Genomic DNA, 288,358 nt, shown 5'->3' with positions numbered 1-288,358 from the left:
CCCTGCGAGATAGCTTCCCCACTACTTTTTCCCTGGACGCGCTGGGCACCCTCAGACTAAAGGACGGGGAGGATGTACATGAATATCTGGGAAGGGCCTGGGACCTTTGGGAGACTGGGACAGGGGAAAGGCCCGATAGCTCCCCCTTGGCAATAGCACATTTTCGAAGGGGGGTAACGGAAGGACTCCCCACCCCAGTACAGAGCAAATTGAATGACCTTGTGGGGGTACACTCAATGCGGAGGACCAGTGGAAAAAACAGATACACCACTATCTATCCAGGTACCGAGCATCAGAAAAGGCGGAAGCCGAGAGACAGGCTTCCAAACTGCCTATGCAACTTATAGAGCAACTCGAAGTTCTTTTACTGTTGGAGACGAAGGGCGCAGCGCAGGGGCTTATGCCTTCGGCTCCACAGATGTGTAGTTCCCCTTCGCCCTACGCCCAGGGACTATTGCCCTCACCGTCCCTTAACAGGGCGGGCAGTTCTCAGTACCACATGCCTGCCCGCAGTAGACTGACCCGACCACCCGCTGGGATACGGAAGGGGGGAAGGAGAGATCCATTACCCGGGCGTTGTTGGAAGTGTCGCAAATTTGGACATAATTCTTACAGATGCGATATGGAGACAGATGACTCATGCTGGATTTGTAAGGGGACAGGACATACAGCACGCCACTGCGGCAGGGAAAGGGTGCAACAAGCGGGGTCCACACTCCCAGCTGGCTCACCCTCTTATAGACACCCTGAGTATAGACGTGTCAAACCCCGACAATGGGGGGAAAGAACCAAGGGATTATGGAAAAGGGCCCCTGGATGTGGGATAGACAGGAATGGGTGGATGGGTCTCGGCTAAGAATGGAGAAACGCAAGGGTTACTTGACGGACCCATGACAGAGAGGGAGAGCATGGTGAGCTGCGCAGCAAGCGGGAGCTGTTTTACTGGGGGTCGAGTGTGTAACTTTTGTTCCTCGCACCTCACGGTCCGTGACCGTTTCAAATGGGATTTCTCTACAATCTTACATTGATTTGTTTTAAGGTTGGTAACTTCTGTCCTCCCACAAGTAAAAAACTGCTTCATTATCAGCTTTTTAATTAATCTTTTGATCTTTTAATAACAACAACACACACAGGTGATTATGCATCATGCTTCTAATTACATTCTTTTCACCAGGTTGTAATCTTTACTTTTTACTAAACAGCAAACAACGATATCTTTCGGTATGGCCGACTTTGTTCGGCATCATAGAAACCGGAATTAGGCTACGATTTCACACAGATTGTCAGTTTCTTACTCGAGTGAGTGTGAGGGGATCTGAGACAGTGATGGAGGCAGTGTGAGGTGGTCTGTGTGACGGTGATGGAGTGAGTGTGAGTGGGTCAGAATGACGTTTATGGATTGAGTGTGAGGGGTTCAGGGTAACGGTGATGGCATGAGTGTGAGACGATCAGGGTGACGGTGATGTCATGAGTGTGTGGGGATCAGAGTGACATGATGGAGCGAGTATGAGGGGATCAGTGTGACAGTGATGTATTGTGTGTGAGGGGTTCAGGGTAACGGTGATGGCATGCGTGTGAGACGATCAGGGTGACGGTTATGGAGTGAGTGTGAGGGGATCAGCGTGACGGTGATGGAGTGAGCGTGAGGGAGTCAGAGTTCGTCAGGGTGACGATGACAGATTGATTGATTGTGAGGGGTTCAGGGTGACGGTGATGGCGTGTGTGTAAGTGCGTCAGGGTGATGTTGATGGATTGATTGTGAGGTGGTCAGTGTGACGGTAACGGAGTGAGTGTGAGGTGGTTAGAGTGATGGAGTGAGTGTGAGAGGGTCAGGGTGACGGTGATGTCATGAGTATGTGGGGAACAGTGTGACAGTGATGCAGTGAGTGTGAGGGAACAGTGTGACAGTGATGCAGTGAGTGTGAGGGAACAGTGTGACAGTGATGCAGTGAGTGTGAGGGAACAGTGTGACAGTGATGCAGTGAGTGTGATATGGTCAGAATGAGAGTGATGGAATGAGTGTGAGGGTCAGTGTGAGAGTCATGGAGCAATTTTGAGGAACTCAGGGTGACAGTGATGGAGCGGGTGTGAGGGGATCAGTGTGACGGTGATGGAGTGAGTATGTCGGGATCAATGTGACAGTGATGGATTGAGTGTGAGAGGGTCAGGGTGACGGTGATGGAGTGAGGGAGAGAGGAGGGGGTCAGGGTGACGGTGATGGAGTGAGCGTGAGAGGACGGGGTCAGGGTGACGGTGATGGAGTGAGCGTGAGAGGACGGGGTCAGGGTGACGGTGATGGAGTGAGCGTGAGAGGACGGGGTCAGGGTGACGGTGATGGAGTGAGCGTGAGAGGACGGGGTCAGGGTGACGGTGATGGAGTGAGCGTGAGAGGACGGGGTCAGGGTGACGGTGATGGAGTGAGCGTGAGAGGACGGGGTCAGGGTGACGGTGATGGAGTGAGCGTGAGAGGACGGGATGACGGTGACGGTGATGGAGTGGTTTGAGGTGGTCAGTGTGTAAGTGATGGAGCCAGTGTGAGGTGATCACTGTGACGTTAAGTGATTGAGTGAGGGATTCAGTGTGCCAGGGATGGCGTGAGAGTGAGATGGACAGGAAGACGGTGATGGAGTGAGTGTGAGGGGATCAGTGTGACGGTGCAGGAGTGAGTTAGAGGATATCAGTGTGACGGTGATGGAGTGAGTGTGAGTGGTTCAGGGTGACGTTGATGGATTGATTGTCAGGGGTGCAGGGTGACGGTGATGGCATGAGTTTGAGAGGGTCAGGGCAACGTTTATGGAGTGAGTGTGAGGGGATCAGTGCGACAGTGATGGAGGAGTGTGAGGGGATCAGTGTGACGGTAATTGACCACCTCACACTCACTCCATTACCTTCACACTGACCACCTCGCACTCACTCAGTGTGAAGGTAATGGAGTGAGTGTGAGGGGGTTTGTGTGACAGTGACTGAGTGAGTGTGAGACGGTCAGGGTGGCAAAGTGGTCAGGGTGACTGTGATGGATTGAGTGTGAGGGAGTCAGTGTAACGGCGATGGAGTGAGTGTGAGACGGTCAGTGTGACTGTGATGGAGTGAGTGTGAGGGGTTCAGTGTGCCGGTGATGCAGTGATTGTGAGTGGTCAGTGTGACTGTGATTGCGTGAGTGTGAGGGGTTCAGGGTGACGATGATGGAGTGAGTGTGAGGGTGTCAGGGGACAGTGATGGAGTGAGAATGAGGGGATCACTGTGACGATGTTGGAGTGTGTGAGGGGTTCAGGGTGACGGAGATGGAGTGAGTGCGAGATGGTCCGGGTGACGTTGATGGATTGATTGTCAGGGGTTCAGGGTGACGTTGATGGCATGAGTTTGAGAGGGTCAGGGCATCGTTTATAGAGTGAGTGTGACAGTGATGGAGGAGTGTGAGGGGATAAGTGTGAAGGTAATGGAGTGAGTGTAGGTTGGTCAGTGTGATGGTGATGGAGTGAGTGTGAGGGGATCAGTGTGACGGTGATAGAGTGAGTGTGTGCCGGTCAGGGTGGCAGAAATGGAGTGAGTGTGAGGTGGTTAGTGTGATGGTGACGGAGTGATTGTGATGGAGTGAGTGTGAGGGTCAGGGTGACGGTGATGCAGTGAGTGTGAGGGGTCAGGGTGACGGAGATGGAGTGAGTGTGAGATGGTCAGGGTGACTATGATTATGTGCGTGTGAGGGGTTCAGGGTGGCGACGATGGAGTGAGTGTGTGGGGGTCAGGGGGACAGTGATGGAGGAGTGTGAGGGGATAAGTATGAAGGTAATGGAGTGAGTGTGAGTTGGTCAGTGTGATGGTGATGGAGTGAGTGTGAGGTTGTCAGTGTGACGGTAATTGAGTGAGTGTGAGGTTGTCAGTGTGACGGTAATGGAGTGAGTGTGAGATGGTTAGTGTGATGCTGATGGAGTGAGTGTGTGGCGGTCAGTGTGACGGTAATGGAGTGAGTGTGAGGTGGTTAGTGATGGTGACGGAGTGATTGTGATGGGTGACGACGATGGAGTGAGTGTGTGGGGGTCAGAGGGACGCTGATGAAGTGAGAATGAGGGGATCAGTGTGACGATGATGGAGTGAGTGTGATGGCGTCAGGATGACTGTGATGGAGTGAGTGTGAGATGGTCAGGTTGGCAAAGTGGTCAGGGTGACTGTGATGGAGTGTGAGAGGGTTAGTGTAATTGTGATGGAGTGACTGTGAGGTGATAGTGTGACGGTGATGGAGTGAGTGTGTGAGGGTCAGGGTGACGGTGATGGAGTGAGGGTGGGGGATCAGTGTGACGGTGATGGAGTGACTCGGATGTGGTCAGAGTGATGGTGATGGAGTGAGTGTGATGTGGTCAGGGTGACAGTGATGGAGTGAGTGTGAAGGAGTCAGTGTGACGGTGATAGAGATGGTTAGAATGGGTCTGGGTGACAGTGATGGCGTGAGTGAGAGGGTTATGATGGTGATGTAGTGAGTGAGGGGGTTAGTGTGATGGTGATGGAGTGAGTATGAGACAGTAAGTGTGACGGTGATAGAGTGAGTGTGAGAGGGTGAGAATGACTCAAATGGAGTGGGTTGAGGTGGTCAGTGTGATGGTGATGGCGTGAGTGTGCGATGGTCCGAGTGAGTGATGGAATGAGTGTGAGAGTGTCAGTGTGAGAGTCATGGAGCGATTTTGAGAGGTTCAGGGTGACAGTGATGGAGCGGGTGTGAGGAGATCAGTGAAACGGTGATGGAGTCAGTGTGAGGTGGTCTGGGTGACGATGATGGAGTGAGTGTGATATGGTCAGAGTGACGGTAATGGAGTGAGTATGAGACAGTAAGTGTGACGGTGATGTCATGAGTGTGAGAGGGTCAGGGTGACGGTGATGTCATGAGTGTGAGGGGATCAGTGTGATGGTGATGGATTGAGAGTGAGGGGATCAGTGTGATGGTGATGGATTGAGAGTGAGGGGATCACTGTGACGGTGATGCAGTGAGTGTGACAGGTCAGGGTGTCTGTGATGGAGTGAGTGTGAGACGGTCTGGGTGACTATGATTGTGTGAGTGTGAGGGGGTCAGGGTGACTGTGATGGAGTGTGAGAGGGTTAGTGTAATTTTGATGGAGTGAGTATGAGGTGATAGTGTGACGGTGATGGAGTGAGTGTGTGAGGAACAGGGTGACGGTGATGGAGTGAGGGTGGGGGATCAGTGTGACGGTGATGGAGTGACTCGGATGTGGTCAGAGTGGTGATGGAGTGAATGTGAAGGAGTCAGTGTGGCGGTGATAGAGATGGTTATAATTGGTCTGGGTGACAGTGATGGAGTGAGTGTGAGAGCGTTATGATGACGGTGATGGAGTGAGTGTGAGCGGATCAGAATGACTCAAATGGAGTGGTTTGAGGTGGTCAGTGTGATGGTGATGGCGTGAGTGTGCGATTGTCCGAGTGAGAGTGATGGAATGAGTGTGAGAGTGTCAGTGTGAGAGTCATGGAGCGATTTTGAGAGGTTTAGGGTGACAGTGATGGAGCGGGTGTGAGGAAATCAGGGTAACGGTGATGGAGTCAGTGTGAGGTGGTCTGGGTGACGATGATGGAGTGAGTGTGATATGGTCAGAGTGACGGTAATAGAGAGTGTGAGGTGGTTAGCGTGATGGTGATGGAGTGAGTATGAAGCAGTAAGTGTGCCGGTGATAGAGTGAGTGTGAGAGGGTCAGGGTGACGGTGAATTCATGAGTGTGAGGGGATCAGTGTAACAGTGATGGAGTGAGTGTGAGGGGTTCAGAATGACTCTGATGGAGTCCTTTGAGTTGGTCAGTGTGATGGTAATGGAGTGAGAGATATGGTCAGGATGAGAGTGATGGAGTGAGTGTGAGGGGATCAGTGTGAGAGTCATGGAGCAATTTTAAGACGTTCAGGGCGACAGTGATGGAGCGGGTATGAGGGGATCAGTTTGACCGTGATGGAGCCAGTGTGAGGTGGTCTGTGTGTAGTTGATGGATTGAGTGCGAGGGGTTCAGGGTGACGGTGATGGAGTGAGAATGAGAGGGTTTGGACGATGGTTATTGAGTGAGTGGGAGGGGGTCAGTGTGATGGTGATGGAGTGAGTGATATGGCCAGGATGAGAGTGATGGTGTGAGTGTGAGGGGATCAGTCTGACGCTGATGGAGACAGTGTGAGGTGATCTCTGTGACGTTGATGGATTGAGTTTGAGGGGTTCAGGGTTACGGTGATGGCGTGAGAGAGAGAGGGTCAGGAAGACGGTTATGGAGTGAGTGTGAGAGGGTCAGGGCGACGGTGATGTGAGTGTGATGGGATCAGGGTGACGGTGATGGAGTGAGTGTGAGGGGATCAGTGTGACGGTGATGGAGTGAGTGTGAGGGGGTCAGGGTGACTGTGATGGAGTGAGTGTGAGGGGGTCAGGGTGACTGTGATGGAGTGAGTGTGAGGGGGTCAGGGTGACTGTGATGGAGTGAGTGTGAGGGGGTCAGGGTGACTGTGAGGGGGTCAGGGTGACTGTGATGGAGTGAGTGTGAGGGGGTCAGGGTGACTGTGATGGAGTGAGTGTGAGGGGGTCAGGGTGACTGTGATGGAGTGAGTGTGAGGGGGTCAGGGTGACTGTGATGGAGCGAGTGTGAGGGGGTCAGGGTGACTGTGATGGAGCGAGTGTGAGGGGGTCAGGGTGACTGTGATGGAGCGAGTGTGAGGGGGTCAGGGTGACTGTGATGGAGCGGGTGTGAGGGGGTCAGGGTGACTGTGATGGAGCGGGTGTGAGGAGATCAGTGTAACGGTGATGGGGTCAGTGTGAGGTGGTCTGGGTATCCGTAATGGAGTCAGTGAGAGAATATCAGTTTGACGGTAATGGAGTGAGTGTGAGGTGGATAGCATGATGGTGATGGAGTGAGTATGATGCAGTAAGTGTGACGGTGATAGTGTGAGTGTGAGAGGGTCAGTGTGACGGTAATGGAGTGAGTGTGACGTGGTCAGTGTGACGGTAATGGAGTGAATGTGAGGCGGTTAGTGTGACAGTGAGAGAGTGAATGTGAGAGGGTCATGGTGACTGTGATGGAGTGAGTGTGAGGTGGTCAGTGTGACGGTAATGGAGTGAGTGTGTGGTGGTCCGTGTTATGGTAATGGAGTGAGTGTGAGGTGGTTAGTGTGATGGTGATGGAGTGAGTGTGAGACGATCAGTGTGACGGTGATAGTGTGAGATTGAGCCAGTCAGGGTGATGGCTTTGGAGTAAGTGTGAGGTGGTGAGTGTGATGGTGACGGAGTGAGTTTGATGGAATCTGGGTGACAGTGATGGAGTGAGTGTGAGATGGTCAAGGTGACGGTGATAGTGTGAGTGGGATATGGTCAGGGTGATGATGATGGAGTGAGAGTGAGGCGGTCAGGGTGACGGTGATGGAGTGAGTGTGAGGGTTTCAGGGTGACGGTAATGGAGTGAGCGTGATGGGGTCAGTGTGACGGTGATGGATTGAGTGTGAGAGGGTCAGGGTGATGATGATGGCGTGAGTGTGAGGTGGTCAGGGTGTCATGTGATGGAGTGTAAGGGGGTTAGTGTAATGGTGATAGAGGGAGTGTGAGAGTCAGTGTGATGGTGATGGAGTGAGTATGGGGAATCAGTGTGATGGTGATGGAGTGTCTCGGAGGTGGTCAGTGTGATGGTGATGGAGTGAGTGTGATGTGGTCAGGGTGACAGTGATGCAGTGTGTGAATTGGTCAGTGTGATGGTGATAGTGTGAGTGGGTCAGGGTGACGGTGATGGAGTGAGTGTGACGGGATCAGTGTGATTATGGCGGAGTGAGTGTGATATGGTCAGGGTGAGAGTGATGGAATGAGTGTGAGAGGGTCAATGTGAGAGTCATGGAGCGATTTTGAGAAGTTCAAGGTGACAGTGATGGAACGGGCGTGTGGGGATCAGTGTGACGATGATGGAGTGAGTGTGAGGGGGTCAGTGTGACGGTGATGGAGTGGGTGTGAGGGGGTCAGGGTGACCTTGATGCAGTGTGAGGAGGTTAGTGTAATGGTGATTGAGTGAGTGTGAGGGGATAGTGTGACGGTAATGGAGTGATTGTGTGAGGGTCAGGGTGCCGGTGATGGCGTGAGTGTGAGGGATTCAGGGTGATTTTGAGGAGTGAGTGAGAGGTGGTCAGGGTGAGAGTCATGGAGCGATTTTTGAGAAGTTCAGGATGACAGTGATGGAGCGGGTGTGTGGGTATCAGTGTGATGGTGATGGAGTGAGTGTGAGTGGGTCAGGGTGACGTTGATGGATTGAGTGTGACAGCATCAGGGCGACGGTTATGGAGTGAGTGTGAGGGGATCACTGTGACAGTGATGGGCTGAGCGTGTGGAGATGAGTGTGATGGTAATGGAGTGAGAGTGAGGGGATCAGTGTGACGGTAATGGAGTGACTGTGAGGTGTTCAGTGTGCTGGTAATGGAGTGAGTGTGAGGTGGTTAGTGTGATTTGGATGGAGTGAGTGTGATAGGATCAGTGGGATGATGATGTTGAATGCGCGGGGATCAGTGTGATGGTGATGGAGTGAGTGTGAATTGGTGAGGCTGAGATTCATGGAGTGAGTGTGAGGGGCTCAGTGAGATGGTAATAGTGTGAGTGTGAGAGCGTCAGGGTGACGGTGATAGAGTGCGAGGTAGGGTGTCAGGGTGACGGAGATGTAGTGAGTGTGACAGGGTCTGGATGACGGTGATGGAGTGAGTGAGAGGGTTATAGTAAGAGTGATGGAGTGAGTGTGAGAGGGTCAGTGCGACAGTGATGGACTGAATGTGTGGGGTTCAGGGTGACTGTGATAGCGTGAGTGTGAGGGGTTCAGGGTGACTTTGAGGAGTGAGTATGAGGTGCTCAGGGTGAGAGACAGATCGATTTTGAGTATTTCAGGGTGGCAGTGATGGAACGGGTGTGAGGGTATCAGTGTGATGGTGATGAAGTCAGTGTGAGGTGGTCTGGGTGAGATTCATGGAGTGAGTGTGAAGGAGATCAGTGTGACAGTGGAGTGAGTGTGAGAGGGTCAGGGTGAGTGTCATGGAGTGACTGTGAGTAGGATCAGTGTGACGGTGATGGAGTGAGGGTGACTGTGATTGAGTGAATGTGAGTGGTCAGGGTGACTGTGATGGAGTGAGTGTGAGGGGATCAGTGTGATTATGATGGAGTGAGTGTGATATGGTCAGGATGAGAGTGATGGAATGAGTGTGAGAGGGTCAATGTGAGAGTCATGGAGCGATTTTGAGAAGTTCAGGGTGACCGTGATGGAGCGGGTGTGAGGGGGTCAGGGTGACTGTGATGGAGTGCGTGTGAGGGGCTCAGGGTGACCTTGATGCAGTGTGAGGAGGTTAGTGTAATGGTGATTGAGTGAGTGTGAGGGGATAGTGTGACGGTAATGGAGTGAATGTGTGACGGTCAGGGTGCCGGTGATGGCGTGAGTGTGAGGGGTTCAGTGTGACGATGATGGAGTGAGTGTGAGGGGGTCAGATCGACGGTGATGGCGTGAGTATGAGGGGTTCAGGGTGATTTTGAGGAGTGAGTGCGAGGTAGTCAGGGTGAGAGTCATGGAGCGATTATGAGTATTTCCGGGTGACAGTGATGGAACGGGTGTGAGGGGATCAGTGTGATGGTGATGGAGTCAGTGTGAGGTGGTCTGGGTGAGAGTCATGTAGTAAGTGTGAGGGAGATCAGAGTGACAGTGATGGAGTGAGTATGAGAGGGTCATGGTGGGTGTCTTGGAGTGAGTGTGAGGAGGATCAGTATGACGGTGATTGAGTGAGTGAGAGACGGTCAGGGTGACAGTGATTGAGTGAGTGTGAGTGGACAGGGTGACTGTGATGGAGTGAGTGTCAGGGGGTCAGAGTGACCGTGATGGAGTGTGAAGGGTTAGGTTAATTGTGAGTGAGTGTGAGGGGATAGTGTGACGGTAATGGAGTGATTGTGTCAGGTTCAGGGTGCCGGTGATGGCGTGAGTGTGAGGGGTTCAGGGTGATTTTGAGGAGTGAGTAAGAGGTGGTCAGGGTGAGAGTGATGGAATGAGTGTGTGGGTCAGGGTGACGGTGAGGCAGTGGGACGTTGGGTGTCAGAGTAACGGTGATGGAGTGAGTATGAGGTGGTCAGTGTGACGGTGATGGATTGAGTGTGAGGGTCAGGGTGATGATGATGGCGTGAGTGTGAGGTGGTCAGGGTGTCATGTGATGGAGTGTAAGGGGGTTAGTGTAATTTTGATGGAGTTAGTGTAAAGGGATAGTGTGATGGTAATGGAGTGAGTGTGTGAGCATCAGGGTGACAGTGATGGAGTGAGTGTGAGAGGGTCAGGGTGATGGTGATGGAGTGAGTGGGAGGGTGTCTGGGTGACGGTGGAAGAGAGTGAGGGGATCAGGTGAATGGTGATGGAGTGTGAGGGGGTTAGTGTAATGGTGATGGAGGGAGTGTGAGAGTCAGTGTGATGGTGATGGAGTGAGTATGGGGGATCAGTGTGATGGTGATGGAGTGTCTCGGAGGTGGTCAGTGTGATGGTGATGGAGTGAGTGTGATGTGGTCAGGGTGACAGTGATGCAGTGTGTGAATTGGTCAGTGTGATGGTGATTGAGTGTGAGTGGGTCAGGGTGATGGTGATGGAGTGAGTGTGAGGGGATCAGTGTGATTATGGCGGAGTGAGTGTGATATGGTCAGGATGAGAGTGATGGAATGAGTGTGAGAGGGTCAATGTGAGAGTCATGGAGCGATTTTGAGAAGTTCAAGGTGACAGTGATGGAGCGGGCGTGTGGGGATCAGTGTGACGGTGATGGAGTGAGTGTGAGATGGTCAGGGTGACTGTGATTGAGTGAGTGGTCGGGGTGACGGTGATGGAGTGCGTGTGAGGGGGTCAGGGTGATTTTGAGGAGTGAGTGTGAAGTGGTCAGGGTGAGAGTCATGGAGCGATTTTGAGTATTTCAGGGTGACAGTGATGGAACGGGTGTGAGGGGATCAGTGTGATGGGGATGGAGTCAGTGTGAGGTGGTCTGGGTGAGAGTCATGGAGTAAGTGTGAGGGGAATCAGATTTACAGTGATGGAGTGAGTATGAGAGGGTCATGGTGGGTGTCTTGGAGTGAGTGTGAGGAGGATCAGTATGACGGTGATTGAGTGAGTGTGAGACGGTCAGGGTGACAGTGATTGAGTGAGTGTGAGTGGACAGGGTGACTGTGATGGAGTGAGTGTCAGGGGGTCAGAGTGACCGTGATGGAGTGTGAAGGGTTAGGTTAATTGTGATTGAGTGAGTGTGAGGGGATAGTGTGATGGTAATGGAGTGATTGTGTGAGGGTCAGGGTGACGGTGATGGCGTGAGTGTGAGGGGTTCAGGGTGAGAGACATAGATCGATTTTGAGTATTTCAGGGTGGCAGTGATGGAACGGGTGTGAGGGTATCAGTGTGATGGTGATGAAGTCAGTGTGAGGTGGTCTGGGTGAGATTCATGGAGTGAGTGTGAAGGGGATCAGTGTGACAGTGATGGAGTGAGTGTGAGAGGGTCAGGGTGACTGTGATGGAGTGCGTGTGAGGGGGTCAGGGTGACCTTGATGCAGTGTGAGGAGGTTAGTGTAATGGTGATTGAGTGAGTGTGAGGGGATAGTGTGACGGTAATGGAGTGAGTGTGTGACGGTCAGGGTGCCGGTGATGGCGTGAGTGTGAGGGGTTCAGTGTGACGATGATGGCGTGAGTGTGAGGGGTTCAGTGTGACGATGATGGAGTGAGTGTGAGGGGGTCAGGTCGACGGTGATGACCTGTGTGTGAGGGGTTCAGGGTGACAGTGATAGCGTGAGTGTGAGGGGTTCAGGGTGATTTTGAGGAGTGAGTGCGAGGTGGTCAGGGTGAGAGTCATGGAGCGATTTTGAGCATTTCAGGGTGACAGTGATGGAACGGGTATGAGGGGTTCTGTGTGATGGTGATGGAGTCAGTGAGAGGTGGTCTGTGTGACAGTGATCGAATGAGTGTGAGGGGATCAGTGCGACGGTGATGGAGTGAGTGTGAAAGGGTCAGGGTGACGGTGATGGAGTGAGTGTGAGGGGATCAGTGTGATTATGATGGAGTGAGTGTGATATGGTCAAGATGAGAGTGATGGAATAAGTGTGAGAGGAACAATGTGTGAGTCATGGAGCGATTTTGAGAAGTTCAGGGTGACAGTGATGGAGCAGGTGTGTGGGGATCAGTGTGATGATGATGGAGTGAGTGTGAGTGGTTCAGGGTGACGTTGAATGATTGAGTGTGAGAGGGTCAGGGTAACGGTGATGGCGTGAGTGTGAGAGGGTCAGGGTGACTTTTATGGATGAGTGTGAGGGGATCAGTGTGATGGTGATGGGGTGAGTGTGAGGTGGTCTGGGTGAGATTCATGGAGTGAGTGTGAAGGAGATCAGTGTGACGGTGATGGAGTGAGTGTGAGATGGTCAGGGTGACTGTGATTGAGTGAGTGTGAAGGGGTCAGGGTGACCTTGATGCAGTGTGAGGAGATTAGTGTAATGGTGATTGAGTGAGTGTGAGGGGATAGTGTGACGGTAATGGAGTGAGTGTGTGACGGTCAGGGTGCCGGTGATGGCGTGAGTGTGAGGGGTTCAGTGTGACGATGATGGAGTGAGTGTGAGGGGGTCAGGTCGACGGTGATGGCGTGAGTGTGAGGAGGATCAGTATGACGGTGATGGAGTGAGTGTGAGTGGGTCAGGGTGTCGTTGATGGATTGAGTGTGAGTGGGTCAGGGTAACAGTGATGGCGTGAGTGTGAGAGGGTCAGGGTGACTTTTTGTGGATGAGTGTGAGGGGATCAGTGTGACGGTGATGGAGTGAGTGAGAGTGGGTCAGGGAGTCGTTGATGGGTTCATTGTGAGGGGTTCAGGGTGACGGTGATGGCGCGAGTGTGAGAGCATCAGGGCGACGGTTATGGAGTGAGTGTGAGGGGATCAGTGTGACAGTGATGGGCTGAGCGTGTGGAGATGAGTGTGATGGTAATGTAGTGACTGTGAGTTGGTCAGTGTGCCGGTAATGGAGTGAGTGTGACGTGGTTAGTGTGATTTGGATGGAGTGAGTGTGATAGGGTCAGTGTGATGATGTTGTGAGTGCGCGGGGATCAGTGTGATGGTGATGGAGTGAGTGTGAAATGGTGAGGCTGAGATTCATGGAGTGAGTGTGAGGGGCTCAGTGAGATGGTAATAGTGTGAGTGTGAGAGCGTCAGGGTGACGGTGATAGAGTGCGAGGTAGGGTGTCAGGGTGACGGAGATGTAGTGAGTGTGACAGGGTCTGGATGACGGTGATGGAGTGAGTGCGAGAGGGTTATAGTAAGAGTGATGGAGTGAGTGTGAGAGGGTCAGTGCGACAGTGATGGACTGAACGTGTGGAGTTCAGGGTGACGGTGATGGCGTGAGTGTGAGGGGTTCAGGGTGAGAGACATAGATCGATTTTGAGTATTTCAGGGTGGCAGTGATGGAACGGGTGTGAGGGTATCAGTGTGATGGTGATGAAGTCAGTGTGAGGTGGTCTGGGTGAGATTCATGGAGTGAGTGTGAAGGGGTGACAGTGATGGAGTGAGTGTGAGAGGGTCAGGGTGAGTGTCATGGAGTGAGTGTGAGAAGGATCAGTGTGACGGTTAGGAGTGAGTGTGAGATGGTCAGGGTGACTGTGATTGAGTGAGTGTGAAGGGGTGAGGGTGACCTTTGATGCAGTGTAAGGGGATTAGCGTAATGGTGATTGAGTGAGTGTGAGGGGATAGTGTGACGGTAATGGAGTGAGTGTGTGATGGTCTGGTGCCGGTGATGGCGTGAGTGTGAGGGGTTCAGTGTGACGATGATGGAGGGAGTGTGAGGGGGTCAGGTCGATGGTGATGACCTGAGTGTGAGGGGTTCAGGGTGACAGTGATGGCGTGAGTGTGAGGGGTTCAGGGTGATTTTGAGGAGTGAGTGCGAGGTGGTCAGGGTGAGAGTCATGGAGCGATTTTGAGCATTTCAGGGTGACAGTGATGGAACGGGTGTGAGGGGTTCAGTGTGATGGTGATGGAGTCAGTGAGAGGTGGTCTGTGTGACAGTGATCGAATGAGTGTGAGGGGATCAGTGCGACGGTGATGGAGTGTGTGAAAGGGTCAGGGTGACGGTGATGGAGTGAGAGGTAATGTGTCAGGGTGACGGAGATGTAGTGAGTGTGATGGGGTCTGGGTGACAGTGATGGAGTGAGTGTGAGAGGGTCATGGTGACAGTGATGGGGTAAATGTGAGAGGGTCAGGGTGACGGTGATATCGTGAGTGTGAGGGGATCAGTGTGACGGAGATGGAGTGAATGTGAGGGGACCAGTGTGATGGTGATAGAGTGAATGTGAGCTGGTCCGCTTGACGGTTTTGGAGTGAGTGTGAGGGGTTCAGGGTGACAGTGATAGTGTGAGTGTGAGGGGTTCAGGGTGATTTTGATGGAGTGAGTTTGGGAGGTTCAGGGTGACGGTGCTTGACTGAGTGTGAGGGGTTCAGGGTGACGGTGATGGCATAAGTTCGAGGGGTACAGGTTGACGGTGATTGAGTGTGTGTGAGGGGTTCAGGGTGATGGTGATGGAGTGAGTGTGATATGGTCAGGGTGACAGTGATGATGTGAATGTGAGGGGGTCAGTGTGACGGTAATGGAGTGAGCGCGAGTGGGTCAGTGTGACATTGATGGAGGATTGTGAGGGGTTCAGGGTAACGGTGATGGCATGAGTGTGAGTGTCAGGGCTACGTTTATGGAGTGAGTGTGAGGGACCAGTGTGATGGTGATGTTGATGGTGTGAGGGGATCAGTGTGACGGTAATGGAGTGAGTGTGAGGTGGTCAGTGTGACGGTAATGGAGTGAGTGTGAGGTGGTCAGTGTGACGGTAATGGAGTGAGTGTGAGGTGGTCCGTGTGACGGTAATGGAGTGTGAGGTGGTTAGTGTGATGGTGATGTTCTGAGTGTGAGACGATCAGTGTGACGGTGATAGTGTGAGATTGAGCCAGTCAGGGTGACGGCTTTGGAGTAAGTGTGAGGTGGTTAGTGTGATGGTGATGGAGTGAGTGGGAGGGTGACGGTGAAAGAGTGAGTGTGAGGGGGTTAGTGTAATGGTGATGGAGGGAGTGTGAGGGTCAGTGTGACGGTGATGGAGTGAGTGTGGGGGATCAGTGTGATGGTGATGGAGTGTCTCGGAGGTGGACAGTGTGACGGTAATGGAGTGAGTGTGAGTGGGTCAGGGTGACGGTGATGGAGTGAGTGTGAGGGGATCAGTGTGATTATGATGGAGTGAGTGTGATATGGTCAGGATGAGAGTGATGGAATGAGTGTGAGAGGGTCAATGTGAGAGTCATGGAGCGATTTTGAGAAGTTCAGGGTGACCGTGATGGAGCGGGTGTGTGGGGATCAGTGTGACAATGATGGAGTGAGTGTGAGATGGTCAGGGTGACTGTGATTGAGTGAGTGTGACGGGGTCAGTGTATTGGTGATGGAGTGAGTGTGAGACGATCAGGGTGACTGTGATTGAATGAGTGTGAGGGTCAGGATGCCGGTGATGGCGTGAGTGTGAGGGGTTCAGGGTGATTTTGAGGAGTGAGTGAGAGGTGGTCAGAGTGAGAGTCATGGAGCGATTTTGAGTAATTCAGGGTGACGGTGATGGAGTGACTGGGAGGTGGTCAGTGTGATGGTGATGGAGTGATTGTGATGTGGTCAGGGTGACAGTGATGGAGTGAGTGTGAAGTATTCAGTGTGACGGTGATGGAGTGAGTGTGAGGGGGTCAGGGTGATGGTGATGGAGTGAGTGGGAGGGTGACGGTGAAAGAGTTAGTGTGAGGGAGTCAGGGTAATGGTGATGGAGTGTGAGGGTCAGTGTGACGGTGATGGAGTGAGTGTGGGGGATCAGTGTGATGGTGATGGAGTGTCTCGGAGGTGGACAGTGTGATGGTGATGGAGTGAGTGTGATGGGGTCAGGGTGACAGTGATGCAGTGTGTGAATTGGTCAGTGTGATGGTGATTGAGTGAGTGTGAGTGGGTCAGGGTGACGGTGATGGAGTGAGTGTGACGGGATCAGTGTGATTATGATGGAGTGAGTGTGATATGGTCAGGATGAGAGTGATGGAATGAGTGTGAGAGGGTCAATGTGAGAGTCATGGAGCGATTTTGAGAAGTTCAAGGTGACAGTGATGGAGCGGGTGTGTGGGGATCAGTGTGACAATGATGGAGTGAGTGTGAGTGGGTCAGGGTGACGGTGAGGCAGTGGGAAGTTGGGTGTCAGAGTAACGGTGATGGAGTGAGTATGAGGTGGTCAGTGTGACGGTGATGGATTGAGTGAGAGAGGGTCAGGGTGATGATGATGGCGTGAGTGAGGGGGTCAGGGTGTCTGTGATGGAGTGTAAGGGGGTTAGTGTAATTTTGATGGAGTTAGTGTAAAGGGATAGTGTGATGGTGATGGAGTGAGTGTGAGGGGTTCAGTGTGACGGTGCTTGACTGAGCATGAGGGGTTCATGGTGATTTTGATGGAGTTAGTCTGGGGGTTCAGGGTGACGGTGCTTGACTGAGTGTGAGAGGGTCAGGGAGACTGTGATGGAGTGCGTATGAGGGAATCAGGGTGACGTTAACCGAGTGAATGTGAGGGGGTAATTTTGACTGTCATTGCGTGAATGTGAGTGGGTCAACGGGATGGTGATGGAGTGAGTGTTAGGGGGTAATGATGACGGTGTTGGAGTGAGTGTGTGGGGGTCAGGGCGACGGTGATGGAGTGAGTGTGAGGGGGTCAGGGTGATGGTGACGGAGTAAGTGTGAGATCAGGGCGATGGTGATGGAGTGAGTATGCGGGGGTCAGGGTGACGGTGACGGAGTGAGTCTGAGGTGGTCAGGGCAATGGTGATGGAGTGAGTGTGAAGGGGTCAGGTTGAAGTTGATGAGTGAATGTGTGGGGGTCAGGGTGATGGTGATGGAGTAAGTGTGAGGGGGTCAGGGTGATGGTGATGGAATGAGTGCGAGTGGGTTAGGGTGACGGGGATGGAGTGAGTGTGAGGGGGTCGGTTTGACGGTCATGGAGTGAGTGTGAAGAAGTAATGTGACGATGCTGAAGTGAGTGTGCAGGAGTCAGGGTGATGGTGATGGAGTGAATGTGAGGGGGTCTGGGTGACGGTGATGGAGTAAGTGTGAGAGGGTCAGGCTGACGATGATGGAGTGAGTGTGAGGACGTCAGGGTGACTGTGATGATCTGAGTGTGAGGGGATACGTGTAAACGTAATGGAGTGACTGTCAGTAGGTCAGGGTGAAGGTGATGGAGTGAGTGTAAGGGAATCTGGTGACAGTGACCGAGTGAGTGTGAGGGGGTAATTGTGACTGACCCACTCACATTCACGCAATGACAGTCACAATTACCCCCTCACACTCACTCGGTTAACGTCACCCTGTTTACCTCAGACTCACCCATCACAGTCTCCCTGACCCCCTCACACTCAATTTGTCACCGTCACCAGATTCCCTTACAGTCACTCCATTACGTTTACACGTATCCCCTCACACTCAGATCATCACTGTCACCCTGACCCCCTCACACCCACTCCATCACCGGCACCCTGACCCTCTCACACTTACTCCATCACAGTCACCCTGACGTCCTCAAACTCACTCCATGACCGTCCCCTGCCCCCTTTACAGTCACTCCTTCACCATCACCCAGACCCGCTAACACTCACTCCATCATCGTCACACTCACCCCCTCACACTCACTCCATCACCATCACACTGACCCACTCACACTCACTCCATCACCATCACCATCACCCTGACCACCTCACACTCACTCCATCACCGTCATCATTACCCCCTCACACTCACTCCATCACCGTCTCATTGACCCACTCACACTCACTCCATCACTGTCTCATTGACCCACTCACATTCACGCAATGACGATGAGACAGTGATGGAGTGAGTGTGAGGGGGTAATGATGACGGTGATGGAGTGAGTGTGAGTGGGTCAGTGTGATGGTGATGGAGTGAGTGTGAGGGGGTCTGGGTGATGGTGAAGGAGTGACTGTAAAGGGGGCAGGGGGACGGTCATGGAGTGAGTGTGAGGGGTTCTGGGTGACGGTGATGGAGTGAGTGTGAGGGGGTGAGTGTGACGATGATGGAGTGAGTGTTAGCGGGTCTGGGTGATGGTGAAGGAGTGACTGTAAAGGGGGCAGGGGGACGGTCATGGAGTGAGTGTGAGGGGTTCTGGGTGACGGTGATGGAGTGAGTGTGAGGAAGTTGGTTTGATGTTGATGGAGTGAGTGTGAGTACATCAGGGTGACGATGCTGGAGTGAGTGTGCGGCGGTCAGGGTGATGGTGATGGAGTGAGTGTGACGGGGTCAGGCTGACGATGGGTTGAGTGTGAGGGTGTCAGACTGATTGTGATGGAGAGAGTGTGTGGGGGTCAGGGTGTGAGTGATGGAGTGTGTGAGGGAGTCAATGTGACAGTGATGTAGTGCATTTGAGGGGGTCAGTGTGAGGGTGATGGAGTGAGTTGAATGGCGTCAGAATGAAGGGGAATGAGTGAGTGTGAGGGAGTCAGGCTGACTGTGATGGAGTGAGTGTGAGGGAGTCAGGCTGACTGTGATGGAGTGAGTGTGAGGGGGTCAGGATGACGGTGATGTATTGAGTGAGGTGGTCTGGGTGACGGTGATGGAATGAGTGTGAGTGGGTCAGGCTGATGGCGATGGAGTGATTGTGAGGGGGTCAGGTTGAGGGTGATGGAGTGAGTGTGTGTAGGTCAGTGTGACGGTGATGGAGTGAGTGTGAGGGGGTCAATGTGACAGTGATGTAGTGCATCTGAGGGGGCCAGTATGAGGGTGATGGAGTGAGTGTGAGGGGACCAATCTGATCCTGATGGAGTGAGTGTGAGGGGGTCAGAATGACGTTAATGGAGTGCGTGTGAGGTGTTCAGTGTGACGTAGATGGAGTGAGTGTACGAGGGTCTGACTGACGGTGATGGAATGAGTGTGAGGGGTTCAGTTTGACGGTGATGGAGTGGGCTTGAGGGGGTCAGGGTGACGGTGATGAGATGAGTGTGAGGAGGTCAGGGTGACGGTGATGGAATCAGTATGAGGGGGTCATTTTGACTGTGATGGAGTCAGTGTGAGGAGTTCAGATTGACGGTGATGGAGTGAGTGTGAGGTGATCAGGCTGACGATGATGGAATGAGTGTGAGAACGTCAGGTGACGGTGATGGAGTGAGTGTGCGGGTATCAGTGTGATGGTGATGGAGTGAGTGTCAGGGGTCAGGGTGACGCGGAAAGAGTGAGTGTGAGAGAGTTGGGGTAACGGTGGTGGAGTGAGTGGGAGGGAGTTAGGTTGACGGTGGTGGAGTGAGTGTGAGGGAGTCAGTGTGACGGAGATGGAGTGAGTGTGATGGGGTCAGGGTGAAGGTGAAGGAGTTAGTGTGAGGGTGTCAGGATGACGGTGACAGAGTGAGTGTGAGGTGGTCAGGGCGATGGTGATGGACTGAGTGTGAGGGGGTCGGGGTGACAGTGATGAGGGAGTGTGATTGGGTCAGGGTGAAGGTTATGGAATGAGTATGAGGGGATCAGGGTGACGGTGATGGAGTGAGTGTGTGGTCGTCAGGGTGGTGGTGATGGAGTGAGTGTGTGGGGGTCAGGGTGATGCAGAAGAAGTGAGTGCGAGTGGGTCAGTGTGATGGTGATGGAATGAGTGTGAGAGGGTCAGGGCGATGGTGATGGATTCAAATATTATCACACCATCATTCTTACTCACTGCACTTTCATTCACCGTGAGGTTCACTCCCGCACACACCCTCCCACTGTTTTCCTCATATAACTGAACACTCACCCACAGGCACACTCAATTCTGAACATGCTGTCTCTCCATCACACTCACCCCCCCACTCACGTCTTGACCCTCACAATCACTGTCTCAGCACACTACACATCGTCACACTCACTCCATCACTGACTCCCTCAGCAACATGCTTACTGCTCAGCACATTCTACCACAGTCCTGCTCACTCCCTCACTCAATACCCCATGAATATGTACACTCACCCGTTTACTCCACCACCAACACACAAATTTCCCAGCTCCCTCTCCCACAGTCATGTATACGGCTCCGCTCTCCAGAACCACACCCCCCCCCCACCCATCATGTATACTCCCCCACTAACTTCACCATAATCATGCACGCTCCCTGGCTGACTCGCCGACATTGAGGCATGCTCCAGTGCTGACACTCCCCAGTACACTCATTCTCTCATTCACATCCACATGATCAATAAAAATATCCCTCATACTGTCTCACCATCAGACTCACTCACCCATGATCAGTCACACATCCCTGTACACTCCGCTGCATCACACTCAGTCTCTGGCTCACGGTCCTAACATCACTCTGGCTCCCACACATACTTCTGCACCATCAGGTTCACTGCCCTGCACACTTTCACACCGTTTTGCACAGCACCCATTTTTTCACACCCACTACAGTTACTCTCAATCGCCCCCACAGTCCCCCAAAGACACGCTGATTCCCGCTCACACTACCTCTCCATCATGCTCACTATTCTCCCACTCCCCCACCGTCACACTTACTCTCCCTGGAAACTCTCCCCAGAGACACTCACAACTTCACCCATACCCACCATCACACATATTCCACTCCAGTCACCCCATTGTCAAGCTCATGCTGCTATGCTTGTCGACACCATCACGCTCACCCTCCATGCAAACAACCAGCTATCAGGCTTAAACCCCTGCACACGTACACACTGCTCACTCCACCAGTATCACTCTCACTACCTGCACACTCCACCATCATCACACTCAGTCTCCCCAGAAACTAACCCACTGACACACTCAGTACCCGCACACGACTCCACCGTCACACTCACTTCCTCACCCAGTGCCTCACTGTCGTTCACACTCTCCAGCACAAGGCACCACCATCACATTCACTCCACTGGACACACCTCAACCACAAGCCCAATCCCTCCCACACTTCTATACCATCAAATGCATTCCCGTGTCCACTCTCCCATCGTAATTCTCACACCCCTAAATCTAGTCCAACGTCACGCACACTCCTCCACACACTCCTCTCCCGTTACGCTCACATTTTGGCACACTACATCATCGTCACGCTCAATGCCCCAAGCAATCTTTCACCGTCTAGCTCACTCACCCGCGCACACTGCTACCATCCTGCTGTCAGAACTGTATTGTATTGTTCATTTGTGTGTACACTCCCAGACCATCACAGTCACTTCCGCGCACAGTCACCCACCTTCAGCTCACTCCCCTGCACATTGACATTGAGCGAATGTCTCATAGACCCACTGTCGTACGAATGAACCTGCACAGTCGCCCACTGGCACACCCACACCCCTACCCACTCTCACACCAATACTCCCTGTACACTACATTATTAACACTCTCACTCAGTCGCAGATTCCCCTCCGTCCCGTCACTCCAGTGCACACTCCCTCTCCATTATGCGAACTGCCCCGCACACTCCCCACTGTCACACTTAGATTAGATTAGATTAGACTTAGATTAAACAGGCCCTTCGGCCCAACAAGTCCACACCGACCCGCCGAAGCGCAACCCACCCATACCCCTCCATTTACCCCTTACCTTACACTACGGGCAATTTAGCTTGGCCAATTCACCTGACCCGCACATCTTTGGACTGTGGGAGGAAACCGGAGCACCGGGAGGAAACCCACGCAGACACGGGGAGAACGTGCAAACTCCACACAGTCAGTCGCCTGAGTCGGGAATTGAACCCAGGTCTACAGGTGCTGTGAGGCAGCAGTGCTAACCACTGGGCCACCGTGCCACCCAGTTCCACCCTTAATTCCTTTACATTCAGAAATACTTGCCTGGTCTATCCTCCACCATCAATCTCACTGCTCTGCATAATCTCACACCGTCACGCACACTCCCTCGTTCACTACCCCTTCATGAAGCGCACATCGTCGCTAACTTTGCCACCATTCTGCTCACTACTCTCCACACTCACTCAAATTCAGCACACTTCTGCACTTTCTCCCACAACGTCTCATTCAATCCCCCGTCAAATCCCCACCATCATACAAGTGAAGGAGAAAGTGAGGACTGCAGATGCTGAAGATCAGTGTTGAAAAATGTGGTGCTGAAAAAACACAGCAGGCCAGGTAGCATCCGAGGAGCAGGAGAATTGACGTTTTGGGCATAAGCCCTTCTTCAGGAATTCTCACCGAGATCCTTGTACAGGGAGGAGGAGAGCTTCTTCAAGGTTGGCATCCTTGCAAGAGGATTCGCAGTAGGTTAAGATCAACTCGGAGAAAGTGAGGACTGCAGATTCTGGAGACCAGAAATGAAAAATGTGGTGCTGGAAAAACAAAGCAGGCCCGGCAGCATCCGAGGAGCAGGAGAATCGACGCCCGAAACGTCGATTCCCCTGCTCCTCAGATGTTGCCTGGCCTGCTGTATCATACAAGTGCACCCAATCAATCCTCCATCACCATGCTCACTCCTCTGCACTCTCCAACAGTGTTACATTCACACCCCGTTCATTTACGTAAGATCACCCATACTCCACACTCACTTACCCACCATCTTGCTAACTCCTCCACACAATCCGTCACCATGATACTCATCCCCAGCACTCTCTGCCACTGACTTACTCACTCCCCAACCATCATGCTGACTCTCCCACACACTACCGCACTGTCAGTCTGTCTCCCTAGACACGCCTACACCCTCAAGCCTACTTCCCCACAAACTCTATCACATCATGCTAACACCCTTGCAAACTCCCCTCCAGTCTTACCTACTCGGCCTTACACTCCCCTAACGTCACTCTTACTTCCATACCCACTATTCCACCGTTACACGCACCATCCTGCTCACTGCCCCTCCGTCCATCTCACTACCTCCCACATTCACTGACCTGAGCACGAGCCAGCAAACCCCTCCTCAGTGAATCCACTATAAACAGCCTTTGACCCCATCCCTACACAATCCCTTGTTGTCCCAACCCTACTGCTTCACCCTTGCCACAGCCGTTTGTGCCATCCATACACTTATCCCCTTGTAACGTTCAGTGTTCTCACACCCACTATGTCCCCTTTGAACGGCATTTGGCCCAACCCCCATACTTTTACCCAAGCAACGAACTGATTCTTCACAACATTCCTTCTGTTACGCTATCAATGATCCATAGCACTACCAAACTCTATCTCTGTTTCCTTGCAATGGAAGCTGTAAGAAGATTCGAAGAAGGGAGGTTTGGAAAGAGAGATATTGGGAGATAGAGAGTGCAAGACCGAGAGAGAATATGGATAGAAACCGACAAAGCGAGTGAGTTGAATTCTGCCGAAGGCCAGGTCGAACTGAGTGACCCAGAGGTGAAAACAACGATAGAGTGACTTAAATCCTCACGTGAGATCGGCCCCGTTACCCTTACGTTCTCTGAGGTCCAGGACTTGGGGGCTGAGTCAATCTCTCTCCAACTCAGCTTTTTGAATACAAACAGGAATAAAAATATAGTTCACTCTGCTGCTTGGAGCATTTTATTAAACACGTTTATTGTAAACAAATTGAAGTGATCCATACAGATAGTGGAATGTTGCTTTGCTTACTGAACCTTGAGTTGTGAGCTGTTGAAATGTGTCCCTATAAATCCCTGCGGGATAAGATTTGACAAAACAGCATGATCCACAATCGTTTACAACAATAACAGGCTGTTTCATTGCTGAAACAATTAACTGAATAGAGAAAGCCCTTAATGTATTGATTATAGTGTGAATGTAATAGATTTTTGAATTTGGGCAAACGGATATTTTAACACATTTTTCAGCTGCTCTCTGAACTTTTTCTGGGTTACAGCATAAATCACGGTGTTTGTGCAGCAACTGAGGAGCTGCAGTATGAAACCCAATTCCTTCACACAGGTATGTAGAAACATAGCCTTAAACCCAATATGATCCATCCGGTACCATATAGAATACACCATTAACGTTGACCATAACAGGATAAAATTGGCCGAGATCACAAATAGTAAAACGACAGATTTTTGTCGATTTCTCATCTCTGTGTCACACTGAGCATTCGCATTATTGTGAGCCCGGAGTCTTCTGCGGGCTCTGCTGATCACTAAAATGTGTCTGACGGTGAGAACATTGAGCAGCAGAATCAGGAAAAATGGGAGGGCCGGGGTTACAATGTGGTGGAGGAACTCGATTGCTATCCAGACTCGGGAGTAACGGACATCCTTTATTACATCACAAAACCAGGGGGCGTTCTCCAGCCAATACTTAGCTGTGAACATAAAATACCAGAAAACGTTCTTTAAACAGCTCAGCCCAGTCACTGTTCCGAGGACTATAGCCGCCGTTTTCTCACTGCAATATTTAGTTTTCAGCTTCTGGCAACAAATGGCTATGAATCGATCAAAGGTAAAACTGACGGTGAACCATACAGAACAGTCAATGGCTGCATAAAGCAGGACAGCGTGGATATTACACACGGGGATGTAATACATGAAGTAAAACTGTTCATAATAAACAACAGGAATGTGTCTTAATACCAAGTCGAGAATAATGACCAGTAGATCTGCCACTGCCATGGCAACGAGGTAACGGCTGACACACCGAGACAATCCACAATCTTTAGAAAGCAGGACGTAGATCGTCACTATGTTAACTGTGAGGACGGAAAAAATATATTTATCAGCCTTGACACAAATTATGTGTTTGTTTGAGGACCCATTGACGTTTTCGAATGTGTCAATGCCTTTACATAATTGGAGCTGAAATGACAAATTGGCAGGCCTGAACAAAGACAAAATTGTGTCATAAAACGCAAGACACCTTCCTTCACCAAGCACATGGAGACACATCCATATCAACAGATGTTAATATTGACATTCCCACACACTCTATCACTCGAGAGTTTAAATACAGAGGGCGAAAACTTTGCTATCCTGAAGGTTTCTCACCCAATTCCTAAAGGACAACCACAGATTGGAAATTACTGTCTCTTAGTACAAATTGTAATCGATCCTCTATCGTGTAGAAATGTAAATGCAGGGAAAATGTATTAAACCCTTTGAATTCCCGAACTATCCCTGTTTCTACTTGCAAAAAATATCTCCCCTCAGGGTCTTATCTTTTGTTTGAATCACTGACGTCCGGTCGTTCATAAATACTGTCATTGAAAGAATATTCCTGGGAATGTCGGTTATAAGATGTATTGGAAAATGTTCATGATAGAATTTCCAGAGAATATCTGTTATATAATGCTCCAGCAAAATCATTTATAGATTCTTTCAGTAAATGTCAGTTGTAGAATGTTCTGGAGGATATCGGTAATATAATGTGCTGGTGTGTGTCAGTTGTAGAGTGCTCCGGGGAATATCGGGTATGGAATGTTCCTGACAATGTCAGTGATAGAATCTTCCAAAGAATGTCTGTTACAGAATGTTCATGGGAATTTCAGTTGTAGAATTCTGAGGCATGTTAGGTCCAGAAGGTAATTGTGTCATTAAGATTCACATAACAAAGGCCCTTCTGCAGATTAAGTTTAGTGAGACTCACTCAGCCTCACGGTGGGAATCTCCCCCAAAACCCAGCTGGCACTTTGCTACAACAGCAATTCGGGGAAGACAATATCTCGATCCATGGATGAAAAATCCACTTTTACAATCATGCAGATTGCATTCCTTATTCCAAGATCTTCCCCCCTTCCTTTTAATTTTTGTATTACACGCCAACATATGAAATATTCTAGATGTTCAGTTTCCAAAATCAGTCATCCTGCAGTCAGATCAATCAAATGCCATTAAATCAAATGAATTTCCCCTCACGATATATTTGAATTCCTTGATATATTTTAAGGATACAACAGATATTTTGATAGAGCACCTTTAGGTCAGCTTTTTTAGCCAAAATTCCATGTGTCATTCTTGCCTTTATTCCTCCTAATGACTAGTCAGGAAATAGGCTGAAACTCTCATGCTCACAGAATCAGAACTGATGGGATTTTTTTCATGAAACCCCATCACCTTTCCTGGGTAGAGCCTGTCCGACTGATAGGACAGACGCACCACTGGTTACACGTGGTATGCATTCAGGATCTAAGTTACCTTGGAATTGCCGAACATTGTTCGCAGACCTCGCGAAATCTCATGGTAGCTTTTCTTGGAAATCTCCTGATGATGGACATCCACTGTCATCCACACCAGCCATCGTTGATCAATAAGTCCATGTCGATGTTGAAACTAAATCAGATGAAGCACTGAGGGTGGCAATAACATAGAGCGTACTCTGCATCTAGGAATTCAATGTTGATCACCAAGAGTGTCTCCAAAAGCACAGCACTGACTGAGCAGAGCGAGACAGAAACAGACAACAGTCAGACTGTGGGAAGTCATGGATGAACCAACAAGACTGAAACCTTCTCACCAAACTACTTGCCACAGATGGATCTGCCCATGTATTATCTGTAGGAGCAGGCAACATAAAGTCCTGCGCTGTGAATTTCTCAGCCTCACACTGAAGATACTGCCCACTCTGTTATTTGGCACCACGTCCTGCGAAGTTGGACATACTTCCAAAGGACCGAGCAAATGGAAACTGAGCATCCATGAGGCACTGGGTGCTATGAGCAGCTGCGAAGTCAATGTCCTTGTCTCCATCATAAAGTCAGAAGTGGGCTGTTCATTGATGATACCAAAAGGTTCAGCAACACTCACACCTGCACTGAAGCAGACCATTCAGCCCATTAAACGTTTTGAACAGCAACAGAATGAGGCCATTTAACCATTCGAGACTGTTACTCAGCAATTGGAGCCGAGCTCTTAATCCGTCATGTCTGTCACATAGGAAATGTAAAGAAATGTTTAGAGTTTCAAAGCTGATACATAGGTGGACTGGTTACAGAATCGGAAGACTGGATAAAATGGACAAATTAGCGTCTATGAGTTTAAAAGACATTAACAACTACAGTGACACAGTGATCAGTTCTGGGTCCACAACTATTTGCAAACTTTCCCGATGGTTTTGATAAATGGAAGAAATGCATTTTAATTAAATGCATCAGTGATGCTAATATAGTCAGGAAATGAAGCTGTCAACAGGACATGAAGAGTCTGTAATTCGATAAGCAATACGGATTTGGTAGATGGCATATAACGTAGTTCATTGTGAACCTTTGAATATTTCAGGAAAAAATGAAAGGCTGAATATTATATCAACGGAAAAAATTACGGGATTTCATAATACAGAGTCGACTGGAACGTTCACTCTGAACAGTTGAGACAACAGAAGTGTTGTTTCATCTGCCTCATGATCACTTGCGTGATGTTCCCACTGGCATAATTGATCTCAGTGAACACGGAATATTTTATGTGGTTGGTTGGTAGTGGGGAAATGTGAGGGGCAGTGTGTACTGGACCATTTATCAAGGCCTTTATCCGAAATGCCATTCTTCTTTTCGTTGGTGGGACCGTAAGATGATGGGACATGGGTATTCACCAACATGAAGTACTGTGCATGGTCACACTGTAACATCACTGGAGTGAGACGGAAATTCCATTCCCACAAGAAAGAAAACATAAAATAAATACATTTCCGTATTAGATGAAAGGCGTTGTTATACCACATACTCAATTCACCACACAAAACCACTTGAAAAACTGTAAACCCAAGCGAGATATCATTTTAGCATGGAGCACTGTGTAGACCATGCTCAGCTCTGTCTAGTCAAACAAACTGCCCAGAGGCAAACATTCTATAGAGCACACTGTTGCAATCATCTATAAACCCGGACAAGATATCTGTTCAGACCACAGTACTAGAATATTTTTTCCATGCCTTTCTGAGTGTAGCACTCTCCAAAGGATTGAGGTGAATTTGGCTACGCTTTTTCGAACTGTTAATGTGTTTTGATGTACTATTCAACATTATACTGAGAATGAATTGTAAATAGTTAGCCGGATTAATGCACATCCCCTACAAATGTCTGAACATTATGAGCAAAGTAGCATGGCCAATTCACCGACACTGCACATCTTTGGATTTTGGAAGAAACTGGATCACCTGGACGAAACCCACGCAGACGTGGGGAGCATGCGCATACACCAAACGTACAATCGCCCGTGGGTCGAATCTAAACCGGTTGCTCGGCGCTTGTGAGATAGCAGTGCCTAGAAATAAGGTTCCTTGCTGCCTGAACCTTGGACCTAACATGGCGCAATAAACGAGGATATTAGAAACTTTTCACTGGACTCATCAGATTGCAAAGGCAACTAAACTAATTGAATTCAAATGTGAGACAGTCACTGTGTTTACTGCCTTTTGCAAGCAGCGCTTCTGCTTGGCGTGGAGCGGTCATCAGAGGCTGGTATAACATCACATTAAACAGAAGTGATTGAGACAGCAGGAGAGGAAAAGAGAGTGAAAAGGGACATTTAATCCCTGTTACAATGAATTCTCTCCCAAAACGACAGGATCTCCAATTCTCAGAGATACAGATGCAAACTAATACAATAAATCACGCACACAAAGACACAGACACACACTGAAACAAACGCATACACACGTAACAATAATTTAGACACAGGCAAATATTTGCACCCTCAAGCCAACAATCCTATTAAATGTGACAATGGATCATCTGATGTAGGTATCTACGTTATTTCCTCTAGGGAAATACGAAAGGGCAGGTGACTGAGCTTTGAGAGGGAGAGAACTATAAGACCAGTGACCCTAAATCTATTAGTTTGTGAATACTTCTGGAAATGAATACGTCTGGTCGACAACTAAATGTAATAAATTGAGAAAAGGATAATTTTGACAGTATTAAGCAGGAACTTTCAAAAGATGATTGGGGTAAGCTGTTTCCCGGTAAATGGGTTGCTGATGAGTAACAGTGTTTCGAAAGTGAGACAACGAGCGTTCAGGGACAACATGTTCCTTTTAATGTGAAGGGCAATGCTCGCAGAAGTAGTGTATAGTACATGACGGGGCATATTGCCGTTCTGGTCAAGAAAACAATGGAGGTGATATACGTCAGGAGTCGGCAGGTGGGATCAGGTGAATCACTCGAAGAGCAGACGGTGTGTAGGAGTATGCTCAAAAGGGAAATCAGGAAAGCAAAAAAGGGTGTGATGCTGCTGCTCTTTTAACAAGGGAAAATAATCAATGTTTTTTTTCAGAAGGTCGTAAAGGACACACACTCCGATAAATCAGTGTTATTTTGATTGCAGGCAGAAGATACGGTTTCTTTCAGGTTGAAGGCATTCGAGCTTTTTCAAAAAAAAACTTTCAAATTGAAATGGGAGGTGCCAGTTCTCCCAACTCAGCCTACTCTGGTTTAGTTTCGTTAATGGTGATTTGGAGTATTAGAACATAATAAAACATGAGAACTAGGAGCAGGCGTATGCTGTCAAGACCTTTGCGCCTACTCTTTTATTAAACAGTATCATGGCTGACTTATTCGTGGACCCAGGTCCACGTACTTGCACTCTCGCTGTACCCTTAATTATTTCATGTTTCACAAAAACGTCTACATTAGCTTTAAAATCGTTGACTGAAGTAGCGTCAACTAGGCATCAGGAGCACCCAGGTAGCTGCATGATAGCATGCTACAACTTTATTTCCCATTCCAGTAATATACCTTTGTTTCTCCTACAAAATGAATGGCCTTTGATTTTTTAAAATTGTACTCCATCTGTCAGACCTCTGCCCACTAACTCATTGCAACTATGTCCCTCTGCAAATTCTCATAGTCCTCTGCATACTTGGCTAGGCCGTCCATCATGGAGAAAGTGAGGACTGCAGATGCTGGAGGCCAGAGCTGAAAATGTGTTGCTGGAAAAACGCAGCAGGCCGAGAAGCATCTAAGGAGCAGGAGAATCAACGTTTCGGGCATGATCCCTTCTTCAGGAATGAGGTAAGTGTGCAAAGCAGGCTAAGATAAAAGATAGGGTGGAGGGACTTGGGGGAGGGGCGTTGGAAATGAATGCGATAAGTGGGAGGAGGTCAAGGTGAGGGTTATAGGCCGGAGTGGGGCTGGGGGTGGAGAGTCAGGAAGAAGATTGCAGGTTAGGAAGGCAGTGCTGAGTTCGAGCGATTTGACTGAGACAAGGTCGGGACGGGAAATGAGGAAACTGGAGAAATCTAAGTTCATCCCTTGTGTTTGGAGGGTTCCTAGGCGGATGATGAGGCGCTCTTCCTCCAACCGTCGTGTTGCTATGGTCTGGCGATGGAGGAGTCCAAGGACCTGTATGTCCTTGGTGGAGTGCGAGGGGGAGTTAAAGACACCCGGACCAACCAACCCATCCACCGTGTGGCTCTGGGTTCTCACTGCTCACAATGACACGATGGCCCTCAGTCCACTGTCATACAGCCTGTTCCCACTCTATGGTGAAATCCTGTACAAGAACTTGCTGTGAATAAAAAGATGGAAGCTCGGGAACTCGGGAAAATAAATACATGGCGTGATGTTTTGAAATGAGGCTACATGATTGATGAGGAAATGTGGAGGTCTTTAATATGTTAACCGGAGATAAATATCCCGGGGTAGTACAACTTTGCCTCAGGTCATTGTGGGAAGCTAGGGAAACATTTTGTGAGATATTTGCATCATTCCTGGGAGGTCTGGGGAAGAGTCACTGGAAACAAAACGTTAACTATCACGTCTCTGCTCAGATGTTACCAGACCTGCTGAAATTTACCAGCAACATTTTTTTTTGTTGCTTCTGCTTTACAATGTTTGCTGTTCTTTCGGTTTTTTTATTTGTATCATTGACAGCCACGGTTGACGTGCTGGAAGACTGGATGACAGTTAATGTTGTGACATTATTTTTAAACATGCAGCAACGAAAAGCGAGGGAACTAGAGAACAGTGAGTCTGGTGTCAGTGGTGGGCAACTGTTTGGAGGAAATTCTGAGAATCAGGACTTACTTGCATTTGGAAAGGCAAGAACTGATTGCGGATAGTCAGCATAACTAGGTGTTTGAGGGAAACGTCTCATAAATTGACTTCACTTTTCCAAGTGGTGACAAAGCAAATAGATGAAGGTGAAGCAGACCACGTTGTCGACGTGGACATCAGTGAGGCCCAATTTGGCTCTGCATGGTAAAGACTTTAAAGGGAATCAGCGATAGCTCGCTAATTAGATCCACAATTCGCTTGACATTAGGAGACAGAGGTCGCTGGCAGTTGTTCGTTGCTTCAACCAAAGGCCTGTGAGCAGCTGCGTGCCACAAGGATCGTTGATTGGTCCACTGCTGTTCGTTATTTTAAGACGAATTTGGCTGACAATATAGGAAGTAGGCATACTACGTTTTTAGACTACCCAAAATTGGCGATACAATGGACAGTGACAAGTGTTATCTAAGCGGACAATGATACCTTAATCAATTGGGCCAGTGTGCCAGGCAATGGCAGATGGTGTATCATACAGTTAAATGCCATTTGCTGCATTATTGTTTGAAAAACCAAGGCAAGATTTGCGCAGTTAACAATCGGGCTCTGGCGAGTGTTGTGAAACAGACAGAACAGGGGTGCAGTTGCAGGGTTCCTTATAATGGAGTCGCAAATTGACAAGGAAGTTCTCAAATTATTCGGCACGCTAGTCATCGGTCCGAACACTGAGAATAGGAGTTGGGATGTCAGTTATGACTGTACAATGGAAAGTGCAATTCTTGTCGCCTTGCTATCCAAATAATGTTATAAACGGGAAAGGCTACAAAATATTTAAATTGATGTGATGTAGAATGGAGATTTGAGACACTATGATAGGATGGGTACTATCGGACCTTTTCCAGTTTGCATTGGAGAATGAGGCATAACCTTCTGGAGGTTTATAACTTCATGCCAGACATAGATAGCAAGAAGAGCAATGGTCTTTACCCCAGGGTAGAGATCTCCAAAAGCGGAAGGCAGAGGATTACGTCGACAGGAAGAAATTTAAACGAGATCTAAATGGCAGCTGTTTCTCACAGAGGGTGGTGTATACATATAATGATGTAAGAGACGAAGTGGTTGAGGCGAGTACATTTACAACATTTTAAAGACAGATGGGTAAATAAATGGGAAAGTATCAGAGGGTTAAGTGCTAAATGAAGCTAAATAGGACTAGTTATGCTTAGGAGAACTGGTCAGCATGGACGATTTGTGTGAAGCGTCTGTTTATATATTTGCACTACTTTAAGAGGCTATTACTTTGCAGCTCAACGTTCATCAACAATTCTTCATTACACTCAAGTAATTTCCAAGTCAAAAATCGTTTGTAAATGCCTTCAGTGATCTAGCTTTCCGAACTTGCTTTAATATAGAATTGCTAATATTGATGTGGCCGTGCAGACTATAGGATCTGCAGAAGCAGTATTGTATTCAACCACAATCTATAACCTTATGTATCTGGCAATCCCTCAGTCTACCATTGCCATCAATCTGATTATGGTTCAGTGACGAGTGTGGGTGAACATGCTAGGGTGAGAAACATGTGAACCTAAAACTGATCAGCCAAAGCTGCCGGACTTGACTCCTTGCATTCCAAACAGCATAAATAGAATGAGATAGCGAGGGAGAAATTATCCCAACAATAACAGATCAGATCGAAGCTTTGCCATCCTGCAACATTCAATCACAAATGGCGGTAGAGAATTAAACAGCTGACTGGAAGGTTGTACGAATATCCCCTTCCCAAGAAAAGGAACAGCTGTGCATGTCTGTACATAAGACAATGATGTCAGATTTGCGTCAACTTCAGGCAGACATGTTGATGTATGATCTACCTCAACGTTGTCATGATGACCACAGATTCGTGGATCACACAGGTGCGAGTCGTTAATCAATACGATCCGCTGTACGTAATATGAAAAATCTGCTGAACACATTAGCTAGGATAAACGCCCTCATACCATTCCTGCCAAGGGAAGGAAGACTTGTGCTGCATCATAAATGGTGCCGCTGTGGAAGCTGTTTCATTTCAGCTCCAACTCTGAGTCTACCCAGCAATTTGGAAAATGACTTAACTATGTCCAGTCCCCAAGTTAAGGATAATTACAATCTGCCCAACGGCCATCCCCATCAGTCCCATCATGGTAATCAAAGAGGTGGAATTTCGTTTTGACAGAGCTGTCAAGAAACACAGAAATAACTTTCTCAGCGTGTTTTCTGATAGGTCCCCGTGTGGAGATGGAGCAGTTGTGAAAATGTCGCTCGATTACTAATCCCAAAAAAGCTAATGCTCTGGCAGTTGGCGGAAGTTAAAAAACAATTAATAAACTATTGAGATGTAAAATCTGCTGTCAGTAATACAGACCTTGAAGCGAATATCTTTTACAAACACAGATTTACTTCACCAATATACGTGCAGGAAGTGAAATTTCCATGATTTTCTGGTCTGGCCTAGAAGTTTCTCCAGACTCACAGACATGTGATAAACTCTTTAATGCCATCTGAAAAGACCAAATAAGGCAGTCAATTGTGTCAACCTTCTCCGAGTTCTTCAGACATAACACTAGTCAGCAGCCTCCATATTAGAAAAGGGAACGGGAAACATAGTCAGTCCTGCAGATGCTGCCTTGCTACCATCTTAGACCTTGTGAAAACACTTATAGAGCTTTCTCACTGACTGCAAAGAAACTTCCAGACAGTAGTAGGCTTTTAATAACATTGCTGGAAATGTGTTGCTGGAAAAACGCAGCAGGTCAGGCAGCATCCAAGGAGCAGGAGATTCGACGTTTCGGGCATAAGCCCTTCTTCAGGAATCAGGAAGAGCTTATGCCCGAAACGTCAAATCTCCTGTTCCTTGGATGCTGCCTGACCTGCTGCGCTTTTCCAGCAACACATTTTCAGCTCTGATCTCCAGCATCTGCAGACCTCACTTTCTCCTTTTAATAACATTGGGCCGCCCCTATTCGAGTTATTGGCCGAATATCTCTTCAGTGGTATTTTCCAACACAACATGCACACTTCATCACGTGATTATAAAAATAAAATCTATGTTACTAACTGCAGTAGACCCCTGGGTCTATCAGTTTTGCTCGACCTTTCAGCATAATGATGGGTCATTCTGTTTTTCCGCATCATAGAACATAGAACATAGAAAAATACAGCGCAGTACAGGCTCTTTGGCCGTCGATGTTGCGCCAATCCAAGCCCACGAGTCCACCACTGCTACCGTCAGGGCATTCCATGAACTCACGACTCGCTGAGTAAAGAATCTACCCCTAAAATCTGTCCTATACCTACCACCCCTTAATTTAAAGCTATACCCCCTCGTAATAGCTGACTCCATACGTGGAAAAAGGTTTTCATTGTCAACCCTATCTAAACCCCTAATCATCTTGTACACCTCTATCAAGTCACCCCTAAACCTTCTTTTCTCCAATGAAAACAGCCCGAAGTGCCTCAAGCCTTTCCTCATACAATCTTCCTACCATAACAGGCAACAACCTGGTAAATCTCCTCTTCACCCGTTCCAATGCCTCCACCTCCTTCCTATAGTATGGCGACCAAAACTGCACACAATACTCCAGATACGGCCGCACCAGAGTCTTATACAACTGCAACATGACCTCAGGACTCCGGAACTCAATTCCTCTAACAATAAAAGCCAGTACACCATATGCCTTCTTCACAGCACTATTTACCTGGGTGGCAACTTTCAGAGATCTGTGTACATGGACACCAAGATCCCTCTGCTTATCCACACTACCAAGTATCCGACCATTAGCCAAGTATTCCATCTTATTGTTACTCTTACCAAAGTGAATCACTTCACACTTACCTACATTGAACTCCATTCACACTTACTTACATTGAACTCCATTCTAGTGCTTTCTCCCCGTACCTTCAGTGTCGAGAAATCTTAATTATATTGAGTGCCTTGCTTTCCACATCCTTACGTGGTCGAAAATTTGCCGGGTTCAGCAGTCTCTGAATGTCAACATTTATTCTCATTTCAATGCCTAATTGCTTGTCTGCATCTAATGCTGTGACCATTTCGAGTCCATGTTCAGTCAGATGGTATTCTTATACAAATCAGATGGCAGGAATTTTTGAACAATATTCAAAGGGCTTACCTATGTAAGTGACCACACGATCAGCTGAGAATGACAGACACAGGCATTCAGTGGACAGGAACAGGCCAAGTGTTAAAGACGTGAGTCAAATATGCTGCAACCTGGAGAACGTGAAGCACCACGTTGGACACACTGAAAAGTGAACGTGAGCATGAGGTGAACTTTTTTACTTTGTCCCTGAGCTTTGTAACGATGGAACCTGAACGACCAAGGAGAGAAACACGTAAAGGTAGGTTAAGATACAGATGGACAAATATTTGCGTTATAATTGGACTATTACTTAATGGAAACCAAGATTTAGAATCATGGGGTATGGCAGAGGAAGGTGAATTGCTCGGGTGAGAGTTTGCTGGATTCAATCACAAGAATGAGAACAGAAATTAAATGTGCTTAATGATCAGCGAAATGGATAATTATATAACACATTCAATTCACTTCAAAAGAATAGCCTAGATACCAAAAAAAATGGAAGGATATCTGTTCAATTGTTAGCAATGTACAGAACTGGTTAGACTACAAAATACAGCTCGTCAAAGTATGCAGAGAGCAAAACTCTGCATGGCGTAGCAGTGCATTGATTTCTTTTTAATGCAGAATAGACTGCGAGGTGAGCTGTGTTGATGACAACACTGATTTTGTAAAATCACAGAGATGTACCGCACTTAAACAGACCCTTCAGTCCCACTCGTCCCTGCCGAACAGATGCCTGAACCTAACTCAGTCATATTTGCCAGCAATTGGCCCATATCTCACTCAGCTCTTCCTAATCATACATCCACCCAGATGTCTTTTAAATGCTGTAATTTTAATATCTTCCGCTACCTTCTCTGGCAGCTCATTCGATACACTGAGCACAATCTGCGTGAAAACGTTGCCATGTGGGTCACTTTTATATATTTACCCTCCCAAACCAAAACTGTGCCCTCTAGTTCTGGAATACCCCAAAACAGGGAACAACCTTTTCAATTTATTCTATCCATGCCCTTCATGATTAATACGCCTCTGTAAGGTCACTGCTCAGCCTCCGATGCTCCAGCTAAAATAGCCATACCGTATTCAGCTTTTTCCTGAAGCTCAAATACTCCAACCCTGGCAAATTACTTTTTAAGTCTATACTGAATCATTTCAAGTGTCAGAACATCTGTCTGATAGGAAGGAGAGCGGAATTACACACAATGTTCCAAAAGTGGCCTAACCAATGATCTGGACCGCAGCAACATGACCTCCCAACTCCGATAGTCAACAGTCTTACAAATAAAATAAAGCATATAAAATTCCTTCCACGCGACACTATATTTCTGCGACTCAACTTTCAGAAACTATGAACATGCACTTCAACATCTCTTTTATCATCAAGAATCGCCATGTGACATTACATTTAAGTGTATCAACCCTGGTCTGAATTTTTTCTTTCAAATGAAGCACATTGCATTCAACTAAATTAAACTCCATGTTCCAGTCCTCACACCATTGGCCCATCTGATCAATATCCCATTGAAATTTGACGGAACCTTCTTCACTGCCCACTACACCTCCAATATTGTTGTCATCTGCAAACGTACTAACTATACCTCCTTTGTTCACATGCAAATCATTTATATAAATTACAAAAGAAAGCAGAGAGAGTATCGAACTTTGTGGGACACTACTGTTTACAGATCTCTAGTCTGAAAAACAGTCCTTGACCAGCACACTCCGTCTTCTACCTTCGATCCAGTTTTGTAGCCAAATGGCTACAGCTCCCTGCTCTGGATGTAGGTTTGCTCACTGAGCTGGAAGGGTCGTTTTCAGACGTTTCATCACCATATTATGTAACATCTTCAGCGAACTTCAGTATGAAGCACTGGTGCTATAGCTCGCTTTCTAGTCATGTGTCTGGGAATCGTTGGCTGGCAATGTCATTTGCTGTGGTGTCATCATTTCCTAAGGTGGGGTCACTTCCTGTTCTTTCTCTCAGGAGATGCTAACTTGAATCCAAGTGAACTTGATTGTTGATAGAGTTCCAGCTGGAATGTCATGCTTCTCGGAATTCTCGTGCGTAGCTCTGTTTGGTTTGCCCTCGGATGGATGTGTTGTCACAGTCGAAGTATTGTCCTTCCTCATCTGCACCTAAGTATAATAGTGAGAATGGGCCATGCCTTTTTGTGACTAGCCGATGTTCATGCATATTGGTGGCTCGTTTTCTTCGTATTTGTCTAATGTAGTGTTTGCTACAGTTTGTGAAACATAAAAAATATAAGTTTTGCTTGATAACTCTATCGGGTCTTTCATGTTCATTAACTGCTGTGTTATGGTTTTTTTTGGGTTTTAGGGCTTTTATGATGCATAGCGTCAGACTAGTCTCAGAGTAATTTCCGAGTTATCCGAGTATTGGGGAATGCTCGGATTTCTGGATGAGTTTGGTCTGACTGTTTGGCTCGTTGTTGAGAAACCAGCGGTCTGTGATCATTGGGGACTTTTTTTTAAAATGCACTGTATAGGCGATTTACCTCTGCGCTTCATAGCCCTTCTGTACTGCAGTGTGTGATGGCCCGTTGAAATAATGCTGTAATGTAGCTTCGTTTGTGAATGTTGGGATGATTGCTTCAATAGTTTAATATTTGTTTGTATGTGTTGCTTTCCTAAAGACGCTGGTTTGAAGTTCCATATTGGCTGTTCGCTCTACTGCGACATCTAGGAATGTCAGTTTCTTTTTGTTTTCCTCCTCTTTCGTGACTTTTATGCTGGTAAGCGTATTATTCTTGGCTTTGAAGGTTTCCTCTAACTTGCTACATTAAGTGATGACAAAGGATTCATCCACGAAGCGGAGCCAAAGTTTGGGTTGGTTTGACGGCAGAACTATCTGGTCGAGTCTCTGCATTACTTCCTCTGTTTGAATTCCTAACATTGTAGATCCCATGGTTGTTCCGTTAGTTTGTCTGTTTCTTTTTGTTGAAGGTGAAGTGGGTGTTAAGGGATAGGTCCTCGAGCTTGAAGATGGTGGAGTTTGGTGCATGTGTCTTTAGTTCTTCTATTAGTGTAGTCAGTGTTACAATGTCCAGGTTGATGTTGATGGATGTGAACAGGGCTGTTCCGTCAAATGGCTTTGTCAAAGGGAAATCCATGCCGTCCAACAGAGGGCCATCCACGAACAGCTGTACTTCCTGCACGAATGCCTAAGGAAACAGGTGCTACCTCAATGTCTTACCTAGTTACTTAGTATCCATCTTAGTAGGAGACTTAGTTAGCAGACCTCCTTGATCAGCCTACGTGACAAAAGATTGGCCGAGTAAAATTTCCACAGAATGCTTCAGAAAATGATTAATAAGATCCACAACAGGCTGTATAAATACAATCAGGAAGTCTTGCACAAACTTATCTTCACTCACTAATGTAACGTTCCATGAATGGAGAGACAAAGTAGAACACGCTCTCGAAATTAGACAACGACAAACACGAGAAAAGAAACGGAAAACTTGATCTGCAGAACAAAATAGACAAACTTACACAAAATAACAACACAGACAACACAGAAGAATGGATTTTAAAAGCACTTATCTTACCAAACATGAGTAGACACTGAAAAAGCCATCTTAGTACGAGGATTAGGATGCGGACAAGAACGATTTCTTAACAGCATGATAGCACCAAATTGCCAGTTGGCCAAAGAGCTACACCGACATCTAAAACACTTAGTAGAAGGCTCTAGCCATTCCATTCACTCCATTCAAAACTTTTTGGAGACTATCAAAGATTACAAGATCAAAGAAGAGGATGAAATTTGTCTACTTTGAATTAACCGTCATTTTCACATCCACCAATGTGAACCTGGACATGGAAACACTAACGGCACCCAAATGAACAGAGTCGACCCGTTTTCTCAGCAAAGCCATTTTTTCTTTTCCATACACAGAAACACCGCAATTCCTTGTGCTGAAATTTTCTTTGATTTCCTTCACATTAAATAATGGCTTGACTTGCGGCTCTCCATGACAAAATATATGACCTCATGCTTCAGTTTTACAATATACTTCATGTGTGAATTATTTGCCCACTCGCGGAGCTTATCTACATCCACATTGAGATGCATGACGTCCTTACTGCAACAGGCCTTCCCACATATATTTGCGTCATCAGCAAACTTGGATATTTATCGCACTAAGTCCCCACCGTCATGACATGTAAATAACTGATGCCATCGCAATGATACTTGTGATAATCCACGAGATACATCATTTTATACTGATAAGTACCTATTACTCCGGGTTCTCAGACTTCCTTGTGTAAACGAACATCGTTCCATGCTTACACAATACCCGTAATACTGGGAGTGCCTGTCTTTTGCAGGGACCTTCATATTGTGGTACTTGTAGATACTCCCTTGAAACACCAATGAACTGCCTGCAAGGATTTCGAGTAAAATGTTGCATGATTCCACAGGGCAAACATCATCTCCCTTTCTTAAAACCATGTTGGTTCTGCTTAATGCTTGTCGAAATGTCCTGGAATTCCTCAATAAAAAAAACAATATAACATAATTCCCTGCTATCTGTCTCGCTCTCTTCTAGAAGGCAGGTGCGACATTGGAGATTCTTCAATTTCGTTGGGATACTCATGTAATCTGGCCAATTATGGAATATTTCACGCAATGTCGTCAGTTACTCTGTAAACACTTGTTTTAATACTGTGAAGCAGTTGCTGCTAACTTACCTACACTTCGTTTCACCGTTTTACCAAAATCCTAGTTCCTTTGTGAGGGACCAATTGAGCACTTGCCTCCTATTACCATCTTGTTTACATCATTGAAATACATAGAATTTGCTCCTGTGAACAACAATGTTAAGTACTAGTTTAAAATCCCCACTTTTTCCATTTAATGAATTGCCTAGTCACATACTCCAGGTGTCCCTTATTTAGACTTCTGTTTTTCTCGTGTCCAAGAGTCACATACTAATCTTGAACTACAATAAATATTGCAAATCTGTCCGACACAAGTTCTCACCAATTTGTGATGGAGGAGAATCCTGGACAGACTTTTGGAACTATGGGTAGTTCATCTTCTTATCAAATCCTTCTTTTCAAACTGAAACAATCACAGCTGAGCGTTATGAAATGTTTGCTTCAGTGTCTACCACTCTACACACACTGACATTCACCTGGATATATTTTCTCATCCCACATAAGATAGAAAGCTCTAATTTCGATGTCTGGTTATTTTCAATCATTTGCATGTGGATGAACATTAATCATCTGAGAGTGACAACATTCTTCTAGTTTCTGTCTGTCTATAATTTCCATTTGAAAATTCAATTTTTTTAGGAGGATGCCTCCCTCATGACTTCCTTTTCTGTCAACGACAAATCCAGTGGACAGGTCCTTCAGTTATTCCGAGCCTAAGCCCTCACTCCTTCCCCTCCTGCTCAGAACAGTGATACAGATTCCCTTGTCCTCACATCCGATTGCACTGGAATTAACAATCACAGAATCATTCTCTGCGAATTCAATATCCACCAGCAGGACAGCAGCATCAAACACATCTTCCCCTTCCATCCACTGTCGGTTATTCACAGGGACCATTCCCTCTGTAACACCCTCCATCAGGGAGAAAGAAAGGACTGCAAATGTTGGAGATTAGAGTCACGAATGCGGCTCTGGAAAGACACAGCAGGTCAGGCAGCATCCGGGAAACAGGAAATCGACATTTAGGGCAAAAGCACCTCATCTGGAATGAGGCTGAGTGCCTCGGGGTGGAAAGGTGAAATGCCGATTTTCCTGCTCCTCGGATGCAGCCTGAACTGCTGTGCCTGTACAGCACCACACTTTTGATACATTCCACCACACCAACACTTCCCAACTCCCCCATGGCACTTTTCATGGAATTGCAGAAAATGCAACGCTTTCGTATTCACCGTTTCCCATTGTACTATCCAAGAATGCAATCGCAACTTGAAGATGAAGCATTAGTTGCTTTCTACTCTTTCGATCCAGTCCACTGTAACTGCTGCTCACAATGCAGTCTCCGTTACTGCTGAAGCCAAAACGTAAGACTACTTTAGGATAATTCCAGCTGTCTGTAAGAATAAGCTTGGCCATCTCATTGCTTCACACTTCAACAACCTACTTTTCTCTCATGCCAACATTTCGGTGCTGAGCTGCTGCTGATTTCCAATGAAGCACAACACAAGCTCCAGTAAGACCTCAATTTACATTTTGGTACTTTCGAGCCTGTCGGATTTAATATTCCATTCCATAACTCCACAACTTGATTCCCACTACGACTGTGCTCCATTTTTCATACATTCACCCTCTTTGTCTCCCTTAGAAATTACGTGGTTGAGTCTTGTTTATCTTTCACTCAAAAGACAGAATGCCTTTCGCCCATCCAACACACCTTAATTTACATCAACCTAATATCTGTATCTCCTTCACCATAATTAAAAGCCCACTGCGTTGCTGCATTGCCCCTCCATGTGCTGTGTTTCCCATCATCCAATCCCCACCTATGTGAAGACATTACAAATCCGAATTTTCAATCTTTTGTCAGTTCTGAAAAAGTGTCACAAAAGATATGAAACATTAAACGGGTTTCACTGTCAGCACAGATGGTGCCAGACGTGTTGAGTTTCTCAAATTTTAAATTAAACAAATAATATTGGATATTGGAAATGAAAATAAAAATAGCTGGATAAAATAGAAGTGAAAACGAATGGTCTGTGGATCTGAAAGACTAAGTCTGCATTGACTCCACCGATGAAGCCAGACTTTCTTCTGTTCTCCAACATTTGCTGCTGTTGAAGAAGTTTCAAAGCGTGCGTCAGAGCTCCTGAAACACCCTGTACGACATGGAGTGTCATACAATGTGAAGTGAGTGATAACGCAAGGTGCACAAATTCATTGATTCTGAAGCGACATAGGGCTGGTATCACTGACATCACAGAGCTCTTAATCACAAACAAGGAGAGAGACAGAGATAAATACATTCACATTAAACACAGAAGGGCCTCCTGGAAGTTAAACAATTCAGATGATATTTAAAAGGTTTTGAGAAATAAATCACATTGGAGGCGTGACACAATGACAACACACTAACGGAATGAGAATATTAAAATAACCACATCAGAAATCAGAGTACATCACTGAGGTCAGGGTTAATGGGTGAAGGCCTCTTGGTCTAAACTGTGGGACAGACAGTACAATTGTATTACAGGTATTGCAGCTCAGAACTGGACATTCATGTGGTGCTGTAGAAGCCACCACCACCACCAGCAGAATTGTGTTCAAACACAAACTGTAACATTTTTTTCCTGGGATAATTCCTCAGTCTACAATTAACATCAAACCGATCATCACATTCAAAGTAACAAAACTAACATCTGATAGAGAAGGGAATGACCCCATAAAAATCTTATCAGATCGAAGCTGTGCAGTCTTGCCACATCCAGTCATAAATGAAGATGGTCAATGACTTTTTTTTTAAAAAATGCTCAGGCGTTTGCGATATCGCTGGTTATGATATAATTTATTGCCCATCTCTAACTGCCAAGAGGGCAGTTCAGAGTCAAACACATTGTTGCATCTCGACAGTCACTTGTCGGCCAGAAAAGTTGCGAAAGTTAGTTTCCATTCCTAATAGACTTTAATGAAGCAGGTGAATTTTTCAAATATTGAGCATTTGTTACATTATTTACTCAAGATTCCAAATGTTTGTTGAATTCGAATTCCGCCAGCTGCTCTGTCAAGATTTGAACCCAGGTATCCAGGTCCACACGTTAGTGCCTTAATTCACAGCCCACCGGCTGTAGCACTCCCCGATTGCTTATCCACACAAAGAACTGAAAAGTCCAGCATATCAGTTTCAAAGACAATGATGCGGTATTGAAGCCATTCACAGCCGGAAGTGTTGTATGGATGATGTCAGCAAAATCACAGTTGGCAGTTTTCGATTTGATTTACTAAACATGGCATCAGGCAACAATGGTACAGGAGATATGACAAAGGCAATGGGCCCTGAAAACATTCCTGCAATAGAACTGAAGACTTGTGCAGTAAAACAAGCCATGCGCCTGGGAATACTGTCTACTTCTTGTTCCAACTCTGACACCTACCTGGCATTGTGAAAAAACTCAACCATGTCCAGTACCCTCAGAGAAGAATAATTGCAATCTGACCAGTTGCCATATCCTCAATCACATCACCATCGTAAAATTGGTGGGAGTTCTTTTGATATAGCAAGCAAGCAGCACAGAAAGTATCAGTTCAGCGTGGTTTCCGGTAGTCCTCCATATGGAGATGGTGCCTTTGTGGAAATGTCACTGGACTACACCAGGCTAATACTCTGGCGGGTGACAAAAAGAATTAATAAAACATCGATACCTGAGATCTGCTATTGGAAATAGTAACTTTGAAGCCAATGTAAGCACTAAAGCGCTTCCTCAGTGTGATGTCAGGATGTAGTTCTGCTTTGTTTTCCTGGTCTTGTCTGAAAGTGACTCCAGACACACAGACATGTGATAAACATTTCAATGGTCTCTGATAAAGCTGAGCAAGGCAGTCAATTTTATCAAACTGCTCTGAGGTCTTAAATGATTAAACCTGTTAGAACACACAGCACCAGCATCTGTATCAAAAAAGGGAATGTGAAACACCGTCCTGTTGATTCTGCAGACCGTTCCTTCTGAACATCTGAGAGATTGTGACAACATTTGCAGAGCTTTCCACAGACTGCACAGAAACAGAGGGCACGGAGTATGGCATCGAACACATTGAACAAACCCCATTCTAGTTCATGGCCGAATTTGTCTCCAATACACTTTTCTCAAACACTGTACATATCCTTTAACGTGATCTTCTCACATAAGCCAGTTACCAAATATTGAAATTGACCGTAGGAAGCATTTAAAGTAGGAATGCAGGTATCCTTTCAGTGCATGATATTCATCTAGACCATTCATTATAACAAAAGCTGACACATTATTTCCACAATATACACCTGTTACCACGCAATCCATTTTTTGGTCTAGAATCCTTATTTGTATTAAGTCACTTGTCTTCCACAGCCGAATGTGGAAAAGAATTTCACAAGGCTTTCAGCCTCTGAATACTGACCTTTATTCTCAACACAAAGCAGAGTGGTTTGCCTATACCTAATACTGTGGCTCATATTTTTAGATGCCCCAGTCAGGGGAATAACCATCCCTGCTTCCAATCTGTCTCACCCTGTCAGCATGTTAAATGTTCCACTGAGATCTCCTCTCACATTATTCGAAACCCCATGCAATACAGGTCCATTCTACTCAAAACCTCTGAAACAGCAATCCTGTCATGTCAGAGGTCAGTCTGGTCATCTGTTTCTGTCCTTCCTCAATGTCAGGTTTGCCCTTTAATAGGTAGGGTGATCAAAACTGCACACAATGTTGCACAATGCTCAAGATGAGGTCTCACCACGGTCGTGTACAGCTGCAGTAAGACACCCTTACACCTGGACTCAAATCCCCCTTACAATGAACGCCAACACCCAATTAACCTTCCGACTTGCATTCTGTTCCTGCAATTTTGCCTTCAGTGACTGCTGTACAAGGAGTTCCAGATCATTTTCAGTTTTATGGCTAACCAATTGGTGTGTCTATGTACCCTGGTCAGGCAATAGCTTTTAAAAAGTCAGTCTGCCGTTCTGTTTACCACCAGAGTGTCCAAGGTCACAGCTATCACATTGCACTTCATCTTCCATGTGTTTACCAGTTCACTCTTCTTCTCTCATCACCTTGAAGCATCTTTAAGTTCTCACCAACTCACAATCCAAAATCGTATAGTGCCATCAACAGATTTGGGAATATTGCATTTGATTCCCTCAACCAAATGTTTGTGAAGCTTCAGGAATAGCTAGGGCCCAGGCACAAAACCCTGTGATATGACTCTAGCCGTCACCTCTAAAACACATTGTCTTATTCGTTCTCACTGTTTCCTGCCAGCTGCACAATTCTACAACCAGGTCCAAGTATCACCCATACTCCCCAACAGATATTTATTGTATAATACGCTTCAGCCTTTTCAAAAATCATTCTGAAAATCAAAATGCGTTGCATCCTTTACTTCTCTTAAAGTACCTACCAGTCAGTCTCTCCAATATTATTCCCATTTCGTAAAACTGCTTTGACTTGTCTATGCCTATTAGTTTCATTTTATCATCTCCCTCTCACCTGAATTGGGTCCTTTAGTATTGTAGATTTTTTTTTAAATTTTGATTTGCTTTGCTTCTTTCTTTATGCACTGTTTAGTCACCCATCAAGTCCTGTCTTGAGATTCTCAATGATTACCATGGGGAACCTGATCAAATGCCTTGCTGAAATGAATGAGCATCATGGTAGGCTCATTCATTTTCAGGATATATGGAATGCAAGGAGATTTGGCTATCTGGATTCAGAATTGGTTGTCTGAAAGAAGGCGGAGAGTGGCTGTAGATGGAAAATAATCTCAGTGAAGAGTGGGGTCCCGCAAGCCTCTGTTCTTCGGCCTCTGCTCTTTGTAGTTTTTATAAAGGATTTGGATGAGGGTGTTGAGGGTGTGGGTTAGTAAACTTGCAGATGACACAAAGGTTGGAGGCGCAATTGATAGTGTTGAGCGCTGTTACAGGCTAAAACGCGACATAGACAGGATGCAGAGCTGGGCTGAGAAATGGCAGTTATAGTTAAACCTGGATAAATACGAAGTGATGCGTATTGGAAGGTCGAACTCCAGTGTTGAATATAGGATTAAAGACAGGATGATTAGCAGTGTGGAGGTACAGGGGGATCTAGGTGTGCAAGTATATAGATCTCTCAAAGTTGGCACCCAAGTAGATAGGGTCGTTAAGAAAGCATGTGCTATTTTGGCTTTTAATAACAGGGGGTTCGAGCAGAAGAGCCACGAAGTGTTGCTACAGCTCTACTAGTCCCTGGTGAGACCAGACTTGGAATATTGTGTCCGGTTTTGTTCACCTTACTATAGTAAAGACACAGAAGCTTTGGAGAGGGTACAAAGAAGGTTTACTAGGATACTGCCTGGACTGGATGGCTTGCCTTATAAAGAAAGGTTGAATAAGTTCGGACTTTTCTCTCTGGAGAGAAGGAGGAAGGGAGGAGACCTGATCGAAGTGTACAAGATAATAAAAGGAATAGATAGAGTCAATAGCCAGATACTTTTCCGCAGGGCAAGATTGACTTGTACCAGAAGTCATAGTTTTAAGATATTAGGAGAACGTTATAGAGGAGACATCAGAGCTGGGTTCTTTACGCAGAGAGTTGAGAATGCATGGAATGCATTGCCAGCGGTGATGGTGGAAGCGGAATTATTAGGAACATTTAAGCGACTGCTGGACATGCGCATGCATAGCAGTGAGTCGACGGGTGCGTAGGTAAAGTTATTACATTTTTCATTAGTGTTACACCTCTATACAACATCGTGGGCCAAAGGTCCTGTTCTTATCTGTAGTTTTCTATATTCTACGTTCTCCATGTTCTATGATTGACCTTCCATAACCATACAATCACGGAAGCATAAACTATGTACCATCAGAGAAAAAAAAACAGTCACGAAGCCCATAGCTGTGAAATGTGTCATACTTCATGTGCACGTTCAAGTGTTTTTTTTATCAATTCTGAGGTTACGGTGACAATGGTCCTCTCAGGACCTACATTCCAGCTCGCAACACCCTGTGTCTGAAAAAAAAACTTCAAAACCTCTCTAAATCTGAAAACGCTTCACTTTAAATGTGCGCTTCCTTGTTCTTTATCTTTCGACAAAGAAAACGCATCTCCTGTATATTCACTCTGTTTATGTCCCTTGTAATCTGATCCGTTTGAATCACGTCCCCCTCGGGCTGCTCTGCTCCAAAGCCAACAATCCGAACTTCCCCAGCCTCTCATAATAACTGATATGCTCCATCTCAGTGAACATGACAGTTCATCCCCTCTGCACCCCCTCCAGAGCAATTTCATCCTTCCTGTAGTGTGGCGCCCAGAGTGGCACACTATGTTCCATCTTTGGGGAAATCAAATTCTGTTTAGGTCTTAGAATTTGTGCTTTGATGAACAAAGGTTATCCGCACAGTCCTGTGTGGCTTCTCAGCTGAATTATTATCCTGTCCAGTCACATTCAGTTATCTGTGGTGAAGCAATTTCTGAGTTTTCAGTGGTGACGCCATTCTTTGATTATTCCACTGTCTGTTTCCTACTTTCAAAGTACATCCACTTCTTATTCACATCCCATCTGCCATTGACCTGCCCATCTGACCCATCCATCCATATCTTCCAGTAAAGTAAGACAGACCTCTTCACTGCCAACTACGTGGGCAATTTTTATGTTAAACTCAAACTTACTTATCTCACTCACCCCATCCCCATCCAGACGCAAGTCTGCATCATTGATGATTACTACAAATATTAAGTGATACAACACTTATCCCTGTCTCCTGTTACCAGCACAATTTTGGATGTAACTTGCCTTGATATTCTGAGATTATAGTTCCGTTATCAGTTTTGCGTGTGAGGCTTTGTCAAATGTCTTTCTGAGAACACATATAAAGGAACACGTCCAAAAAGTATTTAGTAACATTTATGAGGCAAGACTTTTATCTGATAACGTCACATTCCGGATCCTACCTTGCCGATACAAATGAAGAACAATTTTCTCTTTTTCTGTTTGCGCCTTCAGTTTCCCTAACACTGATCTGATATTCACTGCTCTATACTTCCCTGGTCTGTCTCCACCACCCTTCAACTAAGGGGTGGTATACAATCCTCTAGCACATCCCCCATGACCACTTAAACGATTAAAGATGGAACATAGACCATTGAACAGTACAGCACAGTACAGGCCTTTCAGCCCTGGATGTTGTGCCGACCTTACTTTCTTCTTTCCTCCTCTAAACACCTGAAAATTACGCCTCCTTGTGATTGCTATTTACACCACGGGAAAAAGTCTTTGGCTATTCAGTCCATCCATGCCTCTCATTATCTTGTGTAACTCTATCAAATCACTTCTCATCCTTCTTCAATTCCTTGAGTAAAGCCCTAGCTCACTGAACATATCTTTTGGAGACATGTCTTCCAGTCCAGGGAAGCATCCTGGTTAGTGTCATGGCCTTTCCTTTCGTGTGTCCCATAGCAGCGTGGGGTAAAACTCATCCAGTCCTGGGGTTTTGTCTAATTTTATTCGAGGCAAAGCCAATCATCCCTGTGTGCATTTTATGTAAATCTATTCAAGAGCTTCGCAGTCGATCTGCTCGAATTCTGTATATGCATAATCTGTTTCCATAATAAAACAGTTGTGAAGATTTCATATAACATCTATCTATGTTCTCCAGCTTCACACACAGTTTGCCTCCTTGTTTTATAATGGACACTAATTGTTCATTTATTTTTCCACTTGCTGCAATTGTGAAATGTCCTGGGATTCGGACGACCTTTGCCTGCTTGCACTTCATCATGTTCCAGTGTTTGTCGGTACACTCTGTGTGAATTTTCAATGTTGCACTGTGATCACCTCTCCTTCGTTGAATCTCGAGTGAACACAGGCCAAGAATCATTATCAGACAATCTTCGAATGTGAAGCATTAATATGGAGAATCCCCATTCAGTATATGTGATCAGTATATACTTGCTTATATCAGAAATCTTGCTTTTAATTTCTCGGTGAATGTGAGGACTGCAACTGCTTGAGAGTCTGAGTCGAAGCGTGTGGCGCTGGAAAAGCACAGCTGGCCAGGTAGCAACCGAGGAAGAAGCGAGTAGAAGTTTTGGGCAGAGGCTCTTCATTAGGAATATGGGATGAAAGCGGAATGAGACTGACAGGCCCCTTTTCCCTGCTGCCGCGTCCATCTTCTATCCCACTTGTCTGCTCCTTCATCCCCCCCGACCTGTCACTGTCACTTCCCACCTGTAGATACCCAACACATACCTAGATACCTTGCCCCAGCTTAAACACCACCCCCTATTTTGCTCAGCCTCTTGACCCACATGCCTGTTGAAGTTCATATAGTCGTCTCTCCTGCTGCTGAGTTGCTGCATGACCTCCCGTGCTTTTCCAGTGCCACACCATTTTACTAGCACTTTGAAGTGTCCAATATTACAATTTTAAATAATTGGTTCCAACACATTCCCTCGTGTAGATGACAAGATAACTCGTCTGTAGTTCTCAATACAACATTTTCTTCCCTTTTTAAACCATTGGAATGCGATTATATCCTTCCAGTTTTAAAATGGAAAAATGCATGATCTCCCAGGAAATCAATATGTCGATTTCTGCTTGTTCTGATATTCCGGTATCAGGTGTATCTGGTCCGTCAGACTTATCAATGCTCAATAAAGCTATGTTTCCAATTATTATCTCGTTACTGATATAAATGATTGAGCTTTAGTGACACAGATCCTTGGGCCATACGTTATTCCTGGAAGATTTTCTGTATCTTCTTCCATGAACACAGACACAATTAACTGCTTCGTTTCTCTATCACTTTTCTGTTCATTATAATAAATTATCCTTCCCGCACATTCACTGTTCCACATTTAATATTGCTTTTATTTTCCTTTCAAGTATTGATAGAAGATTTTCGTCAGTTTTTATGCTTCTTGTTATTCTGCATCACTGTTTTCTTTTCGTTGATTTCCTTATCAGTTTCTTGATCCTTCCTTGTTGTGTCCCAAGTTTCGCTGAATCAGCAATTTCTGGATTTTTTCTGAGCCACTTCCTTTGATCTAAAAAAAAATGTTAAGCTTTTATTGTTACCTATCATCCCTCAACTTTCTCTTTTGCTATTTGCACCCTGAAGGGATATACGTACAGTTTATGTTCTGGAGTGTTTCTGCAAGCAACAGTCATTGGCTGTTTTGTTGAAACCGTTTTTATGTTAATTTCCACTTCATTGAAACCATCACGTCCTTCATTCCTTCTTGGCTTACGTGACTCAGGCACTTGCAATTGAAAAACAAATCTGGTTTGTGTTCAGACGTCATGCCAAATTCACTATTCCCAATAGCTCCTTTAAAGCAAGGTTTTCAATTAGTTCTTTTGATAACTCAACACCAACTCCAAATCAGTCCAATCTGAAACATGGTGCTCAACATGCTGTTAAAGGCAACCATTTCATACATGCTCATGATATCCATTTCCCCTCGCATTAGCATTCCCTTGGTTTAATACAGGTTTGATGCAAATTGAATTGCTTCGTCATTTCGTCATTAATATACCACAAACTGGTATATTAATTTCCTAAGTTTATAAAATGCCCATCATTCACATTGCAGTTTTTCTCTTTACAATGTAACTCCCCTCAATGTTTGCTTCTTCTTACTGCTTCTAATCTCCACCTTACCAGATTCAGTGCAGTCTGAGTGATGTAGGCTCTGGGAGATTAACAGTAGATTCAGGCAAGGTGTTTGCCAAGGCTGAAATCAGTATTGATATCAGGTTGCAACATCTTATCACTTCTTCTCAACTGTCACTGTGACACTTTTACCAGATCTCCTGTTATTCTGGTATAGTCGGGAAGGACAATTATCTTTCAACAACGCTGTGTATTCCCCCAGACAGCTGCGATTGTTCTAACCTTCGGGTGGGAACGTTTCAGCAGGCTGGCAAAGTGTTGTTGCTGCTGCACAGGATCGTAGTAAAGTCACAATTGGTGCAGTTTGTAAAGATTTAACCGCCTCACTTGAGGAAAGGACTTTGGAATTAACTCAGAGATTATCCCATCAGCGTATTTCTGCAACAAAGATGTTCATCATAGAATTGTTCCAGTTTGGAAGCAGGACATTTGACCCACCTACATCACACTCATGCTCCACAGATGATTCCATGTACACCCACACCCTACTCAATCTCTGTCACGCTGCATTTTCCATGGTTAATGCACCCAGCCTGCACGTCCCCAGTTATTACAGATAGCAGCTTTGCCACTCCCCTTAATCTAGTTTTCTTGGGACTGTGGGAGGAAACTAGAATGCCTGACTGAAACCACGCAGACAAGTCGAGTATGTGCAAACTCCACTCAGACAGTGGCCCCTGACCGGAATTGACCTCAGGCCTCTGACATTGCGAGGCAGTACAGCAAGCCACGGAGCTACCCTGCGTGGATGAAGGAACTCTCCTGCACAATGAAGCAACAGCAAAACTTAGTTTCGGCCCAGAATAGGAAAGGGAAACTTTCCGATATGAAGTGAATGTGATAACTACTATACCAAAGAAACACAGTGTGGCTGCTGACAACAGAGGCTTCTGTTCTGTCACGCATCATAGATCGATTTGCACGAAACAGGTTATATTTTGTTGCGTTCAACTTGAACAGAACTCACCCGCACCAAGATGCAACGTAACATCTCATCAGTACAAGTGTTAGCAATTGGATTCAAACCCATACCTACTTTGACACAAAAGCCTAAATCCAGCACCTTACCCAACTCAGCCACGCTACCACTTTGAACCGAATCCATGAGCAAGATTTGCAACCAGCTCTTGAGAATATTTCTGCATCTCTGGCTGCACAGGGAAGTGATAAAACCAGTGAGCCATCATTTTAACTTAACACGAAATTCTCTGGTAGTAAACCCAGGTAACCGGAATGGGAGCACGGTTTCCTTTAAACACAGCAATCATGTTCAGTCAATATCTGTCTCCTTCTACATCACCAAGTGGTATCAACATACTGATGGAACAGCAAGATGGCGTTTGAGAGAAGTTTAAGCAAGAACTGGTTCATGTGAGGTGTCGGCACCGCTAAGGTTTAAACCCGAGATATTTATGTTTAACAAGATGGCACTTTAACCAATTAAGCCACAGCGTCATGTTAACGGATGAGAGAGGGATGGGCAAGTTGGTGCAATACCTATTAAAATTTACAAAAATAACAAGATCTTGTTTTAAAGCTCACCAGTGGAAGGCAGATTGAGGAGTCCATTTCAGATATCGAACCTGGAACATAGGAACAGCAAGAGAAACGTCTTCAACCCTGTTGTAGCAGATAAGGAGGATGCTATTCAATTCCTTTATCTTCATATGCAGGTTCATATAGAAACCAATTAGCCCATCCACACTACAACATCGGACCCATAATAGACCATGCAGCACTTGTCTCCTGTTACACAACAACAGAATGTGACCATTCAGCCTTCTCAATGATGAAATACAAGAACTGGAAGAAGCCACAAAGTGACTGGAAATTGTCAGCTTAGAGAAAGGCTATTTCGCCCATTGAGTGTGTTGCACAAGAACAGCAGAAAGCCGTGAAGCCGTTTGAGATTTTTTTTACATACACATAATGAGGCAATTCAATCGCATTTCAGTTGAATGGGAATAGGAGCAAAACAGTAACTTTCTCAAACTCAATTCAGCGATATAAGAGGAGACCATTCAGGATCTCGAGCGTGTTTTGGACGTATTTGTGAAGATACTTCAGCCCATTGAAATGATGCACCATAGCAAGAAGATTCTGTAAGTCCCCAAACCGCTCCACAGCAACACGATGAGAACATTCAAATCTTGAGTGGCTTGGTCAGGGACAGGAGCAGGACATTCAGAACATCGAGACTATAAAGTCGGAACACCCGAAGGACATTCAGCCAATCAAGTGTGTAATACAGGACAAGAATGAATCCAATTCAGCTAGTCATGCCAGTACACAGCAATCGGAGCAGATCTTTGAACATTTTGTTCTATTACACAACAAATGAATTGGGAACGTAGAGTTTATAGAAATAGAAGAACTTAGAATAACCAGGTCAACGAGGGAATATAAAGTAGTGCGCAAATTACTGCAATTGAAGTTGTTGTTGAAATCTGTTATTAAGAGATAAATAATAGGGGATTGTCACAGTCCAAGTAAAATACATCACAGTCAATATGATTTTAAGAAGGATAAATCGAGTTCGAATTGTTTGCCGGAGTGTATGTATAAATGTGTCAAACAAAGTGAATAAAGGGAATCCAATCGATATATTATAACTGGACATCCAGATAGCATTGCCATAAGGTGCCCCACAAACGATGACCATGCAATACAATGCCCACCGACTTAGAAAAATGTATTTGCTTGGAGAGATGATTGGATAACTAATGAAATCCATGCTATGGAGGTAACAGTGTTGGATTGGCTTGGACGAGGTCAAAAAAATCACACGACTCTAGGCTTTAGTCCAAAAGGATTTTTTATGAAAACACTAGCGTTTGGAGCACTGCAGCTTCGTCAGGTGTTAGTAAAAAAAGAAGACAAGAGGCAGAGAATGTATGAGGAAACGATCCAAGGGTCATGCAACTTATGCACATGGATTCAATTCATCTAAAATGGCACTTACATCTTTAATCGTTGAGAATAGAGGTGTATATTTTGATAAATCAATATGTAAACCTCAGAATTTATGTCAAATCGCTACCTGGAGATAACTTAAAGTATTATCGATGTAAAAGAGGGGAGCCTTTTGGTCTGTCAATGTATTTTAGGCGTGAGGATTGGTTTTGAGTCTGTCTGTGTCTTCAACTTGTGTCAGATTCGTTTTAATGCCAAAGTTGGATTGTATAAAATGTCACATTATCTGATATCTATATATTTTGTGGTTTTGAACAAAATAGAATCTATCTGCAAATACAAATCTGCAAATGCATATTCTCGCCAAATATTTGAATATATGTGCGTGTGTGCGTGTTCGAGAGAGTGGAAGTGTGAGTGTGTGGAAGGGCGAAAGTGAGAGTGTGTCTATTTAAGACACAGACAGATATAACAGATCCCTCTCCCCTCATGCTCTCACGCCATTCTTTCAGAGCTTCGCCTCTCTGCACCTCTGCTTCACTTGTTCATGTTGCAGACCCAGATGGTCTAGGTACAGTTCCCATGCTCCGTGCAGAATTGAGTTACGAAATCTTCATTTCCCCGTGATTGTCTGAGGCACAACCTCAAGCAAACCATCCCCAGCAATCCATTCACATTTCAATAACAAGAGCCTGTCAGAAGTCCCACAAGTACAATTAGATGCCTGGTCTTTTTCAATAATACGGTCTTCCCCGTGTTACTGGCCCGCACGATCAGCTGAGAGGGACTAACAAAGAGGTTCAAAGGACTGGCTCAGAACAAGTTTCAAAGACATGGCTCAGATACAATGACCAGGCAAAGATACAGAGGGACTGGGAGACCCAAGAAAAGATAGAAACAGGCAATTCACTAAATTAGAAAATGTGGAAATATAGCGGTCAGAAAATGCAGAAATGTTACGCTTTGGGAGAGTTAATTCAAAAGAATGAGAACATTGTAAAAAGGCATTGCCAGGTGAACTGATATTGCACGATACATCACATTCTGACACTGCCACACAGAGCCAGCCCAGGAAGTAGAAACTGAGACAAGGTAACAGACAAGCAAAGAGAGGAGAGCAGATACTGCTAGTGCATTGGTTAGTCAACAAAGCTATGTGTCCAACATTGGGAGTATTGCAAACATTGGTCAGTACATTGCTGTGATACATGGACAACATATCTGCTAAACAAGGGAAAATTTGCAGCCCATACTGCGAATGACAGTAATTGGGTATCCCGCAAATTTATGTCTGTATCCATATGTACCAGCTCACATAAAGGTATTTTTGTGTGCATGCATCTATATCTGAGGCGGTGGTAGATGTGAAAGTCATTGTCAGGCGAAGTACACCCATGGATGAAAGAATTTTTAATATGAGTAATTGGCAGGTGTTTGGGTAATGGACATGGGAGATAATGACAGACAGACATAATCTCCTGTTTGTGGATATTAAAATAATGGCATTACGAGTCCCAATAGTAATACAAATCATTGCGCACAGGAATAATGGATGGAAAAAAATTCGGTGTGATTTCAGATACGAGCCATGCAGTGTCAACCCAGATTTGCTTCTGCAGGTTTAATGCTGGAATTGTCAGCAGCAGATTGTTGACATCAGTAAGACTGCATTTAAATAGGTCAAAGGTTCCAGATGGGCAGAGCCAGCGAAATGTATTCTGGAGTTGTTTGAATGACAATTAAAATGGTCAGTTATGGTGGCAGGAATCAATTCATGGCCAAAGCGATCACCACAGCTGCACTTTGTCTCTTTCAGGCTCAGATAATAGCTCGAAATTGGATGGAGTGAGAGGTAGGAAATGAGGTTTGTAACCAAAACAGGAGAGAGTAACCTCCACACTCTCAATATTCAAAAAGCAAGGGCAGTGATACAATGAATCGTGGTTCACAGTTGAAACTGAATAGGTCAACATAACGGCACACAAAGGACTCTGCCAGAAGGAACGAGGGAGATAGTGCATCAAAAAGTTGACTAATGTAGATATTACTGGCTTGTGGAGTGAATAACTGGATTCAGACTCTCAACTGGTACAGTAGCAGCAGCAAGGAGAGTCCAGTAAATGAAAATAACAGCATTGTCTTCACAACTGGTGAATGTAATTAAAAACTGAAAAGTAAGACTTACCAGGGACACCAACGATAGCCAGGATGGGATAATAAATATATTGAATAATGTAAAGCACATATCCAATCCGCCCAGACCAAGGCAAGTAATCGTAATATGTAGATAGAGCCCAAATATTCCAAGATAAATCCCTGTCCACTGTTGGAACGTTTCGGTATAATGTACTCAGATTCTGATCCATTGTTGGAACAATCCAGTGTAATGCTGTCAGATTCTGATCTGTCCTTCCCCACTCTCAGGAACTGCTTATTCTTGCTAGTGCTTTAGTGGCTCTCACACTTTTTTAAGTATAACATATTGAATGAAGCGCACTTTTCATTAAAAGATGTAAACTCTCCCCTGGGATAATTTGAACCCATGATGGCTTTCATTAATCACAGTCACCGTACAAACAGTTTCAGTTAACACCTTCCTTTCGTCTCTTTTCACGTCCAAATGAAAGGGAACATTTACTCCAGCTGGATGGGTGGAACCTATGAGAGCTTTTGAAGGATGGACCATAAATCTTTCAATGTTTTTTAACCCTTCTTTCTTGAATGTGAAAACGGTGCCATGCCACTGCAGAGTTGTTCATATTCCACCATGTTTAAACGAGACCGGCTGCAGAAGGTGACTGATGGGGAAATTAATAGAGATCATAAATCAGGGCAACTATCGTTATGGTGTATTGACATTATGCAATGCTGCACCTATTGGGAAGTGCCCTGTTTTCAAATCTCGTCGTACCATTTAGATACCATTTAGAGCATTGATTGTGCTTCTCTGGAACAAGGGGTAACAATCTGTCACCATCTTTCTGTAAGTAAGTGACAGGAGGAGACCATTTAGCCTTTTGTGCCTCTTACAGGAAGTCTTGAGCTTGTTAGGCAGTAACTGTTAGTTCCAAATGCGATATGGAGAAGAATTGTCCTGACATAAATTTAAAAATTCTAAATTTGTTAAGACCAATAATGCACGTTTCAGTGAAGCACTTTGAAAAACTACTTAGGTGACATTATTCGCTGAGCAGTGGGATACCTTCAGAAACACGATTACAAAGTCTAGCAGCAATATATTCCTGTTCATGAGGAGGGAAATGTTGGAAGTTGTGAGGTATTTTGGATGGCTAGAAGTAGAGGCTCTGGTCAAGAACATAAGAAAGCATATGATAGGTTTGGAGTGCAATGATCAAGTGACTCCATTGAGAAGTACAATCAAAGCAGGTTCATACGCAAGAAGGAAATCAGGTGGGCAAAATGGGGACAAGGGAAAGATTCAGTAAATGGGCTCAGGCAGAATTCAAAGGGATTCTACAAATGCAGTAAGGCCAAGAGAGTAACTGGGGATAGAACAACAAAACCACATATCTGTGGAACCACAGATGATGGGTTAGATACTATATGAATCCTTCATATCAATATTTGTTTTGAAGAAGCTTATGGAATCTAGAGAAATTGTAGAAATAAGTATTCATATCTTAGGAAGTGTCTGTACAGGAGAAGAAGAATAATTAAAGTATTAAAATGCACAAAGGCGGATATAGCCCGTGGACCTAATCAGTTGTAACTCTAATCTCCTTAGAAGCTAACGAAGTGATTGTTTGAGCATCTTAATGAGATATCTGCATCATGGATAGCTACAGATGCGGTGCCAGAAGATTGGAGGTTGGCTAATATCGTACCATTATTTCGGAAAGGTGATAAGGAAACGTCAGGGAATAACACACCAGTGAGCCTGACGTCAGTGTGGGCAAGCTCTTGGAGTATATTCTGAGGGACTGCAATTACTTGTATTTGGAAAACAAAGGACTGAGTAGAGGTAGTCAACAGGGTTTTGTGCGTGTGAAATCGTGTGTCACTAAGTTCATTGGTTTTTTTTTGAAGAAATTATGAAGAAAATTAATGAAGGTACAGCAAATGATGTTGGCAACATTGGGCTCAGTAAGATGTTCGTCAAGTTTCGATATGATAGTCAGTTAGGAAAGTTAGATTATATGGAATCCGTGGAGAACTGGATGTTATTAGCTTGAAGGTAAGAAACGAAGGTGATAGTGGAGTGTTGATGACAATGAAGGTCAACACACCATTTATCATCCTCATTGCTTTCTTTTCCTGCAAGTTTGCTTTCACTGACTGGTGATAAGGATATCCAGATCTTTTTCAATGTTACAACTACCCGCCTTGTGGGTCTATGTACATTGCTCAGCATGCCAAAGTCATTCCCATATTGATATCTAGCTTAAGAGCATACTTTCCTGCATTGACCTCAGAGGTCTGCGCTGAAGAAAACAATAAATGGAGGATAAATGGATTCACAGCTCAACATTTTTCAAACAACCTTTTTTTTTACAAATTTAGGCTACTGTTCCCTATCTGTCACCAAAGTGCACAAAATACAAATTGCCCTTTTTCTGCCATGTATGTTCCAATTTACTCTACTTGTCTCAATCAGCTTGGAGAGCTTCTTTTTTATATTAATCTACTCCTCATCTACTCATAACCTGACATTGTTTAGTGACATCAGCAAGCTTGGAAAAATTACATTTGAATCCGTCAACAAATTGTTAGGTATGTACCTAGATAGCTGGGACCCAAGAACCAAACTATGCAATACTACAGAAGCCTTCTGATCCAAAAAGATATTGCTTTCTGTCAGCACTCCCATTCTTAAAAGAAGCTAATATATTATCCTCAATTCCATAAGATTTGATTTTGGCCACTAAGCTTCGGTTTATTGATTTTTTTTCTGATAACCCAATGCGTTGAATGTATTGTTTCTACAAAATTTATCTACCAGCGAATTTCTCATACATGATTCCAAAATTCCATAAATTTATCTTGGCTTTCAGTCACAATAATTACTCTAAAACCATTTCTTTCCTAATTACATTCATTGTTTTCTCACCAGACTTAGAATTTCAAGCATTACTGCATTCCTTTTTTGTGGTGTTTCTGCCCAGGGAGTCCCAGGCAGGCGACCTGGATTTGTTTACGAAGGATCATGCGGAATTAATCTTACTGCTTTGGTTTGAGACAGTAACTTGCAACTTGATGTAAAATACATGGATTTTACAAGAGATCACAGAAATAAACTAGGCCCAGGTGAATGAATCAAACAACCAAGAGAAGTGCAAGGCAAGCATTTGGGGGCATCAACAATACAGAGGAATACACAGTAAATGAGAGGATTGACAGTGTGTGCTGATTCCAGAAGGTAAAAGAACACTTCAATAATATCTTTCAGTGAGAGAATGGCTTCATTTCCTCTATCAGCTTGCGGACTGTGTGCAATTCTGGTCACCCTGTCACAAGGAATGGTGGAATTGAACTGGAGAGAGAACAGTGGAAATGCGTTACTCTGAAAGTATAAAGTGCAGTTATGAGGAATGTTTGATTCAGAGGATGCTGAGAGCAGATCTGATCATCAGTACTGATCAACGTGGTGACCTCAGCAGTGTTCTGCATAGCTGCAGCATGACATCTCAACTCTGACTCTCAACGTTTTGATTGTGATATCTAGGAAGGAGAAAGTGAGCATTGCAGATGCTGGAGATCAGAGTCAAGATTAGAGTGATGCTAGAAAAAGCACATCAGGTCAAGCAGCATCCGAGGAGCAAGAAAATCGAGTTTCGGACAAAAGCACTCTATCGGGGATGGGGAGTCTCTTTTTGTTCTCTCCCTCTTTGGTGAATATTATGCAAGTAAGTATGTTGTTTATGAGATTGCAGGTTTCTTCGAATTCGTTCCATTTCATGACGAAAAAACGTGTCATCCAAACACTGGATGCAAAGATTGGTTTAGAACATGTGAAGGGCTTTTTTGTGAAAATCTCCTGATAACTGATTCTGCTAAGAATCCTGGTATTGGTAATCCCGTGCCTGTCCCGTATTTAAGGGTGTGCGCCCTTCTTTCCTCCTGCTTCGTGTTGGTGCGGCTGTCTGTCTGATGGCCTGCTGGGTTTGTTCCATAAGTCCATTCTCTTTTGGATTGGTTTCCAGTGCTAATCAAAGTTGTTTCTGTTCACAAATCTGTAGTTGCCGTTTATCCCTCTGACTAAAAACTGCATCGGTTGCACAGGCAGGATACTAGCCGCCAGGATGCACGAGGATCAAATAACCACCAAAAGACATGAACAACTATCGCTACTAACGAGCTCAACAAATGACACGTACTGGATTTCCTGGTTATGGATGAGAGTCCCAGCTTTTGTGAAGTCTGTTTAGTTGGACATTTCTACGTAACTACTGGAGACAGCAAAACAGAAAGAATCGGAAAATAGAGTGATGCAGTGAGTTTTACACTTGGAGAATGGTACTGAGGCCCATAGAGACATGAAAACTCCTAGTTTCCGCCGTGACCTGTGGTAACTCATCTCTCTGGAGCGGAGAATTCTCTTCACTCAGGATCTGGACTACCTGTAAAAGATGAAGGCAGAGTCAAGTAGACACATATGATACCACATGAAGAGATACCGAATAATAGCAACAGAGTTCAGGAAGGTATCAGTATCAAACAATAGCCACGAAGAAGGTGGTGGAATTATATCAGTGCTCAGGGTTGAGTGAACTATTAGTGGTCAGACGATAGCCTAGTATAATTCACAAGACAGTTCAGCAAGGGATATCTATCTTATAGATTAATATCTTTCAGGGAAGGAAATCTGTTATCAGCAGTTGTCTGGCATAGATATCATCCAGACCAAGAGCAATGTATTTGAGTCACAACTGATCTCTGAAATGGTCTAGCAAGCCACTCGGTTAAAGGCCAGCTAGGGGAAGAAACACTGCACAGCGATAAAAAGCTACGTTACACGCGTCAAATGAACATAATCATGATGGGACTAATCTTCTGGCCAATCCCGTCGGTATGTTCATGAAAATGTATTGAAACAGTCAGCGAAGACGCAGGGACAGTGTTCAGGTGAAAGGAGCTTTCAAAATTCAAAGACGACGAATTAAGTATCGGAACAGCATTGGAGATATGACTGAAGATAGGGAGAAAGGAACAGGAAGGGACAGAGTTAAACTAAAACTGTACATCACCTGACAGGTTAGTTAAGGAAAATAGTGAGAACATGAAAATTATAATGTCTTTTTTCGGAAAGGGCAAATTATCTGAAATAAGGTAGATGGTAGAAAAGTGGACAAATTGTAGAACATTAATATTCAACAGTACACAACCGTCCGGAGACGCAGGCAAAATGGCAAAGCAGAGCCAAAGACATTACAAAGTAAACAATTGGATTCAGATTATTCCGTTGAATCCGCCTGAATTTTAGGTGCAACTTGTCAAAAGTACAAGTAGGAAAATGAGTTTTCGGCTTCTGAGCAACATTTAATTACTCATCACCACATTAAATGTGAATTATTAGAATTTGTAACAAATGCATTGTAATAGTTTTGGGAGACGTCAATCTTTCTACAGTCTGCGACAGTCACACGAGCAAAAGTGATTTTAAACGGGAGTTTGGAGAATGTTTTTGGCAATATTTCTTTGAATAACAAATCGTGCAAAACGTTATGAACATAGCTCTCTCAGATCGATGAGGAGATGAAGGTGAGGGCAAGAAAGATATCACACTGAGCGATTCTCAGGGAAATTGTAATATATTAGAATTCAAAGAGATTTTTTTTAAAAAATGAACAGTACACACAGCTGATAATGATAAATAAAGCCGATTACATGAGTTTGAGTGGAATGTGTTGCTCGAAGTGAACAATGGAAAACATTCGAAGTAACTGTAAAATATTCAACAAAAAGACAACAATTCAGCAAGGCATTCCCAACTGTGCCTCACATAGGATGGAAAGGATTAGATTTAATCAAGAACGCTTCGAAGACAGGAAAATCCGAACAGTTTTGAAGAAACCAACATTTCAGAAATAAGGAAGTATTTGTTGAAGGAATCGCAAGGAGTCTCCTAGGAATAGGAGAGTAATGAGAAGGGAAATCATTGTCAGATTTTAATGAGAAGATTAAAATCTTCTCATTAAAAAAAAGATTTTAATGAGAGGGTTCAGGGCGATGGAGGTGTTAAGAGTGTTATAGACAGAGGAAAGGTCCTGAAGAATATTACAGGAGCAGTAAGTATTTCTGCAGCTGGAGGAGTTTGCAGAGGTAGCAACGGAAGTATGCCTTTTCATTGATCGATTTATAGTCTGAGAATATCACTGATTGGGCCTGCATACATTGCCCACTGCTAATTGCATAGAGGTCGTTCAAAGTGAGGCATATGCTGTGGGTCTGGGGTTACATGTGACGCACAACAGGTAAGAATGTCAGATGTCCTTCCCTAAAGGACATAAATGAACCAGCTGAGTTTTTGTTTTCCCAGACAATTAACAATTATGTTATGGTCCTCTCACTAATGTCTTGTACAGCCACAACATGACATCCCAACTCCTATTCTCAATGCTTGACCAATAAAGGCAAGCATCCAAAATACCTGCTTCACCCGCCTGTCTAACCGTCACTCAATCTTCAAAGAGCTGTGTCGTTGCATCCCTTGGTCCCTCTGTTTGACAACACTACCCAGAGCACGAACATTAAGTAGACAGGTCCCGCCCTAGTTTGTCTTCGCAAAGTGCGACATCGTTGAATTCTCCGCTTGCTATATTTCAACAATAGATCAGAAGTACTGTTGATCCCGCTGTACTCGTGGATAACCCGCTTTATTGTCCAATTTACCACCATTTTCATTTGCAAATTAGGGCTCCTGTACTCTCATACAAATCGTTTACATAATGATATATAAAGAAATATAAGTGGGAAAAGTATTGAACCTCATGGTGCACCATTGGTCATTGTTGTTAACACGTAGTGTCTTTGACCGTCGACCACATTTTTAGTCCAGTTGGTGACCACTCCCTGGTCCTGTGTGATGTAAACATATTAACCAGTATGGGGCGGCGGGGGTGGGTGGGGGATGGGGGATGGGGGGATGGTAGTAAACAAAGAAATAACTAAAATCTGTAAAAATAGTGTCATGGGGAATTTTTACCTATCTGTAAACTGGACGAACCAGCTCGGTCAGAGTCGACTTGAGGAGGGGTTCATTCAGTTTTTCCGTGATAGTTGGCTTGTACTTTATGGAATGGTACCAACGAGGGAGCAAGCTATCTTAGATCTGGTCCTGCGTAATGAGGCATGAATAATTAATGGCCTGTTGGTTAGAAATCTTCTTGGAACGAGTGATCACAGTTTTTTTCAATTTAGAGCTAAAATGGAGCGTGTGAAAATAAAATCCAATACCACGGCCCTTTTCTTAAACATGGGAGACACAATAGAATGAGTGAGGACCTGGCTCAAATAGACTGGAAGCAAAGATTTTAATGTGGATATATTGATGAGCATCGGAGGACATTCAAAATATTTTTTCCTCAAAGTGCTCAGCAAAAACATATTCCAACGAAAAGGAAGGACTGTAAGAAAATGGGATATTCTGCAATGTGTATCTATGGTAGTAAGGGAGACTCACAAATTGAATGAAAATACATACAAGGTTTCCAAAACATAGGGAACGAGAAGATTGGGAACACTTTAAAGGTCAACAGAAAGCCACAAGAAGTTATAAAGAATAATAAGGTAAAATGTGAAGAAAAAGACAGTTCGCAAAATTTTCTGTAATTATATACAACACAAAAGAGAGGCAAAATTAAATGTTAGTTATTTAGATGATGAGAAGGAACATTTAGTTATGGAGCACAATAAAATAGCTGAGGCATTTAGTTATGGAACATGATAAAATGGCTGAGGCATTGAACAGGTATTTTTTATACTGGTCTTCACAGTGGAAGACCCTAATAACATGATAGTAATCGATCAAGAGACGAATGTAGGTAAGAAGAGTGTTGCTCGGAAAGCTGGAGCTTCCAAACAAAACTGTTGAAATATAACCTGGTTTTGTGTGAATTTTAACTTTGTCCAACTCAGTCCAACACCAGGATCTTCAAAGTTTGATAGGAGGAGCAGAAGAAAGGATTATCACTTGAATGGCAAAAAAGTTGCAGCACGCTGCTGTGCAGAGGGATCTGGGTGGACTTGTGCATGAGTCACAGAAGGTTCATCTGAAGATGAAACAACTAATTAGGAAGGCAAATTAAATTTTGTCCTTTATTGGTCTGAAGGGATTGCGTTTAAAAGCAGAGATTTTTATGTTTGACGAGAGGTATGGGTGGAGCGAAGGACTTCTGGGAAGGTGAGTCTAACTGTTTAAAAACCTTACTTCATGCGTCGGGGCCTCCATTTGCTGAGAGTTGCAAGGAAGGAGCGAAGGACTTTTGCGAAGTTATATATGTGTGTGGTCACGTTACCCGAAATACGACTCGGGGAGTGTATCCCACCCAATCCCTAACCAGAAAAGAGGTTCTGCGCGCCAGATTGGTCAGGTAACGAGTTTATTTTTTATTCCTTATTTTTCAATAGTCTCTTTGGGAATTTAGAATGGTGTGAAAGGAGGTTAGGGCAGTTGAATGCTCCCCCTGCAGAATGTGGGATATAATGGTCACCACTTGTGTCCCTGCTGAGTACATCTGCCGGAAGTGCACCTAACTGCAGCTCCTCGAAAACCGCGTTAGGGAACTGGAGCTAGAGCTGGATGAACTTCGGATCATTCTGGAAACAGCGGGGTTATTGAGAGGAGTTACAGGGAGATAGTCTGTCCTCAGGTACAAGAAAAAGGCAGACGGGTTACATTCAGGGGACGGAAAGGGAACTGGCAGGCAGTGCAGGGAACCTCTGTGGCCATTCCCCTCAACAATAAATATAGAGTTTTGGATATTGTTGGTGGCACGAATTACCAGGGGAAAGCAGTAGGGCACAGGGCTTGCCATAGAATCTGTCCCTGCTGCTTAGAAGGGAAGGGGGAAGAGGAGCAGAGCATTAGTCACTGGGGATTCCATAGTTATGAGGACAGACAGGAAGTTCTGTGGGGACGACAGAGACTCACGGTTGGTGTGTTGTCTCCCAGGTGTCATGGTTCGTGATGTCTCTGATCGTGTTTTTGAGATCCTTAAAGGGGAGGGGGAGTAGCCCCAAGTCGTGGTCCACATAGGCACCAACGATATAGGTAGGAAGAGAGCTGGGGATTGAAGGCAGAAATTCAGGGAGCTAGGATGGACGCTTAGAGCTAGGACGAACAGAGTTGTTGTTTCTGGTTTGTTGCCCGTGCCAAGTGCGAGTGAGCCGAGGAATATGGAGAGAGAGGAGTTGAACTCGTGGCTACAGGGATGGTGCAGCAAGGAGAGTTTTGGATTATTGGATAATTGGGGCTCTTTCTGGGGTAGGTGGGGCCTCTACAAACAGGATGGTCTTCATCTGAAAAAGAGGGGTACTAATATACTGGGGGGGGGAAGGTAAATTCGCTGAGGGTATTGGGGTGGGTTTAAACTAATCCAGCAGGGTTATGGGAACCAAAATTGTAGTTCAATTTAGGAGACATGGATAGAGCATGAACCGGAATGGTTGTTGCAGGTTCCAGGATTTAGATGTTTCAGTAAGAACAGACTAGATGAAAGAAGAGGGGGGAGGTGTAGCATTATTGGTCAAGGACAGTATTATAGTTCCCGAAAGGATGTTTGGGGGCTGGTCAACTGAAGTTGTATTGGCTGAGATTAGAAACAGAAAAGGATATGTCACCTTTTTGGAGTTTTCTATAGGCCTCCGAATAATTCCAGAGATTTAGAGAAAAGGATAGCAAAGATAATCCTAGATAGGAGTTAGACAGACAAGGTAGTGGGCATTGGGGACTTCAACTTTCCAAATATTGACTGGGACCACTATGGTATGTGTACTATAGATGGGTCAGTTTTTGTCCAGTGTGTGCGGGAGGGCTTCCTGACACAGTATGTAGACATGCCAACAAGGGGCGAATCCACATTAGATTTGGTACTGGATATTGAGCCCAGCCAGGTGTTAAACTTGAAAGTAGGTGATCACTTTGGTTAGAGCAATCCCAATTCTGCTATGTTTACTTTAGTGATAGAAAGGGATAGGTGTATACCTCTGGGTAAGAATTACAGCTGGGGAAAGGCAATTACGATGCGATTAGGCAAGATTTAGGTAGCTTAGGATGGGGAATGAGACTGCACATTAGGAATGTGGAGATTATTCAAGGAAAAGCTCCTGTGTGTCCCAGGTAAGTATGTACCTGTCAGACAGGGAGGAATCTGTAGAGCGCGGGAGCTGCGGTTTATGAAGGAAGTGAAATCACTGGTCAAGAGGAAGAAGAAGGCTTATGTGAGGATGAGCCGTGAAGGCTCAATTAGGGCGCTTGAGGGTTACACGTTAGCCAGGAAAGACCTAAAGAGAGAAATCAGAAGAGCCAGTAGGAGACATGAGAAGTTGTTGGCGGATAGGATCAGGGTAAACTCTAAGGCTTTCTATAGTTATTGAAGGAAAAAAGAGAGTAACATTAGTGCTAACCAAGGATAGTATTGGGAAGTTGTGTGTGGAGTCAGAGGAGATAGGGGAAGCACTAAATGAATATTTTTCGACAGCATTCACTCTAGAAAAGGACAATGTTGTTGGAGAGAATACTTAGATACAGGCTACTAGCATAGGTGGGATTGAGGTTTACAAGGGAGAGGTATTAGAAATCCTGCAGAATGCGAAAATAGATAAGTCCCCTGGGCAGGTTGGGATTTATTCCAGGATCCTCTGCGAAGCCAGGGAGGAGATTGCCAAGCCTTGGCATTGATCTTTAAACTTTCATTGTCTACAGGAATAGGACCAGAAGACTAGTAGATCGTAAATGTGGTTGCCCTAATCAAAAAGGGGATTAGAGAGGAGACTGGTAATTATAGATCAGTGAGCCTTTCTTCTGTAGTTGGTAAAGTGTTGGAAAAGGTTATAAAAGATAGCATTTATAATCATCTAGAAAATAATGATTAGATTAGGGATAGTCAGCATGGTTTTGAGAATGGTAGGTCGTGCCCCACAAAACTTATTGAGTTCTTTGAGAAGGTGTCCAACAGGTAGATGAGAGTAAACCAGTTGATATGGTGTATATGGATTTCAGCAAGGCGTTCGATAAGTTTCCCCACAGTAGGGTATTGTATATAATGCGGAGGAATGGGATTGTGGGAGATATAGCAGTTTGGATCAGTAATTCGCTTGCTGAAAAAATCGGATGGGTTGATGGGAAATGCTCACCCAGGAGTCCACTTAAAAGTGGTGTGCTGCAAGGGTCGGTGTGGGTCCACTGTTGTTCATCCTTTTTTAAACGACCTGGATGAGTGCGTAGAAGGTTGGGTTACTTAATTTGCAGATGACACTAAGGTCGGTGGAGTTGTGGGTACCAACGAAGGATGCTATAGGATTTCAAGAGGTATAGATAAACTGCAGAGCTGGGCTGAGAGGTGGCAAATGGAGTTTCATGCGGACAAGTGTAAGGTGATTCACTTTGGTCGAAGATACCGGAATGCAAAGTACTGTACTGGGCTAATGGTAATATTCTTGGCAGTGTAGATGAGCAGAGATGTTTCGGTGTCCAAGTACAGAGATCTTTGAAAGTAGTTACCCAGGTTGACAGGGTTGTTAAGAAGGCTTACAGTGGTTTAGCTTTTATTATTAAAGGGACCGAGTTCTGGAACCATGAGGTTATGCTGCAGCTGTACAAAATTCTGGTGCGGAAGCACTTGGAGTACTGTGTGCAGTTCTGGTCACCGCATTATCAGAAGGATGTGGTACCTTTGGAAAAGATGAAGAGGGGATTTACTAGGATGTTGACTGTTATGAAGAAAGGCTGAGGGACATGAGGCTGCTTTAGTAGGGAGAAGAAGATTGAGAGGTGAATTAATAGAGACATATAAGATAATCAGAGGGTTAGAGAGGTTGGACAAGGAGAGCCCTTTTCAAAATATGGTGAAGGAGAGCACAAGGGGGCATAACTTTAAATTGAGGGATGATAGATATAGGACAGATATCAAAGGTAATTCCTTTACTCAGAGAATAGTTTGGTTGTGAAATGCATTGCCGGCAACGGTAGTAAATTCGCTAACTTTAAGTACATTTAAGTGGTCATTGAACAAGCATATGGACGCACGTGGAATAATGCAGGTTACATCGGTTTCAGATTGATATGACAGATCGGTGCAACATCGAGGGCCGATGGGCCTGTACTGCGCTGAAATGTTCTATGTTCTGTGTTGCAACTGTGCAAGGTCTGCCGAAGCCTGGATTACAGTGTGTAGTTTTGGTCTCTTTACTTGAGAAAGGATGTATTGACAGTGAGGGCGTGCACAGGACGTTCACAAGTTTCATTTTGGAGTTGAGAGGCTTGGCTTATGTGGAGATACAAAGAATATTTTGGTACTTTATTTATGGAATTCAAATAAATCGAGGAGATTTCAGAAACAAATGAAATTATGAAGGGAACAGATAAGATAAACGAAGAGAGGATATTTCGACTGGCATGTGAAGCTAGGAGAAGAGGGCATAGCCACAAGATTAGGGGAAGCAGAATTCGGACTGAATTGAGAAGGAACCTTTACACCAAAAGGGCATTTAATCTGTGGAATTCCAACGCAGTGAAGCAGTTGACACTACTTCAGTAAACGTTTTTGTAACTAAAAGTAAAAATTAATGACAGCATAAGGTGTGTGCGCTGGTAGATTGTTCTGAGTCCAGGAAAAGATAAGCCATGACCTTGAACGGTAGAGCAGACTTGAAGTGCCAGACGCCCTACCCCTGCTTGTTGTTGTTATGTTCTTTTCTTCTGCCATGCAGAAACTTGTCAAAGGCCTTGCTGAAGTCCATGTAAACAATATCTACTGCTTTGCCTTGATATACTACTTGTCTACCTCCTGAAAAAAGCATTCAGGTTTGTCAGAAACTACTTTTCACGCACAAAGTAATGCTGGTTATTGCTCATTAATCCTTGCCTTTCCAAATGCACGATTATCTTTTCTCTCAAAATCTACTCCAACAACTGATGCACTACATCTCATTGTTCTTTAGTGCCTGTCGATGGTACAATAATCTCTGCGAGAGGCCCCACAATTTTTTTTTCCTGAGCATCTCACAAGCTGCTGGGATACACCTGCTCATGTCCAGAGGTTTAATAAAACTTTTTGCATTTCAAGACATCCAGCAATCCTGTTCTAAAATGTGAACACTTTCCAAGATATCACAATTTATTCTCCCAACTTCCTGAGCTTCCTGTCATTCTCAACAGGAAGTCCGATCGCAACATATTTGTATCGGATCTCTGCCATCAACAGTGGCGCACATCGACAACCTCATTGAAATTTATGGGCCCTTGTCGCTGATTTAGCCCTTATTGAAACTGTTCAAAAGGCTTCTGAAACTTCAAACGTCCCCAGACCTTCAGTCCCCTCCCCCACCTCTACTGATTCTGTCATTAATTTTAACGCCAAAATTTAAAATGTATCAGGTTTAAAATATTTCCCTTTTTTAAAATCATGCGTATCCCACTGTTTCTAAGTGTGCAGTTAATATTTATTGTCATATCCTTTCTAATACACTCTAGCTGTTCCCAACTTACTGTCAGGCTAGCACCGTTTGGTTTCACACAGACTGCACAAAACGTTTTGAGAATTCAAATGTAAGAGCTAGCTTACAGGTCAGCAGGTAATAGAGAAGGCGAACAAGATGCTGTCAGTTATTATGAAGGGAAATGGAGTGCAAACAGAGGGAGGATTTGCTAAAATTATACAAGTAACGAATCAGATGCAGCCTAGAATAATATGAACAGCACAAGTGTCCTCGGGAAAGAGATTCTGGCTTTTCAGGGAGGCCAGAGAATGATTAGTTGATCTTGGGGCTAGACGGATATTCTAATCATTGGCGGTTGAGTTTGTTGAGCTTGAACACACTGGAATTTAGACGAATGAAAGAGAATTTCAATATACATTCCAGATGCTGAGTGCCTTTGCCATAGTAGGGACTGGGAGGTTAGAAAATAGAAATGTACAAATCAGCAAAAGACTTTCGGAAATCCATGCGTGTTCGTATTTCTGTCTGAACGCCATGTAAACACTTTGCTAACTGTTCCACTTCTGTACGATCCTGGAAGCTTCCACCCTCCCTGCATAAAAAGCTTGTCTCGTTCATCTCATTTAAAATTTGTCATTTTCACCTGCGACTGAGGCGCCCTAGTATTTTACATTACCACGTTGGCAAAGAGATTCCAACCATCCAGACCATTCACACCTCTCCCAATGCCATATACCTGGACCAGGTCACCTCTGAGAATCGATCACACTAGAGAAATAATCCAACTGAGTCCAACTTCTCCTTATTCTTAACACATTTTCACATAGGGAAAACCTCTATTTCTACCTGGCACAGCCTCATCCAGGTAGCATTCTGATAAAACTCTTTTGAACCTTCTTCAAAGACTCCACATCCTTCCTATCGTGTGGTGATGAGAATACATATGCTATTCTAAACTGAGCCATTGAAGCTTTATTCAGTTACAACATGACATGCAAAAGGCTGCAATTAATGCTGCGATCGAGGGAGGCAAGCATGCCATACACGTTCTTTACTATCACATCCTGTTGTATTGTTATTTCACGAAGCTATGGACTTGCAACCAAGATCCATCTGGGTAACGCAGTAATAGTGCGTTTAATTCTACCATTCGACTTCCAAAATGCATCAAGTCATACTTGTCACGATGACATGCATTTTTCCATTCCTCAAAACAGGGTTTCAGCTTATCGACATACTGCTGCGTTCTCTTACATTCTTCTTCATTATCCACAATTCCCCAACCTATCCCAATAACTAACTGCATTTCCATTACTAATCAGAGCGCTTAAACACTGATATAAATTACAAACAGAGATTGCAGCACTGATTCTTGTGAAACATCACTGGCCACAGACCTCGAATCACAAATAAACCCTACACATGCCTCTGTCTCCTATGACAAAGAAAATATTGTGTCCAACTTGCCAACCACCATGGATTCCATAGATTGAAACCTGCCATTTTCAAATGTTTTAGTAATGTCAATGGAGACAATCTCCATAGCCTTAAGTTAAATAATAATTTTTGCCACTTCGTTTTATTTTACCTTGTGTGAGAATCTGATCAGAGACTATGAAATCTCAACAAGAGTTCACTCACTCGAAAAGGAGATGAGGAGGAATTTAGTCTCTCAGGAGATAGTGAATCTCTGGATTGCCTTACTGCAGAGAGATGTCGAGAATGGGACATTAAACATTTACGACAGCGGTTATGAGATTTTGATTAGTCAGGGAAAGAAGGATTACCGCGCAAGCCTAGTTGTAAATGCCGGGAGTGTTTCAGTGATAGCGTGTGTTTGACGGATGGTTGAGATTATCGAGTTACAGACGTTTTCAGGGGCTCGAGGTTGTTACAGGATTAAAGAAAGTTAACAGCTATCAACGAATGTCAGAGAATATCGTGAGGAAGGGTTATATAGATTGCAGCAAGTTAGAGAGTTGGAGTGCCTGGATTAGATTCCAGAGTCTAATAGTTATTCGGCTGTGGATTGTTACAGTGAATGATAGTTATTCGGCTGTGGGTTAGTACAGTGACCAAATTAAGCAGGATGTGGAAAAATCCAGTAGAAACGAACATGTGGTAGATTCAAAAGCAGTAGTGGTGTCTGGAGAATATTACACGAATAAGAATGATGGTATGGACTGGATAATGTTACAGGTATACGGAGGTTGGTATGGACAGTAGAATATTGCAGGGGTATGGAGTTTGGGATGGACTGAAGAATGTTACAGCTTGTGGAAGTATGGTTTGCTCCTCTGTTGGGATGCATAGTCTATATGGATTTCAGTAAGGACTTTGATAAGTTTCCACATGTCAGGCTGTTCTGAAAGAATAGGTTACATGGAATCCAAGGGGAGCTGGCAAATTGGATACACAAATGGCTTGAAGGTAGGAAGCAGAGGGGAATAGTGCAAGAATGCTTGTTGGACTTGGGGCTTGTGACGAGTGGTGTCCTACAGAGAACGGTGCTGAGGCCATTACTGTTGTTATCAAGGATTTGAATGAGAATGTTCAGTCGTGATGAGGACGAATGTAGATGATATTGCAATGGCGGTATCGTGGAAAGTGAGAAAGGTTATTAGAAATTGTGGCAGGACCTTGATCAGGTGGGTAAGTAGGTTGAGAAACGGCAAATGGGGTTTAATATAGGTACTTGTGAGGGCTTGCATTTTGAAAAATCAAGTAAAGTTAGAATTTCCCTGGTGAATAACAGAGCCTTAAACATGCACTAGAACCGATGGATGTTCGAGTTCAGGTGTTCGGTTCTCTGAAAGTTATGTCATAGGTAGACAGAACCGTGAAGGAGGCTTCTGGCACCCTGGCCTTCAACAGTCAGGACATTGAATACAGACATTGGAAAGTTATGTTGCAGTTTTACAGGATGTTGGTGAGGCCATACTCGGATTATTGCATTCGGCTTTGGTAACCTTCCTATGACAATGATATTATTAACCGGGGAAATAGTGCAGAAGAAATTTAAAATGTTGTACACAGAACTCAATGGACTCAGGTGTAGGGAGAGGTGGACAGGCTCGAACATTTCTTTTTCGAGCGGAGGAGACTGAGGGGTATCTTTTGGAAGTGTATGAGTCATGAGAGGCATGAAGAGGGCGAACACACTCAGTCTTTTTTCCCCAGGGTAATCGAGAACCCCCAGTGACTCGAATCTCCCTACCATACATCAAATTCATCTCAGAGATGACAAGGCATCATGGCAGCCCGAAAACCTACCATGACATTGAAACAGCACTTGATTAATTTAAAGGTTTACGTATGTCAACCAGTAGAATGAACGTCATGTACAAAATGCCTTTCAAGGACTGCAAGAAATATTACATTGGTCAAACGGGCATTAAACGAGCCACCTGGATATATGAGCGTAAACTTGCCACCAAAAGACATTAGATTAGACTTACAGTGTGGAAACAGGCCCTTCGGCCCAACAAGTCCACACCGACCCGCCGAAGCGCAATCCACCCATACCCCTACATTTACCCCTTGCCTAACACTACGGGCAATTTAGCATGGCCAATTCACCGCACATCTTTGGACTGTGGGAGGAAACCGGAGCACCCGGAGGAAACCCACGCAGCTACGGGGAGAATGTGCAAACTCCACACGGTCAGTCGCCTGAGGCGGGAATTGAACCCGGGTTCAGTAACTGTGAGACAGCAGTGCTAACCACTGTGCGACCGTGATCAGCTATCATCGATACCATGCATACAAACGGTGAGGGACACCTGTTCGACTAGGACAATACATCTATCTTGTGACAGGCTAAACAAATGCATTCATGGTGATCCCTCATCACCACGCATTCCAACCGGAACTCCATCAATAAACGCATGGTGCAAGAGCCCAACACAACCATAGAAAAATAAGGCTGAGACATTAACAATATCGGTCAGACAGAAGTTTTGACGGGGAGATCTATTTTAATCTCCTCTAAATGGCATGCTTCAATTAATTCGATTTATTTTGTGTGGTTTCTCCAAGCAGGCTCGAGGGATTGGATAATGCAAAGTCTGTGGGCCTTGATAACATTACATTCAACCTGTTCCTTTTGGGATACATCACTGGCATCGACCTGACAAGGTGGAAACGATCGATTGTGCCCTGTACATACACAGACAAAACATCGTTCAATCACTGCCCCTTGGTCTAACACCTATCATTATTGTAGTGATGAAAAAATCATCTACAGTGGTATCAAGCAGCATTTCCTGGGCACCAAGCTGGTCAGTGTAGCTCAGTTTTGGATCTGCTGGGTCACTCACCCCCTGGCCTCATTGAAAAATTGGTATAAACATGGACAACAAGAAAACACACAATTGAATTCTAAGGCACCATATTCTAAAGAGATGATATGGTTGCTCTTTTGTTAGACAGAGACCATTGGGGGTAGTTTAACTGGACAGTGATTATGCCTGACAGAAAGGAGTGCTTGAGTGGAACAGTACTTTGCAGGACAGTACAGTCAATCAGTGCAGAAATTGAACCCACAGTTCAAAGTTTGTGCGAACATTTGTAGCCCGGGTGCTTGTTGTAGTGGTTCTATTCGCTGAGCTGGAAGTTTTTGTTGCAAACGTTTCATCCCCTGGCTAGGAGACATCATCAGTGCTCTGGAGCCTCCTGCGAAGCGCTTCTTTGATGTCTCTTCCGGTATTTATAGTGGTCTGTCCTTGCCGCTTCCGAGTGTCAGTTTCAGCTGTCCGCTGTAGTGGTTGGTATATTGGGTCCAGGTCAATGTGTTTGTTGATGGAGTTTGTGGATGAATGCCATGCCTCTAGGAATTCCCTGGCTGTTCTCTGTCTGGCTTGCCCTATGATAGTAGTGTTTTCCCAATCGAATTCATGTTGCTTGTTGTCTGAGTGTGTGGCTACTAGGGATAGCTGGTCGTGTCGTTTCGTGGCTAGTTGGTGTTCATGTATGCGGATTGTTAGCTGTCTTCCTGTTTGTCCTATATAGTGTTTTGTGCAGTCCTTGCATGGTATTTTATAAACTACATTAGTTTTGCTCATGTTGGGTATTGGCTCCTTTGTTCTAGTAAGTTGTTGTCTGAGCGTGGCTGTTGGTTTGTGTGCCGTTATGAGTCCTAAGGGTCGCAGTAGTCTGGCTGTCAGTTCTGAAATGCTCCTGATGTATGGTAGTGTGGCTAGTCCTTTTGGTTGTGGCATGTCCTCGTTCCGTGGTCTATCTCTTAGCCACCTGTTGATAAAGTCGCGCGGGTATCCGTTTTTGGCGAATACCTTGTATAGGTGTTCCTCTTCCTCTTTTCGCAATTCTGGTGTACTGCAGTGTGTTGTAGCTCTTTTGAATAGTGTCCTGATGCAGCTTCGTTTGTGTGTGTTGGGGTGGTTACTTTCATAGTTTAGGACTTGGTCTGTGTGTGTTGTTTTCCTGTGTACCCTTGTGGTGAATTCTCCGTTCGGTGTTCTCTGTACTATCACGTCTAGGAATGGGAGTTGGCTATCCTTTTCTACTTCTCTCGTGAATCGGATTCCTGTGAGTGTGGCGTTGATGATAAACACGGAAATAAAGAAAAAAAATAAAACACCGGATCATCAACGCCACACTCACAGGAATCCGATTCACGAGAGAAGTAGAAAAGGATAGCCAACTCCCATTCCTAGACTTGATAGTACAGAGAACACCGAACGGAGAATTCACCACAAGGGTACACAGGAAAACAACACACACAGACCAAGTCCTAAACTATGAAAGTAACCACCCCAACACACACAAACGAAGCTGCATCAGGACACCATTCAAAAGAGCTACAACACACTGCAGTACACCAGAACTGTGAAAAGAGGAAGAGGAACACCTATACAAGGTATTCGCCAAAAGCGGATACCCGCGCAACTTTATCAACAGATGCCTAAGAGATAGACCACGGAACGAGGACATGCCACAACCAAAAGGACTAGCCACACTACCATACATCAGGAGCGTTTCAGAACTGACAGCCAGACTACTGCGACCCTTAGGACTCATAACGGCACACAAACCAACAGCCACGCTCAGACAACTTACTAGAACAAAGGAGCCAATACCCAACATGAGCAAAACTAATGTAGTTTATAAAATACCATGCAAGGACTACACAAAACACTATATAGGACAAACAGGAAGACAGCTAACAATCCGCATACATGAACACCAACTAGCCACGAAACGACACGACCAGCTATCCCTAGTAGCCACACACTCAGACAACAAGCAACATGAATTCGATTGGGAAAACACTACTATCATAGGGCAAGCCAGACAGAGAACAGCCAGGGAATTCCTAGAGGCATGGCATTCATCCACAAACTCCATCCAGAAACACATTGACGTGGACCCAATATACCAACCACTACAGCGGACAGCTGAAACTGACACCCGGAAGCGGCAAGGACAGACCACTATAAATACCGGAAGAGACATCAAAGAAGCGCTTCGCAGGAGGCTCCAGAGCACTGATGATGTCTCCTAGCCAGGGGATGAAACGTTTGCAACAAAAACTTCCAGCTCGGCGAACAGAACCACTTGAACCCACAGTGTTATGTACATTACAAACTAGTCAAACAAGTGATTGAGCTAACAAAGTCCTCACTTGGTTCCTTACGGAATAAATTTTAATATAAATCTGTTCAGATGTGTTGTTACAGACTTCTGGTGCAGGTGGAAATCGAAGCAAGTTTCCTAACTCTGAGGGAGTGTTATTATCAGTGAGTTCTAAGAGTGGTGTCTGTTCTCGAGCCAACAATCTTCAGCTGCATCATAAATGACTATCTCTGCACAGTAAAATCACAAGTGGGGTGTTTGCCAATATTTAACATCGTACATAATTATTCAGATAAGCAAAATATGCAGACGGGTGCTTACCAGCGACAAGTCACATTTTCCTTACGCACATGCAAGACAGCTATCACCTCTAACAACACAGAATTGTCCCATCACCCTTGAACATTCAATGCTACCACCACAACTGAATTCCGCAGGACCAATATACTGGTGATTACTGTTAACCTGAACTGGACTAGCTACATATATTCATTACCCGTTCCTGTGAGGGCTTATGCTAAAACGTTGGACTGGCCTGCTGTGCTTTTCCAGTACCACACGTGTCAAACGAAATAAATTAATTGACAGTAAGAATTTGTCAGAGGCTATGAATCCAGCAAAACCACATTACCTCAAGATTTCTGAAAGACTGTAACCTTCTTTCCGACACACGTTGAATGTGCGTGTGATAAAATACACCCCATGTACCAATATGAGTGCAGATTCACCCCTCATCCACCCTCAGTAGCAACAATGCCTGCCGTCAACACAGTACTCTTCAGAAATTTACCGAATCCTCTTACAAAGCCCCCTGAAACACGACCATCAAGAAGCATAAAGGCAGCAGATATATGGGAACACAAGAACGCTCACTTTCCAAGCAACCCACTATTCTGATTGGGAAATACATTGCTGTTCGTTCAGTGTCACTGTTTCAATTTCTCTCCCAAAGAGTATTGTAAACTTACCTACAGCCCATGGATTGTCGCGATATTTTGTGGCAGCTCACGACCACCTTCTCAATGCAAACATGGGAAGTGCAATACATATTGGCTCAAGCACATCCAATGAATAATTTGGAATGAAAAATATTGACCAATCATGCCCAAAGTTGGGCACTGAGGTTTTGGTTTCGTGAGCACACGCTGGTTGGGTCCAGTCATTTCCTTGCTTGCTGTGAACAGCTCAATGGATTTGTTGGTTGAAACAATCTGTCTTTCAAAAGCCTGGCCTTCATACCTAACATCATGTATACACTAACATTAACACATCGCATTACTGCGTTATGAAAAGGACAGAAGCAATTGAAAATGTACTCATGTCTGGCTGTAGAACGTAACCACAGTGATATCGTTGCCATGAAAATGATGGTGTGCGAATATTAGCACACAGCGTTAGTACAAGGGAAAGTAATTGCGTCCTTACACTGAATAATAATATTTTCTTGATTGTAGTAATGAGACTCATCATTTTAAAGCCCTTTACTGTAATTTGTGCATCTAATGGTTGTCATAAACGTGTACTGAAAAAATGGGTGTGTGGTTTGCTTATCAGACAATTGAAAAGTCAATATTACCGAATGATGTCGAAACGTCAATAAAGAGACTTTGCTGTTAATGGAAAATACCCACATAGAAATTTCTATCTCGAGTCACATACATGGAAGGTTGTCTGGGATCATGCGTGTCATCAATTCTGTTTCCATACTGACATTGTGGAAATGACATACACTGAACATGTTTCATGAGGGATTCAATGTAAGACACCATGTGTGTCAAGAGTTAATCACATTTACAGCACCTTCATTGAAGTTCAGGTCTAAGGTAGAGATTTACAGAGTTTTGGTGGCATGTGAGAAGAGATAAACTTGCAAAACATGCATGTGGACAGGTGATTTTTACAAATGTTGAATTGTGTTTTGACCAGCACCAAGCACTGTGCTAGTCCATTGGCCATGCATTTCCCTGTTGATCAGGTATGCCTCTCCTTGGCCTGTTGTGAGGGATTGTGCGAAAACATTCCAGCTCCAGTTTAAAAGGTCTCTGGATACATTTTAGAGCTGGCCAGTGTTTTAGAAGTAGTGGTGAAGCCCACTAACACTGTGCCTGAATTCAGTGTTTTTTCAAAGATATTTTCAACAGCTATTCTGATTGCCAGATGGTGTGTTCACTGATCAGAACAAGAATCAGCTGTTTTCTACAGTCACGGAATTGTGTAATAGTTAGATGCATACCCTGGTAATGTACTTATGGGCGGCAGGGTGGCACAGCGGTTAGCACTGCTGTCTCACAGCGCCTGAAACCCGGGTTCAATTCCTGACTCAGGCGACAGACTGTGTGGAGTTTGCACATTCTCCCCGTGTCTGCGTGGGTTTCCTCCCACAGTCCAAAGATGTGCGGGTCAGGTGAATTGGCCATGCTAAATTGCCCGTAGTGTTAGGTATGGGGTAAATGTATGGGTGGGTTGCACTTCGGTGGGTTGGTGTGGACTTGTTGGGCCGGAGGGCCTGTTTCCACACTGTAAGTAATCTAATTATTGCTCACTTCAATTGTTTCCAACTGAAAAATAACGATGTTCGGTTTATTTTAAAACAAATAAGAAATAAAGTGATGTTACATCTTGAAAAATTTACAAGTGACCTGCCATATACTTTGCATAGAATAATCAAGCAGCAGGCAAACATTGTCCGTAAAGCAGGATTCTGTGAACAGGACCATGGTCCAGTCAACATCAGCATTTTCTCTGGTAGGTACTGTCGCCCTGACAGGACAAATCGGGCAGAGGCCGGATGGGGGGGACATGGGGCTGGTGGTTGGCAGCTCCTTTGTATATAGTCAACATAGCGCTCAACATTTATGCTACATCCTGTGGCTTCTAGGTTGCTCAGCAGTATGTTATGAGGGAATTAATGAAAGGGAAACATATAATTGGCAACATCGTCACCAATCCCCCTGCTTCAGAGACATATCTCTGAATTTAATATACTAAGAGTGGGCACTGCACAGAACTTTTTGGGAGGAAGGCTCATTTTCAGATTTTGTAACCCTTCACTATGTTACGTAGCAAACTGAGAGCGGAATGTGTTAGACTTTAAACAGGTACAATAAAGAAACGATGAGATATCCATCAGGTGTAATGGGTCATCGCGCAGCAGCAGAATCATGCACTGTGCAACTCATACAGTCTGCAACCTCACGGCCCGGCATATCTCCAAATCTGCAGTAACTATCAAGGCAAGGATTCAGCCTGGTTCAGTGAAGGGTGCAGAAAGACATGCTGGGAGCAGCACCAGCCAGACTTAGACATGTGGGACAACCTGAAGAAGTGGCATTCAACTACAAAGAAACTGCGATTTGCATGTTAAGCAGCAGAAGCAGCAAGTGATGGATAGAGCTCAGTGATCTCACAATGCATGGTTCAGATCTGTCTCTGTGGTCCTGCCACATATTGTCGTAAGTGATAGCGGACAATGAAAGAGACCAGTGGAGGAAGAGACTGCACTCCAACAATGAAATCCCTAGCTATGGGGGAGGGGGGTGGGGGAGGGTGTGCCAGGGTGGAAATTAAAGCTGTTGCGTTGATGAAATCACCTGTCAGAAGGGCTGGGGAGATGATCCATTTTGGCCCTTGCTAGTTGGTGGAGGGCTTGTGCCTTGTGGATATTCAGGGTGAGTCCCATACTCTTATGTACGTCTGTAATGCTGGCAATTGTTTGTAGTATGTTTCTGAAACAGCACGTATACTGATACGATCCACGTATTGCAGCTCGATGACACTGGATGAGGGTGCTTTTGGTTTTGTTTTGAAGGCGGTGGGAGGTTTAATAATTTCCTGCTGGTTCTCTAGGTTAGCACTGCTCCCCCGGGAGTTTGTCAGCGATGAATTGAACCATTGCAGCGAGATACATCGGGAACAATGTTGGAACAATGACACAGCCCTGCATGACGCCGGTCAAAACAGGTCGGTGATGTAGCCATTTGTTATTAAAATGCCTTCCCTGTCATCATCGAGCAGGCGAAGGATGGGGACAAATTTCATGGTGTAGCCAAAGCGAAGAAGGATGCTCAATCATGTTTGCTGAGTGATGGTGTCAAAGGCCTTTGTAAGTTCGAAGGAAACCACGTATAGGGCGAGGTTCAGTTCTCTGCATTTCCCCTGCAGTTGTCACATGGTTAAAATCATATCTGTTCTGCTCCTCCATGGCCGGAAGTCACTCTACGATTCCAGTACGAGTTCTTCAGCCATAGAGAGAAGATGTTTGAGAAGGACCTTGATAATGACTTCTCCAAACGGTCGACAACAGGGAAATTCCCCTGTAGTTCCCACAAGCAGACTGGTGTTGGACTACGGTGTGCAAAGTTACAAATCACACAACACCAGGTTATAGTCCAACAGGTTTAATTGAAAGCATTCGTTTTCGGAGCGCATCTCCTGCATCAGGTGGTTGTGGAGTATAAATTGTTAAAACACAGAATTTATAGCAAAAGTTTACAGTATGATGTGTCTAAAATTATACATTGACAAATGCCTTCATTGTTTGTGAAGTCTCTCATCTGTCAGAATAACCATGTTAGTTTTACTTCTTTCATATGTAAATCACAAAACAATTTTTAAAGTTTACGTTCTCAGGTTTATTTAAACAATTGGTGTCAGCCCCCATATTGTGTTGAATGCGTTCGCCCCCTAGTGCTGTTGGCTTTGCTATGACATTTAGACTGATTCTAATTTTAGAAATGAGTGTACTGTGGTGTGTGTTGGTAGCTCATCCTCAAAAAACAGGACCCTCCCTTTACACTGGATCTTCCACCAGTCCCTACCGTATTCCATATGTCTGCATCTGCCCAAAGGTCCAAGAATTATTCTGTTCTTACAGCTCCTCCCAATATTTAACCTACTATATCCCTACCGTTCCGTTAATATCTGGTCAAACACCATTGATGCATTTTATCTCCAGAAACCGTTTTGGGTCACACAGCATGCTCTGAATTTCAACTCCCCACTGGTGTAATTTGTGTGTGAGGTGGGGAGGGAATTATCTACATGTATTGATGCATTCAGGGAATGTGGGTTTCACAGCCCAGATCAGCTTTCAATAACCACTACTAATTGCAAGAGGGAAGCTCAGATTCAACCATATTGCTGCGTGTTTGGAATCACATCTCGACCAAAACAAGTAAGAATTCGGATGTCATTCTGATGAGGATGACAGAATTTTGCCAGATGAGCTTTTCTGATCATCAACAATGCGTTTGAGGTCATCAGCAGATTGCAGTAAATGGTCTCAGCCATGTCCAGTACTGCAATGACATGATGTCCCAACTCCTACTGTCTATGCTCTGACTAATGAAGGAAAATGCACCAATTTCCTTCTTCCCCATCCTGTCTACGTATGACTCCAATTTCAAGAAACTGCGTGCATGCACCTAATGTCTCTCTGTTTGAAAGCAGGACCTCTAGCTCCACCATTAACTATTTATATTCTGCCCTGATTCGCCATACTAAAATGCAGCACCTCGCTTTTGTCTGAGTTAAACTCCATCTGCTGCTGCTCAGACCCCTGAATCAGTCGATCAACGTCCCAAAGTAATCTTAGTCAACCTTATTGAAATATCCACTACACCACCAATGTTCGTGTGATCCAGAAACTACTAAGCATGCTGTCTATATTCTGCTCCTGATCATGTATGGTAATGAAGGAAAACAGTATATAAACTATCGACTATTGTCACACAGTACTGTTCACAGGCCTCCAGTCAGAACAACAATCATCTACCACCAACCACATTCTCCTACCATCAAGATAACTTTGCATCCAATTGTCTCACCGTCCTTGGATTCCACCCTATTAACCAATCCACCACGCAGAACTTTGTCAAAGGAGCTTTTAGAGGCTTTGGAGACAATATCGACGCTCTTCCTCGCTTCCAATTCCTCAAAAAACTGAATTAGTTTTGTGAGATTTAGTTTTCCATGCACAAAACCATGCTGGTTGTTCATAATCAGCACTTGCTTTTCTAAATGCATGAAGATCTTAAAATCAATTCCAATAAAATGCCCACCACTTACATCAGTCTCACCAATCTGTCGTTTTCTGGAATTTCCTTGCAGCCCATAACTGATGGAACAGTATTTGCCAACCTCCGGTCTTCAAGCATCTCTCTGTGCCGGTCAATGAAACAGGTATCTCCGCAAGGGGCACTGAAAGCTCTTCCCTCGCTTCTCACCGAATCCTGGGATATTCCTGATATGGTCCTGATGATTTGTCGATCTTTCTATCATAAACATTTCACCACACCCTTTTCAGTCTAGTACATCCTTTTCAAAACATCATTATTTATTTCCGCAAGCTCCTGAGCTTCTATGTCTTTCTTCACAGTACATACCGAAACAAACCATTTTGCTAGAATCTCTCCCATCTGCTGTGGTTCCGCACAGTATGCCGCATTTACCTTTAAGAGGCCAAATTCTCTTCCTATCTAATCTTCAGTCCTGAGGGAATCTTGTCAAACGAATTCTGAAAATTCAAATAACCTATATCAATTTTCTCCATCCTTCCCTATTATGCCATTAATAGTCGTTCTAACACATAAAATCCAACGATTTTATCAAAAGGAAATCTCACTTTACGAACACATGCGTCCCACATTGTTTCCAAGGATCCAGTTATTGTTTGTCACATTCTTTACAATACATTTTGAATGCAATCCAACACTTTCCTGACGTATGGTGCTGCTAACACGATTTGCTTTTAGACTGACTGCACAAAGGGTTTTGGGAATCATTGTGTATCAATCTGAAAAAAAGGTAGGTTAGAGGGACAGCGGGTAGTAGAGAATGCAATTCAAATGCTGTTATTTATTAAAAGGGGAATGGAGTCTAATAGGGAGACTTGCTAAAAAAAAATGTAAGATGCAAGTCAGAACACACAAGAATATTATGAACAATATATGTGCCCTAAGGAAATATACTGTTGCAGTGGAGGCAGGCCAGCGAAGGTTCACTCGGTTGATGTTGGGAATGGAGGGATTTTCGAATGAAAATAGATTGTTTAGAAGAAGTTTCACCTCATTGGATTGGAGAAAATTGAGAGAAGAAAATTATGACACATCCCAGATGCTGAGGTAGATGCTGGGAAATTAGAAAATAGAGCAGTGCAGCACAGCATTAGGCCCTTTAGCCCACCATCGCTGCACCACCGTTATTGATTTTGTCGTTATTGTTATCATAATTATTATTGCTATTATTGCTAGACATTGCCACACCCCCCACTTTCTGTCTCAAAGGGGCCACACACACTTTCCACTTCTTTACACGGTATTAACCTAACATTATATTCATGCTCAGGGAACCATATCAATCCATTCTCGTCCTGTTTATATATCTTTCTAAATGCAATCTCAAAACTTTGCTAATCTTTCCAGTTCTACCACCTCCAAAGGGCCCTTCCAAACCTCTTTTGAAAAAAAAATCTTGTTTTGCAAATCTCATTTAAAATTACTCTCTCTGATCTTCAATTTATGCATGCTTCTAAATGATCTTTCCAAATTGGAAATGGGATTACGACTATCTACAAAGGCATACCGCTGCTAATATTAGAAACCTGTGCCAGGTCACCCTTCAGCATCGCACCTTTCAACAGAACAACCCAAGTGTGTCCAATCTCTCATTATAATTGACACATTGTAACCCAGGCAACATTATGATAAATCTCTTTTGCAAATTCTGGAACATTTCAAATGGCCTTTTATTTCAAGGAACGAAATTACCTCTCCAGCCTTGTCATCACTGCCCTCCAGTGCATCTCATCCAATTCGCACACCTCCGTCTTGGAGCCCTATCCAATTTGGCAACGTCCTTCCTGTTGTATGGTGACGAGAATTGTGGACAGTACTCCAATTGCGGCTGAACTGAATTGTTATACAACTTCAACATGACTTGCAACCTCTGACTTATATATTCAATGCTGTGATCAATGAAGTCAAGCGTGCCGTATCTTCTTTGCCACCTTATCCACTTGAATTATTATTTCCAGACAGCGGTGGGTTTGCACCCATTGTCTCTCCATATAACAATTATCGGACGTGCTCGGCACTTGCAGTGTATTTTTCTTTTGCATTTGACATCCCAGAAGACATCAGCTCACACTCATTTGAATCATTTCACATTATCGATTCTCTTTTCATTATTATAGGTGATCGACATACAGCTGCATCTTTTGATTCCCTTCCTCATTAACTATAAATCCACCATAATTGGTGTCACCAGCAAAATTATGAATCAAACTATTTACATTTTCTTCTCAATCACTGATATAAATTACAAACATGTGTTGCAGCAATGATCATTGCAAAGCACCATTGGACACAGACCTCCAATCAGAAATACATCCCTTCGCATTCCACTGTCCTCTTTGTCGAAGGCAACTTTGTCTCCACTTGCCAACCATCAAAGATTCCATCGATTGTGTTTTCATATTCTGGCGTGAGCATTCTGGTGTTGAAAAACCACAACAGGTCAGCCAGCATCCGAGGAACAGGAGAGCCAATCTTTCGGGCATAAGGCCGAATGTGGAGGAGAATGATGGATGGGAGATAAATGGGAGGGCTAGGGAGAGGATGCGAGAAGGTTGTTGAGAAGGCAATAGGTAGATATCGGGGGGGGGGGTTAATTCATACTTCGAATGTGAGTTAGGGGGATAGGAGCAAAGGAAGATGAACAAGTCGGCCTGGTCATGACCGCATTCTAGACCTGATTTGGAAGTTTGGATCTGGGATGAGGTGGAAGGAGAATGCAATAGGAAACTGGTAAAATCATTGTTGATGCCGCGTGACAGAGGTTCCCAAGGCGGAAGATGAGGCGTTCTTGCCCCAGGCATTGTGTATCTTGGATGTAGCATAGTGGTAGTCCTGGACTTGCGTATGCTTGGCGGAATTGGAAGAGCATTTGAAGTGGTCAGCCACAGGGCGGTGGAGTTCTGTGGTGCATGTGTCCCAGAGATGTTCCTGAAACGCTACAGAAGTTAGCATCCTGTGTAAAGGAGACCACATGGAGAGCAACTGACAAAATAGGTAAAGTGGGTGGATGTTTCAGAAAATCTCTGCCGGATGTGAAGAAATCGTTCAGCACCTTGTATGGGCGTGAGTGGGGAGGTGTGGGCGCAGGTTTTACACTTCTTGTTTCAGCAAGGGAAGTGGCCGGGAGGGGAAGATGTTTTGGTGGGGCGGCGTGGACCTAACAAGGGAGTTACGGAGGGAAAGGTCTCTGCAAAATGCTGAGTGTGCAGGGAACCATATCTCTGGAGTTGATGCCTGAGTGGAGTTGGTGGAAATACTGGAGGATGGTGCACTGTATCCATAGATACTGGAATAGAACGATTACAACTGGTCACTTCAGCTAAGGCTGTCAGTCCATCTGCCTTTCTGCAATCACATGGCGTGTTTCAGTGATCGTGGGATTTAAACAAAATAAAGAAATTACTGAGTTCGGAAGGAGTTCTGCTGAGGAGGGATGTTGCAGGTTTTAGGATGATTGCAGGAGCTGGCCAATGTTCGTGGGATAAATTGTTTTAGCACTGGGGAAAGTTACAGATATAACGGGCAATGGATGATATCCTGGTAAATGTGTGAATGGAGGTTTACAGAGAAGCAGAGACTAAATTGATCAGCGTTTGGGGAGAGATCCTTAGCGGAAGCAAGTTTATGGCACATTTAATACCCATTGTCGTGTCTGGAGAATGTTCAGGGATAGGCAGGGTAATATACACCGCAGAATATTACAGGGAGAGGGAGAATGGTTTGGACTAGAGATAGTGACAGAGATATGGAGGTTGATACCGACTGGAGAATATTGCAGGGACAGGGATGATGGAATGGAATGAAGAATGTTACAGGGAGAGGGTTGATCGTATATACTGGAGAATGATACGGGATATATACCATGTGGTGGACTGGAGTAACTTCCAGGCACAGGAAGACGGCACGGCCTGGGGAATGTTAGTGGGGAATGGTGTGGACTGGAGAATGTTAATGGGGGTTGATATGGACTTGAGAATGTTAAAGAGATAGGTAGGGTGATATGGGCTGGAGAATATTACAGTGGTAGGGAGAATGGTAAGAACTGGAGAATCTTTCCAGGACAGGGAGAATGCCATGAATATTACAGAATACAGATATAGGGACATGGTATGCACTGAAAAATGTTATAGGGATGGGGGGGGGGATGATATGGTCTGAACTATTTCACAGGGTTAACAGGGTCGTATGGACTGGAGAATGGTAAATCGATAGAGAGGATAGAATGGACGAGGGAAAATTGCAAGATCTACAGAGGATGGTATGGACTGCGGAATGTTGCAGGAATATGGAGGGCGTTATGGACTGGAGAATGTTCAAGAGACAAATGATTTTGATGCACTGGAACATATTTCAGCGAGATTGAGTTTTATGTTTGCAGGAAGATGCTGCAGGGAAAGGGGCGCTTGTTTTGACTGAAGAGACTTACAGTCATAGTGAAGGTTATGAGATGTTAGAGTCACTTATGATATTAGGATGGGCTACAGTAAGAGGGGTATATACAGAGAAAGGAGGATGTAATGAACTCAAATTTGACACACCGGCTGGAAGGTATATTTCATCTGATGTTGTTTATACAGGTAGAGTGTTTGTTGAGGCGTAAGAGAGTTGAACCGATTGGGAGTTTTAGAGGGACGGAGGACTTTACATGGATAGGGACGGATTTAGAGACTGAAGATGGTGAAGCCATAAGGAGGGTTGCAATGTTGTCTGATGGTTTCAGCAAGTTGGACGGTATTAAGATGGAGGAGGATACTTAAATAGCGATGATGCGGAGTCTGGGAGCAATGACTATAATAAGGAGATTGTAGTGACTTGGGGCATCTACACTGATCGGGTACACAGATATCGGGAGGATGGTATGGATTGGAGAATGCTGCAGGGATGGGGGGGTGATATGGTTTTAACCATGTCACGGGGTTAACCGTGTTTTATGGACTGGAGAATAGTATGGCGATAAGGAGCATGGAATGGACGAGGGAATATTGCAGAGTCTAGGACGTATGGTATCGACTGCATCATGTTGCAGGGATATGGAAGACGTAATGGACTGCAAAATGTTCAAGAAAGGAATAATTTTATTCACTGGAAGTTATTGCAATGATGCTGAGATTTGTATATGCTGGAAGATGTTGCAGAGAATGGGAGGCTTCTTGTGACTAAAAGGGGTTACAGTCATAGTGAAGGTGATGTGAAATGGGTCACTTATGATATGAGGATGGGCTGCAGTGAGACGATTTGTTTGCAGATAAAAGGAGGATATAAGGGCCTCAAATACGACACACAGATTGGGAGGTATGTTTCGTCTGATGGGATTTACACAGGTTGAGTGCTTGTTGATGTTGGAGGAGGTGAAAATGTTTGGGAAATTTATAGGGACGGAGGAGTTACATGGAGAGGGATGGATTTAGAGACTGAAGAATGTTCAGAGGTAAGGAGGGTTGCAATGATGACTGATAGTTTCAGCAAGTTGGAATTTGCGGGTGTGGAGGAGAATACGTAGATTCCGATGACTGTGGCATCCGGGAGGGATGACCTAGACAATTAGGTTGCAGTAACGTGGGAAATCTACACCGATAGATAGAGTATTAGTGGCAGGCAGATTTAACAGAGATAGGGGTGATTTTACAGTCTGCAGGATATTGCAAAAATGATGAGCCTTGTGTTAATTAAATGGTGTACAAAGACAGGTGAGTTGTAGAGACTGGAGCAGGTCACCATGATGAGTCTGGATGACGTTATAGAATTGGTGATGTTTCAAATCACTAAAGCCAGTCAGTGAGTATGAGAAAGTTGTAAGTCGATGGAGCTTCCATAGATTCAGAGGGTTTTGGGGACTTGAAAAAATGCAAGAAGGGTTGGCATGACAGAGGGTTGTTATAGAGATAGCGAGAACTGTGGACGTCTGCAGACATGGCAAGAGTTGTGGTGTCCAGAGAGTATTCCACAGATTGTTTGAATTTTGGAGCTGCAGGACCTTATGGAGATAAAGAATTGCCAGAGATCGGGAGAAATGATGGCAAAGGATGATACAGAGATGGTGATGGCTGTAGGAGAAATTAGAAATTGGGAACGTTGTAGAAGCAGGACGAATACAGAGAGATGACGCGGATTGTCGGAGTGTGTGAGGTTTAGGGAAGTAAGGAGGTGTGTTTCATTTCCAGCAGTCTATGGTTTGGAGTACTGTCCAGACTTGCACAGGTTTCAGAATTAAGGCGAAATAGTGTAACAGGAAGTGTTTTCAGAAGCATTGAGGGATATTCACGTGGACATTTGGTTCGTGTGCCCGCTGAAGGTCATCAAGATGAGCGTTGACCTTATTAAAAGGGCCGGATTTCCAGGGCAATTGATAAGGTGGGTGCTGAAAGGATGCAACCTTCCTCTTATCAGTGAAACAATCAAGGCGACTCAGTTTGACAAAGAGACTTTCCTATCAGATGGAGAAGGGGTGAGTTTTTTGTCAGTGATCCAAAACTATTCCAAGCATTTTTTCTCCTAGGAATTTGACAGGAATGCAAAGAACAAGGTCATTGTGGCCTGCAGGAAGTAACAGACGAAGACCAGGCTATAAGAACTGGAGGTGGTTGGAGAGAGGGGAGACGTTCAGCAACAGAAATGGATTACAGTGACGATGTCCTGTTGGGGCTGGAGAACGGAACAGTCTCACTCAATGAGAGGCAGACAAGCACAACGTTAGACACAACAGGAGGATCCGAAGATCTCTATCTGTCACTTACTCAGTGGGCTGCTCTCACCCACCTGTGCCAAGCCCCACATGCATATAACGTGGGATTTTAAGCTCTTGCTTCTCAGTGCCTAGCGCACTAACCTCTGACACAGTTGGTCAGATACCATCAGATAGGTATTTACACTGTTACGGCCTGCCAACACACACACCATTTGTTTTATTTATTTTACAAAACAAATAAAATATGCACTCAGCTTCCTTTGTTATACAATCCCCTGGGTGACAGTCGAAAGAAAACTGTGGAGTCCACAAAACCCTCACTGCACAGGTCAGGGTTCATGAGAAAGACTTCATTCTCCCCATTTGGAAAGTAATTCCTGCATCTCAAAAAATTGCCTCTGTAAAATAATGAAAAGAATTGAATATTTAAATCGAAGTCTTTGATGCAGTGAGTTCGGGACAGTCATTCAAATCTGGAAGTCACATAAGCAGCACCAGGTCAGTGGAAGGTGCAGAGAGAATGAGTAAATTGATTTACATCTGAACTTGCATCTCCCAGCCTGGGAATCTAAAGCTGTGTTCACCCATTCTAGTAAAGATCTCCAGAATCAGGTCAACAAATCGTAGCCTTCTGCATTCAAATTAACAAACTGTTTAAAATATCAATGCTTAAGATAATAGCATCCTTCAAATTCCACAACGCATTGTAGGTTCGATCCCGCGACTGTTAGGAATTCCTGCTACCTCTGAACTCCAGTAGGATCCACGTCCCGTTCTACATTTGTACCATCCTCCAGGATCTGCAGCTTTTCTTATCTCCGTAATATGTCCCGGACTCTACAACTCATCGTCTCTCTGCAATGTTCCCCAGAAGAGCACTGGCAGTAGAAGATTTTACAGAGATATGGAGGGATATCAGGATGGGATGGTTTTGCAGACTTTTGGAGGGTATAAGTGGAAAAAGGAGGCATCAGCAATTGTGAGTTTTCATGATGATAAAGGAGGTTCCTGTGATAGGTTAGTTTGTACGGGAGGTAGAAATTTACACAAATAGAGGTGACTGACCTGAAGAAGATTCTGGAGATTAATAGAGGCTGGTGAAGCTTGCATTGAGAGTGTGGGTGATAGTGACGGGATGACGTTACATAGACAATGAGTCTTGCTTGAACCATTTCAAGAGTATCACAGATATTGGAGGGGTTTAAAAATCGGGAATGTTGCATGGGCCTGAGAGGATTATCGGTTCTGCACATATTTATATTTTCATTGAGACTGGAAGAGGTTGCATCAATTGGGCACTTTGTAGGAGCTATGCAGGTTTATGGAGATAGAGAGGTTTGGATGGATTGGCTCAATTTACATAATGAGGGAGATTTTTGAACAATAGCCGGTTATCGATAATGAGGGTTGTGTGGCTTGAGAGCACAAAGTGAGGTTTTTTGGTTCTGGCAGTGATTATATCAACAGCGGGTGCTCCAGAAACTGTGACATTTTTCATGGATAAGGTGAGGTGAAGAGTCTGAAGAAGATTACACAGATAATGAAACATCGGGGGTTGATGCACATGCACAGACATGGCAAGTTGCCTTGGTCAGAGGTTCTTCCAGTGATAGGAACTGGAATCGGGAGTTTAGATGGAGAGGGAAGGGTGTCTTTGTTGGAGAAGTTGACACTGACATAGACGGGAGTTCATGATGAGAGAATCTGACAAGGTAACGAGGATTCTATAGATTAGAGGAGATTTCAAACTGGGAATTACAGGAACTGGAGGAGATTAGAACCATAGGGAGTTATTTAGAGTTGGGAAGATGTTCCAAGGACAGTCAGTGTCGGGATTTTGGAGTGTTACAGTGATATAGTGATACTAAGAGGAACTGACAGTCAAAAAGGAAGTTTACAAAATTTGTGTCAAATTACACAGACATGCAAAATATTCGTAGAGTTGCAGGCAGTACTTGTGACTGTGTGTGCTATTCAGTAAGCAAAGTAACAAGTTTTCTTCATTTCTCTATTCAGTTCGTAAGGATTATACCTAGTTACTCAGTACCTCAGATGACATTGTGTGTTGTTGATAATGCTGCACTGTACCTGACACTGTAACTGAAGATTCCGTACTTAGTTAACTTTGAAAGTTACAGTCACATGACGAATTCAAATGAAGAAGTGATGTTCATAAGGACCTTTGTAATGACTGCAGACGTACACAAACAAGGCGTGTATAACAGATTCTTTACAGATTTAAGGAGAACAGTGGGAAACAGGCAAGGTTCAAAAGGTAAGGGTGGTTGACGGGGAAAGATGAGATGATACAGAGCGCTGCCAAGATTGGACGAGTTCACAACGTTCAAAAGGATTACAGGAACAGGGGGAGGATTGTTTCAGGATATGTTATAGAGGAGGTTATTTCGACACTGTGTATTCGAGATATTGGAGATGATTACAGCAATTGTGAGGGCAGTGGAGGACCTAGTCAGTTACAGAGAAAAGAACATTTGTGAATACTGGATGAAGTTATAAATATTGAGGTATGCAGTGTCAGAAACGGCTCTTCAGACTGACTAAGATTATAGGGAGAGAGAATTGTGTGTACTAGAAGAGATGTCATTAATAAATAGGATGTTACCCATTCACTCGTGGTTCTGGTGACTGCAGGAGGTGACAGAGTTAGGAAGGCTAATAGTAATGGTAGGAAATCACAGAGACAGAGAGGATTTCAAAGATTGGACGAGGTTAGACATCAAGGGAAGGGTCAACTATTTTCATCATGTCAGATCAAGTGAGGATTGACATGAAAGGCTCTCGGAACTGAATGGGTTTGTGCAGCTAAGGAGGTTTACAAGTATGGTCGAATTTAAAGGGAGTGAAAGGCTATCGGACAGGATCAGGGAGTGCTGCAGCGAAAGGAGAAGGTCATAGGAATATCATGTACTGTACTGACTGGAGGATGGTGCACAGTTCGTGAAATTGGTAATGGCTGGAGGATGTTACAGAGATAACTTAGCTGTAGGTACTGGACAAGATGACAGAGATAAGGATTTGGTCAATAGACAATAGATGCAGGAGTAGGCCATTCTGTCCTTCAATCCAGCACCACCATTCATTATAATCATGGCCGGTCATCCTCAATCAGTGTCCTGTTCCTGCTTTATCTCCATAACACTTGATTCCATTATCCTTGAGAGCTCTATCCAGCTCTTTCTTGAAAGTATCCAGAGACTTGGCCTCCACAGCCTTCTTGGGCATAACATTCCACACACCCAACAGTCTCTGCATGAAGGAGTTTCTCCTCAACTCTGCTCTATGTGGCTTACCTCTTATTTTTAAACTGTGTCCTCTGGTTCGGGACTCACCCATTACCGGAAACATGCTTCCTGCCTCCAGAGTGTCCAATCCTTTAATGATCTCATATGTCTCAATCAGCTCCCCTCTCAGCCTTCTAAACTCAAGGGTATACAAGCCCAGTCACTCCAATCTTTCATCGTAAGATAGTCCCGCCATTCCGGGAATTGACCTCGTGAAACTATGCTACACCCCCTCAATAGCCAGAATGTCTTTCCTCAGATTTGGAGACCAAAATTGCACACAATATTCCAGATGCGGTCTCAACAGGGTCCTGTACAGCTGCAGAAGAATTTCTTTGTTTCTAAACTCAATTTCCTTTGTCATGAGGGCCAGCATGCTATTAGCTTCCTTCACTGCCTGCTCTACCTGCATGCTTGCCTTCACTGACTGGTGTTCAAGAACACCTAATCTGTTTGTATTTCCCCTTTATATAGCTTGACTCCATTTAGGTAGTAATCTGCCTTCCTGTTCTTACCACCAAAGTGGATAACCACACATTTATCCACATTAAACTGCATCTGTCCACTCACCTCGCCTATCCATCTCACCCTGTAATCTCCTAACACCCTCCTCAAATTTCACCCTTTCACCCAGTTTTGTATCATCAGCAAATTTGCTAATATTACTTTTAATACCATCACCTATATCATTGATGTACATTGTAAAAAGCTGCAGTCCCAGCACTGATCGCTGTGGTACCCCACTGGTCACCGCTTGCCATTCCGAAAGGGAGCCATTTATCAGTACTCTTTGTTTCCTGTCAGTCTACCAATTTTCAATCCTTGTCAGTATTTTGCTCCAAATACCATGCGCCCCAATTTTGCTCACTAACCTCCTATGTGGGACTTTATCAAAGGCTTTCTGAAAGTCCAGGTAGACTACATCCACTGGATCTTCCTTGTCCATCATCAGAGTTACACCCTCAAAAAATTCCAGAAGATTAGTCAAGCATGATTTCCCCTTCATAAATCCATGCTGACTCTGATCTATCCTGTTACTGCTATCTAGATGTGTCGTAATTTCATCCTTTATAATAGTCTCCAACATCTTTCTGGAGTTAGACTAATTGGTCTATAATTCCCTGCTTGCTCTCTCCCTCCTTTCTTAAAACGTGGGACATCATTAGCCTTCCTCCAATCTGCAGGAACTGATCCTGAATCAATAGATCACCAGTGCATCCATGATTTCTAGAGCCACCTCCTTCAATGCCCTGGAATGTAGACCACCAGGTCCTGGGGACTTTTCAGGCTTAAGACCTAACAGTCTCTCCAACATCATTTCCTTGCAAATATAAATTCCCTTCAGATCAGGTCCTTCAGCCACTCTTACCTCTCGAAGATTGCTTGTGTCTTCCCCAGTGCACATAGATCTGAAGTTCCAATTCAACTCTTCTGCCATTTCTTTGTTCCCCGTAATATATTTGGGCGGCACGGTGGTACAGTGGTTAGCACTGCTGCCTCACAGCGCCAGGGACCTGGGTTCAATTCCTGCCTCAGGCGACTGACTGTGTGGAGTTTGCACGTTCTCCCCGTGTCTGCGTGGGTTTCCTCCGGGTGCTCCGGTTTCCTCCCACAGTCCAAAGACGTGCGGGTCAGGTGAATTGGCCATGCTAAATTGCCCGTAGTGTTAGGTAAGGGGTATATGTAGGGGTATGGGTGGGTTGCGCTTCGGCGGGTCAGTGTGGACTTGTTGGGCCGAAGGGCCTGTTTCCACACTGTAAGTAATCTAATCAAAAGAGTAATCTAATCAAAATATTCACCAGTTTCTGTCTTCAAGGACCTAATTTTAGTCTTAACCATTTTTTCCCCTTTCCCATACCTAAAAAAGCTTTTACTATCCTCCTTTATATTTTTGCCCAGTTTACCTTCGCAGCTCATTTTTTTTCTCTGCATATTTCCTTCTTAGTTATCCTCTTTTGTTCTTTAAAAGCTTCCCAGTCCTTCGTTTTTCCACCCATCTTTGTTTGTTTGTTGGGTATAATGGGCATCATTTTGTAAGTTTAGAAGTCATTACAGAAAGAGGTAAAGATTGTGCAGAAGTAAATTGTCTAAATTTAGGAAGGCCACTTGTCAATAGGTTAACACAATTACTGGATATTCTTACCATCTTTCGACCACATCTGACAAACATAGACTGGGAAGAACTATTTGCAGGTGAGTCGAAAATCGAAAAGTAGAATGATCTTAACGTAATATAATCGGAATTCAGGGACACTGTTCTTCAAAACGGAAGGAAAAAGTCATTAATTCCAGCGAATACTGATCAGTATTGGTGAGTTTGATAAAGATACTGCAATGCAATAAAAACAGGTGATGTCATTCGCAAGGATAGGGAATGCAAGGGCGTTCTTTAAAATGAGGCGCAGACAATGGTCACAAACGATCATTGGCAGATTCTGTTCAGGAAAAGCCAAAAGGTGTTTTATGAGCATACTGAGAGTAATACGATCACGAGGGGAAAATTGTGGCCTGTCAGAAACCAAAGGGACAATCTGTGTATGGAGCCAAAGGAAGGAGGTGATGTATTTAAATAATACTTCTCATCTGTATTCACACAGGGGAAAGATATTGTAGCCGGGGATTTCATCTGGAATGCTGAAAATCAAAGTCAACAGGGGTAAGCAACGAGGTTCAGGCCTCTGGCACGGAGCCTGGCCCCGTTGCTCAGAAGGGAAGGGTGGAGAAAGTTAGAGCAATAGTTCTTGGGGACTCAATAGTGAGGAGTTCAGATAGGCGGTTTTGTGGGGGCGACAGAGACACACGATTGGTATGTTGCCTCCCAGGTGCAAGGGTATGTGATGTCTCTGATCGTGTTTTCCGGGTCCTTAAGGGGGAGGGGGAGCAGCCCCAGATCGTGGTCCACGTTGGCACCAACGGCATAGGTAGGAAGAGGGGTGAGGTGGTCAGGCAGGATTTCAGGGAGCTAGGTTGGAAGCTCAGAGCTAGAACAAACAGAGTTGTTGTCTCTGGTTTGTTACCCGTGCCACGTGATAGAGAGTCGAGGAATAGGGAGAGAGAGCAGTTAAATGCGTAGCTACAGGCATGGTGCAGGAGGGAGGTATTCCGGTTTCTGGACAACTGGGGTTCTTTCTGGAGAAGGTGGGACCTCTATAAACAGGATGGTCTACACCTGAACCTGAGGGGCACCCGTATCCTTGGGGGGAGGTTTGCTAGTGCTCTTTGGGAGGGTTTAAACTAACTCTGCAGGGGCATGGGAACCTGGACTGTAGCTTCAGGGTACAGGACCTTGAGTGTCGGGAGGTTAGGAACAAGGCATCGATTTCGAAGGAGGGTGCCTGTAAACAGAAAAGTGGCTTGAAGTGTGTATACTTCAATGCCAGAAGTATAAGAAATAAGGTAGGTGAACTTGCAGCGTGGGTTTGTACCTGGGACTTCGATGTTGTGGCCATTACAGAGACGTGGGTAGAACAGGGGCAGGAATGGCTGTTGCAGGTTCCAGGGTTTAAATGTTTTAGTAGGGTCAGACATGGGGGTAAAAGAGGGGGAGGTGTGGCATTGCTTGTCAAGGATAGCATTACAGCGGTGGAAAGGACGATGGAGGAAGATTTGCCATATGAGGTAGTTTGGGCTGAGGTTAGAAATAGGAAAGGTGAGGTCACCCTGTTAGGTGTTTTCTACAGGCCTCCCAATAGTCCGAGAGAAGTAGAAGATAGTATTGTGAGGATGATTCAGGAGAAGAGTGAAAGTAGCAGGGTGGTTGTTATGGGGGACTTTAACTTCCCAGATATTGACTGGGAAAGCTATAGCTCGAGGTCGTTAGATGGGTTGGTGTTTGTCCAATGTGTGCAGGAGGGTTTCCTGACACAATATGTAGACAGGCCAACAAGAGGCGAGGCTATACTGGATTTGGTTCTAGGTAATGAACCAGGCCAGGTGTTAGACTTGGAGGTAGGTGAGCACTTCGGGGACAGTGACCACACCTCGGTGACTTTTACTTTAGTGATGGAGAGGGATAAGTGTGCTTTGCAGGGCAAGAGCTATAGCTGGGGGCAGGGAAATTATGATGCGGTGAGGCATGTCTCAGGATGCGTGGATTGGTAAAACAGGCTTCAGGAGAAGAACACTAATGATATGTGGAGACTGTTCAAGGAACACCTATTGAGTGTCCTTGATAAGTATGTACCAGTCAGGCAGGGAGTAAAGGGTCTTGTGAGGGAGCCGTGGTTTAATAGGGAATTGGAATCACTTGTGAAAGGGAAGAGGGCGGCCTATGTAAGGATGAGGCGTGAAGGTTCAGTAAGGGCAATTGAGAGTTATAAGGTAGCCAGGAAGGATCTGAAGAGAGAGCTAGGAGCAGCGAGAAGGGGACATGAAAAGTCCTTAGTTGGTAGGATTAGGGAAAACCCAAAGGCTTTCTATAGGTATGTCAGGAATAAAAGGATGACTAGGGTAGGTATCGGTCCAGTCAAGGATAGTAGTGGGAAGTTGTGCGTGGAGGCGGAGGAGATTGGTGAGACACTAAATCAATACTTTTAGTCAGTATTCACTCAGGAACGGGGTTCTGTTGCTGGTGTGAATATTGAGTCAAAAGTGATTAGAATGGATGGCCTTGAAGTATGTAGGGAGGAGGTTTTGGGAATACTGGAAAGGATGAAAATAGATAAGTCTCCTGGGCCTGATGGCATTTACCCTAGGATCCTCTGGGAAGCTAGGGAGGAGATAGCAGAGCCATTGGCCTTGATTTTTATGTCGTCATTGTCAACGGGAATAGTACCAGAAGACTGGAGGATAGCGAATGTGGTCCCCTTGTTCAAGAAGGGGAGTAGGGACAGCCCGAGTGACTATAGGCCAGTGAGTCTCACTTCTGTTGTGGGCAAAGTCTTAGAGAGAATTGTAAGGGATAAGATGTATGAACATCTGGATAGGAATAATGTGATCAAAGATAGTCAGCATGGTTTTGTGAAGGGCAGGTCGTGCCTCACAAACCTTATTGAGTTCTTTGAGAAGGTGACTAAGGAGGTGGATGAGGGTAAAGCAGTAGATGTGGTGTATATGGATTTTAGCAAGGCGTTCGATAAGGTACCCCATGGTAGACTAATGCAAAAACTATGGAGGTATGGCATTGAGGGTGCATTAGAGGTTTGGATTAGGAATTGGCTGGCTGGAAGGAGACAGAGCGTAGTAGTTGATGGACTAGGTTCATCTTGGAGTGCAGTTACCCTGGTGTACCACAGGGATCTGTTTTGGGACCGTTGCTGTTTGTCATCTTTATAAATGATCTAGAGGAGGGGCTTGAAAGCTGGGTGAGCAAGTTTGCGGATGACACAAAGGTCGGTGGAGTTGTGGACAGTGAAGAAGGATGTGGCAGGTTACAGCGGGATATAGATACGTTGCAGAGCTGGGCTGAAAGGTGGCAGATGGAATTCAATGTAGCTAAGTGTGAAGTCATTCACTTTGGTAGGAGTAACAAGAAGATGGATTACTGGGCTAATGGTAGGCTACTTGGTAGTGTGAATGAGCAGAGGGATCTTGGTGTCCATGTACACAGATCTCTGAAAGTTGCCAACCAGGTAAATAGTGCTGTGAGGAAGGCATATGGTGTACTGGGCTTTATTGGTAGAGGAATTGAGTTCCGGAGTCCTGAGGTCATGTTGCAGTTGTATAAGACTCTGGTGCGGCCTCATCTGGAGTATTGTGTGCAGTTTTGGTCGCCATACTATAGGAAGGATGTGGAGGCATTGGAACGAGTGCAGAGCAGGTTTACCAGGATGTTGCCTGGCATGGTAGGAAGATCGTATGAGGAAAGGCTGAGGCACTTGGGCCTGTTTTCATTGGAGAAAAGAAGGTTTAGGGGAGATTTGATAGAGGTGTATAAAATGATTAGGGGTTTAGATAGGGTAGACACTGAGAACCTTTTACCGCTAATGGAGTCAGCTGTTACAAGGGGACACAGCTTTAAATTAAGGGGTGGTAGGCATAGGACAGATGTTAGGGGTAGATTCTTTACGCAGCTGGTTGTGAGTTCATGGAATGCCCTGCCAGTAGCAGTGGTGAACTCTCCCTCTTTATGGTCATTTAAACAGGCATTGGATAGGCATATGGAAGTTATTGGGCTAGTGTAGGTTAGGTATGATTTGGTCGGCGCAACATCGAGGGCCGAAGGGCCTGTACTGCGCTGTATTTTTCTATGTTCTATGTTCTATAACATGATAAGTTCAATAAGGTGGTGGTATTAAACGTTTTCGCGGGCATAAGGGTGACAAAATCCCAGTGCCCAAGGGAATGTGTATCAAGCTGCTAGGAGAGGGAAGGGAGGAGCCCTGGCGGATATATTTAATATTTTGCTGGCCACAAGTGAAGCGCTAAATGACTGGAGGATCGCTAATGGATTTAATTTTTTCAAGAAAGCACCAGGGATAGGCCAGGTAAATACAAAGCAGATAATCTGACAGCAGCAGGAGGAATATTATGAAAAAATATTCTGAAAGTGACCAAGACTCAACAATCGAAAAGGCAGGAATCGAGTAGAGATAGTCAGCACAGAAATGGTATAGGGTATCGCATGAATTCAATCGATATTTTTTGAAATGATGCCTACAAATATTGATGATGGCAGTGCTGATGATGTGGTTTACATGGATATCAGGAAGGCCTTTGACAACGTCACACAATGAATGTTCTCCAAAAGGTAAGAGCCCATGAGATCCAAGTGGGAAATTTGGATCCAAAATTGTTGGACCGTTCGTTTTGTGATTAGAAGCCTTTGCCTCGGTGTACGACGGTGATATGCGCCGTTACCATTGTTGTTTAATGTGTACATTAATGATTTGAATGGCAAAGCAGAAGATAACAACTGTAGGTTTGCAGCTGACATGAAAAGTGAGGTTGTTATCCACAGCGAGGCAGATAGTTTCAGGATACACTCTGATATTGATCCGATGATAAAATGTGCAGAGTAATGGCAGATAGAGTATACTCCTTATCAATGTGATTTAATATCTTGTTTGAGGCATGATAAACAGAGGACATGCCTAATGATCGGTAGGTTCTTGTGGATTACTGAGGCCAACAGGGACTTCAATGAACAAGTCCTTAGAAGCCCAGAAGTTGTTAGCACCGGTAGAGAGCGTGGGGAAGACACCTGACCTTGAAGCGGGAGGGGAACTCATCTCCTGGTGGGGAAAATTGCGGGAACTACTCGAGAGGATTTAAAATAATCTGGCAGGGGTATTGGAAACTAAACAGTTGTCAGGTCAGTAAGAAGTTTGAGACTGGTGCAGAAGTTGAAGAGAGTAATTTCTATAAACAATGCCACCAAGTACAAAACAAACAACCAGGGAAAACTGATGAATAAAACATCATTCAGTTAAATGCAAGAGGCCTGACAACTAAGGCAGATGAACTCAGGATATGGATGGGAATATGGGACGAGGATTTCACAGGTATTACAGAAACACAGCTGAGGGAGAGACAGAACTGAAAGTGCATTGCTCCAAGGTACAGATGCTACAGGAATGATGGAATGGAAGGAAAGAAAGAAGTAGTGATGCTTTTGATTGGGGAAACCTTTGTTATGACACGGATTAACCCTCAGCCCGCTGCAAATTTGAACGTCCAACCCAGAAACGATTTAACTCGTGTGGTAATCTAGGAAAATTCGAGAGACAAGGAACTATTCCCCAAAATAATTACTTAAAGTAAGAATTAACATTTTTTTTTCAAAAATATCTAACAGCATCATTGAGTAATAAGTATTTACTGTTACTTTCTCTCACACACTTTTCTCCCTTTCTCTGTCCACACGGGCAAAATAAACCCAATTAAGATTTACCAAAAATTCAGATTTCAAAACCAGCTGGTTGTCCAATCTTTTCTTCATACTTTCTTTTGTCTTCTGTTTTACACGTCATTTGGACAGAAAGAGGTACCTTCAAGAATGCAGTTTTACGGACAGTCTGGCCATGCTCGGGGCTTTGCAGTTCTTCCCCCAATTGTTCATTGTTTTTGATTTTACACCGCAAACTATCGGATTGTTGCTTTGGTGTTAATATTATCAAAATGCTAAATTCAAACTTAATTGGAGTTTGGTATTTTGTGGCATAATTTAAACGGATTATATAAATTTGAATTTGTTTTGTCTCGTAGCAACCTTAGCTCTGCCAGCTACATGACGAAATGTTACATTGCAAATTTTCTCGTCCTCGGTGTGTTTGCTCAGTCCTTGAACATCCTCAAAGGTGCAGCACACCTTACAGCTTCATAACACTCTCCCGAAAAAAAACAAAATGAGCAATCATAATGAAAAGGTGGCTTCACTTTTTTTCTACTTTTCAAACATGTTGCCATGAAGTGCTGATTACTTCAATCTATATTCATCTTAACCTCTTCCTAAAATTTCCTCTGGTGGATGTTGAGTTTCTTCGAAAAGTAAGCAAATCATGAAGGGCTCCGGCCCGAAACGTCGAATTTCCTGTTCCTTGGATGCTGCCTGACCTGCTGTGCTTTAATCAGCAACACATTTTCAGCTAAGCAAATGACATGTCAATAACATCCTCATTCTCCTATAGCAGGACAGCTTCTGCCGCTATGTCACTAGCATCGATGGCGACTATAAAATATTTTGTGAAGTTTTCCGTAGTTTCATTTTCAAACAGTTGAATGTCTCCTGGCATTGCTCTGTCCAACAAAACTTTGTGTTCTTCTTCAGCAAATCGGTTAATGGTGCCACTACACTGCTGAATTTTGGAACAAACTTCCGGTAGAGTCTGCTGAATCCTCAGAATGAAAGCACTTCTTTCTTCGAAGTTGAGCATGGAAGTTCCTCGGCGACTTTTGTCTTTGCGTTCCATGGTGTCAACCTACAAAAACAGGTGTTTTGGCCTAAGAACGCCATCTCTGCTTTCGCCCATTCTTCTTTGTTTAAGTTTATACCGGTTTTGCTTCTCATCAAGTTAAAAATCACACAACACCAGGTTATAGTACAACAGGTTTAATTGGAAGTACACTAGCTTTCGGAACAACAGTCCTTCATCAGTTGGTAGTGGAGGGCTTAATCCTAACATACAGAGTTTATAGCAGAAATTTGCAGTGTGATGTAACTGAAATTATAATTATATGTGATTATATATTGAAAAATGGATTGTCTGTTAAGCCTTTCATCTGTTAGAATACAGTGATAGTTTCACTCCTTTCATGTGTAAATCACAAAACATTTGTGTTAAAAAGTTGCATTCTCGGTTTAGCTGTTAACAATGATGATAGCTAGTCAATGTGTTGAAGGTGTTGGCCCCCTGTGTTAACCGTCTATGCCATGATGTTTAGATTGATTCTAATCTAAAAAAAAGTGAGATAACGGAGTTTTCCATAAATTCATGCAGTTTTTAAGCTCAGAGTTCTACATGAATGCATGCAGGTTTTGAGCAAAGTACAATGTAACCCTGCAAGTACAAATTCACCCCACAAAATATATGTGTGCATGTGGGTCTTTGTGAGTGTGCGTGTGTGTGTCAGTCTGGGTTAGGGGTTGTGAATGTGAGAAAGTGTATGTGTGTGTGTACTGAGTGCAGAGTGTTTTAAATCTGAGAGGGGGTGCATGTGTGAGTTAGGGTGTGTATGTGTCTGTAAGGTGTGTGTGGGTGTTTGTGTGCACATCTGCGTGTTTGTGTGTCCGTGTGCATGTGTGTTTAGGAGTGCCTGTGTGTGTGAGAGAGAGTGTATGTGTAGGAGTATCTGTGTGTGTGTGTATATTGCAAATGGTGGTCACCTGTTATGTGACATGACCCCAAGGTCCCGGTTGAGGCCCTCCCTATGGTTACTGAACTTAGCTATCAGCATCTGCTTGGCCACCTTTCTCTGCTGCCTGTCCCCAATTCCACCTTGGAGGGTGGTCACTCGAAGGTCCGAGGCTGAATTTCCTGGACTACTGAAGTGTTCCACAACTGGGAGGGAAACCTCCTGTCTTTTGATTGTTGTGCAGTGCCCATTCATCCGTTGTCGTAGCCTTTGCTCTGTTTCCCCAATGTATCGTGCCTCCGGGCACCCTTGCCTGCAATGTATAAGGTAGACAACATTGGCTGAGTCACATGAGTACCTGCCATGTAAAAGGTATGGGGTGAATTTGTACTTGCAGTGTTACATTGTACTTTGCTCCAAAACTACATGCATTCACGTAGAACTCTGAGCTCAAAAACTGCATGAATTTATGTAAAGCTCCAGTATCTCACTTTTTAGATGAGAATCAATCTAAGCATCATGGCATAGACAGAGAACCAGTGGGTCAACACCTTCAACATATTGGCCAGCTATCACTATTGTTAACAGCTAACCCGATAATGCAACTTTTTTTAAAAAAAAGTTTTGTGATCTACACACGAAAGGAGTGAAAATATCACTGTATTCTAACAGATGAAAGGCGAAACAGACAATCAATTTTTCAATATATAATATCAGTTACATCACACTGTAAATTTTTGCGATAAATTCTGTGAGTTAGGATTGAGCCCTCCACTACCAGCTGATGAAGAGCGTTGCTCCGAAAACTAGTGGGTTTCAAATTAAACCTGTTGTACTATAGCCTGTCGTTGTGTGATTTTTAACTTTGTACACCCCATTCCAACAGCGGTGTCTCCAAATCTCTGCTTCTCATAGTTGTTGAAAGAGCTCTGCCAACAGTACCATGCGATCTTTCCAGGACTGCTGAAATATCACCACATCGTCCAAATAGACTGCACAGCTGTTAAGATAGGCACAATCTGCTCATCAATCTTTGGAATATGGCGGGTGTGTTCTTCATTCCAAAGTGCATCAACTTAAACTGATATATCCCTTTTAGGTTTACAAATGCAGAACTTTCTTTTACCGTCTCTGATAAAGGTAATTGCGAGTAACCAAGCAGAAAGTCTAACTTACTGATGTAACTGGCTTATCTGAATTTCTCGGTATAGACCCCAGTCTCGGAATTGGACATTAGTCTGATTTTGTAACGGCGTTGACTTTCTGATAAACGACACAGAATCGTTGAGTCCATCACGTTTTGGAAATAAGAACATCTGCGAACTTCACTCATTATAGCATGGTTCAATGATGTCCTGTGGGAGCGAATGATGTCCTCGTCGAGCATTACCTCCACCTCCATTTGTACTTGTCTGGCTTCGAAACGATGAAGTTGGTAGGGGTCTTGTTTTCTCTCGCACTCTTACTCCTTGCTGCCTCCTTCCAGATGTCACTTGTTCACTCGCCGACTGCCGCTCTCCCGCCCTCACACGCTCACTTAACTGCTCCTCTCTCACGTTTCACCACTCTCCACCTCCCGCATTCCTGGTCTCACTCACTCACTCGCCTGCTGCTTCCCTCCTTGTGTCACTTCCTCACTCGAGAGCTGCCTCCCTCCTGGTGTCACTCTTTTGCTTGTTGTCTCCCAACAATTTCTCTCCCTACTTCCGAGTTGCACTTGCTCTCTCATTCTCTCCAAGTTTCACTTGCTTGCTCCCTCCCTCCGTCACAGTCTCAGTTGCTACCTCCCTATCCCTGTCTCATTCGTTCCTCTTGCTCTTCCCCACCATTTCACTTTCTACACCTCTCCTGGACTTCCTTTCTCACTCGCTCTCGATTGCTTGCTCACTCTCTCGGTCTCATTCGTTTTTCTCATTCTCTCCCAAACAGCTTGTCATTCCCTCCTACACACAATCACTCCCAGCCTCCCTCCTGGTCTCATTCACTCCGTCCCTTCTTTCTGGTCTTGTTCATTCCACTCATGCACTCCCACCCATGCTTGCTTGCTTGCTCAGTCTCTCTGACCCAGGCTAGCTTGCTCACACCCTCCCATTGTCATTCATTTCCTTGGTCTATCTGTCTCAGCTCGTTTGCTTTCTCGGTCCTCAGTCTCCTTCCTGGGCTTAATTGTACGCTCGTTATTGCCATCCACAGGTTACTCGAACACTCCCTCTCAGTCTCGTTCGCTTGTTTGTTCTTTACCACCTAGGTTAGTTCACTCCCTCTCTCCCATTCTAACTCATTGGCTCCCGCTCACACACCCCAGCTTGTTTGCTCCCTCACTCCTGTTCTAACTCGTTCGCTCAGTCTCTCACTCACATGCTCGTTCGTTCACCCGTGGTCTCCCACCCAGACTTATTCCCTACCTTCCGGTCTCACTCGTTCGCTTGCTCTCTTCCACACAGACTGCATCACTCCCTCTTTACAGGTCTAAAATGTTCCCTGGCCTTCTCCCTCCACCACCACCTCCCCCCCCCCCACCCCCCCTGACTTGCTCGATCCGTCCGATTCTCACTCGTTCGTTCTCTCTACCATCCAGTCCGGCTCACTCCCTCCATCTTGGTCTCAGGCATTTGCTCGCTCTCCCCGACTCCTGCCTGCAAGCTCCCTCCCTCCTGTTTTCACTCGTTTGCTCACACTCTCTCACCCAGGCTCGCTCACTCCTTCATGGCCTCACTCATTCGTGCTCTCCTTCCCACACAGGCCTGCTCACTCCCTCGCTGCTGGTTTCCATTACTTGCTCATGCTCACACCCCCCCCAACCCAGGCTCTCTCACACTCTCCCTCCTAGGCTTACTCACTTACACCCTTCCAATCTCACTCGGTTCCTCACTCACGTCCAACAGGCTCGTCCCCTTCCTTCGTGGCTCACTCGTTCACTTGTTTACATCCACACAGACTCACTCGTTCATTCCTTCTCGGTTTCCTTTGTTCACTAACGCTCTCCCATTCAGGCATGCTACCTCCTTCCTGTACCACTCGTTCGCTCGCTCTTCCCAACCCAGCCTTCCTCGACACTCCTCCTCTCCCACTTGTTTGCTCGCTCTGTCCCATCCAGGCTTACTCACGCTCTCCCTCACGATCTCAGTCATTTGGGCGCTCTGTCCCACCCTCGGCTCTCTTTCTCCACCTGCCCCCAACCTCTCTCTCTCTCTCTCTATCTCTCTCTTTCTGTCTCACCTACACTGTCTCACTCACAAACTCTCTCGAATTCCACTCTCTCCCTCTGACCCCCATTTGCTGCTCCCCTCTCTCCTCACCACTTATTCCTTGTTCAAAGTTTGTGACTAGACTTGTAGCTTGGTGATCGTTGTTATGGTTCTGTTTGCTGAGCTGGGATTGTGATGCAGACGTTTCGTCCCCTGTCTAGGTGACATCCTAAGTGCTTGGGAACCTCCTGTGAAGGGCTTCTGTGATATTTCCTCCGGCATTTATATTGGTTTGTATCTGCCGCTTCTGGTTGTCAGTTCCAGCTGTCCGCTGCAGTGCCCAGTATATTGGGTCCAGGTCGATATATTTGTTGATAGAATCTGTGGATGAGTGCCATGCCTCTGGGAACTCCCTGGATGTTCTCTGTTTGGCTTGTCCTATAATAGTAGTGTTGTCCCAGTCGAACTCATGTTGCTTGTCATCTGTGTGTGTCGCTACTAAGGATAGCTGGTTATGTAGTTTCGTGGCTAGTTGGTATTCATTGATACGGATCGTTTGCTGTCTTCTTGTTTGTCCTTTGTAGTATTTTGTGCAGTCCTTGCATGGGATTTTGTACACTACGTTGGTTTTGCTCATGCTCACTTATTCCTTGTCTCTCCTCCTCCCCGTTCCTCTTTCCGTCTCCTCCCTAACTCTCTCCTCCTCCACTCTGTCTCCCCCTGTCCCTCAGCCTCTCTCTCTCTCTCTCCATACCTCACTTTCATCCGGTCTCAGCCGTCTCTCTTTCATCCCCTTCTGACCTCACTTTCCTCTCTCTCCCTCCTCCTTTTCCCTGTCTCGCTCTCTCACCCTCCCTCTCGCTCTTCCAACGCTTCCGTTTCCTTTCCCTTCTCACTCTCTTTTCCACATCCCTCTCTCTGCCACCCTTTCCCTCTATCACCTACCCTCCCTCTCTCTCCCGCCTCTTCCGACTCTTCCCTCTTTCCCTTTCACTCTCCGTCTCCCTGTCTCCCATCCATTTCCACTCTTTCTCTCCCAGCCCTTCCCTCTCTCTCTCTCTCTATCCCTTGCCACTCTTTCTCTTCCCACTTCCCACACTATGTCTTCAAACACTTTCCACTCTGTCTCTCAAATTCCCACGAATTCTCCTGCACAATTTTCCCCTCTGTCTCCCCACTTTCTCTCTCTTGCCCTTGACATTTTCTGAAACCCTATTCCTGCTCCTCCCTTTGTCACTGTCTGATGCTCTCCACGCCTCACTGTCTTTTCCCTCTCTCTCTGACTCTCCATCTTTTTTCCTTGTCTGACAGTCTCTGTCTCTCTCTCTCTCACTCCTTGTCTCCCTCTCTCCATCAGACTCTCTCTCACCCACTCTGTCTGTCTCTCTCCCTCTTTCCGTCTGAATTTCTCAAACCCTTTCCCTTTTTCTCCCTCTATCGCTGACTCCTTTATCTCTGTTTATTTTCCCTTCCTCCTGCATCCTCGCTTTCACTGAATCTCGCTCCGTTTCTATACCCGACACAACGGATCTCGCTGGATCCAAGACCTGAAGATGGGTGAAGAAGCTGGATGAGGTGCGGTGAGAGAAAGAGACAGAACGATATGTGGTGGTGTGTCGGATGAGGGAACATGTGCAAGGTAAAGAGAGGAGGGAGAGAGAAAGACACAGCAGGGCAGTAAGAAAGAAAATGAGACGTGTGTGCAAGAGAGAGAAACGGGTTGAAGAGAGCAAATGAATTTGAGACTGTGTAACAACGGAAGAGTGTGCAGAGAGAGAGCGAAACAAAATGCGAAACGAGGAAGAAGTGAGGAGCCAAATGGAGACACAGGGAAATTGGAACTCGTGAGAGTGAGAGGGAAAGAGATGGATACTGTTGAGTGTAGATGATGGAGTGTGGTAGAGAGATGAATTCTGCTGAAGGCCAGGTTGGAGTCGGGGACACAGATGACAAATCATGGATGGAGTGCTTTAAACTGAACTCCTGAACTCTGGCCTTGGTCCCATACCTTCCCTGGGAACCAGGTTTTAGGGCTTAATCTGCCTCTCTTCAGCTCAGCTTCTTCACCACAAACACAAAAAAAAATCGATCACTCTGCTGCTCCACTCTTTCAATGCACAATTTTATTGGTCTCAAATTAAATTGATCAGTACAGTCAGTGGAATGGTACCTTTTCTCACTGACCCTTAAGTTGAGTGAAATATTAAAACGTGTCCCTGTCATCCGCACCCCCACACCACCACCATGTGTGAAAAGGTTGGTCAAACCAGCGGTACCCTCAGTCTGTTATTAGAGCCACAGGCTGTTTCGTCGCTGAAACACTGAACTGAAATGAAAAAAAATACTGGATGGATTGATTAATTTGTGAATTTGTTTGATTGATGATTTTGGGTAAAGCAATGTTTTAGTACATTCTTCAGCTGCTGCCTGAACTTCGTCTGGGTCGCGGCATAAATCGCGGTGTTCGTGCAGCAACTGAGGAGCTGCAGCATGAAGCCCAATTCCTGCACAAACTAATGGAGCTCCACAGACCGATACCCAAGAAGAAACACGCGGTACCATAAAGAAAATACCATTAACGTTGACCATAACAAGATGAAATTGGGCGAGATCACAAACATTAAAATGATGGATTTGTTTCGATTTCTCATTTCTGTACCACACTGCACCGCCCCAATATTGTGAGCCTGGAGACTCCTGCTAGCTCTGCTTGTCACTAAAATGTGTCTGATGGTGGGAATATTGAGCAGCAGAATCAGGAGAAATGGGACAGCCGGGGTAACAATGTGATGGAGGAACACCATTGTGACCCAGATACGAGATAATGTAACAGTGGCTGTAAGCAAACAAAACCAAGGGGCGTTATTCAGCCAATACAGAGCTGGGAGCATAAAATTCCAGAAAATGTTCTTTAAACAGCTCAGCACAGTCACTGCTCCCAGAACCACAGCCGCCGTTTTCTCACTGCAATATTTACTTTTCAGCTTCTAGCAACAAATGGCCACAAACCGATCAAAGGTGAAATTGACGGCGAACCAAACAGAACAGTCCATGGATACGGAAAGCAAGACGACGTGGATATTACAAATGGGAATATCCCTCAGGAAATAAAAGTATTCCCGAGAAACAATGGGAATATGTCTCAGTTTCAGATCAAGGACAATAACCAATCCATCCGCCGCTTCCATGGTCCCCAGGTAACGTCTCACCCATGGAGATAATCCACAATCTTTATAAAGCAGGACGTAGATCGTCAGGACGTTAACTGTGAGGAAGGAAAAGAAACACATTATCCAGCAGCCTAGAGGCAAAGTGACCAGTTTGAATGAGGACCCAGTTAGATTTTCAAGTGTGTCACTGTACTGAGAGATTTATTAAAATAATTGGAGCTGACATTACAAATGTGAAGCTCTGAATTATTGACAAAATATGTCATAAAACACAAGAAACCATCTCTCCCAAACTTCGTAGACACACATCAACACGAACCTGAATATTCCCACACACTCGATCACTCGACAGCAGGAACCAGTCACTTCTTTCCGGTTCCTCATACAGAGCGGAAAAATGTTGCAATGCTGAAGGATTGTCTCCCAGGTCTTTGAAGACAAATGAATGGTGGAAATTTCTTTCTTTTAATCTAAATTGTGGTCGATCCTCTAACGTGAAGAAATGTAAGTGTAGGAAAAACATGTTAACCCCTTTAACTGCCTAAGTGAGTTAGGAACAATGTCTACTTCTGCTTGGAACGGAATCAATTCCCTCGTGATGTTGTTGTTCAACTCACCAATATCTGCCTTTTCTCAAATAACGTCAGTTATAGAATGTTCCGGGGAATCTCGGGTATACAATGTTGCGGGGCATGTTGAGTTTTGCATGTTCTAGCGAATGTCGGGTCCAAAATGTTGGGTACAGCATGTTCTGTGGAATGTCGGTTACCGAATGTTGGGTACAGAACGTTCCAGGGAATGGTGGTTGTTGTTTGTTGGTTACAGAAAGTTACTGGGAAAGCCAGTTCTAGAAAGGTCTGGAATGCAGAATGGGTGCAGAATGTTGGTACAGAATGTTCCAGGGAATGTCAGTTGCAGAATGTTGCTTGCAGAATGTTCTGCAGAATGTCAGTTATACGACTTCCGGTACAGAATATCCCGGTCCTCGAAAAGCGCAGCATGTCAGGCAACTTCCAAGGAACAGGAGAATCGACGTTTCTGGCATAAGCCCTTCATCGGGGATGAAGCTTGTGGGCCGTGGCTGAGAGATAAATGGGAGGGGTTGGGGTTGTGGGGCACCTAGCTGGGAATGTGAATTGTGGATGAAGGTAAGAAAGAAAATAATTGGTCAGAGGGAGCAATGATGGACAGAAATATATGGCGGCGCCAAGTTGGAGGCGTGGGACTACAATAATGTAGGGGAAGAGAAAACAAGGAAGCTGTTGAAGTACACATATATCCAGTGAGGATTCAGTGACCCAAGGCGGAATATCGCGGGTTCCTCTGACACGGGTGGTAACTGCTTGTCGGTAGAGGAGGCACGGTACTTGCATGTTCTTGACTCTGCGGGAGGGGGATTTGAAGTGTTCAGCCATGGGGCCATCTCGTGCTCACAGGAAATTGTCGAACTTTACCAACACGTCCCACTCAGACCTCAAATTTACCTGGATCATCTGACAACTTCTCTCCCTTTCCTGGATTCTCCATCGTTATCTCTGTCGATCTACAGGCATATACTATAAGCCCACCGACTCCCACAGTTAAGGAGACTACATTTCCTCCCACGTGAACTCTTATTAAAACGCCATCTCTTATTCCCAATTACCCTGCTTTCGCCGGATCTGTTCCCAGGTGATCAATTTCACCTCAGAAAGTCATAGACCGTCTCCTATATCCACGAACGCAATTTCCCTTCCACATGATTGATCATGCCCTCCAGCACATCTCCTCAACTTCTTTGAACCACATGCATCCCAATGCAGCAAGGACAGATCCTCCTTGTCCTCGCCCTCCACCCACCAAACTTCACATACAAAGCTCCACCCTTTGCCACTTCCGCCACCCCCAAGCGGACCCCACCACACAAGATACAGTTCCCTCCCAAACCCTACCAATGATCCGAAATGACTGTTCCCTCTGCGACGCCTTCATCAGGTCCACTCTACCACCTGTCCACGCACAATTCCTGGAAGTTTACCCTGCCCGTGCAGGAAGTGCAAAACCTGCGCCCACTCCACTCCTCTCATTTTGTCGATGGCCCCAAGGGATCCTTACACATCCGTCAGAACTTCACCTGTACTTCTACCAACATCACCTACTGTATCCGTTGCACCCGGTTTAGTCTCCACTTCATCGCAGAGAAGGGAGATGCCTTCTTGGAGATCGTTTCAGTGAATATTCTGTCAATCACATGCAGGTCCTGGGAGTCCTGCACTGCCAAGCCATTATCCCCCGACGCCTGGAGGGTGTATGCACCACATTCCCCCTTGGGACCCCTGCAACCACACAGGACAAATCTGCTTTCCAACAGTGCCTCCATTCCCCCATTATCCCAGTCCCAAGTCACCAACTCGGCATCGTCCTTTTGATGTCCATCACTGACCTCCCTGACCTTTCACCTTCTCTCTCATCTTCATCCACCTATTGCTTTTCCAGTTAACTTCTTCCCAAGCCCGCCCTCTCCCATTTAACTCTCAGCCCCCACCCCGGCCTACAATTCGCATACCTGATGAAGGGATTATGCCCAAAACTTTGATTCTTCTGCTCCTCGAATACTATCTGTCTTGCTGTGATTTTGCACTGCCACTCTCTCAACTCTGATCTCCAGCATTTGCAGTCCTCATTTTCTCCTCCAGAATGTTCCGTGGAATGTCAGTTATGGAATGTCAGTTGCAAAAATTTTGCAGGATATCTTTCCTAGCTACACTGGCACAATTTGCCATCGTTTTCTTCGCTACATTGATGACTGTATCGGCGCCACCTCATGCTCCGAAGTTGATCTGTCCATCAACTTCAATAACACCTTTCAACCTGACCACAAATTTGCCTTGATCATCTCGGACAACTCCATCCCCTTCCTGGACCTCTCCATCTCCATCTGCAGTAATCTATTAAACATGGACATCTACTACAAACCCACTGATTCCCGCATCTACCTTGTCTACCTCCAATGCATCGGTTCCCCGTATTGATTAGATTACTTACAGTGTGGAAACAGGCCCTTCGGCCCAACAAGTCCACACCGACCCGCCGAAGCGCAACCCACCCATACCCCTACCCCTACATATACCCCTTACCTAACACTATGGGCAATTTAGCATGGCCAATTCACCTGACCCGCACATCTTTGGACTGTGGGAGGAAACCGGAGCACCCGGAGGAAACCCACGCAGACACGGGGAGAACGTGCAAACTCCACACAGTCAGTCGCCTGAGGTGGGAATTGAACCCAGGTCCCTGGCGCTGTGAGGCAGCAGTGCTAACCACTGTGCCACCGTGCCGTCCTAAGTTGCCAATTCCACAACAGAATATCACAGACGGTCTTTCTTCTATGGCATTTAACTCACACCCGTGGTCGACAATGCCCTCCAGAACATCTCCTCAACTTGACGCACCTCCCTCTTTGAACTCCACCTCTCCCAAATGAAACAACAATATTACCCCCTCGTCCTCACTTTCCAGGCCAACAACTTCTGTATGCATCACACAATTCTCTGCCACTTCCAAAACCGAGAAACAGATCCCACCACCAAAGATATGTTTCTCTCTCCACTATGTTCAACGTTCGAGACAGGTGATTCCTCTGCGACTCCCTCGTCAGATTCATGCTCCCATCCAGCCTATAGCCCACTCACAGCACTTTCCCCTGCCACCGCAAAGTTGTTAAGGGTGCCCAGAGCTCCACCCTCAGCACCTGAAAGGCAATAAACACCCTTCCACATCCAACATAAATTTAACAATATGTCCCCAACGCTGCTACACAGGAATATGGGGGGTGTGGGGTGGGGGGGGGTGGGTGGGGGTGGGGGATACTGGTTACTGAGCTGGAAGATAGGATACGTCCGGGATAAGGAAGTCTTTATCAGTTTAACATATATTAACGACTGAAGTGCCACAAAGACCAGTATGGGCCTGAACTAATTGCAACTAACATCAACGTTTTCGATAAATGGATCAAATGCATTCTAATTCAGATAGACAGGAACTGAAGTTATCAGGAGGAGGTAGAGAATGTCTAATTGGACAGCAATGCAGAACAACGTGGCAGCTGGAATATAATATGGGTGACCGTGAACATGTGAATTTTCAAGGAAGAATGATAAGCTGTACATTACATAAATGTGGAGATATTACAGGATTTAGTGAAACAGTGTGTACCGGAGATTTGTCTCTGATCTATTCAGACATCTCCCTGATGATCTGCTCCGTGATGTTCCAGGTTACCCCGTTGATCTTAACAGACACGGGAAATTTTCATGTGGTTCGTTGGCTGTGGGGACTTGAGAGGCAGAAAATGATTTCAACTGTGCACCAAGCGGTCTGTCTTTATTCAAGACGCTATCCTTGCTTTTCTCATGGAGACTTGAAGACGATGGGAACGGCTGACTGCGTTTGAAGGAAGAAACCGTGGCTGCTTGCGGGTCAATTACTTTTGAACAACATGGTGTGCTGTGCGTGGTCACACTATAGCATGAATGGAGCGAGAGATGGAGAGTTCAATCACAAGAATAAGAACTGACAGTATTGTCAGATCAGCTGAAATGTTTTTTTTTCATATAACATCCATAATCCACTACTGAGAACCATTAACCCAGTAAAGGTACTGTTCTGCACAGGTCACTGTGTGGATGACGCTCTGCGTGAAAAAGTTGCCCCTTAGGTCTCTTTTATACCTTTCCCCTCTCACCCTAAAACTAAGCCCTCGAGTTCTGAACTCCCCGAACCCAGGGAAAAGACTTTGCCGATTTTTCCTATCCATGCCACTCATACTTTTGTAAATCTCTACAATGTCACCCCTCAGCCTCCGATGCTCCAGGGAAAACAACCCCAGCCTGTTCAGCCTCTCCCTGGAGTTCAGATCCTGTAACCCTGGCAACATCCTTGTAAATCCTTTCTGAAACCTTTCAACTTTCACATATTTCCGATTGGAAGGAGACCAATTTGCACGCAATATTGCAACAGCGGCCTAACCAATGTCCTGTACAACTGCAACATGACCTCCCAACTCCTGTACTCAATACTTTGACCAATAAAGGAAAGCATACCAAACGCCTTCTTTTCTATCCTATCTACCTGCGACTCCAATTTCAAGGAGTTATGAATCTGCACTCCAAGGTCTATTTGTTCAGTAACACTCCATAGGACCTTAGCATTAAGTGTATAAGTCCTGCTATGATTTGCTTTCCCAAAATGCAGCACCTCGCATTTATCTGAATTAAACTCCATCTGCCACTTCTCAGCCCATTGGCCCATCTGATCAAAATCCTTTTGTAATCTGAGGCAACCCTCTTCGCTGTCCACTACACATCCAATTTTGGTGTCATCTGAAATCTTACTAACTGTACCTCTTATGTTCGCATCCAAATCATTTATGTAAATGACAAAAAGTAGAGGGACCAGCACTGATCCTTGTGGCATTCCGGTGGTCACATGCCTCCAGTCTGAAAAACAACCCTCTACCACCACCCCCGTCTTCTACATTTGAGCCAGTTCTGTATCCAAATAGCTAGTTCTCCCTTTATTCCATGAGATCTAGGCTGACAATGTGTTGCTGAGAAAGCGCAGCAGGTCAGGCAGCATCCAAAGAGCAGGAGAATCGATGTTTCGGGCACGAACCCTTCTTCAGGAATTCCTGAAGAAGGGCTCATGCCCGAACCATTGATTCGCCTGCTCTTTGGATGCTGCCTGACCTGTTGCGCTCTTCCAGCAACACATTTTCAGCTTCCATGAGATCTAACCTTGCTAATCAATCTCCCATGGGGAACGTTGCTGAACGCCTTATTGAAGTCAATATAGATCACATCTACTGCTCTTTCCTCATCAATCTTCTTTGTTCCTACATCAAAAAATTCAATCAAGTTTGTGAGACATGATTTCCCACGCACAAATCCATGTTGACTATCCCGAATCAGTCCTTGCCTTTCCAAATACATGTGCATCCTGTCACTCAAGATTCCCTCCAACAACTGATCTGTAGTTCCCTGGCTTATCCTTACCAGCCTTCTTAAACAGTGGCAACACGTTTGCCAACCTCCGGTGTTCTGGCACTTCACCTGTGACTATTGAAGATACAAATATCTCAGCAAGAGGCCCAGCAGTCACTTCAATAGCTTCCCACAGAGTTGTCGGGTACACCTGATCAGGTCCTGGGGATTTATCCACCTATAACCGTTTCAAGACATCTAGCACTTCCTCCTCTCTAATCTTCACATTTTTCAAGATGTCACCATCTATTTCCCTGCAGTCTATATCTTCCATATCCTTTTTCCACAGTAAATACTGATGCAGAATATGCATTTAGTATCTCCCCCATTTTCTGTGGCTCCACACAAAAGCCGCCTTGCTGATCTTTGAGGGGCCTTATTCTCTCCCTAGTTATCCTTTTGTCCTTAATATATTTGTAAAAATCCTTTGGATTCTCCTTATTTCTATTTGCCAAACTATCTCATAATGGCTGTGAGTCTCCAAAGATTTTCTTGAAGAAGGAAGCGGCCGTGACATGCCCGAAAGACGACAGCAGAGTCTGAAAATTCCACGCAAAGTTCGACTGCTCCGCCTGCTCTTTGTCGCGCTCTCTTTTTTTATCCTCGTTTCTGTAGGACTGTTAATTCCCACACATTTAACTTTTTAACGTGCTGTTTGAGACGGGGTTTGGCGCATTCTGGAGACTGGGCCATCTGTGTCCTGAGCCTTGGTGTTGTCCGGAGACTGGGTCCAGTGTGGTTTCAAGGCAAAAGTGAGAGCTGCAGATGCTGTAAAGCAGAGATTACATCATAGTGGTGATGGAAAAGCGCAGCAGGTCAGGCAGCATCCGAGGATCAAGAAAACCGACGTTTCGAGCAAGTTTCCTGATAAAGGGCTTTTGCCGATTTTCCAGCTCCTCAGATGCTGCCTCACCTGCTGTGCATTCCCAACACCAGTCTGGTCTAATCACCGATCTGGTCTCAAATTGGGCCTGGAGCAGTCTGCAAACTAGGTCCCGTGAAATCTGGACACTGAAACGGTGCGTTGTTGATACTTGATCCAGGGACTTCTGGGGTCTCAGCCCAGTGTGGTCTGGTGCCAGTGTGCAGGGCCGTCTGGAGACGAGGGCTGATGAGGCCTGGAGACCGGGCCTGATGTGGGCTTGAGTCTGGGTCTAGTGCAGTCTGTAAATTCTGCCCGCTGTGATCACCGGCATTCAGCGAGTAGGTTCTGGAGACTGAGCCCAGGGTTGACTGAAGACTGAGCCAGGTGAAGTCTGGAGACCCGTTTGGTTTTACTCTAGTGTCTTGGCATGATGCGGTTTGGGGAATCGGCGTGGTGCAGTCTGGAGACCCAGACTGGTGCGGCATGGTTACTGGGGCTGGTGTATTTTGGAGAGTAGGACTGGCATGGACTGGGGTCTCAGTCCAGTGCAGCCTGGAGACTGTGCCCGGGGTGCTCTGAAGTCTTGCTGCTGGCACAGATTTTCGATAAAAGGTCTGGTAATCGAGTCCATTCTGTTTTTCCTTTTTGTCCTTCTGCTGGACTTTGATCATATTACTCTTTCAATTTTGTACCAAATTCTTAAAACCTGTCCCTAGATTTCTTGTCTCTAAGATGGCACTATAAGCGAAGATAATGCAAACTTTACACTGCATTCATTAGAGAGGACGTGACAATGAAGCAAATTCAATTCAAATGTGAGATTCTCGTTGTCTTTGATGCCGATTGGCAATTAAGATGCTCCTTGTGCTGTGACCTGGGGCGGCCAGCAGACAGTGGTATCACATCACTTGAAATACAAGAGAAGAGACAGATCTAAACAGAGAGTGAGGAGAGACATTTTGATACATATTTCAATGGATTCACTCCGAAAACAACAGAGTGATGATGATGTCAGGGTGATGATGATGGAGTGAGTGTGAGAGGGTCAGTGTTACTGTGATGGAGTGAGTATGAGGAGGTCAGTGTGACGGTGATGGAGTGAGTGTGAGGGGGTCAGTGTGACGGTGATGGAGTGAGTGTGAGGGGGTCAGGGTGACAGTGATGCAGTAAAATTGAGGGGGTCAGCATGACAGTGATGGTCTGAGTGTGAGAGAGGGTAATGGTGATGGGAATGGAGTGATTGCGAGGATGTCAGGGTGACGGAGATGGAGTGAGTGTGAGAGGGTCCGGGTGACCGTGATGGAGTGCGTGTGAGAGGTTCAGAGTGACGGGGATAGAAGTGAATGTGAGGGGATCAGGGCGACGGTGATGGAGTGAGTGTGAGGCAGTCAGTGTGATGGAGATGAAGTGTGTGTGAGGGTGTTGAGGTGACGGCGATTGAGTGAGTGTGAGAGGGTCAGTGTGACCGTGATGGAGTGAGTGTGAGGGTGTCAGGGTGACGGTGATGGAGTGGGTGTGAGGGGGTCAGTGTGATGGAGATGGAGTGAGTTTGAGGGCTCCAGGGTTACAGTGATGGGGTGAGTTTGAGCGTTCCAGGGTGACAGTGATGGAGTGAGTGTGAGGGGGTCAGTCTGATGGTGATGGATTGAGTGTAATGGGGTCAGCGTGATGATGACAGAGTGAGTGTGAGGGGGTCAGGTTGAAAGTGATGGAGTGAGTGTGTGGGGTCAGGTGAACTGTGATAGAGTGAGTGTAAGGGGGTTCAGGGTGACTGTGATGGTGTGAGTGTGAGGGTGTCAGAGTGATGGTGATGGAGTGACGGTGAGGAGGTGAGTGTGTCATTGATGAAGTGAGTGTGAAGGGGTCAGGGTGACAGTGATGGAGTGAGTGAGTGTAAGGAGCCAGTCGTATTTAATAAAAAAAACTTATTTAACTTCATATTCAATTTAATAAGAAAGTCTACTGATTGGCCTTGAAAGATCCCCCTCCCACTTGGTGTAGGATTGCCTTTTTATTTCCACGAACAAACCACAGGAACAGGAGAAGACCATTCAACTCCTTGACACTCTCCATCATTCAACAGTATGATTTTCTGCCGAGCTGCATATGCCTGCACTTAGGCCTTATCTCTCCTTTAAAGCGGAGAATTCTCTCAAATTTCAATCTTATAATTTATGAAGCATCTACTGCAGTTTGTGCAGGTCAGTTCCATAACGTCTACACACGCTTTACTCCTGTTCACGTGTATGTTCTTGTGTGCGTCTGGGTGTGTGTGTGTGGGCGCCCATGTGTGTCTGTGTTAGCGTGAGTGAATGTGTATATGAGAGTATGGCTGTGTGTGTACCATGGGTGTGTGTCCTTATTCATGTGAGTGCATGTGTGAGTGAGAGTATGTGTAATTGCGAAACTGCGTGTAGATAAGAGTCACATTGTGTACATGATTGAGTTGTGCGTGAGTGTGTGAGAGTGTATTGCGCATGTACCTGTGAGTGAGTGTGTGTATGTAAGTGTGCGCGTGAGAGAGTGTGAGTTTTAGAGGGACGATGTGAGTGAGAGTATATGTGACAGAGTTTGGTTGGTACTGTCTAAGCAATCTTGATGAGTCTCTGAACTACATACGACTGTGACTGAGGACTGGTGTCGGACGAAGAGGCATTTAAATGTTGTCAAACAAGACGGCTACTGAGCCAGGAATGCTGTCAAACTTGGTGAGTATTATTGAGGAAGCACTACACCTGGCAAGATTTGCTGATTATGCACGGCAGATACTGGATAATCATCAGTGAGTCAGTACGTGAGTCACTGTATTCATGCAACTATTCTAATTCAGTTTCTGATCAATGCTAACTTATATCCTTATTTTGGAGATTCATTGGTGATAATGAATGTCACGGTAAGATTGTTACATCTCTCTTTAAGTTAATTCTCAGGATGCAATTGGTGAGGTGATTCAGAGATTGTCAATCTGTGATGGTCGATTAGCATTTTATTGGAAATGCTCATTTGCTGTCATTTGTGTGGCACGAATGTGACTTCTTAAATTTCAATTCAAGCCTAAATATTGTCCAAGCACCATTTGGGAATAGCATGATTTAGTATGTGCGAACAATGGATTATTGATTAAATCTTGTTGAAACCTCACCAGAATATATTGTTCATATCCGCTAAATATGTAAACACATGAGGCGACATCAAGCAACGTGTAATCTGAACACACGAAGTTGAATACCTGTCTCTTTGTAATGTTAGTAGGTACGGAGGCACCGTGGCTCAGTACTTAGGCTATCTTCTTGATAGGTTTTGAAGCGAGTTGGTCCAGTTCGCAAAAATTGCCAATGTTTATACTGGACAAGAATCCAGAAGTTCCAATTTAACTAAGTATGCACAGACACAAGTTTCAAAATCCGAATGAGAAACTGCAGGAAGAGAATGGAATCGGTCTCGCTCTGTGAGTGAGCTCTCTACGTTCGGTAAATAAAACAGTAACATTGTTAATGAAATAAAAATGTGTGCACTATCCGTAAAGTACAAAAATTAAACAGAGTCTGCTAGAGAAACTCAGCAATTCGGTCAGCATCTGTGGAGAGAAAGCAGAAGCAACTTTTTGAAGCCAATGAATCTCCACCAGAAATGTGTGTGAGATAAGTGGAGACCACGAAGCTACCCTTCGTTTTGATGCATCACTCCCGAATGATCTCCACTATGTGCGTTTTTGCCGTTGAAATTTTAACATCAAAACGATTTTTAAATAATTCTTGACCAATTTAAAACATGTGATTGAAAACCACGTCATATCAGGTGATATAATGCATTTGTTCATGTATGTGTAACGAATTTCAATGATAAGATGCATAGACATCTCAGTGAGGATGTATTTCCATTGTATTTCAGGGCCCACTTAAATGGATCAGTTCAGAGGAGCTTGTTGAACTTTCACTTGCGGATTAATTAAAGCAGCTGCTTATCCAATGCAGTAATTGGTGAGGTAGAATGCATTCTCTGCCCGATTCTAGAAGTTGTTGAGATCCTGGTAAGATCCTTTCAAAATTTATATTGTTGAACATCGTTGTGAGGTCTGTATGTTCTTGATAGCAGTTCGAATTGATTTATTTCACAACTGATTGTTGTGTCTAACAATTGAGCAAAGGAAATTACTCTGTCCACAATTTTATATTGTTTTAGGTTGCATGATACAAAGAACAAAGAAAATTTGCAGCCCAGGAACAGGCCCTTCGGCCCTTCAAGCCTGAGCCGATTCAAATGTACTGTCTAAAAAACTCAGAGACGTGAATGCAGCGATACACAGGTTAATGCAGCAAAGCCTATACACAAACTCAGAGGCAAACACATAAAATCACCTCCACGACGAGCGCGTGTACACAGACACACAAACACGCATACACACACGCACACACAGAAAAAGCATACACACACAGGACGTGCAGAGATTTGGCCACTCATTTCTAACTTGCCATGTAATAAGATCATGGCTGATCTGATCTTGACCTCAACTTCATTTCCTTTTGGGGAAAAAAGGTCGGGGATGTGGCTGAGCTGTTAGAGTGAGAGCACTTTAGGACCAATAGCTAATTCTGTTTTTTTTTAAAGTCGTTCTGGTAAAGGATAAGCCTGGCATAAATGAAGGTTATAAATTGGGGAAAGGCCCAGTTTGATGTTGTTAGGAGAAAGTTTCAAAAGATGTTGTGGTTCTGTTCGCTGAGCTGAGAATTTGTGTTGCAAACGGTTCGTCCCCTGTCAAGGTGACAGCGTCAGTGCTTGGGATCCTATTGGGAAGTGCTTCTGCGATGTTTCCTCCGGCATTTATAGTGGTTTGACTCTGTCGCTTTCGGTTGTCAGTTCCAGCTTGCAGGAACCAGAGTTGTTTGTATGTGGTGCTTAGGCGGTTGGTACAGGATTCTCATTTCCTGGCTTGTCTTAGCGTCTCTCGCCCATAGGTGTTCAAAGTTTGGGAGAAGATTTGTAGCTCGGGTGCTCGTTGTTGTGGTTCTGTTCGCCGAGCTGGGAATTTGTGTTGCAGACGTTTCGTCCCCAGTCTAGGTGATATCCTCAATGCTTAGGAACCTCCTGTGAAGCACTTCTGTGATCTTTCCTTTGGCATTTGCAGTGGTTTGAATCTCCACTTCCGGTTGTCAGTTCCAGCTGTCCGCTGCAGTGGCCGGTATATTGGGTCCAGGTCGATGTGCTTATTCATTGAATCTGTGGATGAGTGCCATGCCTCTCGGAATTCCTTGGCTGTTCTCTGTTTGGCTTGTCCTATAATTGTAATTTTGTCCCAGAAGAACAGCCAGGGAATTCCTAGAGGCATGGCACTCATCCACAGATTCAATCAGTAAGCACATCGACCTGGACCCAATATACCGGCCACTGCAGCAGACAGCTGGAACTGACAACCGGAAGCGGCAGAGACAAACCATTATAAATGCCGAAGGAAACATCACAGAAGCGCTTCACAGGAGGCTCCCAAGCACTGACGCTGTCACCTAGACAGGGGACGAAACGTTTGCAACACAAATTCCCAGCTCGGCGAACAGAACCACAACAACGAGTACCCGAACTACAAATCTTCTCCCAAACTTTGAGTTTCAAAAGATGATTTGGGGAAGCCATTCACAGATGAGCGTCTGGCAAGTGGGAGTCCTTCAAAAGCGATATAAAGATTTCAGGGAAGCCATGTTTCTGTTAGTATAAAGGGCAATGCTGCCAGGAGTAGAGAATAGTACATGACATAGGATATTGAGGCTTTGGTCAAGGATAAAGAAGGAGTTCTATATCAGGTGTCAGCAGCAGGGATCAAGGTAGTTTTTGAGCAAATGTGCTCAAATACTTCAGAGGGAAATCAGGAGAATACAAACATGGCGTGATAAAGCTTTGTCTAATCAGGTTAACGAGAATTGAAAGCGACCCAACAAGTATATTAACGTCAAAGAGAAAATAGGGGGAGAATAGGGAACCTCAAAATTCAAGCAGCCATATATGTGTGGTCCACAGGAGATGAATTATGTACTCATGCGTGGACAGTGAAAAGTTTACAAGTTGCCACAAGTGAAGCAATCTTATGTACAAAGGTAACCCCACACAGGTATAGAATCTTGGCACAATGTGGAAAAATAAAGAAAACAAATTTGAAACCTAAAACATTACAGATCCTGCTCAAACGTGGAAAAACGTGATGAACAGTTATACAATACAGTCCATAAGCTCCTGGTCATGCTGTGTTCAACCTTCTTACAGGGATTCAAACTCCCCAGACTTTACTAACTTAAAGCTTGTTCCGGCTTGACAGTTAAGGTCCCACGTTCGCATATCGTGTCAGTATTTACTGGACAAGTGAGAAAATTCATGGAAACAAAAAAAAAGTGATTTTTGAAACGAGGCCACATTACAGAAGTAGTGCTGGAAATCGAAAAGATGTGTAACCTGTTCAAGTGTATCCCCTATCAGTGCCAGAGTCTGGTGAAGAATCTGTGGTGCGACGAGCTGAGATTTATTTTTCTCATTTCTCACAGTTCTGCTGAAAGCATTAATTCTGATTTCTGTTCCCAGATGCTGGCAGACCTGCTGATATTTCCGACCAGCTTCTGTCTATTTTTCAGATGTACAGAATCTGCAGTTCTGTCATTTTATTGCATGTATAGTTGACAACCGTGTGTAAGGTGTCAGATGTCTGGATGACAGCTAATGTTTAAGCATTATTTTCAAAAAGGAAACAAGGAAAATCCATCGAACTTCAGACCAGCGCACTTGATGTCAGGCGTGTGTAAGTGTTTGTCTTCGTCTCTGAGAGGCAGGTTTTTCATGCATTTGGAAAGGCAATGACTGATTAGAGATAGCCAGCATGGCTATCTTTGTGAGAAAAGTGCCTCACAGCTAGACCTCAATTTTTGATTTGATAACAAAGAGGGTAGATGAAGGTAAAGCAGCGCACGTCGTCGACGTGAACATCAGTGAAGCCCAACAAAGTTTTGCATGGTAGACTGGTTAACAAGGTTAAATCACAGGGGATCTCGAAAAGAGGATCAAATCAGATACAAAATGGGCTTACATTCGGGGACAGAGGGCGCTGGGAGAGATTTGGTTTCCAACTGCAGGCCTGTGATCAGTCGTGTGCCAAAAGAACCTGGCAGCTGTTACTCATTGTTTATGTAAATGGTTTGGATGACAATATCAGAACCATGGAGAGTAAGTTTGCAGTCGAAATCAAACTTGGTGCTGTAGTGGACAGTGAAGACGGTTATGTAAGAGAAAAAAAAATCTTGGTCAACTGGATCAGTAGGCCAAGGAATAGCGATGGAGCTAATTGCAGATAACTGTGAGGTATTGCATAGTGTTAGACAGACCAGGGCAGTATTTACACATTTACCTAGGGCATGTTTTCGAACAGAGAGAACCAGGGTACAGGTACAAAGTGAAATTGCACCTAGACAGGGCAAGAAAGAAGGCATTAAGGATGCTAAACTTCATCAGACAGGGCATGGAGTATAGGTTGTGGGACAGCATGTTGTGGCTGTGTAAATGAATCATAAGGCGACAGCTGGAGTACTGAGTACAATTCTTGTCGCCGCGTTATATGAAGGATGTAATAATGGTTCTGTTCGCTGAGCTGGGAATTTGTGTTGAAGACGTTTTGTACCCTATCTAGGTGACTTCCTCATTGCTTGGGAGCCTCCTGTGAAGCGCTTCTATGATGTGTCCTTTGGCATTTATAGTGATTTGGACCTGCCACTTCCGGTTGTCAGTTCCAGCTGTCCGCTGCAGTGGCCGGTATATTGGATCCAGGTCGATGTGCTTATTGATTGAATCTGTAGATGAGTGTCATGCCTCTAAGAATTCCCTAGCTTTTCTCTATTTGGCTTGTCGTATTATAGTAATGTTGTCCCAGTCGAACTCATGCTGCTTGTAATTTGCCTGTGTGGCTACTAATGATAGTTGGTTAATTTCATTTCGTCTGCGCTGAAAATGTGTTGCTGGTTAAGGGATGTTCATGGATGCGGACTTTTAGCTATCTTTCTGTTTGTCCTATGTAGGTGTCTTGTGCAGTACTTGCATGGGAGTTTGTACACTACGTTGGTTTTGCTCATACTGGGTATCGTGTCCTTCATCCTGGTGAGTTGTTTTCTGAGAGTGGCTGTTGGTTTGTGTGCTGTTATGAGTCCTAGTGGTCTCAGTAGTCTGGCTGTCAGTTCAGAAATGTTTTTGATGTATGGTAGTGTGGCTAGTCCTTTGGGTTGTGGCATGACCTCATTCCGTTGTCTTTCCCTTAGGCCTCTGTTGATGATATTGTGGGGGGATCCGTTTTTGGCGAAAACATTGTATAGGTATTCTTCTTCCTCTTCTTGCAGTTCTGGTGTACTGCAGTGAGTTGTGGCCCTTTTGAACAGTGTCTTGATGCAACTTCTAATGTTTGTGTTGGGGTGGTTGCTTTCGTAGTTTTGGACTTGGTCTGCGTGTGTGGCTTTCCTGTATACCTTTGTGGCGAAATCTCCATTCCGTGTTCTCTGTACCATCACATAGAGAAATGGGAGTTGGTTGTCCTTTTCTTCCTCTCTCGTGAATTGGATTCTGTGAGTGATCCGGTGTGTGTTCTCTATATCTGTGTTTTTAATGATTGCAAAGGTATCATCTACATACCTGACCCAGAGTTTCGGTTGAATTTGCGGTAAGACTGTTTGTTCTAACCTTTGCATTACCGCTTCTGCTATGAGTCCAGAGATGGGTGACCCGATGGGTGTGCCATTGATTTGTTCATATATTTGGTTGTTGAATGTGAAGTGTATTGTGAGGCACAGGTCCAGTAGTTTGAGGATGCAGTCTTTGTTGATAGGTTCCCCATCTTTTTGTCTGTTTTGTATGTCTAGTAGGTTGACAATTTTTTTCTCTGGCTAGGGTTTTGTCGATCGAGGTGAACAGTGCCGTTACATCGAATGAGAACATAGTTTCTTCCTTGTCTCTGTGTATATTTTTGATGATGTCTCAGAATTCCTGTGTTGACTTATAGAGTGTCTGGATCCGCTGAACAGGTGTTTCAATTTCTGCTGTAGTTCTTTAGCCAGTTTGTGTGGTGGTGTCCCTGGTAGCGATATGATGGGTTTGAGTGGCATGTCTGGTTTCTGCACTTTAGGTAGTCCATAGAATCTGGGGGTGTTGTTGCTTTCAGGTTTCATTCTCTGTAGGTCAAACCTGGTTATCTGTCCGTTTTTTGTCGGTTCCTCAGTGTGTTGTTTATCCTATTGTTGAGCTGTGGGGTGGGGCCAAACTCCCTCTTTTGGTAGGTGTTGGTATGTGCAAGCAGTTGTTGTGCTTTTTGGATGTACTTTGTTTGCCCAGGATGACCGACATTCTGCCTTTGTCTGCTGGTAGTATGATTATGTTCTTATCATTTCTTAGTGCTTTTAGTGCTTCCCTCTCCTTGGTGTTGAGGTTATGTGTTTGTCCTTTCCCTGTTATCAGGGGTACGATACTTTGTCTCACTATTTGTTGTGTCTATTCTGTCAGTCCATTGTTTCTGAGTGTGCATTCTAGTACTGCTAGGAAGTCTGCTGTATTGGCATCCCTGTGATTGTAGTTGAGTCCCTTGGCCAGTATTGTTCTTTCCGTCTCTGTGAGCTGCCTGTGGGAGAGGTTTCTGGACTGTGTTGTGGTGTACTCTCTATTGTGTGTTAGTTTGGCCATTTTTTTTCTTTTAGTGCCTTTTTTTGCGATGTGTGGTCCTGTTCTGTACTATGGTGATCGCCTCTTCCATGGTCCTGGTCCATTCCTGATTGGTGGTTTTTGAAATTAACGATTATTGGCGTGACATTTCTTGTCTGTATTCGTGTAGTCTGTTGTGTGCGTCTGTAATCATTACCAGGATCGTCCTGAATCCGTTCTGTCTGTCGGTGTCCCTGGCTTATGGGTTGTTGTCTGGTGGCCTGTATTTGACACATGGTGGAAGGATTCGATTCTTTCAGCATTCGTGCAGGAACCGGAGTTGTTCGGAAGTGGCACTATGGTGGTTGGCACAGGATTCCCATTTTCTGGCTTGTCTTAGCGTCTGTCGCCTGTAGGTGTTGAAAGTTTGGGAGAATATACCGGCCACTGCAGCGGATAGCTGGAACTGACAACTGTAAGCGGCAGGTACAAATCACTATAAATGCCGGAGGAAACATCACAGATGCGCTTCACAGGAGGCTCCCAAGCACTGAGGATGTCACCTAGACAGAGGACGAAACGACTTCATCACAAATTCCCAGCTACAAATCGTCTCCCAAACTTTGAGTATGTTATAAATTTGAAAGGAGACAAAAATATTTAAAATTACTAGATGTGGACTGGAGGATTTTACATATATTGATAGGCTGTAATTTTGTTCTCATTGCTTCAGATGTTGAGGGTTGACTTTGCAGATTGTCATCGAATCATGAGGGACATGAATAAGATGAATAACTACAGACTTTTCCCAGGGTAGTGGTGTCCAAAACCAGAGAGGACAGGTTTAAGGTGAGATGGAAGAAATTTAAAAGAGATGTGCGGGACAGCTGTTTCTCACAGAGGTTGGTGTGTATATGTAGCAAGATGTCAGAGGATGTAGTACTGGGATTACAATTACTCCACTAAATGACAATTGATTAAGGGCATGCCTAGGAAAGGTCAGGAGGGTCATTTGCCAGAAGAAGAAAAATAGAACTAGTTCTGTTCAGCAAACGTGGTGAGCATGCAAGATTTGGGCCGAAGGGTCTTTTTGCACATTGCATGATGCTGTGAGTCTGTGACTGTATAACTGCTCTTTCATCTCTAAACGTTCAATGCATTCACCTCATTTGCAGGTCAAAAATCCATTGTAAATGCTTTCAAAGATCTAACTCTCCGAACTTTATTAAATAGAGAATTCCTGAAATTGATGCGGTAATGAAAACCACAGCAGCAGCAGCAGAATTATATTCAAGAACACTCTGTCACTTTTTATTCGGGATATTTCCTCAGTCAACCATTATCATCAAGCCGATCCATGATACAATGGCAGTGTTACTGAACATGGCAGGGTCAGAATTATGTACGCTGCAACTTGATGACGACATTCCAAAAAACAGAACTGACATCTGATAGAGAAAGCAAAAAGATCCCAAGACTAACAGTCCTGTCAAATCCGGTCATAAATGGTGATAGGCCGTTAAATAACTCACTGGAGGAATGGCCCCACAAACACTCCCATACTAAATAAAGGAAAATCCTGGTACATCAGTATAATAGACGTGGATATAGCAACTACACCATCCTCCGCCAGAAGTGTTGAGTCGATGATCAACTTCACCATCGTCATGATGTCCACAGAATCACAGATTGCACCATTCAACCAATCGATTCGCTGCACGTGACCCGAAGAATCAGCTGAACACAGTAGATACGACAAAGGAATTGGGTCCGACACCATTCCTGCAGTAAGAATGAAAACTTGTCTGCACAGCAAGTTAGGTCTGTAGTGGGGCTGTTTTATTCTAGCTCCAACTCTGACACCTCTCTAACAATGTGGAAAATTACTCAACTATGTAGGGTCCCCTATAAGGATAATTGCAACCAAATCCATTACCTCCCCCTCAATCTCATCATCACAGTCAAATGTGTGTGTGTTCTTTTTGACAGAGCTGTCACACAGCACAGAAATAACATGCTCAGTGTGATTTCCGACAGGTCTCCATGTGGAGGTGATGTTGTTGTGCAAATATCACTGGGTAACTAAGACAGATCAGGCTAATGTACTGGTAGCTGGTGGAAGTTTAAAACAATTAATAAAACATCGAGATCTAAAAACAATAACAGTGACTTTGAAGCCAATATTCGATTGTAAGCTCCATTTTATTTCCCCAATACACTTTCACCAAGGAAACCTCCCGTATTTTCCTTGTCTGGCCTAAAAGTGACTCCACCAAACATGAGAAAAAAAAATCAATGATCTCTGAAAAGGACAAGCAAGTCTCTCATTTGTAATCAACTGCTCCATGGTTTTAAAGGATAAATCTGGACAGAACACTCGGCACCAGCCTCGCTTTCAGAAAAAGGAATGGGAACCACAGTCTTTTCGACCCTGCAGAAAAGTCCCACCAAACGTTTGAGAGCTTGTGAAAACATTTTCAGAGCTTTCTGTGGACTGTGCAGAAACATCGTGAAAGAAGTAGGTCATTCAAAACAATGAACCGTCCCCATTCTAGTTCATTATCGAACATCTCCTCAATCCCCTTTTCCCACAGTCTGTACACATTTCTTAACGTGATAGTCCTTGGGAAATACAAAATAGGAACTGCACGAATACCTTTTCTCCGTCAGATTTTGGACCCAATCCATTACAATTATGTCTGATCCACAGTGAACAACTGCTCTCTCCCTATCCACTTATTGTCTGGAAATGCCTTGGCTTCCTCAACCTTACATTGCAGAGAATTCCACACTGCACTAGTCTCTGAGGACTGACATTTATTCTGATATCAATGCGGATGTTTTTTTTCTATCTAATTCTGTCATCGCACTATTTAGGCGTCCCAGCCAGAGGAATTATCATCCCTGCTTCAAATCTCTCTCGACCGGTCGTCACCGAGCTCACCACTGATTTTCCCAAACTATATGTAATACAGGCCCTGGCAACCCAAACTCTGCTTCCACATCAAGCCTGTCATCCCAGAGATCATTATGGTTATCATTCGCTATATATCCTCAAAGTCATGTTTGTCCTTTATTAGGTCAGGAGAACAAAACTGAACATAATACTGCAAAATGTTCGAGATGGGGTCTCACCATGGTCTGTGGCACGACAGTAAGACACCATTATTCCTGTACACAATTCCCTTCAAATTGAAAGACAACACAACATTTATCTTCCTAAATGCTTTGTACTTCTGAAATATTGCTTTCAGTGACTGGTGTACAGGGAGATCAAAATCTTTGTCAGTGTTAGAGCTATCCACTTGTTGTGTGTATGTGCACGAGTCAGCATGCCAATGCCATTCCCATTATTGACTCCTGGCTTCAGAACTCACCGCCCTGCATGGACCTCGGAGGTATGCGCAGTAGGAAACAACAAAAAGTCCATTTTTAGAATAGCGGTTTTCAACTATTCACTTTTAATATGATAGACTGCCATGCTATTATTACACAAACGTGCACAATGTCACATCTACCCACATCGATCTTCATCTGCCACATGTTTGTACAGTCATTTCTCTTGTCTCAATCACATTGGACCGTTTTCCCATTCTCCTCACCCACTCACAATCAGACATAGTTCAGTGCCGTCTGCCTTCTTGGGAATATTATTTTTGATTCCGTCAACGAAAATCTTGATAAGTATTGGGAACAGCTGGGGCCCAATTACAGATTCTGCCTTGAAGTAAAAGGAATACATTGCATCATTCCCATTCACTTGTTCCTGCCAGCCGTCAGCTTCTAAAACAATATCCATTTAGGAGGCTTAGTTCCACAAGATTTGATTTTGTACACTCGGATGGACACTTTACTGATATTCTTTCAGAAATCCCAAATGTGTAGCATCGATTCATTCTTCATACTTTATCTCCCAGTCAGGTTCTCAAACATGATTCCCATTTCGTAAATTTATGTTGGCGTTCAGTTCCAATAATTCCTTCAAAATCATTTCTTCACGAATTTCATTCTATTACTTTTTATTCACCAGACTTGAAATTCATATTACTACTGAGAAGATTTTCTTTAAATTGTGTTTTCTGCTGTGAAAACAGAACTGAAGTAATTGTTTCGTAGTTCTGAGATTTCTTTGTTCTCCATTCTCTCGTTTTAGACTGTAAGGATACTGCTCTTGTTCACTATTAGATTTCGCACTGACATACTTTTAGAAGCTCTAACAGTTCACTCCAAGTAACCTTGTTAATTTTCTTTTCAGTAACCCAGGAATTCCTGTCTGAAGTTGCTCAATGATTGGCATTTCACAGCCATACAATCACAGCATCATAGACCCTGTACCATCAGAAATACAGCATCTTCTACCTAAATCCTAATTCCCTACACCGGATCCGTCGCTGGGAATTTTCTGGCACTTCAAGGGCTTGTCCAAATACTCACTCCATCACCATCATCTCAACACCCTCACACACACTTCATCTCCGTCACACTGACTGCCTCACACTCAATGCATCACCATCGCCCTGACCCCCTCAATCTCACTCCATCTCTGTCACTCTGAACCCCTCAAACTCACTCCATCACCGTCACCCTGACCTCCTCACACTCACTCCATCATAGTAACACCGACCCTCTCACACTCACTCCATCACCATCACACTGTCCCCCTCACACTCACTCCAACACCTTCACACTGAACCCCTCACACTCACTCCATCACCATCATCCTGACCCCTTCACACTCACTCCATCACCGTCACTCTGACCTCCTCACACCCTCACTATCACCATCGCCCTGACCCGCTCACACTCACTCCAATACCGTCACTCTGACACCCTCACACTCACTCCATCACCGTCACCCTGGCCCCCTCACAATCACTCCATCAATGATACAGTCACCTACTCACACTCACTCCATCACCGTCAACCTGACCACCTCACACTCACACCATCACCGTCACACTGACCCCCTCACACTCACTCCATCACTGTCACCCTGACCCCCTCACACTCACTCCATCACCATCACCCTGAGCCCTTCAATCTCACTCCATCACTGTCAACTTGACTCCCTCACACTCACTCCATACCGTCACCCTGACCTCCTCACACTCACTCCATCACAGTAACACTGACCCTCTCACACTCACTACATCACCGACACCCTGACCCCTTCACACTCACTCCATCACCGTCACCCCAACCCCTTCACACTCATCCCATCCCTGTCACCCTGGAACCCTCAAACTCACTCCATCTCCATCACCCTGACCCCCTTACAATCACTCCATCACCGTCACACTGACCCCCTCACACTCACTCCATCACCGTCACCCTGACCCCTTCACACTCACTCCATCTCCGTCACCTTGAATCCCTCACACTCACTCCATCACAGTCACCCTGGAACCCTCAAACTCACTCCATCTCCATCACCCTGACCCGCTCACACTCACTCCATCAGGGTCACACTGACCCTCTCACACTCACTCCATCCCCATCACCTCAACACCCTCACACACAATTCATCTCCGTCACACTGACTGCCTCACACTCACTTCATCACCGTCACTCTGAACCTCTCACACTCACTACATCTCCATAACCCTGACCCCCTCACACTCACTCCATCACGGTCACACTGACCCTCTCACACTCACTCTATCACCATCACATCAACACCCTCACACACACTTCATCTCCGTCACACTGACTGCCTCACACTCACTCCATCACTGTCACACTGAACCTCTCACACTCACTCAGTCACAGTCACCCGGACCCTCTAACACTCACTCTATCACCGTCATCCTGACACCCTCACACTCACTCCATCACCGTCCCAATGACCCGCTCACACTCACTCCATCACCCTCACACTGACTCCCTTAAACTTACTCCATCACAGTCACCCTGACCCATTCACTCTCACTCCATCACCGTCACCCTTACCTCCTCAATCTCACTCCATCTCTATCACTCTGAACCCCTCAAACTCACTCCATTACTGTCATCCTGACTCCTTCACACTCACTCCATCACCGTCACCATGACATCCTCACACTCACTCCATCACAGTAACACCAACCCTCTCACACTCACTCCATCTCCGTCACACTGTCCCCCTCACACTCACTCCAACACCTTCACACTGAACTCCTCACTCTCACTCCATCACCATCATCCTGACCCGTTCACACTCACTCCATCTCTGTCACCCTGGAGCCCTCACATTCACCCCATCACTGTCACCCTGGAACCCTCACACTCACTCCATCTCCGTCACCCTGACACCTTCAGACTCACCCCATCACCGTCACACTGAATCCCTCACACTCTCTCCAAAACCTTCACGTTAAACCCCTCACACTCACTCCATCACGGTCATACTTACCCTCTCACACTCACTCCATCACCATCACCATCACCCTGATCCCCTCACATTCACTCCTATCACCGTCACTCTGAACCTCTCACACTCACTCCATCACCATCACCATCACCCTGACCCCCTCACATTCACTCCTATCACCGTCACTCTGAACCTCTCACACTCACTCCATCACCGTCACACTGAACCTCTCACACTCACTCCATCACCGTCACCGTGATCCCCTCACATTCACTCCTATCACCGTCACTCTGAACCTCTCACACTCACTCCATCACATTCACCCGGATCCCCTCACACTCACTCCATCACCGTCACCCTGACACCCTCGCACTCACTCCATTCCCATCACCCTTACCCTCTCTCACAGTCAGTCCATCACATTCACGCTGACCATTTCACATTCACTCCATCACCGTCACCCTGACACTCTTCCACTCACTCCATCACCGTCACCCTGACCGCCTCAATCTCACTCCATCACGATCACCCTGACCCCCTCACACTCACTCCATCTCTGTCACACTGACCCTCTCACACTCACTCCATCAACGTCACACTGAACCTCTCACGCTCATTCCATCACAGTCACCCTGAGCTCTTCATATTCCCTCCAACACCTTCGCCCTGACCCACGCACACTCATTCCATCACCATCACTCTGATCCCCTCGCACTCACTCCATCACTGTCACTCTGACCCTCTCACACTCCCTCCATCACCATCACTCTGACCTCGTCACACTCTCACCATCACCATCGCCCTGACCCGTTCACACCTACTCCAACACCGTCACTCTGACCCCCACACACTCCCTCCATCACCGTCACTCTGACCTCCTCACATTCTCACCATCACCATCGCCCTGACCCGCTCACACTCACTCCAACACCATCACTCTGACCCCCTCACACTCACTCCATCACCATCACCCTGGCCCCCTCACAATCACTCCATCAATGATACATTCACCTACTCACACTCACTTCATCATCGTCAACCTGACCACCTCACACTCACACCGTCACCGTCACACTGACCCCCTCACACTCACTCCATCAGCATCATTCTGACCCCCTCACACTCACTCCACACCATCACCCTGACCTCCTCACACTCGCTCCATCACTGTCACCCTGACTCCCTCACACTCACTCCTCACCGTTACCCTGACCTCCTCACACTCACTCCATCACAGTAACACAGACCCTCTCACACTCACTCCATCACCGTCACACTGACCCCCTCACACTCACTCCATCTCCGTCACCCTGAACCCCTCACACGCACCCCATCACAGTCACCCGGATCCCCTCACACTCACTCCATCACCGTCACCCTGACACCCTCACACTCACTCCAACACCTTCACATTGAACCCTCACACTCACTCCATCACGGTCACACTGACCGTCTCACATTCACTCCATCACCGTCACCTCAACACCCTCACACACACTTCATCTCCGTCGCCTTGACCCGCTCACACTGACTCCATCACGTTTAGCCTGAACCCCTCACACTCACTCCGTCATCGTCACCCTGACCCCATGACAATCACTCCTTCACCATCATCCTGACCCCCTCACACTCACTCCATCTCCGTCACCCTGACCCCCTCACACTCACCCAATCACTGTCAAACTGAACCCCTTACACTCACTCCATCACATTCACCCGGATCCCCTCACACTCACTCCATCACCGTCACCCTGACACCCTCGCACTCACTCCATTCCCATCACCCTTACCCTCTCACACAGTCAGTCCATCACATTCACGCTGACCATTTCACATTCACTCCATCACCGTCACCCTGACACTCTTCCACTCACTCCATCACCGTCACCCTGACCGCCTCAATCTCACTCCATCATCTTCACACTGACAAACCCACACTCACTCCGTCACCGTCACCTTGACAAACTCACACTCACTCCATCACCGTCACCCTGAACCCCCTTACACTCACTCCATCACCGTCACCCTGACGGTGAACTCTCCTTCTTTATGTTCATTTAAGCGGGCATTGGATAGGCACTTGGAAGTTATTGGGCTAGTATAGGTTAGGTAGGACTCGGTCGGCGCAACATCGAGGGCCGAAGGGCCTGTACTGCGCTGTATCCTTCTATGTTCTATGTTCTATGTTCTATGACCTCCTCACACTCACTCTATCACAATAACACTGACCCTCTCACACTCACTCCATCACCGTCACACTGACCCCCTCACACTCACTCCAACGCCTTCACACTGAACCCCTCACACTCACTCCATAACCGTCACCCTGACCCCTTCACCCTCACTCCATCTCCGTCACCCTGAACCCCTCACACTCACCCCATCACTGTCACCCTGAAACCCTCACACTCACTCCAACACCTTCACATTGAACCCCTCACACTCATTCCCTCACGGTCACACTGACCCTCTTACACTCACTCCATCACCGTCACCTCAACACCCTCACACACACTTCATCTCCGTCAACCTGACCCGCTCACACTCATTCCATCACCTTTAACCTGATCCCCCTCACACTCTCTCCATCATCGTCACCCTGACCCCATAACAATCACTCCTTCACCATCAGCCTAACCCCCTCGCACTCACTCCATCTACGTCACCCTGACCCCCTCACACTCATTCCATCACAGTCACCTGGATCCCCTCACACTCACTCCATTACCGTCACCCTGCCACCCTCGCACTCACTCCATTCCCATCACCCTTACCCTCTCTCACACCCCTTCAATCTCACTCCATCATCGTCACACTGACAAACTTACACTCACTCCATCACCGTCACCCAGACCCCCTCACACTCACTCCATCACCGGCCCCTGACCCTCTCACACTCACTCCATCACCAACACACTGTCTCCCTTGCACTCCTTGCATCACCGTCACCCTGACCCCCTCACATTCACTCCATCACTGTCACACTCACTCCATCACCGTCACCTCAACCCTTTCACACACACTTCATCACCATCACACTGACCGCCTCACACTCAGTCCATCTCCTTCATCTTAACAGTCTCACACTCACTCCAACAACTTCACACTGACCCCCTCACACTCTCTCCATCACCGTCACCCTGACCCCCTCATACTCACTCCATCACGGTCATACTTACCCCCTCACACTCACTCCATTACTGTCACCGTGAAACCCTCATACTCACTCCATTGCCATCAACCTGACCTCCTCACCCTCACCCAATCACTGTCAAATTGAAACCCTCACACTCACTCCATCACCGTCACCTCAACACCCTCACACACACTTCATCTCCGTCAAACTGACTGCCTCACACTCACTCCATCACCGTCAACCTAACCACTAGCAGGTATGAGAGGCTGAATGGAACACAGAAACATGGGACTGAGGAGAAGGAGTGGGTCATTAGATACTTTGAGCCTTCTCCACCAGGCACTTTTTAGATTACTTACAGTGTGGAAACAGGCCCTTTGGCCCAACAAGTCCACACCGACTCGCCAAAGCGCAACCCACCCATTCACCTACGGGCAATTTAGCATGGTCAATTCACCTGACCTGCACATCTTTGGACTGTGGTAGGAAACCGGAGCACCCGGAGGAAACCCACACAAACACAGGGAGAATGTGCAAACTCCACACAGTCAGTCGCCTGAGGCGGGAATTGAACCCGGGTCTCTGGCGCTGTGTCGCCCATTTAGATTGCGGCTGATTAGGTTGGGGTCTCAGCTCCACTTTCCTGTCTATATCCCATTGTACATGACTCGCTTCTCTGTCAAATATTTAACTAATGCAGCTTTCAATCAATGTGAACATAGAGGCACGATAAACTTCCAGTGAAGACAACTCCCACTTGAAATGTCCATTCAGAATTATTCATTGTTCCTCTTATAGAATCAAAGAGTCATACAGAACGGAAACAGACCCGTTAGTCCAATCTGTTCACTCCGATCAGATATCAAATCTGATCTAGTCTCACTTGCCAGCATTTGGCCAAGATCCCTCCTCTTTCAGATACTTTTTAAATGGGCAATTGCAACCACCTTCATCACTTCATCTGACAGCACTTTACATACACACACCACTCTCTGTGTGCAACATTTATCATCAGGTCCCTTCAGGGCCCTCTCCTCTTCAACCTATGCTCTCCTGTTCTGGACTCCCCTATCCTAGGAAGCCGAGCGTGGCTGTTCAGAATATCCATGCCCCTGCTGGTTTTATTAACCTCTATAATGTCACCCCTCAACCTCTGACACTCCAGGGGGAAACACCTCAACCTACTCAGCCTTTCCCTAAAGCTCAAACCTCCAGGCCTGGGACATCTGTGTAAGTCATTTCTGCAGAAAACCGAATTGTATGCAGTATTCTTAAAGCAGCCTCCACAACATCCTGTACAGATACAACATACCACCACAACTCCTATACTCAATGCTCTGACTGATTGAAGCAAATGTGCCAAATGTTTTCAGCACCACACTGCCTACCTGCAACTCCACTTTCAAGGAACAATGTACCTGCAGAGCTATGTCCGTTTGCTTCACAACACTCCCCAGGATCTTACCATTAAGTGTATAATTTCTGCCCTGATTTGCCTTCCCAAAATACAAAACCTCGTCTTTATCTCAATGGAACTTCATGTATCACTCCTTGCCCCTTTGTCCCATCTAATTGTGGTCTCGTTGTACTCTGAGATAATCTACTACACCACCTTTCTGATGTAATCTGTAAACTTACTAACTATGGCCCCAATATTCGCATCTAAATCCTTTACATAAATGATGAAATGCATTGAACTCAGTCCTGATTCTTACAGCACACTGCTGCTCATAAGCCTCCAGTCTGAAAAATACCCCTCTTCCTTCAAGCCAATTGTGACTAGCTTCTTCTGTATCCCGTGTGACTGAAACGTACTAATCTGTCTACGAATCAGAATGAAATACTAGCTATGAAGAGAGGCTGAGTGGGTTAGGTTTATTTTCACTAGATAAAAAAAGGATATTGAGGGGGGACTTGATTGAGGTTTGCAAAATCATGAAGGGTATAGACAGGGTGGACAGAGACAAGCTTTTTCCCAGGGTGAAGGATTCAATAACGAGAGGTCGTGCTTTCAAAGTGAGGGGTGGAAAGTTTAAGGGGGATACATGCGGTAAGTACTTCACACAGAGGGTGGTGGGCGTTTTGAACACGTTGCCATCAGAGGTGCTAGAGGCAGGCAGGTAGATTCATTAAGATGAGTCTGGACAGTTGCACGAGTAGGTGGGGAGCAGAGGGACACAGATGCTTAGGAATTGGGTGACAGATTTAGACAGTACATTTGGATCGGCTCAGGCTTTGACGTCGAAGGGCCTGTTCCTGGGCTGTACATTTTCTTTGCTGTATGTTCTTTAAATGAATACCTTGCTGTAGTCCACATAGACAATGTTCACCAAACAGCCTTCATCAATCTTATTTATCACCTCTTCAAAAAACTCCACCAAATTAATGAGAAATGATTTCCCATGCAGAAAGCCACGTTGTCTACCCCGATCAGGCTTTGCCTTCCCAAATTATGTAAATGCTATCCCTCAGAATCCCCTCCAACAACTTACCCACCACTGACATCAGGCTCACTGGTCTATAGTTCCCTGGCTTTTTGGGTCACTGTTTCCTTTTTAAGTCCCACTCCTCCACTGTTCACAACAAATGTTAAATGTAACCAGGTCGGTGATATGGCCGATGATATCAGTCTCAGACAGGGTCAGGGTCAGTTTTAGGAACAAGTCAGGCTCGTTTCTTTAATCTGTTAAAACAGCACGTTTATGATCCAGAGCAATGTTATTCAAACCATGATGGAAAGATGAATGGCAAAGTGCTTGGGTATTGCAAATATATAATCGATATTTCCCTTTCTAAACACACACACACACACACACACACACACACACACACACACACACACACACACACACACACACACACACACACACCAATTTTAACTTGAAAGAACTTTGTCCAGATATTATTGGAACTCATGACAAAAGGAAAAATTGCAAGATTGTCCAAAACATTATTCTGCTTCTGAAGATATTGTACTCACACAGCTCCTAGCAATGGGATTTCATCCTGGGAGAGTTGGATTTGGCTGAATTCCCTTTGCTTTAGGCAATGAGTAGATTCCAATTAATTCTGGTCAGAGATCACCCAAAGGGTAGCACGGTGGTTAGCACTGCTGCCTCATAGTACCAGGGACTTGGGTTCGATTCCAGCCTTGGGTGACTGTCTGTGTGGAGTTTACACATTCTCCACTTGTCTGTGCGGAGTTTGCATATTCTCCACTTTTCTGTGAGCTTCTAAATGGGTGATCTAGTTTCCTCCCACAGCTCAAACTGTGTCATGCTAAATTGTCCATCGTGTTCAAGGATTTCTAGGTTAGATGCATTAGTCAGGGGTAAATATAGGGAAATGGGTTGGGAAGATTGGTATGGACTTGTTGGGTTGAAGGGCCTGTTTCAACACTGCAGGAATTCCATAAATATAAGAATGGCAATGATGACTTTAGAGTTTTTTTTTAGCTCGCACACATTGCTGTGATGAGGAACAATAAAGGAGAGAAAGTGCATTGACCGTTCCTTCTCAGGCAGATTACATTTTCTCCCTCTCTGAGCTGAATCACACAGGAATGTCATCCTCTTCCAAAGTGGACCATGTGATGTCCCCTTGTACATTGTCCAAACTATGTCTCCATCACATTCCCTATTCCATGTAGGTGCATCATTGCTCTGTCATATACAGAACCATACCCTTAGCAGAAAATGGTCTCGATTGATTTGAAGATATGTTTATATGTCACTGCATCATTAAAAAATAAAAATGTTTAGTTTATTCAGAATACCTGTGTTAAAATGAATGCATTTTTAAAAGAAATGCAAAAATTGCTGGAAAAGCTCGGCAGGTCTGTCAGTACCCAGGTGCCTTTTACATGCTGTAGTTGTACCAGCTTCCACCACTTTCTCTGGCAGCTCATTCCATACACACACCACCCTCTGTGTGAAATGAAGCCTTTTAGGCCTCCTCAAAACCTTTCCCGTCTCACTTTCAACCAATGCCCTCTAATTTTGGATGTCCCTAACCTGGGGAAAAATCCTGACTACTCAACTTATCCATGACCGTTCTGAATTTATAAACCTTCAAATGTGACTTCATTCAACACGAATGGTTGTACTTTCACTCATCCTGGGCCTATATTCTGAAATGCAATACTGACACCTCTTCCTTCTCCATCAAGTCACAATTCTAACGCCATTTTAATCAGTTTGTTCAGATATATCATGAGACACTTCTCTGGGCTTTACACCTAGACCTTTGTGCCCAGAAGTAGGGACACTAGCATCACTCGGCAATACCCATAAAGCCGTAACATTATTCTCCTGTGTGTTTGCACATTAGCCTGTTCTGACATGCTGTGACATACCTCTGCAACAGGCAGGAGTTGAATCCAGGCCTTCCAGTCCAGAGCTAGGAATACTACCACACAAGTTCAGGAATTGGAATCAAATCCAGAGTTCTGGCTCAGAGACAGGGACACTACCCACTACAACTACTATACCCAGATTTTGGGTCATATTTTAAGTGCCCATTTTCATCTTGGTGTGCATTTATTATAATCAGGTTACCATTATTGAATTACAAAAAGCATTTTGTATTATTAAACAAATGCAAGATATTTGTCTCAACTGTAGCATATTGAGTGTACTTACTATGCTATCGAACTTAACTGTAAACATCGTTAATTGATATTATCTGTAGTCTGCAATATTAAGGAAAGAAATCTTGCAGACATGCTCTGCCCAATGAAGGGTCTCAAATGGATATTTATTACTGAACATCAGAGACGAAGGAAGAGCTTAATTTCTGGTCCCAAAACATTGATCAATCTTACCCAACTCTAACGTGCGACTGCCCTCTCTCTAAAACCATGAAATGATACCAGGCCGCTGATTACTGTCCAGCCTCTCCTCCCCACTGACTGTGTCTGCAATCTGTCCCTCCTCCCCCTAACCACGCAAGGCAACCCAAGCTCAGGGTCTTTGTAAAACTCAAGGCCGGAGTGTGCAGGCATCCTGGAGAGGGATGGGCATTTTAAAATTGAAAGGGGAGGGTGAGGTGGCAGTAATATCACACACTGGGCTGAGGGGTGGCAGATAGAGTTTAGTTTGGATTAATGTGAGGTATTGGATTTGATAAATCAAACAAGAACAGGACCTATACAATTAAAAGCAGGACGTTTGGCAGTGTTGTAGGACAGAGACCAAGGTCGTCAGGTTTAATTCTTTATAATTTGCATCTCATATAGACAGTATAGTTAAGAAGGTGTTTAAAACACTTGTCTTCATAGGTCAGACCTTTGAGTATCGGAATGGAGACGTCATATTGAGGTTGTACAGGACATTGGTGAGGCCCCTTCTGGAATACTGTGTCCAGTCTGGTCATCCTGCCCCTCATTCCATAGGTACACCACCCTCTGGGTGAAAAAGCTGCCCTTAGGTCACTTTTAAATGTTTCTCCTCTCAGCGTAAGCCGATGTCATCTAGTTTTGGAGTCCCCATACCCTTAAGAAATACCTTGACTATTCACTTTGATATTATCGACATTGACATTATTATGGAGAGGGTTCTGAAGAGATTACAGCTGAAAATGTGTTGTTGGTCAAAGCACAGCAGGCCAGGCAGCATCTCAGGAATAGAGAATTCGACGTTTCGAGCATAAGCCCTTCATCAGGAAAGCCCTTCATTCTGAAGAGATTAACCTGGATGTTCTGGAAAGGAGGGATTGAGCTACAAGGAGAGGCTGGGTAGGCTGGGATTTTTTTCACTGAAGAATATGCGATTAAGCGGTAACTTTACAAAGGTTTATAAAATAGTGAGAGGTAGAGATAAACTGAAAGGCTGATGTATTTTCCCTAGAGTTGGGAATTCAAAACTGAGGAATATTTTAAGGTGCACGGAAAAAGAGTTACAAAAGTCATGAGAGGTAATTATTTTAGTCAGAAGCTGGCTTGTGTGTGGAATGGCAGGTTAGGCAGCATCCAAGGAACAGGAAATTCGATGCTTCGGTCCAGAGACCTTCATGAAGGGCTCTGGCCCGCAACGTCGAATTTCCTGTTCCTTGGATGCTGCCTAACCTGCTGTGCTTTAACCAGCAACACATTTTCAGCTCTGATCTCCAGCACCTGCAGACCTCACTTTTTATTTGTGTGTGGAATGAACTTCCAGAGGAAGTGGTGAAAGCAGGGACAGTTACAATGTTTAAAGGACATTTAGATCAGTCTATGGATAAGACATCAGTTTGGATGGTGCTGTGAGCAGCTGCCCTCTCCCTCCCCCTCTCTGAATGAATCCCTGTTGGTTTTCACCCTCTGCCAATGTCTGTGCAGTAGCGTGGGGAGGCCAGCAGAGGGTGACATTGCATCACTTTCAGAACTACAGAAACTGCCAGACCTGCCCCACACAGAGACACACAGATACACACACAGCAATTATTAGGGCACAGCATTGGGCTCATCTGGTAATTTAAACTAAACATAAAGAAATGCTAAATTTCTAAACTATTAAAATATGAGTGACAGAGAACTCCCAACTTCCACTGTTTAAATATATCAATTTTTTTTAAACTCTGAAACTAAACATTTTACATCAACTATTCACAACTCTGAGACCCCACTTCTCTTAACTGCTTATTACCCTACTCCAACTCTACAGCAATATACTGTTTCAACAAGACATTTATTAAAATTATATAAACGTAATTTCAAAACCACACAGAAGATGTTGTTTCATCTGACCTCACACCCTTTTTCCCCATCTTTCCTGGGAAGACTGGCTCATGTTACAGGATGCTATCGAAGTGTCTACATTTCAGCATTCTGCAACCTGGGAACACATCCTTCCATGACACTGTCTCTCAGTCTCCCCCTCTCTGTCTATGCCCCAAACCCCTCACATGTGGTGATATTTAAACTGATTCCCCCGTCATCTCCCTCTGGCAGTGATGTTCACACCCACAGCACCCCCCTGTCAGGGCACAGTGGAGAGATGGAGCTGTAAATGGATGGGAGCTGCATATCCTGTCACTTCCAGCATGGGCTGCAAGTTTCCACACACTGGGCAGGTATCCTGAGCAATGCACTGGGGTGGGGTACACAGTCCTACATGCTGGGAAGGTAACAGCTCCTGGTTTACAGATTAATGCATTGGGGTGAGGTACACAGCTCTACATGCTGGGAGGGTAACTGCTCCTGGGTTACAGATCAATGCACTGGAGTGGGGTACACAGCCCTACATGCTGGGACGGTAACTGCTCCTGGGTTACAGATCAATGCACTAGGGTGGTGTACACAGTCCTACATGCTGGGAGGGTAACTGCTCCTGGGTTACAGATCAATGCACTGGGGTGGTGTACACACCCCTACATGCTGGGAGGGTAACTGCTCCTGGGTTACAGATAAATGCACTGGGGTGGGGTACACAGTCCTACATGCTGGGAGGGTAACTGCTCCTGGGTTGCAGATCAATGCACTGGGGTGGGGTACACAGTCCCACATGCTGGGAGGGTAACTGCTTCTGGTTTTCAGATTAATTCACGGGTGATCACTGCACAGGTCGCTTGCTGGTCAGACTCTCTGTTTGAGGTTTAACGATAATACAATGATGTGGGATGTGCAGCTCCCGTGCTGAATGGATATTTGTTTCAGGTTCACACATTAGTGCCCTGCTGTGTTCTGCACAGCTCCCCATTCAGGACAGATATCGAGTCCGGGTTTTTAGATCAATGCACCGCTGTGATCTGCACAGCTACCAGTTCTGGACAGATATCTAGTCCGGGGTTACAGATCAATGCACTGCTGTGGTCTGCATAGCTCCCGGTGCTGGACAGATATCTAGTCTGGGGTGATAGATCAATGCATGGGCGTGGTCTGCATTGCTTCCCATGCTGAATACTTGTGGAGAAACACAGCAATCCAGGCAGCATCAGGAGGCGTGGAATTTGATGTTTCAGGTATAGCCCTCCTTCAGGACTCTTACAGAACGGTTACACACGAAATATCGACTTCTCCACCTCCTGATGCTGTCTGGCTTGCTGTGTTCTCCCAGCTTCCTGCCTGTCTACTTTGGACTCCAGCATCTGCAGCTTTTCTGTCTCTATCCCAGCTTCCCAAACTGGGCAGATGTCTAGTGTGCGTTTGAAGATAAGTGCTGTGACATGATCTGCGCAGTGTTCCACTCTGGTCAGATTGCTGGATTGTATTGACCAGTGCAATGGATGAATCTCGACAGATTGCTGGGTTGTATTGAGCAGTACACTGGCCTGGTCTGTACAGTGTTCCAGAGTGAACAGATATCTCCTCTGGGTTTATGGTGTCTGGGGTGGTTCTGTGAGGTGGATTGAGAATGCATCGTATCTAACCATTTCAGCTGATCTGGTAATGCCTTTAGTTCCCTTTCCTGTGATTGGACCCACCGTCTCTCACCCCATTAATGTTACAGTGTGTCCAGGCACAGAACATCATGTTGGTGGGGTGGGTAGGGGACAAAGGTGATGGACAGGTCAAGGAGTTCCCCGGAAAGTTCTGTCCCCGACATTCTGTAACTGACATTCCCCGGAACGTTCTGTCCCCAGAGAGAGGGGGACAGAGAGAGGGGGACAGAGAGAAGGGGACAGAGAGGGGGGGACAGAGAGAGGGAGACAGAGTGAGGGGGACAGAGAGGGGGGGACAGAGAGAGGGGGACAGAGAGAGGGGGGACAGAAAGAGGGTGACAGAGAGTGGAGGGACAGAGAGAGGAGGTCAGAGAGAGGGGGGAGAGAGGGGCGACAGAGAAGGGGCAACAGAGAGGGGGGACAGAGAGAGAGGGGAGCAGAGAACAGGGGAAGAGAGGGAGGCAGAGAGAGGGGGCCAGAGAGAGAGAGGGGAACAGAGAGAGGGTGACAGAGAGGGGGGTGACAGAGAAGGGGGGCTGAGACAGGGTGCGGAGATTGGGATCGAGAGGGGCGACCGATAGAGGGGGTACAGAGAGAGAGGGGGACAGAGAGTTGGGGACAGAAAGGGGGGACAGAGAGAGGCGGGGCAGAGAGAGAGCGGGGATAGAGAGAGGGAGCAGAGGGAGAGGTGACAGAAAGGGGGGACAGGGAGACAGAGAGAGGGGCACAGAGAGAGGGAGAGAGTGAGGGGGGTACAGAGAGAGAGGGAGGCAGAGAGTGGGGGAGAGAGAGGGGGACAGAAAGGGAGGGGAACAGAGAGAGTGGGGCATAGACAGAGGGGGTCAGAGAGGGTGGACAGAGAGAGGGGTGGACAGAGTTGGGGAAAGAGAGAGAGAGGGGACAGAAAATGGGGGTACAGAGAGAGTGGAGGACAGAGAGGGGAGAAGTGAGAAGGGCGGGACAGAGAGGGGGACAAAGTGAGTGGGAGAGAGAGTATGGGACAGAGAGGGGATCACAGAGAAGGAGGGCAGGGGGGAAAGAGAGAGTGGGGACAGAAAAGGGGGCTACAGAAAGAGTGGGAGCAGAAAGAGTAGTACAGAGGGGGGACAGAGAGAGAGAGAGGGCAGATAGAGGGGGGACAAAGAGAGGGGGATGGAAAAACGGGGGACAGAGAGGGGGATAGAGGGGCAGAGAGGGGGGACAGAGAGGATGGGACAGAGAGAGAGGGGACGAGGGAACAGAGATAGTAGGAGATAGAAGGGGTCAGATGCAGGAGGGACAGAGTGTGGAGGACAAGGAGGGGGTACAGAGAATGGTGGAGAAAGAGGGGATCAGGGAGAGGGGGCACAGAGAGGGAGGGACAGAGAGAGGGGTAGAAAGAGGGGGTCAGAGATTGTAGGGGCAGAGAGACGGGGGGACAGAGAGAGAGGGACGGGGACAAAGTAGGAAGGACAGAGGGGGTACAGAGAAGGGTGGACAGATAGATGGGAACAGAGAGAGGGGGACTGAGAGAAGGGCGGGACAGGGAGAGGGGGACAGAGAGGGGGACAGAGAGTGAGGGGGCAGAGAGAGGGGGACAGAGAGGGATGGACAGAGAGAGAGAGGGAGGAAAAGGGAGAGGGACAGAAAGGGGGGAAAGAGGGAGTGGCGACTGAAAAAGGGTGTACAGAGAGAAGGGTGGACAGAGAGAGGGGGAAGTGAGAAGGGCGGGACAGGGAGAGGGGGACAGAGAGCAGGAGGAGAAAGAGAGTGGGGACAAACATAGAGAGGGAAAGAGAGAGGGGGATAGAGTGAGATGGACAGAAAGGGGAAGAGAGAGGGGGAACAGTGAGAGTGGACAGAGAGAGGGGGCAGAGAGAGGAGGACAGAGAGAGAGGGAGACAGAGAGAGGAGGACAGAGAGAGAGGGAGACAGAGAGAGGGGGACAGAGAGAGGGCGGACATAGAGGGGGTACAGATAGAGGGGGCAGAGAGAGGGGACATAGAGAGTGGGAGACAGAAATGGGGGACAGAGAGAGTGGGGCAGAGATAGAGGGGATAGAGAGAGAGGGGACAGAGAGAGAGGGACGGGGGACAGAGAGAGGGGCACAGAGAGAGGGGGACAGTGAGAGGGGACAGAGAGAGGAGGATAGAAAGAGAGGGGGCAGAGAGAGAGGGGCGACAGAGAAGAGGCGACATAGAGAGGGGGCAGAGAGAGGGGGACAGAGTGGTGAGATAGAGAGAGGGGGACAGAGAGAGAGGAGACAGAGGGGAACAGAGAAGGTGGACAGAGAGAGGGGGACAGGGAGAAGGGTGGAGAGAGAGTGGCGGGTCAGAGGGGGGACAAAGAGGGGGACAGACAGTGGTGGACAGAGAGGGGGCCACAGAGAAATGGGGCAGAGAGACGGGGAAAGAGAGAGTGGGGACAGAAAAAAGGAGGCTACAGAAAGAGGGGGAGCAGAAAGAGGAGTACAGAGGAGCGACAGAGAGGGGAACAGACAGAGTGGGGACAGAGAGAGGGGGACAGAGAGAGGGGGACAAAGAGAGATGGGGACAGAGAGAGGGGGGACAGAGAGAGGGCAGATAGAGAGGGGTACAGATAGATGTGGGCAGAGAGAGAGGGGAACATAGAGAGTGGGGGACAGAAAAGGGGAAAGAGAGAGCGGGGCAGAGATAGAGGGGATAGAGAGAGAGGGGACAGAGAGAGAGGGGGACAGAGGGAGGAGGTCAGAGAGAGGGGGAGCGAGAGAGAGGCGACAGAGAAGGTGCGACAGAGAGAAGGGGCCAGAGAGAGGGGAACAGAGAGTGGGGGACAGAAAGGGGGGACAGACAGAGGTGGGGCAGAGAGCAAGGGTATACAGAGAGAGAGGGAGCAGAGAGAGAGGTGATAGAGACAGAAGGGGACAGGGGGACAGAGAGAGGGACACAGAGAGAGGGGGGACAGTGCGAGGGGGACAGAGAGAGAGGGACAGAGAGGGAGACAGAGAGTCGGGGGGACAGAGAGGGTGGGACAGAGATTGGTGGGGACAGACAGAAGAGGGTGACAGAGAGAGTGGGGCAAAGAGAGAAGCGGACATAGAGAGAGGGGGTCAGAGGGGGGACATAGAGAGGAGTGGACAGAGAATGGGGAAGAGAGAGAGAGGACAGAGAGAAGGTGTGATAGAGAGGATGGAACAGAGGGACGGGTGGAGAAAGAGTGGCGGGACAGAGGGGGACAAAGAGGGGGGCAGAGAGTGGTGGACAGAGAGAGAGCCACAGAGAAAGGGGCAGAGATAGGGGGAAATAGAGAGTGGGGACAGAAAAAGGGGGCTACAGAAGGAGGGGGAGCAGAAAAAGAAGTACAGAGGGAGGACAGAGACGGGGGACAGAGAGAGGGGGACAGATAGAGGGGGATAGAGAGGGGTGGACAGAGAGAGTACGAGAGAAAAACAGGGAACAGAGAGGGGAACGGGGGGACAGATAGAGGGGTGAACAGAGAGGAGGGACAGAGAGGGGGGACAGGAGGAACAGAGATAGTGGGAGATAGATGGGGTCAGATGCAGGGGGGACAGAGACTGGGGGACATAGAGGGGGTACAGAGAGTGGTGGAGAAAGAGGGGGTCAGGGAGAGGGGGGTAGAAAGAGGGGGTCAGAAATTGTTGGGCCATAGAGTGTGGGGACAGAGTGCGGGGATCAAGCGAGAGGGGGACAGAGAGGGAGTGGACAAGTAGAGGGGGGAACAGAGAGTCGGGGGGACAGAGAGAGTGTGAGGACAGAGAGACGGGAACAGAAAGAGGCTGACGGGGGACAAAGTAGGAAGGACAGAGAGAGGGTACAGAGAAAGGTGGACAGAGACGAGGACAGAGTGAGGGGGACAGAGGGAAGGGCGGGACAGGGAGAGTGGGACAGAGAGGGAGGGGCAGAGAGAGGGGGGACAGAGAGATGGATGGAGAGAGAGGGGGGACAAAGGGGGGGAAAGATGGAGTGGGGACAGCAAAAGGGCATAGAGAGAGGGGTGGACAGAGGCGGGGGAGAAGTGATAGGGCGGGACAGAGAGTGGGGGAAAAAGAGAGCGGAGGGACAGAGATAGAGGGGGGAAAGAGAAAGGGGGACAGAGAGAGGGGGACAGAGAGAGGGGGACAGAGAGCAGGAGATAGAGAGAGGGTGACAGAGAGAGGAGGACAGAGAGGGGGATGGAGAGGGGGTACAGAGAGTGGGGGAGAGAGAGAGGGGGAGACAGAGAGAGGGGGTTAGAGGGAGGGGGAGAGAGAGTGGGGGACAGAGAGTGGGGGACAGAGAGAGAGGGACAGAGAGAGGGGGATAGAGAGAGAAGGGGACAGAGAGTGGGGGAACAGAGAAAGGGGAAGAGAGAGGGCGAACAGAGACAGGGGACAGAGCGAGGGGGCAGAGAGAGGCGGACAGAGAGAGGGAGGGGGACAGAGAGAGGGGAAGTGAGAGAGGGAGACTGAGAGACAGGACAGAGAGAGAGGAGGACAGAGAGTGGGAGTAACAGAGAGAGAGGAGGGACAGAAAGAGGGGACATAGAGAGAGTGGACAGAGAGGGGAGACAGAGGGAGGGGTGACCGAGAGAGGGGGTACAGAGATAGAGAGGGACAGAGAGAAGGGGGATTGAGAGAGAGGGACAGAGAGAAGGGAGAAAGAGAGAAAGCGAGACAGAGAGAGGGCGACAGAGAGAGAGGTGGGCAGAGAAGGGGACAGAGAGAAGGGGGGACTGAGGAAGGGGGACAGAGAGAGGGAGACAGAGAGAGGGGGACAGAGACAGAGGGTGACAGAGAGAGGGAGCGACTGAGAAAGAGGGAGGGGGACAGAGAGAGGGGAGACGGAGAGAGAGTGAGACAGAGAGAGGGTGACAAATAGAGGGGGTGACAGAGGGAGGACAGACTGATGGGAACAGAGAGAAGGGGGAGAGAGAGAGATGCAGGACAGAGGGGGAATAGAGAGTGGACCACAGGGAGTGGGGGGACAGAGAGGGGGGACAGAGAGAGACGGACAGAGAGAGGGGATGACAGAGAGAGAGGGGGACAGAGAGAAGGGGTACAGAGAGAGGGATGGATAGGGGGTGGACAGAGAGAGAGAGGTGGACAGAGAGAGAGATGGACAGAGAGGGGGGACAGAGAGAGAGGGCAGAGAGAGGGATTGACAGAGAGAGTGGGGACACAGGGGGTCAGCGAGGGAGGGGTGGACAGAGAGAGGGTTACAGAGAGAGAATGGCGAAAAAAGAGGGGAACAGAGAGAGAGGGCACAGAGAAATGGGGACAGAGAGAGGAGACAGAGAGAGACGGGGACAGAGAGAAGGTGGAACTGAGGGAGGGGTGACAGAGAGAGGGAGACAGCGAGATGGGGGACAGAGAGAAGGTGGAGAGAGAGAGCGTACAGAGTGGAGGGACAGAGAGGGACAGACAGAGAGAGAGGGCAGAGAGAGGGAGGTACAGAGAGAGAGGGATGGACAGGGGGTGAATAGAGAGAGGGGTGTACAGAGACAGGGGGAGAGAGATAGCGGACAGAGAGAGAGGTGAACAAAGCAAGGGGGACTGTGAGACGGTGGACAGAGAGAGGGAAAGAGAGAGGGAGACAGAGAGAGTGGGCACAGAGAGAGTGGGAACAAAGAGAGGGCGAAAAAAATGAGGTCTGCAGATTCTGGAGATCACAGTTGAAAATGTGTTGCTGGTTAAAGCACAGCAGGTTAGGCAGCATCCAAGGAATAGGAAACTCAACGTTTCGGCCATAAGCCCTTCATCAGGAATGAGGAGAGTGTGCAAGCAGGCTAAGATAAAAGGTAGGGAGGAGGGACTTGGGGGAGGGGCGATGGAGATGTGATAGGTGGAAGGAGGTCAAGGTGAGGGTGATAGGCCGGAGTGGGGTGGGGGCGGAGAGGTTAGGAAGAAGATTGCAGGTTGGGAGGGTGGTGCTGAGTTGAGGGAACCGACTGAGACAAGGTGGGGGGAGGGGAAATGAGGAAACTGGAGAAATCTGAGTTCATCCCTTGTGGTTGGAGGGTTCCTAGGGGGAAGATGAGGCGCTCCTCCTCCAGCCGTCGTGTTGTTATGTTCTGCTGGTGGAGGAGTCCAAGGACCTGCATGTCCTCGGTGGAGTGGGAGGGAGAGTTAAAGTGTGAATAACTTCTCTTTTCAATCCTCCCACTTCCTCCAAACTAATGGAGTTGCCATAATGGCCACCGTGAGAGGTGGACAGAGAGAGAGGGGAACAGAGAGAGAGAGTGCAGAGAGTCGGAGGACAGACCGAGGTACAGATTGGGGGGCAGAGAGGTGTGACAGAGAGAGAGGCGGGAGAGAGAGAGAAGGGGACAGAGAAAGGGATGGACAGAGAGAGGAGGGGACAGAAAGGGGGGACAGAGAGAGAGGTGGACAGAAAGTGGGGGGCAGAGAAAGGGAGGATAGAGAGAGGGGGAGAGAGAGAGGATGGTTATGGAATGAGCTTCCAGGGGAAGTGGAAGAGAAAAGTACAGTAACAACATGTAAAAGACATTTGGGCAGGTACATGGAGAGGCGAAGGTTTGAAGGGATATGGGTCAAACAGAGGGTAACGTGACATGTTCATGGACTCTGGTCAGCATGGACTAGTTGGATTGAAGGAACAGTTTCCGTGCTGCATGACTCTGTCTCCAGCTATTGGAGGAAGAGACTACTGAGATAAGGCATGTTGTGGACACTGAAGCAAGTTACAGCGATAGGGATGGTAGTCTGGAATGCAGTACATTTCAAATATGTGGAGGGACTATTGGGATAGGAGGATATTACAGGGATAGGAAGTGTTATAGGAGCTACAAATTATTGAAGACACTAGTGCACAATAAATGCCATACATACAGTGGTGCAGAGTAATGAGTCTTCATATAACAGAACTTATACTGGAGTGGTGATTGAGCCTGGGGTGTGTGTAAACTGTGCTCTCCCTCCAGCACTGTACCTGTGTCATGTCTTGTTAGCTGATGTTTGGAGCCGTCTCGTTGCTCTCTGTTCTGTGCACTGTGCGTGATCTTACCTCACTACAGGATTTATTGAAGGCTCTAGATCTCCCTGCCCTTTGTCTCTCTGGCTGACCAACCGTCTTCAATGTGGTGAGAGAGAGACAGCCAACAGCTGGGAAATTAATTGAATACCTACAGGGGACAGAGGAATAGACAGAATAGGAAATTAGATGGATACAGTGAGGATTAAATATGGCACTGAGTGCCAACACAGAGATCTGAAAAATCCCAGTCTCCATCCCTGGCCTGTGCTCCCTCATCTCTCTGGAGTGGAGAATTCTGTTGGCGCAGGATCTGGTGTAGCTGCACTCGAGAGAGAGAGAGAGAGAGCGAATGCGAGAGCAAGAGCGAGATACTAGTGATATCACCAGAATGCTGGAAGATAACAGGATCACACAACTGTGTTGGAAGAACAGGTTTTGCTTCATCATGCACTGATATAACCGGTCAGGAATGAGCATCCTGTGAGCAGGTGAAGTGATGGCCTAGTGGTATTATTGCTACAGCATGTATCCCAAACCCCAGCTAATGTTCAGGGGAGGCAGGTTAGAATCCGACCATCAGAAATGGTGGAATTTGAAATCAATAATTTTAAAAATAGTAATTAACAATCCACAAATAAGTATGAGACCATTGCTGATGAACAAAATACGCAAACACTTGTCCTTTTGTGAAAGACATCTGCCCATCCTCAAGTGGTCTGCATGACGTACCCACAGCAATGTGTTTGCCTTTCAATTACCCTCTGAAATGGCTGAGCAAGTTGTTCAGCTCAAGGGTAGCTCGGGCTGGACAAGAAAGACTAGTCAGCCAAAGGCTCCCATATCCCATACCTGCTTTTAAAAATAATCCATATGGACGGTCCCACTGGAACGGTGCTGGGACCAGTGTCCTGGCCAATCATGTCGGAAGGTTTATGGACAGGGTTTTAAACTGACAGAGAGGATGCAGGACCAGGATTCAGGTGAAAGAAGCTTTCCATATCCAGAGAGAAAAGGTGATGCATCAGAACAACATGGAGATGTGACTGAAGACAAGCAAAAAGGAACATGGTGGGACCAAGTTTAACAAAAATTGTACATCAGTGAATAAATTTATGACAGGAAATTATGGGAAAGTGTAAGTTTTTTTTGAATGGACAACATCGCTGCAATAAAGTAGATGGATTTAAGACTCAGAGATAAAAGAGATTTAGATAGCAGAAAGACATAGCTACATGGTGAACATAAATATTCAATGGTTCACAGTCTTGTGCAAACTCAGGCAAAATGAGCAATGCTAACAATGCTGGATAACAAAGGCATTACTGAGAAAGCATTTGGCCACAGATCATGAAATAGAGTCAGTCTGAATATAAATTCTGGCTACTACTTGCTGAGGGCACAAGCAGCAGAGCAGTTTTAGCCACCGAACAGCATTTCATTGCTCATCACTGCATTAAACAGGAGCTCATTGGAATTTTTAACAAAGGCTTGGGGATAATTCAGTGAAACTTCAATATTTGTATAATCTCATATCGTCGATTCTCCTGCCTGGCCTGCTGTGTTTTTCCAGCACCACATTTTTCAACTCTGGTACTCCAGCATCTGCAGTCCTCACTTTCTCCTATTCACATAATCTTGTCAATCACACTGACAACAGTGACATTGGAAGAGGTGTTGGGAGATTTTTTTTTCAATGCTTCTTTGAATAACACATTGTGCAACTGGCTATAACACAACTATCTCAGATCAATTATTGTGTGATGAAACTTAGTGACTGAGTAATGTCACCAGAAGACATCCTCCGGGAAATTGTGATAAAGTGTAGATTAAAGGAATTTAAAGTTTTAAAGTGAATCACAGAAAGGACAAGCTACCACTAGAAACATAAATAGCCAGTTACATGAGGTTGAGAGGAGAACTGACCAAGATAAACAGGCTAAACAAACTGAAATATGGGTCTGTAAATGAACAGCAGAAAGCATTTGAAGGGACAGTGAAACATACTCAACAAAAGGAAATTCCATTGAAACAGATCAAACCTCAGCAAGAAATTCCCAGCCGTCCCTCACTCAAGACAAAATGGATCATATCAGATTCTGAGGCTAAGAAGATCACCAAAACGTACTTAAAATCCTGAAGTAAGAGAGCATTTGAGGAGTAAGTGTTAAAGGGATTGCAATGGGTCTGCTAGCAGGAGGAGGGCAGTGGGAAGGGTAATCATGATCAGGGTTTAATGTTACGACAGGAACAGGGAGACGTGAAGGTGCTGGAGGTGGTGAGAGTGTTACAGAGATTGGTCAGGGCCTGAACGGTGTTTGAAAGCCAGTACAGATTGCTGCAGATGGAAGGGTTTGCAGAAGTAGGGAGGGACATATGTATTTTAATTTATTCCTTAATGCGATGTGGTTGTCACTGATTGGACCAGCATTCTTTGCTCCACTGCGAATTGCCCAGAGGCTAGCACAGAGTCAGCCATATTGCTGTGGGTCTGGAGTCACATGTCGGCCAGACCAGGTGAGAATGTCAGATGTCCTTCCCTAAAAGAGGTCAGTGAACCAGGTGAGTTCTTTCTCCTGATCAGCAATGCTTTTACGGTGACCTCACCAGTGACTTGTACAGATGTAACATGGTAAAAACAAGGCTGCAGATGCTGGAAACCAGAGTCTAGAAAAGCACAGCAGGTCAGGCAGCATCTTGACATCCCAACTCTTACTCTCAATGCTCTGCCCAATGAAGGTAACCATCCCAAATGCCTGCTTCACCAGCCTACCTTACTGTGACATCACTTTCGAAGAACTGTGTACGTGCATCCCCGTGTCTCTGACTGACAACACTACCCAGGGCCCAAACATTAACTATACAAGTCCCACCCTGGTTTGTTTCACCAAAAAATGGAACAGTTTGCATTTATCTAATTAAGCTCCATCTGCTATTCTTCAGCCCACTGTCCCAGCAGTGCTGTTCATCCTGTTGTTTCACAGATAACCTTCTCCACAGTCCACTTTACCAATGTCAGTGTCACCCAAGAAGCTTACTTACCAGGAAACCAATATTCCCATCCAAACCATTTATCCAAATGACAAATAACAGGGGACCCACTCCACCGCTGGTCACATGCCTCCAGTCAGAAAAAAACAACATGTCTCCCACCACCCTCTGCCTCCTACCATCAAGGCCAATTTTGTATCCAGTTGACTAGCTCCTATTGAATGTCATATCCTTGTACATTGATTTGGCCTTATTACCCAGTTTACCAAACAGAACGTAGAACACAGAACAGTACTGCACAAGACCCTTCAGCCATGATGCCATGCCAACATTTTACCCTACTGTAAGATCAAACTAACTTCCATACACTTCATTTTACTATCATCCATGTGCCTATCCAAGAATCTGTTAAATATCCTGTTACTCACCACTCTCTGTGTAAAGAACCTACATCTGAAATCTCCCCTTACCCATTCTCCAATCACCTTACAATTATGCCCCCTTGTACCATGTATGCCATGGGATAAAGAGGTCTCTCACTGTTCACTCTATCTATGCCTCACATCATCTTGTTCACCTCTACCAAGTCGCTCCTCCCCCTTCTTCACTCCAATGAGAAAAGCCTTAGCTCCCTCAACCTTTCTTCATAAGGCATGCTCTTCAGTACAGGCAGTATTCTGATAAATCTCCTTTTTACCCTATCTAGAGCTTCCACATCCTTCCTGTAATGAGGGGATCACAACTGAACACAATATTCAAATTGGGGTCTAAGCAGGACTGTCTAGAGCTGCAGCATAATCTAATGGCTTTAAAACCCAATCCCCCGGTTAATGAAAGCCAATCAACATATTCCTTCTTAACAACATTATCATCTTGGGTGGCAAATTTGGAGGATCTCTGGTCATGAAATCCAAGATCCATCTATTCCTCCATACTATCCAGTATTCTGCCTTTACCCCTGTATTCTGCAAAATGAGTCACTTCACAGTTTTCTAGATTTGACTTCATCTGCCACTTCTCAGCCCAGCTCTACATCCTGTCAATGTCCCGTTGCGGCATCCACACTATTCACCCTTCCACCAACCTTCATGTCATTGGGAAACTTACTAACCCACTCTTCCACTCACACATCAAAGTCATTCATAAAATTACCAAGAGCAGAGGTCCTGTAACCTCTCTGTGCAGAAAACCACTGGTCACCGAACTCCAGGCTGAATGCTTTCCATCTGTCATCACCCTCTGTCTTCAATGGACCAGGAATTCTGTATCCAGACAGGCATGCTCTGTACTTTCTCAATGAGCCATAAATGTGTTTTGTCGCATTCTCAAAGGATTCAATAAGATTTGTGAGGCATGGCCTGTCCCTTACAAAGCTATGCTGACTCTCTGTAATCAAACTATGGTTTTCCAAGGGATCATGAATCCTGTCTCTCAGAATCATCTCCAATAATCTGCACATCACAGACAGAAGACTGACAGGTCTGTAGTTCCCAGGATTATCTCTATTCCCATTCTTGAACAACGCATGTCTGCTTCACCTAACCTGCTCATCTTTGGGCTGTGGAAACCGGAGTACCTGTCGGAAACCCACACAGACATGGGGAGAATATGCAAACTCCATACAGTCAGTCGCCTGGGGCTGGAATCGAAATCGCATACCTGGTGCTATGAGGCAGCAGTGCTAACCACTAACCATCGTGCTGCCCCATGTAACTCTCTAGAGCCCTGCTTCTGATCCTTGGTTCCTCAACGTTAAGATAGTTTCCTTCTTCCTCTTGACTAGATGTTCTGCATTGCTTGGAAACTTGTCAAATGCTTTGCTGAAGTCCATGTAGACAACGCTGAATGCTTTGCCTTTACCTAGCTCTTGGTCAACTCCTCAAAGAGTCAATCCGGTTTGTGACTCAGAAAGCCATGCTGACTATCTCTAATCGGTCCTTTCCTTTCTAAATATATGTAGCTCCTTTCTGTCAGAATCTCATCCAATAACTTCCCCATCACTGGGCTCACGGGGCTGTAATTTCCTGGCTTTTCCCTGCAGCCCTTAAGTGACGGAACAGTACTAGCGATCCTCCAGTCTTTAGGTAACTCATTGCGTCTGTTGATAATATAATTATCCTGGTTGGGATCACTGCAATCTCTTCCCCATCTTCCCACAATATTCTAGGATAGACATAATGAGCTACTGAGGATTGATTTAACTTCATTTGTTTTAAGATTCCAGCACTTCCTCTTCTCTGACATCACTTTCTAAGACATCACTATTTATTTTCCTAAGCTCCCGAGCTTCCATGTTTTTTTCCACAGTAAATTCTGACAACACTACTTTGTCTAATATCTCACCCACCTCCTGATAGTTAAGGTGCCCTATTCTCTACCAAGTTACTCCTTAGCCCTTAATGAAACTTGTATAACGGTTTCTGAAAATTTAAATAAACCGTATCCACGGTACAACCACTCTTACTTATCTATTCTGCCATTTATACTCATACCAATAAAAATACAATCCAACAGGCTCAAAAACACATTCTTTTTTTATTATATGTGTTTCTAAGGGTCCAGTTATTGTTCACTGACATATCCTTGCTAACACATTCCAGCTCCTGACCTACTGTCAGGGTAACACTATGTGGTTTCAGACTTACAGCAGAAAGGGTTATTGGAGTTCCTGCTTATCAATCTGATAAAATGTAGCTTACAGGGTCAACAGGTAATAGAGGCTTTGGAAATAGGGAGGGTCGTGGTGACTGAAGAACAGTATGAGATTGGGAGTGATGTTTGGACTGAATGAGATTATGGACACAGAGTGCACTGGTGACTGAAAGAGGACAAAGAGATATGGAGGGCTATTGGGACTGAAGGAGGTTGCACAGATCAGGAGGATCATGGGGATTGAAGGAGGTTACTCTGAATGGGAGGGTTGTCGAGTCTGGATGTGATTATGGGGACCGGAAGGGTCATGGGGACTTTTGGAGGTTATGGAGTTAGGGAGGTTTGTGGGGAATGATTCAGGTTACATAGATAGGAAGAGTCATGGGACTGAAGGAGTTTTTGAAGATATGGAGGGCTGTGGGGCTGAAGGGGCTTACAAAATTGGGATGACTGTGGGGACTGAAGGAGATTAGGGAGATAATAAGTTTATAGAGAAGCACAGGAAAGAAGAGGAGGTACCGACCATTTGAACACAGAGTCGGTCCCACCATTCAATATGATCAGGACTGATCATCTAACCCAGTACAGTATTCCTGCTTTCACACCTTACTCTGATGTTATAATGACTACTGGCATTTAGTGATACAGCGGGCTGTAGTAACTGGGATGGGGGTGGGGGTGGGGGGTGTCTTACAGAGATAGGGAGGGTTGTGGAAGCTGGAACAGGTGACAGATACATGGTGGGTTTTAGGAATGGGAGGACTTTACAGGGATTTGGAGGAATGCAGGGATGGGACGTGGTAACAATCACAGGGAGGATTTTGGGAGTTCGATCTGAGACAGGTACAGTTGAGAATACAAGTGAGTCAACCAGTCAGGACAGGCAGGGACAAGGTAGGATTAATAAATTAAACTGCATTTATTTCAATGCAAGGGGCCTAACTGGAATGGCAGATTAACTCAGGGCATGGTTAGGAACATGGGACTGGGATATCATCGCAACTACAGAAACATGGCTCAGGGATGGGCAGGAATGGAAGCTTCATGTTCCAGGATACAAATGCTTTGGAAGGATAGAAAGGGAGGCAAGAAAGGATGGGGACTGGCATTTTTGATAAGGGATAGCATTACAGCTGTTCTGAGGTAGGATATTCCCAGAAATACAACCAGGGAAGATATTTGGGTGGAACTGAGAAATAAGAAAGGGGTGATCACCTTATTGGAATTGTATTATAGACCCTCAACAGTCAGAGGGAAATTGAGAAACAAACTTGTAAGGAGATTTCAGATATCTGTAAGAATAATAGGGTAGTTATGGTAGGGGATTTTAACTTTCCAAACATCGACTGGGATTGCCATAGTGTTAAAGGTTTAGATGGAGATGCATTTCTTAAGTGTGTGCAAGACAATTTTCTGATTCAGTATGTGTATGTACCTACTAGAGAAGGTGTAAAACTTGACCTACTCTTGGGAAATAAGGCAGGGCAGGTGACTGAGGTGTCAGTGGGGGAACACTTTGGGACCAGCGACCATAATTCTATTAGATTTAAAATAGGGATGGAAAAGGGTAAGCTATATCTAAAAGTTGAAGTTCTAAATTGGAGAAAGGCCAATTTTGACAGTATTAGGCAAGAACATTCAAAAGCTGATTGGAGACAGATGTTCACAGGTAAAGGGATGCAGGAAAATGGGAAGCCTACAGAAAGGATAACAAGAACCCAGAGAAAGTATATTCCTGTCAGGGTGAAAGGAAAGGCTGGTAGATATAGGGAATGCTGGATGACTAAAGAAATTGAGGGTTTGGTTAAGAAAATGAAGGAAGCATATGTCAGGTATAGACAGGATAGATCGAGTGAATCCTTAGAAGAGTATACTTAAGAGGGAAATCAGGAGGGAAAAACGGGGACATGAGATAGCTCTGGCAAATAGAATTAAGGAGAATGCAAAGGGTTTTTACAAATGTATTAAGGCCAAAGGGTAACTAGGGAGAGAATAGTGCCCCTCAAAGGTTAGCAAGGCGGCCTTTGTGTGAAGCCGCAGAAAATGGTGGAGATATTAATTGAATATTTCGCATCAGTATTTACTGTGGAAAATGAAATGGAAGATGTAGACTGTAGGGAAATAGATGGTGACATCTTGCAAAATGTCCAGATTGCAGAGGTGGAAGAGCTGAATGTCTTGAAACGGTTAAAAGTGGATAAATACCCAGGTCCTGATCATGTGTACCCGACAACTCTGTGGGAAGCTAGAGAAGTGATTGCTGGGCCTCTTGCTGAGATATTTGTATCATCGATAGTCACAGGAAAGGTGCCAGAAGACTGGAGATTGGCAAACGTGGTGCCACTGTTTAAGAAAGGCGGTAAAGACAAGCCAGGGAACTATAGACCGGTGAGCCTGACCTCGGTGGTGGGCAAGGTGCTGGAGGGAATCCAGAGGGACAGGATAATGTGTATTTGGAAATGCAAGGACTGATCTTGTATAGTCAACATGGCTTTGTGCATTGGAAATCATTGCTCACAAACTAAATTGAGTTTTTTGAAGAAGTAACGAAGTAGATTGATGAGGGCAGAGCAGTAGATGTGATCCATATGGACGTCAGTAAGGCGTTTGACAAGATTCCCCATGGGAGACTGATTAGCAAGGTTCGATCTCATGGAATACAGGGAGAAGTAGCCATTTGGATATAGAACTGACTGAAAGGTAGAAGACAGAGGGTGGTAGTGGCTGAGGGTTGTTTTTCAGACTCGAGGCCTGTGACCAGTGGACTGCCAAAAGGGTCGGTGCTGGTCCCACTACTTTTTGTCATTTACATAAATGATTTGGATGTGAGCATAAGAGGTACAGTTAGTAAGTTTGCAGATGACACCAAAATTGGAGGTGTAGTGGACAGCGAAGAGGGCTACCTCAGATTACAATAGGATCTGGACCAGAAGGGCCAATGGGCTGAGAATTGGCAGATGGAGTTTAATTCAGATAAATGCAAGAGCTGCATTTTGGGAAAGCAAATCTTAACAGGACTTATACACTCAATGGTAAGATCCCAGGGAGTGGTGTTGAACAAAGACACCTTGGAGTGCAATTTCATAGCTCCTTGAAAGTGAAGTTGCAGGTATATAGGATAGTGAAGAAGGCATATGGTACGCTTTCCTCTAGAAACAGAATGGGAAATTAGACTGATGCAACAAAGGTTACACAATGAAGGAGAATGGCACTGAGTCCCACAGAGATCTGGAAAATCCCAGTCTCTATCCCCAGGCTACGTCTCTCTGGAATGGAGAATCCTGTTAGCTCAGGATCTGCAGTAGCTGCAAGAGTGAGAGGCAATGACAGAGGCAGCAACTAGACCCACATAGTGAGGGATACCAAATGGAGAGAGACTGAGTGATATTAGCAGTGTGCTGGAAGGTGTCAGGATGTAATCATTAGAAGTGGTTCTGACCAGTGAGCACTCAGGGAGGACAGAGCTATTATATTCGAATAGACTCCTCTGGTACCAGGATTATGTACTGTGCGATAAACGGACAATTCCTTCTTCAAAACTCCATCCCATATTTCCAATTCCTTCGTCTCCGCCGCATCTGCTCCCAGGAGGACCAGTTCCAACACTGCACAGCCCAGATGGCCTCCTTCTTCAAGGACCGCAGATTCCCCCCAAACGTGATCGACGATGCCCTCCACCGCATCTCCTCCACTTCCCGCTCTTCCGCCCTTGAGCCCCGCCCCTCCAACCGCCACCAAGACAGAACCCCACTGGTTCTCACCTACCACCCCACCAACCTCCGTATATAGCGTATCATCCGCCGTCATTTCCGCACCTCCAAACGGACCCCACCACCAGGGATATATTTCCCTCCCCTCCCCTATCAGCGTTCCGCAAAGACCACTCCCTTCGTGACTCCCTCGTCAGGCCCATACCCCCCACCAACCCAACCTCCATTCCCGGCACCTTCCCCTGCAACCGCAGGAAATGTAAAACTTGCGCCCACACCTCCTCCCTCACTTTCCTCCAAGGCCCCAAGGGATCCTTCCATATCCGCCACAAGTTCACCTGTACCTCCACACACATCATCTATTGCATCCGCTGCACACGATGTGGCCTCCTCTACATTGGGGAGACGGGCCGCTTACTTGTGGAACGCTTCAGAGAACACCTCAGGGACGCCCGGACCAACCAACCCAACCACCCCGTGGCTCAACACTTTAACTCTCCCTCCCACTCCACCGAGGACATGCAGTTCCTTGGACTCCTCCACTGGCAAAACATAACACGACGGTTGGAGGAAGAACGCCTCATCTTCCGCCTGGGAACCCTCCAACCACAAGGGATGAACTCAGATTTCTCCAGTTTCCTCATTTCCCCTCCCCCCACCTTGTCTCAGTCGTTCCCTCAATTCAGCACCGCCCTCCTAACCTGCAATCTTCTTCCTAACCTCTCCGCCCCCACCCCACTCCGGCCTATCACCCTCACCTTGACCTCCTTCCACCTATCACGTCTCCATCGCCCCTCCCCCAAGTCCCTTTAATCTTAGCCTGCCTTGCACCCTCTCCTCATTCCTGATGAAGGGCTTATGCCCGAAACGTCGAATTTCCTATTCCTTGGATGCTGCCTGACCTGCTGTGCTTTAACCAGCAACACATTTTCAACGATAAACGGACACAGATGAGTAGGGGGACAGGTTTGAGGTGAATGGAAATTCCCAAGTCCAAAGAGAAAGGTTGAAATATTGGAACACCATGAAGATATGGATGAAGACCAACAGAAAGAATCAGTAAGGGACTGAGTTTAATTAAAATATTACATTGTCAAACAGATTTGTGACAGGAAATTATTGCTTAAAATAAAGTAAACGCCATTTCCGCCCCTCACAATACCTCATCCACCACAAGTGACATCACTTCCACCACTTACACTATCGCTGATATCACACACTCAGTGACTTCCACGCCCCCTACTGCATTTTTGCCACCACTTCCGCCCCCATCAACGCCACTCACTTGTATTCTGCTGACACCCCAACCCCAGACCCGGAGGGAACACCACCCTGCTCATGACTCCACACCCAATCCCCCTAACATCACACCCACTCCAGTTTCAGACACCGTCCCTTCCCCCAGCTCCAAACCTACACCTGGTCCCAGTTCCCAGTCCTGCCAAGTTTTCACTATTCCCCCTGACCTCCCCCTCACTGAGGACGAAAGATCAGTCCACAGCAAAGGCTTTATCCCCCTCCATCCACTCATCAATGAACTTAATACACACCGTGACGTTGAACACCTATTCCGCCGCTGCCGAGCTTACTTTTACAATCAGGACTCCAGCCCACTTTCTGAGGACCCCTTTGCCCACCTCCAACACACACCCCATCCACCAGGACACCCCGTGCTGGCCTATTACCTGCCTTCGAGCTCTTCATTTCCAACTGCCGCTGAGACATTAACTGCCTCAACCTATCTACCCCATCCCCCACTCCAACCTCTCACTGTCACAACGTGCAGGCCTACACTCTCTCTGCTCCAATCCCGACCTCACCATCAAACCAGCAAATAAAGGGATGCAGTGGTAGTTTGGAACACTGACCTCTACACAGCTGAAGCCATGATGTCAACTCAAGACACCTCCTCCTACTGTCCCTTCTACCATGACCCACCTCCCATCACCAAACCGTCATCTCCCAGAGCATACAGAACCTCATCACTTCAGGAGGAGATCTCCCACCGACAGCTTCCAAACTCATAGTCCGGGATCCCCCACTGCCTGGTTCTACCTCCTTCCCAAGATCCACAAGCCTAACCACCCCAGCTGACCCATTGTCTCAGCATGCTCCTATCCCACCGAACTCATTTCTACCTACCTCGACATTGTCCTATCCCCCAGTCCAGGAACTCCCCACATTCGTTCAAGACGCCACCCACGCCCTCCACTCCTCCAAGACTTCCGTTTCCCTGGCCCCCAATGCCGCATCTTCACAATGGATATCCAATCCCTCCACACCTCCATCCATGATGACCAGGACTTCCAAGCCCTCCATTACTTCCTCTCCCGACGTACCCAACAGTACCCTTCCACCGACATTCTCATTCATTTGGCTGAACTTGTCCTCACCCTTAACAGTTTTTCCTTCAAATCTTCCCACTTCCTCCAGACCAAGGGGTAGCCATGGGCACCCATATAGGCCCCAGCTCTGCCTGTCTCTTTGTTGGCTACGTAGAACAGTCCATCTTCCGTAGTTACACTGGCACTGCTCCCCACGTCTTCCTCCGCTACATTGATGACTGCATTGGCACCACCTCGTGCTCCCTCGAGGAGTTTGAGCAATTCATCAAATTCACCAACACATTCTACCCTGACCTTAAATTTACTTGGACCATCTCTGACACCTCCATCCCCTTCCTGGACATCTCCATCCCCATTAATGACGACCGACTTGATAACGACATCTTTTAGGAACGTAACGACTCCCACAGCTTCCTAGATTACACCTCTTTCCACCATAACCCCTGCAAAATTGTCAACCCGTATTCCCAATTCCTCCGCCTCCACAGTACCTGCTCCCAGGAGGGGCAGTTCCACCACAAAACACACCAGATGGTCTCCTTCTTTAGAGATCACAATTTATCTTCCCACCTTCCACCCTACCAACTTTCCCAGTAACCAAATCATCTGCTGACATTTCGCCACCTCCAAACGGAACCCCACTCCTTTCCGCTTTCCTCAAAGACCGTTCCCTCAGTGACTACCTGGTCAGGTCCACGTCACCCAAAATCCCACCCTCCCTTCCTGGCACCTTCCCCTGCCACTGTAAAAATTGCAAAACCTGCGCCAACACCTCTCCCCTCACCACCATCCAGACGCAAAGGAGACTTCCACATCCAAAGTTCTACCTGCACATTCACCAATATCATTTAATTGTATCCGTTGCTCCTGATGCAGTCTCCTCTACATTGGGGAGACTGGACACATCCTAGCAGAGCACTTTAGGGAACAATCAATCAACCACACCACCCTGTGGCCCAACATTTCAACTCCCCCTCCCGCTCTGCCGAGGTCATGGAGGTCCTGGGCCTCCTTCACCGCCGCTCCCTCACCACCCGACGCCGAGAGGAAGAATGCCTCATCTTCTGCCTTGGAACACTTCAACCCCAGGGCATCAATGTGGACTTCAACAGTTTCCTCATTTCCCCTTCCCACACCTCACCCCAGCTCCAGCCTTTCAGCTCAGCACCGCCCTCATAACCTGTTCTAATGGCCTATCTTCCTTCCCACCTATCCACTCCACCCTTCTCCCTGACCTAACACCTTCTTCACCACCCCATTTACCTATTGTACTTTATGCTACTTTCTCCCCATCCCCACCCCCATCTCATTTATCTCTCCACCCTGCATGCTCCCCGCCTCTGTTTCTGATGAAGGGCTTTTGCCCGAAACATCGATTTTCCTGCTCCTCGGATGCTGCCTGACCTGTCGTGCTTTCCCAGCACCACTCTAATTTAGACTCTGGTTTCCAGCATCTCCAGTCCTTGTTTTTACCTTATTGGAGGAGGAGATTACCGAGATAAGGCATGTTGTAGACACTGAACAAAGTTACAGCTAAAGGGATTTTAGTCTGGAATGCAGTACATTTCAAATATGTGGAAGGACTATCGTGAAGGGAGGAGGTTACAGCGATAGGATCTGTTACAGGAATTAAAAATTATTGAAGGCACTGGACCACAAGACATGTCATAGATACAGTATTGTGGAGGAGTGAGTTTTAATATAGCAGAGGTTACATTGGAGCGGGGATTGAGCCTGGGGTGTGTGTGTACTGTGCTCCCCTCCAGCACTGTGTCTATGTCATGTTGTGTTAACAAATGTTTGGAGCCCTCTTATTGTTCTTTGCTCTGTGCACTGTGAGTGATCTTACCTCACTACAGGATTTATTGAAGGCTCCAGATCTCCTTTCCCTTTGTCTCTCTCTGGCAGACCAACTGCGTTCAATGTGGTGATGGACGATTCACCCAGCAGCTGGGAAGGCTATTGGGTCAGGACTTTCCTGAGTACCTACAGGAGACAGAGAAATAGACAAAATGGGAAATTAAACAGATGCAGTGAGGGTTACACATGGAATTTGGCACTGAGTCCCATAGAGATCTGGAAAATGGAGCAATATTAAGTAATAGTCCCAGATTGCTGGAAGATGTCAGGATCACACAATCATGTTGGAAGAATGGATTTAGCTTCATGATGCCCTGGTATCAGTTCTTAGGGATGAGCGTGCTGTGAGCAGGTGAAGTGATGGCCGAGTGGCATTATTGCGAGAGAATGTATCCAAATCCTCAGCTAATGTTCAGGGGAGACAGGTTTGAATCCCACCATCTGAAAAGGAGACATTTGAAATCAATGATTTTAAAAATAATAATTAACAGTCCACAAATAAGTATGAAACCATTACTGATGCACAACAAATCCTTGTCCTTTAGAGAAGGACATCTGCCCATCCTGACGTGGTCTGCACAACATACCTACAGCAAAGTGTTTGCCTCTCAATGATCCTCTGAAATGGCTGAGCAAGTTACTTAGTTCAAGTGCAGCTCGAGCTGGGCAAGAAAGGCTAGTCAGCCGGAGATACCCACATCCCATAACTGATTTAATAAATAATCCATTCGGATGGCCCCCTGGAACTGTGCTGGGACCAGTATCCTGGCCAATCATGTCAGTAGGTTTATGGACAGTGCTTTAAACTGACAGAGAGGATGCAGGGACAGGGTTCAGGTGAAAGGAGCTTTACAAATCCAAAGAGAAAAGGTGAAGCAATGAAACAGCATGGAATGTGGCTGTAGACAGGCAGAAAGGAACAGGAAGGGATAGAGTTTAACTGAAATTGTACATCAGCAAATAGATTTGTGACAGAAAATTGTAGAAGAGAGTATATTATGTTTTTTTTTGAATGGACAACGTTGCTGCAATAAGGTCGATGGATTTGTGACACAGAGATAAAAGATTTAGACACCAAGGAGACATGGATAGAGGGTGAACAAAAATATTCAGTGGTTCACAATCTTGTGCAACCTCAGGCAAAACAGACAACGCTAACAATAATGGATAACAAAGGCATTACAGAAAAAGCATTTGGCCTCAGATCATGAAATAGTGTAAGTCTGAATGTAAATTCTGGCTACTACTTGCCAAGGACACAAGCAGCAGAACAGTTTTAGCCACTGAACAGCATTCCATTGGTCATCACTGCATTACACAGGAACTCATTGGAATTTTCTAACAAAGGCATTGTGATAATTTTGGAAAACTTCAATATTTGTATAATCTGAGACAATCACATGGCCAACATTGATATTGGAAGAGGAGTTCGTTTTTTTTTCAGTGTTTCTTTGAAAAACACATTGTGCAACTGACTAGGGACATAACTATCACAGAGCGACCATGTAATGAAACTTCGTGAATGAGTAATGTCACCTGCAGAGATCCTTCGGGAAATTGTGATAAAGTGCAGTTTAAAAAAATATTAAGTTTTAAAGTGAATCACAAAATGGACAAGCTACAACTAGAAACAAAAATAGCCAATTATATGAGTTTTAAAGGAGAACTGACCAAGGTATACAGGCTAAACAGACTGAAACATGTGTCTGTAAATGAACAGTGGGAAACATTTGAAGGAACAATGTAAAACACAACAGAAGGACATTCGATTGTAACAGTAAAAACCTCAGCAAGAAATCCCCACTGATCCCTCACTCAGGACAAAAGGGATCACACTACATTATGAGGCTGAGAAGATGACCAAAAAGTATTTAAAATCCTGAAGTGATAGAGTGCTTTAGGAGTAAATGTTAATGGATTGCAATGGGTCTGCTAGCAGGAGGAGGGCTGTGGGAAAGGGAACCGCGGTCTGGGTTCATTGACACGATAGGAACAGGGAGAGGTGAAGATGCTGGAGGTAGTGAGAGTATTACAGAGAGTGGTCAAAGTGTTACAAAGCCAGGACGAATTACTGCAGCTGGAGGGGTTTGCAGAGGTAGGGAGGAACATATGTATTTTTATTTATTCATTCATAGGATGTGGGTGTCACTGCCTGGACGAATATTCTTTGACTCCACTGTTAATTATCCAGAGGGTTGCTCAGAGTCAGCCATATTGCTGTGGATCTGGAGTAACATGTTGGCCAGACCAAGTTAGAATATTTGATATTCTTCCCTAAAGGAGGTTAGTGAACTAGATGAGTTCTTCCTACTGATCAACAATGTTTGTATGGTGGCCCCACCAATGTATTTTCCAGCCACAACATGACATCCCAACTCTTACTCTCAATGCTCTGCCCAATGAAGGTAACCATCCCAAATGCCTGCTTCACCAGCTTGTCTACCTGTAACACCACTTTTAAGGAACTGTGTGCCAGCATCCCTGGGTCTCTGACAACACTACCCAGGGCCCGAACATTAACTGTACAAATCCCGCCATGGTTTGTTTCACCAAAATGGAACACCTCACATTTATCTAATTAAACACCATCTGCTATTCTTCAGCCCACTATCCCAGCAGGACTGTTTATCCTGTTGTTTCATAGATAACCTTCATCACTGTCCACTTTACCCCCAATGTCGTGTCACCCAAAAACCTTATGTACCAGGAAACCAATATTCTCATCCAAACAATTTATCCAAATGACAAACAACAGGGGACCCACTCCACCACTGGTCACATACCTCCATTCAGAAAAACAACATGTCTCCCATTACCCTCTGTCTCCTACCATCAAGCCAATTTTGTATCCAGTTCACGAGCTCCACCTGAATGCCATATCCTTTTACATTGATCTGAGCTTATTACCCATTTTTCCAAACAGAACATAGAAGGCAGAACAATTCAGCCCAAGGCCCTTCGGCCATGATTTCATGCCAACCTTTTATCCAACTGTAAGATCAAACTAACCTACATGCCCTTCATTTTACGATGATCGTGTCTATCCAAGAGTCTATTAAATGTCCCTAAAGTTTCTAAATTTACTACCACCATTGGCAGTGCATTTCAACCACCTACCATGCTCTATCCTCTTATCCATCCTCCAATCACCTTAAAATTATACCGCCTTGTAATAGTCATTTATTCCATAGGAGGAAAAGTCTCTGACTATTCACTCTCTGCGTGCCTCTCATCATCTTGTTCACCTCTACTGGGTCGTCCCACCCCCTTCTTCACTCCCATGAGAAAAGCCTTAGCCCCTCAAACTTTCTTCATAAGAAATGCCCTCCATTCCAGGCAGCATCCTGGTAAATCTCCTGTGTCCACTCTCTAAAACTTGCACAGCCTTCCTGTAAACAGGGGACCAGAACTGAACACAATATTCCAAGTGTGGTCTCACCAGTGCGCTATCAAGATGCAGTAAAACCTCTCGGCTCTTAAAGTCAGTCCCCTTGCTATGGAAAGCCAACACAACATATGCCTTTTTAACAACCCTATCAACGTGCGTAGCGATTTTGAGGCATATATGGACACGGACCCCATGATCTCTCTGTTCTTCCACACTGCCAAGTATTCTTCCTTTCATCCTGCAATCTGCATTCAAATTCGACCTTCCAGAATGAATCACTTCACACTTTTCCAGATTGGACTCCATCTGCCAGTTCCAGCCCAGCTCTCCCTCCTGTCAATGTCCCTATGCAACCTACAACAGCCATCCAGATTACCCATCACTCCACCAAACTTCATGTTATTGGCAAACTTACTAACCCACTCTCCAACATCCACATCCAAGTCATTTACAAAAATCACAAAGAGCAGAGTCCCAGAGCCGATTATTACAGAACACCACTGGTCACTGAGCTCCAGGCTCAATATTGTCCATCTGCTGCCACCCTCTGTCTTCTCTGGGCCATCCAATCCTACTTCTAGACAGACAGATTTCACCGTATCCCATGCCTCTTTATTTTCTGAATGAGCCATCAACGCATTCTGTCATATCATCAAAGAATTCAATAAGGTGCTGTGAGGCATGACCTGACCCCTCACAAACCCATGCTGACTGTCTCTAATTTTTCTATGGTTTTCCAAGTAGTCATGAATCCTGTCTTTCGAGTTCTCGTCAATATTCTGCACACCACAAACATTAGACCAAATCTGTAATTCCCAGGATTCTACCCCCGTAACATGGCCCAGACTCTACAAATCTTCTCTCCTCTGCCATGTTCCCCAGAAGGGCACTGGAGGGTGGTGGGGGTTCCAGAGACAGGGAGGGATATCAGGACAGGAGGGTTTTGCAGACATTAGGAGGGATGCAATGCCAAAAGGAGGCTTTGGTAATTGTGAGGTTTCATGGTGTTGAAAGTATTTGAGGGAGGGGGGATTGTAGGGAATTAAGAGGTTTCACAGTTTAGGTGCTTTGGTTACTGAGTTGGGAAGAGTTTAAGCACTGGTGGATAGTACATAAACATGTGGTTTTAGTTGCAATGCAGGAAGAGGATTCAGGAAGCTGGAGAGTATGGAGACTGAACGATGCAACACAAATGGGAAGAGTTGTCAGGAGTGGAGGTGTTTACAGAGACAGCAATGGTCTGATCTGGAGCAGAGGACCCAGACTGGGAGGGATGTGGGGACTGCAGGTGGTTTCACAGGGAGGGAGGACCATAGAGCCACTGGAGGTTACAGAAATGTGGAGAGCTATACGTCTGACAGGGGTTCGTGGAGTTGGGAATGTTGGGAGGGATAGAGAAGTTTACAGGGATAAGGATGTTTGTAGGACAGGGCTGGATCACACAAGCAGGGACTGTTTTAGGGAGTGGAACAGATTACAGAGATAAAGAGGTTGTATCATCTAGTGGAACAAACAGAGATATGGAGGGTCATCGTGAATGAAGATGTTTATAGATATAGGAAGGATTAGGTTCTGGGGGTTATTTAGACATGGAGGCTGTGGAATGTGGATTCGTTTTTGAGAGATTGGGGTAGCAAGTTTGATTGGAGACAGTTTCACAGATAAGGGAGCATTGCACAAACAGGAGGAAGTTCCTGCGGTTGGGAGGGTTCGAGTGGAGAGTGATGTTGACACAGATAGAGGTGTAGGAGCTGGAGAAGATTATGGAGATGGGTAAATGGATGGAGATACAGGAGGAGCTTACATTGACACAGTGGGTGATAGTGACGGGATGATGTTACATAGTTACAAGGAACAGGACCGGGAGTGGGATCTACAGATCGGGAGTGTTGCAGGGACCTGAGAGGATAACACAGATAGAGATGGTAGTCAGGTCTCCACAAACTGATGGCGTTTTAGGGACTGGAAGAGGTTATGTAGACAGGGAGGATGGTAAGACTGCAGGATCTTATGGAGAGTTGAAGATTTGGAGCAGTTCACAGAGGGAGGATTTTCCGACAGGAGTAGATCACAGATAGTGAGCATTGTGTGGCCTGAGAAAGTTAAAGAGAGGGGAGTTTTCGGGTCTGGAAGAGGTTACACTGACAGGGACAGTTGAAGAGACTGAAGCAAAAATGCCTGGAGAAAGTTACACAGATAGGGAGGTGAGTAGGGACTGAAGGTGAATACACAAACATGGAGGGTTGTATTCTTAGATGGAGCTTAGTGGGATCGGGACTGGTGTAGGGAGTTACACAGATAGGGAATGTTGTGTTTTTTGGAGAAGGTTATAATGATACAGACAGTGTTAGAGAGTGTTTAATGGACTACGGAAGAGCTCAGAGAGAATGCATTATGGGAAGTGGAAGAGATTACAGACACAGAGATGGCTGTCGGGTTGAAAAGAGCTTCTACAGATCCTCAGTGCTGTAAGGCTGGAGGGAGGTTACAATGATAAGGGTTACCTACACTTAATGACTTTTTTGATAAAGAGAAATTCTCAGAACGGGACTGTCAAAAGGAAGTATAGACAGTCCAGGATGAGTTTGCAGAGATATAAATGTGTTTGGGGGTTTCAGGATGGAACAGTGATTGGGAGTGATGTAACGAATGACAACAGTTATAGGGATTGTTCTAAAAGCAGGAGAGGTGACAGTCATATCGATCGTGGTAAGGACTGGAGAAGCTTACATCGCCAAGGAGTGTTTTAGAGACTGTTGGAGATTACACACATAAGGCGAGTATTAGGGATGAGGGAAGGTTCAAGAGACAGGGATGGTTCACAGGACTGGGCAGTAACCTGAATAGAATCTCCACACTGTGGAAACAGGCCATTCGGCCCAACAAGTCCACACCAACCCTCTAAAGAGCATCCAAACCAGACCCATCCCTCTCCCTGTCCATTAAACACTGCATTAATCGTGGTGAACTCACCTAAACCACACTTGCCTGAACACTACGGTCAATTTATGATGGCCAATCCACCTATCGTGCAAATGTTGAGCTATGGCAGAAAAAACCCACACAGTCAGAGGGGAGAACATGCAAAGTCCGCACAGACAGTCAGCCAAGGCTGGAATTGAAGCCAGGTTCCAGGCACAGTGAGGCTGATTATACAAACCATTGCAGAGATTGGACCTGGTTACGAAGTTCACAAGGATTATTGGAACAGGAGGAGAATATAGTCAGGAACAGGAGAACGTTACATAGATTGTGTCCATGAGAGGGACTGGAGGACGTTAACACAATAGGGAGGGTTGGGGATTCTCTCGACAATTAGAGGTACGGACGGTTGGGGAGACTCGATGAAGCTAGTATACTCAGAGTTGTACACACTGGGTGAGGTTATCGAGTTAGCAAAGGTTCTTTGGACTGGCTGAGGTTATGAACAGATGCAGTTGTGGGAATGAGAGTTGTTACAACAATTGAGAGGATATTTCAGACACATGGATGGTTTTAGTGGCTGCAGGATGTTCGAGAGTTAGGAAGGCTAGAACTGACTGGAGGTGGTCAGAGGTAAGGAACATTGCAGTGATGGGAGTTAGTCACAGAGACAGAGAACATTGCAGAGAGAGAGAGGGCAAGGTTACAGATCTCGGGAGCGTTCAGTTGGCTTCAGAACAATACACAAAGGGAGGATTGGCAGGAAACGCTGTAGGAACTGGAGGACTCTGTACAGGCAGTGAGGTGAAATGGATGGGGGAAGGTTAGAGGTTATGAAGGTGCTGTAGGACAGGATGGAGGAGTGCTGTTGGGACTGGAGAAGGTTACAGTCACATCATGTGCTGGAGAGGCTGGAGGAAGGTACACAGATGGGGAGGTCAGTAAGGGCTGGATGCTACAAACAGAGTGGGCTGTAGGTACTGGACAAGATGACAGACATAAGGATTTTTATACTGTTTTGGTGATAGTGGTCATAACACTAGGATACAAAGTCATTTTGGAAAAAATATAAAGATAGGGCAGAAGTGAAGACGCCAAATTTGTGGACGCCCCCTCATCATTAGAATATCACTATCACTGGGCATTATCACTATCACGAGACAGGATCTGGCAAACACAGACCGGGAGGAACTATTTGCAGTTGGGTTCATATTCAGAAAGTGGAAATATGTCAAAGTGATACAGGGAGAATTCAAGGTCAGTGTGTTCTGCGAAGAGTGAATGACAAAGGCAGTAACTCCAGTGAATACTGGTCAAGCGATATCCTGAGCTTGATAAAGGAAGTACAATGCGATGAAAACAGGCAAAGAACGACCAACATATAGAGAGTGCAAGGGGATCCTTAAAATGACCGGCAAATAATGGGCACGAAATAACCTTGGCAGATACTGTTATGGAGAGGCCACAAGGTATGTAATGAGTATAGTTAGAGGAAAAAGATTTCCAGGTAAACAGCGAGGCCTGTTTGAAACCAAAGGGACAATCTGTGTATGGAGCCAGAGGAAGGAGGTAAGGTCTTCAATGAATAGTTCCCATCTGTATTGACACAGGAGAAAGGCACTGTAGCCGGGGATTTCAGTTGGGACAGTGAGGCGCTAGAACATGAAAAGATGAATAAGGAGGTATTAAATGTTTTCACAGGCATAAAGGTGGAGAAATCCCCAGCCCATTGATATGTATTCCAAGCTGCTATGGAAGGTAAGGGAGGAGATTGCTGGGGCCCTGCTGGATATATTTAATACTTTGCTGGCCGCAGGTGAAGTGCTGAATGACTGGAGGATCGCTAATGTGGTTCCTTTGTTCAAGAAGGGCAGCAGGGATAGGCCAGGTAATTACAGAGCAGATAGTCTGACAGCAGGGGGAAGGAAATTATTGGGAACAATTCTGAGGATGAATCAACACTTCCAAAGGCAAGGATCACCTCGGCAGCGTCATCATGGATTTGGTAGAGGGGGATACTGTCTGAGGAATTCAGTTCAGTTATTTTTTAAATGGTGTTTTAAAATATTTATGAGGGCAGTGCAGATGATGTAGTTTACGTGGACTTGAATAAGGCCTTTGACAACGTCCCTCATGGAATGCTGGTCAAAACGTAAAGAGCCACTGGGATCCAAGGCAAGTTGGTAAATTGGATCCACAATTCGTGGATAGACTTCTTCATGCTTGAAATTCTTTCAACAGTGGGTGTACGACAGGGATCTGAGCAGGAACCATTTCTGGTTATTATGTACATTAATAACTTGGATGTGAAAGCAAAATGAATCATTAGTAGGTTTGCAGATGATATGAAAGGGGGCGATGGTCTCAGACTGCAGTCTAATGTCCATCAGATGATAAACTGTGTAGAATAATGGCAGATGGAGTTTACTTCTGATCACTGAGATAATGCACTGTGGGAAGTCTCATAAGCGAAGGATATACATCATGAATGGTAGGTACCCTTGGAGTACCGAGGAACACAGTTGGTGGACAAGTCCCTGGATGTTTGAAGGTGTCATAACAGGCAGACAGGTTGGGGAAGACACCTGAACTGGGAGCAGGAGGGTGACCCATATCCTGATGGGGTGGGCTTATGCCCGAAACGTCGAATTTCCTATTCCTTGGATGCTGCCTGACCTGCTGTGCTTTAACCAGCAACGCATTTTCAACTGTGATCTCCAGCATCTGCAGACCTCATTTTTTACCTGAACGGTTAGAGCTGCTTGAGAGGATGAAACTAGTCTGGCACTGTGTTGGACCTTAAACAGTCGTAAGGCCAGAAAGAAGATTGAGGCTGGTGCACAAGTTAAAGACAGCAATTTCAGCAGACAAGGCAGGCAAGAATATAGCAGGAAATGGGAGGAAAACTGATGTTTAAACTGCATTTATTTCAATTCAAGGGGACTGACAGCTCAGGAAGATGAACTCAGGGCATGGTTCGGAACAGCGGATTGGGAGATTATAGTTATTACAGAAACACAGCTGAGCGAGGGGTAGGACTGGCAGTTCATTGTCTCAAGATAGAAGGACTGCAGGAAGGGGAGGCAAGAGATGACACATGCTGGTAGGCTTTGATTGCATGAATCATCACAGCAAGACTTAGAGAGGATATTCCTGTGGGATTGCCCACTGAAGTTATGTTAGTGGAACTGAGAAATAAGAATGGGTCATCACTTTGATACGATTGTCCTACCGACCCCGAATAATCTGTGGCAGACTGAGGAACAAATATATCAGGAGATCTCAAATATCATTCATAATAATAGGGTGGTTATGGTTGGGATTTTTAAACTTTCCAAACCGAGACTGGGACTGCCAGTGTTCAGCATTTGCAAGGGAGGAATTTGGTAATTGTGTTCCAGGATCTCCCAATCAAAATGTAAATGGCCTGAAAAGAGAAAGGGGCAAAACCTGACCGCCCCTTGGGAAATGAGGTCGGGAAAGGGACTGAGGTGTGAGTGGGAATGCATTTTGCCAAAATGACCACAATTCTATTAGCTTGAAAATAGCGATGGAAAAGGACAGGTCTGGTCCACAAGATCAAGTTATGAAATGGGGCCTGACCAATCTTGAAAGAATTAGACAGGAACTTTCAAAATGTGACTGGGGATCTATTTGCAGGAAAAGGGAAGTCTGGCAACAGAATATTTTAAAAGTGAGTTAAACTGAGCGATCACCACCAGCATGTTCCTGTTTGTGTGCAGCTCAATGCTGACAGCCCTCGGAAACACTGGCTGTCTATTGAGGGTCTGGTCAAGGAAAAGGGCGCATATTTCAGATATCGCCAGCTGGATCAAGTGAATCCCTGGGGATCACAGAGGCTGTAGGAATACGCTTCGGGTGGAAATCAGGAATCCAGAAAAGGTACATGAAATAGCCTCGGCAGAGAAGGATAAGGAGAATCCAAAAGTGATTGTATAAATATATTGAGTAAAAGAGTAACTCGAGACAAAATCGTGTTCCTTAAAGATGAATGAGACCATTGATGTGTGGAACCACAGGATATGGTTAAGACATTAAACACACTTTTTACTCCAGAACCTACTGTGGACAAACACTGGGGAACTCAGGGAACAAGAGTAATATGTTAGACCACAATTGGCGTTCGCTGCAATTCCAGTCTCCCTGCTATAGGAAGGAGGTTGTGAAGCTTGAAAGTGTTCAGAAAAGATTGACAAGATGTTTCCAGGGCTGTTGCTGAATAAGCTCGGATTATTTTCACTGGACCATCGGAGACTGAGGGGTGACCTGACAGAGGTTTATACAAACATGAGGGGTATGGATTGGTTAAACATTCAAGGTATTTTCCAAGAGGTTGGGGATCCAAAACTAAAGGGCATAGGTTTAAGGTTAAAGGGGAAAGGTTTAAAAGGGACTGAAGGGTCAGCTTTTTTATGCACACAGTGATGTGTGTAAGGAATGAGCTGAGAGAGAAAGTAGCAGATACTGATACTGTGACAACATTTAAGGGATGGATGGGTATGTGAATAATAAGGATTTAGGGGTACACGGGCCAAATGCTGGTAAATGGGATGGATTTATTTAGATCTTCTGGTCAGCATAGATGAGTTGGACCGAAGGGTCTGTTTCCCTTGTACATCTCTATGGCTTGAAAAGAGGACATGTTATATAAGAGGAGGTGCTGGACGTTTTAAAATACAAAGGTATGGAAAGCCCCAGGACCTGATTAAGTGTATCACAGGATCTTGTGGGATGCAAGGGAAGAAATTGTGGAGCCCCGAGCAAAGGTATTTGTACCATTGACAGCCATGTGTGATGGGCTGGAAGGCTGGAGGGTGACATAGTGGACAGTGAAGGAGGTTTGCTAAGATTACAAAGGGATCTTGATGATATGGGTGAATGAGCTGAAAAATTGTAGATGGACTTCAATCTGAATGAATGCAAGATAATGCACTTGGTAAAACAAACAAAGGTCGAGCCGATACAATTATTGTTCGGACCTCGCTTAGTGTTTTAGAGCAGAGGGACCTCCGGGTTCAGGTACATAATTCTTGAAGCTTGCATCACAGGATGGATAAGACAGTGCTTGGCATGCCTGACTATTGCTCAGTCCATTGAGTGAAGGATTTGGGACGTCATGTTGAGATTGCACAGACATTTGTGAGGCCTGTTCTGCAATACTCTGTCCAGTTCTGGTCGCCTAGTTATAGTGAAGATATTATTAATCTGCAGGGGATCCAGAACAGATTTACCAGGACATTGCTGGATATGGAAGGCTTGGGTTCTGCAAAATGGCTGAGTCTTTTTTCACTGGAGCCTGGAGGTTGAGACGTGATGCTATAAAGGTTTATGAAAAAAATGAGGTATGTAGATCAACTTAATGGTAGTTGTCTTTTCCACAGGATGGAGGACTCTCAAGAGGAGGGACCACATTTTTATGGTTAGAAGAGAGTGATGTTCAAAAAAAAAGACATGGGGGCAAATTGTTACACAGAGGGTGTTTTGATTGTTGAATGAATTTCCTGAAGAAGGGTGGATGTGGGTACAATGACAACGTTTAAAAGACAGAGATACTAAACAAATATTTTGCATCAATTTTTACTGTGGAAAAAGACATGGAAGATATCGAATGTCGGGAAATAGATGGTGACACCTTGTAAATTGTCCATATTACAGAGGAGCAAGTGTTGGATGTCTTGAAATGCATAAAAATGGTTAAATTCCCAGGACCTGATCAGGTGTACCCTCGAACTCTGTGGGAAGCTAGAGAAGTGATTGCTGGGCCTCTTGCTGAGATATTGGTATCATCGATAGTCACAGAAGACTGGAGGTTGGCAAACGTGGTGCCACTGTTTAAGAAGGGCGGTAAAAACATGCCAGGAAATTATAGAGGCGGATGTTGCAGGGGTAGGGAGGAAGTTGTAGACTGGATAAAGTTAGAAGGAGAAATGATTTTATGCACTGGAAGGTTTGTCAGAGAGAGTGAGTGGTGTGCATGCTGCAAGATACTACAGGGATAGGGAAGCTTGTAGAGACTGGAGAAGAGAGTGATAGAGAGTCTTATGAGAGACCAGATTCACTTATGAGCATAGGGTGTGCTGCAGTGAGCAAAGCCTTTTGCAGATATAAACAAGGATACAATGGCCACAAAGCAGTCACATCAATACACAGGTATATAGGAACTGAAGGATTTAAAGAGATTACACAGACAAGGAGTGTTGTATGCAGTGGAGGAGATCAAACTGATAGGGATGGTTTTAGAGACTCAACAATGTTAGGAAATAATGAGAGTTGCAACAGTGATAGCAGTTTTCAACAATTCCGAGGATATAGACCGGAAGGAGCTTTGTCAGTTAGCGATGGTACAGTATAGGGAATTGTAGTGGCTTCCCTTTCATAAGCAATCCATAAGCATTTAAAATAGCCTGTTTGACATGTGCATTATCTCTCGACCATTCATCAAACAGCGCTGTAAATACTTCACTGCCTCCGCCAACCAGCTTAGACTGAACTAGTATTACCCAGAAGACCTCGGGCCACTCTATCTGTCTGTGCAATTTTTCAAATGAAATACAGAGTTCCTTGACAGTAGAGTCACAGGTAGTCAGAATAGCGAAGAAAGCAATTGGTATGCATTCCTTTACTGGTCAGAATATTGAGTACAGGAGTTGGGAGGTCATGTTGCGGCCGTACAGGACAGTGGTTAGGCCACTTTTGGAAGATTGCATGCAAGTCTGTTCTACGTCCTATCAGAAGGATGTTGTGAAACTTGAAAGGGTTCAGAAAATATTTACAAGGATGTTGCCAGGGTTGAGCTATAGGGAGAGGTGTACAGGTGATGGTTGCTTTCCCTGGAGAGTCAGAGGCTGAGGGGTGACCTTATAGAGGTTTATAAAATCAACAGGGGCATGGATAGGGTAAATAGACAAAGTATTCCCCCTGGGGTGTGCGAGTCCAGAATTGTAGGGCGAGGTTTAGGGTGAGAGGAGAAAGATATAAAAGAGAACTAAGGACAACATTTTCACGCAGAGGATAGTACATGTATGGAATGAGCTGCCAGAGGAAGTGGTGGAGGCTAGTACAACTGTAACAGTTAAAAGGCATCTGGATGGGTGTATGAATAGGAAGGGTTTAGAGGGAGATGGGCCCGGTCCTAGCAGGTGGGACTACATTGGGTTCGGATATCTGATCTGCAGGATGGGACTGTGAATGTATTGTGGAACCTGGAGGATGTTATAATTTGAACCACAGGTAATTTTTGATTGGATCTTTCAGCCGATGTTACAGATAGTACAATTGCAACATTTAGTAAGCATTTGGATGGATATATGAATAGAAAGAGTTTGGAGAGATATAGGCCAGGTACTGGCAGGTGGGACTAGATTGAGTTGGAATATCCTGTCGGCATGGACGGGTTTGACTGAAGGGTCTATTTCCCCGCTGTACATCTCTATGACTGTAAGATCGGCTGAATGGTCCAATCAAAAATTACCTGCGGTTCAAATCAGAATATCCTCCAGGTTCCACAATCCATCCTCGATCACATCCTGCAGGTTCTATGAATCCCGCAACCTCCTGCAGGTCCCAAGTCCCTTCTTACATTTGTACCATCCTCCAGGTTCTGCAGCCCTTCATACCTCGTAACATGGCCCAGACTCTCCAACTCCTCCTTGCTCTGCAATGTTCCCCAGAAGGGCACTGGAGGATGATGGGGGTTACAGAGATGTGGAAGGACATCAGAACGGCAGGATTTTGCAGACATTAGGAATATAGGGACTTGAGGCGGTTTCAAAGTTTGAGTGTTGTAGGGACTGGAGGAACTTACTAAAGGTAGGCATAGTTTTAGATTGGAGGATTCTGCAGAAAACCTTTACGTGGTTAAAGGCAGGATTCTTTGCAGCGTGCAGGAACAAAGGGATCCTGTGTCCCTCAGGTTACCACCCAAGTTGACAGGGTGTTCAGAAGGCGTATGGTGTGGTGGCTTTCATTAGCAGGGGGATTGAGTTTTAGAGATGTGAGATTTTGCTTCAGCTCTACAGAACCCCTGTTGTTGTGGTTCTGCTCGCCGAGCTGGATGTTTTTGCTGCAAACGTTTCGTTCCCTGGCTAGGGAACATCATCAGTGCTGTTGGAGCCTCGTGTGAAGCGCTGCTTTGATGTTTCTTCCGGTATTTTTATTGGGTTGTTCTTGCCGCTTCCGGGTGTCAGTTTCAGCTGCAGTGATTTGTATGTGGGGTCCAGGTCAATGTGTCTGTTGATGGATGTTCTTGCCGCTTCCGGGTGTCAGTTTCAGCTGTAGTGGTTTGTATATGGTGTCCAGGTCAATGTGTCTGTTGATGGAGTTTGGGGATGAATGCCATGCTTCTAGGAATTCTCTGGCTGTTCTCTGTCTGGCTTGTCCTATGATAGTGGTGTTTTCCCAGTTGAATTCATGTTGCTGGTTGTCTGAGTGTATGGCTACTAGAGATAGCTGGTCGTGTCGTTTTGTGGCTAGCTGATGTTCATGGATGCGGATTGTTAGCTGTCTTCCTGTTTGTCCTATATAGTGTTTTGTGCAGTCCTTGCATGGTATTTTGTAAACTACGTTAGTTTGGCTCATGCTGGATATTGGGTCCTTTGCTCTAGTGAGTTGTTGTCTGAGCGTGGATGTTGGCTTGTGTGCTGTTATGAGTCCTAAGGGTCGCAGTAGTCTGGCTGTCAGTTCTGAGACGCTCCTGACGTATGGTAGAGTGGCTAGTCCTTTTGGTTGTGGCATGTCCTCGTTCCTCGGTGTTCCCTTGTGGTGAATTCTCCACAGGAAACCAACACACACAGACCAAGTCTTAAACTATGAAAGTAATCACCCCAACACACACAAACGAAGCTGCATCAGGACACTATTCAAAAGGGCCACAACACACTGCAGTACACCAGAACTGCGAAAAGAGGAGGAGGAACATCTATACAAGGTATTTGCCAAAAACGGATACCCACGCAACTTTATCACCAGATGCCTAAGAGATAGACCGAGGAACGAGGACATGCCACAACCAAAAGGACTAGCCACTCTACCATACGTCAGGAGCGTCTCAGAACTGACAGCCAGACTACTGCGACCCTTAGGACTCATAACAGCACGCAAGCCAACATCCACGCTCAGACAACAACTCACTAGAACAAAGGACCCAATACCCAGCATGAGCCAAACTAACGTAGTTTACAAAATACCATGCAAGAACTGCACAAAACACTATATAGGACAAACAGGAAGACAGCTAACAATCCGTATCCATGAACATCAGCTAGCCACAAAACGACACGACCAGCTATCTCTAGTAGCCATACACTCAGACAACCAGCAACATGAATTTGACTGGGAAAACACCACTATCATAGGACAAGCCAGACAGAGAACATCCAGAGAATTCCTAGAAGCATGGCATTCATCCCCAAACTCCATCAACAGACACATTGACCTGGACACCATATACAAACCACTACAGCTGAAACTGACACCCGGAAGCGGCAAGAACATCCATCAACAGACACATTGACCTGGACCCCACATACAAATCACTGCAGCTGAAACTGACACCCGGAAGCGGCAAGAACAACCCAATATAAATACCGGAAGAAACATCAGAGCAGCGCTTCACACGAGGCTCCAACAGCACTGATGATGTTCCCTAGCCAGGGAACGAAACGTTTGCAGCAAAAACTTCCAGCTCGGCGAGCAGAACCACAACAATGGATACCCGAGCTGCAAATCTTCAATCAGATTTTTCTACAGAACCCCAGTTAGACCAAACTTGGAATATTGTGAACAGTTCTGTTCGCTTCATTATAGGAAGGATGTGGAAGCTTTAAAGACAGTGCAGAGGAGATTGAGCAGGATGCTGCCTGGACTGGAGGGCATGTCCATAGAAGGTAGGTTGTGGAAACTAGGGCTTGTCTGATCAGAGCGAAGAAGGAAGAATGGTGACATGATAGAGGTGTACAAGAGAATGAGAGGCATAGATAGAGTAGATAACCAGAGACTGTTTCCCATGGCGAAATGGATATCACAAGGCGACAGAAGTTTAAGGTAATTGGCGGAATGTTTTGCTGAGATATCAGAGGGATATGGACCAGGTGCTGGCAGGTAGGACGAGATTGGATTGGGATATCCTGTCAGCATGGACGGGACTGGTATGTTATTTACACAGAGTGTGGTGGGTGCGTGGAATGGACTGCCAGACCTGGTAGTAGATTCAGACACATTACAGACACCTAAGCAACTCTTGGATAGATACATCAATGACAGTAAAATGTAAGGTATGTAGGTTAATTTCGTCTTCAGAGTAGGATAAAAAGTCAGCACGATATTGTAGGCTGAAGGGCTTGTACTGGAATGTGCTATTCCATGTTCTAAATAGCAAGGGTTATTGTGGCAGCAAGAGGTTCCGGGAAGTGGGAGAGGATGCAATCTGAATGAAGTGACACAAATAGGAGGTGTTGCTAAGGTTGTATGAGGTAACAGAGACAGCAATGGTCTGATCTGGAGCAGATGACCAGGCTGCGAGGATTGTGGGGACTGGAGGTGCTTTCACAGGGAAGGAGGAGCACAGAGGCACAGGAGGTTACAGAAATGTGGAGAGCTGTCGGGCCTACAGGAGTTCATGGAGATGGGAGGTTGGGAGGAATGGAGCAGTTTACAGGGATAAGGATGTTGGTAGGATGGGGTGTTTTACACAGACAGGAACGTTTCAGGTGAATGGAGCTGAGTACAGAGATAAAGTGGGTTGTACGGATTGGAAAAGCAAGTAGACGTATGGAGGGTAGTCGTGACTGAAGATGTTTATATTTACAGGAAAGCTTAGGTTCTGCAGGTTATTTAGATAAAGAGGGTGTGGAATCAGACAGATTTTCCAAGTGATAAAGACACAAATTTTGGTTGGAGACAGTTTCACAGAATAGGGAGCATTCGTAACCTCCTCCAGTTTGGTCAAAGTGGGAAGAGTTGTAGGGGAGGGTGATGTTTACACATGTAAGAGCTGAAGAAGATTATGGAAATGAGTAGATGGATGGAGACACTGGAGGAGCTTCCATTGACAGGGTGGGTGTTGGGAATGAAAAGATATCACAGAGATAGTGGGTCTTGTAGGAACTGTATTGAAAGAGTCACAGGCATTGGAATGACTTCTGCAGATTGGGGGTGTTACAGGGACTGAGAGGATTGTAGGGTCTCCACAGATTGATCGCGTCTTTAAGAATAGAAGAGTTTCTGTAGATATGGAAAGCTTAAACCCAATCCATGCAGTCTTCATTTCAAGACCAGAGCCTTATTATCCCTCATCAGCCAAGGATCCCTAATCCTACCAGATTTTCCCTTTATCCCAATGGGGCATATGACCTGGGATTCTTGAGATCACACTTTGAAAATCCTCCGATTTGCCAGTTGTTCCTTTTCCTTCAAACAGACTCACCCAACCGATTAGAATCATAATGTGGAGGTGCCGGTGTCGGACTGGGGATGTACAACGTTAAAAGTCACCCGACACTCAGTTCCAGTCCAACCGGTTTATTTGAAAGCACTAACTTTCAGGGCACTGCTCCTTCATCAGGTGGTTGTGGAGCACAATCCTAAGGCACAGAATTTATAGCAACAGGATGGCAGTGTCATGGAATATAATATCAAACAAATTTAGTTGAAGCCTTTCATCTGTTACAGTGATCACCAGCGCTTCCGAAGCGAGTTGGATTATAACTGGGCATTGTGCAATTTTAAATGCACAGCATTGACGCCTGCAGAATGGCCGTAAACCTGGCCCTGTCCCAGTTTTCCTCTTCAATCTGTGGACCTGCTGATCTTTCTCCATAACTATGTTAAAACGAAGACAGTTGTGGGCACTGGACACAAAGTGCTCTCCGAATGACACTTCAGTCACTTGCCCGACCTTGTGTTCTGAGGGGAGGTCCAGTGTTGCACCTGCCTGAGTAGAATAGGGTCCTCTGCATATTGATTTAGAAACCTTTCTTCGACACATTTGAAAAATTGCACTCCGTCCAGGTATTTTTATACTCTAGGTGGCCCAGTCAATACAGGGAATTTTAAAATATCCAGCCTGTACTCCTGTTTTATTCCTATAGTTGTCTGCAATCTCTACACACCTGCTCCTCTGGTATCTGTTGGGTCTACACAGTCTACAATACAGTCCCAACAAATTGACCACCCCTTTTCTTTTTTCTAACTTCTAACCATGTGGAATTTTAAATGAATATATGTTTTAAAAATTGGAATTAACAATCCATAAATAAGTATTGATAAAAATCCAAACACTTGACCTTCAGAGAAAGACAGCAGTTCACTCTCACGTGGTCTGCACAACATACCCACAGCAAAGTATTTGCCTCTCAGTCACCCTGTGAAATGGGCAAGCCAGCTGCTTAGGTCAGGGGCAACAAGGGACGGGCAATAAAGGCTGGTCAGCCAGAGACACCCAAATCCCATATCTGATTTTTTTTAAAAATCCATTCATATTGCTCCACTAGAACTGTGCTGGGACTAATGTCCTGGCCAATCACGTTGGTAGATTTATGGACAGGGCTTTAAACTGACAGCGAGGATGCAGGGACAGGCTTCAGGTGAAAGGAGATTTCCAAATGCGAAGAGAAAACATGAAGCATCAGAGCAGCGTGGGAATGTGACCAAAGACAATATAAAAGATTAGGATGGACAAAGTCTCTGCAACAAGGTAGATGGATTTGTGACACAGAGATAAAAGAGGTTTCGACACCAGAGAGATGTGTTTACAGGGTGAACAAAAGGTGGACATAAATATTCAATGGTTCACAACCTTGTGCAAATTCAGGCAAAATGAGTAACACTAACAATAACGGGTAACAAAGGCATTACAGAGAAAACATTTGGCATCAGATCATGAAGTAGAGTCAGTTTGAATGTAAATTCTGGCTACGACTTGCCAAGGACACAAGCAGCAGAACAATTTTAGCCACCAAACAGGATTTCATGGATCATCACTGCATTAAATAGGAATTCATTGGAATTTTTAATAAAGGAATGGTGAACATTTATTGAAATGTCAATATTCGCAAAGTCTGGGACACTCACACTGACAACAGAGATATGGGAAGAGGAGTTCAGAGATTTTTTTTCAGTGTTTCTTAGAATAACACATTGTGGAACTGGCTAGGGACGCAATTGTCTTAGAGCGACTGGTGTGTGATAAAACTTAGTGGATGAGTTATGTCACCTGGAGAGATCCTCAGGAAAATTGTGATAAAGTGCAGTTTAAAGAAATATAAAGTTTTAAAGTAAATCGCAGAAAGGACAAGCTACAACTAGAAACAAAAATAGCCAATTACCTGGGTTTGAGAGGAGAACTGACCAAGGTAAACAGACTAAACAGACTGAAGTATGGGTGTCTGGAAATGAACATTGGAAAACATTTGAAGGAACAGTGTAAAACACTCAACAAAAGGACATTCCATTGAAACAGACAAAAACTCAGCAAGAAATTCCCACCGGTCCCTCACTCAGGACAAAATGGATCATATCCAATGAATGAATAAATAAAAATATATATGTCCCTCCCTACCTCTGCAAACCCCTCCAGCTGCAGCAATTCGTATTGGCTTTGTAACAACGTTCAGACCCTGACCACTCTTTTTAACACTCTCAACACCTCCAGCACCTTCATCTCTCCCTGTTCCTAACGTGTCAATAAACCTTGACAATGTTTCCCCTTTCCCATTGCCACCCCTCCTGCTAGCAGACCCATTGCAATCCCTTTAAAACTTACTCTAAAACTCTCTCACACTTGAGGATTTTAAGTACTTTGTGGTGATCTTCTCAGTTTCATAATCTAATAGAACATAGAACATAAAACATAGAAGGATACAGCGCAGTACAGGCCCTTCGGCCCTCGATGTTGCGCCGACCGAATCCTACCTAACCTATACTAGCCCAATAACTTCCAAATGCCTATCCAATGCCCGCTAAAATGACCATAAAGAAGGAGAGTTCACCACTGATACGGGCAGGGCATTCCATGAACTCACAACCCGCTGTGTGAAGAATCTACCCCTAACATCTGTCCTATACCTACCACCCCTTAATTTATATAGCTTTAAATTAAGGGGTGGTAGGTATAGGACAGATGTTAGGGGTAGATTCTTCACACAGCGGGTTGTGAGTTCATGGAATGCCCTGCCCGTATCAGTGGTGAACTCTCCTTCTTTATGGTCATTTAAGCGGGCATTGGATAGGCATTTGGAAGTTATTGGGCTAGTATAGGTTAGGTAGGATTCGGTCGGCGCAACATCGAGGGCCGAAGGGCCTGTACTGCGCTGTATCCTTCTATGTTCTATGTTCTATGTTCTATTAGATTATGAAACTGAGAAGATCACCACAAAGTACTTAAAATCCTCAAGTGTGAGAGAGTTTTAGAGTAAGTTTTAAAGGGATTGCAATGGGTCTTCTAGCAGGAGGGGTGGCAATGGGAAGGGGAAACATTGTCAAGGTTTATTAACACGTTAGGAACAGGGAGAGATGAAGGTGCTGGAGGTGTTGAGAGTGTTAAAAAGAGTGGTCAGGGCCTGAACGTTGTTACAAAGCCAATACGAATTGCTGCAGCTGGAGGGGTTTGCAGAGGTAGGGAGGGACATATATATTTTTATTTATTCATTCATTGGATGTGGGTGTCACTGCCCGGACCAGCATTCTTTGATCCCCTGCTAATTACCCAGAGATTGTTGGGGCCCTGGTGGATATATATAATACTTTGCTGGGCACAGGTGAAGTGCTGAATGACTGGAGGATCGCTAATGTGGTTCCTTTGTTCAGGAAGGGCAGCAGGGACAGGCCAGATAATTACAGAGCAGATAGTCTGACAGCAGGGGGAGGGAAATTATTGGGAACAATTCTCAGGACGAATCAACAAGTCCAAAGGCAAGGATCAACTTGGTTTCATCATCACAGATTTGGCAGAGGAAGATACGTCTGAGGAATTCAGTTCATTTTTTTAAAATGGTGCTTAAGTATATTGTTGAAGGCAGTGCAGATGATGTGGTTTACACGGACTTGACTAAGTCCTTAAACAAGATCCAACATGAAAAGCTGATCCAAAAGAACTGGGTTCCAAGGCAGGTTGGCAAATTGGATGCAAAATTGGTGGATATAATACTTTCACCAGCGGGTGTACCACAGGGATCTGTGCAGGAACCATTGAACATTAATAACTCGGATGTGAAAGCAGAGGTATCATTAGTAGGTTTGCAGATGATATGAAGGGTGAGGGCGTGTACACAGTGAGGAGGATGGTCTCCGTCTGCTGTCCGATGTCGATCAGATGATAATCTAAGCAGAGTTTAGCTCTGATCGAAGTGAGGTAATACTCTGTGGGAGATACAATAAGCGAAGGACAGACATAATGAATGGTAGGACCTTGCGGAGTACTGAGGAATGCAGGGACCTTGGTGGACAAGTCCATAGATCCCTGAAGGTGTCAGCACAGGTTGACAGGGTGGGAAAGGCACCTCAACTGGGAGCGGGAGAGGGACCCAAATCCTGCTGGGGTGAATTGCTAGAGATGCTTGAGAGGATATACCCTAATCTGGCAGGGTGTTGGACCTTAAGTAGACATAAGGCCAGAAAGGAGATTGAGACTGGTACACGTGTCAAAGACAGCAATTTCAGCAGAAGAGGCAGACAAGAACATAGCAGGAAATTGGAGAAAACTGATGATTAAACTGCATTTATTTCAATACAAGGGGCCAGAAAGCTAAGGAAGATGAACTCAAGGCATGGATTGGAACATGGGACTGGGATATTATAGTTATTGCAGAAATACAGCTGAGGAAGGGACAGGACTGGCAGTTCATTATTTCAAGGTAGAGATGCTACAGGAAGGGGAGGCAAGAGAGGACGTGTGGTGGTAGGTTTTGATTGCGTGAATCATCACAGCAGTACTTAGAGGGGATATTGCTGTGGGATCGCCCAGTGAAGTTATGTTAGTTGAACTGAGAAATAAGAATGGGTCATCACCTTGCAATGATCTGATCGCTGACCCCGAATAATCCGTGGGATAAAAAAATGAGGTCTGCAGATGCTGGAGATCACAGTTGAAAATGTGTTGCTGGTTAAAGCACAGCAGGTCAGGCAGCATCCAAGGAATAGGAAATTCGACGTTTCGGGCATAAGCCCTTCATCAGGAATGAGGAGAGAGTGCCAGGCAGGCTAAGATAAAAGGTAGGGAGGAGGGACTTGGGGGAGGGGTGATGGAGATGTGATAGGTGGAAGGAGGTCAAGGTGAGGGTGATCGGTCGGAGTGGGGTGGGGGCGGAGAGGTTAGGAAGAAGATTGCAGGTTGGGAGGGCGGTGCTGAGTTGAGGGAACCGACTGAGACAAGGTGGGGGGAGGGGAAATGAGGAAACTGGAGAAATCCGAGTTCATCCCTTGTGGTTGGAGGGTTCCCAGGCGGAAGATGAGGCGTTCTTCCTCCAACCGTCGTGTTGTTATGTTTTTCCAGTGGAGGAGTCCAAGGAACTGCATGTCCTCGGTGGAGTGGGAGGGAGAGTTAAAGTGTTGAGCCACGGGGTGGTTGGGTTGGTTGGTCCGGGCGTCCCAGAGGTGTTCTCTGAAGCATTCTGCAAGTAAGCGGCCCGTCTCCCCAATATAGAGGAGGCCACATCGGGTGCAGCGGATGCAATAGATGATGTGTGTGGAGGTACAGGTGAACTTGTGGCGGATATGGAAGGATCCCTCGGGGCCTTGGAGGGAAGTGAAGGAGGAGGTGTGGGCGCAAGTTTTACATTTCCTGCGGTTGCAGGGGAAGGTGCCGGGAGTGGAGGTTGGGTTGGTGGGGGGTGTGGACCTGACGAGGGAGTCACGAAGGGAGTGGTCTTTGCGGAACGCTGATGGGGAGGGGAGGGAAATATATCCCTGGTGGTGGGGTCCGTTTGGAGGTGGCGGAAATGACGGCGGATGATACGCTGTATACGGAGGTTGGTGGGGTGGTAGGTGAGAACCAGTGGGGTTCTGTCTTGGTGGCGGTTGGAGGGGCGGGGCTCAAGGGCGGAGGAGCGGGAAGTGGAGGAGATGCGATGGAGGGCATCGTCGATCACGTTTGGGGGAATCTGCGGACCTTGAAGAAGGACGCCATCTGGGCTGTGCGGTGTTGGAACTGGTCCTCCTGGGAGCAGATGCGGCGGAGACGAAGGAATTGGGAATATGGGATGGAGTTTTTACAGGGGGCAGGGTGGGAGGAGGTGTTCCAGATATCTGTGGGAGTCCGTCGGTTTACAGTAGATGTCTGTGTTGAGTCGGTCGCCTGAGATAGAAATGGAAAGGTCTAGGAAGGGGAGGGAGGAGTCTGAGACAGTCCAGGTGAATTTGAGGTCGGGATGGAAAGTGTTAGTAAAGTTGATGAACTGTTCGACCTCCTCGTGGGAGCATGAGGCAGCGCCGATACAGTCATCAATGTAGCAGAGGAAAAGGTGGGGGGTGGTGCCAGTGTAGTTGCGGAAGATGGACTTTTCCACATATCCTACAAAGAGACAGGCATAGCTGGGGCCCATGCGGGTACCCATGGCAATTCCTTTAGTTTGGAGGAAGTGGGAGGATTGAAAAGAGAAGTTATTCAGGGTGAGGACCAGTTCAGTCAGTCGAAGGAGGGTGTCAGTGGAAGGGTACTGGTTGGTGCGGCGGGAAAGGAAGAAGCGGAGGGCTTTGAGTCCTTCGTGATGGGGGATGGAGGTGTACAGGGACTGGATGTCCATCGTGAAAATAAGGCGTTGGGGACCGGTGAAGCGAAAATCCTGGAGGAGGTGGAGGGCGTGGGTGGTGTCCCGAACGTAGGTGGGGAGTTCTTGGACTAAAGGGGACAGAACCCGCCCCCACACCGAGCATCGTCACCACGTCTAACTCCGCCCATACATCGATCGCTGTCCCCGCCCCTAACCCCGACCCCACTCCCAGCTCCAGTCCCACACCAGGTCCTAGCTCCCAGCCTTGCCGGATCTTCACCATCCCTCCAGACCGCCCCCTCTCTGAGGATGAAAGATCAGTCCTCAGCAGAGGCCTCACCTTCATTCCCCTACGCCCTCGAATCAATGAGTTCAACACGCGGCGGAAGTTGAACAATTCTTCCGCCGCCTTCACCTCCGTGCCTACTTTCACAACCAAGACTCCCGCCCATCCTCTGACGACCCCTTCTCCCGCCTCCAACGCACCCCATCCACCTGGACACCCCGTGCTGGCCTCTTACCCGCCCTCGATCTATTTATAGCCAACTGCCGCCGCGACATTAACCGACTCAACCTGTCCACCCCTCTTACCCACTCCAACCTCTCACCCTCAGAACGTGCAGCCCTCCACTCCCTCCGCTCCAATCCCAACCTCACCATCAAACCGGCAGACAAGGGAGGCGCGGTAGTAGTTTGGCGCATTGAACTCTATACCGCTGAGGACAAATGCCAATTCGCGGACACGTCCTCTTATTGCCCCCTCGACCACGACCCCACCTCCCACCACCAAACCATCATCTCCCAGACCATCCATAACCTCATCACCTCAGGGGATCTCCCATCCACCGCCTCCAACCTCATAGTCCCACAACCCCGCACTGCCCGTTTCTACCTCCTGCCCAAAATCCACAAACCTGAATGCCCCGGCCGACCCATTGTCTAAGCCTGCTCCTGCCCCGCCGAACTCATCTCCGCATACCTTGACACGGTTCTGTCCCCTTTAGTCCAAGAGCTCCCCACCTACATTCGGGACACCACCCACGCCCTCCACCTCCTCCAGGATTTTCGCTTCACCGGTCCCCAAAGCCTTATTTTCACGATGGACATCCAGTCCCTGTACACCTCCATCCCCCATCACGAAGGACTCAAAGCCCTCCGCTTCTTCCTTTCCCGCCGCACCAACCAGTACCCTTCCACTGACACCCTCCTTCGACTGACTGAACTGGTCCTCACCCTGAATAACTTCTCTTTTCAATCCTCCCACTTCCTCCAAACTAAAGGAGTTGCCATGGGCACCCGCATGGGCCCCAGCTATGCCTGTCTCTTCGTAGGATATGTGGAACAGTCCATCTTCCGCAACTACACTGGCACCACCCCCCACCTTTTCCTCTGCTACATCGATGACTGTATCGGCGCTGCCTCATGCTCCCACGAGGAGGTCGAACAGTTCATCAACTTTACTAACACCTTCCATCCCGACCTCAAATTCACCTGGACTGTCTCAGACTCCTCCCTCCCTTTCCTAGACCTTTCCATTTCTATCTCAGGCGACCGACTCAACACAGACATCTACTATAAACCAACGGACTCCCACAGATATCTGGACTACACCTCCTCCCACCCTGCACCCTGTAAAAACTCCATCCCATATTCCCAATTCCTTCGTCTCCGCCGCATCTGCTCCCAGGAGGACCAGTTCCAACACCGCACAGCCCAGATGGCCTCCTTCTTCAAGGACCGCAGATTTCCCCCAAAAGGGATTGACGATGCCCTCCATCGCATCTCCTCCACTTCCCGCTCCTCCGCCCTTGAGCCCGCCCCTCCAACCGCCACCAAGACAGAACCCCACTGGTTCTCACCTACCACCCCACCAACCTCCGTATACAGCGTATCATCCGCCGTCATTTCCGCCACCTCCAAACGGACCCCACCACCAGGGATATATTTCCCTCCCCTCCCCTATCAGCGTTCCGCAAAGACCACTCCCTTCGTGACTCCCTCGTCAGGTCCACAACCCCCACCAACCCAACCTCCACTCCCGGCACCTTCCCCTGCAACCGCAGGAAATGTAAAACTTGCGCCCACACCTCCTCCCTCACTTCCCTCCAAGGCCCCGAGGGATCCTTCCATATCCGCCACAAGTTCACCTGTACCTCCACACACATCATCTATTGCATCCAGTGCACCCGATGTGGCCTCCTTTACATTGGGGAGACGGGCCGCTTACTTGTGGAATGCTTCAGAGAACACCTCTGGGACGCCTGGACCAACCAACCCAACCACCCCGTGGCTCAACACTTTAACTCTCCCTCCCACTCCACCGAGGACATGCAGGTCCTTGGACTCCTCCACTGGAAAAACATAACAACACAACGGTTGGAGGAAGAACGCCTCATCTTCCGCCTGGGAACCCTCCAACCACAAGGGATGAACTCGGATTTCTCCAGTTTCCTCATTTCCCCTCCCCCCACCTTGTCTCAGTCGGTTCCCTCAACTCAGCACCGCCCTCCCAACCTGCAATCTTCTTCCTAACCTCTCCGCCCCCACCCCACTCCGACCGATCACCCTCACCTTGACCTCCTTCCACCTATCACATCTCCATCGCCCCTCCCCCAAGTCCCTCCTCCCTACCTTTGATCTCAGCCTGCCTGGCACTCTCTCCTCATTCCTGATGAAGGGCTTATGCCCGAAACGTCGAATTTCCTATTCCTTGGATGCAGCCTGACCTGCTGTGCTTTCACCAGCAACACATTTTCAACCGAATAATCCGTGGCAGACCGAGGAACAAATATGTTGGGACATCTTAAATATCAACCATAATGATAGGGCTGCTATGGTAGGATTTTTGAACTTTCCAAACCTAGACTGGGACTGCCAGTGTTCAGTGTTTGCAAGGGACGAATTTGGTTATTGAGTTCCAGGAAAGTCCCAATCAAAATGTAAGTGGTATGAAAAGAGAAAGGGGCAAGACCTGACCTCCACTTGGGAATCAAGGTAGGGAAAGGGACTGGGATGTGCGTTGGAAAGAATTTTGCCAAAGTTACCAAAGTTCTAGTATTTGACAATAACTTTGGAAAAGGAAAGGCTTGGTCCACAAGTGCAAGTTATAAAATGGAGCCTTACCAATCTTGATCTTATTAGCCAGGAACTTTCAAAATGTGATTGGGGAAGGGAATTATTTACAGGGAAAGGGAAGTTTGGCAAGTGAGAATATTTTAAAAGTGAGATAAACTGATCGATTGGCGCCAACATTTTCCTGTTAGTGTGCAGCTCAATGCTGACAGCATTTGGAAACACTGGCTGTCTATTGAGGGTCTGGTCAAGGAAAAGGGGGCACATGTCAGGTATAGCCAGCTGGATCAAGGGAATCCCTGAGGATATACAGGGGCTGTAGGAATACACTTTGAGTAGAAAACAGGAATGGAGAAAGGCTAAATGAAATAGCCTCAGCAGAGAAGGAAAGGGCAATCCAAAAGTGATTGTATCAGTATATCAAGAGTGCATAAGTAACTCAGGACAAAATAAAGATCAATGAGGCCATCGATGTGTGGAATTGCAGGATATTTGCGAAGATCTAAGCAATGTTTTCACTCAAGAACTTACTGTGTTCAAAGACTGGGGAACTCAGGGAACAAGAGTAATACACTAGACCACATTTGGAGTCCTCTGCAATTCTAGTCTCCCTGCTACAGGAAGGATGTTGTGAAACTGGAAAGTGCTCAGAAACGCTTTCCAAGATATTGCCCGGGTTGTTGCTGTATTCAGCTTGCGTTACTGTCACTGGAGAATCGGAGACTGAGGGATGACCTTACAGAGGTGTATGTGAACATGAGCGGCATGGATAGGGCAAGCATTCAAGGCCTTTTCCCAAAGGTTGGGGAGTCCAAAACTAGAGGGCATAAGTTTAAGGTTAGAGGTGAATGGTTTACAGAGAGACTGAAGGGACAGCTTCTTCACACACATGGTGATGTGTGTATGGAATGAGCTGAGAGAGAAAGTAATGGAGACTGATACAATTACAACATTTAAAAGGTATCTGGATGGGCATCTGAATAGTAAGGGCGTAGACGTAAAGGGGCCAAATGCTGGAAAAGGGAATGGATTTATTTAGATCTTCTGGTAAGCCTGGATGAGTTGGGGACTGAAGGGTCTGTTTCTATGCTGTATATCTCTATGACTTGAAAAGAGGTGGTGCTGCAGGTTTTAAAACACAAAGCTGTGGCAAGTTCCAGAACCTGATTAAGTGTATCAAGGACACTGTGTGATGCCAGTGAAGAAATTGTGGAGTCCCTAGCAAAGTTTTGTGTACTACTGACAGCCATGTGTGATGGGCTGGCAGGCTGGAGGATGGCATCATGGACAGTGAAGGATGTTTTCTGAGACTACAAAGGGATATTGATGAAGTGAGTGAATGGGTTGAAAAACTAGAGATGGAATTCAATCTGAATAAATGTGAGGTAATGCATTTTGTAAAACAAACAAGGGTAGAGCCGACACAATTAATGTTCGCGCCTGGGTTAGTGTTTTAGAGCAGAGGGACCTCCGGATTCAGATACATAATTCTCGAAGTTTGCATCACAGGATGGATAAGACATTGCTTGGCATGCCTGACTATTGCTCAGTCCATTGAGTGGAGGATTTGGGACGTCATGTTGAGATTGCACAGACATTGGTGAGGCCTGTTCTGCAATACTCTGTCCAGTTCTGGTCGCCCAGTTATAGTGAGGATATTATTAAGCTGCAGGGGATTCAGAAGAGATTTACCAGGATATTGCTGGGTACGGAAGGCTTGAGTTCTGAAAAATGGCTGGATAGGCTGAGTCTTTTTTCACTGGAGCCTGGAGGTTGAGACATGATGCTATAAAAGTTGATGAAAAAAATGAGGTAAACAGATCAATTTAATGGTAGTTGCCTTTTCCTCAGGATGGGGGGACTCTCAAGAGGAGGAGCCACATTTTTATGGTTAGAGGAGACAGACATTCCAAAAAAAGATATGGGGCAATTTGCTACACAGAGGGTGGTTGAGTGTGGAATGAACTTCCTGAGAAAGGGATTGATGTGGGTACAATTACAACATTTATAAGATATTTGGATAAACATGTGAATAGGGAGGGTCGGAATGGTATGGGCCAGCAACAGGCAGCTGGGAAGAGTTTAGTTTTAGATTATGGTGGGTATCAGCTGAAGTGTCAGTTTCCATGCTATATGGCTCTATGACAAGAATATGGTTTATTCCATTATTGAAGAAAGGATCATCTATTGTGCATCATCTACATAAACAATTTGGTTGAAAATATAGGACTGATTGTGCGAAAGTCTGTTGATGATCAAATTAATGATGTAGTGGGCAGTTATCAAAGGGGATCTTGACCAACTGGGCCAGTGGACCAGGGAGTGAAAGATGGAGTTTAATTCAGGTGTTGGATTTTGTTAAGACAAACCATGGAGAAATAATGCAGATAATAGAAGGGCTCTGGCCAGGGTTGTCGAACAGAGAGAGAAAAAGAGAGAAAGAGAGAGAGAGCGCACGAGAGACCAGGGGATGCAAGTTTCATTGTTCCTCGGAAGTGGCATACCAAGTGGACAGGGTGGGGAAAGCGACGTTTGGCACATTTGCCGTCATTGATCAGCACTTTGCTACTTACGTTGGAGATATTTGTAACATTGTCCTAAATATTTCCCTTGGGCAGAGGAATCCACGCGGTGACCTTAAGAATGGTGAATAGCCAAGGGTAGGTGAGTCCAAAACTCGAGGGTATAAACGGGACGTGAGACAGCAAGGATTTAAAGAGGGAGCTGAGGGGGAACGTTATCCACAGAGGATGGTGCATAGACGGAACAGACTGTCTCAGGTACATGGGAGAAACAAGATCAATGACAGCATGGAACAGACATTTGAGAGGAACATTGAGAGGAGAAGGATTGAAGAGACAAGGGTCAAATGCAGGCAAATGAGACTCATTCAGTTTAGGTAACATGGGCAGCATTGAGGAGTTGGACTACAAGTTCTGTTTCCGTGCTGTATCACTCTGTATCCAGTTAAAGAGGATTACAGTATCAAAATAAGGCATGTTGTAGACACTGAAGCAAGTTACAGCGATAGGGATGGTAGTCAGGAATGCAATACAATTCAAATATATGGAGGGGCTATCGGGAATGGAGCAGGTTACAGGGACAACTGCTGTTGTAGGAGTTAAAAATTACTGAAGACACTGGTGCACAAGCCATGCCTCAGATACAGTGTTGCAGAGTAGTGAGTCTTAGTACAGTGTTGGAGAGAGAGCACAGAACAGAAAGATCGCAGGCAGCATTCCCACCCTCTCATGGGAGGCCTGCTTTCCCCTTTGTTGTTCTGATGCTCACTAAGACAGCACAGGCCTGGATTGATAACTATGAACTCTCGACGTGTCTCAGTGCAACTTAAGTTAAAGTAGATGTGGTGATTGACAGTAACAGAAACAGTACACTGCACTGAGAGTCCAGATAAAGAAACAACACACTGAACTGAGAGTACAGACAAACAAATAACACAATGAACTGAGTGTACAGATATAGAAACAACACACTCAACTGATAGTAAAGATAGAGAAACAACACACTGACCTGAGATTACAGATGGAGAAACAACACACTGAATGGACAGGAAAGATAGAGAAAGAGCACACTGAACTGAGAGTACAGATAGAGAATTAACATAACGAACTGACTGTACAGCCAAGGAAAGAGCACACTGAACAGAGAGTACAGAAGGAGAAATATCACATGGACTGAGTGTAGAGACACAGAAACAGCGCAATGAACTGAGAGTACAGAGAGAGAAACAGCACACTGAAATGAGAGTACATACAGAGAAATAACACAATGAACTGCATGTACTAAAACAGCACACTCAAAGGGTAGTATAGATAAACGAACAGCAGACTGAACTGAGAGTACTGATAGAGAAATAACACACTGAATGGACAGTACAGGTAGAGAAACAGCACACTGAACTGAGAGAACAGGTAGAGAAAAAACACTAATGATTCTGAGTGTACAGACGCAGAAAGAGCAAACTGAACAGAGTAGAGAAAGAGAAATGCGACATGGACTGAGTGCACAGATACAACAACAGCCCACTGAACGGAACAGTACACATAAAGAAACAGAACATTGAACGGAGAGTACACATAGAGAAATAACAGACTGATCGGACAGTATAGATAGAGAAACAGCACAGTGAAGTGAGTACAGAAAAAGAAACAAAACACTGAACTGAGATTATAGACAGAGAAATAACACACTGAATGGACAATACTGGTGGACAAACAGCACACTGAACTGAGTGTAGAGATAAAGAAACAACACACTGAACTGAGAGAACAGATAAAGAAATAACAGACTGAATGGACAGTACACACAGAGAAACAGCAAACTGAACTAAGAGTACAGATAGAGAAATAACAGACTGAATGGACAGTACACATAGACAAACAGCACACTGAACTAAGAGTGCAGATAGAGAAACAGCACACTGAACTGAGAGTGCAGATACACAACCAGCACACTGAACGGAGAGCACAAATATAGGATCAGAACACTGAACTGACAATACCGATAGAGAATTAACACAATGAACTGACTGCATAGACAAGGATAGAGCACACTGAACAGAGAGTACAGAAAGAGGAATATCACACGGACTGAGGGCACAGATAGAGAAACTGCACAATGAACTGAGAGTACAAATATAGAAACAGTGCATTGAACTGAGAGTACAGACAGAGAATTCACACAATAAACTGAGAGTACAGATAGAGAAATAACACACTGAACCGAGAGTACTGGAACAGAAATAACACAATGAAATGAAGGTATAGATACAGAAACATAACACTGAAATGAAAGTATAGATAGAGAAATAACAGATTGTTTCTCTATCTGTACTAAAAGGACAGTACAGAAAAAGAAACAGCTCACTGAACTGAGCACAGAAAAAGAAACAACACACTGAACTGAGATTACAGACAGAGAAATAACACACTGAATGGACAGTACAGACAGACAAACAGCACATTGAACAGAGAGTACAGATAGAGAAACAGCACACTGAATTGAGAGCACAGATAAAGAAACAGCAGACTGAACTGATAGTAAAGATAAAGAAATAAAACACTGACCTGAGATTACAGATAGAGAAACGACACACTGCATGGGCAGTACAGGTAGAGAAACAGCAGACTGAAATGAGACCACAGATGAAGAAATGACACTCTGAACTGAGATTACACAGAGAGAAATAAAACACTGAATGGACAGTACAGATAAACTAAAAGCGCACAGAACTGAAAGTACAGATGGAGAAAGAACGCAATGAACTGAGAGTACAGATACAAAAACAGCACAAAGGAAGGGTTGTATAGATAAAGAATAAGCACACTGAACTGCGAGTAAAGATAGAGACATAACACACTGAATGGACAATACAGATAGAGAAACAGCACACAGAACTGAGAGAACCGATAGAGCAATAACACAATGAACTAATTTTACAGACACAGAAAGAGCATACTGAACAGAGAGTAGAGAAAGAAAAATACGACATGGACTGAGTTTACAGACACAGAAACAGCATCTTGAACGGAGAGTACAAATAAAGATACAGCATGCTGAACTGAGAGTACAGATAGAGAAATGGCACACTGTTTGGACAGCACAGATAGACAAACAGCACACTGAACTGAGAGTACAGACAGAGAAATAACAAACTGATTGGACAGTACAGACAGTGAAACAGCACACTGAACTGAGAGTACAGATACAAAAAAGCACACTGCAATGAGAGTACAGACAGAGGAATAACACACGAATGGACCGTACAGATAGGAGAACAGCACACAGAATTGAGAGTACAGGAAAACAAATAACACAATGAAATGAGGGTATAGATACAGAAACAACGCACTGAATAGAGAGTATAGATAGAGAAACAGCACACCAAACTGACAGTACAAATAGAGAAACAGCACACTGAACTGAGAGTACAGATAGAGAAACAGCACACTGAACAGAGAATATAGATAGAGACACAACACGCTTAATGAGAGTACACATAGAGAAATAATAGACTGAAAGGACAGTACAGATAGAGAAAAAGCACACTGAATTGTGAATACAGATAAAGAAAGAACACACTGAATTGAGATTACACAGAGAGAAATAACATATTGAATGTACAGTACATATAGACTAACAGCACACAGAACTGAGAGTACAGATAGAGAAAGAAGGCAATGAACTGAGTGTACAGACAGAAAAACAGCACACTGAACTAAGAGTACGGATAGACAAAGAATGTAGTGAACTGAGTGTACAGATACAAAAACAGAACACTGAAAGGGTAGTATAGATAAAGAAACAGCACACTGAATGGAGAGTGCATATACAGAAATAATAGACTGAATGTACAGTACAGATAGAGAAACATCACACTGAACTGAGAGAACAGATAGAGCAATAAGACAATGAACTGAGTGTACAGACACAGAAAGAGGATACTGGACAGGGAGTAGAGAAAAAGAAATACAACATGGATTGAATGTACAGACACAGAAACAGCACCCTTAACGGAGAGTACAGAAAAAGATACCACACGCTGAACTGAGAGCACAGACAGAGAAATGACACACTGTTCGGTACAGGTAGAGAAACAACCACTGAACTGAGAGTACAGACAGAGAAACAGCACACTGAACTGAGAGCACAGATAGAGAAAAAACAAACAGATTGGACAGTACAGATAGAGAAACAGCACACTGAACTGAGAGTACAGATAGAGAAATAACAGATTGATCGGACATTACAGATAGAGAAACATCTCAATGATTTGAGGACAGAGAAAGAAACAATATACTGACCTGAGATTACAGATAGAGAAATGACACTCTGAATGGACAGTACAGGTGGAGAAACAGCACATTGAGCTGAGAGAACAGATGACGAAACAACACACTGAACTGAGACTACACGGAGAGAAATAATACACTGAATGGACAATACAGATAGATAAACAGCACACAGAACTGAGAGTACAGACAGAGAAACAGCACACTGAACTGAGAGTACAGATATACAAAGAGCACACTGCAATGAGAGTACAGATAGAGGAATAACACACTAATGGAGAGTACAGATAGAAAACAGCACAGTGAACTGATAGTACAGATAGAGAAAAAACACTGAACTGAGAGTACAGGAAGACAAATAACACAATGAAATGAGGGTATAGATATAGAAACAGCACACTGAACAGAGATTCTGGATCAGTGGTGCTGGAAGAGCACAGCAGTTCAGGCAGCATCCAACGAGCAGCGAAATCAACGTTTCGGGCAAAAGCCCGTTTTACCTACTGAACAGAGAGTACAGATAGAGAAACAGCACACTAAGTGAGAGTACAGATAATGAAACAACACACTGAACTGAGAGTACAGATAGAGAATTAACACAATGAACTGAGAGTACAGACAAGGAAAGTGAACACTTAACAGAGAGTAAAGATAGAGAAACAACACACTGACCTGAGATTACAGATGGAGAAATAACACACTGAACGGACAGTACAGGTAGAGAAACAGCGCACTGAACTGAGAGTACAGATGAAGAAACAACACACTGAACTGAGATTACATAGAGAGAAATAACATACTGAATGGACAGTACAGATAGACTAACAGCACACAGAACTGAGAGTACAGATAGAGAAACTGCACACTGAATGGAGAGAACAGAAAGAGAAACAGCACACTGAACTGAGAGTATAGATACACAAAGAGCACACTGCAATGAGAGTACAGATAGAGGAATATCACACTAATGGACAGTACAGACAGGAAACAGAACAGTGAACTGATAGTACAGATTGAGAAAAAGCACTCTGACTGAGAGTACAGGAAGACAAATAACACAATGAAATGAGGGTATAGATATAGAAACAGCACACTGAACAGAGAGTACAGATAGAGAAACAGCACACTAAATGAGATAATAGACTGAAAGGACAGTACAGATAGAGAAAAAGCACACTGAACTAAGAGTACAGAAAAAGAATGGAATGAACTGAGTGTGCAGACACAAAAACAGCCCACTGCAAAGGTCGCAGAGATAAACAAACAGCACACTGAACTGAGAGTACAGATGGAGAATTAACACAATGAACTGAGAGTACAGACAAGGAAAGTGAACACTTAACAGAGAGTACAGCAGGAGAAATATCACATGGACCGAGTGTACAGATACAGAAACAGCACAATGAACTGAGAGTATGATAGAGAAACAGCACACTGAAATGAGAGTACAGATAGAGAAATAACACACCAACGCACAGTACAGATAGGAAAACAGCACATTGAATGGACAGTACAGATAGAGAAAAAGAACACTGAGCTGGGAGTACAGGAAGAGAAATGCCACAATAAAATGTTTGTATAGATACGGAAACAGCACATTGAACAGAGATTACAGATAGAGAAACTGCACTGAACTGAGACTACAGATCGAGAAACAGTACACTGAAGTGAGAGAACAGAGAGAGGAATAAAACAATGAACTGAGTGTACAGACATAGAAAGAGCATAATGAACAGAGAGTACAGATAATGATACAACACGCTGAACTGAGAGTACAAATAGGGAAATGACACACTATTCGGACAGAACAGATAGAGAAACAGTACACTGAACAGAGAGTACAGATAGAGAAACAGCACACTAAATGAGATAATAGACTGAAAGGACAGTACAGATAGAGAAAAAGCACACTGAACTAAGAGTACAGAAAAAGAATGGAATGAACTGAGTGTGCAGACACAAAAACAGCCCACTGCAAAGGTCGCAGAGATAAACAAACAGCACACTGAACTGAGAGTACAGATGGAGAATTAACACAATGAACTGAGAGTACAGACAAGGAAAGTGAACACTTAACAGAGAGTACAGCAGGAGAAATATCACATGGACCGAGTGTACAGATACAGAAACAGCACAATGAACTGAGAGTATGATAGAGAAACAGCACACTGAAATGAGAGTACAGATAGAGAAATAACACACCAACGCACAGTACAGATAGGAAAACAGCACATTGAATGGACAGTACAGATAGAGAAAAAGAACACTGAGCTGGGAGTACAGGAAGAGAAATGCCACAATAAAATGTTTGTATAGATACGGAAACAGCACATTGAACAGAGATTACAGATAGAGAAACTGCACTGAACTGAGACTACAGATCGAGAAACAGTACACTGAAGTGAGAGAACAGAGAGAGGAATAAAACAATGAACTGAGTGTACAGACATAGAAAGAGCATAATGAACAGAGAGTACAGATAATGATACAACACGCTGAACTGAGAGTACAAATAGGGAAATGACACACTATTCGGACAGAACAGATAGAGAAACAGTACACTGAACCGAGAGTACAGATAGAGAAACAACACACAGAACTGAGAGTACAGACAGAGAAATAACAAATTGAATGGACAGTACATACAGTGAAACAGCACACTGAACTGAGAGTACAGATAGAGAAATAACAGATAGATCGGACAGTACAGATAGAGAAACAGCAAACTGAATTGAGTACAAAGAAAGAAACAACACACTGACCTGAGATTACCGACAGAGAAATGACACAATGAAAGGACAGTACAGGTGGAGGAACAGCACACTGAGCTGAGAGAACAGATGACGACACAACACACTGAAGTGAGATTACACAAAGAGAAATAACACACTGAATGGACAGTACAGATAGACTAACAGCACACAGAACTGAGTACAGATAGAGAAACAGCACAATGAAAGGGTAGGATAGAGAAACAAACAGCACACTGAACTGAGAGTACGGATAGACAAAGAACGTAGTGAACTGAGTGTACAGATAAAGAAACAGCACACTGAACGGAGAGTGCAGATACAGAAATAACACACTGAATGTGCAGTACAGATAGAGAAACAGCACACTGAACTGAGAGAACAGTTCAGAGAAATAACACACTGATCGGACAGCACAGATAGAGAAACAGCACTCTGAACTGAGAGAACAGATAGAGCAATAAGACAATGAACTGAGTGTACAGACACAGAAAGAGCATACTGAATAGAGAGTAGAGAAAGAGAAATACGACATGGACTGCGTGTACAGACACAGAAACAGCATCCTGAATGGAGAGTACAGATAGAGTAATAACCAATTTGAATGGACAGTACACAAAGAGAAACCGCACACTGAACTGAGAGTACAGATACAGAAACAGCACACTGCAATGAGAGTACAGACAGAGGAATGACACACTAATGGACAGTACAGATAGGAAAACAGCACATTGAACTGAGAGTTCAGATAGAGAAAAAGCACACTGATCTGACAAATAACACTATGAAATGAGGGTATAGATACAGAAACAGCACACTGAACAGAGAATATAGATAGAGAAACAGCACACTAAATGAGAATACGGATAGAGATATAATAGATTGAAAGGACAGTACAGATAGAGAAAAAGCACACTGAACTGAGAGTACAGATAGAGAGAGAACGCAGTGAACTGAGTGCACAGATTCAAAAGCAGCACACTGAAAGGGTCGCATAGATAAAGAAACAGCACACTGAACTGAGAGTACAGATAGAGAATTCACACAACGAACTGACTGTATGGACAAGGAATGAGCACACGGAACATAGAGTACAGAAAGGGAAATATCACAGATACAGAAACAGCACAATAAAATGACAGTACAGATAGAGAAATAACACACTGAATGGACAGTAACGGTAGAGAAACAGCATACTGAACTGAGTGTATAGATAGAGAATTCACACAATGGACTGAGAGTACAAACAAAGCAAAGAGCACACTGAACAGAGAGAACAGAATGAGAAATATCACATGGACTGAGTGTACAGATAGAGAAACAGCACACGAAAATGTGAGTACAGATAGAGAAAGTACGCAACGAACTGAGTGCACAGGTACAAAAACAGCATACTGAAAGGGTAGTATAGATAAAGAAACAACAGACTGAACTGAAAGTACAGACAGAGAAATAACACACTGAATGGACTGAGAGTACAGTTAGAGAAACAGCACATTGAACTGAGAGAAAAGATAGAGCAATAACACAATGAACTGAGTGTACAGACACAGAAAGAGCATATTGAACAGAGAGTAGAGAAAGAGAAATATGACATGTTCTGAGTGTACAGACACAGAAATAGCACCATGAACAGAGAGTACAGATAAAGATACAACTTGCTGAACTGAGAGTACAGATGACACACTGTGGGCAGTACAGATAGTGAAACAGCACACTATTCAGACAGGAGAGATAGAGAAACAACACACTGGACTGAGAGTACAGATAGAGAAATAACACACTGATCGGACTGTAAGAGAGGGAAACCGCACACTGTACTGAGATTACAGAGAGAGAAATACCACACTGAATGGACAGTACAGATAGACAAACAACACAAAGAACAGAGAGTACAGATAGAGAAACAACAGACTGAAATGAGAGTACAGATAGAGGAAGAACTCAATGAACTGAGAGTACAGAAGGAGAAATATCACATAGACTGAGTGTACAGATACAGAAACAGCACAATGAACTGAGAGTACAGATAGAGAAACAGCACACTGAACGGAGAGCACAGATAGAGAAAGAGCACACTGACCGGAGATTACAGATAGAGAATAAATACAAAGAACTGACTGTACAGACAAGGAAAGACCACACTGAACAGAGAGTACAGACGGAGAACTATCACATGGACTGAGTGCAGAGATACAGCAACAGCACAATGAACTGAGAGTACAGAGAGAGAAACAGCACACTGAAATGAGGGTACAAATAGAGAAATAACACACTGAATAGACAGTAAGAGAGGGGAACAGCACATTGCATTGAGTTAAGAAAAAGAAACAACACACTGAACTGAGATTACAGACAGAAACATAACACACTGAATGGGCAGTGCAGATAGACAAACAGCAGATTGAACTGAGAATACAGATGGAGAAACAACACACAGAAATGAGAGTACAGATAGAGAAGGAACACACTGAATGGACTGTACAGGTCGAGAAACAGCACAGTGAACTGGGAGTACAGATAGAGAATTAATACAATGACCTGACAGTGCAGACAAGGAAAGAAGTGACTGAACAGAGAGTACAAAAGGAGAAATATCACCTGGACTGAGTGTACAGATGTAGAAACAGCACACTGAAATGAGAGTACAGATAGTGAAATAACACACTGAATAGACAGTACAGAGAGAGAAACAGCACAATGATATGAGAGTACAGATAGAGAAACAGCACACTGAACTGAGAGTACTGATAGAGTATTCCCACAATGAACTGAGAGTACAGACAAGGAAAGAGCACACTGATTAGAGAGTAGAGAAGGAGAAATATCACATAGACTGAGAGTACAGATAAAGAAACAGCACAATGAAGTGAGAGTACAGATAGAGAAATAACGCACGAAAGGTCAGTACAGATAGGAAATCAGCACACCGAACTGAGAGTACAGATAGAGAAAAAGCATGCTGAACTGAGAGTACAGGAAGAGAAATAACACAATGAAATGAGAGTATAGATACAGAAACAGCACACTGAAGTGAGAGTACAGATAGAGAAACAGCACACAGAACTGAGAGTACAGATAGAGAAACAGCGCAATGACCTGAGAGTACAGACAGAGAAACAGCACACTGAAGTGAGAGTACAGATAGATTGAAAGTTTGTGAGAAGATTTGTAGCTCAGGTGCTTTTTGTTGTGGTTCTGTTCGCCGAGCTGGGAATTTGTGTCGCAGACGTTTTGTCCCCTGTCTAGGTGACATCCTCAGTGCTTGGAAGCCTCCTGTGATGCGCTTCTGTGATCTTTCCTCCGGCATTTATAGTGGTTTGTATCTGCCACTTCGGGTTGTCAGTTCCAGCTGTCCGCTGCAGTGGCCAGTACATTGGGTCCAGGTCAATGTGCTTATTGACTGAATTTGTGGATGAGTGCCATGCCTCTAGGAATTCCCTGGCTGTTCTCTGTTTGGCTTGTCCTATAATAGTAGTGTTGTCCCAGTCGAACTCATGTTGCTTGTCATCTGCGTGTGTGGCTACTAGGGATAGCTGTTCGTGTCGTTTCATGGCTAGTTAGTGTTCATGGATACGGATCGTTAGCTGTCTTCCTGTTTGTCCTATGTAGTGGTTTATGCAGTCCTTGCATGGGATTTTGTACACTACATTGGTTTTGCTCATGCTGGGCATCGGGTCCTTCGTTCTGGTAAGTTGCTTTCTGAGAGTGGCTGTTGGTTTGTGTGCTGTTATGAGTTCTCGTGGTCGCAGTAGTCTGGCTGTCAGTTCAGAAATGGTCTTGATGTATGGTAGTGTGGCTAGTCCTTTGGGTTGCGGCAGGTCCTCGTTCCGTTGTCTTTCCCTTAGGCCTCTGTTGATGAAATTGCGCAGGTATCCGTTTTTGGTTGAATACATTGTATCGGTGTACTTCTTCCTTTTTTGCAGTTCTGGTGTACTGCAGTGGATCCAGACACTCTATACAATCAACACAGGAATTCTTGGACAACATCAGAAATACACACATAAACAAGGAAGAAACCGTGGTCGCATTCGACGTAACGACACTTTCATATCTCTCGAAATAACCCTAGCCAGAGAAACAATAGCCAACCTGCTGGACATACAGAACAGACAACAGGACGGTGAACCTATCAACAAAGACTGCATGCTCAAACTACTGGACCTGTGACTCAAAGCACACTTCACATTAAACAACTAAATACATGAACAAATCAAACGCACCCCCATGGGCTCACCCATCTCTGGACTCATAGCAGAAGTGGTAATGCAAAGATTAGAACAAACAGTCTTACTGCAAATTCAACCCAAACTCTGAGTCAGATATGTGGATGACACCTTTTTAAAAACACAGAAATAGCGAACACACACCGGATCATCAACGCCACACTCACAGGAAACCGATTCACTAGAGAGGAAGAAAAGGCCATTGCAACTAGAGGGAACACCTATACCAATTCTCATTCCTAGACGTGATGGTACAGAGAACACCGAATGGAGAATTCACCACAAAGGTATACAGGAAAGCCACACACAGAGACCAAGTCCTGAACTACGAAAGCAACCACCACAACACACACAAAAGAAGTTGCATCAAGACTCTATTCAAAAGGGCCACAACACACTGCAGTGCACCAGAACTGCAAAAAGAGGAAGAAGAACACCTATACAATGTATTCAACCAAAAACAGATACCCGTGCAATTTCATCAACAGATGCCTAAGGGAAAGACAACGGAATGAGGACATGCAACAACCTAAAGGACTAGCCACACTACCATACATCAAGAGCATTCCTGAACTGACAGCCAGACTGCTGCGACCACGAGGACTCATAACAGCACACAAACCAACAGTCACTCTCAGACAACAACTTACCAGAGCCAAGGACCCGATACCCAGCATGAGCAAAACTAATGTAGTGTACAAAATCCTGTGCAAGGACTGCACAAAACACTACATAGGACAAACAGTAAGACAGCTAACGATCCGTATCCATGAACACTAACTAGCCACGAAATGACACAACTAGCTATCCTTAGAAGCCACACACGCAGATGACAAGCAACGTGAGTTCGACTGGGACAACACTACTATTATAGGACAAGCCAAACAGAGAACAGCCAGAGAATTCCTAGAGGCATGGCACTCATTCACAAACTCAATCAATAAGCATATCGACCTGGACCCAATGTACTGGCCATTGCAACGGAGAGCTGGAACTGACAACCGAAAGCGGCAGATACAAACTACTATAAATGCTGGAGGAAAGATCACAGAAGCGCTTCACAGGAGGTTCCCAAGCACTGAGGATGTCACGTAGACCGGGGACAAAACATCTGCAACACAAATTCCCAGTTCGGCGAACAGAACCACAGCAATACAGATCGCGAAACAACACACTGAATAGACAGTAAAGATAGAGAAACAGCACACTGAATTGAGAGTTCAGATAGAGAATTCACACAATGAACTGAGAGTACAGACAAGGAAAGAGCACACTGAACAGAGAGTATCGAAAGAGAAATATCACACGGACTGAGTGCACAGATTCAGTTCAGTGTGCTGTTTCTGTGAGTACAGATAGAGAAATAACGCACTACCGGACAGCACACTGAACTGAGAGAACACAGAGAGAAAAAGCACGCTGAATGGACAGTACAGATAGAGAAACAGCACACTGATCTGAGAGAATACATAGAGAAATGACACAACGAAATGACAGTATAGATACAGAAACAGCACACTGAACAGAGAGAACAGATGGAGAAGTAACACACTGAATGGACAGTACAAATATAGAAACAGCACACAGATCTGAGAGAATAGATAGAGAAATGACACAATGAACGGAGTGTACAGACAAAGAATGAGCATACTGAACAGAGACTAGAGAAAGAGAAATACGACATAGACTGAATGTACAGACACAGAAACTGCACCCTGAATGGAGAGTACAGATAAAGATACAACACACTGAACTGACCATACAGATAGAGAAATGACACAGTGAATGGACAGTTCAGATAGAGAAACAGCACACTGATCTGAGAGTACAGATAGAGAAACAGCACAATAATCTGACAGAACAGATAGAGAAATAATAGACTGATCGGACAGCACGGACAGAGAAACAGCACACGGAGTTGGGAACAGTAAAAGGAACAACACACTGAACTGAGAGTACAGACAGAGAAATAACACACTGAATGGACAGTACAGACAAACAAACAGCACACTGAGTTGAGAGTACACAAAGAGAAACAGCACACTGAACGGGGAGTACAGATTTAAAAACCACACTGAACTGATAGTAAAAATAGAGAAAAAGCACACTGAACTGAGAGTACAGGAAGCGAAATAACACAATGAAATGAGAGTATAGACACAGGAACAGCACACTGAAGTGAGAGTACGAATAAAGAAACAGTACAAGTCGGGAAACAGCCCACTAAACTGAGAGTACAGATAGAGAAAGAGCTCAATGAACTGAGAATACAGATACAAAAACAACACACTGACAGGGTAGTATAAAAAAGGAGAAAGTGAGGACTGCAGATGCTGGAGATCAGAGCTGAAAATGTGTTGCTGGAAACCGCAGCAGGTCAGACAGCATCCAAGGAGCAGGAGAGTCGACGTTTCGGGCATCAGCCCTTCTTCAGGAAGGGCTTTCTTTCCTGAAGAAGGGCTCAGGTCCGAAACGTCGACTCTCCTGCTCCTTGGATACTGCCTGACCAGGTGCGCTTTTCCAGCAACACATTTTCAGCTCTAGTATAAAAAAGAAACAGCACACTGAACTGAGAGTACAGACAGAGAAATAATAGACTGAACTGACAGTAAGAGAGGGAAACAGCAAGCTGAACTGAGATTACAGAGAGAGAAACAGCACACTGAACGGAGAGTACAGACAGAAAAATAACACTGAATGGACAGTGCAGATAGACAAACAGCAGACTGAACTGAGAGTACAGATAGAGAAACAGCACACTGAAATGAGAGTACAGATGGAGAAATAATGCACTGAATGGACAGCACCGGTAGAGAAACAGCACACTGAACTGAGAGTACAGGAAGAGAAATAATACAATGAAATGAGCGTATAGATACAGAAACAGTACACTGAATGGAGAGTACAGATAGAGAAACAGCAACTGAACAGAGAGACAGATAGAGAAGTAACACTCTGAATGAACAGTACATATAGAAAACAGCACACTGAACAGAGAGAACAGATAGTGAAATAACACACTGAATGGGCAGCACAGTTAGAGAAACAGCACATTGAACTGAGAGAAAAGATAGAGCAATAACACAATGAACTGAGTGTACAGACACAGAAATGGCATACAGAACAGAGAGTAGAGAGAGAGAAATATGACATTGACTGAGTGTACAGACTCAGAAACAGTACCCTGAACGGAGAGTACAGATAAAGATAGAACTCGCTGAACTGAGAGTACAGATAGAGAAATGACACACTGTTTGGACTGTACGGATAGAGAAACAGCACACTGAACATAGAGTACAGAAAGAGAGACAGCACACTGAACTAAGAGTACAGTTAGAGAAATAACAAACTATTCAGACAGGAGAGGTAGAGAAACAGCACACTGAACTGAGAGCACAGATGAAGAAACAACACACTGAACTGAGATTACAGACAGAGAAAGATCACACTGAATGGACAGTATAGGTAGACAAACAGCACACTGAACAGAGAATACAGATAGAGTAATAACACAATGAACTAAGTGTACAGACACAGAAAGAGCATACTGAACAGAGTATAGAGAGAAATATGACATGAACTGAGTATACAGACACAAAAACAGAACCCTGAATGGAGAGTACAGATAAAGATACAGCACGCTGAACTGAGAGTACAGATAGAGAAATGACACACTGTTCGGACAGTGCAGACAGAGAAACAGCACACTGAACAGAGACTACAGATACAGAAAAGCACACTGCAATGAGAATACAGACAGAGGAATAACACACTACTGGACCGTACAGATAGGAAAACAGCACACAGAACTGAGGGTATAGGATGACAAATAACACATTAAAATGAGGGTATAGATACAGAAACAGCAAACTGAACAGAGAGTACAGATAGAGAAACGGTACACTGAACTGAGAGTACAGATAGAGAAACAGCACACTAAGTGACAGTACGGATAGGGAGATAATAGACTGAAAGGACAGTACAGATAGAGAAAAAGAACACTGAATTGAGAATAGAGATAAAGAACACTGAACTGAGATTGCACAGAGAGAAATAACCAACTGAATGGACAGTACAGACAGACAAAGAGCACACAGAACTGAGAGTACAAATAGAGAAATAGCACACTGAACTGAGAGTACAGATAGAGAAAGAATTGAGTGAATTGAGTGTCCAGGTACAAAAACCGCACACTGCAAGGGTAGCACAGATAAAGAAACAGCACATTGAACTGAGAAACAGAGAGACAAATAACACACTGATCGGACAGTACACATAGACAAACAGCACACTGAACTAAGAGTGCAGATAGAGAAACACCACACTGAACGGAGAGCACTGATAGAGAAACAGCACACTGAACTGAGAGTACAGATAGAGAAACAGCACACTGAACAGAGAGCAGAGATAGAGAGACAGAACACTGAACTGACAATACCGATAGAGAATTAACACAACCATCTCACTGGAAAAGACAAAGAAAGAGCACACTGAACAGAGGGTAAGAAAAATATCACACGGACAGATTGTACAAATAGACAAACTACACAATGAACTGAGAGTACAGATAAGAAATAACACACGAACGGAGGGTACAGATAGGAAAACAGCACACTGAACTGAGAGCACAGGAACAGAAATAACACAATGAAATGAGAGTATTGATACAGAAACAGCACACTGAACTGAGAATGCGGATAGAAAAATAATAGACTGAAAGGACAGTTAGGACAGAGAAACAGTTCACTGAATTGAGGACAGAAACAGAAACAACACACTGAACTGAGATTACAGACAGAGAAATAACACACTGAATAATACAGTACAGATAGACAAACAGCACACTGAATTGAGAGTACAGATAGAGAAACAGCACACTGAACGGAGAGAAGCGATAGACAAACAGCACATTGAACTGAGAGTACAGATAGAGAAACAGCACACTGAACGGAGAGAAGAGACAGAGAAACAGGACACTGAATTGAGAGTACAGATAGAGAAACGGCACACTGAAATGAGAGTACAGATAGAGAAATAACACACGAACGGACTGTACAGATAGGAAAACAGCACACTGAACTGAGCGTACAGATAGAGAAATAAGACTAAGTTTCTGTCTCTCTTCCTCTGTCTCACGTACACACTCAGTCTCCTTTGAACCTTCCTAACCATGCACTCGTCCAGATGCCTTTTCAATCGTGTAATTGTACCAGCTTCCACCACTTCCTCTGGCAGCTCATTTCATACATGCACCACCGTCTGTGTGAAAAAAAAAATCCCGTTAGGTCCCTTTTTTATTTCTCTCCACTTACTCTAACCTATGCCCTGTAATTCTGAACTCCCCCATCCCAGACCAAAGACTTTATCTCTTATCCTATCCATGCCCCTCATGATTTTATAAACCTCTATAAAGGTCACCCCTAAGCCTCCAACGCTCCAGGGAAAACAGTCCCAGGCTATTCAGCCTCACCCTACAGCTCTAATCCTCCAACCGTGGCAACATCCTTGTAGTTCTTTTCTGAACTCTTTCAAGTTTCATAGCATCCTTCTGATGTGGAGACCAGAATTCCATGCATTATTCTCAAAGTGGCCAAACCAATGTCCTGTACAGCAGCAACATGACCTCTCAACTACTATACTCAATACTGAGACCAGTAAAGCAAAGCATACCAAATGCCTTCTTCACTATCCTATCTACCTGTGACTCTACTTTCAAGGAGCTATGAACCTGCACTCCATGGTCTCTTTGTTCAGTAACACTGCTCAGGACTTTACCATTAAGTGTATATAAGTCATGCTCTGTATTGCTTTTCCAAAATTCAGCACTTCGTATTTACCTAAATAATACTTCATCTGTTGCTTCTCAGCCCATTGGTCCATCTGATCAAGATCCAGTTGTAATCTAAGGTAACTTTCTTAGCTGTGCACTGCACCTCCTATTTTGGTGTCATCTGCAAACTTACTAATTCTGCCTCCTGTGTTCACATCCAAATTATTTGCGGCACTCCACTGGTCATAGATCTCCAGTCTGAAAAGCAATCCCCTACCATGATCCTCTGTTTTCGACCTTCGGGTCAACTCTGTATCCAAATGTCTCGATGTCCCTGTGTTCTATTGAGTCTAACCTTGTTAACCAGTCTCCCATGTCGAATGCCTGACTAAATCAATTGTTGTGAGACATGATTTTCCATGCACAATGCCATGCTGACTATCCCTAATCAGTCCTTGCCTTTCCAAATACATGTAAATGTTGTCCCTCAGGATTCCTTCCTACAACGTCGCACCACCAATGTCAGGCTCACCAGTCTACCATTGCCTGGCGTTTCCTTACACCTTTCTTAAATAGCAGTATCATGTTAGACAATCTCCAGTCTTCCGGCGCCTTACCTGTGACTATCGATGATACAAATATCTCAGCATGTGGACAGCAATCATTTGCCAAGCTTCCCACAGTTTGAGGGGAGACCTGATCAGGTCCTGGGGACTTATTCACTTTTATGTTTCAAGACGTCCAGTACCACTTCCTCTGTAAAATGGACATTTTTCAAGATGTCACCATCTATTCCCCACATTCTATATCTTAAAATCACGCATCAGAAAAAATATCTCAGAACATTCCATTGGCACAATGAATGGCAGTTTTTCCAAATGCATTATAGTTTTAAAAGTCATGATGTTTTATATATGGTCAATATTGGTACTTAAAGATGAGAAAAATGTGAACAGCTGTAAATGTATTTAAAGCATTGCTATTTCAGAGGCCAGCAATACGTAAACCTTATTTTAAGGTTTAAATCCTCTGCTGATACTCATTTCTCTACAATATTATGAGCAAACTGAGAATTTTATTGAATTTTGTGTCAGGTTTTTGCAATCCACCAGACGCTCATGCCCTGAGAAATGACAGCTTGTTTTTACAGTACCAGGTGGTGCAAGTGAATTATGTGAATGTATGTGCGCAATTTGCCATGCAAATGGCAGGATCAAAACAGCAACACGTAGATTGCATCATCAGGTGTATCACGGAAATTAATTTTGTGTCAAGTACAGCAAGTCATGCACTTACTGAACACTGACCAAGAGACTCTCATTATTTTCACTGTACTTGCATAACCATAAAGAATCTGGCCATTTCGTCAGTGGGAGCTGAAACTTTGTGTTTAGTTGTTGCCAATGACTTCTTCCCACAATGTTCCTCCAAAGAAGTCTGTTTACTCCAGTTAGTGTTCACCCATTTGATAAACTGCACTGATACTGATATTGCCTTTCAGTCAGGTTGCCTCTGAGAATGGATGGATAAACTCACTGCTGCACTTTGAAGTGTAGTCGTAAAGATGATGTCTTCAGTTGTAAAATATAATCGAACATGTTCATATCATAAGATACTATGATATAAATATTAAAGCCTTTCTCTATTTGAAAGGTAATGTTGGAGTGTTCCCACTGCCATTTGAGGGTTATCCAGTAGCCTGCAAAAGCTGATTAACAATGGTTTAATGCAGCAAAATGTCCCAAGTGTTGCAGAGTTGTAAACAAAGGTGAGGATGAGAAGTTGTTTCGATTAAAAAGGCCTAGATCTGCTGAGTTAACTGCTGTCTACACAAATGACAATAAAAATATGAGAATTTCTATTGGTATCTCTTCGTGTGAGAGTGGGATATTGGTCAGGAAACGCTGTTCAAGGTCACCTGGGCCATTTGATTGACATTAATGGCTGTTCTCAGCAGACCTGTGTTGTACAAAAGAAAAATGAAATAGGATTTAAATATTTCAACTGAATATGTTCACTGATAGACTAAGTTACATACCTAATTGTCAATCCTATTTTTTTCTATTTCAAACAATGAAAACATGGTTAATTTGTATGTCAAACTCAATTCAAATCAGGTATTTTGCAAATTGTCATGAAGCTTTCTGCTTTCCCAATTCGGTGTAATTTGATTTGCCTTTGTGGCTGCATTAAGATACTCAGACTAAATTACTAGAGTCACTTGAACTTTCCAGTTGAGGAGACAGGGGAGCCTTTCTGATCTGAATTGTTCATGACAAGCCACCAAATTGTCAAGAACACCCAAAGACCAAATTTTAAGCTGAATGCTTGTTTGGGGAGCAACTGTCACTGCTGCTTTGATATTCGATCCAACTCTGGAGAAATTCATTATGTTTGTTTAAGCATTTCAGGAGAGAGGTGTCCTACTTTTGCCTGCCTGTGTTTCCTTACTAGCATTCAATATGCTTCATTGTTAACCATGCTGTGTAAGTAGATGGTATTCTACCTACCTTGTTGCATAAGAGTGCAGTCATGTGTCAACATAACTACATGAGCAATCTAGATATATGAGCCGATTGCTTGAGAGAAACAAATTCAAATCCCTGCATAGCAGCTTAGGGTAAGTTCAATTAATTATTAAATTCAGAATAAAATGCTGGTCACAAAAATGGTGACTGCAATGATATTCAATTGCTGTGAAAACCTATCTCTTGTACAAATGTCCTTCAATATAAGAAATATGCTGTCCTCATCCGATCTAATCTATAGTTGTCCAGAATCACTGCAATGTGGTTAACTCTGAGCTGCCCACTGGAATATCTGAGGATGCAGCTGTATGTAATAAGAACATAAATATCAATGAGGAATAAAATAGGACTGACCATCTGGCATGTATCTGGGCATCAGATACCACAGTGGCACATCATGCCCATTCCATCCATCCAGTTCTCACTTACTATTATGCTGGACTTATCTCAACATTAGAGAAACAATAGTCTGATGTTGTCATATTCACTGAATCATACCTTACAGATGCCGGACTCCCACATCACTACCCTACTTATATTCTTCCCCATCAGCAGGAAAGTTCCACCAGAGGTGGTGGTGCATGGGTGTGCAGTCAAAAAGGAATGGTCCCATCGTTCCCAGCATTAATTCGGAACTCTATTCAGTTTCATGGCATCAAGTCAAATGTGGGAAAGGAAATCCTCTGCTGGTTCCCACATATCAATCTCCCCCAGATGGTAGCTCCAAATCTCAGGAAACCCTTAAACAAATATGCAAATGTAAAACTTAGGAACAGAAAAGGGCTATTCCCCTCCCTGAATCTGCTCTAACAGTCAATAAGTTCTTGGCTGATCGATTTGTGTTCTGACTTATAACTCTCCCACCCCCTCTATCCCCAATAACCATTGTTTCCATTAACTATCAGGAATCTACCTATCTACATCGCATTAAGTGTCAATGACTGCATATCTACCACTTTCTAAGAAAGAGGTCCCTCTGAGAGAAAACAATTCTCCTTATTTTCCTGCCTTAAAAGGATGACCAATTTAAAATACTGATCAGCTTCCTGACCTACTATCCCAGTTCGTTTCAGCCAGCATAGTCGTCCGATTTAAATTTATAATACTTGGCTTAGCTGAAAATGTGTTGCTGGTCAAAGCACAGCAGGCCAGGCAGCATCTCAGGAATAGGGAATTCGACGTTTCGAGCATAAGCCCTTCATCAGGAATGTTGTCCTGAGCTGGGGTAGGGCTGATTGCATAGAGTGTAAGTGGCGACGCATGGCTGCAAGGGTGGAGCGGAGGATCTGGATGGGGGCTGTTGCTGGAGGCTTCGGATTTGTTGTAGGTACAGGTTGTCCTGGTTGGGTCCAAATTTTGTTGGTTGGAATGTAGTTCGGAATCCATGTGGGATCAGTCGGTTCCTTCAGCAGGTGCTGAGGAAGGAGATGTGGCTGTGGTAACGAGTCTGTTTGAGAACGTGGCTGAAGAGTTTCTGTGCAGAGGAGATGACCTGCGGGTTGCAGTGAGAGAGAGAGACTCACTGAAATCCTTGTAGAGGGAGGAAGAGAGCTTCTTCAAGGAAGGCATCCTTGCAAGAGGATTCGCAGTAGGTTAAAATCTTCGAGTAAAAAATGAGGTCTGCAGATGCTGGAGATCACAGCTGAAAATGTGTTGCTGGTCAAAGCACAGCAGGCCAGGCAGCATCTCAGGAATAGGGAATTCGACGTTTCCAACATAAGCCCTTCATCAGGAAGGGCTTAGATCCACTTCCTCCCTTCCAAAATGAATGAAAAATTACATCTTAAGATTGTTGCTGCCTGGGGATGTCTTTACTCTGAAATCATTCATTAATCCTGTCATACAACATAGAACGTAGAACATAGAACATCGAACATAGAGCAGTACAGCACAGAACAGGCCCTTCAGCCCATGATGTTGTGCCAACCACTGATCCTCATGTATGCACTCTCAAATGTCTGTGACCATATGCATGTCTAGTAGTCTCTTAAATGTCCCCAATGACCCTGCCTCCACAATTGCTGCTGGCAACGCATTCCATGCTCTCACAACTCTCTGTGTAAAGAACCCGCCTCTGACATCCCCTCCATACTTTCCTCAAACCAGCTTAAAACTATGACCCCTCGTGTTGGTCATTTCTGCCCTGGGAAATAGTCTCTGGCTATCGACTCTATCTATGCCTCTCATTATCTTGCATTAGGTCCCCTCTTCTCCTCCTTTTCTCCAATGAAAAAAGTCCAAGCTCAGTCAACCTCTCCTCATAAGATAAGCCCTCCAGTCCAGGCAGCATCCTGGTCAACCTCCTGTGAACTCTCTCCAAAGCATCCAGGGCGACCAGAACTGGACGCAGTATTCCAAGTGTGGTCTAACCAAAGTTTTATAGAGCTGCAACAAGATGTCACGACTCTTTAACTCAATACCCCTGTTAATGAAAGCCAAAACACTATATGCTTTCTTAACACTTCGGTGGCCATTTTAAGGGATCTATGTACTTGCACCCCAAGATCCTTAATCCTCTATCCTTAATCCTGTACTCAGCTTTCAAATTCGACCTTCCAGAATGCATCACCTCGCATTTATCCAGGTTGAACTCCATCTGCCACCTCTCAGCCCATCTCTGCATCCTGTCAATGTCGCGCTGCCTCTATACTGTCATTCACACCTCCAATCTTTGTGTCATCTGCAAACTTCTGACCCATCCTTCAATCCCCTCATCCAAGTCATTAATAAAAATTACAAACAATAGAGGCCCAAGGACAGAGCCCTGTGGAACACCACTCACCACAGACTTCAGGCAGAACATTTTCCTTCTAATACCATTCGCTGTCTTCTGTTGGCCAGCCAATTCTGTATCCAGACAACTGTGTTCCCTTGAATCCCATTCCTCCTGACCTTCTGAATGAGCCTACCATGGGGCACCTTATCAAATGCCTTGCTGAAGTCCATATCCACCACATCCACAGCTCGACCCTCATCAATATTTCTAGTCACGTCCTCAAAGAACTCGATAATGTTTGTGAGGCATGGCCTGCCCCTCACAAAGCCGTGTTGACTGCATTTAATCAAGCCATGCTCTTCCAGATGGTCATAAATCCTATCCCTCAGAATCCTTTCTAACACCTTGCAGACGACAGACTGCATTGCATAACATACTGTCATGTTACCCAATGCTAATTCTAATATAATGCTCCCTGGTCAGTTCCAGAACATGCTGCTCTGAACAACTGCTTTGAAAGTATTTGATTAATTCTCCATCAAAGCTCTTTTTTCTTAAAGTTTATGTGCAGTCAAAATTATCCATGCTTATCCCTGTCTCTTTATCACAAGCATTGAATATATTGTCTCATATAAGTGTGCCTGCATCATGGATACTGTTCAGGGAGCTGTAAATCACTCCCTTGTGAGTTCTTTAGGTCTGCCAGCCTGTAAGGTGTGATTAAGTGAATATGGCTATATCAGACCATTGCTCCTCTAATGTTGATATAACTCCAGGATAATAATAAGTCAGAACTGGAAGGATGGAAGGGGCATGATGTGTCATTGTGGTATCTGATGCACAGATACATGCCAAATGGTCAGTCCAATTTCATTCCTCATTGATATTTTTGTTCATATTTATGACTGAGCAGGCAGTGATGATAACAAGGGGAACAGATCCATGGGAACACCTCCAAGTTATACCACCCTCTCTGTGAAGGACATTTCCATTCTTTCACTCTTGTCAAAATTCTGGAACTCGATCTCTCCCAACACTGTGAATGCACTTCTACCACAACATTAACTTTTAGCGTGCTCCACCGTACCCATCACTTAAGCTGCATGATGGAGATTACATGCTGTTATTGAATTCAATTCCATTATTGCTGTTTGGCCACTGAGCCTTGTAAATCCCCAGTTTTTACACTATAAATTAGTTTTCTGTGTTTTCTGTAGTGCCAGACAATATGGGGGAGGTGTCCTTAATGTATCTACTGACAGATGTATTTGTAATGTGACAGCTGGTGCAGCTGATTTGACTGGGTTTTCTCTTTTGCTGACTCTCCTACCACCTGCCTCAGCTGAGTCTAGCAGCCAGGTCCTACAGTCAGAGACAACATGATCAGTCACTTGGTGATGGATACTGAAGACTCCATCCAAAGTGTATTCTATACCATTGTCCCCTGAATGCTTCTTCCATGTGGTATTCAATATGAAGATACACTGATTTATCAATTGAAGCCAGGGTAGCAAGGAAGAATGGTGGCCACAAGGAGAAGGTTGCTTTGCCCATGTTTCACATTATGACTTGAAATGTCAAGTGGTTCAATGTCAGAATAGAAGGATCTCAGGACTCTCACAACCTCCTAACTGTATATCTTTGTTCCTCCCCATCTCTATTGTGTCTATTCTGCCAGTGGAACAGGGATGTTGATGGAGGAGGCTGAACCATTGGCTATAAGGCATGATTTACGATAGTGCTAGTCTTTTGCATGACTTGTCTGTTGAACACCTCTCCAACTTTTGGTACAATTCCCAGCTGATGTTGAGGAGGATATTGCAGGGTCAACTGAGCAAGATATACCTATGTTATTTCCAGTTCCTAACTTGATTTTGGATGGTACATCCAATTTACTTTCTTTTTTTTTAGCAATGGCATACAAGGTCATTTCAGAAGGTAGTTAATAAATAATCCATAAAATTACAGTTGGTCTGGAGTCATATTTAGGCCACACTAAGTAAGGATGTCCGGTTCCCTCCCCTCAAAGCACAGAGTATTGTCAGCATTTTCTGTTCTAAATGAATTTGATGGAACTGATTTAGGTTGTGATAGATGGTTTGGGGGAATGACTGGCAGGACTTAAAAAAAGAATGGTTTCACATGTTGATTGTGTTTGTAAATCAGCTTGGTTTTGAATTGCGTAACACTGAGTGAGAATGCTAATGATAGTCATGGTGAAATGTGGTGAGTTTCACACAAGTGCAATACGAGGATGAAGGCTTGTAGAAGACTAACCTGTACCAAAACCACCAAGGGTGATGCTATTCTCTTTCAGACAAAGTCTTCATTCCTTTGTGGAATTAATAAAACTTGCTGTCTATATCTAAATTAAATTTTACATCATATAAATAAACACTTTCTTCTTTTTAGTAGAATGCACATATCTTTTGACGGATGGGCATTCATATTCAACACAGGCAAATGCTGTGTGAAAATGCAATTTTAAATATAATATGATCTATTCATATGATATAAATAAATGGCTTTTGAAGTTTGTGCACAGATAAGTTAACTAACTCGAAGTAATTAACTCGAGGTAATTAATCATATCCTATTATAAGCATTCATTTCTGCACAGTACTCTTCATGACTTATATTTTGTTTGCAGTCTGCGATCGAGTGACTTTTCACGGTAGGAAATCTGCTTCTGTCTGATAGGTCTCCCCATTGCTGCAAAGAAGTTGATGTGAACTAACAATGTTCGCATCAGTGAGCAGTGTATATTACTGGGAGGTCTGAGGACTGAGTATTATATCGACGGTAACCCCCTTTCTTCATGTTAGGAAGCTAGGCTCCGTAAGACTGATCAGTGTATTGTATAGAGATACCCAATCTATCGCAAAGAAGATTCTATATTGTATGAAGCTACAACATCCTGATTTCAGCAGAAAGCTCACAACAGGAAAGAATGATAGTTTCTCTTGTCACCTGAGTTTTTATGCATCAGTTTTCTGAATGTTGGGGCAGTGTTTAACAGTTCGTGCACTTCAACTGTGGTTTGTTTCAGTTACTGATCAAACCTTGGTTGGGTACACAGCAATTCTCACCACTGCTGACCTTCAGATGTGCCACCGGCATGAGAGTGACAAAGTGCAATCGGGGATGAAGAGTTTGCTGTGGTTTTGAAATTTTAGAGGATCAGCAAAGAAACAGAGGCGATTAGATTTTATTCCAAAGAAATAAGCTAATGACCTGGGATGCTGAAACTGATCCAACTGTAACTTTGAAAAGGGAATTTGGGTTTTCCTTTTTGCCCATGGCCAAAATATTCTTTGTATTCTTTGCCACATAAATAAATGCTCCAACTAAATAATTCCATCAATTAGCTTTTGAATTTTAAAAAATGATGACCCATGCTTGCCTTGGAATTTTAAGCATGACAGCTCACTGACTCAATGGTTAGGTAGTGGATAACAACAAAAAGTGCGGGTTATTACTTTCTCATTCACTTTTTGTTCGGTCTGTAGTTTTCTTAGATGGTGGTAATCTTTTAAAGGTGAAGTGAAAATCTGATAAAACCAAGGAATCTCAGTATAGGCTGTTACAGCGGCTCAGTGGTTAGCACTGTTGCCTCACAGCACCAGGGACCAGGTTTGACTCCAGCCTCGGGAAACTGTCTGTGTGTGGAGTTTGCGTGGGTTTCCTCTGGGTGCTCTGGTTTCCTCCCACGATCCAAAGATGTGCAGGTGAGGTGAATTGGTCATGCTCCGTTTCCCGTATTTTATAGGGATATGTTGGTTAGTTGCATTAGTCAGGGGTAAATTTGGATAACAGGGAAGGAGAATGGGTCTTGGTAGGTTATTATTCAGAGGGTCATTGTGGACTTGTTGGGCTGAAGGGCCATAATGTAGGGGTTCTATTCAAACTGAGATTTGTTCAAATTTCAGAAGGTTGGTTCTCATTAAACTTGAAAGTGGCTTATTTTTTGTATTTACTGTTGCCTCCTTTCATAATAAAACTGTTTCTTACTTTGGCTGCTTGGATCGCTGACTGTTTTTTTTTATGGAATTGGCTTTTGATGGAATTCTCCATCTGCAAGTAGCTAGGCATTTTTAAAAAGTCAGCAACAAAATGGCTTCCTTGTCATTGAGAGATTCAAAAGTTCAAGTACTTTTTTCCAACGAGAATGGTGCTGTGTTTAATTTAGTGTTTGGCTTGTGAAAGATCATCATAATACAGTGGAAATGTAATACAGCATCCATTTGCTTTACATTTCAAGATTTTCCTTTATCCACGGTGAAAGGGAGAGACTGGCCTACTGGAATGGTATAGCTATTTTGGTGTTCCCTAATTAGATCCAGGGAATTCAACGCTTTTTACATGAATGTTCACATTCACTTTGGCTTATTTAAGAATTACCTGGAGTTCAAAATGTTTAGGATCATATAATTTGAGCAGCCATTTTAAACACCTGTTCCTGCCTATGTTTTCCAAGTATTAACAAACAATCCACAACTTACGAAGGAATGAATGTGTGACTGACCGATATGCTGATGAAATAAAGATGGGTTAAAAAATTCACCTAAGAGGACATTGTGACACGACAGAGAAATATAGGTTAAGTGAATAGATAACGGTCTGACAAATAGAGTTTTACATAGGTCAAATTTGGCATTTTGGCAGAATATGGAAACTTTGACACTGGAAACTTCAGAGGCAGAGGTCATTCCAGTAACGAGTGCAGTGAGCAAAAAGTAAACTTTACTCCAATGTGTGACTTAATTAAGTTTCATCCAGAATACAACAATGTGAAGGAAAATTGCTGCCACTTCCGATAAATTCTATGGAGGGGCTTCTTGATGAGCTCATGCCAGAACAAAGCAACAAACAACAGACTACAGCAGTCACATTAACAAAGTTGCTTGAACGTATCGATTATGATAGCATTTTTTTTCTGAGGAGATGAGAGATTTTGTTGAAAAAAAGTTGCATCGATGCAAAACATCAGCAGTGTCCAGTGGTAAATGGCTAGTCCATTCAATATTCAGATCTCCATTTGTAGTCTAACATTTGGATAGCTTAACTCTGATGCAAGGATAAATATATTGAAGAATTGAGGTCCCTATCTCTTCCACACCCCTCAATCTGTCTGTAGTGTTTTTCAAATATCGTGTTTTGAAGAAAAAACGACTGCTTTCCATTGTCCCACTATGTCTGGAGGATGATCTATTTCGTAAAAACAGTTTATTAAAGAATACAATACCGAATCCCTAAGTATCCAGCAATTTTGCAACAGCCATCAGCCAATTGTGGATTCAAGAGCTAATTGAAAATGTCTTTCTTCATGACCAATTTCAGCTGTGGCTGCTGAGAGGAATCTGGAAATGTAATGTCTCGGGAGACAGTTGCAGTGATCAGAAAACCAGTTAACTCCAGTACACGTGTAAATGGTCCTTGATTCAGAATGAAAAATGTGAAAGGAATTTGCTGGAGAACTGTTGTTTAAATTGTTTTGGGACTTCCTCATGAAAACATTTGTGAGCAGTGCAGCAAACACTTTGCAGAGCAGACAATAGTAATTGTATTAAATTTACCTCTCTAATGCTTGCTTCAGATTAGAACTCTTATTTAACTGGAACAATAGAAAGCATCCAAATAAAAACTGAAAGAACTGCAGAAGCCGTAAATAAGAAAAAAAAAACAGAAGTTGTTGATCAAGCTGTTGCTGCAAGTTTCCAAATTCTCTTCAGTGAAAGGTTCCTTCCCCTCATCAGCCCAGTCCTGAATTGTTTACCTCCCATTGACCTTTCTGGGCTCTGCTGAAAGGAGAAATCAATTGAACAAAAGGGCTTAAAGCATTCCTCCCTTTCTCCCCTACATTCTCTGCCTCTCCCCCTACCTGTGTTATGCTTTCGTGCAAACCAATTATGTAAGCTTGATAAAAAAAATCACCAAGTATTGCAGTAATCGATCTGTGGTGTGACCAGTTTAATAAAAGTTGCTAAATGCAGATTGCGAGACTGAATCCAGAGCCTTCAGCCACACAACAGCTAGCACACAATTGCAGACAGAGGCAAGTAGATTTAAATGATTAAATTTATCTTGTCTCACCAGTTGCAGGCCTGGTAAACTTGACAGTCCAAACTATAATGAAGATGCAAAACTGTGCTTATCCATTTCTGAGGTGATCGTGAAAAAACAAGTTTGATGTGACAAAGATTTTGCTTCAGTGTACAAGAAAGTGAAAGGAATTTGCTGCTGAACTGGTAGTTACTGTAAAATAACACAGGGACTCCTCATGAAAACATCAGGCGGCAGTGCAGTGACCTCCATTCCAGACCATAGCAATCACATACTACCTCTCGATTATTTGCATTATTCGTTGGGTTTCAGAGTTTCCTTTTAGAAAATTGCATTAGGTTGTGACATTGAAGACACTTCAGTGGAAAGTTGCCCGTTTTTGCAGTATTGACGTTTGGAGTTATTTATCTGTGACCTTTCCTGAACTCTGTATGTGAATATATTCAAGAAATGAGTTTCCCATTTCTCTCTTTCATCCATATCACTCGCTACAGTGTCCTTCAAACATCCGAAAGTGTTTGAAAAAAAAAATCACCGTCTATTGCAGTCATCCACCGGGAGTGTGACCAGTTGAACAAATGCAGCTGACCAAGGATGAAAATACTGAATCCAGAATCTTCAGCCATTAAAACAGCTGACAGACCATATGAGATGGAACAGCAACTTTATGCCATTCAGCCCATTATGTCTACTTCACCATTGATCATGGCTGATTTATTTGGCATCTCCATTCTCCTGCCATCTTCCCATCAACCTTGAGCCCTTTACTAATCAGTAACCTCTGTCTTGAATATACTCAATGAACTCACTTCCACAGCCTTCTGCAGCAATGCGTTCCACAGGGTCACTCACCTCTGGCCAAACAAATTCCTCCTCATCTCAGTTCAAAACTGTGATCCCTTCACTCTGAGGGTATGCCCTTGTGTTCTAATCTCTCCAAATAGTAGAAACACCTCCATATCCACTCTATCCAGGCCTCTGAGTATTATATACATTTCACCCCAAATTACCCCCTCATCCTTCTAACATCAATTGAGTACATACTCAGAGTTCTCAACTGCTGCTCATAGGAATCCCAATGTAGATGAATTGAAATGCAAATTTGTGACTAAGTTTACCTTTTGTGACCATTTGCAGATATTGAAGTCCTAACAAAAGTAAACTTCTACACAAGTGATAGTTCTGGAAGACGATCTGGATACACGACAAATCTTCTCAAAACTCTAGGACATTACAAAGTGAGTTTCGCCTAAAGTGCAATTTAATTGTTGATGAATATTGTATTTGGAATAAAGGCAATCACTGGATAACCTGCAATTTCTGTGATGTTATGTGGGGAGTTCCTTCTGTATACATCTGACAGCAAGTAGAAGATATCATTGCAGGCCATAGTTAGTACATAATGGGAACTGTTAGACTCCGCCTCCAACTGTGTATTTTTCATAGAATTTGAGTGGTGCTTTTTTGTAAAACAAGATGTTTGCAGTAATAATTTTGTGAATTGTGGTGGAGCTCTGCTGTTTGGATTGAGAGCTGGAGCCAGTGCAGCTGTGATAGGTGGCCTGGTGTGAATGGTGGATAACCAAGAAGGTGCTGCCTGGTCACTAGGCAATTAATGAAATGGCCCAATCCCAAGAGCTGACAGTGAAATCAGAGAGAAGGCAGAGCAGCAACCTTTTCTTTTCCACCATTAGTGATTGCTGTTGCTGAGCCGGGACTAAAAAGATTTGCTGACCTGAGGTCCTGGCTTGCCCACCTCTGACAATGTGATGTAATTAGAGAGAAGTAAGTCAGGCTTTACACCTGGGCTCCCCACCACTTTGCCGAATCACTCTTGTCCCAGACCACAGCCAGTTGACTGGGAAAATTCAGCTCTGTATGTAGAGACAGTACCCAAAGATCTGCACAGGATAAAATGGAAACTTCATTCCCCTTCTATATTTGAGCCTTGAGTTCTTTATTTGAGATATTTCTAGATTGAACAATCAGTAGAAAGTGTTGAAATAATGAATTTATTGCATCCTTATCTCGCTTTCTTTGCTTCCATACTTCAGTCTCACTCTGGAGACTTGGAGTGCAGGGTCATAGTTCCTTGAAAGTTGAGTCCTAGGTCGATAGGATAGTGAAGATGGTGTTTGGTAATGCGTTCCTTTATTGGTCAGAGCATTGGATTTCGGGGTTGGAAGGCCATTTTGTAATTGTACAGGACACTGGTTAGGCCATTTTTGGAATATTGTCGGCAATTCAGCTGTCCTTCCTATCGGAAAGATGTTGTGAAACTTGAAAAGGTTCAGAAAAGATTTACAAGGATTTTGGCGCGGTTGAAGGGTTTGAGCCAAAGGGAGTGGCTGAATAGGCTGGAGCTGTTTCCTCTGGATTGTTGGAGGCTGAGAGTTACGGATAGGATAAACAGAGAAAATCTTTTCCCTGGTGTGGAGGAGTCCAGAACTAGAGGGGATAGGTTTAAGATGAGAAGTGTTGGACTTAGGCTCAACCTACCAACTTACTTTCTTCTATGTATGAGGCCAGTCCTGCGTGCTCTTTAAATAAAGCAATAGGGGAAGATATTCAATCTTACACTTTTAGTTTTATTCTAACAGTAAGTGGATAAAGTATTATTCCTTCCCCTGACCCAGTCTTTTATACCGTACAAAACATCATACCATCCCTCAAGTGATGTTGTCTGCTAATTGGCTGTTGCTCTGACTCCATTCCCCACCTCCTTGCATTCTCGGATGTCCGATCCTACATGACCCTCCTTTGTCTCTGAAAAGGAGCACCACGCGGCCTCCTTTCGGGCGTGAAACGGCAGACTCGCACACTTCCGGGGTGCGAAATGGCCGATCACGTGACCTCCCGGCACTCTTCCGGAGCGCGAAACAGGGAGACCACGTGACCGCACCCGCGCCGCAGAACATCACGCGATGATCCTCTGCGCACGCATCAGAGGACCACGTGACCTCCAAACGCTGATGACACGCCCACTCGCATTCTAGAATCCATTCTACCAGTAAGCCTTTTATATATATATTTACAACTCCCCCTTTTGGTCTCATGAAAATGAGACCAACAAACCAGTTTTATGCATCACATTCGCTCTCCGACGCAAAGTCCTTCCCTCTTGCCAGAGCCATGGTTTCCGTCTCCATCTGTGACATCTGGTAGGGTGGGGGAGCCTTCCCTTCAATTGCTGTAATAATTACCCTGTTCAACAAAGATCAAATACAGGGGATACAACAACAACATCCACACAACATGAACACAATGGTCATACCAATCAGTAACATAAACACAGACACAATTAATCCTTTCCATTTCCCTACCCAGGAATCAAAAATGCCTCCTAGAGGGTTGTCAATACCTGCATGTTCATGTATTTCTTCAGACAAGGTTCTTAATCCTTCCAGGGCTCTGGTTACCGAGCCATCAGGTGCTGTATTGTTGGGGATGAACGTACAACATTGATCTCCAAACACAGAGCACACTCCCCCTTTTTCTGCCAGCAACATATCTAAGGCCATTCTAATTTGTACTGTCATCAATGAGGTCGCTGCCAGTTGTTCAGAGAGTCCTGTCACCGCGTCTCTAGTTCTATTGGCTAGCCTGAGTACATTGTAATGTGCATAATTAATTCGATTAAAGTTTTTATTCAGCGTAACTGGGAATAAAGCACTAATAATTGGGAGATTCTCAAATCCTGTTGCTACCTGATCTACCAACTTATATTCATCAGGTACGCCGCACGGAACCCCTATTACAAAATAAAAGCTTCTGTCCTAAATTCCACAGTAAATCTGTACCTTTTCAGAACCAGGACTAATGTCGAATCTTGTCAGGGTTAACAAGAGTGAATTTTTTTAGCTCTGAGGAATGGTCAAGTTGCCCCTTTGTCAGGCTCACATGGTCTCTAACCTCCCATCTATTATCCGAGGGTGACGACTTCTTAGGTGTCCATTGTACCCCAGTCCATGTTATTACATTATCCCACGACGGGCACGGGTCATAGTAAATAGTGTAGATACAAAGATATACATCATACTCCCTCCAGTTCCCTGTATTTTGGCCACTGTCAATTTACTTGACATAAATCAAACTGGTATATTGTATCATGCTTTTTATCATGTCTAATGTGTACCCGGCTCCCCGCCTCCCTTAACATTTGTCCATCTCTTGACCTGTTCATCTCTTATTCCTGGGACTCTCCACCTCGTCTGTGTGTTTGTCCCTCGCGGTTGATGCCCTTATTAACAATATCATAACACTTATACATAAAATAGTAAAAACTCCCAACCTTAACGGCCTAGGATAATGTGGAGTAGTTACTAAAATAAACATAATAATCGTTACACAACAATTAAAAGTTTAAGACCCTTCTACTCTTTTTTGTTCTTATTTGTTCTAGAGTTCTCGTTGGCGGTTCTGTGGCTGCACACTGGCTCCAATGGTACCAAGTGTCTCCTTTCCCTTGTAGTCAAACCGCATGAGATATCCTTTCCACCACCTTGTAAGGTCCTGTCTACCATGGCTCCGACCACGTCCGTTTGATCACCTTCAGCAGGACCCACTCTGTGGTGGATGGCGCCTGGCTCTGTAGGTCCCCCTTTTCCAATCCAACTTGTTTAGAAAAAGCTGAGACCAAAGCTGTTATTTGGTCATAATAAGGTTTGTACCTTATAGAGGCTCCTCCCTCTAACATCTGTGTTCCAGCTCCTGGTCCCGGGAACTGCTGCCCTGTGGTTAGCTCGTACGGGGTAAACCCTGTAATAGAGTTTACTGAGCTTCTAATGGACATTAAGGCTAAAGGTAGGGCATCCACCCAACTTAACTTCATTTGTGCACACACTTTTCCTATTTTTCTCTTTATGGACTGGTTCATTCTCACCACTTTTCCCTGTGACTGAGGATGGTACACAGTTCCAAACACATGCTTCAATCCTAACGCTTCTTCTAGTCCTTGCAGGTCTTTATTCTTAAAATGTGTACCATTATCTGACCTGGCTTTCTTTGGAAACCGCTGCGTTGGAATATATTGGTTTATCAAAAAATTGATCACTGTCTTTGCATCTTCCTTTTTCGCAGGTATCACTTCTGGCCAACCAGTGTATGCATCCACTGCTTCTAAAAGGTACCTGTATCCGTTAACTCTCTCTACCATGTTAGTGTATTCAATCACTATTTCCTGAACTGGCATTCTTGGGAGAGGGAATTCTCCCTCTTGTAGTTTCACTGTTGCTTTTTACATTATATTCTGAACACGTTTTACATTCTCTGATATAATTTTCAATCATTGCCAATTTTCAATTGGGCTGATTCTTTGCCTTTCACTTTTCCTATCAACACTTCTTCAAATCCCTCACTTGTCTGTCGCACCACTGCATAGGCTGCTTTAAGTCCTTCAGTTGGATGTCTGTAACAGCAACCATCTGTGAACAGCACTTCTTCTGGTTCTACTAATGGAATTGCCTGCAAATCTGGCCTAACTTTGGCGTCTCTCTGTGCCCTTTCCTGACACATATGTGGCTCTCTTTCTCCCATGTTATCAGCCATGTTAATTCCTTCATGTGTAAAATTTATATGCGTTCCACTCAGGATTTTCTCTAACCTGGTTAGCCGCACTGGCGTCATTGTAAAGGCTGTTGAGTTCACATAGGCCACTATACTATGGGTCGTCAATACTGTTAGTGAATGTCCCATGACTATATTTGCTATCTTTTGGAGAATCTTAACTACCCCTGCTGCATGTCTTGTACGTGGCGGGTATCTGTCCTCTATTGGGTCAAGGATAACAATTACATACATCAGCACCTGCCTGCCTCCCCCTTTTTTCTGAAAAAGAACACCAATTATTGTGTGTACGTTTTCAGAAATATCGAGGAAAAATGGTTCTTTGTAATCCTGGACCGCTAAATCAGCAGCCCGCGTAAGGGCCTGTTTAAGAGATGTAAAACTTTCGTCGGCTTCCGTGGTCCACTGCAAATGGGCCGACAAATTTCTCATGCCTTGCTCATTTATCATGGCCCTGAGAGTGAAAGTAAGCTCCCCGCATGAGGGAACAAATTGTCCACTGTATCCTGCCAACTCAAGAAATGGGAACATGTTTTTTAAAGTGACTGGCTTGGCATGATGCAGAATAGAGGATCTATGGAATGGAGACACACCTGTTCCCTTACCGGAAATAACTCTACACAAAAAAGACACCGTTCGTCTGCAGCATTGAATTTAGCCCGTGAAACTTTGAAACCGACGTTATACAAGAGTAACAGCAACGAATTTGTAGCTGCCAAACAAGAAACATGGTCGGGTGCCGCCAAAAGAATCTCATCCACATATTGGATCAATACCACCCCGTCTGGGAGCATCAGATCCTTCAGCTGCTGTTTCAGTACCTGATTAAACACCCCAGGCGACAAAATGAACCCTTGAGGAACCCTTCTATAACGAAGTTGTTGGCCTTTATAGCTGAACGAAAAAATGTCCCTTAAATGATCAGCTAGGGGCAAACAGAAGAACGCGGTGGCCAGATCAATGCACGAGAACCACTTATGGTCAGGGGTCAGCACACACAACGCAGTATAGGGGTTTGGGACTAGAACTGTTGTAGTAGAAACGACACTGTCGATCCGGCAAAGATCTTGCGCCATCCTATATTTGCCTGTATTCTGCTTCTCTACAGGTAAGATAGGAGTGTTCTAGGGTGACTGAGAGGGTTCTAGCACCCCTGCTGCTACCAATCCTTCAATTGTGTCGGCAATGCCGGCTTCAGCCTCCGGTTTGTGTGGGTATTGTCTCTGCCAAATCTGAGTGTGGTCTATTAAATCGAATGTGATTGGTGCGACGTGTTGGCAGTAACCAACGTCCGTCGAACCTGCTGACCAGAAGTATCAAGCATCGCTGCAGCCTGTGGATCGTCCGTCTTTTCCTTGCCATGAAACCTTTCAATCTGCCTATGTTCCAGCAACACCTTGTCAGTTGTTCTGTGCATAAGTCTATAAGCTTCAACTGAGAGTGAATATTGTAAGCCGGGTAACTGAGTCCAAACCCAATCAGTTAGCTCTATCAAGCATTTGGACATAGGTCCCTGATCCTTGGCCTGATATTCGCATGCACTGCCAATGTGAAATGCGGTATAGCTTCTTCAGACATCTCATACCATTCCAACTGTTCCGGAGTTAGTTCCACAACACCCACCACATCTTCTGTCCCTAGCAGAATGCAACTGGAGGAAATATCCTATTGACGTCCTTCTAGGTGTTGATAGAATGCATGCTGATAGATTTCATTGTCATCTCTGTCGTAATATAGAGTCACATGAGGGGGATCTGCAGGAGGAGCATAGGGATGCAGCATCTGAGCCTAGGGTCGCCATTGGTTGTATAAAGACTGTATGCCGTTATTCTGCCCTTCCTCAGGTTCAAGGAGTCTCCAGTATATATCTGCCCACTGCCTTTCTGCCCTTGGTGATGTGTGTGGTGATAATATCATTTGGGGTCCAGAGTGAATCATCGCCATAGAACAATTACAGAATAGCCATTTGGAAAGGTCACTACGAGTCCGTCTGGTCCGCACAGAACCGAGACCCCACATCTCACCAGTAAGTCACGTCCCATCAAATTCACAGTGCATGCAGGTGATGAACTATATTGGTGATGAAAAGTCTGTCCGACCACTGATGTGATCAGTGGCGATGTCAAAGGCAGTTTAGGAGGCTGATTTAAGGGGATATGCTGTCCTCGGATCAATCCCTGGCGTCCCTGGGGCCTCCACAGCAGGGGACAATTTCTTCTCCAACGCCCAGGTTGGCCACATTCAAAACAAGTGTTCGGTGGCTAACCTCTGACTCCTCCACGGCCCCATCCTCTACCACGCAGTCGTCCTGGAACACCTCTTGGCCTGCCCCCATAAAGGGGTAGTATGGCATCAAATCAGGTGCCGGGTCTCAACTCGGCCGGTTGTTTTGTGGCGACGGCTGCTGCACCATCTGATTAGTCGTATTTTGTGAGGCCTTCTTTGTTTCATTAACCTTCCGTCTAGCTCATCAAGCTGTTACTTCAGCAACTGCACTCGAGCTGACTCATTGCTCTGTTTATCTTCATTCTGTTTTGTCTTATATCGCTTCATGTGATGCATCGTATGTTTTTCCCACTGTTCTGTAGAACACCCTGGGATATCAGGATTACTCTCCATTGCCTCTTTTATTTCCTTAGGTATCCCTGCCATAACCGCATTCCTAAATAACGTGATCTGTAGCTGACCTGACCCTGGATGGCTCCCCACAGTATCTGTCCACGTGCATTTACATCTAGCCAAAAAGGCAAGCATCTCTTCGCCCTCCTTCATTGTGAAGGTGAGCGAGTGCATCGCCACCGGTGGAATCGGGAGTCTATCCCTCATAGCCCTTCCCACACAGGTGGCATGCTGCACAAACGGGTCCGAGTCAGGTAATAAGGTGGTCCCCACAGAAGCTTCAATCTGCTCTATCTCTCATATACTCAATTGTTTGCCCAATAATGCTCTCCAATCGCCCATGGCCAACTTGAAGCTTAGTGTGTATTGGCAAAATTTAGTCATCCAGGATCCACCTCCCTCCATGGGTGGGGGCATTTTATCCAAAATGCAATTCATATCCGTATAGGTAAAGGGCTGATACACATCCCCCGTAAAAGAGCCTTTATAAACTAGAGGCAGTTGGTGCTGATATTTTATGGGCTGTCGCAATATCTCCCTCCGTTGCAAATCATGACTGTTTTCAAACAGAGTCTATACCCCTAATGGGCCCTGTTCAGTATGCATGGTAAGTGAGCCTTTTAAAGTTATAGGGTACGTGTTTGGACCGCCCCCTGGGCGGGACTCATCGTCTTCACTATCTGTGATACTCCTTGACTCCACCTCTCTCTTTCTCTTCGCCTTCTTTTGTCCAATTTCTTCTAACCAATATTGACCCTTTCTTTCCCTTCACATGCTCTTCTACTTCTAATCTAACCTGCTCTTCTGCTTTTCCCAAAAACGGTGACAATTTCTTCCTCTCCTCATCTTTAGGGACTTTGCCCTGCTTTTATAAATCTTCCCAAATCTTACCATATTTCTCAATCATTGTTTTTTTGTTTGTTCTTTTCAAGACCACCACCTAACTGACTTCTAACTTTACCCCACTGCTGTTTTACGGACAACACTAAATCAGAAGAACATCTTCCATTTTCTTCACACTCTTTATCAAATTCCCTATCATTTTATGTATTTCTGTTTTTTTTAATCCTCCTGCCCAATAACCAATCAACTTATATTTAATATAGCCGAACAACCAACCCAATCAAAAACAAATCCGGTTGCCAATCAATCTCCCGAACAACTGACTCTTCCAGTTAAAGTTATCAGCAGTTTCGTTATCACCTTTAAGTTTCTACTGCCTACTCTTTCTCACTGAGACACCACCGTCTTTGTCTCAGAGAGATCACTGGCTTTTCTACTACCCTCTGTACATTCCCAATATAATTTTAAAATTTAAAACACATCAATCATCAACCAAAATTCGTGAGCGGTGCTTTTATGAGGTCCTGCTCAAAGGACTTTAAACCTTCTCACACTTACGTACCTTGGTGCTTTTATGAGGACTCTAACCCCATGGGACTTTAAACCCGTACATATTAAATCAATACGTGTGAGCGGTGCTTTTATGAGATCCTGCTCAAAGGACTTTAAACCTTTTCACACTTACGTACCTTGGTGCTTTTATGAGGACTCTAACCCCATGGGACTTTGAACTCGTATGTATTAAATCAATACTTTATCCACTTACTATTACTAGGACACTTGTAGTCTAATGACAACAATCAAATTAGTATCTCCAATCGCAGAACTTCGATATAAACAGATGTCTGCTCACCTTTTTTTATGCGGCGCCACTTGTTGTCATCATCAGACGTCAGTGTCCGTTGTTTCTATTTTTCTCTCTTTTACGTCACTTCTCCATCTGTATCACGTCGGGGTCGCCAAATCTGTTGGACTTAGGCTCAACCTACCAATTTACTTTCTTCTATGCATAAGCCCAGTCCTGCGTGCTCTTTAAATAAAGCAATAGGAGAATTTATTCAATCTTACACTTTTAGTTTTATTCTAGCAGCAAGTGGATAAAGTATACAGAGCTCTGTATCTAAACCTTTCTGTCCCTGACAAACTACTAAGTAAGTCAGTTCAGAAAGAACAAAGACGTATTCCTTCCCCTGACCCAGTCTTTAATACCATATAAAACATCATACAATCACTCAAGTGAGATTGTCTTCTAATTGGCTGTTGCTCTGACTCCATTCCCCACCTCCTCACATTCCCGGATGTCCGATCCCACATGAACTTCCTTTGTCTCTGGAAAGGAGCACCATGCGGCCTCCTTTCGGGCGCGAAACGGCAGCCTCGCACACTTCCAAGGCGCGAAACGGCCGATCACGTGACTTCTCGGCAATCTTCCGGAACGCGACAAAGGGAGACCATGTGACCGCGTACGCGTCTCGGAGCATCACGTGATCATCCTCTGCGCACGCATCAGAGGACCACATGACCTCCGAACGCCGAGGACACGCCTACTCGCAGTCTAGAATTCATTCTACCAGTAAGCCATATATATATATATATATATATATATATGTGTGTGTGTATATATGGAAGGCAGAGATTCAAAAAGCCAGAGACCTTTGGAGAAACCTTTTCATGCAAAATATGGTGCAGATATGGAATGAGCTGCCAGAGGAAGTGGTAGAGGCTGGTCCAATTACAACATTTAAAAGGCATCTGAATGGGTCCATGAATGGAAAGGATTCAGAGGGATATGGGCCAAGTGCTGGCAAACGGGACTAGATTAATTTAGAATTTTGGTCAGTATGGATGTGTTGGACTATAGGATCTGATTCCATGCTCTACATCTCTATGACTTTTGTCCTGCAAACTACCACTGATTGTTTCATTGAAATAAATCAGTATCTACTGTCAATATTACAAGTTTATAAACAATGCTTATATTGTGAATGTGGATGTTAGCTAAAAATGATTTAATAGCATTTTTATGAGTATTTACAGCTCGGAAACCCTTGACAGTCCAAACTGCAAGGCAGATAGGAATTTGTGTTCTCCAGAAATCAAGAGGCTCATCAGAAAGTAAGTTTGATTCAATATGTGAGGAGGTTTTGCTTTGTTCAGATACAAAGAAGATGGATTACTGAGCTAATGGTAGGCTACTTGGTAGTGTGGATGAGCAGAGGGATCTTGGTGTCCATGTACACAGATCTCTGAAAGTTGCCACCCAGGTAAATAGTGCTGTGAGGAAGGCATATGGTGTACTGGGCTTTATTGAGAGGAATTGAGTTCCGGAGTCCTGAGGTCATGTTGCAACTGTATAAGACTCTGGTGCGGCCTCATCTGGAGTATTGTGTGCAGTTTTGGTCGCCATACTATAGGAAGGATGTGGAGGCATTGGAACGAGTGCAGAGGAGGTTTACCAGGATGTTGCCTGGAATGGTAGGAAAATCTTATGAGGAAAGGCTGAGGCACTTGGGGCTGTTCTCATTGGAGAAGAGAAGGTTTAGGGGAGATTTGATAGAGGTGTATAAGATGATTAGGGGTTTAGATAGGGTCGACACTGAGAACCTTCTACTGCTAATGGAGTCAGGTGTTACTAGGGGACACAGCTTTAAATTAAGGGGTGGTAGGTATAGGACAGATGTTAGGGGTAGATTCTTTACACAGCGGGTTGTGAGTTCATGGAATGCCCTGCCAGTAGCAGTGGTGAACTCTCCTTCTTTATGGTCATTTAAGCGGGCATTGGATAGGCATTTGGAAGTTATTGGGCTAGTGTAGGTTAGGTAGGATTCGGTCGGCGCAACATCGAGGGCCGAAGGGCCTGTACTGCGCTGTATCTTTCTATGTTCTATGTTCTATAAGCGAAAGGCAATGTCTAGTGAGCTGGCAGTTCGGGATTCCTCATGAAAATATCAGACAGCAGTGCAGTGAGCACCACTGCAGACTCTACTAGTCACATCACTGCCCTCTCATATTTGCATTATTCCTTGGGCTTCACAGTTTCCTTCAAAAAACATTGTGTTGGGACATGAAGACACTTCAGTGGGAAATTGCTCAGGTTTCAGTATTGAAGTTTGAAATCATTTATCTGTGATGTTTTCTAATCTCTGGACATAAATACATTCAAGGAATGAATTTCCTATTTTTCTCAATGCCCCTTCTCACACGCGACAGTGTTCTTCAAATCTATGAAAGATTTTGAAGTCAAAAATCGCCATCCTTTGGAGCCATGTGTCTGGAGTGAGTTCTGTTTAATCTATTGTTTTTCTTCAAAGTTAAAGTACTGAATCTCGGTCTCCAGAATCTTCTAGCAGTTAACAGACATTGTGGATGCAAATGCTTGTTTAAAATATATTTCTTCATGACTAATGAAGAAATTGTGATATTCCAAGCTGTCAACAAACGTGAAAAGCAATATCTTCCGGAATAGTTGCAGTCATCAGAAAGTTAATTTGCTCCAATGCGCACATAAATTATCCTTTATTGGAAGTTTTTTTTTACATATGACATTGCAGAAACAAATGTGTGAATCTCGCTACCTTGAACTGAGAGCTGGAGCCAGTGCTGCTGCGATTGTTGGCAGCACCAAGCATGGGCATGGTGCTGATGGTGGCACATCAAATCTGACAGTGAAATCAGAGTGATGACAGAACAGCAACCTTTTTGTGCTGCCATTTGTGATCGCTATTGCTGAGCCTAATAATATCTTGCTGGCATGAGATCTGTTGTGGATGTTGAAGAATTCTGGCAATCCTAGTCACAAGATACACAGACACCAGAGACCCTCAGTTGGCTGCCCAGTGGGTGGTCAAGCCAGCTAGCTTGCCCAACCTCTGACAATATAATGGAACAACAGGACAGGACGTCAGGCTATACACCTGGGCTCCTCTCAACTTTGCAAATCATCTTATGTCCCAGCCTACAGCTATCTGACTGGGAAAATCCAGCCCTGTATGTAGATACTGTATCCAGAGTTCTTCAGAAATTGCAAGTGACTACGCAGCAAGTGTCAAGTATTGAGGAAATGGGTTTGTCACATTCTTTTCTCTTTCTTTGTGTGTTTTCACGCTCCAGCCTCACTCTCTTTTCCTGCAACTACCACTGAAGGGTTTGGGAAATAAATCAGCAGCTACAGGAAACAGATATCTTATGTGTGAACACTTTTCATTAATTAACTGTTAATGGCTTAAAATACAGACGCTATTTCTTTCAACTTCATAACAATGTTTTTATTATGAATGTGGATATTTGCTTAAAATAACTTAATAGCACTTTATGACCATTTACAGCTCTGAAAATATTGACAATTGAAACGGTGACAGAAATGGGGATGTGGGTTTTCTGGAAACTAAGGTGGTCATCAAAAAGTAAATTGGATACAATATGCGACCAAGGTTTTGCCTCATTCAGAGTTAAGAATGTGAAAAACAATTGCTGTTGAACAGCAGTTAGTGTAAGATAATGTAAAGATTACTCATGAAGGCATCACGCAGCAATGCATTGAACATCACTCCAGACCATATCAATCACATTCTAATATTTGCTCTATTCTTAATGTTTGTGAATTTTCTTGCAAAAAATGAGTTTTAGGAAAGATTACAGTATGATGGCTCATTGGTTAACACTGCTTCCTCACAGCACCAGGATCCCGGATTCACTGCTACCTTCGGGCAACTGTCTGAATGGCGTTTGCATATTCTCCCCATTTCCATGTTGGTTTCCTCCAGGTGCTCCGGTTTCCTCCCACAGTCCAAAATATGTGTCTGTTAGAGGGATTTGCCATGTTAAATTGCCCACAGTGTGCTGGTAAGTGCAAGCGAGGTGGATTAGCAACGCTAAAAGCAGGGTTGTAGAGTAGGGAGTTTGGTTGGGTAGGCTGCTCTTCAGACAGTTCAGTGTGGATGCAATGGGCTGAATGACCTGCTTCGAAGTGTAGGGTTTCCTCAAAATACGCTTAAATAAAAAATTGATCATATTTTGGTATTGAAGCTTGGAGTTATCTGTCTGTGACTTTTCTAGATTCTGAATATGAATATATTCGAGAAATAAGTTTCCCTTCACCCCCTTTTGCCTTCATCCCCGGCTACAGTGTCCTTCAAACCTATGAAAAGGCTTTGAAGTAAATGTCACTATGCAATGCCCAACATCTGGAATGTGACCAGTTGAACAAAAGCAGCTGACCAGGCATTGAAATACTGAATCCAGAGTCTTCAGCCATTCAAACAGCTGACAGACCATAAGATTGTAGAAGAGGAATGAAGCCATTCAGCCCTTAGGACCTCCTCTGTTCTCAAAGATGGCCCCTTCACTCTGAAGCTGTGCCCTTTGGTCCTAATGTCTCCTACTATAGAGGGAGCGTCTTTGCCATGTTCACTCTATCCCAACCTGCCAGTATTCTGTAAGTTTCAACTAGATTCTCCATTTATTCTTCTAAATTCAATTGAGTACAGACCCATTATCCACAACCGCTCCTCATAGGAATCCCAAATATAGATAAAATGAATGCTAAGTTAGATCACTTGACTGAACTTTCATTAGCAATTAAAATGTGGAAATCCTGACAGTCCAAACTGGATTTGGAAATCATCGTACTTCAGGAAGAATTGAAGTAATTATAAAGTGAGTTTGATCGGAAGTACGATTTCATTCTTCATTAATATTGTCAAGGTATACAGCACAGAAACAGACCGATTCAACTCATCTGCGCCGACCAGACATCCGACCTCAAATCATTTGCAAACGTTTGGTCCATATCCCTCTAAAATCTTCCTGTTCATGTTCCCATGCCTTTAAAATATTGCACTGATAACTGTCTCCAACACCGCCTGTGACAGCTTGTTCCATGCACACACCACCCGCTGCATGAAAACGTCACCCCACTGGTGCATTTTAAATCTTTCTCCTCTCAATTTAAACCTGCACCACATAGATTTTGGCTCCCTATCTTGGGAAAAAGACCTTGGCTGTTCATCCTATCCATGCCCCTCATCATTTTATAAACCTCACTAAGGTCACCCTCTCAGCTTCCGACATTCCAAGGGAAAAAAATATGTTCAGCCTCTTCCTCTAACTCAACCCTCGCAACGTCCTTGTAAATCTTGTATTTTGAATGAAGTCAGTCACTGGACAACAAGTAATTCCCGTACAACTTTATTGATATTTCGTGTGTGCACAATCAACATTCTCGGCTGTAGTTAGCACATTACAGAATTGTTGTCAACCTCCAAACTGTGTGTGTTTCCGAGGGGTTGGACTTTTTTTGAACAAGTGATTGCAGTAACAATTTTGTGAATTCTGGTGAAGTCCTGCTGCTTGGACTGAGAGCGGGAGCCCATCCTGCTGTGATAGGTGTGACCACCAGGGGTGGCTTAGTACTGACTATGATTCATCAAGAAGATGCTGCCAGGTCACAATCCCATTAATGATATGGTCAGATCCTAAGAGCTGCCAGTGATATTAGAGTGATGAGAGAGCAGTAACCTTTTCTTTTCCGCCATTAGTGGATACTATAGCTGAGCTTATACCAAATGAAAATTCAGCACTGTGTATCTGAATAGTATCCAACGCACTTCACAGGAGAAATTGGAAAATTGGTTGCCCTTCTACACTGAAGAAATTGATTTGTTGCTTCCTTATCACACTGTCGTTGTTTCCAAACTCCAGCTTCACTGTCTGTTTTGCAAACGTCGATTGAAATAAATCGCTGTCTCGTGGAGTCATGTCTTAAGTGTGACCAATTGTTTTACAAAATTAGCTGTCAGTGGCTTGAATTAATGAGTCTCTTATTCAGGTTTATAAAAATGATTTTATTATAGACGTAGATGTTTCAGAGTGTAAAAAAATGAAAGGCAATTGCTACTAAACTGCAATTAATGTGCGATAAAGTAGGGTTTCCTCACAAAGGCATCACACAGCAGTGCAGTGAACACAATTCCAGACCATAGCAATCATTTTACTACCTCTCTTGTATTTCCACAATTCCTGAGGTTTGAGAGAGTTCTTCCAAACAAATATCCAATGGAAAATTGCCCGTCCTTCAGTATTGAAGTTTGGAGTTTTGTATCTGTAACCTTTCTAGTGTCTGAATATGAACATATTGAAGACAGAGGTTTCCCATCACCCTTGTTTGTGCTTATCACCAGCTACATGTCCTTCAAACCTCTGGAAGGTTTTGAATAAGAAGTCACCTTCTAGTGTGGTTCTTCATCTGGAGTGTGACCAGATTAATAAAAGCAGCTGACCAGGAACTAAAATACTGAATCCAGAGTCTTCAGCCTTTCAAACAGCTGTCAGATGAGAACATTTGTAGGAGAAGAATTAAGCCATTCATCCCATTGTGTCTGTTCACCATTGATCAGGACTGATATATTCTCATTCTCGTTGTTGTGGTGATGTTCGCCGAGCTGGGAATTTGTGTTGCAGACGTTTCGTCCCCTGTCTAGGTGACATCCTCAGTGCTCACCATAAATGCCGGAGGAAACATCACAGAAGCACTTCACCGGAGGCTCCCAAGCACTGAGGATGTCACATAGACAGGGGACAAAACGTCTGCAACACAAATTCCCAGCTCGCCGAACAGAACCATAACAATGAGCACCCGAGCTACAAATCTTCTCCCAAACTTTGAATTTCTCATTCTCATTCTCTTGCCTTCACCTCATAACCATCAATCCCCTTACTAAAACATATGATGTGTTGGCTGTCATTAGCAAGGGGATTGAGTTTAAGAGTTGTAAGGCTGTGCTGCAACTCTATAAAGCTATGGGTTAGACCACACTTGGAATATTATGTTCAGTTCTGGTCACCTAATTATGGGAAGGATGTGGAAGCCTTAAAGAGGGTGCAAAGGGGATTTACCAGTTCGCTGCATGGACTGGGGGACATGTCTTATAAATAAAGGTTGACGGAGCTAGGGCTTTTCTCATTGGAGCGAAGAAGGATGAGAGATGACTTGATAGAGATGTACAACATGATTAGAGACATAGATAAATTTGGTAGTCAGACTTTTTCCCAGGGAAGAAATGTCTATCATGAGGGGACATAATTTTCAGGTGATTGGAGGAAGATTTAGGGTAGAGTTTGAGGTAGGTCCTCTACACAAAGAGTGGTGAGTGCATGGAATGCACTGCCAGTGATGGTAGTAGAGTCAGGTACATGAAGGGCATTAAAGTGTCTCTTGACAGTACAATGAAGTTTGGTAGGTTAGTTGATTATAACATAGAACAAAGAAAGTACAGCACAGTACAGGCCCTTTGGCCCTCGATGTGATGCCAACATTATATCCTACTCTATTCTGCAACTAATGGACCAACCTTCATTGTACTGTCAAGAACCTAAATATCTCTGTCTTGAATGCACCCTTTTCACCATTACTGCCTGCAAGCTATATATTTGGGGAAATAAATCACCATCTATCACCGTCATGTATTTTGCATGTGACTTGTTTTCACCAAATTAGCTATCAATAGCCGAAAACTTTGGCTGTCTTTTTGTATCTTTAAAAATTATTTTACTGTGGATGTAGGTGATTGCTTCAAATACTTAAACGTATCTTATGACCATTTGCACCTTTAAAAACCTTAATGGTGCAAAATGCAAAGGAGTTACAGATCCACGTTTCCAACAATTAAGATAATCAGCAAAATGTAAGTTTGATGCAATGTGTGAATAGGTTTTTGCTTCATTCGGAATGTAAGAAAAAGGAAATCGCTGGTGAGCTGACAGTTACTTTAAGGTTATTCACAGATCCTCATGAAGGCATAACATAGCAGTACAGTGAGCACCATTCAAGCCTTTGGCAATCATATTAATGCCTCTTTAATATTTGCACTATTTCTTGGGGTTCAGACTTTCCTTCCAAAATGTGTAGGACACTTCAATGTAAAATTGAAGACACTTCAATGTAAAATTGGTCACATTTCAGTCTTGAGTTTGAAGATTTTTCTGCACGAACTTTTCTAAACTCGGAATATGAACATATTCAAGAAATGGGTTTCCCCTTTCTCTCCTTTGCACTATCACCATCTATAGCCTCCTTCAAACCTATGAAGGGTTTAGAATAAAAATTTTGCCATCTAGTGTCGTTCTACATGTGGAGGTTGACCATTTGAACAAATTGAATCAATTCTAGCATTCGAACCAGGTTGATATATTTTTCAACCTCATTCTCCTGTCTTCTCCCCACAGCCCTTGATCATCTTACTAAGCAAGAACCTTCCTCCCTCTGTCTTTAATACACTCAATGACTTGGCCTCCAAAGCCCACTGCTGCAATGATTTCCACAGATTCAGCAACCTTTCGCTGAAGAAATTCCTCCTCAGTTCAGTTCTAAAGGGTGATCCCTTCACTGAGTTTGTATCCTGGGGTTGTCAACGTTTACTCACATGAAACAAGATTCAGACAAATACTTTTTCTTTGTCCAAAACCAATCTTTATTATTATTCTTGAAAGGGGAGAACACCTTTCCATATAGGCAATATCTCCAAAATGTTATTCAAAATGACACAATAACATAAAAATAGCAAGTTTTTATATGACTTATACATTTTAGTAGTAATAACAAACCAGACTGATCGGGGATGAATGAAATTAGTACAGGTCACAACTCGTACTTTCCCAGAGATTCTGACCAAAAAGGTCTTTACTCACTAAGACTGGGATTATGACCAAAGAGTTGTCTGTTTTGAAATGGCTCCTGCTTTATCATCTTTTTAATTGAAACATCTTTGTTGTTAGCAATAAATTTTAATCCTTAAGCCACTTTATCCTTGATGTTGCTAAATGTGTAATCATTAAGCCATTCCAGCCTTCATGCTGGCTTCCCAAACAATTTATTCTTTTACATGGTCCTCGTCACTCATAATAGTGGAAGCATCTTCTCCGTGGCTACTTTCTCCAGGCTTTTCCGTATTCTGTAATTACAGCCAGATGCCTCCTCATCCTTCTCCTATTAACCGAGTGCAGACCCAGAGTGCAGATTCAACTCGAATCCCAGTTATAGCAGGATTCAAATATTAATTTAAATATCTTATTTTTTTTTAATGACGAATTGCATTTGTGCAAACTTTGATCGTCCAGACTTCTACGGAGGTGGAAATGATGGTTGACTGGGAAGAATTGCAGCAATTGGAAAACAAGTTTGTCCTGATGTGTGGTTTAATTCTGATTTAATATTATATTTGATTAGATTCACCACAGTGTGGAAACAGGCCTTTCGGCCCAACACGTCCACACCACCCCTCTGAAAAGAAACCCACCCCCCTTCCTATATTTACCCCTGACTAACAGCCTAACATGATGGGCAATTTAGCATGGCCAATTCATCTGACCTGCACATCTTTGGATTGTGGAAGGAAACCCACACAGACACAGGGAGAATATGCAAACACCACACAGGCAGGTGGGAATTAAAGCCAGGACCCTGGTGCTGTGAGGCAGCACTGCTAAACACCGAGCCACGGTGCTGCTCATTTGGAATGAATGCAATCACTGGATAGCAAGCGATTGATCTAAAGTTATGTGCTGCATGCGTCATTCCAGGTTGCCACGTTGAGGAAACTGTTGGATGAAGCCTCTAAAATTGGTATTGCTCCTTAGCATTAGATGGTGGTGCTCTTTTAAAAAGACATTTGCCACTACTTGTACCGAGAGGTGAGTCCTGCTGTGTTTGGTGGCATTGTGCTGATGGTGGATAATCGAGAAGATGCTACCAGGTGACTATCTCATGAATGAAATTGCCTGATCCCAAGACCTGGCCGTGAAATCAGTGAAGGCAAAGCAGCAACCTTTTATTTTGCTGTCAAAGGTGGCTGCTATTGCTGAGCCTCAACTAATTAACTGGGAAAATTCAGCCCTGTGTGTAGAAACAATATCCAAAACTGATTATCGGAGGAATTGTAAACTTGGTTGCACTTCTATATTTGGGCTGGAACTCCTCGTTTGAGATATTTCTAGACCATGCAAGGTGTAAAGTATTGAAGAAATTCATTTGTCACATCCTTTTCGCCCTCTCTTTGCTTCCATGCTCCAACCACACTGCCTCATCCTACAAACCTCCATTGAACGTTTTTGGGAAATACATCACCATCTAATACAGTTGAATATCTTAAGGTGTGACCTGTTTTCACCAAATTAAAAATCACAAAACACCAGATTATAGACCAACAGGTTTATGCACAAGCTTTCAGAGTGTTGCTCCTTCGTCAGGTGGAACAGGATCATAGAACACAGAATATATAGCAAAAGATCATTGAGTCAGACAAGTAATGCAATATATTGAACAAACCTAGTTTACTGTCTGCAATGTTCAACCAATTAGCTACCAATGACTTAACACTTCAATGAAAACATTGACAGTCCAAACAGTGAGGGAAATGGAAATCCAGATCCTCCAGAAAATAAGGGTCTCATTGAAAATTAAGCTTGATATTATATGAATAAGGTTTTGCTTCATTTAGAGTGCAAGAAAAAGAAAATTGCAGGTGAGCTGGCATTTCCTGTCAGTTTATTCAGGGACTCTGTTTGAAGTCATTCCATAGCAATGCAGTGAGTATCACTCCAAACCATAGCAATCACGTTACTGCCTCTCTAAAATTTGCATTATTCTTAGTGGTTGAACATTTTCTTCAAAAAGTTGAGCGACTCTTGTTCACAACTTCAGCTCTCTGAAGAAGGGTCACTTGACTCTGATTTCGCTTCACAGATGCTGCAAAATCTATTGAGTTTCTCCAGAAACTGCAGTTTTTCATTCTGATTGTCAACTTTTACAGTTTGTTCTTTTCACATTAAAGGAAATGTTGAATGTCATTCTAATATTTGCTCACTTCTTAGTGTTGTGAAAAGAAATTTTACATGGATATTTGTAGTTCATGCTGCACCCCGAAGCCAGAACTGAATCCTGGAAACTTTGGCCTATGCCAAAGATAGTAGGTTGCCAGTAGTGACCAATGTAGAGATTGTTGCCCGGGTTACTCACCAGTTGACAATGTGGCTTAGTTTCAAGAGCTGATAGTACAGTGAGGGGGATGACAGATCAGCACATTTCGGGCCCTACTATTCACACTGATCAACGCTGAGTCTGCGAAGGTGGGCTCAATCAGGGAAATGAGGGAGGCAGCGCATCGAACACCATTCCAGATCATACCAATCGATTCTAATATTTGCTCTATTCCTAATGTTTAAGAATTTTCTTGAAAACAAATACTTTTAGGAAAGATTACAGCATGATGGCTCAGTGGTTTACATTGCTGCCTCACAGCACCAGGAACCCGGATTCACTGCTACCTTCGGGCAACTGTATTTATGGTGTTTGCACATTTTCCCTGTTCCAGGTGCTCCGGTTTCCTCCCACAGTCCAAACTATGTGCAGCTTCGAGGGATTAGCCATGTTAAATTGCCCACAGTGTGCAGGTAAGTGCAGGCTAGGTGGATTAGCAATGGTAAAAGCAGGGTTATAGAGTAGGGAGTTTGTATGGGTGGGCTGCTCTTCAGACATTTCAGTGTGGATGCAATGGGCCAAATTGCCTGTTTCCACGCTGTAGGGTTTCCTAAAAAAATACGGTTAAATGAAAAATTGATCATCTTTTGGTATTGAAGTTTGGAGTTATCTGTCTGTGATTTTTCTAGATTCTGATTATGAATATATTCAAGAAATAAGTTTCCCTTCACCCCTTTTGCCTTCATCCCCGGCTACAGTGTCCTTCAAACCTATGAAAAGGCTTTGAAGTAAATACCACTATGTAATGCCCAACATCTGGAATGTGACCAGTTGAACAATAGCAGCTGACCAGGAATTGAAATACTGAATCTAGAGTCTTCAGCCACTCAAACAGCTGGCAGACCATAAGATTGTAGAAGAGGAATTATGCCATTCAGCCCTTAGGACCTCCTCTCAATCCCAAAGATGGCCCCTTCACTTTGACATGGATTGTGGGCATGGATACTACTATACCCAGAACCAAATCCAGTAAGGCCTCATGTCTTGTTGGCCTGTCTACATATTGTGTCAGGAAACCCTCCAGCACACTTTGGACAAATACAGACCCATCTAACATACTCGAGCTAAAGCTTTCCCAGTCAATATCTGGAAAGTTAAAGTCCCCCATAACAACCATCCTGCTACTTTCACTCTTCTCCTGAATCATCCTCGCAATTCTTTCTTCTACGTTTCCAGGACTATTAGGAGGCCTGTAGAAAACTCCTAACAGGGGGACCTCACCTTTCCTATTTCTAAGCTCAGCCCAAACTACCTAGGATGGCGAGTCTTCATCCATCGTCCTTTCCACTGCTGTAATACTATCTTTGACAATCAATGCCACACCTCCCCTTCTTTTACCCCCACCTCTGACACTATAAAACATTTAAACCCTGCAACCTGCAACCGCCAATCCTGTCCCTGTTCTACCCATGTCTCTGTAATAGCCACAACATGGAAATCCCAGGAAGCAACCCAGGCTGACAGTTTACCTACCTGATTTCATATATGTGAGAGTTGGAGTAATGATTCAAGATGTGCATAAGCATAAGGGGCAAGAAGGTGACCAAAAGAAAATGGCCGACATATGAATTTGACTAACTTAGCTATCGCAGCAGAAGGGGTAAACAAGTTGCAGCTGGACCACAAGGTCAGACAGATAACAAACCAGACAATGGGCGACTTTACACATAGCAAAAACAAGTCCAGGCAGCAAAACCACAAGGCCGACATTTATGTCAGAAACGAACCTCGTGACTGATAACGAAGGACAACCGTTGAAAAACAACTTGAGGTGGACAATGGACGGTTGTCAGCTGCCTGGGAAGATGGTAAACACTTGAGAGGGGAATGTGTCCAGCTGCGCTTGAAACAAGTAATGGAAAAGTACCGGTTACTCAAGATTGAGAATCACCTGACTCAACAGGGGGTGGAGTTTAAGGGTATATCAGGGGATGCTTTGTAACGATCAGGGTCCCTTTCTTTGAGGGGTACCCAACTCTGCAGACTTGCTAATTGCTAATAAACTTTGTTTTCCTGAATTTGTCTTGAGCTGACTTTTTACGTCTAACAACTTGGGGGCTCCTGTCCGGGATCGACACTCCGGCTGCGAGGGGGTCGAGAAAGGACATCGGGGAAGGTGCACCCTGCCGAGTTTGGCAGTCCCTGAGTGCTTGCTCGTCGCCCCACGCGGCTTGAGCGAGTGATATTCGGAGGACTCAGGAAAACAAAGCACAGGGAACCGAGGCAGAAGGGAAGTTTTTTTCGATCGAGTAATTTTGGTGCACCAAACCCAGGTAAGATACCTTGCAGATGTCTGGTTTAAGGAGGAGCGTGCGTCACGGGGTCCTGCAGACCTTCTGCAGAGGCGTGGCACACGCGAATCTGAGGACCGGAGGGTCCTGCTTGTGTTCCTGGGCGATCGTGGGCGCAGATGTCTGGTTTAAGGAGGAGCGTGCGTCACGGGGTCCTGCAGGCCTTCTGCAGAGGCGTGGCACGCGCGAATCTGAAGACCGGAGGGTCCTGCGGGGTAAGTGTGTTTTGACACGGATACTTGCAGAGGTCTGGTTCAAGGAGGAGTGTGTGCCACGGGGTCCTGCAGGCCTTCTGTAGAGGCGTGACGCGCATGAATCTGAGGACCGGAGGGTCCTGTGAGTGTGTCTTGACACGGGTAAATCTTCGTAAGTCCTCGGAAATGGGAAATAAGGAATCAAAAGCAAATAAGGAAGAGGGAGGTCCGAACGTGGATAATGAGAATTTTTTTTTACCAGCAGCTTGCAGTAAGACCGACAGAGAGAGAGAGTGCGAGAACTGCTCGCAAAACATTTAACCGTCTGTGATTCGGTTTGAATGCACATTGGTTTGTTGGTGATTGAATGAGGAAGTTTTATTCACTGGAGCTTGAGTTCCAGGATTGTTTTAAATGTGATCTTTATGTAAACTTAACATGATTTATTTTCAATATGTGAAGGACAGTTGTAGTTTCAGTTCAACAGTAGACTGTCGGAAAAAAAAAGACGATAACTTCCATGGTTATTATCTGAGACCTTGGATTCGGCCATTAGAATTTTTTTAAAACTTGAATTGACAAATTATTGTAAGACAGCTCTGATTATTTTACGACCTAAAGTATTGTAATTAAGAAATAATTGGTCAGGAGTACATAAGAAAACTAATTTTGGATCTAAATTAGAGTACTAAATCTGGGTGATTAAAGTGGATTTCAAAATTGGGAACTGTATGCATTTTACATTTTAAATATTAAATACTGAATAAATGGACGTAAATATATAAATATGTTTACAAGTTAGGAACAGGCTTTAAAGTTAGTCAAGCATGAATTAATAAATTGGTGTTTGAGGATATGAGAAGCTAGGAACATTGCAATATTTCTTAAAAAAGGAAGAACGTATCGACTAAAGTGCCGATAGGGGACAAGGAGATTGGGTTTGTGTGTGACCCCCTCACCAGTGGGGAGGTCGGAACATTTAGAAGGAAATGACGGTCCTGGATGAGAATCCGATAGGATTGTCAGAACAAATCAATTTTTGAGGCCCAGTCTGTATATGTGGGCTGAGTTAATGTCTATTTTTGAATATACTATTTACTGGGGGAGAAAGGAGACTTATATGGGGATACTGGATAGGGAAAGTGTTAATTGAGGTTAAAAAAAACTAGTAGCAGTGCCAGTATTAAGCTTGCCGGACAATTTGGCATGAGAGGGGGATGGTTAGGGGTGAAGACAAATATCCCCTTCAGAACCCTAACTGGGACCACCACAATATAGAAGGGTGGAATAATATGTCAGACATGCGAAATTTGATAATCCAAGGGATACAAACTTGCATCCCCAAACAACAAAATTTAGCCAAGGTTTTCGACCTGAGGCAGGGAAAGGACGAGTCTCCCTGTGCATTCATACACAGATTAAGGGAGTCGGTTAGGAAATGTTCGGGTATAGACCCAGATGGGGAAATAGGATGACGGATGGTAAAGGTTCACTTCGTGACAAAGACATGGCCTGATATCCAGAAGAAGTTACAGAAGATAGAGAACGGGAACGGTAGAAATGAGTCGGAGTTGTTACAGGAGGTTCAGAAAGTATTTGTATAGAGAGACATAATGGCGGAGGAACGGAAGGCTAAGATAATGGTAGCAGTAGTAAGGGAGGACTGTATGAAAGACAAAAGGAGTCGGATAAATAAGGTGGTTATCTAAATCTGAATATTTATGTCTTTGTGGGCCGGCCCCGATAGGAATTTTGTGTTGGTGAAGATTTGTGTGTGTCTTTGTGTGTGTAAATTTGATTGTAAAAAAGTCTCTGTGGATGTGAGAAGTTGTGTTTGTGTATGTTTTTTTTTAAAAAGGCTTCTCAGCTAACAAGCAGTTTAACACTTTGTGCTCTGGCTTGAATTCATCTGTTTGTTAATGGTTTTATGTGTGAAACTTGTTGTTTGTCATTTGATTCAGTGTGCTATTTTTGATTGTAATTTTATGAATGCTCAACGTTATTTTTTTCTCATGATATGACTTTATTAGAACTTAAGGAGGACCATTCATGAGATTGAGTGCAAAGTAGTAATAAGTTAGAACAATTCCAAATTCACACGACATGAGGGGTGGTATCCACCTTCAGGAAAATGAGGCAGGGGAGCAGTGGCTCTGGAACAGATGTACAAAGAAAAAGGCTGCTGATAAGGCAGGGGGGAACAGAAAATCTGAGGGTAGATGCGAATTAATATGGGTAACTTGAGAGTGAGTTTCAGGACGTTGAGACAGTAAGTAGACTGTATTGCTCTGAGATTGTTCGTGGGGGCTATACGGCGCGTAGGGCCGCATTGAAAAACGGTAGGTAGGGAGCGGGAGCTCCAGGGGCGGATGCGCCCAGACACAGGGAAAACATTACAGTTGACAACTGTGATGTGCTTGAAAGAATTAAAATGTTACTGACAACCGACCCTGAACAGTTCCATATGTAGAGCAGTGACCTCCGGGAAAAAGGGGGGGAAGATCTGCCACATGGGAACTGCCCAGCAGTACTGGAGACTGCGAGTGGAGATAGTTGGGGAAAAGAATTAGCACTTGAAGACCTGGTGGTCGAGGGGAGGTCGCTATGAGCTCCGATGCGCAGACACAGGAGACAGTGACAGGCAGACATAGACAGAGAGACCAACATCGTATGAGAGAGAGAGAGAGAGAGAGAGAGAGACTGGCTGTGTGTGAGGACCTACAGAGAGAGAACGGAAGCTATTACATTTTGTTGTGTTTCTGGCTGAAAGTCATCTGTTCGTTAGTGCATGAATGTTTGAGTGTTTATCACCTAGAGCTTGAGTCACGAGATATGTGTATCTGTAAATATGTTGAGACCCTGGGCTTCGCTGTTTCTCGTTTACTTCACCAGGGACTCCTGACTCAGACACTACCTCTGGATTTCGCTGTGCACACTATTGAACCCGGTGAAGGGGATTTGATCAAACATTGACAACAGTTAACTCTCGAACTTGTGTGGGACGGCCCGTTCCTAGTACTCCTCACCATTGAACGGCGGAGAAAAGCTGGCAAATGGCCAGTCACCTCTCCAGTTAAGAAAGGGGTCTGGACAGCCGAATCAACACGTGACCCACTATAACTCAGACTGAACAGACTTTGATTAACTGATTATACTATGGCGACGTGAGTGCGGGGACTGTTTCTTCAGAATTGTATGTTAATCTTGTTTTGTGCTTTGATATATTGTTTAAGTTCTTAGCACTAGTCAGAATTATGCTGCTATTCCTGTTACTTCTGAGTTTTGCTCATATATCTTTTTCAGATGTTGTGTTAATGATTTCACAAGTTATAAAAATTGATGCTTGCAGCCTAAGTAGAATGCCCAGATGTAGAGTTTCAAAGGGAATATCTTTCCTCTCAAGATATTTCTTCACACCCTACCGAACTGCAAAAGCCACCGCCTAGCATCACTATCCATAGAGCCCCCTTTAGCCCAGCCCTAAACTGTTTTGACAGGAAGTGTCATCCTATATATATCTCACCATTAAAAATGCTTCCTCTGAAGACTCATTTCCCCATAAAAATGGGTCCCAACTCCTTAGTAAAGATTTAAAGATAGAGATGACAGTGTATGGGAAGCGTTTTGTGGGCTGCTATTTTTGAATTGGCGTCGGACGGGGACAGCCTTTGGGATTCCTTGATTCTAAACTGCAACCTTTAACCCCTTACACTGATCCAAAGTCAATGCAGATTATAGAGGTTAAAGACCTGAGACAGTCTCTTGAAATAGAAACAGGATATGGATAGACAAATGCCTGGATTGAATGGGTTAAATATACTGTAAAAAGTCTGAACAAAAGCAATTGCTATGCATGTGCCTCCAGTAGGACAGTGTCTCAGGTAGTTCCCTTTCTGCTCGGGTGGGAGCGAAACAAACAGGGCATGGAATGCACGATAGCCCTATATCAAGATGAGACTGCATGGAAAAATCCGAATTGTGCTTCTTTGTCTTTGATGTTCTATTCCTTAAAAGGACATAAGAGGCAAGCTCCCCCTGTGTTTTCTGCCGCTGTTGGGAATCACACATCGTGTGTTTATAGACAGGGTGGATCTATTGATTTGGGGGAGCTGAGATTGTGTTCGGTGATTAAAAATGTTACTGAAGCAGTGGAAGGAAGAAATTACTCATCTTTAAACGTTCCCCGAGCGGATCTGTGGTGGTATTGTGGAGGGAAAATACTGAGACCTACCCTGCCCCTTGATTGGAAGGGGATATGTGCAATTGTACAATTGGCAATACCATTCACCCTGGCATTTGAAAGAGAACATTTAGTTGAAAAAAAGGAAGAGATAAGAGATCACTGCTATCCACTTCTTTTGATAAAGGGATTTATCTTGATTCAATAGGGGTCCCTAAGGGGGGTGCCTGATGAGTTCAAAGCTCGTAACCAGCCTTCAGCAGGCTTTGAATCATCCCTATTAACCATACTAGAGATGCAGTAAAGGGTTTGGCCGAATAACTGGATGCCACCAGTCGTATGGCTTGGGAAAATAGACTGGCCTTGGACGTGCTCTTAGCTGAAAAGGGGGGCGTTTGTGTCATGATAGGCTCTCAATGTTATACTTTTATTCCCCTGATGGCTCGGTGACCCGTGTCCTGGAAGGTCTCCAGGCACTGGCTGATGAGATAGCTGAGAATTCAGGTGTAAATACTAATTGGACTGGCTGGCTAGAGTGGTGGTTGGGCGTTTTTGCCCTGCTGCTAATCCTTCCTTACCTGATCCCCTGCTTTCAGTCCCTGATTCAAAAGAACCTATCCCAGCTTGAGGCCGTGGCCATTCCTCAACATGGGACCCGTGAGCTTAAAGTCATGTTGCTTCGCAAGTCTCCTGCCTGACTGATTCCTTATGCACATCTTGAAAAGAAAAAGGGTGGATTGTGAGAGTTGGAGTAATGATTCAAGATGTGCATAAGCATAAGGGGCAAGAAGGTGACCAAAAGAAAATGGCCGACATATGAATTTGACTAACTTAGCTATAGCAGCAGAAGGGGTAAACAAGTTGCAGCTGGACCACAAGGTCAGACAGATAACAAACCAGACAATGGGCGACTTTACACATAGCAAAAACAAGTCCAGGCAGCAAAACCACAAGGCCGACATTTATGTCAGAAACGAACCTCGTGACTGATAACGAAGGACAACCGTTGAAAAACAACTTGAGGTGGACAATGGACGGTTGTCAGCTGCCTGGGAAGATGGTAAACACTTGAGAGGGGAATGTGTCCAGCTGCGCTTGAAACAAGTAATGGAAAAGTACCGGTTACTCAAGATTGAGAATCACCTGACTCAACAGGGGGTGGAGTTTAAGGGTATATCAGGGGATGCTTTGTAACGATCAGGGTCCCTTTCTTTGAGGGGTACCCAACTCTGCAGACTTGCTAATAGCTAATAAACTTTGTTTTCCTGAATTTGTCTTGAGCTGACTTTTTACGTCTAACAATATACTTCTCGCATTGAAGTATTACACCCTTCAAGCCACCTTCCTGTTTACAGGCACCCTCCTTCGAGATTGATGCCATGTTCCTAACCTCCCTACACGCACGGTCCTGCACCCTAAAGCTACAGTCTAGGTTCCCATGACCCTGCAGAGTTTGTTTAAACCCACCCCCAAAGAGCACTAGCAAACCTCCCCCCAAGGATACTGGTGCCCCTCTGGTTCAGGTATAGACCATCCTGTTTATAGAGGTCCTACCTTCCCTAGAAAGAACCCCAGCTATCCAGAAACCGGAATCCCTCCCTCCTGCACCATCCCTGTAGCCACGCATTTAACTGCTCTCTCTCCCTATTCCTCGACTCTCTATCACGTGGCACGGGTAACAAACCAGAGACAACAGCTCTATTTGTTTTAACTCTGAGCTTCCAACCTAGCTCCCTGAAAGCTTGCCTAACATCCTCATCCCTCTTCCTGCCTATGTCATTGGTACCAATGTGGACCACGACTTCGGGCTGCTCCCCCTCCCCCTTAAGGACCCGGAAAACACGATCAGAGACATCACGTACACTTGCACCTGGGAGGCAACATACCGAACGTCAGTCTCTCTCGCCCTCACAAAACCGCCTATCTGTGCCCTGAACTATCGAGTCCCCAATAACTATTGCTCTGCTCTTCTCCACGCTTCCCTTCTGAGCAACGGGGATAGGCTCCATGCCAGAAGCCTGAACCCCATTACTTACCCCTGGTAAGTTGTCCCCACCTGAAGTATCCAAAACGGTATACTTGTTCTTGAGGGGAACAGCCGCAGGGGATCCCTGCACTGTCTGCTTCTTCCCAGTCCCCCTCACTGTCAGCCATCTGTCTGCAATCTTTGGCGTTACTATTTAGAACATAGAAAATAGAACATAGAAAAGTACTGCGCAGTACAAGCCCTTCGGCCTTCGATGTTGCGCCGACCAAAGCCTACCTAACCTACACTAGCCCAATAACCTCCATATGCTTATCCAATGCCCGCTTAAATGACTATAAAGAGGGAGAGCCCACCACTGCTACTGGCAGGACATTCCATGAACTCACAACACGCTGAGTAAAGAATCAACTCTTAACATCTGTCCTATACCTAGCACCCCTTAATTTAAAGCTGTGTCCCCTAATAACAGCTGACTTCATTAGCGGAAAAAGGTTCTCACTGTCAAACTTATCTAAACCCCTAATCATCTTGTACACCTCTATCAAATCTCCCCAAACCTTCTTTTCTCCAAGGAGAACAGCCCCAAGTGCCTCAGCCTTTCCTCATAAGATCTTCCTACCATGCCAGGCAACATCCTGGTAAACCTCCTTCTGCACCCGTTCCAGTGCCTCCACATCCTTCCTATAGTATGGTGATCAAAACTGCACACAATACTCCAAATGTTGCCGCGCCAGAGTCTTATACAACTGCAACATGACCTCAGGACTCCGGAACTCTATTTCTCCACCAATAAAGCCCAGTACACCATATGACTTCTTCACAGCACTATTTATCTGGGTGGCAACTTTCAGAGATCTGTGTACATGGACACCAAGATCCCTCTGCCCATCCACACTACAAAGTAGCCTACCATTAGCCCAGTAATCCATCTTCTTGTTACTCCTACAAAAGTGAATGACTTCACACTTAGCTACAATGAACTCCATTTGCCACCTTTCTGCCCAGCTCTGTAACTTATCTATATCCCGCTGTAACCTGCCACATCCTTCCTCACTACCAACAACTCCACCGACTTTCGTGTCATCCGCAAACTTGCTCACCCAGCTGTCAAGCCCCTCCTCTAGGTCATTTATAAAAATGACAAACAGCAATGGTCCCAAAACAGATCCTTGTGGAACACCGCTAGTAACTGCACACCAAGATGAACCTATACCATCAACTACTACCCTCTGTCTCCTTCCAACCAGCTAATTCCTAATCCAAACCTCGAATGAACCCTCAATGCCATACCTCTGTAGTTGTTGCAGTAGCCTACCATGGGGTACCTTATCGAACGCCTTGCTAAAATCCATATACACCACATCTACTTCTTTACCCTCGTCCACTTCCTTGGCCACCTTCTCAAAGAACTCAATAAGGGTTGTGAGGCACGACCTGCCCTTCACAAAACCATGCTGACTATCCTTGATCACATTATTCCTATCCAGATGTTCATAAATCCTATCCCTTACAATTCTCTCTAAGACTTTGCCCACAACAGAAGTGAGACTCACTGGCCTATAGTTACTAGGGCTATCCCTACTACCCTTTTTGAACAAGGGGACCACATTCGCTATCCTCCAGTCTTCTGGCACTAGTCCCGTAGACAATGACGACATAAAAATCAAGGCCAATGCCTCTGCTATTTCCTCCCTAGCTTCCAGGGGATCCTAGGATAAATGCCATCAGGCCCAGGGGACGTATCTATTTTCACCCTTTCCAGTATTCCCCGGACCTCTTCCCTACATACCACAAAGGGCATACATTCTAATCACTTATGACTCAGTATTCACATCAGCAACAGTGTCCTGTTCCCGAGTGAATACTGACGAAAAGTATTGATTTAGTGTCTCTCCAATCTCCTCCGCCTCCAGGCACAACTTCCCACTACTACCCTTGACTGGACCGATACCTACCCTAATCATCCTTTTATTCCTGACATACCTATAAAAAGCCTTTGGGCTTTCCCTAATCCTACCAACTAAGGACTTTTCATGTCCCCTTCTCGCTGCTCTTAGCTCTCTCTTCAGATCCTTCCTGGCTACCTTAGAACTCTCAATCGCCCCAACTGAACCTTCGCACCTCATCTTTACATAGGCCGCCCTCTTCTCTTTCACAAGGGATTCCAAGTCCTTATTAAACCACGGCTCCCTCACAAGACCCTTTACTCCCTGCCTGGCTGGTACATAGTTATCAAGGACACCCATTAGCTGTTCCTTGAACAATCTCCACATATCATTTGTGTTCTTCACTTGAAGCCTATTTTACCTATCCACGCATCCTAAGTCATGCCTCACCGCATCATAATTTCCCTGCCCCCAGCTATAACTCTTGCCCTGCAGTGCACACGTATCCCTCTCCATCACTCGAGTAAAAGTCACCGAGTTGTGGTCACTGCCCCCGAAGTGCTCACCTACCTCCAAGTCTAACACCTGGCCTGGTTCATTACCTAGAACCAAATCCAGTATTACCTCACCTCTTGTTGGCCTGATTACATATTGCACAAACCCTTCTGCACACATTGCACAAACACCGACCAATATAACGAACTCGAGCTATAGCTTTCCCAGTCAATATCTGGGAAGTTAAAATCGCCCATAACAACCACCCTGCTACTTTCACTCGTCTCCTGAATCATCCTCGCAATACTTTCCTCTACTTCTCTCGGACTATTAGGAGGACCGTAGAAAACCCCTAACAGGGTGACCTCACGTTTCCTATTTCTAACCTCAGCCCAAACTACCTCAGATGGCAAGTCTTCCTCCATCGTCCTTTCCACAAAGTGTAATACTATCCTTGACAAGCAATGCCACACCTCCCCCTCTTTTACCCCCATCTCTGACCCTGCTAAAACATTTAAACCCTGGAACCTGCAACAGCCATTCCTGTCCCTGTTCTAACCACGTCTCTGTAATGGCCACAACATCGAAATCCCAGGTACCAACCCACGCTGCAAGTTCACCTACCTTATTTCGTATACTTCTCGCATTGAAGTATACACACTTCATACCACCATTCTGTTTACAGGCACCCTCGTACGAGATTGATGCCATGTTCCTAACCTCCCTACATTCATGGTCCTGCACCCTAAAGCTACAGTCTAGGTACCCATGCCCCTGCAGAGTTAGTTTAAACCCACCCCCAAAGAGCACTAGCAAACCTCCCCCCAAGGATACTGGTGCCCCTCAGGTTCAGGTATAGACCATCCTGTTTATAGAGGTCCTACCTTCCCTAGAAAGAACCCCAGTTATCCAGAAACCGGAATCCCTCCCTCCTGCACCATCCCTGTAGCCACGCATTTAACTGCTCTCTCTCCCTATTCCTCGACTCTCTATCACGTGGCACGGGTAACAAACCAGAGACAACAGCTCTATTTGTTTTAACTCTGAGCTTCCAACCTAGCTCCCTGAAAGCCTGCCTAACATCCTCATCCCTCTTCCTACCTATGTCATTGGTGCCAATGTGGACCACGACTTCGGGCTGCACCCCCTCCCCCTTAAGGACCCGGAAAACACGATCAGAGACATCACGTACCCTTGCACCTGGTAGGCAACATACCGAACGTCAGTCTCTCTCGCCCTCACAAAACCGCCTATCTGTGCCTTGAACTATCGAGTCTCCAATAACTATTGCTCTGCTCTTCTCCACCCTTCCCTTCTGAGCAACGGGGATAGGCTCCATGCCAGAAGCCTGAACCCCATTGCTTACCCCTGGTAAGTTGTCCCCATCTCAAGTATCCAAAACGGTATACTTGTTCTTGAGGGGAACGGCCGGCCGCAGGGGATCCCTGCACTGTCTGCTTTTTCCCAGTCCCCCTCACTGTCAGCCATCTGTCTGCAATCTTTGGCGTTACTATTTAGAACATAGAAAATAGAACATAGAAAAATACTGTGCAGTACAGGCCCTTCGGCCCTCGAAGATGCGCCGACCAAAGCCTACCAAACCTAACTAGCCCAATAACCTTCATATGCTTATCCAATGCCCGCTTAAATGACTATAAAGAGAGAGAGTCCACCACTGCTACTGGCAGGGCGTTCCATGAACTCACAAGACGCTGAGTAAAGAATCTACCCTAACATCTGTCCTATACCTAGCACCCCTTAATTTAAAGCTGTGTCCCCTAGTAACAGCTGACTCCATTAGCGGAAAAAGGTTCTCACTGTCAACCCTATCTAAACCCCTAGTCATCTTGTACACCTCTATCAAATCTCCCCTAAACCTTCTTTTCTCCAATGAGAACAGCCCCAAGTGCCTCAGCCTTTCCTCATACGATCTTCCTACCATGCCAGGCAACATCCAGGTAAACCTCCTCTGCACCCGTTCCAGTGCCTCCACATCCTTCCTATAGTATGGTGATCAAAACTGCACACAATACTCCAAATGTTGCCGCACCAGAGTCTTATACAACTGCAAAATGACCTCAGGACTGCGGAACTCTATTCCTCTACCAATAAAGCCCAGTACACCATTTGCCTTCTTCACAGCACTATTTATCTGGGTGGCAACTTCCAGAGATCTGTGTACCTGGACACCAAGATCCCTCTGCTCATCCACACTATCAAGTAGCCTACCATTAGCCCAGTAATCCATCTTCTTGTTACTCCTACCAAAGTGAATGACTTCACACTTAGCTACATTGAACTCCATTTGCCACCTTTCTGCCCAGCTCTGTAACTTATCTATATTCCGCTGTTACCTGCCACATCCTTCCTCGCTGTCCACAACTCCACCGACTTTCGTGTCATCCGCAAACTTGCTCACACAGCTTCCAAGCCCCTCCTCTAGGTCATTTATAAAAATGACAAACAACAATGTTCTCAAAAGAGATCCTTGTTGAACACCGCTTGTAACTGCACTCCAAGATGAACATATACCATCAACTACTACCCTCTGTCTCCTTCCAGCCAGCCAATTCCTAATCCAAACCTCTAATGCACCCTCAATGCCATACCTCTGTAGTTTTTGCATTAGCCTACCATGGGGTACCTTGTCGAATGCCTTGCTAAAATCCATATACACCACATCTACTGCTTTACCCTCGTCCACTTCCTTGGTCACCTTCTCAAAGAACTCAATAAGGTTTGTGAGGCACGACCTGCCCTTCACAAAACCATGCTGACTATCCTTGATCATATTATTCCTATCCAGATGTTCATAAATCCTATCCCTTACAATTCTCTCTAAGACTTTGTCCAGGTACCAACCCACGCTGCAAGATCACCTACCTTATTTCTTATACTTCTGGCATTGAAGTATACACACTTCAAGCCACCTTCCTGTTTACAGGCACCCTCCTTCGAGATCGATGCCTTGTTCCTAACCTCCCTACTCTCAAGGTCCTGTACCCTAAAGCTACAGTCCAGGTTCCCATTTCCCTGCAGAGTTAGGGAATAATTTCCCTAAAGCTCCGATGTATGACCCCCTCTACCTCCCGAATGATCCTAACTTCATCCAACTCCAGCTCCAGTTCCCTAACACGGTCTTGGAGGAACTGGAGATGGGTGCACTTCCTGCAAGTGTAATCAGCAGGAACGACCATGGCATCCCTCACCTCAAACATGTTGCAAGAGGAACTTTGCACTGCCTTCACTGCCATCCCTCTAAAAATAACTTTTAAAAAAAACTAGGTCTGAACACTAAAATAAGCAAAATGCTGCACTTACCTTCTTACCAAAACGGGTTTTATTATTAGGTTAGAGGATGAGGGCGGGTTCCTCTCCTGCGCGCCTTTCTAGGGAAAAAAACAACTTACCCAGATAAGCTTGCGCTACACCAGCTTCCAGGTCTGCTCCGCGCTTTTTAAAAAAAACTTTCAAATTTAAACCGTTAAACAAACGTCGCCAAGCCTTCAAGCAGCCACGGCCAAACAGCCCTTAGCTGCTCCGCTGAGAGAGTGAGGCCTAGGCCTTGAAGCTGCGAGCGTTTATAGGGGGAAAAAAATCAACTTACCCAGGTAAGCTTGTGCTACACCAGCTTCCGGGTCCACTCCGCGCTTTTTGAAAAAAAACTTTCAAATTTAACCGTTAAACAAAGTCGCCGAGCCTTCAGGCAGCCACTGCCAAACAGCCCTTACCTGCTCCACTGCGAGAGTCATCTTTATCCTTGCGTTTTGTTTGCTTGATTTGTTCTGTTTGACTTTTACAATGCTGAGGGTTTGTGAAGCCTTGTTTTTGAAAGTCACTTTCTCCTTCCTGGTGCAGAAAACGAAATCTAAACACCAAGACTTTCTGCTGGTTAATACATGTCCTCAGATGCATGGAATTGGGAGTACGAATAGAGAAACAAAACAATGAAATGAGTGCACAGATACAGAAACAGTACACAGAACTGAGAGTACAGACACACAAATAACACATTGAACTAAGTGTACAGATATAGGAACAACACACTCAACGGATCGTAAAGACAGAGAAACAACACACTGACCTGAGATTACAGATGGAGAAACAACACACTGAATGGACAGAAAAGATTGAGAAAGAGCACACTGAACTGAGACAGAGAAAAAACACACTGAATGGATAATACAGGTGGACAAAAGCACACTGAACTGAGTGTAGAATAAAGAAACAGCACACTGAACTAAGAGTGCAGGTAGAGAAAAACACAATGTACTGATTGTACAGACACAGAAAGAGCAAACTGAACAGAGAGTAGAGAAAGAGAAATGCGACATGGACTGAGTGCACAGATAAAAGAACAGCCCATTGAACAGACAGTACAGATAAAGAAACAGAACATTGAACGGAGAGTACACATAGAGAAATAACAGACTGATCGAACAGTACAGATGGAGAAACAGCACACTGAAGTGAGTTCAGAAAAAGAAACAACGCACTGATATGAGATTACAGACAGACAAATAACACACTGAATGGACAAAACAGGTGGACAAACAGCACACTGAATTGAGTGTCGAGATAAAGAAACAGCACACTGAACTGAGAGAACAGATAGAGAAATAACAGACTGAATGGACACTACACACAGAGAAACAGCAAACTGAACTAAGAGTGCAGATAGAGAAACAGCATACTGAACGGAGAGCACAAATATAGAAACAGAATACTGACAATGCCGATAGAGAATTAACACAATGAACTGACTGTATAGACAATGAAACAGCACACTGAACAGAGAGTGCAGGAAGAGGAATATCACACGGACTGAGTGCAGAGATAGAGAAACTGCACAATGAACTGAGAGTACAGATATAGAAACAGCATACTGAACTGGGAATACAGACAGAGAATTCACACAATGAACTGAGAGTACAGATAGAGAAATAACACACTGAACTGAGAGAACAGATTGAGAAATAACAGATTGATCGGACAGTACAGAGAGAAACAGCTCACTGAATTGAGTACAGAACAAGAAACAACATACTGAACTGAGATTACAGACAGAGATACAACACACTGAATGGACAGTACAGCTAGAGAAACAGCAGGCTGAACTGATAGTAAAGATAGAGAGATAACACACTGACCTGAGATTACAGATAGAGAAATGACACACTGAATGGGCAGTACAGGTGGAGAAACAGCACACTGAACTGAGAACACAGATGAAGAAACTACACCCTGGACTGAGATTACACAGAGAGAAATAAAACACTGAATGGATAGTAAAGATAGACAAACAGCACACAGAACTGAGAGTACGGATGGAGAAAAAAACACAATAAACTGAGAGTACAGATACAAAAACAGCACAAAGAAAGGCTCGTATAGATAAAGAATAAGCACACTGAACTGCGAGTAAAGATAGAGATATATCACACTGAATGGACAGTATAGGTAGACAAACAGCACACTGAACAGAGAGTAAGATAGAGCAATAACACAATGAACTAAGTGCACAGACACAGAAAGAGCATACTGAACAGAGAGTAGAGAAAAAGAAATACGACATGGACTGAGTGTACAGACACAGAAACAGCACCCTGAATAGAGAGTAGTGATAAAGATACAATACGCTGAACTGAGAGTACAGATAGATAAATGACACACTGTTCGGACAGTACAGAGAGACAAACAGCACATTGAACTGAGAGTACAGACAGAGGAATAACATACGAATGGACCGTACAGATAGGAGAACAGCACACAGAATTGAGACTGCAAATAACACAATGAAATAAGGGTATAGATACAGAAACAACACACTGATCTGAGAGTTCAGATAGAGAAACAACACACTGAACTGCGAATTCAGTGAGAGGAACAACATAAAGATCTAAGAGTACAAATAGAGAATCAATACACTGAACTGAGTGTACAGAAAGAGAAATAACAAAATGAACTCAAGGTTCAGGCACAGAAACAGCACAATAAACTGAAAGTACAGATAAAGAAAGAACACAATAAACTGAGATTTCAGATACTGAACTAACGCAATGTCTGGACAATACAGAGAGAGAAATATCACAATGAACTGAGAGTACACATAAAGAAACAGCACACTGAACTGGGAGGAAACATAGAGAAACAACACACTGAACAGAGAGTACAGATACAGAAAAAACACAATGACTTGAGTGTATAAGTACAGAAGGAGTACACTTACTGGGAGTACAGATAAATAAACAACACAATGAACTGAGAGGACAGAAAGAGAAACAGCACATTGAACTGAGAGTACAGATAAAGAAACAACACATTGAACTGAGAGTACAGACAGAAAAATAACACTCAATTTGAACAGTATAGATTGGGAAACAGCACACTGAACTGAGAGTAAAGATAAAGAAACAGCACATTGAACTGACAGTACCGATAGAGAAATAACACAATGAACTGAGAGGACAGAAAGAGAAACAGCACACTGAACTGAGAGTACAGATAAAGAAACAGCACATTGAACCGACAGTACAGATAGAGAAAACACAAAGAACTGAGAGGACAGAAAGAGAAAGAGCACACTGAAATGAAAGTACATAATGAGAAACAAACAATGAACTGTGTGTACAGATACAGAAGCAGTACACTAAACTGAGAGTACAGGTAGAGAAACAGCACACAGAACTGACAGTGCAGATATAACACACTGAACTGAGAATTCAGTTCAGAAATAACTAAAGAAATAACACAATGAACTAAGTGTACAGATACAGAAAAAGCATACTGAACGGAGTGGACAGATAGAGAATTAATGCAATGAAATTAGTGGACAGATACAGAAACGGCAAGCTAAAATGACAGTACAGATCCATAACTAACTCACTGAACTGAGAGTACAGATAAAGAAACAGCACATTGAACTGACAGTATAGATAGAGAAATAACACAAAGAACTGAGAGGACAGAACGAGAAACAGCACACTGAAATGAGAGTACAGATAAAGAAATAACACCTGAACTGAGAGGACATTGAATGGTGAGTTCAGATACAGAAACAAAACACTGACCAGAGAGTACGAATAGACAAATAACACAATGAACTGAGCGTATACATACAGTAACAGCACACCAAACTGTGATTTCAGATACAGAAACAAAACACTGACCAGAGTGTACAGAGAGAAATAACACAATGAACTTAGTTACAGAAAAAGAAACAGTGCACTGAACTGAGAGTACCAGTAGAGATGCAGCACAAAGAACAGAGAGTACAGATAGATAAATAAGGCAATGAACTGAGTGTACAGATACAGAAACAGCACACTGAAATGACAGGACAGATAAAGAAACAACACACTGAACTGAGAGTACAGCTAAAGAAACAACCTACTGAACTTAGTGTGCAGATTTCAAAACAGCACACTGAACTGAGAGCACATATCGAGAAATAAAACAAAGAACTTAGTGTACAGATGCAGAAACAGCACACTGAACTGAAAGCACAGATACAGAAAGAGCACACTGAACTGAGAGTACAGATGGAGAAACAGCACACTGAACCGAGAGTACAGAAAGAGAAAGAAAAGAATGAATTGAGAGTACAGAAAGAGAAAGAGCACACTGAAACAAGAGTACAGATAGAAAAAGAGCACACTGAACTGAGAGTGCAGATAAAGAAACAACACAAGAACTGAGATTAGAGAAAGAGTAACAACACACTGAACTGCAAATTCAGATAAAGGAACAAAACACTGAACTGAGAGTACAGATAGAGAAATAAGACAATAAACTGAGTGTAAAGATACAGAAATAACACACTGAATGGAAAGTACAAACAGTGAAAGAGCACACAGAAATGAGTGTAAAGAGAGAGAAATAACACAACGAATTGAGTTTACAGATACAGAAACGGCACACTGAACAACAAAAACAGATAGAGATACAGCACACTGAAATGAGAGTATAGATACAGAATTAACAGAATGAACTGAGTGTACAGTTACAGAAGCAGAACAATGAATGAAGAGAACAGATATAGAAACAGCACACTGAAATGAGAGAACATTTTAAGAAACAAAACAATGAACTGAGACTACAGATGGGGAAGCAACACACAGAAATGACAGTACAGATAAAGTGAGAACACACTGAACTAAGAGTTCACAGAAAGTAATAACAGAATGGACTGAGTGTACAGATACAGAAATAGCATACTGAACGGTGAGATCTGATTAACATAATGAAATTACTGTGCAGATACAGAAATTGCACACGAAACTGAGAGTACAGACACAGAAACAAAACACTGAATTGAGAGTATAGACAGAGAAACAAAATAGTGAACTGTGAGTTCAGAAAGAGAAACAAAACAATGAACTGAAAGTACAGATAGAGAAATAATACAATAAAATGAGTGTACAGATACAGTAACAGCACACCAAACTGCGATTTCAGATAGAGAAACAAAACACTGACCTGAGTGTACAGAGAGAAATAGCACAATGATCTGAGTGTACAGAAAAAGAAACAGTGCACTGAACTGAGAGTAGAGACTGAGAAACAGGACACTGAACTGAGAATACAGATGGAGAAGCAGCACACTGAAATGAGTGTACAGATAAAGAAACAACAGACTGAACTGAGAGTACAGATGGAGAAATAGTCCAGTAAACTGAGAGTACAGATAGAGAAACAGCTCACTGAACTGAGAGAAAAGAAAGAGAAATAACAGAATGAACAGAGAGTACAGGAAGAGTAATAAAACAATGAACTGAGAGAAAGAGGAAACAGCTCACTGAACCAAGAGTCCAGTTAGAAAAAGAGCAATGAAATGAGAGTACATATTGACAAACAAAACAATGAACCAACTGAACATGTACAGAAAAAGTACACTGAACTGCGAGTACAGAGATAGAAATAGCACAATGAAATTAGTGTGCCAATGCAGATGCAACACGCAGAACTGTGAGTACAGATAGAGAAATAACACAATGAACTGAGTGTACACATACAGTAACAGCACGCCAAACTGCGATTTCAGAAAGGGAAACAAAACACTGACCTGAGTGTACAGAGAGAGAAATAACCCAATAACTGAGTGAATAAAGGAACAGCAGACTGCACTGACAGTACAGATGGAGAAATAGCACAGTAAACTGAGGGTACAGATAGACAAACAGCTCACTGAATTGAGAGTAAAGAAAGAGAAATAACAGAATCAACAGAGAGTACAGGAAGAGTAATAAAACTGAGAGTACAGAAAGAGAAACAGCACACGGAACCAAGAGTACAGTTGGAAAAACAACACACTGAACTGAGAGCACAGACAGAGAAACAGCACTCTGAACTGAGAGTACAGAAAGGGAAACAACCCACTGACGTGAGAGTACAAAAAGAGAAACAACTCACTGAACTGAGAGTACAGAAACAGAAACAAAACACTGATGTGAGAGTACAGATAGTGAAACAACAGTAAGTACAGATAGAGAAACAGTACATAGAACCAAGAGAACACAAAGAAACACAACACACTAAACTGAGTACAGAAAGAGGAACAGCATTCTGAGCAGTGAGTACAGACAGAGAAGCAGCACACTGAAATGAGAGTACAGTTACGGAAATAACACAATGAACTGAGTGTACAGATACAGAAACCACACACTGAACTGAGAGCACTAATAGAGAAATAAGACACTGAACTGAGAGATCAGATAGAGAATTAACAGATGTAATGAACAGTACAGATAGAGAATCAGCACACTGAAGGGAGAGTACATACAGAGATATAAAATAACGACACGAGAATACAGATACAGAAACAGCATACTGAACCAAGTGTACAGACACAAATAACACACTGAACTGAGAGTACATATTGAGAAATAACACAGTGAACTGAGAGTACAGATAAAGAACCAACACACTGAACTGAGAGTACAGATGGAAAAATAACACACTGAACTGAGAGTACAGAAAGAGAAATATCACACAGAACTGAAGAGAAACAAAACACTGAACTGAGGACAGATAGAGAAATAAGACAATGAACTGAGTGTACAGTTACACTAAGAGCATACTGAACTGAGTACAGACAGAGAAACAGCACACAGAAATGAGCGTACAGATGAAGAATTAATACAATGAACTGAGTGTACAGATAGAGAAAAACAGCACACTGAACTGAGAGTACAGATCAAGAATCAACAAACTGAACAGAGTACTGATCGAGAAAGAACACAATGAACTGAGTACACAGAGGCAGAAACAGCACACATAACTGAGATGACTGATTTAAAAAAAACAACACTCTGAACTGAGAGAACAGATAATTAATAAAAACTATTGGACAGTACAGATAGAGAAACAGCACACTGAACTGAGAGTACAGATAGAGAAACAACACACAGAACTGCGAGTTCAGATAGAGAAACAAAACACTGAACTGAGAATACAGATAGAGAAACAACACAATTATCTGAGTGTAAGACACAGTAAGAGCACAAAGAACTGCGAGATCAGATAGAGAACCAAAACACTGAACTGAGAGTACAGAGAGAGAAAAACAGCACACCGAACTGATCAAGAATCAACACAACGAATTGAGTGTACAGATAGGGAAAGGACATAATGAACAGAGTGTACAGATGCAGAAAGAGCACACTTAACTGAAAGTACAGATAAAAAAAAATAACACTCAGAATGGAGAGAACAGAACTGAACTGAGAGAACAGAGAGAGAACAAGCACACTGAACTGAGAGTACTGCGAGGGAAATAACACAATGAACTGATTGTACAGATACCAAACCAACACATTTAAATGGCACATTGAACTGACAGTACAGATAAAGACACTGAACTGAGAGTACAGAAAGAGAAACAACACACGGAACTGCAAGTTCAGATAGAACAACAAAACAATGAACTGAGAGTAAAGATAGAGAAATAAGACAATGAACTGAATGTACAGATACAAAAAGAGCACACTGAACTGAGCAGACAGATAAAGAAACACTGACCAGAGAGTACAGACAGAGGCATAACACAATGAATTGAGTGTACGGAGACAGAAACAGTACACTGAAATATGAGTACAGACAAAGAAACAGCACACTGAACTGAGAGTACAGAGCACTGAACTGTGAGTTCAGAAAGAGAAACAAAACACTGAACCGAGGGTACATATATAGAAATAAAACAATGAACTGAGTGTACAAATACAGAAACAGCACACTGACCTGAAAGTACAGATCGAGAAACAACACACTGAACTGAGAGTACAGATAGAAAAATAACACAATGAACTGAGTTTACAGAGAAAGAAACAGCACACAGAACTGAGAGTAGATACAGAGTAATAACTGTGTGTAAAGATACAGAAACAGCACAAGAAACTGAGAGTACAGATAGAGAAACAGTAAGCTGAACTGAGAGTACAGATAGAGAAACAACACCTGAACTGAGAGTACAGACAGAGAACTGACACGATGCACTGAGAGTGCAAATGCAGAAACAGCAGACTGAACTGAAATTACACATGGAGAAACAACACAGTGAACTGAGAGTACAGATAGAAAAATAAGACAATGAACTGAGTGTACAGGTCCAGAAACAGCACATTGAACTGAGAGTACAGATAGACAAACACCACACAGAAATGAGAGTATAGATAGAGGAATAACACGATGAAATGAGTGTACAGATCTAGGAGCAGCAGACCGGACTGACAGGGCAGGTAGAGAAACAGCACACTGAACTGAGAGTACATATTAAGAAACAAAACAATGAACTGGGTGTACAGATACAAAAACAGCAAATTGAACTGAGAGTACAGATAGAGAAACAGGACACTGAACTGAGAGCACACATAGAGAAACAACACACTGAACTGACAGTACATATAGAAAAAATAATGCAATGAACTGAGTGTACAGTTAAAAAAACAAACAGCAGACAGAACTGAGAGTACAGATGGAGAAACAATACACTGAACTGAACGGACAGATAGAGAAAAAGTACACTGAACTGAGAGGACAGATAGAGAAACAGCACACTGAACAGAGAGCACAGATATAGAAATAACACAATGAACTGAGAATACATATAGAGATATAAAAGAATGAACTGACAATACAGATACAGAAATAGCACAATGCACCACGAGTAAAGACAAGAACGAGCACACTGAACAGAGAGTACAGATGGAGAAATAACACAATGAACTGAGAGTTCAGATAAAGAAACAACACACTGAACTAAGAGAACAGATACAGAAACAGCACGCTGAACTGAATACAGATCAAAAATCAACACACTGAACAGAGAGTACAGATAGAGAAAGAACACAATGAACTGAGTGTACAGCTGCTGAAAGAGCACACTTAACTGAGAGTACAGATAAAGAAAAACAACATTCTGAACTGAGAGAACACTTAGAGAATTTAAAAACTTATTGGACAGTACAGGCAGAGAAACAGAACACTGAACAGGGAGTTCAGAGAGAGAAATAACACATGAAATGAGATCACAGTCACCAAAACGGCACATTAAATTGACAGTACAGTGAGAGAACCAGCACACCGAACAGAGAGTACAAATACAGAAGGAACACAATGAATTGAGTGCACAGACACAGAAACAGCACACGGAACTGAGAGTACAGATAGAGAACCAGCACACTGAACAGAGAGTACAGATAAAGAAACAACACACTGAACTGAGAGTACAGATAAAGAAGCAATACACTGAACTGAGAGTAGAGAAAGCGAAACAACACACTGAACTGCAAGTTCAGATAGAGAAACAAAACAATGAACCGAGTGAACAGGTAAAGAAATAAGACAATGAACTGAGTGTACAGATACAGAAAGAGCACACTGAACTTAGCGTACAGATAAAATATTCACTGAACTGAGAGAACGGATAAAGAATTAACACACTTATTGGACAGTACAGATAGAGAAACATGGAGTACTGTGATAGAAATAACACAATGAACTGAGTGTACAGATAGAGAAACAGGACATTGAACTGACAGTTCTGGTCTCCAAAATTGAGGAAAGACATTCTGGCTATTGAAGGAGTGCAGCATTGGTTCACGAGGTCAATTCCTGGAATGGCGGGATTATCTTATGTTGAAAGATTGGAGTGAATGGGCTTGTATACCCTTGAGTTGAGAAGACTGAGAGAGGATCTGATTGAGATGTATAAGATTATTAAAGGATTGGACACTCTGGAGGCCGGAAACATTTTTCCGCTGATGGGTGAGTCCCGAACCAGAGTACACAGCTTAAAACTACAGAAAAGTACAGATAAAGAAACAACGCACTGAACTGTGAGTACAGAGAAACTATCTGTATTTCTCTAACTGAGAGTACAGAAAGAGAAACAAAACACTGAACTGCAAGTTCTGATAGAGGAACAAAACAATGAACTGACAGTACAAAAAGAAGTAAGAAGAAACAACACAATGAACTGAGTGTGCAGATACAGAAAGATCACATTAACTGAGAGCACAGAGAAACAGCACACTGAACTGAACTGAGAGTACATATAGAGAAATAAACCAATGAACTGAGTGTACAAATACAGAAACAGCACATTGAACTGAAAGAACAGATAGAAAAAGAACACACTGAACTGAGAGTACAGATAGAGAAAAAACACAATGAACTGAGTGTGCAGATAGAGAAACAGCACCCTGAATGAAAAGCACAGATAGAGAAAATAAGACAATGTACTGACTGTAAAGATACAGAAACAGTACAGAGAGAGGAACAGTACACTGAACTGAGAGACCAGATAAAGACACAAAGCACTAAACTGAGAGTACAGATGGAGAAATGCCATAATGAACTGAGTGTACAGATACAGTAACAGCACACGAAACTGCAAGCTAGAGAAACACAACACTGACTGAGTATACAGATAGAGAACCAGCACACTGAACAGAGAGTAAAAATAGAGAAACAAATGCAATGAACTGATTGCACAGATACATGAAAGAGCGTGCTGGACTGAGAGGACACAAACAGAAACAGCACACTGAACTGTCAGTACAGATTAAACAATGAACACAGAACTGATAGTATAGATAGAGGAATAACACACTGAACTGGGTGTACAGACAGAGAAACAACAAACTGAACTTTGATTTCAGAGAGAGTAAAACAACATGGCGATCTGAGTGGACAAAAGAGAAGTAGGGCAATGAACTGACAGTACAGATAGTGAAACAGCACACTTAGCTGACAGTACAGATAAAGAAACAGCACATTGAACTGAGAGTACAGATAGAGAAACAAAACAATGAACTGAATGTACAGATACAGAAGTAAAACAATGAACTGAGTGTACAGATACAGTAACAGCACAACACTGCCAGTTCAGATAGAGAACCAGCACACCAAACAGAGAGTACAGAAGGAGAAATAACTCAAGGAACTGGTTGTACAGATACGTGAAAGAGCACACTAAACAGAAAGTAGGCAAAGTGAAACAGCACACTGAACGGTCAGTACAGATGTGGAAAAAACACACTGAACTGAGAGTACAGACAGAAAATTAGCACACTGAACTGAGAGTACAGTTAGAGAAGGAACACAATGAACCAAGTGTACAGATACAGAAACAGCACATTAAACTGAGAGTACAGACAAAGAAATAAATCAATGAACTGAGTGTATGATTATAGAAACAGCACACTGAACAGACAGAACAGATAGGGAAACAACACACTGAACTGTGATTACAGATAGAGAAACAAAACACTGAATTATGAGTTCAGATAGAGAAACAACTCACCGAACTGAGATACAGATAGAGAAAGAACAGAATGAACTGAGTGTACAGGTACAGAAACAGCACACTAAACTGAAAGGATAGCTATAGAAACAACACACTGAACTGAGGGTACAGACAGAGAAACAGCACACTGAACTGTGAGTACATATAGAGAAATAAAACAATGAACTGACTGTAAAGGTACAAAAAAACGTACACTGAACTGAGAGATAAGACAAAGAGAGTATCTGGACTGAGAGTACAGATAGAGGAAAACAAACTGATCAGACAGTACAGATACAGAAAGAGCCCACTGAACTGAGAGTACAGATAAAGAAACAACACAATGAACTGAGTGTACAGATTCAGAAGCAGCACACTGAACTGAGAGTACAGGCAAATTAACAACACTCTGAAATATGAGAACTGATAGAGAAACAACTTGAACTGTGAGTACAGATAGAGAATCAACACACTGAACTGAGAACAGCATGAGACAAAGAGATAACATGACGAACCAGAAATAGTGAGAGACAAAATAACAACACTGAGGTCCATTAATAGAGAGAGAAAGGTAGATTTGCCTACATTGAGCTGGGAATAGAGTGGAACAGAGTATCAACAAACTAAACTAGGGAAAAAGAGAGTCAACATTCTGAATTGGGAAGATTGACAAAATATGACTGCATTCTGGTTAGGGAATAGAGAGTGTCACATTGACAAACACAGAACAGCCGAGAGAGATGTAAAGTGTGACAACACACTGATCTGGTAACAGAGAAAAACAGACAGATACATTGGACTGTGAATAGAGGGAGATGAATAGACAACTCACTGAACTGCGCACAAAGAGAGACATAGGTGGGCAGCACGGTGGCACAGTGGTTAGCACTGCTGCCTCACAACGCCAGAGACCCGGGTTCAATTTCCGCCTCAGGCGACTCTCTGTGTGGAGTTTGCACATTCTTCCCGTGTCTGCGTGGGTTTCCTCCTGGTGCTCCGGTTTCCTCCCACAGTCCAAAAATGTGCAGGTTAGGTGAATTGGCCATGATAAATTGGCCGTAGTGTTAGGTAAGGGGTAAGTGTAGGAGTATGGGTCTGGGTGGTATACGCTTCGGCGGGTCAGTGTGGACTTGTTGGGCCGAAAGGCCTGTTTCCGCACTGTAAGTAATCTAATCTCATAGAGACATCCCACTGGATAGGGAAAAGAGAAAGACAGAGAGACAACCCACTGATTTGGGAATAGAGATAGACAGTGTGACAAGAGAGTGAACTGAATACAGAGATACAGAGGTTCAACACACTGAACTCGAAATAGAGAGAGATAATGTCTGCAGCACAGACGATCTTCAGAAAACAGAGAAGAACCACCAATGTATTCAAGAAGAACGGATACTTATAAAATACAGTGCACACATTCCTCAAGAACAAACCATGACAAGCAGATGAAACACAGCCAGAAACCCTAACCACCTTACCATACATCAAAGAAGTTTCAGAAATGACAGGCAGACCACTAAGACCTGTCGGAATCCTAGTAGCACAACAACCCACCAACACTCTCAAACAAAAACTAACAGTACAACCCATGGACAAAACCTACACCATCTATAAATTTCCATGCAAGGACTGCCACAAACAATACGTAGGACAAACAGCAAGAATGTTAGCCACCAGGATACACGAACACCAGCCACAAAAAGACACGACCCTCTCTCCCTCGTAGCCCAACACATGGATGAAAAAAACACATTTCGACTGGGACAACACATCTACCATAGGATAGGCTAAGCAAAGCGTGTCAGAGAATTCCTTGAGGCCTGGCACTCCAACCACAACGCCATAAACAAACACATAGATCTAGATACCATCTATCAACTCCTCAGAAAACGAACAGGAAATGACATCACCACAAACCCCAGGAACCCCATCCAGTAGAAAAACATAAATAGAAAGCAAGAGAACCTTTGCTTCACTTGGAGATCGCCACTGATGATGTTACCTAGCCAGGTAATGAAACGTCTGGATATCAAACCTACAGCTCAGCGAGCAAACCTACACCATAGAGGGAGATAAACTGTCAACTAATTGATGTGGGAATGGAGAGAGACAAACGGACAATACAATGACCTTAGAACACAGAGAGACAGAGAGTGTGACAACAGACAAAACTGGGCATTGAGAGAGCAAATAGAGAATCCTAGAGTGAGAACAGCTTAAACTAGGCAGTAACTAGGCATAGAGAGAGACAGAGATAGAGTGAGAACACATAGAACATGGAATAGCCAGAGACAGTTAGATAACACACTGAACTAGGAATGGAGCAAGGCAGAGTGACGAATCCCTGACCCGAGAATGGAGAGAGATGGAATCAACACACTGAAGAGGGAATAGAAAGATTCACAGTGATAACATGCAGAACAGTTCAGAGAGAGACATAGAGTGTCTCTCTCATGAGACTGACCTGGTAACAGAGAGAGACAGACAGACAACACACTGAAGTGGGATAGAGAGACAGTAAGAGAACACACTGAACTGGGAATGGATTCAGAGTGACAACAGACTGCATACGGAATAGCGACAGACAGAGACACAACAGAACAAATTGAGAATGGAGAGAGATAGTGACAATACACTGAACTGTGAATAAATAGGTTAGACAGACAACACATTCACCTACAGGTAAGACAAACAGAGGGATCAACACATTGAACTGAGAATAGCGTGAAACTGAGACAACCGAATGAACCAGGAGTGGAGAGAGACACAATGGCAACACAATGAACTGGGAATAGAAACAGAGAGACAGGCTGAACTGAGAATAGAGACAGACAAGCAGACAACACACTGAACATAGGCACAGTGGAAGGCAAAGTGATAACACTCTGAACTGGTAATAGTGAGACAGTGTGACAAGACAGTGAACTTGGAATTGAGAAAATCAGAGTATCAACAGACTGAACTATGGATCAAGAGGGACAGAGTGTGTGGCAATACTCTTAACTGGTACTGGAGACGACAGAGAACCAACACACTGTATTTTGAGAATAGAAAGAGATAGAATAGCAACACAGTGAATTGGGTATGGTGAGGGACAGACAGATAACACACAGAGATGGGACGAGAGAGAGACCAGGGCAGCCAGCACTCAGAACTATGAACACAGAGATACAGAGTAACAGCAATCTGAACTCAGTTTAGAGAGACACAGAGAAACAGTGAGAACACATTGAAATAGGAATAGAGAGAAACATAACGACAACACATTGAACTGGGTATGGAGACTCAGGGTACTGAACAGGCAGAGAGAGAGAGAGGAGAGAGAGAAACTGAGATACACCACACAAATAGAGAGGGAATGTGGCAAACATTGAAATGGGAATAGAGATACAGGCAGCATGACAACACATTGAACAAGGACTGGAGAGAGAGAGAGAGAGAGAGAGAGAGAGAAAGCTATTCCTTTAACAAGGCGATCCTTGGCTTTTTTTTTCATTCACAGAGAGTTGTGAATGACACAGAGTTCAAAACGTCTGGGGGTTGAAGCGTTTTAGGGTCAATTTATTTCTAGCTAACAGATACTGCCTCATTAAAACACTTCCAAGTTTTAAAAAAAACTTGTATCATGAAAGGAGAGTGGCCAGTTTTCCCAGCCCAGCTGAGCTCTGGTTTGGGTTGGTGTTTCGCAGTAAAGTGGAGAAAGCTCATAGAAGCAGGAGTCCAGACTGGTACTCTCTCTCACCCTGTAGGAATCTGTGTTTGATTTTATCATTTATGCTGTGGGATGTTTATGAGGATTGTCGGAAAGATTTGGAATAGCATCATAAAGTTGGGATGAACTGTGGGTTCCCAGAGAGCTTAACCAACTCCTATTCCTAGACGTGATGGTACAGAGAACACCAGGTATACAGGAAAGCCACACACACAGACCAAGTCCTAAGCTACGAAAGCAACCAAACACAAAAGAAGTTGCATCAAGACACTATTCAAAAGGTCCACAACACACTGCAGTACACCAGAACTGCAAAAAGAGGAAGGAGAACACCTATCCAAGGTATTCATTTAAAACGCATACCCCTGCAATTTCATCAACAGAATGCCGAAGGGAAAGACTATGGAACAAGGACATGCCGCAACTCAAAGGACTAGCCACACTACCATACATCAAGAGCATTTCCAAACTGACAGCCAGACTACTGCGACCACTAGGACTCATAACAGTACACAAACCAACAGCCACTCTCAGACAACAACTCACCAGAACGAAGGATCCGATGCCCAGCATGAGCAAAAGCAATGTAGTGTACAAAATCCCATGCGAGGACTGCACAAAACACTACATAGGACAAACAGGAAGACAGCTAATGATCCGTATCCATGAACGCCAACTAGCCACGAAACGACACAACCAGCTATCCTTAGTAGCCACACACACAGAGCAAACAACATGAATTCGACTGGGACAACACTATTATTATAGCGCAAGCCAAAAAGAGAACAGCCAGGGAATGCCTAGAGGCATGGCACTCATCCATTGATTATATCAAAACACACATCGACCTGGACCCAATATACCGGCCATTGCAACGGACAGCTGGAACGGACAACTGGAAGCGGCAGATACAAACCACTATAAATGCCGGAGGAAACATCACAGAAGCGCTTCACTGCAGGCTCCCAAGCACTGAGGATGTCACCTAGACAGGGGACAAAATGTCTACAACACAAATTCCCAGCTCGGCCAACAGAAGCACAACAATGAGCACCCGAGCTACAAATCTTCTTACAAACGCTGATCATTTATTGTATCCGTTGCTCCCGATGTGGTCTCCTCTACATTGTGGAGGCTGGAAGCCTCAGAGCAGACCCCGTTAGGGAATATCTCCGGGACATCCATACCAATCAATCCCACCAACCTGTAGCGCAACATTTCAATTCCCTCTCTCACTCTGCCGAGGACATGCAAGTCCTGGGCCTCCTCCACGGCTGCTAACCCACCACCCGATGCCTGGAGGAAGAACGCCTCATCTCCCGACTTGGAACACTATAATCCCAGGGCATCAATGTGCACTTCACCAGTTTCCTCATTTCCCCTTCCCCTACCTTAACCCAGTTCCAACCTTCCAGCTCAGCACCATTTCCATGACCTGTCCTATATGCCTATCTTCCTTTCCACCTATCCACTCCACCCTCCTGTCGGACCAATCCACTCCATCCCTACCCTCATTCACCTATTGTGCTCTATGCCAGTTTCACCCCACCCCAACCCTCCTCTCATTTATCTCTCCACTCTGCAGGTACCCTGTCTCTAATCCTGATGAAGGACTTTTGCCTGAAACCTCGATTTTCCTGCTCCTTGGATGCTGCCTGACCTGCTGTGCTTTTCCAGCACCACTCTAATCTAGATTCTGGTTTCCAGCATCTGCAGTCCTTGTTTTTACCATACTTACTGTGCAGCTGCTTAAAACAACAAGCAAGGTTAGGGTCTGGGCTACTTTCTTGAAATGTTTTGAGGGGTCTATACAGGTCCATAACAGTTTGGGGGCTCTTTGTGGGATTTGTTCTGTAGTTCCAAACTGGGATCAGAGTTGTTGAACTCGAAGGCAAGGTAGGTGTGAGTGTCTTTTGTTCCGGTTGTTTAATTTGGTTGATTTAAACTGTGTTTGGGATAGCAACGGCTCTTTCAGTCATCAAGAGTTTTCTGGGGGTGGAAGAAGTGACCTTGGGGGTTTTACAAAAGGTGATTAAGGCCAAGCTGCTGGAATTAGCAAACCGATTGGAGCTAGTGCTGCCTCCTTCCGTGAGGAAAGGAGGGACAATTACAGCAGTAGCTCAGCATCGACATTTACTGAAAACAACATCCGAATCTTTACAGATGGCTCAAATTCAATTCAAAATGAAGCAGCTTGATTTAGAGGCAAAATACAGGGTTTTTGATTAAAAGTAGAGGAAAGAGAAAGAGAGAGAGAGAAGAAAGAGTAAAAGCGAGATAGTTTGAACTTTGGAAATTGCCACTCAGACAGAAAAGTCAGCTTCAAAGGCTGGAGATGAAGGCTGAAGTGAATGAGGATGAGCAAACCCATGGTAGTCAAAGCCCTGGTGGGGATCTGGTTAAATATATTCAATCATTGCCTAAATTTGATGAGAAGGATATGGAAGTCTTTCTCATCTCATTTGAAAATGTGACTAAACCAATCTACTTTTGAGGGACTATTGCCAGAGAAGATACAAGTAAAAGGAATTCACAGTGAGACAAAAAGTGCTCAAATACATAAAGTGAGGTTAGAGTGTCCAGGGAAAAGTGGAGAATTTGTGATCGGAATACTGGACAAACACTCAGCTCCAGGAATATGATTAATCCTTGCTAATGATACACTCGATTTATCAGTCAGAATGTTGTCTATTGTGGTTGAAAAGCCAGTGGAAACTCAGGCAACTGAACTATTGCAGGAGACACAACAGGGAGTTTTTCTGACTGTGTGGTAGTGAGGTCACAATGTCACCAGTTGGAACAGGAGAGATCAAATAGTCCAGATAAGAAAGTTGAAGTGGAATTAGCAGAGACCCTGTTTGATCGGATGGCTGAGACAAGCCAGGAGCAGACCGAAGACACAACAGACATCTTTAGCTCAGATGGATTAACTGAGTTTCAGCAGAAAGATGAAAATTTAAAATAATTGTATCAAAAGGCAAACAGAAAAAAGGAATCCGAAAGCATCCCTAAATGTGATTATCTTAACAATGATGTGTTCACGCAGAAATGGAGACCATCGTATACTCAGGCATTTAATCGTATTGCCATTGAGGTATAGGAAAGAGGTGTTGTGAGTGGCATTTGAACCACCACATGGAGGTCTTTCAGGAGTGAGCAAGACACAAAGTAAATACAAAACAGCATTTTTACTAACTTGGACTGCACAAGTATGTAGTTGATTACCATAGGCAGTAATAAAACCTGCACCTTTAATACCTACTCATTTGAGGAACCTTTTACAAGAGTCTTAATTGATTGCATAGTTCCCCTACCTCAAACAAAAAGTGGGGATCAGTATTTGTTAACAATAATGACTGTATCAACTAGATTTCCAGAGTCTGTTCCATTACGCAGTATCACAGCGAAAAGAATTGGAGAGGAATTAATTAAGTTTTTCACGAGAAATGGACGACAGGCAGAGATACAATCTGATCAAAGGTCAACTTCACATAAACATTATTCAAGGAATTTATGGACAGCTTAGGAATAAAACAATTCAAATCTACTGTGCACCATCCAGAGTCGCAGGAGCGCCAGAAAGGTGGCATCAGGCATTGAAGACTCAATACAGTTTCAAAGATTGATGCATCACCTCAGTTTGACTAGCTCAGAGGATATTGGCAGATAACTTTGACAGAAAGAGCAAAGGTGATTTCAGCTCTTCTAATGCTAAATGGGCTGTATCAGTTTAAAGTCATGCCATTTGTTATTAACATGTGCCAGCTACATTTCAGAGACTAACCAATAAGGTCATTGCTGGATTACCCAACTGTGTTGTTTATATCGCTGACCTGGTTATTTTTAGTCACACATGGAAGGAACATTTACGGCATTTATCGGACTTGTTTGATTGACTTTGAAAGGCAGACTTAGTGATAAACTGAGCAAAAAATGCATTTTCCAAAGCCCAAATCACATTTCTGGTCCATGGACACAGACAAATGGCCCCATGGGATGCAAAAACAAAGGTAATTGGGGAGTTTCCCATTATGTTGACAACAAATCGAAAAATTGTACCGAATTTTAGCAGTGTGGCTGCTCCACTCACTGAATTGCTAAAGAAAGGCAAGATGTTTTAGAGGCCAGTGGACTGTCAGAAGCATTTGACAACCTGAAAGCTCTGTTAACCACTGCCCTGGTATTAGCCATACCTCATTACACAAAGCCACTCAAGGTGGCTATCGATGCAAGTGCTGTGGTGTCAGTGTTGTGATCCTGCAAGATGACAAGAAGATAGAAATACCTATTTCTCCAGGAAGTTGAACATTCATCAGCAGAAATATTCAATGGTTGAGAAAGAGATGTTGTGCTTGGTGTTGGCATTATAGCATTTCAGTTTTTATGTTACCAGTATCTATCTGAGATAATCGTAAACACATCATAGTCTTCCAAGTCTTCAAGAAATTACCAGAATGAGACAGATCAAGTTCAATGATTCCCATTGTTTGGAGAATCTAGAATGTACAGTAGCAGTGTCTGAGAATTTGGGCCACAGCTTTCAGGATACATGTTAGAAAGCACTTGTGTGGGAGAAGGGGAAACCATTTTGCTTACAGACAGTTTTGCTGACAGAAGCCAGTTTGTCCCGAGCTAAAAGAGGTCCCACCCAAAATGTCATTGGTGACTCAAATTAGTTATACCTAGGAACTCGGTAGAGTGAATGAGGTTTTACCTAATCGAAGGAAACATTTGATTTAAACAATTTAAACAATGGGACTCTCTCACTCACAATGACACAGCACCTCCAGAATGACACGTCACCTCGAGAAGATCAAGTCAGGCTCACCCTGACCCTGACCCTGACCCTCACTCTGACTCTGACTATCGGAACTTGTGTTCAGCAAAAGGCAATTGGTCCCTGTTTGCACAGCAAGATCCTCTTCCCAGAAACAGTGAATCCCCACAATTCAGGTTGAGGATATTCAGCCCATTGTGCCTTGTCCTTCATGAAATGATCCAAATTTTATCCATCCTCCTCAGGAGTTGCCCCGGAATGATGTATTTATTCCACTTTCTGTGGAGGCAACTCCTCGCTGACAACCCGCTCTCACACAGTGAGAGTGTGCAGAGACTCACTGGCCTTTTCACTGACTGAGGGGATGCACAGCAAGGTGCCACTGTTGTGGTTTTGTTCACCGAACTGGTAATTTTTGCTGTAAACGTTTCGTCCCCTTTCTAGGTGACATCCTCAGTGCTTGGGAGCCTCCTTCTGTCATGTTGCCTTCGGCATTTATAGTGGTTTGTCTCTGCGGCTTCCGGTTGTCAGTTGCTGTCCGCTGCAGTGGCCGGTATATTGGGTCCAGGTCGATGTGTTTGTTGATAGAATTAGTGGATGAGTGCCAGGCCTCTAGGAATTCCCTGGCTGTACTCTGTTTGGCTTGCGCTATAATAATAGTGTTGTCCTAGTTGAATTCATGTTGTTTGTCGGCTGTGTGTGGGGCTACTAAGGGTAGCTGGTCGTGTCGTTTCGTGGCTAGTTGGTGTTCGTGGATGCGGGTTGTTAGCTGTCTTCCAGTTTGTCCTATGTAGTGTTTTGTGCAGTCCTTGCATGCGATTTTGTACACTACGTAGGTTTTGCTCATTCTGGGTATCGGATCCTTTGTTCTGGTGAGTTGTTGTCTGAGAGTGGCTGCTGGTTTGTGTGCTGTTATAAGTCCTAGTGGTCGCAGCAGTCTGGCTGTCAGTTCGGAAATGCTCCTGATGTATGGTAGTGTGGCTAGTCCTTTGGATTGTGGCATGTCCTCGTTCCGTTGTCTTTGCCTTAGGCATCTGTTGATGAAATTGTGTGGGTATCCGTTTTTGGTGTATAGGTGTTCTTCTTCCTCTTTTTGCAGTTCTGGTGTACTGCAGTGTGTTGTGGCCCTTTTGAATAGTGTCCTGATGCAACTTCGTTTGTGTGTGTTGGGGTGGTTGCTTTCATAGTTCAGGACTTGGTCTGTGTGTGTGACGTTTCTGTATACCTTCGTGCTGAATTCTCCATTCGGTGTTCTCTGTACCATCACGTCTAGAAATGGGAGCTGGTTGTCCTTTTCTTCCTCTCTCATGAATCGGATTCTTGTGAGTGTGGCATTAATGATCCGGTGTGTGTTCTCTATTTCTGTGTTTTTAATGATTACAAATATGTCGTCCACATATCTGACTCAGAGTTTGGGTTGTATTTACGGTAAGACTGTTCCTTCTAACCTTTGCATTACTGCTTCTGCTATGAATCCAGAGATTGGTGAGCCCATGGGTGTTCCGTTGATTTGTTTGTATATCTGGTTGTTGAATGTGAAGTGTGTTGTGATGCACAGGTCCAGTAGTTTAAGTATGCCGTCTTTGTTAATCAGTTCAACGTCCTGTTGTCTGTTCTGTATGTCCAGCAGGTTGGATATTGTTTCTCTGGCTAGTGTTTTGTCAATAGAGGTGAACAATGCTGTTACATCGAATGAGACCATGGATTCTTCCTTTTCCATGTGTATATTTCTGATGATGGCCAAGAATTCTTGTGTTGACTGTATAGAGTGTCTGGATCCGCTGATCAAGTGTTTCAGTTGCTGGAGCTCTTTAGCCAGTTTGTGTGATGGTGTCCCTGGTCTATGGGTCTGAGTGGGATGTCTGGTCTGTGTACTTTAGGTAGTCCATAGAATCTGGGGGTATTGTTGCTTTCAGGTTTCATTCTTTGTAGGTCAGACCTGGTTATCTGTCCGTTTTTTTGTAGATTCCTCAGTGTGTTATTTATCCTATTGGTGATCTGTGGGGTGGGGTCAGACTCCCTCTTTTGGTAGGTGTTGGTATCTGCAAGTAGTTGTTGTGTTTTTTGGATGTACTCTGCTTTGTCTAGTATGACCGTCATTCTGCCTTTGTCTGCTGGTAATATGATTATGTTCTTATCGTTTCTTAGTGATTTTAGTGCTTCCCTCTCCTTGGTGTTGAGGTTATGTGTTTGTCTTTTCCTTATTAACATAGGTACGATAGTTTGTCTCACTGTTTGTTGTGTCTCTTCTGTCAGTCCGTTGTTCCTGAGTGTGCATTCTAGTGCTGCTAGGAAGTCTGCTGTCTTAGCGTCCCTGCGGTTGTAGTTAAGTCCCTTGGTCAGTAATTTTTTTCTTTGTCTGTGAGCTGTCTGTGGGAGAGGTTTTTAATCCAAGTGTGTGTTGTGGTGTCCTCTTCGTTGTGTGTTAGTTTGGCCATTTTTTCTTTTAGTGCCATTTTTTGCAGTGTATGGTCCTGTTCTGTACTATGGTGATAGCCTGTTCAATAGTCCGGGTCCATTCCTGATTCGTTGTTTTTGAAATTAACGATTTTTGGCGCGCAATTTCTTGTCTGTATTTGTGAAGTCTGTTGTGAACGTGTGTTCACCTGTGTTCACAAGTTCACCTGTACCTCCACACACATCATCTATTGCATCCGCTGCACCCGATGTGGCCTCCTCTATATTGGTGAGACAGGCCGCTTACTTGCGGAACGCTTCAGAGAACACCTCTGGGCCGCCCGAACCAACCAACCCAATCACCCCGTGGCTCAACACTTTAACTCCCCCTCCCACTCCACTGAGGACATGCAGGTCCTTGGACTCCTCCACCGGCAGAACACAACTACACGACGGCTGGAGGAGGAGCGCCTCATCTTCCGCCTGGGAACCCTCCAACCACAAGGTATGAATTCAGATTTCTCCAGCTTCCTCATTTCCCCTCCCCCCACCTTGTCTCAGTCGGTTCCCTCAACTCAGCACCGCCCTCCTAACCTGCAATCCTCTTCCTGACCTCTCCGCCCCCACCCCACTCCGGCCTATCACCCTCACCTTGACCTCCTTCCACCTATCCCACCTCCATCGCCCCTCCCCCTAGTCCCTCCTCCCTACCTTTTATCTCAGCCGGCTTGGCTCTCTCTCTCTTATTCCTGATGAAGGGCTTATGCTCGAAACGTCGAATTCTCTATTCCTGAGATGCTGCCTAACCTGCTGTGCTTTGACCAGCAACACATTTGCAGCTGTGAACGTGTGTAATCATTACCTGGATCATCCTGAGTCCGTTCTGTCTGGCTGTGTCCCTGGCTTGTGGATTGTTGTCTGTATCTGACACATGTTGGAAGGATTCGACTCTTTCGACATTCATGCAGGAACCGGGGTTGTTCATAGGTGGCGCTTATGTGGTTGGCACAGGATTCCCATTTCCTGGCTTGTCTTAGCGTCTCTCGCCCGTAGGTGTTCAACATTTGGGAGAAGATTTGTAGCTCGGGTGCTCGTTGTTGTGGTTCTGTTCGCCGAGCTGGTAGTTTTTGTTGCAAACGTTTCGTCCCCTTTCTAGGTGACATCTTCAGTGCTTGGGAGCCTCCTGTGAAGCGCTTCTGTCATGTTTCCTTCGGCATTTATAGTGGCTTGTCTCTGCCACTTCTGGTTGTCAGTTGCTGTCCGCTGCAGTGGCCGGTATATTGGGTCCAGGTCGATGTGTTTGTTGATAGAATCAGTGGATGAGTGCCAGGCCTCTAGGAATTCCCTGGCTGTTCTCTGTTTGGCTTGCGCTATAGTAGTAGTGTTGTCCCAGTCGAATTCATGTTGTTTGCCGTCTGTGTGTGTGGCTACTAAGGATAGCTGGTCATGTTGTTTCGTGGCTAGTTGGTGTTCATGGATGCGAGTTGTTAGCTGTCTTCCTGTTTGTCCTATGTAGTGCTTTGTGCAGTCCTTGCATGGGATTTTGTACACTACGTTGGTTTTGCTCATGCTGGGTACTGGGTCCTTTGTCCTGGTGAGTTGTTGTCTGAGAGTGGCTGCTGGTTTGTGTGCTGTTATGAGTCCTAGTGGCCGCAGCAGTCTGGCTGTCAGTTCGGAAATGATCCTGATGTATGGTAGTGTGGCTAGTCCTTTGGATTGTGGCATGTCCTCGTTCCATTGTCTTTCCCTTTGGCGTCTGTTGATGCCACTCTCTCCAGCCATTCCCATCATGGTGAAAGGAGTTTTATCTGACATCCCCCTCCTGTTTGTCCCTTCCCATATATTGCCCCAATCTAAATTTTGCACCTACCACCAGATTGGCCAAACTAAATTGGTAATAATGTTCAGGTATGGGCAGGTTAGGTGCATTAGTCAGAGATAAATATACAGTAATGGGGAATGGGTGCAGATGAGTTACTCTTTGGAGGTTTGGTGTAGACCTTTTGGTCCGAAGGGCCTGATTCCACACTTTAGGGATTCTGAGTAAGACATGAGGAATGGGAGAGATTGGGATTGAAGGTGAAATGAGGCAGAGAAAGCTGGGAACATGGAAGTATGGAACCCAAATTAATTATTTCACCCCAGATGTGGTATGGACCAGGACAGACACCCTCAAAACATTTTAGGAATGTAGCCCAGACCCTAACTTTGATTGAAATGCAGTTGGTCAAACCACATAGTTTTAAACAAAACAGAATTTATTTATAAGATTACTGAATGAATCACTAATAAAAAAGAGAACAGAATATAGAATAACCTGACCTATCCGAAAACCCAACAGATTAACCCAACTTAATGGAAACAGACACTTCAGTCCAACCAGTCCATGCCAAACACAATTCCAAACTAAACTATTCCCACCCGGCTGCTGCTGGCCCATAGCCCTTCAAACCTTTCCTATTCATGCATCCGTCCAAATGTCTTTGAAATGTTTTATTGGACCCACATCGACCACTTCCTCAGGAAATTCCTTCCAGGCGTGAATCACCTTCTCTGTCAAAACATACCTCTTATGTCTTTTCTTAAAACCCTTGCATCTCACCTGAAAAACATGTCCCCTCATCGTGAAGTCCCCCATCCTGAGGAAGAGACAACTACCATTAACTCTAATCACATCTCTCCTTATTTTATAAACTTCTATCGTATCACCTCTCAAACTCCTCAACTTCAGTGAAAAATATCTCAGCCAATCCAATCTCTTGTTTATAACTCAAAACTTCCATCCCCAGAAAAATTCTCATAAATCTCTTCTGAACTCCCTCCAACTTGATAATATCCTTCTGATAACTGGGCGCCCAGTTCTGGACACAGTATTGCAGAAGATGCCTCATCAATGTCCTGTACAACCTCCACATAACACCCCAATTTCTAGATTCTGGATTCTTTTCCAGCACCACTCTAATCCAGAATCTACAATCATTGTTTTTACCCCAACTCCTAGCCTCAAAGAACTGAGCAGTGAAGACAAGCCAAATGCCTTTTTAACCAGCCTGTCTGGATTACGCAAACTTAAAAGAATTGTGACCCTGCAATCTTGGGCCCCTCTGCACTACAAGCCCGACAAGCCCCTCCCTTGTTATTGTACCAAAATGCAATACCTCTCATTTATCCAGATTGAACTCCATCTGCCATTGGTCCATTTGATCGTGATCCTGTTGTGATCTTGGAAAACTTCCTTCACTGCCTATTGTGCCACCAATTCTGGCATCACCCGTAAAGTTACCAAGTATATTCTCATCAAAATCATTTATATAAAAGACAAACAAAAGAGACCCGGAACAATCCCTGTGGAACACTGCTGGGCACAGGCCTCCAGTCCAAAAACAACCCTCCAACATTACTCCTTGTCTACTGCTGGTAATCCAATGATGTATCCAATTGGCAAGCTCAACCTGAATCCCATGAAACAGAACTTTGCTGATTGTCCTACCATTGTCAAACACTTTACTAAAATCCAAATAAACAGTGTCCATTGCTCTGCTGTCATCAGCCTTTTTGGTAACATCCTCGAAAATCTCAATCAAGTTTGTGAGACATGATTTTCCTCATCCATGCTGAATATTCCTAATCAATTTTGTCTCTCTAAATGTCCATAAATCCTATTTTTTATAATTACTTCCAACAATATACCCTCAACTGAAGTCAGATTCACAGATCCATCATGCCACATTTCTCCTCACAACCTTTCTTAAACAAATCATCAAGAGGATTGATGAGGGCAGAGTGGTAGATGTGATCTGTATGGATTTGAGTAAGGCATTTGACAAGGTTCCCCATGGGAGACTGTTGGTAAGGTTAGGTCTCATGGAATACAGGGAGAACTCGCCATTTGGATACAGAACTTGCTCAAAGGTAGAAGACAGAGGGTGCTGGTGGAGGTTTGTTTTTCACACTGTAGGCCTGTGACCAGTGGAGTGCCACAAGGATCGGTGATGGGTCCACTACCTTTCATCATTTATGGAAATGATTTAGATATGAGCATAAGAGGTACAGTTAATAAGTTTGCAGATGACACCAAAATTGGAAGTGTAGTGGACAGCAAAGAAGTTTCCCTCAGATTACAATGAGGTCTTGAGCAGGTGGGCCAATGGGCTGAGACGTGGTAGATGGAGTTTAATTCAGATAAATGCAAGGGAAAGCAAACCTGAGTAGGACTTATACACTTAATGGTAAGGTCCTGGGGAGTGTTGCTGAACAAAGAGACCTTGGAGTGCAGGTTCATAGTTCCTTGAAAGTGGAGTCGCAGGTCGATAGGATAGTGAAGAAGGTGTAGGGTATGTTTTCTTTTATTGGTCAGAGCATTGAATATAGGAGTTTCAGGGTCATGTTGCGGCTGTACAAGTCAATTGGTTAGGCCACTTTTGGAATATTTCATGCAATGCTGATCTCCTTCCTATTGTGTGCAAGTTGAAAAGGTTCAGAAAAGCTTTACAAGGATGTTGGCAGTGTTGGAGGATTTGAGCAAGAGAGAGAAGCTGAAAAAGTTGGGGGTTGTTTTCTCTGGAGCATCAGTTTCAGAAGGGTGGTCTTACAGAGGTTTATAAAATTGACCACCTGATGAAGAGGCAGCGTCTCGAAAGCTAGTGCTTCCAAATAAACCTGGTGTTGTGTGATTTTTAACTAGGTAAATCCCAGTCCAACACCAGCGGCTCCAAATCATGAATAGGATAAGTAAACAAAGTTAAAAATCACACAATATCAGATTATAGTCCAACAGGTTTAATTGGAAGCACACTAGCTTTCGGAGCGACGCTCCTTCGAAGGAGCAGCGCTTCGAAAGCTAGTGTGCTTCCAATTCAACCTGTTGGACTATAAACTGGTGTTGTGTGATTTTTAACTTTAAAGTCTGGTTGAAGATTTGTAGCTCGGGTGTCCGTTGTTGTGGTTCTGTTCGCCGAGCTGGAAGGTTTTGCTGCAAACGTTTCGTTCCCTGGCTAGGGAACATCATCAGTGCTATTGGAGCCTCCTGTGAAGCGCTGTTTTGATGTTTCTTCCGGTATTTATAGTGGTTTGTTCTTGCCGCTTCCGGGTGTCAGTTTCAGCTGTAGTAGTTTGTATGTGGGGTCCAGGTCGATGTGTCTGTTGATGGATGTTCTTGCCGTTTCCGGGTGTCAGTTTCAGCTGTAGTGGTTTGTATATGGTGTCCAGGTCTATGTGTCTGTTACATGGAGTTTGTGGATGAATGGCATTCATCCACAAACTCCATTAACAGACACATAGACCTGGACCCCATATACAAACCACTACAGCTGAAACTGACACCCGGAAACGGCAAGAACATCCATCAACAGACACATCGACCTGGACCCCACATACAAACTACTACAGCTGAAACTGACACCCGGAAGCGGCAAGAACAAACCACTATAAATACCGGAAGAAACATCAAAACAGCGCTTCACAGGAGGCTCCAATAGCACTGATAATGTTCCCTAGCCAGGGAACGAAACATTTGCAGTAAAAACTTCCAGCTCGGCGAACAGAACGACAACAATTTTTAACTTTGTACACCCCAGTCCAACCCCAGTGTCTCCAAATCATAAATAGACAAGGTCTTTTCCCTGGGGTCTAGAACAAGAATTCAGAACTTTAGAGTGATGTTCACTCCCATTGACAGGGAGACTTCAGTGTTCAGTAACATTCACAGAGACTGCTGGTCTCCTCAATATGCACATGGGCTGCTTATGTCTGTAATCGACACAGGAACTACCGTTGTCTGCAATACGCATGGCAACTGCTATTCTTTTTAATATATACTGGGACCGCCATTCTTTGTAAATTCCACAGGGATTGCTGTTCAGGTTCACATATGTTCTTCAATATACTATTCATAGGGATTGCTGTTCTCTTTGGTATACATGCGTACTGCTGTTCACTACAATATAGAGAGGCACTGTGCTTCTCTATCATATCGATAGGGACTGCAGATCAAAGTGAAGAAGACAGGCACCTCTGTTCTTTGTCAGGAATTGCTATTGTCATTCCCAGGACAGCTTTTCTCTGCAATTTACACCTGGACAGCTGTACTCTGTAAGAAACACAGAAACTGTTGTTCTCTGTAACATACACAGGAACTGCTCTTCTCTGTAATGTACATTGGGACGACAGTTCGGTTTCATATACACAGAGTCAGATGTTCAGTAGAAAATAAACTACTGTTTTATAGAGTTACTGCTGTTCTCAGTAATAGATATAGTGACAACTGAGCAAATGTTTTTCTCTGGAAATACACGGGAACTAATGTTGTTTGCAATAAGCCCACGAACATGGGTCCCATGTGGATTGATACCTGGATTGGAATGACGTTTCTCACTCACATCTATTCTCTATAATACAGGCAAGGACTGCTATTCTCTGTGATATGCACAAAGCCTTCTGTTTTATTTCATCTACTCAGAAATTGCTGTGAAGCATAGCCTATACAGTGATTGCTGTTCTCTAGGACATGCACAGGGACTGCTGTTCACTCCCATACAGACAGTAAATGCTATTCGCTACAATCTAATATTGCAAGCCAGGTGATTGTTCATCCAGAGACCCAGGTAATGTGTTGGGGACTGAATTTTAAATTTTATTTCAGTTTTTTACTCATTTTATCTCACCACCCCCTTGGCTCACAGCCTCATTCCTGATGAAGGGTTTTTGTTTGAAACATTGATTGTGATGCTCCTCGGATGCTGCCTGACCTGCTGTGCTTTTCCAGCACCACGCTCTCAACCCAATTTCAAATCCTGCCATGGCAGATGGTGGAATTTGAATTCAAACAAAATCTGCAAGTATGAGAGTAAAGATGGCCATGAATCCATTGCCGATTGTTGGAAGAAACAATTTGTTCACTAATATCTTTCAGGGAAGGAAACTGGCATGTTTACCTAGTCTGGCCTCCATGTTTCTCCAAACCCACAGCGAAATGGTGGACTCTTAACCGTCCTTTGGGCCATTAGGGATGTGCAATCAATGCTGGCCTATCCAGCAATGCCTTCATCCCACAAATGAATTTAAAAAGGTAACATTTAACAAGCTGGAACAGAGACGATGGGCCAAAATGCCTCCTTCTGCACTCTAACACTACAATGATTATTACTTGAGGTCCTGAATAGTGTAAATTGCAGAATTTATATGGAATAATTTTGTTGTTGAATAAGAAACTCGTTGCTTTCTCTGTGTATTTGAACTTAACAACTACCTTATCCGTATTTCTGTAATTGTGGTGATTTCTTAAAAGGACAGCTTTCAAAACTGGGCTGTAGAGTGGATGGAGGATTCTGGATCAGTGGTGCTGAAAGAGCACAGCAATTCAGTGCTCTTCCAGCACCACTGATGCAGAATCTGGTTTCCAGCATCTGCAGTCATTGTTTTTACCTTGTAGAGTGGATGGGTTTTGTGTACTAATGAAGTCTGTTAAATCTGAATTGTTATGTCTTAAAGTCAAACAAATTTAAATGATTCAAAAGAGATTCACTCAACTCACCAGATTCCTAGCCCCTCTGTTTAAGATGAAATTCTGATGCAATAAAGGTAATCAACCATATCCCAAACAGTAATCCCAGCATTTCAAACAAACTGTGTCAGCAATATTGCTCACACAGGTAAAAAGCCATTCCAAATTGTTGAAAACATTGCAAAAGGAGTTGAAACTTTTTTATATAGAATTGGCAGATAATGCTGATTGGTTAGCTCACCATTACCATGGAGATGCAGCAAAAACAGTTAGCTGTCAATCTTAATTCTCAGACCAGATAGGTGGACTCTGTTTGGTCAGAGTGTTACCATGGGAATACAGCAGGGTTTGGTTCTCTCCATGATGCCTTTCTCATCAAAGAAGTGCAATGTCTGTAAAAATTCCTTTTGCCAACATGAACCAAGGTCTTGCATAATTATATTTGTTGCTTCTAACTCATGCACAAATGCATCACCCTGTCATCCCAGCTGTTGATCTTGAATTGGTTTCCAGTTTAATACTTATCACAGTTCAGATTATTTGCAGAATCACTTCTAATGAGGATTACATTAGAGGCTGGTTGAGAACAGGCAGCTTGCTTCCAGCAGAAAATATTCAAATGGACATGTTTTCTGACATGGTCCACCGGTTGTCAGGATGTAGGGCCTACATATCTGGCATCCCACCAGCATCAAAACACGTGTCATGTTATTCATTTGTGAATCACTTGTTAGACTTGTGTCAAGGTGGCAACCTGCCGAATGATGCAAATGATAGAATTTGTTCTCACAGTTCACCGCATCCACCAAGTATGGTTTCTCGGTAACCATGCATAATGCATCTTTGATGACATGATAATTAGTTTCTATCCCTTACATATTTCCAACATATAGATGATATGTTTGTGATATTTGAATCCGCAATAACTAATTTCTTTATAATGCTCTATAATCTCCATTTTATGCTGAAATATATCATTGAAGTGGAGTACTTTCCTTGATGTATTCTTTGAGAAATCAGCCAAATTATTTCTCAACTCCTATTCACTGGTCAGCAACTTCATGAATGAAATGATTGAGTGAGGGATATGCCTGACCATGAGGTTATAGATTGTGTTGGAGTACCATTCTGCTGCTGTTAATGGCCCACAGTGCCTCATGGATGCCTAGCCTTTAGTTGCTTGGCCTGTTTGAAGTCTGTTCTATTTAACACAGTGAAAATGCCACTCAACACAATGGAAGTTATTCTCAATGTGAGGAATCTCAGAAGTGGATAACCAGAAGTTCAACATCATTGGTATGTCACTAAGATGACAGATGAGGAGGATTGTTTTTTTTTATTCTGAGAGTAGTCAGGATCTATGAATATTTGACTGGAAAAGGTGTTGGAACCTGGTTCCAGAAATACATTGAAGATAGTCAGAGAGCTCATTGAAGATAAGAAACTTGCAGCTTTAAATTAAAGATATGGGACTCAGCATGTCTGCAGTTTCAAAACATGAAAGGCTAAATGTCCTCCTCTGTACTTTTAGGTTTCGATAATACTGCAGTAAAATAACTGAGAACATTATAATTTTTGGGTAGTCAAACTTCTGTTCAACATAAAACTTTGTTTTATCACACTGATTTTCTGTATTACTTAAAGGATGCCAAATAGTAGAGGAGTGAACAAAGAAAGCAAAGGGGCAGTTGCATCCCAGCAAACAATCTGTCGTTATCAGTGACCAGTTTCAAACAGCAACATGAACAATGTACAAAGGTAACAATGATATATCACATTGGACATATATCAATCTCCATCCACTCTCCTGCAACCACTGATTGCCCTTAACCTCCCCTATTAGAGTGACCTCAGTGCCCTCAATGAAGGAAAATCCTGACTACCCTTTGAATAAAGACGATTCCTTTGATTTGTCATTGGATTTGTTTGGATTTGGGGATGGAGGTAAAGAGGCTGTGGGATACTGAGTATTCAGGACGCAGGAGATTAGCAGGTGAAGTCCCTGACATCTTCCCCCCTCCATGAGATGAATTTCAATGTGGGCCGGTCTGTGGACACTCTTCCTGCCCACCATAAATTGAGCTCCTTGGAAGATTAATGCTCAACTAATACCTTCCTCCCATCGGTCGTAGCCAGCAGTGGGTAGGCAACATTCTTTTAAGTGGAGAAAAACACTCATTGATTTACTGGATGGTGTTGGTGTGTGATGGCTACATTCAGTTGTTACTCAAATGTTTGAGACACCTTCCTGCAAGAGCTAGAGAAGAAATTGCAGGGTCCCTGGCTGATAGGTTTCCATTATCGTTAGCCATGGGTGAGGTACCAGAAGACTGGAGGGTAGTGAATGTTCTGCCCTTATTCATGAACGCCTGCAAAGAGAAACCTTGGAACTATAGACCTGTAAGCCGAACATCTGTGGTAGGTAAGGTACTTGAGAAGATCCTTAGAGGCTTTTGGAAAGATAGGGTTTGATTAGGAATAGTCAGAATGGCTTTGTGTGTGGGAGAATATGCCTCAGAAATTTGTTTGAGATCTTTGATAAAGTGACCAGGAAGGTTGATGATAGCAGGGCGGTCGATATAGTCTATATGGAT

The sequence above is a fragment of the Hemiscyllium ocellatum genome, chromosome 25 (assembly GCF_020745735.1).
Source record: "Hemiscyllium ocellatum isolate sHemOce1 chromosome 25, sHemOce1.pat.X.cur, whole genome shotgun sequence".
Lineage (NCBI taxonomy): Eukaryota > Metazoa > Chordata > Chondrichthyes > Orectolobiformes > Hemiscylliidae > Hemiscyllium > Hemiscyllium ocellatum.
Note: the sequence above shows the minus strand (reverse complement) of the source record.